At 39.9% G+C, this 277,338-nt stretch overlaps 16 protein-coding genes and 1 long non-coding RNA gene across 30 annotated transcripts; 9 read left to right on the forward strand and 8 right to left on the reverse strand.

Moving 5' to 3' along the window:
* Positions 1-605: 605 nt before the first annotated feature.
* Positions 606-19,296, reverse strand: LOC119738594 (protein disulfide-isomerase TMX3-like). Its single transcript, XM_038213501.1, has 14 exons — positions 19,134-19,296; positions 17,019-17,073; positions 15,709-15,748; positions 14,994-15,117; positions 8,493-8,538; positions 7,932-8,012; positions 6,939-7,050; positions 5,789-5,939; positions 4,943-5,053; positions 3,472-3,592; positions 3,046-3,102; positions 2,050-2,182; positions 1,307-1,375; positions 606-1,006 (listed from the first exon to the last, which is right to left on the reverse strand). Exons 1-14 carry the CDS (start codon positions 19,273-19,275, stop codon positions 782-784), a joined length of 1,467 nt encoding a protein of 488 aa, XP_038069429.1. The 5' UTR covers positions 19,276-19,296; the 3' UTR covers positions 606-781.
* On the forward strand, positions 19,235-23,291 carry LOC119738595 (prefoldin subunit 4-like). Its single transcript, XM_038213502.1, has 4 exons — positions 19,235-19,343; positions 21,268-21,381; positions 21,604-21,671; positions 22,681-23,291. The coding sequence occupies exons 1-4, from the start codon at positions 19,311-19,313 to the stop codon at positions 22,880-22,882; spliced, it is 417 nt and encodes a 138-aa protein (XP_038069430.1). The 5' UTR covers positions 19,235-19,310; the 3' UTR covers positions 22,883-23,291.
* Positions 23,292-29,242: 5,951 nt separating this feature from the next.
* LOC119738596 (phospholipase A2 group XV-like) lies at positions 29,243-39,438 on the reverse strand. Its single transcript, XM_038213503.1, has 8 exons — positions 39,256-39,438; positions 37,118-37,271; positions 36,136-36,254; positions 34,920-35,018; positions 33,744-33,971; positions 32,435-32,680; positions 31,211-31,364; positions 29,243-30,313 (listed from the first exon to the last, which is right to left on the reverse strand). Exons 1-8 carry the CDS (start codon positions 39,389-39,391, stop codon positions 30,190-30,192), a joined length of 1,260 nt encoding a protein of 419 aa, XP_038069431.1. The 5' UTR covers positions 39,392-39,438; the 3' UTR covers positions 29,243-30,189.
* A 3,927-nt stretch (positions 39,439-43,365) lies between these two features.
* Positions 43,366-53,412, forward strand: LOC119738600 (cytochrome c1, heme protein, mitochondrial-like). Its single transcript, XM_038213506.1, has 8 exons — positions 43,366-43,487; positions 48,038-48,082; positions 48,458-48,606; positions 49,517-49,643; positions 50,554-50,671; positions 51,185-51,385; positions 52,006-52,106; positions 53,069-53,412. Exons 1-8 carry the CDS (start codon positions 43,410-43,412, stop codon positions 53,174-53,176), a joined length of 927 nt encoding a protein of 308 aa, XP_038069434.1. The 5' UTR covers positions 43,366-43,409; the 3' UTR covers positions 53,177-53,412.
* Positions 53,413-54,845: 1,433 nt separating this feature from the next.
* On the reverse strand, positions 54,846-74,585 carry LOC119738603 (tubulin polymerization-promoting protein family member 2-like). Its single transcript, XM_038213509.1, has 5 exons — positions 74,482-74,585; positions 60,602-60,828; positions 59,168-59,330; positions 58,475-58,666; positions 54,846-57,716 (listed from the first exon to the last, which is right to left on the reverse strand). Exons 2-4 carry the CDS (start codon positions 60,766-60,768, stop codon positions 58,484-58,486), a joined length of 513 nt encoding a protein of 170 aa, XP_038069437.1. The 5' UTR covers positions 60,769-60,828; positions 74,482-74,585; the 3' UTR covers positions 54,846-57,716; positions 58,475-58,483.
* Positions 64,363-66,970, reverse strand: LOC119738602. The gene is made up of 2 exons (XM_038213508.1): positions 66,850-66,970; positions 64,363-66,013 (listed from the first exon to the last, which is right to left on the reverse strand). Exon 2 carries the CDS (start codon positions 65,512-65,514, stop codon positions 64,615-64,617), a length of 900 nt encoding a protein of 299 aa, XP_038069436.1. The 5' UTR covers positions 65,515-66,013; positions 66,850-66,970; the 3' UTR covers positions 64,363-64,614.
* LOC119738601 lies at positions 67,137-69,744 on the reverse strand. The gene is made up of 2 exons (XM_038213507.1): positions 69,624-69,744; positions 67,137-68,787 (listed from the first exon to the last, which is right to left on the reverse strand). The coding sequence occupies exon 2, from the start codon at positions 68,286-68,288 to the stop codon at positions 67,389-67,391; it is 900 nt and encodes a 299-aa protein (XP_038069435.1). The 5' UTR covers positions 68,289-68,787; positions 69,624-69,744; the 3' UTR covers positions 67,137-67,388.
* Positions 74,576-109,199, forward strand: LOC119738599 (leukocyte receptor cluster member 1-like). Its single transcript, XM_038213505.1, has 6 exons — positions 74,576-74,716; positions 99,590-99,689; positions 101,736-101,909; positions 102,525-102,706; positions 103,546-104,133; positions 108,960-109,199. Exons 1-5 carry the CDS (start codon positions 74,592-74,594, stop codon positions 104,129-104,131), a joined length of 1,167 nt encoding a protein of 388 aa, XP_038069433.1. The 5' UTR covers positions 74,576-74,591; the 3' UTR covers positions 104,132-104,133; positions 108,960-109,199.
* On the forward strand, positions 82,920-98,456 carry LOC119738598. The gene is made up of 12 exons (XM_038213504.1): positions 82,920-83,444; positions 84,065-84,249; positions 84,803-85,070; positions 85,319-85,717; positions 87,489-87,740; positions 90,360-90,497; positions 91,296-91,551; positions 92,219-92,473; positions 93,094-93,321; positions 93,747-93,878; positions 94,283-94,608; positions 95,164-98,456. Exons 1-12 carry the CDS (start codon positions 83,379-83,381, stop codon positions 95,176-95,178), a joined length of 2,520 nt encoding a protein of 839 aa, XP_038069432.1. The 5' UTR covers positions 82,920-83,378; the 3' UTR covers positions 95,179-98,456.
* On the reverse strand, positions 105,491-114,549 carry LOC119738604 (F-box/LRR-repeat protein 18-like). The gene is made up of 10 exons (XM_038213510.1): positions 114,323-114,549; positions 112,179-113,025; positions 111,887-112,031; positions 111,546-111,669; positions 111,248-111,305; positions 110,573-110,727; positions 108,928-109,173; positions 108,184-108,282; positions 106,213-106,335; positions 105,491-105,764 (listed from the first exon to the last, which is right to left on the reverse strand). Exons 1-10 carry the CDS (start codon positions 114,493-114,495, stop codon positions 105,563-105,565), a joined length of 2,172 nt encoding a protein of 723 aa, XP_038069438.1. The 5' UTR covers positions 114,496-114,549; the 3' UTR covers positions 105,491-105,562.
* Positions 114,550-119,650: 5,101 nt separating this feature from the next.
* On the forward strand, positions 119,651-154,525 carry LOC119738880 (Y+L amino acid transporter 2-like). 4 transcript variants are annotated; one of them, XM_038213859.1, is made up of 10 exons: positions 119,651-120,301; positions 139,487-139,612; positions 143,586-143,682; positions 145,435-145,479; positions 148,585-148,708; positions 149,938-150,041; positions 150,753-150,849; positions 151,238-151,387; positions 151,771-151,948; positions 152,872-154,525. In XM_038213859.1, the coding sequence occupies exons 1-10, from the start codon at positions 119,773-119,775 to the stop codon at positions 152,931-152,933; spliced, it is 1,512 nt and encodes a 503-aa protein (XP_038069787.1). In that variant the 5' UTR covers positions 119,651-119,772; the 3' UTR covers positions 152,934-154,525. The 4 variants fall into 4 exon arrangements, with proteins under 4 accessions (XP_038069787.1, XP_038069786.1, XP_038069784.1 ...); XM_038213858.1 differs by lacking the exon at positions 119,651-120,301 and adding an exon at positions 125,658-126,561; XM_038213856.1 differs by lacking the exon at positions 119,651-120,301 and adding an exon at positions 128,623-129,896.
* Positions 154,526-159,313: 4,788 nt separating this feature from the next.
* Positions 159,314-161,729, reverse strand: LOC119738327 (ER membrane protein complex subunit 8-like). Its single transcript, XM_038213176.1, has 5 exons — positions 161,484-161,729; positions 161,133-161,209; positions 160,377-160,446; positions 160,176-160,270; positions 159,314-159,904 (listed from the first exon to the last, which is right to left on the reverse strand). The coding sequence occupies exons 1-5, from the start codon at positions 161,688-161,690 to the stop codon at positions 159,751-159,753; spliced, it is 603 nt and encodes a 200-aa protein (XP_038069104.1). The 5' UTR covers positions 161,691-161,729; the 3' UTR covers positions 159,314-159,750.
* A 1,449-nt stretch (positions 161,730-163,178) lies between these two features.
* LOC119737072 (b(0,+)-type amino acid transporter 1-like) lies at positions 163,179-219,610 on the forward strand. 9 transcript variants are annotated; one of them, XM_038211152.1, is made up of 16 exons: positions 163,179-163,263; positions 172,653-172,738; positions 172,863-173,241; positions 176,336-176,430; positions 196,981-197,158; positions 198,168-198,315; positions 199,782-200,027; positions 204,295-204,420; positions 204,728-204,833; positions 206,173-206,217; positions 207,662-207,785; positions 209,596-209,699; positions 216,460-216,556; positions 216,687-216,836; positions 218,076-218,244; positions 218,888-219,610. In XM_038211152.1, the coding sequence occupies exons 5-16, from the start codon at positions 197,006-197,008 to the stop codon at positions 218,968-218,970; spliced, it is 1,551 nt and encodes a 516-aa protein (XP_038067080.1). In that variant the 5' UTR covers positions 163,179-163,263; positions 172,653-172,738; positions 172,863-173,241; positions 176,336-176,430; positions 196,981-197,005; the 3' UTR covers positions 218,971-219,610. The 9 variants fall into 9 exon arrangements, with proteins under 9 accessions (XP_038067080.1, XP_038067081.1, XP_038067077.1 ...); XM_038211153.1 differs by lacking the exon at positions 199,782-200,027 and adding an exon at positions 201,100-201,345; XM_038211149.1 differs by lacking the exon at positions 209,596-209,699 and adding an exon at positions 210,804-210,907 and having other exon boundaries at positions 218,888-219,609.
* Positions 219,611-219,916: 306 nt separating this feature from the next.
* LOC119737074 lies at positions 219,917-223,726 on the forward strand. Its single transcript, XR_005272337.1, has 2 exons — positions 219,917-220,852; positions 220,888-223,726. It is a non-coding gene; the product is annotated as an uncharacterized LOC119737074 (long non-coding RNA).
* A 13,690-nt stretch (positions 223,727-237,416) lies between these two features.
* LOC119736947 (cell surface glycoprotein 1-like) lies at positions 237,417-241,968 on the forward strand. Its single transcript, XM_038210988.1, has 2 exons — positions 237,417-240,645; positions 240,905-241,968. The coding sequence occupies exons 1-2, from the start codon at positions 237,423-237,425 to the stop codon at positions 241,426-241,428; spliced, it is 3,747 nt and encodes a 1,248-aa protein (XP_038066916.1). The 5' UTR covers positions 237,417-237,422; the 3' UTR covers positions 241,429-241,968.
* A 4,641-nt stretch (positions 241,969-246,609) lies between these two features.
* Positions 246,610-271,979, forward strand: LOC119737752. Of its 2 annotated transcripts, none has more exons than XM_038212316.1 (14): positions 246,610-247,070; positions 249,194-249,454; positions 261,026-261,159; positions 262,111-262,202; positions 262,470-262,505; positions 263,475-263,567; positions 265,616-265,720; positions 266,360-266,383; positions 266,861-266,953; positions 268,534-268,647; positions 269,538-269,596; positions 269,951-270,069; positions 270,547-270,752; positions 271,086-271,979. In XM_038212316.1, exons 1-14 carry the CDS (start codon positions 246,840-246,842, stop codon positions 271,652-271,654), a joined length of 2,136 nt encoding a protein of 711 aa, XP_038068244.1. In that variant the 5' UTR covers positions 246,610-246,839; the 3' UTR covers positions 271,655-271,979. The 2 variants fall into 2 exon arrangements, with proteins under 2 accessions (XP_038068244.1, XP_038068245.1); XM_038212317.1 differs by having other exon boundaries at positions 266,864-266,953.
* Positions 250,967-257,481, reverse strand: LOC119737753. Of its 2 annotated transcripts, none has more exons than XM_038212318.1 (4): positions 257,111-257,481; positions 255,561-255,731; positions 254,454-254,642; positions 250,967-252,910 (listed from the first exon to the last, which is right to left on the reverse strand). In XM_038212318.1, exons 1-4 carry the CDS (start codon positions 257,346-257,348, stop codon positions 251,751-251,753), a joined length of 1,758 nt encoding a protein of 585 aa, XP_038068246.1. In that variant the 5' UTR covers positions 257,349-257,481; the 3' UTR covers positions 250,967-251,750. The 2 variants fall into 2 exon arrangements, with proteins under 2 accessions (XP_038068246.1, XP_038068247.1); XM_038212319.1 differs by lacking the exon at positions 257,111-257,481 and adding an exon at positions 256,673-256,813.
* Positions 271,980-277,338: the final 5,359 nt, after the last annotated feature.

Here is a 277,338-nt window from a genome sequence, read left to right on the forward strand (position 1 = left end):
TCTAACTTTTGTCACACATCAAGTTGTCAGGCATGCAACTTGGAAATCACAAAAAAAGAGGAAATTCAAATTTTTCCCAGACTTTGTACAGTGTTTTTCTGTTTTCAATGGCACACATGGGAAGTAAAAAAAGAGGAAAGCAGCTGATCCGAGGAAAAGTTGCACGCCTGAGTTGTGCAGTCACGGCTGTCATTCGTCAAGATATCACGGTGCGAGGCTTAACAGATTGGTCTGTAGTTTTAACGTGCAGTTGATCTTGCTTACTTCAAAACTGAAGTTGTCTTTTTTTTTAAATTTGCGTTCCCCGTGCTATTTTTCGATTTTTCATCCTGAAAAATAGATTCCTTTTCTAAATTGCTATTTTTCTAGCAAAACAAGTTGAATTGAATGTGACACTGACCAAAATAAATCGGTCCACGTTTAGTTATTGAAATATTACTTTACTATTTCGAATTGTTGGCTGCCAGAAAATAATTTCGTTCTGGCGGGGTAGGCTAGTTCCTGCCCCACAATCAGTTTCGATGATCTACAGACCGGGAACCAGTCTGCTTGCTAAGTGGATCTGTTTGTGCCCGCAAAAAAAACCATATTTTTTCAGAGGGTTTCAGACGTCCCCCCGAAAAACGAAAAACAAACAGGAAAAAGGAGGTTTTGTGTTGGTGTAAAACTTACAAGTTGAAAATTTATCAACAGAAAAACAAATTTGAATTGGTTGAAGAGCCCTGGGAACGCAACTTTAAGATGCATTGTAAGGAGTGAATGCTACGATAAAATCCTAACCCTACTCTGACTTGATGTGACCGCTACCGTCGTCCAGCTCGGTAATCTTCTCTTCGTCAATCTCTGGCCCGTCTTTCTCTTCTTCGTCTTCGTCTTCGCTGTCCGGGGGCAGATTGTCCTCATCGTAAGGATCGGCCGACCAGATGCTGTAGCAGATGAAGATGACGAGGAAGGACGGAACCACGAGCAGACCGGTGGTCAAGATAGGGTTGGCCATCCAGAGAGACTTTTGCAGGAGGTAAAAAAAACACCAAAAACTTATTTCATGAATGAAGAATTTAATCCTTTCTCTACTGGGTGTATCATTGTGGATGGCCCACAGGGATGTGCAATGTTTGGTATATGGGACATTCTATAAATTGAGGGTCCAAAGTATGACATTTTTCCTGTCCCTGTTACCTTGATACTTTGTAATTTGCCTCTCAATGATTACATAGAAGCTGTCAAGCGATTTCGGGCTCACACCTTTGAGCGTGAGATATTTGAACTTCGTCTCGTTGCTTATCCACAAGTCACGTTTACTCACCACTAAACTCTGGACAACTTCGTAGATGACCCTGTAGATTTTCCTGTACCAACTGTTTCCTCCGTGGGCCTGTTGAGAGAAAATATAACGTCAATCTCTGAGGCGAAGATGAAAGACTCAACTACAACACTGTTGCATCAATGATAAGGGGCCGATCCATGTAAGCCCCGCAGCCGCCCCAATGATGTTTAGACCAATCATTGTGGTGAATACTGTCCGAAATGCGTGCACACATGCACGTAAGCGCGCCATGCATGCAACTGTGTATGACACTTGCAGCTAGAACTTGCAGTGTGGCATTGCTGGGGTGCATGTCTTGCATGTCATGTCATGTTCTTGCAGTGGGCTGGGCTTAAGGCCAAATGAAAAAGAAGTCAGTTTCTCATCCCTGCCCCGATCCTTTTTCCTGCCGCATCAAATTTTTTGTTGTTAATTTTCACTTTTTTAAATGGCGAAATCTGCCGTCTTTTCTGATATTTTCAAAATCAGAAATATCCCGTTTCTTGGTAGTTGTTTCCAACAGGAATGAGTAGCCATTTTGAGGTTAAAAAGCTAGTCTTAGAAAAGTGATGGCCATTTTTGAGAAAAATAGCATTCGTCCTCTTGAGAAAAAACACTGATCGATCAATGGAAATTTTCTTTTAAAATTCGGACGAGAAAGTATTTTTTTATTTTAATTTTGGCCTTTTGGATCTGTTCATTCTTCCAGGAAAGGCATAAAAAGAAACATGAGACATTCCTACCTCAACGGTACCAAGCACAACGCCGTCAAGGAACTCAGCCAGCGACTCCTCAGTCACTTCTATGGGATTCTCATACAGGTAGTACAGGTAGCTCTTGGGATCAACTACCAGGATACTGGGCAGTTCTAATCGACTGTGAAAAAAAAACAACCCAGTGATGAAGCAATTATGAACATGTAGTTGGTGATATCATGTTGTGTTGGAAGCAGGGATTTTTTGGATACGGCTATGACTACGAATAGGTCGTGTGTTCATCTACCAGAATAGTTTGGAGCCAAGTTCACGCAAGGACCATAGTTGACCAATGGTTAACTAACGTTTGCCCGAACTCTGTCTAGTCGACGGTGGTTGACTACGCTAGTCGACTATTTGGAACCAGCCTACTGGGGTTGGTTGCTTCGCTGGTAACCAATAGCAGCGCGCATTCATAACGCAAGCAGAGAGCCAGGATCCAGAAGTTTCCAGAATAGCAGGCGTTTCTCAGATCTGGTTCGTTAGTGTGACGTCACCTCCAGCACTTTCTGCTCGATTGGAACCGGAAGTTAACGCAGCTCGAGCGTTTGTAGTAATCAGTGGTGGGTGCGCGTGAATGACGTTTTTACTAAAGAACCGGATATGGCTGTGAAGGAAATTACGAACATGCAGTTGGTGATGTAAATCCGTGCCTGAATTTGCGGCTATGTCTTCGTATTTTTTTTTTTTACTACTGTTGGGCTATAGTGCATAGCCGTAGTCATAGACACTAATGCTCCTAAGAAGAAACTGTTGCTATGTGAAATTAAATGCTTAGCTTAAATCAGCTAGGAATTGCAAAGCTGCCCAATAACTTTGTTTCGTAGTCCTACGCTTGGCTCAAGCTGCGCACTTTTTTTTTTGAAATCGGCTACTGGTGTTTCTTGTTATAAAAATGAAATGATTAATTTTCTGAGGAATTCGTCCTATGTATTTGCTTCTAACTGACATATACTAGCAAGTCTATAGAAAAAAAAAACTCACCTCAGAGTGATATCATTGGCAATGTCAGGCGTTTCCATAAACCCAAACTGAAACTTCCTGCAGTTGGGAAAAAAATTCAAAAAAGAGAAAACCTATTTCGTTAGAAAGGTATTTCTTCCCCAAAACTCTACATCTATATTTCTAAATATCAAATATCTTTATAAATACATTTTTTTCACTCTCATGTGGTCGTCAACACAGATGTTCTTATAATGGAGACTTCTCATTACTTTGATTTCTCTTAACAAAGTGTTTTGCAAAAACAAAGTTTTTGAAGGAAAATGCCCACAATATTCAACCAAATGCCAGAAATGTTGAAAGTAAAGGAAGCAGTAACCCAAATACATACAAGGGAAAGCCTGGATGATATAATAAGGTGATGAATGCTGGTATTTTGCCTGAAGTGAAAACAGTTAATCATCTTACTCGTGATACGTGTCTCGCTGCTCTAAGGAGAATCGTCGGACGGTGTCCTTCATGAGGTAGTGAGGATGCTTCTTGTGGTTATCCACACTAGGATTGACTAGCGCCAACATCAAGAACTTATCTGGAACAAACAAATGGACATAAAAATAATCCAATGAATGGTATGCCAACTGTTACACGAAACCAACGATGGATATAAAGGAAGTACTTAAATAATAATTTGGGAGGCTAATCATCCTTACTCGCAGCTGGTGTGCTGAATTGCGAAGGACGCAGCTACAGCGTGGTCGGGCCGCTGGCACGTAAAGGCGCCTATGGCTGCCGGCCACATCGACCCATATATGACCACGGAGCACAGCCTGAGATCGAAAGTGTTTGATTTTTCCGGAGGGAGGAAAAACGGAGGGCCCGGAGAAAAACCCTCGTGGCACAGGAGAGAACAAACGCACAACTCTACTCACATGTGATCCATGGCCAGGATTGGAACCGTGGTCACCTTGGTGAGAGGCGAGCACTTTACGCACAAGCCACCCATAATCTATCAACGAACTGGCGATTGCTGAATGATATTTCATTAACTGAGTGTTAACGACAACTGACTGAATGACTGATGAATACATTGTTGGTGGTAATTTTAGAATTGGTGGATGACTGCGCGGTTGGTGGAAAGACTGATTGACTATTTGATTGGTATATTGATTACTTTGCTTAATTTGGACGATAAACTGACTGATTGAGTCATTAATTGATAAATTGATTAACTGGCTAACTGGTTCTGCTTACTAAAAGACAGATTCATTGTCTGAGTGAGTGAGCTAGGCCCGTTCTATGCCTTGCTGCTGCTAGGCCAAACTTCATTGAAATGAGTGCCGCAATAGCTTGTCTACAGCACAGCAGTTGCTCTGAATGCCGAACTTAACAGTCGAACCTTAATGCACCTGGAGTAACTGGCCAGGTAAAAGCAATTCAATGAACTTTCAGCGCGATCAAAATATTCACTCCCCGTGATTGTGAGCATACGCATTCCTAAAATGTTTGCCCCAACTTGGAATTGAATTGAGTTCGGCACGGCAATGGCACGGCATTTAGAACAGTGCTGTGCTACTGTTGTTCGGAATGACCATAGCGCGGCAGCCCTGTCGAGCCAAAGAATGGTGCCGTGCCGAACTCAATTCGCCGAGCCAATGTTCTAAACGCCGTGCTATCACCATGCCAAATTTTAAAAAAAAAGTTGATTAATTGAGTTTGGCACAGCAGTAGCACGGCATCTAAAACCGGCCATAGTGACTGACAGATGTTCAAAAATTGATTGATAAATTAATTGATTAAACAATTTTTCGATTAATTGATTGACAGATTGATAGATTGACTGATTGATCAAAGTATCAATGCCCTGACTGACTGACTGAATTAACTGAGCGATTTACTAATTGTTTAACTAATTGATTGATTAATTGTACGATTGCCTTACCTAACTGGGCAAGCAAATTAATGTTGTTGTTCTCAATCAGCGGGAATGACTGGAACCTCTCGTCCATCACCCACTTGGTTATACTCTCTTCAGTTATACCATCCTCTGGGACTACGGAGAACGAACAAGAAAACACAATCAAGTATCCAGTTTTGATCTTAAATTTGAGTAAAATGCCTCATTTCTAGGATTTAGGCACTACAGATTGAAGTAATTTATAGATATAATAATTATCATTCAAGACATAATTTATCATTCAAGTTTTTTTTTATTCCAGAACACCAGGTTAGAGGCCATATTTTTCTGGCAAATTTGCTGCCGTAACCACACCATTATCTGGATACAAACGAATAATCGCATTTATGAAAGCAGTTTATTAAATAAACTTAAAGCTCGAAAAGAAATTGTAAAAATGTGACTTTTGAGCTGCTGCAATATGTAAACTTATATCAATAACCTTCAATTCTGTTTTTGCCTCCAAAATTACGTTGTTGGGGGAGTGTGGCCTAGTGGTTAGGGTCCGTGACTCCTGATCAGAGGGTCAGGGGTTCGAATCCAGCTGCTGGCCACATGTTGTGTCCTTGGGCAAGCCACTTCAGCCTCACTTGCCTCTCTCCACCCAGGAGTACAAATGGGTACCAGCATTCTCAGTCGTTTCATGCCAAGGAAACCGGAAATAAACGCTGGCCTGATGAGCCACATTGGCTCGTGACAGACTTTACTCACAGGCGCCCTCATTTGGTCAAGAAGAAGGCCTTGGACTTGGAAATATATATACAGACACACAGCCCAACAGAACTACAAACAGACAGACAGACAAAAAAACTGCCGATAAGTCAAACACACCTTCATATTTGTAGCGTTTCTTATCTTTGAATACCATCAAGGCAGGCAGGTCTTTGTCCTCTAACCGCTGGTCGGCTGGCAATACTTTGTTGGGACCCTGGAAATAGTAGCTCTCTAGGATTTTATTCTCTGCGACCGTGCTAAAAAGTTTCTGCAACAGAGGAAACAAACGTCAGTCATTAAAATGAAAGCAACTAATGCATCGCTACAAAATAGCAACTTGTCTAAAATATTAAAGTAGCGAATAAATAACAGTAAGAGTTCCTAAAAATATCTGCTTAATATCTATCTAAATATCACTCGAGTCGTTAAAAAATTCTGAGAGTTGCATCTTGAGTAATTTATTCAAGTTAAATTTTTTGGAATTTGGTGAGGGGGTCATGAGTTCAAGTCCAACTTAAAGGGAAGATAAAACATTTGCAAACATCAAAAAACGAAATGATCAAATTATCACGAAATACCTTACTGGATTGTAAGGGAATGACAGTCTAAAGCATCCTGTAAAATCATGTCTCCTGGTGTGCAGACATTTTCAAGAAAATTAATATTTTTCCAACGCTGGTCAGCCGACCAGCATTGGAGAAAACTGGCTTTCTTCAAAAACCGCTCAGAATGGTTCATAACAGTTGTTCCGCATTTTCTTTGCAATTGATTACACACCTGTGAAGGGGTACAATGCTGCCAGATTGATTCTCTGACCTTACGATTCCCCAAAGTCTATGCATTTCTCTGTTTCATCTTAAATGGGGTCAGGGAACCAGACTACAAGAACATGATTGGTTTTCTTGGTTTTTCCAGCATCTACAAGCCCAAAATGCGAAACAAGTCAGTTTAACAATATTTGCTATAACATACTAATCCTCCAAATCCATTTATTTCTGAAAATTACAGCAAAAGCAAATGTTGTACATTCCCTTTAAGCAAACATGAAGTTTTTCTCAAACACCCCTGAAAAGCACAGAACACACAAAACTTAATGTGTCTATGAGAGGCAAAAATCCTGGTATTTAAAATCCGTAGAATCATAGTTTTTGCTAAAAACAGCCATTTTTTATTCGTTTATTTTTACATGAAAAAGCAGTGTATTTTAAACTTGATTTTTGATTTTTGATTTTTTGTTGAGGCTTTACAAGTTGGTGTTCAAACTTACTGCTAACTCTGATTCTTGATTCTCTTGATCAGTGACTAGGAGGAAGAAGACCTTGCGATCCTTCAATGCTTTATTGAACTCTGTGGCTTTGGTCATCTTTCGGACGGCTGGCCTGAATGCATGCAGAGATCCAAAAACAAAACAAAATTAATGGAAGTTTGCGGTTGCAGCACACGACAGGAAATCTTTGATGTGAAGGAAACTCAACGCTTCAGGCAGTATACTCTGCCCACTGGTTTTAAAAAGTTTTTCTTAAAACTATACAAACACAAAAAGGATATTAAACATGGAATTCATGTGTACTTACACTGTTCTTCAAAGTGCAAACCTTTGAATCTTAACCCTAACCATCCCAACTCCGTCAAAATCCATCCCCCATTTTGATGGATTTTGGGGGACTTGGTCCAGAAGGCCTGGCGTGACTAAATATTGATGGAGTATGATGGACTTGGGCCTAATAGCCTGAAGCAGTGCTAGGGGTATCTGATTGATTTTGCCTAGCTTCCTGTACTGCTATTGTGATAAAAGCCATGTGTAGCAAGTCCAAGAATGTCATCCAGTGCGTCAGTGGTGGATTCCATTATGTCATGTATGTACAGTTTTGTATTAGACACACAGTGATTGATGGATTTTGATGGAATTGGTCCAGTTCCTAGTAAAAGACGCTAGGGAGTTGGGGTTAATAGAGAAAAAAAACTTATTTGAGCCAAGACTTCTGCATATTCGGGAGTGATATTTTAGTGAATTGGACTCAGACTCATTCACAAAAAACATGGAAATTGAATTGGAGGACAGCCTTAACTAATGTGGCTTTCAACTTTAAATTGAGGATGCAGGATTCGCATGCAAGTCTACTGAAATCACAGACCAAGAACTATTTACCTGTAATTCAACATTCTTCCCCAACACGCCCTGCAAAATGGCCTTAAAGTGACAACCAAAAACAGTAAAATTTTGCTTACTTTGCCCCCCAAGGAAATGCCGTTAACTCACCCGTGTGCTTTTAAAGCAAAGTCCATGATGTCCTGTGTCGTTCTGCCCCCTCTATGAGTGTAGACTTTCTCGCCACTTATACTGAAATAAAAACAGACATGGCAATTTAGCTCATGTTTACCATTAACCCTCCTGCTGTCTGAGCAGTCACAGACAGTCAAAACATCAGTTTATCTTCCCCTGCCATGCCTTTTACACAGGCTAATCACAAACAGTCAGATCATATTTCAAGCAAGCACTCAGACAAGTCAAATTCAGTCAAGAGACAAAAGCAGGCAAGTGGTAGGCACAGCTGTCTTATCAATTACCTACAGTCAAAACACAGCTACCAAGTTACATAAACAGTCACAGCCAGTCAATCCTACTTTATGTAGGCTGGGAGCTCTTAACTGTTGAAAACAGTCATCTGATTGATTTTGACTAAAAGAACAAGTTTGCATAGAGTGCATGTTTGCATAGGAGGGTTAATCACTATTTCATTCTCAATATCCGATATTGATTAAATCAGAAATGGTGAGTCTAACAAGTGTTTGAGTTTTAGAAATTTGGTTGTCAACTTACTATTTTATAGTCGGGAACCCTCTAACTTCAAATTTATCCATTACACCTGTAGGAGTGAAAAAGGAGACAAGACAAGAGATGCATTATGAATATGTGTTAGGCTAACAAATGGTATTGTTTTGTTTCCTGAAAGTGCACGATTAAAACATTTTTACGACATATTCAATTAAAAAAATATCAGCAAGTTTTATGTTTTACCCTAACTTTTTAAAATGTTCCCAAATCAAATGAAACCCAACAACAGCTCAAATTTGTTTATAGCTTTCCAAATGGCACACACATACTTTCCACACGTAGGTTTGAACCCACAATCTCAAACTTACAAGTAAACTTTAACGGAGAACAGGGATGAGATTGCCAATTTAAAAAAAAAAATCTGAAAAATGGATGAAAGGTCTGAAAGATGTATCTCTTTCTACACTGTCTTTCTCTAAGATTCAAAAAGTCTGATTTCAGACAAAGGTCTGAAAAATGACTGGGAGAAACAAAAACCAACTCTGAATCAGCCAAAAAACCTGGAACAATTTGGCTGATGACAGGAGGAGATACAGGGGTTTGTATATAAAGAATCACAACTGTGTGAATTACTTATTCCTTGGGCACTGCATACCATCATATTTTTTACTGATATTGTGTCTCAAGATGTGTTTTTTAGCCAAAAAAAATTTGTTTAAAACATTTTGTTTTTGCTTTTGTGACAGTTATGGCTTAAGTCTTTTCAAAAATTGTAATTAAAAACTTGTCCCTTGGTAAGTGTCATGAGAACACATTGTTTTATCCTTAAACAACCAGACACCTAGTTTTATAAGCCAGTTGGAAGAATTTTGTGTGTTGAAAGTAAGTACATTATTTTGTACAACACTAACATGACAGACCCAAATAAATTTCTTTCTAAATACCTGCAGGGCGAAAAAAACCCCCATATTATTGAATCAGGAAATTACACGTGTATACATGTATATGATTAAAGGTCAAGTGTTCTGTGGGCCACAATGCACAAAACCGATCATGCAAGCATGCAGAGCCTACATGTATTAATAACTAAATGATGCAATAACTACTTTTAGACCTTATAACCATTGCACAATTCTTACCCGATGATAACAGAAATAAAGTATATATTATACTGTACATGTATATTTCAGTTTGAACCCAAACTGCATCAAATCTGCCCCAATCCATCAAGTGGTTTGGGTTGATTTCAATGGAAAAAAGGACTCTTTTGCCCTTTTGATGGATTGAGTTGGGGTCAAAGTTATAATCTCAACTTTTTTTCAGCTCAACAACAGACACTTATGCGGTAGAGCTAGGAAGCATTAAGGAAATGGCAGAATCTATGGATCAGAAACAACAGGTAAATCGGCTTATTTTCTCTGTTAATGCAACAAAACCAACACAGCATTCACTACAGGTGCACACAACTTGCCAAACAGCTTAAAATCTGTTTGACAAAAAGTAATTGTATACTTATTATGCGCCTATCAAATGTCCCCCCCCCCCCCTGCCCCAGGTCCGATGTCGGGATTTGGTCATGTTTTTCATGCCCCAGGGTGGGGATTTTGGTCACTCAAATTACATTGTTAACATTGGCGTATTGCATGGAAAGGCAAGTGCGCCCAACGTATGTATGTCGGGGCATGGTCGGGGATTGTTACTTCAATTTTGCCCGAGGGGTGGGGATTTTGTCACTTCAAAAGTAATAATCCCTACGTCTTGGGTGGGGCAGCCCGGGGAGGGGGTTGGGGGAAACAATTGATAGATGGGCAAATTCTGTTGGATCTTGTTAAGCTTGGCTATAAACAAAAGATGTTTACTTTTAGGCATTGGCTTCCGTTGGATACAGGAGACTTTCACGTTACTGTTGATGGGTTCTCAGCAGACTCCTTCCTTGCTTTCATTTGCTTCTGCTAGAGTTCCAGAGAAAGCATCAGAGTTTTATCGGAAACTGTTTTTTTTTACTGATCCATTTTGTCAACAGCAGGAACTAGCAACCAGAAGCATGCTGCGGTCGGCTCTAGCCAAGATCAGCAAGAATCATCTTGAGTGCGGCATCTGCCATGAGCGATACAAGACCCCTAAGACACTGGACTGCCTACACAGCTTCTGCGGAGAGTGTCTGGAGAAGTATCTGCTCCAACGCCGGTCGAACCTGCGCAATATGATTCCCTGTCCCTTGTGTCAACAAAAAATGACGCTTTTGGTAGGTATTGGTGGACTCAGGACAAACTTTGATTTGATGGGACTGGTGGAGGAGGTCTCGCTGCAAGAGAAGATGGCGGCATCCGTGGAGAAGTTGATGTATCCGGTAGGTGATCAGAACATTTGTGATGCGATCAAGCTAAATGAGTCATTTGTTGACCCTGGTCAATTACTGTTTTTTTTTTACAAATTTGAAAAGAGCACAATCTCAGCATACAAAAATACAAAATCCTATTTTATTCATGTACTGCTTCCTAAAAAAAAAAAAATGCCTTTTTAATCATGTACTATTCTGCTACAGGGCGCTTTTTTATATTCAAATGTGCAAATCTTTATTCATTTTTTTAATGTACTGTATTCTGATATTTGTATGTATGATGGTAAAAGGTTTAGTAAATTTGTATTTCTGATTTTGTTTTTTTAATTTGTACGCATTGTGACAATTTAGCCTCTGGCTACAAACACAATGTTTCAATAAACCATAATAATAATAATAATTACCGCTGTGAAAACCGCGTGCTGATACCATCTTTAGTTAAAAAATTATGGAAGTCGGAACACCAAGAGATGTTATGAAGTGATGTGATGAAGTGGCCCTATTTTGGCCTGAATCTCCAAATGAAAATTCCTGACAAACGACTCATTTAGCCTGATCGCATCACATTTGTATGTGCTGCACGTGTAAGCAAGGGGTCTTGGGTTCGAGTCCCATCTGGGCAAGCTTGAGATTTGTGTTTCCTCATACGCTCTCAGACAGTGTCGAGTATACATTGCTTTTAGTAAATTACGTCACTGAATGAAGACACCCAACATTAAAGAACAATTTTGCTAAGAGTATCACATGCCAATGTCAGGTTTTGTTTTGTTTTGAAAACTGCAGATATGTTTTCTCAAACATTGGAGGTGATAGGATTTCACTGAAAAATAGTCCTTGCACAGGCCTATTGGAAGTCATAATTTTTGACATTGTGGTTAACAAAAGTGCCTATGTCAGTCGTCAGTTAGAGATTATAAGAGTGTTGTAGACGGGTCCATCACAAGTCCATCACAAGTCCATCACAAGTCCATCACAAGTCCATCACAAGTCCATCACAAGTCCATCATAACTCCATCACAAGTCCATCACAAGTCCATCACAAGTCCATCACAAGTCCTCCAGTCCCAAGTCAAGTCACAAGCTATTCAAATGAACCACGACAAAGGCATTTCTTTGTTACATATGTCTACCGGCCATCCCCTGTTACTTGTTACAGGAAACTTTGATGCACTTCACCAACATTTAGTTAATAACCTAAACCTTTCGGTCATTTTGTCATTTTACATCAGGATCAACATGAGAAGACCGGTGAGTTAGATCATGATGATGAGGAACATGAAGAAGTAGGAAAAAGAGGATATGCAGCCACAGAGGATAGTCCCAGAAACCATGCTGTTGCTGTACCAAGACGGTCCAAATCGCTGCCCGATCTTGTCTCAAGCCACGACCGGGAACAGCTGCTACCGAGTCACCAGAGCGACTCTCAAAGGACCTTTGGTCGAAGCACAACGGGCCGGAGGAAGTGGCTCTTGTTTCGAGAGTTAGCCCGAACTGAAGGCAGTGGTCTGGGGAAACATGTCTGGGCTCGGAGTATTGCGACCCTCAACGACAACGAGATTGCAGTGGCTGATAGCAACAACCAACAGGTTTATGTGATGAGCATTGAGGGACAACACAGGGCCACCATTCCTATTGGAGGGTGTAAATGTAGTAAGAATGTGACTTTGCGTTCAATTTTGTGAACATTCAAAAAACGTTTAAATGTGTAGCCATATCACAAAGGCTGATCTTGCCAATCACAGGTTTCTTCTGTCCATGTACAAAGTCAATTGAGGCCATCACAAAATCCAACATGGCGGCGCCCACATAACGAAAAAGTTATGGAAAGTTAATACTGAGCCCCGGCATTTATTACAACTTGGTAACGCCGGCGTATTGAAACCAACAGATTGGCAAGGACCTGATGATCCAGGGGCCGATTTTACGAAAGTCTAAGATGCATCTTCAACACGTCCCAACTTCCTCAGCCACGCGGCTGAACTCAACTCAACTAAAAATCGGTTGGAGGGTTGTCCTTTCTCATTAATGCGTGCGTTAATTTATATAATAATCTGGAAATCAATGCAATATTAAAGAAAAATAATGGCCTAGAGTTATAGTTTCAAGGAAGAAAACTGCTGTAGACACAGATTTGATAAGATCTGTGATATGTGGGTAGATTTAATAAAAATACTTTATTTACAAAATTAATTATCCGCCAACTAGTAGTCGACTTTTTAAAACAGAATGATGAAACGGGGAGCAAGAATGACTCCTACCTTGCGTGTAAAATTTATTGAGTAGAGTAATTTTTCTGGCTACAGTTTGAAAACTGGTTTTGCGTGTTTCTTTTCAACGACTGTTTCGTCAAGCGGTAAAAACAAACATGAAACAGCCATCAAATTGGTACTTTTGATGAGTCTTGCTTGAGATGGGTTTAGTGAAATCGATCTTAGAACGCGTCTTAGCTAAGATCGATCTTAGAGCGGGGACTCGTCTTAAGTCTTAAGACGAGTCGCAAGATAAAACGAGTTTCGTGTAATCGGCCCTAGGCCATACCAAATCTACTTGTCTAATCACAAGTCAGTCACAAGTCTGGTCACAAGACCAGTCACAAGTCTGGTCACAAGTAAAATTCAAGTGATGGAATTGTGATGGCTTATGATTTACTTGTGATGACCAGTGCTCCACCACCTGAACCTCAACCACAATGCTGGCCTACTGATGGTATGGGTTTAAAATTTCGCAGAGGGGCTTGGGGAGGGAACATGTTAAACAGGAGCAATTCATATCAAAATGTGCAACCAAGCTCTGCCTTTGCTGCAATTGCTCCAAACCTAACTACATATATACTGTTTATTCTTCTCCAGGTCTACTTCGAGTTGCACGTGTGGGTCCCCCTAATCTGTTTGCAGTGGTGGATGACAGTGATTACATCAAAGTGTACAACAAGAAGGGCGAGCTAGCTTTTCAGTTTCTGCCAGTCCAGTCAAATCTTTTCAGCATGGACACTGTGACGGCTTTCTTTGATACAGCTGCAAATTGGTTTAAGTCGTCGCCAACAATTAGGAGAAAGCACGACCTGAGAGGGTTAGCAGTCAAGGAGGATGGTACTATCTTAGTGGGCGATGCTGACAGAAATGTTTTGACTGAGCACAGCTCTACGAACGGTGATCTTCTTCAAACCTTTCCGTTACGGTTAAGACCATGGTACTTGGCCCTTGACGGAAATGGCAGAATGGCCGTCAGCAGCTGCTATAAGGAAGTGGATATCGTAGATGCAAGTGGTACTACGCTAACTACCATTGCGCCTCACATCTTGGGGGAACCGGTTAAGTCTTGCCATGGGGTTTGCTTTGATCAGTCAGACTTGTACATCGCTTTGGACAACTATGCGCTCAGCCATGTGCATCGCTACGACAACGGGGGCAGGTTTCTCGAATGTGTCGCCACGGGTTTTAACCACGCGATGCAAATCGCGTTCACGGCTGATGGTGCGATGGCCGTGGCTGACTGGTCGTCGGTCAAGGTGTTTTACAAGGTGTGATCTGACATCAAGCAGGATGCCGATTGGCTTTCTTCCTAGAACCACTCCCTAATCTTATACATTTTATCTTAATCTACACAATTTATTGCATGGACTTTAACTTCCAACTGTACGACACTTGGATTTAGTCATAAAATGAAATTTATCTAATTTTCTATAAATTGACACTGGTTATCACAAATCAGTACTTCTCCTTGTTTGGCCAGGGCCCAATAGGTCTCGTTCAAATGACGTCATTTCCTACAGATCGTCCATGTGCATCGGCATTTTGAGCGTCCACTTGCATAACGCGCATCGGCTGTGTCGTATTTCGAACATATTTCGAGCAACAAGCGCGCATGTTTGGAAAATTTTCAACACTGCGCAATGCGTGCTTGATTACGTAAAATACGCAGTTCTCCTACACAGAGATGGCCGTCACTGAGCGAGCCCTATATCCTACAGCAGCTGAACAGAAAATACTGCTTAGTAAATTTTTGTGCTAAGCAGAAGTCAGCTGAGTACCAGTCACAAGCAATATTAACTGCATGACATTTTGGCGGGTAACCCATTTTTGCTTAGCAAATATTTTCTGTGCTTAGCAAAAGATCTGTGCTTAGCAGCTACATGATTGTCACTGTCTTAACTTGTATATATGGACAGTAACATGTCAAATTTGCTCAATACAAAGTCTACTTACTAGAGTATCTGGTGCCGTCTAGCTTAGCGACTTTTATATGAGGGTTACTGCGACTCATCTTGGAGCCCACATCACCCCACACCGGTGCCAGTTTCTGACAGTGGCCGCACCATGGTGCATAGAACTAGGAAATGACAAATGTTTTATGCTCGTGAAAATGTCATAGAACATGGAACTAGAAAATGATAAAAAAAAAAATTAACTGATTTACAAACTCCTTGAAACTCCGTAATACCCTAAAACGTTTACTAAATATTGAAAAAAAAAAATCCTTGACAATTGACAAATGAATTCTTCAAGTAAATGACAAAACTACAAAAGTAACTACTGACTTGTTTTCAACAAACAAACAAAACAATTTAAAAGAAAAATATAACAGTTCACTGTAGCACAGAACATTTGATCAATTAATGGATAATTTCATCAATTATTAATGGACTTGCCTACAATAAATATATTCTCAATTAATAGATTTTCAAGAAAAAAAATCCAATCCAATCATTCTATCATTTTCATAAATATTCATGAACTGTGCATTTCCACACAAATTCCACAGAAGATGCATAACCTATTCTAGCCAATGACCTTGGTCCTCAGCATGCAGAAAACTCATTCATCAAATGCACAGAAAAATCTACCAATCAAATCATTCCATCATTCATGAATATTCATGAACTCCACAGAAATTCCATAGAGATTTATGAATATGCATTACCTCAACCAGCCAATGGCCTTGGTCTTTGGCCTGCAGAAACCTGCAGAGAAGGGAATGAGAATTATGCAGTCATAATCACCATAACGTGTCAGACATGTACAAGTGTATTTGCACTGTCTCGCTTAATATATTTTGTAAGTGTATGCCAAGGACAACACAAGCCACAGAGGAAATTGATGGTTTTTTCCCCTGAAAAAGCAGTGATATATACAATGTACATGTAAAATGAAGACGTTACAAAATTCCAATTTTTGGTGACATACATATCAGTGCAATATCTGCAAATCAATGATTCTAATTGTTTTGGTATTTTGTCAATTTCAGTTTTAAATATTATATCTAAATTTGCATCAGTTTTTTTTTTTTTTTAACTTGTGCACAGTTGAATCTTTTGATTTTCAATAAAGATTTGTTTTAAATTTTATTAGTATATTGTTAATTTTGTGTTATTATATTTCTTCTACATAACCAATTTAAATGAAGAATCAATCACGAGAAGGATAGGTCCTGTGAAAGAATTTGTTTTGTAAACAAACTAGCGTTATTCCTTTCTTTATAATTTCCAGCATTTTGGGATGTAAAATGTCATAAAATGAAATAATTGAAAGAAAGTTAGAAAATATTATTTTTTTTTAAAAGAAATACAAAAATATAAGGGACATGCAACATTTATACATGACATGTGAGAATACAATTTTAATTTTATTTTTCTTGTTAAAAAAATGGCAGACAAATTAATAAATTCATTAGAAAATATATAAATGTTTTGCTTAGTCCAAAAATATTTCACAAGTCCACTTTTTGCATTTATTTTGTAAACCTGCATTGCCCAGCACAAGTCTTTTGCATAGTTATTCAATATATATTCTGCTGGTATTTCATATGCGCATTGTTACTTATTATCAATTCTCATGGCTGTTAATTTGTTTAACCAGTATGTACATTTTAATACAAATGACGTGAAATTTGACGTCTTTTCTGATCGGCCACTTATCATAACCAATTTTCATAAATTATTTCCGCAGGTGTGGAGACGTGATTGGTAACTGAGGCACTGTGGGATACTCATTATCATATGGGGTTTGCTCTTTCAAAATGAGGAATAAAATGCAGGTCCTTTTTTAACTCTATGTTTGAATGGGTTGAAAACAGCAAAGCTAATTTTGAAATTCTGGGCCTTTTATTGGAGTGTATCACTTTTTAGGTAGGACGTATAAATGCATCTTCCAAAGTTTCCGACTTTCTGTCAATGATCTTGAGAATCTGCTTAAAAATTACGAAAAAGGAGTAAAACTGGAATTGCAGCTTACCTATCATCCAATTCTATTACATTTGCTCCGACACCAACAGCTAAGGCTAGGAAACCTGCCACAAAAAAAGGAGAAAAGAATAACACAATAAATAAAAATGTAACTTGAGCTTATTTCTCAATAAAAATTAGATGAAAATATTTGTTCAATTAAAAACAAATTGTGACTCAAGACAAATGTATCCAATGCAGCGGCCTTCCAGTACTTTATTTCACATGATAAAACAGGAAAGAAATTTTCTTGAACACTTTTTATGACTCAAAACGTAATTTACGATCTGCTGAAATTGAAAATAGTCCTCTTTGAACCAGAAAATCATTGGCCGTAATTATCATTTGATGTTGGCAGAACGATTTAGAATTCATGAGACATTCCAAATAAGAATCGTAGCGAAATTAAAGAAAAGTTCTATTTCTGAAGTAAATGCAAAATTTTGCCTTTGTTTTTACGGCCCCATTATCTGTAGGTGTGCACAAAAAGGTTCGCACAAAAGTTGGAGCATTCAAAACATCTTAAACCATCTCCCATTGAATTCATGCAAAATTGTGGTTTCTGCAACAGAAACCACAATTTTGCATGAATTCAATGGGAGATGGTTTAAGATGTTTTGAATGCTCCAACTTTTGTGCGAACAAAAGTATCCATCTTCTTTTTGATTAGAAGAGCATTGCATCCAAGCGAGGAATCCCTGGCTGGAGGACACATTTGTGTTGGAAAAGGTTCAGAGAAGAGCAACCAAGTTGGTACCTGAATTGAGAGATCTACCTTACGAGTTACGAGCAACGTCTCCAAACCCTGGACCTCTACTCGCTAGAACAAAGACGAGTAAGAGACCATATATGTTATACAAACTTTAAGCTGCTAATGGGATTCGAAAACATCAGCAATAGGAAACTTTTCAAGACAGCGACAAGCATAGCCCCATAAATGTGCCCAAATTACTGGACTACCTCCGTAAATAAAGGCCACACTTCCACCATGTACAAAAACATGTAGAACTTGTATAAACTACAAACTAAGCCTAAATGTGAAAATCAAAATTTGACAAAGTTCGACATGTTTTTGTACATGGTGGAAGTGTGGTCTTTATCTACGGAGGTAGTCTAGTAAATTGGCCACATTTATGGGGCTACGACAAGCACTGCACCAGCACAAGAGGTCACACTCTGAAGATCTTCAAACCAGCGTTAAACAAGAATATTGGCTGTAGGAAATACTTCTTCTCCCAATGAGTCATAATGTGTGGAATGCTCTCCCACAGAAAGTAGTGAATGCTAGAACCAGAGATGCCACCAATATATCAATAAAAAGCCTGAAACACTACTAAAAACCTGAAACTACCCTTACCCTCTTTCAAAAATGTGTTTTCTGGATGTTTCAGACCAAATCCAGCATTTTTAATTTGTCACATTTAAAAAAAACACACCTGAATTCAGGTTAAAACCTGAAAAGTGGCATCTCTGTAGAACTGTGCTAGTCCGAGTAACTAGGACTCTACAAATCGCCTTTTATAACATTTGGACATCGCCCGACCATGTCCAAATGTTTAAAAAGTCGATTCGTAGAGTCCTACTAGTTACTCGGACTAGAACTGTGCCAGCATTTAAGAAAGAGCTTGACTCACATTGGAAAAGAACAAATATATGATTATGGGTTCACAAAGGCTAGTGCCTAAATACATGTAAATTACCTATTAAACTGTCAGTAAATAAGTAAAATCACACATGTACCACCATATGCAAAATGCTCACAAGCTAAGTTCAAGTCACATTTTATACCTTTAATTAATCCCCTTTATGTAAATTTATTTTTAATTTTTTTTGAATACATTATTGTTTGTGTTTACGGATGAAATACATTCATAATTAAAGCACTCGCCAATATTATAAACCTCATAGCTTTGTAGACAATAGTCAATTAGTTGACAATCACATGTTTTCCCCAATAACATCAAATTCACTGTGAATGTGATTGATGATTCTGCAAAAACACACAAAGCCAACGACTACGAGAAATGAACTTATTTTATATTCCATATTTATTTGCAATTTACCACTCAAAATATTCATATAATTGTTGACAAAATAAACAAAACAAGTACTGTTTATACATTACCAGAAAGACAAAGCCAAAGCACGCCTAGAAAGTCCATTGTTTCGCAGCATTCAACAAGGAAATAAATGCCACAGATTTCCTTCGCCGGCCGGGAAAACAATTTTGTGTGTGAAGAAAAAAGATAAATCGCGCGGATGTGCATTTCAATAGCGCCCTCTGTTGAATTTACAAATCAAAATGGCTGCGCCCGTGGCTCTCCACAACACATCGGTAGGCAAGAAAAATTTGTATTTTTCTGGCGTATTTTTAGCCTTAAAAACATTGTTCTGATTGTTGTTTTGTAGAATATAATATGTGTGTTCTGTAAATGTGACGAGGAGGGATGCTGACACATGAAAAGTCGTTTAATATGAACTCCAAAATTGGCTTTTTCATTTATGATTGACATTCCTTTTCACTACACACATTCATTCACTGCTCAATGTGTGAGGGCGCTGTTCGCAACAACCATAGGGTAGCAGACCAGCAGTAAATTATAAATAAACTTCCATAGAACCCAATGGTAAATGCTCCCACTTCAAAAATTCGGGGAAAATACTCACAACTCTCCAAGGTGTTCGAGACACACATCAAATTAAAGCTTATTTCGGTAATCCTTACTTTTAGGACACCTCTATTTTTTACGAGTTCTGTTCAAAACTGACTTTTACAGATGACTGTCCATTACCAAAGTGACTTTTGCAGGCTAAAGCAGTCTTTTTTCCTTCATATAAACTCATATTAGTTGTAATTTTGAAAGCACTTTCAAAGAAAATGTGACTTTCCTACCTTTTTTCGCAGTCAGATGTGCATGTTGTAGTTCTCACAACACAGTGAAAGCCCTACATAATGAAAGCCCAATGCTGATTGGCTGCTAAAAAAAATAAATAAGATGTTTATTTTTTATCAGCCAATCAGCAACATTCATTCATTGCATCGAGCTTTCACGTTTGCCATCTTGGTTTTTGAGTCTGTTTTCTGGTTGTCATCGTCGTCTTTTACCCCTGAATTTCCCTCATAAATCAAAGCCCTGCCCTCTTTCCACAAAATTAAACCTGCTGATATTGAAGAAGGTGTCATTGCCAATTGTTCAGATGTGCCAAGAAGTATCAGAATGTCAATTTTGAGTGTCATTTAGTCAACAACTGTTTTGGTAAGTCTTTCCCTTCCTATATAGGAACGGGGTCCTAAAAGTAAGGATTACCCTTATTTCATCATCTTTCATTTTCTTTTCAATTTTCGGGGGCTTAACTGATGACATTTCCATCTGAAGATGATCACCCCTGAAAGTAGTCCTGAAGCCCATCGCCATTTTGAAAAACGACGCCTACACTCCATTGCACAATAGAGCGCTTTTAGGGTCCAAATTACATCCAAATTACACAGAACTGCAAGCTCCCAGTCCTGTGCACGGCTTCCACCCATATTTTTTATAAACCCTCAAGTTCATGGCCCACAGCATGCTCAAATACTGAAGATTTTGAGGGCATGCAAATCGTGATTCGGCCCATAGGCAATTTCGAACCGATTTACTGGTCTGCACCCATAGGTTACAGACTGCCATCAATTAATAGACCCAGTGATAAATACGCCCACTTCCGAAATTCAGAAGGAAAAATAAATACTCACAACTCTCCAAGGTATTTGAGACACACATCAAATTAAAGCATATTTCATCTTCTTACATTTTCTGTTAAAATTTGTTTTTTTGGGGGGGGGTTAACCAATGACTTTTGGGAAAAAAATTCCATCCAAAAATGATCACAACTAAATTTGATTCTTTTAGGCCTAGCACAAAAATGATGTCCGTCTGCGCTCCATTGCAAAATAGAGCAATTGTAGGGCCCAATTTCATCCAAATTTCACATACGTACAAGCTGGCAGTCCTGTGCATGGCTTCCACCCTTCTTCTTTACAAACCCTCAAGTTCATGGCCCACAAAATGCTCTAATAGCCAAAAAAAAACCTGAGGGCATGCAAGTTGTGATTGTCCAGCATATGCAATTTCAGGCGTATTTACTGGCCTTCACCCATAAAGCAACGAAAGCCGTGTTTGCTTGATTAATTTGACTATTCTTTCGGCACAGTCACAATATGACAGACATATTCAATAAGACAAAATTGACATGATCTAACCCATTTGTTTACTTCTCAGTCAACAGATCTTGACTCAGTTCAAGTAACCCTTGAAGATCAGCAAAAAATCAACATCTTTGCACGGAAGACGAACAAACTGGGTGAACTTCAGGCAGAAATCCAATCCAAACAGGTCTGAAATATATATCCCGGTTATGTTGCATGTGACCCAAATGTTTGATAATTTTGGACATTTTAATAATTTCATATGAGGAGCTAAGATCAAACGTACACATCTTTTATTTATATTAAAAACCATAATTTTCCATCTTGTCCTCAAAATACAGTTGGCCAAATTGAATATTTATAGATCGGTTTTTATTTACATGTGGATTTTGCAATATTGTTTCCATAGAAAGATGTAGTGAATGTGCAGGATGCATTAGAGGAACTTGAACTGGGAGATGAAGACTCCACAATACCATATCCTTTATATTATCCATGTTGAGGTGAATCTAGCTTTACAATGACACCTGAAACTTCATTCACAGCCAAGTGCAGAATTGTCAATGCCAGGAGATGGTGAATTAGAACAGTTACACACAGGGCCTTCACAATCAACGTTACTTCCCTCTCAACCATTTAATATTATTTAGTATTAACCAAATTTAACAACGGTAGAGTGGAGAATGTTAGAAATGAAAAGTTTTGGGGTGTTTTTTTTTGGGAAAATGAATGAAGAAATCTCATCAGTTAAGTTAATCTCATCAGCCTTCTCTTTGGTGTATGTCGTTATGATCTGTTACACGGTACCCTGTTGAGACATGGGTATAATAGGGAACGAAAGATTGAATACGTCTCCACAGAGCAATTTCTGTAGGTGAATATGTCTAGTCTCCACAAGGTTATCACAAAATAGATATATGGATTTTACTCAAAAACTAAAAATTTCTGACGTGTGTTGGTCAGTTGCAAATTGAAGTGTTTTATTAAAGGGATATTAAGTCCGAATTTCAGCCCAGGAAATAAATTCTGGTTAAAATAGGAGCATTTTTAAACTGCACTTTCAAACTCAAAAACTTTAGTACTTGAGAACAAAGAAATGACTCCACAAGGATACAAATTCCAGTATGGGTGGTTTACCATACTACTTATGGTAGTTACTAGTTATGGTAGTTACTAGTACACAACTACTAGTTTATAGTAGTTATGGTTTAGTGGCTCTTGATTAGGGTATTAGGTTCGATTCAAATTCACTAGCTTTACTAGCAATTAAGGTATGTCTTGAGCTAGTCACTTTTCCCTACTTGCTTCTCGCCAACCAGGAGTAAAATCAAATGGGGATTAACCTGTGATGGACTGGCATCCCATCCAGGAGGAATAGAAATATTCTCTGTCATTTTATAGTCATACAAAGGAAGTTTAAACCAGAGATAAACTAGGGCCTGATGAGCCGACAGACTTTTACATGATTTCCTTGACCACTCAGTACATACCTTATAGGTGAGGTCTTCGTCAGTAAGACGGTCAGTGATGCCCAGGCGCTGATGGAAAAAGCCAAGTCGGAGAAAGAAGAAGAGATCGCAGCCTTGGAGAAGAACTGCGAGTCTATCAAAGAAACCCTGTCCGAACTCAAGGCCCAGCTGTATGCCAAGTTTGGCACTAACATCAATCTTGAAATGGACGAGGCGTAGTATTGAATCACAACTAAAGCCGCATCTAAATTACTTGGCTACGGCTGGCAGTAGCACATGTCTATGGGAAGTGGCTTCAGCCGCTTCCATAGACACGTGTGTAAATGCAAGCCGTAGCCAGGTCATTTGGATGTGGCTATGGCTGACAGTAGCACATGTCTATGGGAAGTGGCTTCAGCCGCTTCCATAGACACGTGTGTAAATGCAAGCCGTAGCCAGGTCATTTGGATGTGGCTATGGCTGACAGTAGCACATGTCTATGGGAAGTGGCTTCAGCCGCTTCCATAGACACGTGTGTAAATGCAAGCCATAGCCAGGTCATTTGGATGTGGCTATGGCTGACAGTAGCACATGTCTATGTGTAAGGCCAAAAAAAAAAGTCTCCGGTTTCTGGTATGCGCGTGCGTCGCCGTAGCCATGCGCGGCGGCAAAATGAAAAAGTTTTTTTTTCAATGAAAGATGATGTCTCAAAACCGTCAAACTCACTGGTTTGACTGGAATCCTGCTGCTGCACAATTTTAACGTGTTTTTAGATTGGGTTATGGTCGAGAATAAGCTTTATGTGGCCTCTCTGGACTCCCATATATTTGCACTAAGTTTAGTCGGGCACCATTTGCAGTCATCAGCCGACATTTGAAGCAAAAAAATCAGGTAAGAAAAAAAAAAAAGCCGTGTCGCCGCACCACTTTTTGGGCAAGCTCCATACCAGAAACCGGAGACTTTTTTTTTTGGCTTCAGCCGTTTTTTAGACACGTGTGTACTTGCAAGCCATAGCCAGGTCATTTGGATGTGGCTATGGCTGACAGTAGCACATGTCTATGTGAAATGGCTGCAGCCGCTTCCATAGACACATGTAATTGCAAGCTGTAGCCAAGTAATTTGAATGTGGCTACGGCTGACAGTAGCACATGTCTATGTGAAATTGCTTAAGCCGCTTCCATAGACACGTGTGTAGTTGCAAGCCGTAGCCAGGTCATTTGGATGTGGCTATGGCTGACAGTAGCACATGTCTATGTGAAATGGCTGCAGCCGCTTCCATAGACACATGTAATTGCAAGCCATAGCCAAGTAATTTGGATGTAGCTACGGCTGACAGTAGCACATGTCTATGTGAAATGGCTTCAGCCGCTTCCATAGACACATGTAATTACAAGCTGTAGCCAAGTAATTTGGATGTGGCTATGGCTGACAGTAGCACATGTCTATGTGAAATGGCTGCAGCCGCTTCCTAGACACATGTAATTGCAAGCTGTAGCCAAGTAATTTGAATGTGGCTATGGCTGACAGTAGCACATGTCTATGTGAAATGGCTGCAGCCGCTTCCTAGACACATGTACTTGCAAGCCATAGCCAAGTCATTTGGATGTGGCTATGGCTGACAGTATCACATGTCTATTTGAAATTGCTTAAGCCGCTTCCATAGACACGTGTGTACTTGCAAGCCATAGCCAGGTCATTTGGATGTGGCCTGTTATGTAGCCTGGGCCCAATTTTTTAGACCTGCTAGGCAGAAAAAAGTACTTAGCAAATGTATATGCTCAGTGTAATCAGCTGAGAACTGGGCCCAATTTCTTGGCTCTGCTAACCCCAGAATTCCGTGCTTAGGATCACCATTTTGTGCTAACTGCGCTAGCAGAAAAATTCTGCGCTAACCCTGTAAGCACAGAATCCTTTACACAAGCCAACACTCCTCGCTAACCCGTGAAATACGCTTACCGTAAGCACGAAAGTTTCTGCTACAGTAAGCAGGGTCATGAAATTTGGTCGTGGTCTCGGTGAGTTTGACTGGTATATTTTTGCTGAGCAGATATTTTCTGTGCCTAGAGGGTCTATGAAATTGGGGCATTAAATCACGTTCAGTTGTGTAGACCCATGTGCAACATTTGGTGTGATGTTTTGTGAAGTGCTTATGTATAAACTTATAGATGCATCTGGGCATGTGGTAACTGTGCACTCACGAGGTCCCCTTCAATGGAGAAACCATTGTGCATGTTATTGTACAAAGCAACTACCCCATGGCGGATTATCTAAACAATAGCTAGCACAATGCTTTCACCATTGAAGGGGGCCTTCGTGATAGAATTGTTAGCGTGCCCAGATTGGTCGAGTGCTCAGAGTAGCCTCAAGCTTGTAAACTATGTGTCTATCTGTATTGGCTCTTGTACATGTATCTGTGATGTTGACAACCTATGGGCTGGTTGCTCGTTACTAGCTTAAGTTAAAATCCTAACCCCCTAGGCCCTTTTTGCTAAGAACCATCCTCAATCCTCCAAAATCCTCCAAAATTTTGCAACTCCGCCAATATTGTCAGACAGTCCTGCCTCAAAATGCATTCATCGTCAATCCTCCAAAATCCTCCTCATCCCAAAATTTTGCACTCGTGTTTAAATGAAGGATAACCAACGCCAAATCCTATAAAATCATCAGACAGTCCTGCCTCAAAATGCATTCATCCTCAATCCTCCAAAATCCTCTTGTGCTTCAATCACCATTCATCCTCAATCCTCCAAAATCCTCATGTGCTTCAATCACCATTCATCCTCAATCCTCCAGAATCCTCATGTGATTCAATCACCATTCATCCTCAATCCTCTAGAATCCTCCAAAACCGCCAGGAGGATTTTGGAGGAGTGAGGTGGGTTAGGGTTTTTAATGGTTAGTTTATTGCATTGCCTTTGTGAACTTGACAAACCAGCAGTCACGATTTCAATTTGTTATGCTCCCAATTGATCTTACTCTTTTAAGAGTTTATATTGGTAATGTATGTCTAAACTACATTGAAACAAATGCTATACGAGGCATTATTTTAAGCCCATTTTTTTGGAAAACTTTGTTTTTAGTTTTGTATAAAATGAAAACGTGTTCAGGACTTCAGGCTTTTGAAGGGAATTCCCTTGGTTTGTTTCTGTCACATGAAAAACGTCTTACGAGTGAGTTTCCAACTTGTTAATATGTATTTTGAGGATTTTTTTTCTGTAAGTTGCAGTGTTTAATTTTTGTGGTGTTTGTCATTAGAACTGTGTAAGAATTAGCATTTAAATGGGGAAAAATAAAATACGATGAAGTCCCCCCCAAAAGTGCTCTTTCGTTATTTTTCCTTGTCTTGAACATTGACGCTGCAGTGTTTTGACCCCCCCCCCCCAAAAATAAAGTCATTATTGAAAGATTCTATTTAAGACACCGTTGAAAGAGATAGTCCCATCATAGATTCAGTGCACGTTAAACAATTTGTGCCTGTCGTTATGTGTGATGTTAATTTTTGTATGCAGTGGGTCGACATAAAATAAATATATACGCATGTATACCCTCTCTCACCTTATATCAAAGAATCTTCTAAAATATCTTGAAAAATACAGGAAAAACAAACAACAAAGTTTTTGGTTTGTAGCTGCATCATTGTTTAATTTGAAAATGTCCCGATAACCAAGCACACAGCAGGCATCACAGCAAGATTGCCACTACCGATTGTAAAATCAACTGATATCTAAAAAACTAAAAATCATAAATATTACAATAATCAACTAACATATTGATTCAAGGTAAATACCACATGCTACATCAACTGACACACCCAACTCGTGCCATAAAACCTGAAGAAAAAACCTCCAAATTTAACTTGCATTGATTCATAAGGTACTGAAAGTGTTCAAAAATCTAACTGAAATGAACCAATTCATGTAATTAAAATGAAATTTGAAGGCCCTCCCCCCCCTTATCAAATTATACAACTGGGATCATATTATACACAATTGAAAAGAATCACAGATATGTACAAAAATCTGTTGCAATTGCTCAGTTCAAACGAAATTTCATTGTTTTGATTGTGCATGTACAAGTATTTCAAGAAATTCAAGTTTTTCAAACTACATGTATTTCCATTCTACATCTTACAACAAATATATTTCTATATTGAAAAGTTACTAAAATTGGAAAATACTGATTTTCAAACAGACTTTGGATAGCAAAGCTCTGATTGGTTCAATTTTGGAACTACTCATTTTGATTGGTTAATCTGGCAGCTACATGTTAAACATACATGTATATCTGAGGAAAATGTTAAAACCTTGGAAAAACTATTCGGTTAACATTCTTTATTGTGTAATTACTCAAACACTATCTACAAATTCATTCTACTTTTAAATGTTTAGTCTTTTCTTTCTTTCTATATTTTTTATTATCCACTCTACCATAAATCACCTAAACATACTTTTGAAGTATTTTCACAGACTCGGGGGTGGTACAGCACAGCCAACAGACATTGTGCATAGTGGCCATCTTAGATAGCAAATGAGGCCTTTTGTGTGATAATTATTACTGATATAAAATTTCAAAACCGTTATATTAAAGTTGGCAACAATGCATAAGGCCTAAAATAGGCATAGCAATGCCCAAATTACATGGCTATGGCTAACAGTAACATATACATGTATGAGCCGCTTCCCATAGGTACGTGCATAATTGCAAGCCATAGCCATTTAATTCTGACCTGTCCTTTCTTTACATGTGTCTTGATGTTTAAAGAGTCTGCTACTTTCCACAGTTTTGAATTTTAGGGCAAGTTCGCGCAAGGACTATAGTTGACCAATGGTTAACTAACGTTTGCCCGAACTCTGTCTAGTCAACGGTGGTTGACTACGCTAGTCGACTATTTGGAACCAACCTACTGGGGTTGGTTGCTTCACTGGTAACCAATAGCCGCGCGCATTCATAACGCTAGCAGAGAGCCAGGATCCAGAAGTTTTGCGATGACGTTTTGACTAGCGTTTGACTAGAGACGTTCGCACTTTGCTATCAGTGCGCAGGCGAAACGTACGTCACAAATCAACCACTAGTCGACTAATGGTCCTTTCCCGAACTTGGCCTACGTGGATCCAGGAAACGTACTCGCAAAAGTGCTCTTGGAAGAACGCATTGTTTTACACAAAATCACAAAATTTTGTAGCGGGAATTCAGTCACTGTTGCCATCAGCATTGGGCCTCCTAAGCAACAGCTTTTCCTGACTTCTTCGCGAGTCGGTATGTGGACTCCAAAAATATAACCACATATCAGCAATGATTGGGACAATATCCTGGAAGTTTGTTCTTTCAAAAGTCCTGGAATCAACGTCAGAAAGAGTCCACACCGTCAACAAATTGGAAAATCTCATCGTTAAGTACTTTTTAACTGTTTTCACGCCAGTAAAGAGTTTCGGACAACATTGCAAGAGCATACTAGGTCCAAACTAGAATTTGATCAGTTTTACCAAGGAAGCATGTAAAGCATGAACACTAGTTGTAAGGCCCCCCCCCCCCCCCAAAAGTCTCCGGTTTCTGGTATGGAGCTTGCCCAAAAAGTGGTGCGGCGACGCGTTTTTTTTTTTTTTTTAACCTGTTTTTTTTTGCTTCAAATGTCGGCTGATGACTGCAAATGGTGCCCGACTGAACTTAGTGCAAATATATGTGAGTCCAGAGAGGCCACATAAGCTTATTCTCGATCATAACCCCATATTAAAACATGTTAAAATTGTGCAGCAGCAGGATTCCAGTCAAACCAGTAAGTTTGGCGGTTTTGAGACATCATCTTTCATTGAAAAAAAAAACTGTTTCATTTTGCCGACGCGCATGGCTACGGCGACGCACGCGCATACCAGAAACCGGAGACTTTTTTCTTTTGGCCTAATGGTATGCTGATAAGTATCCCTTGTTATATTTCAGAAAAAACAAGGACAATCAATCTACAAGTCCTCAGTGCAACAAAGTCATATCTCCTAACGTAGGTTTACGTGAAATGCAAGTTTTAGCATGTCAAAAGGTCGTATCTCGCTTACAATACCCTGGATGTACACACAAAGTCAGTGGACGTCGAGATACAACGTTGTTGCACGGAGCGTATTTGCGCGAGATATGACTTTCTTGCAGAATTGAGCTACGACCTTGTTGCACTGACGCGATGAAGTAAGACCCCCCAGAATACTACTTTGCTGCTCTCCCAACTGAGCTATATTTACAAAGCTATGTTGTCGGTCTCCCAATTTGTCTTCGTTCAAGGGTACCAGCCTGTCAGAAGCCATAAAACTTTGGGTGCAACCAAATTACTTGGCCACTGCTTATAATTACACACACACCTATTGAAGTGGCTGCACCTGAAGTACCTGGCTATGGCTGGTCGTAACTTGCGTTCATCTATGGAAAGTGGATTTATTTATTACAGCCCAAAACTTAGTTACTAAAAAGCTGTCTATATATGCAAATCTTATATAATAGCCTGAGCGTAATTATGATCTTTATAACACGATGCAGAATTAATCGGAAAACGTTTAAGTAAACTCAGAGCTCTTTGGATGTTATGCATTTGTGCAATAAATAACAATTCCTTAAGCACCCGTTCACCCAAAAAAAAAAAAAAATTAAAACTGACATACGGTTTAGTAAACTTTGGTTCAGTCCACTGAGCGTATGTTTTCTACATAAATATACATCTGATAATGGACAGAACAATTTTATTATTAATACTAGTCTGACAACCAACAATACTCATGGATCAAAATTAAAATCATGTGCCAACCCGAAAGACTCATTATTGTTTCAAATACGGAAGGGTAATCTCACAAATATAGTACAGACTGTAGTTTCCCACAGGCTATGCAATCTGACTTAACATTTTTAAAATAATAAAGAATTCCAAGTCATGAATAATGATGTTTATGCTAACTCCTAGTTTCTGGTAACAAAACAAAATTCATAATGCCCCATATAACAATTCCAAAGCCTTTGCAACACTGAACTCAAAAAGAAATTACTGTGTTCTCAAATGTGACCAGGGTTGGAGAAAATACAGGTCAAAAATGCAATTATGAAAAATGAAACGAACAAAAAAAAAAGATTGAAACCAGATAATCAAATACTAAATTATTCGAAAAAGTAAGGCCCCACTTCACTGGTAAAAATTAGCCCTTGTTGGGGCCGTGGCTTAGCGGCTATACCAGTGTGGAAAATCAAAAAAATTCTTTCAGATGACCCAAGTATAAAGTGACACTAGTGTGAACCCCTGCTGATTTCAACATGGGTAAATACGACAATAGTGTGAAAAGGGGTTTTGTACCCATTCAACGTCGAACACTTAGAAACAGCAATGTTTGGAACTTTTGCCCGTTATTTTTTTCACCCTTCAAACCCAGTCCAAACTATTTTTCTTCCAACCAAATCAAAGATTTAAAAAAATATACACATATGTATATAAAAATGGAGCATTTCAAAAAACCTGCCAGATACCGTCACGCACCTTTCTCACCAGCTGACTGTGAAAGGTCAAATGTCATGGGCGGAGATCATGGTAGGTGAAGCACCGTGTTAATGAGGTACTTGATGAGCGTCGCGTTCTGTAGAATGTGCACGTGCTCCCCGCCTGAAATCTCAAATTCAGAGACTGGGTGAGGTTGTTCGTGTTGCCATCTGTGGTGTTAGGAGGGGGGGGGGGTGAGAGGGGGGAGGGTGAGAGAGAGAGAGGGGGGGGGGGAAAGAGTCACAAATAGTAAAGTTGATTAGACAAATACAGAACAGAACAAAGAGGCTACGCTCACAATATACATTGTACAAACCCTGATAAATATTCAAGTTATTTTTTTCAAAATGGCAACTCCAGTAGCATTTTATTGTGTGTCCATATTGTAGTTTGTTCACATCAAAGAAATGTTGCTGGTGCTGGCACAGATATATACTGTCTATGCTATTTAGTGTTTACCGCCAAAATGCACTTTTTTGGCTGTTTTTCAAAGGACACAAGTTATTCAATTTTGAAGGAGACATAAAGTACAAATCGCCTAGTAATGGACAACGATGCTAATAGTTATGGACAACAATGCTTAGTTAAGCCCGGTTCATACTTGGCGCGAAAGCGAACACAAATTTGTGACGTCATGGCAAGTATTTGCGCTGCGAATTCGTAAAAGTTGAACATATTTCAACTCGGGTGAGTTTCGCAGCGAACGTACCATGACGTCAATTTCGCTCCGCATTTGCATTCGCGTGAAGTATGAACAATTTTTTGGGAGCATGACATTAAGTCAGTTAGCGCAGGGAGACCGGTTCCTGCCCCCATCCCATTCCCCACAATAATGTAGGCCATGGGAACCAGTCTAACTTGCGGACATATCTGTGTGTGCTTCATACAAGCAAAAAGCCATTGTTTTCTAGGTTTGCTGACACCCAAATTAAAGGCAAATTTTTGTGTTTGAAAATACAACATCCAAAGTAAAAATATGCTAAGAAATAAAAAGTTTTTTTTTAAAAATTTTCTTGAACAGGAAGGCCAATGCATCTTTATCATCCCCTGAAGAAGCATAAACTCACTTCATATAGGCTTTTAGACTTCTCATGTTGACTGTTCCGTCGCCTTGGCCATATGTGATATATGGCTCGTAATCCGGAAATGGCCTTTCCTCGTTGTACACGTAGAATTCCTCTGTTGGCACGTCACGGCCGTGAATACCATACACGGGTACACCTGTTAACAGGAACAACAAAATTGATATTTTGTTTACGGGATTTTTGTATCGTGTCCCATTTAACTTCACTTTCGATCTCTGTATTGCAATTCGAAAGGGGGGGGGGGGAGGCCTTTCTTATCCTGTTGACAATTTGCACATTCATAACCAAACGGGCATTTGCTTAGTTTTTTTGAATTTTTGTTATGGACCTGTGAGTTCTAAGTACCTTCAATTTTAAACTCTGTACCTCAAATCTAAAAGATTTTAAAATCTTTTAGCCCTTAAAAGGGCGTTGAAAAAAAATTGTTATGCTAATTGAAATTTCAATATTCATGAGCAAAATAGTGTAATCTTTGGCAGAAAGAGTGGATTTTTTTTTTATAGTGGTTGGAGGAGGGGCCAAGAAGGGTGGGGGTATCAACATCATGAGTGGAATTTTTAAAACCATTCTGTAACTGACTCGGTAAAATTGTTTGGTACAATATTTTGGTTATTTGTTTATCCATTCAAATAAAGAAAATCATAAATACAAAGAATCAGATGAGAAAACTGAATTTAACACGGAAAAAAAATAGAGTATGAATGGGGGCAACATCCATTATAAGAACTAGCCTCCTATATAACAAGCACCAACGATTGCTGTCTTAAGTTAACATTGCATACAATAATTTCATTTTCATATAATTTCAGTTTCACATGAGAGAGTATTGCCCCTTCACAGGGTGAGGAAAGGGGCCTTATGCACGAGTTGGCAATTTTTGTCGAGTTCCCTAAATGTATTTCATTCATTGTTAACTGTTGAATGGGATGGCGCCAGACTATTTATCCAGGCATTATGCAGCCTTAATTTACTCTCGTTTTTTGTTAATCTGGCTTTAAACATTAGGGAATCATTAATTACAAATTTAAATTATTCATTGAAGCAGACTAGAATTGATTAGTAATTAACTCGCTTTCATTTCTCTTCCCAAGTTCGAAAAAATTAAGGTTTACCTCACTTTCAATTCAATATGGCCGACTCGTGCATAAGGCCCATTGGAAGGCACCCTGATGACTGAACTACTGGACAGACATTTTGCGGACTTACCAGGAGCTTTCAGATCATACACCAGTCCCCTCACGTCTTTGTAGACCTCCCAGCCTACCTCATAGTTCATGTCGTTGAACACTTCCCGGTAATCATTCACAGTGTAGTTCTTTTTCTGAGTACTCACGATGACTTCGTGGGGACCCCAGTATTTGTCGGTCACCAGCAGGAAGTTTAAACTGGGCCAGCTCCGCTGCGCTGTCCGGACAACAGAGGCATGGACCGCAAAGTCTCCAACATTGTCACCTGGATTGGAAAACACCCTACCTTGTGATTTTTTTTTTTACAACTTTTTAAGTTGAACTTTTTTTTAAAATTAATCCTCTTTTCAAGTTCCCATTTCATTAAATGGAGGCTGATTTTCAGGAGTGTGCTTAGCAGAAAGCGTTGTATGCTTAGCAAAAACAGGGTACCAAACAAAATGGCAAACTGTTGGTTTTTGATTAGCACTGGAATTTGCTAAGCGAAAGGTTCTGCTGAGCAGGCCCATGAAATTGGGCTGTGGTCTTTAGATGTTACAGGACAACACACAGAAATAAAAGGAGCCTAACGAAGCCAAAAGAAAAGTCCCTGAAATAAGCAAGTTTGTGTGTGTGACGGCAGGGCGGAGGGGGGGGGGGGGGCTCACAATGGACTGTTTCAGATTTGACCATAAGCCCCGCCCATCTTTCTTTTCAGTAGATAGCTCACGGTATTTGTGACCAACTTTGCCCTAACTATCGCAGTAACCCGACCAAAGCCCTGATCGAATTGATTGACAGCTAGGAAGGGTCTCTGTTGGTCACCTGACTAAAAGTCCTGATCTGATTAGTCAATGCTGACTGTTTGATTAACAGGCAGGAAGGGTCTCTGTTGGTCACCTGACTAAAAGTCCTGATCTGACTGGTCAATGCTAACTGTTTGATTAACAGGCAGGAAGGGTCCATGTTGGTCACCTAACTAAAAGTCCTGATCTGATTGGTCAATGCTAACTGTTTGACTGACAGGCAGGAAGGGTCCATGTTAGTCACCTAACCAAAAGTCCTGATCTGATTGGTCAGTGTGCACTGTTTGACTGCCAGGCAGGAAGGGTCCATGCTGGTCACCTGACCAAAATTCCTGATCTGATTGGTCAATGCTGACTATTTGATTGACAGGCAGAAAAGGGTCAATGTTGGTCACCTGACCAAAAGAGGTAATCTAATTGGTCAATGCTGTTTGATTGAAATGCAGGAAATGTTGATGTTGGTCACCTGACCGAAAGTCCTGATCTGATTGGTCAGTGTGCACTGTTTGATTGATGGTCAAGAACGGTCCACTACTGACTTACCTGAAATCGCAACGCGTAAGCTTTTGGTTGCCCCAGCCCAAGGACCACTGATAGGCGCAAAAGCCTGGATGTACTTGGCCTTCCATGGATTGGACTGTCTGTTGAGGAAGTACAAGGTGTACAAGCACCCCAGACTGTGTGTCATCAAAACCACCTTACGGTTTCCGTTGATGCGATAGGTGTCTTCGATGAGACGGGTTAGGTTCCGGAAGAATATCTGGGCTTCATCTGTTGGTAATAAAGAAAAGTTCAATTAAACATGATTTTATTGTTTGTGTGATTAAAGGTTGTCACTAAAACTCACATATCACCACTTTCACGTTTCTGGGAATCTCCAAGCACCCAGCTAAATTGAAGAGTTCAAACGTTGGAAGCCAGCTGAAATTCACATAATCAACAAGTCTGCTAAATCCATCAAAATCCTACATAATGAAACTTTTTAGTTTCCTGAATCCAAAAGAATCCTACAATGACAAGTTTTTGGCCTCCTGAGATCTAACAAATTGAAAACTGGATAATCTGTATATATTCTCCCTAAAGTTTGTTCCTGAGTTGCAAATTATTTTGTTCCAAAATTGAAAGATACTTATTACAACTGTTTACATCCACAACAAAGGAAACTGGGCAATTGTGTAGTGTAGGGCCCCTGTTTAGTTTCGATCAAATTAAAGTCGAAAGGGTGTTATTTATCTTTTAAACCTAAAGCAGCTTTCAACCTAATGACGCCTTTTTTTGTAATTTTGAATTTCTTGGGATAGAAATAACGATTTTCGTGCACGGTTTACGGTTAGTGGTGTGTGATTCAGCGTGGTATTGCGCATTCACGTTACATCACGGTGATCGCCATCTCTATTTTTGTGTTACGTTTTGTTGTCGTCATCGTCATTTTACACCCAAATTGCTCTCAAGAATTCAAAACTCTGCCTTTTATCTATGACACACCTGCATGTTTTTAATGTCGCCAACTAGTTTGGTAATTAGTCAACTACATTTTGTAAATTAAAAGTGGATTTAATAAATTAAAAGTGGATTTTGTCTCTTATGGGGAACAGGACCTGTAACTACAGGTTCGCCGAAAACCGGGCCAGTCAATACCATCTTAAATATGCAGATTCCTGAATCCAACAGAATCCAAAAAGACTGAACCATGACTCCTACAAAACCCATCAAACTTACTTGGTGCCTTGCGGAAGTCGTACGGAGCGCCTCTCACAGACACACCTCGCTTGTATCCCACGGCAACCAGCCCGTCCACAATGGCATTGAAGTATTTGCCTGTAGAACAACAGCAATCACAAGAATGAAAAATACTGCAAGTGAAACTTGCGCGATCCCCCCGGCATGCTGGCAGTTTTTATAAAGTCAGTTAGTACGGATACATGTCACGACAGTGTCCCTAACTAAAATAGAAGATTTCTATTGTTTAAGCAATAGTGACCTTGACCTTTGACCTGTCGTCCCCAGTGAGTATTCACTCGGGCGTGTTTAAAGATAATTTATTCATAATAGCAAAATGAGTGTTGATCTTGGGCCAGCGGCATATTGAAAATATAAAACAAAATTATTGTATATACATTGTATATAATTTACAAAATAGACAGCCTACAGTCATTGAAAGCATATAATATTAAAAGGGACACTAGGTCCTGGAACAGCCCAATTGGGCTTCAAAACGCGCTTTGAACGAGATTATATTAACCGGAAAGAACATTTAAAACTAGGATAGAAACATCCACACAACTATCCTTTGAAAACTGGGCGTTTTTGTGTTTTTGTGAGAACGAATTAAATTCGAGCCGTTTGGATGCTAGTCGTGATTTCATTCATACGCGTATGTGTTCGCCTTTTGCGGACGTTGAAGAAACCACAATTATTTTTGCATTGGTGATTGGTCACCGCTGTTCCCGATACACACAACGTGTATTTCGTACACTGTATGAGAACGACACGAAAAACGTATTCGTACTCCGTCGTGTCCGATGTAAACAACCGGGGTCTTTTTGTCTTTTCTCGGGAACGGTAAGACATTAGGTTGGTTTCCTTTTAACCACATGTTTGAAATAGGATAAGTAAACAATCCAAAACATGAAATTTTCGGGGATTTCAGGGCCTAGTGCCCCTTTAATTAAGTAGCATGGTGCCTGTAATGCTTTTTAACTTAAATGGGTCTAAAGGAATCCTTGATTCTTTGTTAAATTCCTTGTTATTATGCAGTTTTGTAAACGAATATAGATATTTTTTCCCCGTTGAAACTTTTAAACTTGTAAACATCACGCCAAGTCTTGACCTAGTGACAAATAAAAAAAGGCAACTTAAATTATTCAGTTGAAACACTACCACAACGTGGAGACTTGTGCGGATAAAGAGTCGAGAGATCAACCAGTAAATTTACCGAGCCAGATTTTGCTGGGATCCAGATATTCCACTGAGCTTGTGTTGCCAAAGGCGACAACGGTTATGTTCACACCGGTGGGACTGGATGTCGTCCTGGTCTTATTGTCATACACGAGCCTGCGGGATATTAAGAACACAGACAAGCACTGTTAATACAATGGGACGGTTTCCTGAATACTCCATGATGGTTTCCTAACTTTACTTCAGATTTCGAGTGGAAGTTTTTAATGCAGCTTAACTTTTTGTAAGTACAAAACTGGTGGCATGACTATGTGTAGAAATAGAGAAAGCGTAGAAATAGAGATTAGGAACCAGATGTTTCTTTTGACACAGTTGATTAATGCGGTACTAAAGGGGTGTTTCATATTTAAGTCTATTTTCTTGTGTCGCATGCTTTTACTATCATAAAGGGCCATGTAATATAATTTTTGCTCAATGCAATCCTTGAAAATGCACCTTTGTGTCACATTAAACCTTATTTTTCAATTTTCATGTTGCCATTTTCCAAGGTTATTTTGGTGCCTTTTTGGTTTTCATGCTAATGCGAATGTACATATTGATGAACAAAAGTGTGATGTCATTTCAGGCCGAAACCTCAATGTCTCAGTTAATTCTGAAAGTTGTCGGAATTTTGAATATTTTGCTAACATACGTTTTCTTTTCTTTGGTGATTCGCTGTTGTGTCAATACATGACTGTAAGCCAATGAGCAAAATATTCTCACAATTTTTTCAATATGGGCGAATTTTTGGGTTTTCAATGAGCAAAATTTTGGGTTCACAATTTTTAACAGAAAACCCCAAAACTGAAGAGTGTCTTCCTGAAAAGACATCACAGCAACAGTGCCCTCAGTTGTCTGGCAAAGCGTGGAAAATTTAAAATGTCCAAAGTATTGAGGGTCCCAAATGTTCGGACTAGGCTTGCGCTTGAGAATACTTTAAAGTTAAGACAAAATTAACAGGATCAAAACCAATGACGTACCTTGCATTGTCCACAAAGCAATCGATCGAACCTGGAAGTAGGTCTTCCACATTGAGCCATAGGGTGAACCAGGATTCTTTTTCTCGGCAGAAGTAATGAACAGTGGCTGGTTTGTCGATAGACGCCCATAGTTGGGTTCCTCCATCACCGGGTACTGCAAAAGTAAAACAAAAAAGTTGTGAAATATTACTACAGTTTTTCTTTTGGGGCAGGGGCATGGGGGTAGGGGAGGTGTTAAATTGAGAGTAAGAATACAGTATCATAGCCCTTATAGTGAAAGAAATTCAAAAACAATACATTTGCGACTAAGAAATATATTTGGTTTTTGTTAAAATGTAGGCTTACACAAAAGAAAAAACAACTTTTGTTTAAATAAAAAAAAGCAGTAGATATTTGACTGCGAACCGGTTTTTGATTGTTTTTTTGTTAAGCCGGCACTGCTCTTAACTCACACAGTACGTGTTTTGGGACCGTGACGAATATTCGTCTGGTTCCGTGCTTACTTTGTCGTTACAACTTCATATTCAGGAGATGGGAATCAGACCTATTGCAATTTCGTACTGTATTTCTTTTAAATTCACAAAAAAGAAAACCCTCCAGAGCCACGAATCAGAAAAAAAGAAGACTTATATTCTGCAATTAAATGTGGGATTCCATTTTAAACCAATAAAAGAAGAAAAAATGAGTGGTGCGTTTGCGTCACGAACATTTGTCACTGTGCCTGTGAGTCAAGTACCTTAGGCCAAAAAAAAAAGTCTCCGGTTTCTGGTATGCGCACGCGTCACCATAGCCATGCGCATCGGCAAAATGAAAAAGTTTTTTTTTCAATGAAAGATGATGTCTCAAAAACTGCCAAACTCACTGGTTTGACCTAAACTCTGCTTGCTCAAGAGTAGTTTGGAGAAAGTGTTTAAGATGTTCACAATTCGATGTCATGGTGACGAAAACACATGTGTAAGGATAAAAAAAAAAAACATTTTTAGCGTCCCCACCCGCTTCCTTTTTGGAGGCCGCCATCTTGAAAAATAGCCCGGTGGGGCGGCCATTTTGGAAGGGGAAAAAAAAGGGCCTCCTCCTTTCTTTTTTTCAAAAGGGCAGGACGCAGGAGGCTGTTTTTTGTACAATTGATTTGCCCATACTGTTTCCTGACCAAAAATAGAATCCCATACATGATCGTGACGCCAGGGCACCGCGGTGTATGTTTCATCATGTTCATCATGGCTGCATGGCATGTAGACCCGTGAACGTGGCGTTGTATACAACGCCACGTTGTTGTGTATTTTAAAACCTACCGAAATCGATCCGACATACATAATTCCGTATTGGCTGCTCGGCTCATCTCGTGTACGTGTACGTGTGTGTGCACACGCACGTGGGCACACGTGGGCGCACGTGAGAGAGGAAAGGACTTGAAACTTGTCTAAAACGATGTCTCTTTTAGCTGCGACAGTAAACAGTTGTCGAATTATACGAAGGACGGTACAATAAAACGCAATGCGCATGCGTCACTTGGGAGAAAATGGCAGCTAGCAGTACTTCATAAACCGGGGCCAGAATTTTCCTCATATTTCGTCAAATGCAAGTTTTGATGTACAAACAGATTTCAAGACAGCTTCATATGTGAGTACTTATTACATTGGCAAAATAACGTCCAGTGTGTGTAATGGAGGGAGTCAGAGGGACAATTTCGCCAGGTTCAGAAATACACAACAGCGTGGCGTAGTTTACAAGCCACGTTCACGGGTCTACATAGCCCCATAAATGTGGCCAGTTTACTGGACTGCCTCCGTAAACATAGGCCACACAGCCACCATCTTGGAAACTGACTCGGCTAGGGTCTACATGGCATGGTATGTGGGGAAAAAAATCGGGGAGGGGCTTGTAGCTACACAATTGCCAATCAAATATGCAGTAATATATCCAATATATGCAGTATGGTCATGCATTTTCGGTATTTTCTAACTAGCAAGGTCTTTTCGGGGGTGGGGGGCCTAGCCACGCCCCAAAGTCCCACGCATATAAACATCACACATCCGGCTGCAGGCTGTGGCTGTGCTTGGCTATGGCTAGCTGAATGAGTGAATGAAAACGGCGGGTATCAAACTCAATCATGTCGAAATTGATCCATAAATACTCACCCAAAATAACCGGATGGCCTTTTGTGGGCGGCACTTTTTCCGTCTTGGTACTTAAAACGACACAAAAACACCAAATGCATGTCAGTACAAAGAAGAGTTTTGGCCGAACTTGCGATGCCGTGCTTTCCCCCTCCATTTCTGTTGACGAATATTGTGACGTATTTTCAGATGGATCACCTGATAGTGATGTCGAGCGCAATTTGAGTCCTCCGCGCAAGTTTAAATTTGCGCGGGCAAGTTTAAACTTGCGCGAGTGACTCCCGATGGACGCAAATTACACTGCGTCATTTTGAGGACCTTGCGGGCGGGATTTTCATTGATGAAGAAAAAAATGTTCAAAAGACGAGTACATGGAGAAATAATGGAATAAATGAATGAACAAAGAAATAAATAAAAAAGGGGAATTCAATTAGCGTCAATGAAAAGAAACATTGAGATTTAGCAGTGCTTATCAGAGAAGTTTTTAGGGGGCGGGGACGGGGCCGGGGCCGGGGAGGGGACCGGGCAAAAGACTTCAGCACACGAGCGGCTATTGCTTAGAAAGTGTACTAAAGTTGTTCTATAATGAAGACCAGCTTTAATTTTTTTGCTTGGAAACCTAATTAGCATTTTATTTATATTCTTGAATGTAAATAAATCGTAATTTCCTAGGTGTAACCCGCTGTTAACGTAAACAGAATGATTATCCCTTCAATTGTTAAAGTTTTGACGTTATAGTAATCATTAACATTATTTTGTTAAATGCTTTAAATTACATTACATGTACTCTACAATTAAAAAAGTGCTTATTCTTTTTGAGCATATTGTTTTTAGAAAAGTGCTTATTCTTTTTGTGCATATTGTTTTTAGAAATACTTCCATAACATTTCGAGCGCTGTGTACACTTCAAAAATGCATAGTTTGAAAAAAAATTAATGAACGCATTACTAATTTAAATGTATTACCTTAACAATTATTTTATTTTAAGGCTCAATAATTCATATTAATGTTTACAACTTAAAAACGCTAGGCATATAAAATGGTAATTATTTTAAAAAGTAAATACATTTGTAAATGATTTAATAATAAATTTAATTTATTAATTTAATTAATTAATTCGACTTAATGAATGAATATGTTGTTTATTAAACAAAAATCCTAATGAGCCATAAACAATAATACACATCATGATGCAAAGTGCATAAATTGTTCGCATTATTACCACCCCTTATCTCTGAACCTCTACACAGTCAACCTCATTAGCACTGTTAATAAAATGTTTCAAAAAAAGGCATTAAAGGCTCAGTGATGCTATTAAATCGGAGAAAAGAAATCTGCTTTTAAAATAATGTTACATATCTGCATGAGTAAACCCGGAAAACTGAATAGTTTAGCAGCTTGTTATGCGTGGCCGGGAAAATCTATGCAGCGCGCAAGTTTAAATTTGCTCGCGCAATTTGTAGCAAGGAAATTAATGCGCGCGCAAGTGTAAACTTCTGTGCGCGCAGGTTTAAACTTGCGCGCGCAAGTTTGAACTTGCGCGTGGGACCTAAATTGCGCTCGACAGTGATATAATCAGATACTATACACGTATCTGATCACGTGACTATCACATGATCGGAACCCCGGTTTGTTTATCACAAAAGCGGATATGGGATGAAGTCAGGGTACCACTACCTTTCCAAATGTTGACATGGATAAAAAAAAAAACCTAGCCCAGCAACAAAGGCTGTGGTCACGTACACGCTCTGTATTATGTGTTACGCGATATGCGCCCGGTCATTTTTGTATTACAAACACTGCATTCGAATTGACCAATCAAACTTTTAGGGTAGCATAAAATGGTACGACAGTAGAGCGCGTAATGAATATGCATAACTATGACGTCACTAGAAGCTCATGAGTAATATATCACGCACGGTACTGATAGATGTAGATGCACATATATGCGCTGCATCCCACTTACCGATGATATCACATTTAACAAGTCCTCTTTCTCTACTGTCGCGCCGCCTCCCTCTAGTGTCGTCCCACTTACCGATGATATCACATTTAACAATTGTTTCTACTGTCGCGCCTTCACCTCTAGTGTCGTCCCACTTACCGGATGATATCACATTTAACAAGTCCTTTTTCTCTACTGTCGCGCCGCCTCCCTCTAGTGTCGTCCCATTTACCGATGATATCACATTTAACAAGTCCTCTTTCTACTGTCGCGCCTTCACCTCTAGTGTCGTCCCACTTACCGATGATATCACATTTAACAAGATCTCTTTCTCTACTGTCGCGCCGTCACCTCTAGTGTCGTCCCACTTACCGATGATATCACATTTAACAAGTCCTCTTTCTACTGTCGCGCCTTCACCTCTAGTGTCGTCCCACTTACCGATGATATCACATTTAACAAGTCCTCTTTCTACTGTCGCGCCTTCACCTCTAGTGTCGTCCCACTTACCGATGATATCACATTTAACAAGTCCTCTTTCTACTGTCGCGCCGTCACCTCTAGTGTCGTCCCACTTACCGATGATCATCGGTAAGTTACTTGATGATCATCGGTAAGTAGGACGACACTAGAGGGTGGCGGCGCGACAGTAGAAAGAGGACTTGTTAAATGTGATATCATCCGGTAAGTGGGACGACACTAGAGGTGAAGGCGCGACAGTAGAAAGAGGACTTGTTAAATGTGATATCATCGGTAAGTGGGATGCCGCACATACAGTGTGCATCTACATGTACATGTATATCTATCAGTACCGTGCGTGATATATTACTCATGAGCTTCTAGTGACGTCATAGTCATGCATATTCATTACGCGCTCTACTGTCGTACCATTTTATGCTACCAACTTTTAGTCCTGATTTGGGAATGAAATGACGTCACGATTTAGTAAAGTCGACTCCAATGGACCGATCCAGTAAGCACCGCCCCATGGTGTTCAGACCAATCATAGCCGTGATTTAGGTCCGACGTGCGTGCACAAAGTCCGACATGCGTGCACGCACGTATGATGCACGCGCGTATGATGCGCGCTGCAGGAAAATGCAGCGTGGCATTGGAGAGGAGCACGTGTTAATTTGCCAAGTGCGCAGTGGGCGGGGCTTACTGGATCGGTCCATTGGCTGAGGCGCGGGATTGCATAAATCTGCATGCTTAGATATATCAGACGTTATACGTAGACTGGGATCCGTTGATACTGCGGGGAATAGACCGCTTGCAGACGCGATCGATAATTGATGCGCGAAGGTGCGCGACGCCATGTTATGGGACAAAATGTGCATAGATAGATATACGCTTGTCCCACAACATGGCGTCGCGCGCCTTCGCGCGTCGATTATCGAACGCATCTGCAAGCGGTCTATACTCAGACTAGATCTGATTGTGGATCCAGGATTTTTTTCAAAGGGTTCTTCATTCACCAAACCCATAAGTTGTGCAGAAAAGAGGACAGTTAGAAAAAGAGAGGAGATAGAAGCGCCCAAACGAGGACAATAAAACATTCCAAGCCCGCGGCTGTACCTATAGCCCTAAAGCCCGCCTAAAGTACCCATTTTCAATACTATGCTTTGTAAAAAAGAATACACCACCTCCCCCCAACACAACGGTTGTAAATTGTTGGTATGCAGGGAGGGCCTAAGGCAATTCCAGAATTACTTTAGGAACTTTAGCGTTCAATTATTTTGGCCCCCTTTACTGGTATCGTAATAACATATCAGTACAGCGGCCCCTGATGATAGTGGCAACGAGTACAAACGAGAAGAAGCAAAAAGGTGAATACAAAATTGCCAGCAAATTAAGTGAATCCAAATTTATTTTTTTGTAAAAGGTCCTGAGTTTGCGAGGTTGGGGGAGGGTTGGGGTGGTGGGCTGTGAGTTGCTGTTTATTATAATACTAGAATATTTTCTTATCTGCACACATTAGTACAGGTATGCTCCACTCCCGGTGGCTTCCTCTGATCGAATGAATTATAGATCAAGGAAAAAATTAATAAATTGAAAGAGGCGCGCCCCACCCTTCCCTGCCCCTCCACTGCCCCTCCCCTTCCCGGTATCCCCGCCCATCGACATCTAGCGCGAGCGGCGGGCAACGAACTTTTTTGGTATCGATACTAGGGTTAAAGGATTTCTAATTTGATTCAACAAGAATCGAAATTGTTGAGATTACACAAGCAAGATGGCGACGGTGGCGTTACGAAAAGTTCCGATTTTACTCCGGCAATCCCGGCAAAATGGGTTATTACTCTGTCAAAAGGTAAGTGAAATGAAGACTGTATGACATATTTTAAGGAGGTATATTCCGATTAGTGTTTTTTTGGCTTAAGCAGGTCTAGTGACACAGTGTTTGTCAAGTTTGCTGTCTTGTGCGCGTGTCGAAAACGCCGGCCCGTAAATCGTTACAATCAGCCAATGTGTGCCATGTACGCACGCTTGGTACGCTACCGTGCCGTAGTATCGGGACCGTAGTATCGTCAGACCCCCTACAATGACGAGATCCTATTTTGACGCACTCGCATTCAATTTGTGTTGGACAACGCGCGCGTATTGCTAGCCCCACTAGTGTGGCCGTCGGTATGCTGCGCTGAACCTCTGCAGAGGTTCAGTGCAGCATACCGACGGCCACACTAGTGGGGCTAGCATATTGCAAGCGTTACCTGCTGTGCCAATTAGGAGCAACTATAGAATGCAGGGCCACGCCGAAGCAAGGTTTTTTATTTTGCCTGGAGGCGTGGATGGAATAGGAGTAATAGATATGCAAACCTGCCAAAAAGTGCTAAGTACAGCGAAGGAATGCACTGCACTTGTCTTCAAAGCTTCTCATGAAGGATCGGAAGGGAGGGCGTGCTTGTAAATGTGTTGGGGGCACTGTCTGGAGCGGCGGAGGCGCGGAGTCTTGGAGTCGCAGAATCGCGGAGACGCGGGGCACTGGAGTGGCCGCAGTGGCGGAGGCGCGGAGTCGCGGAGTCGCAGAGACGCACACCGATAGAGGGCGCAATTCTCGGCGGAATCGTTTGAGAACGAAGCATCCATATCCATTTTAATTGGGCGGGCCAATTAGGAAGGGGGGGGGAGGGCGACGGGGCACTGTCTGGAGTCGCGGAGGCGCGGAGTCGGGGAGTCGCAGAGTCACTTTAATTGGGCGGGCCAATTAGGAAGGGGGGGGAGGGCGACGGGGCACTGTCTGGAGTCGCGGAGGCGCGGAGTCGGGGAGTCGCAGAGTCACTTTAATTGGGCGGGCCAATTAGGAAGGGGGGGAGGGCGACGGGGCACTGTCTGGAGTCGCGGAGGCGCGGAGTCGCGGAGTCGCAGAGTCACTTTAATTGGGCGGGCCAATTAGGAAGGGGGGGAGGGCGACGGGGCACTGTCTGGAGTCGCGGAGGCGCGGAGTCGCGGAGTCGCAGAGTCGCTTTAATTGGGCGGGCCAATTAGGAAGGGGGGGAGGGCGACGGGGCACTGTCTGGAGTCGCGGAGGCGCGGAGTCGCGGAGTCGCAGAGTCACTTTAATTGGGCGGGCCAATTAGGAAGGGGGGGAGGGCGACGGGGCACTGTCTGGAGTCGCGGAGGCGCGGAGTCGCGGAGTCGCAGAGTCGCTTTAATTGGGCGCGCAAATTAGGAAGGGGGGGGGAGGGCGACGGGGCACTGTCTCTCAGTGGTGGAGGCGCGGAGTCGCGGAGTCGCAGAGACGCGCACCGATAGAGGGCGCAATTCTCTGCGGCTCCACGACTCCACGATCGATTTTCGGAGGTAGGTCGACTGCGGTTCCACGCCTCCACGCAGCCGTACGGAGGCGCGGATGTAGAGTAAAGTGGCCCTGCATTCTATAGTTGTACCGCCAATTATTATGATGTCTCGTACTAGTCCGAGTAACTTGGACCTAACTTATCGCCTTTTTTAACATTTGGACTGTTTCTAGCCCCATAAATGTGGCCTATTTACTGGACTGCCTCCGTAAACATAGGCCACACATCCACGTGTACAAAAGTCGTGGCGACTTTGCCAAATTTTGATTTTCGCATTTAGGCTTAGTTTGTAGGATTTTTTTGCTTTAGAAGCATACTCACCCTCTTTATAGGCTAATCAGAAAGTGCTGCCTTTTTTCAGATGTATATTTTTCGTGAAATTTCCAGATTAATTTTTACACGTTTGCGTATCAAAATTTCAACATGAAATTTCACAAAACTTAGACATCTGAAAAAGGCAGCACTTTCTGACTAGCCTATAAAGAGGGTGAGTATGCTTCTAAAGCACAAAAATCCTACAAACTAAGCCTAAATGTGAAAATCAAAATTTGGCAAAGTCGACACGATTTTTGTACATGTGGATGTTTGGCCTATGTTTACGGAGGCAGTCCAGTAAATAGGCCACATTTATGGGGCTAGACTGTTTCCTGATGAAGAGTGCGACTCCTAGGCGTACCGCGAACTTACACAGCACTCTTTATCAGGAAACAGTCGTCGGCGCGGCGCAGGGGAATCTGCCGTGCATGCAGTGCATTGTGCGCAAGCGCGCCGTCACGACCTTTGCATGAGGTCGAGGTCAGACGCCATTATTAAGCAGTTTTGAACGTGAGCACAACAACGACAACCTAGGCAGAGGGGGTCTTCAGAATTGAACGGAAAATTTCACTTTTTTCCGGATCGTAAGTAAACTTAAGTACAACCATCTTAATCATCTATGTCTACTTGTACCTCAGGTGACATATCTAGTAATTTGGAGGCCGTTTTGAAGGTGAAATCTGATGTTTTTTGTTGGAAAATGTTGGTTTTTGGGACTGTCAGTGACTGTGTTGTCTAGGTCTCGGTATTAGCTTGGACCTTACTATTGCCAGACCATGTCCAAATGTTAAAAAAGGCGATAAGTTAGGTCCAAGTTACTCGGACTAGATGACTCGAGGATACAGCTGGGGCTGTATCCGGTTCATTAGTAAAAACGTCATTCTTTATTACAACACTCGCGCGCACATCACTAAATACTCGCATCCATTGGATAAATGCTCGAGTTGCGTTATCTTCCGGTCTCATTCGTGTGAAGTACGCATGGTTGAATTGAGATGACGTCACACTTAAACGAACCGGATTCACGAAACGACTTAAGTCATTAATAAAACGTAGGCCTAAGCACATCCCACTTAAACATGCGAATTAGACAAGTCTTAATATTTAAGCAGTATTCATGAAACATTTTCCATGTTTTCACTTAAGTGCCCCTCTTATTTTCGTGTGGTAGGACGTGTCTTAAGACGTCAAGTTAAGTGGGGCACTAAGGCTGTCATGGCGGCTTTATTTCTGTCCGTTGGTTTGTAATTTTTAGGCACAAAATTGTACTTTCTAGGGGCTATTAAAAAGGAAAATTTTGTCGATATCAAATTATTGTGGAAGAAAGCAAAGTTGAAATTAATGTGTGACAGCTCTAGAATTGTAGTTCGTTGACATTCTCTTGGATATTTTCGATCGATTTGTTAAGTTAACCATCCAAAACATGAAATTTTCGGGGATTTCAGGACCTAGCGCCCCTTTAAATTGAGCACTTTAAGTGGGGTGCTTAGATCTTCTGTGAATACCAAATTAAGCGCCCCACTTAAGTTAGCAGGGTGCTTAGATTTAAGACTAATTCAAGTATTCTCTTAAGTTTGAGTATTGTGAATACGGCCCCAGTGCCCCAAATTCGCGCTGCCTAAGCTAAAGAAATAATTTTCGCGCAACCAGCTTTCTCGGCTGGTATCTTTTTGCACGAAGCACGGACCAACATCAAATCACCAACATCAAATGTTGTATTTTCCCTTTAAGATAAAATCGGTGCAATAAGGTGTACATGCAATCATGTGTCCGCACAGCTAGATCGACCATGCTGCATGGTTGACCGGTGTTCAATGAATAACAAGGAAAGATTCCCATATCTGGCCATCACTTGTCACCCTGTGCACAAACCCTAGAGTGGTCTGATAATTTCTACGTGTTTTCTCAGTAAATACTTCAATATTTTGACTTGACTTTTTAGGACATATTATCACTTCCGGATGGCTGAGAGGCCACTGAAGGGAAAAATTAGTGATGGCCAGATATGGGAATCTTTCCGATTTTTTCCATGTACTTAAAAAATATAGTCACGATACTAAAACAAGTTGCATTGCATTTTAAGCCATTGCTTTTTTTGGAGAACTTCCAGTGCAACTTTGGAGGCTGGTTTGTACATGTAGAGTGTAACTAAATTCCACCATGGCAAAGGTCACGCGCATTGCATGCTGGATTGTTGGCTGTCAGTCACGCGGCACGCGGCCGGTGTCATATAAAAATCAGACTCCGTTAATGTCGGACTTCTTTTCCCTTATATTGGTTAAACCCTCTCACGTGACCAGTCACCTCCTAATTGTCTTCACTTAGGCATGTGCAATACTAGGCCTACCAATGAGTTTGTATTTCATCATGTTCATAGAAACCTAAATTCACGCTACACTGCCTCACGCCTGTTGCTTGACTTTAGTAATCGTCGGTGTATGGTACACATGACACATTATGAGTTGGACAGGGCATTATTTTCACTTTCAAGAAAAAACCTCAAAGGGCAAAAAATCAGTAACAATGTAAATTGAGTGGGGACTTTCGAAAAAAAGTCTAAGTATAATGTGTTTCCCTGACTGGCTTTGCGAATACAGAGTGGCAGTAAGAAGTTTAATGCGGGCATTCGACCGTGACTTTGTAGCTGCGTAGCTGGCTGCGCCCCGGATACATGAGTTGTAGGGCATTCTGCAGTTGTTCCTTATATTTTATGAATTCAGATAACATTTTTTAATTCTTTTATCTCCAGGCCAATATGTCAGCGTTTTCTAGAATTTCAACAGGCAAAAAAGCAGTAAGTATTAAAAGAAGAAAATAATAAAAAGTAAAATTTATATATTAATAACAAAAGATTTTTACATCAATTCATTTTACCAACAAGGAAGACATATTACAAATGTAATGAAAACCTTTAATCTAAATCCATCAAAATCCCCTTTCAGGTATTTTCAGTATTTTCATTTTTCATGGCTGAAGCCTAACCATTTTTCCTTTAGTGCCTTGATGCCCCGGAGTTTTATGATGTTTGAAAAAAGTGTCATCAGGTTACTTTACAGTAGTTAAATTTTGCAAATTCAGTTCTGATAAAATGTTCCTGGGGGTTATGCTTTTTTTTTGCTAATCGTTTACTGACTTTCTGACTATTTCGTGGGTATTTTTGCCCTTGCAGATGTTGGGAACGCTCGGCCTTCTGGCTGCAGGCGGTGCAGGTGTGGTAGCCACGTTACACATGTCCGTCAACGCTGAGGAATACGAACTACACGCTCCCAAGTATCCCTGGAACCACAAGGGACTGTTCAGCTCCTTTGATCATGCAAGGTAGACAATTTGGGTGTTTTTCTTTGGGGGGGGGGGCACTGATAATTAGAGCCATGCCACACAAGGCTATATGCAGGTAGGGTGGTCCAGGCGATCCCCTAGAAGCAAATTGTAAATCTGCAGAATTACAATTTGATGAAACTTTTCGGAAATCCTACTTTTTCAAATTTATTTCTAAAATTCTGATTTTTCTAACCATTTTTTCCCTGCAAACTCTGATTTTTAAAAAAATAAAGCTAAAAGAAGATGATGAAAATGGCGCAGCGAAATCTGTATTACGAGGGCAATTTTAATCTGTTCAGTGACCAGTGGTCAAGTTTAGATTTTCAGGCTTCCCATTTAAAAAAAAAAAATGAATGTCAAAATTTTAACAGTGCAAGGAAAACTGGGATTTTGCAAAAATAGTCTGTGAGCTAAGATTGGAAGGGTTGCAGTAAGAGTCTGTATGTGGTCGTACCGTTTGACATGAAATCTCTGAAAAGAACCAGTAGAAACTCCATGTAATAAAATGTGACCATGTGCTGTTGGTTTTACACTGAGTTGAAAAAGTGTCGTGCATACAGCACACCAACTGTACATGTACATTGACCCTGACTTTATTGTACACCAGTATGTACGTGTTCTACATAACCCCCGAGGACCGACGCACAAAGGGAGAACAACTGATCCTTTCAGTCCTCGGGAGTGGGGTCTTTTATTGGAAACGGTCCTCTGTAGTAAGGTTGTGTGCTTAGTCTATGGGAGAATGTTGTATTACAGGGACAAAGAGAAACACAAAGCATAGTCCTCGAGAGTATAGTAAAACACGAACATACAGTGCTTTAACAGTTAACACACAGACCCTATAACCAACGCAACTTTTTTGCACAACCGACCAATTTTATTTATTGAATTTTTCTGTTACCCACAGCCTTCGTCGAGGCTACCAAGTCTACAAGGACGTCTGCTCAGCCTGCCACAGCATGAATTACCTGGCCTTCAGGAATCTGATCGGAGTAACACACACGGAGGATGAAGCCAAGGCCTTGGCAGAGGAGGTGAGTCGCAATCTAGTAAAAATAGTATTTGGCACTTGATATTCCTTGTACAGGGTGAGTAAAAAAAAAAAAAAAACGAAACCCAAATGTCGGGACTATTGTTTTGTTGAAGTCTTGCATGTAGCACATTCAAAATCTAGGCCATGAAAGCCCAATTCAAAAGCTTTCTTTTAGTACAAGAATCATTCAAATCACTCATGTAATTTTCAAGTTACGGAATTTTAAACACAACCACCGTTTTGAAGTTCTGTCCACGGATCACAAAAAACGTGTGCGTTCTTTCAGCAAAACAAAAACCATTCACACACATCCCTGTGTGATTTGTTTTTGTTTTGCTGAAAGAACACTGAAGTTTTTTTTTGTGATCCATGGACAGAACCTTAAAACGGGGATTGTGTTTAAAATTCCGTAAGTTGAAAAGTACATGAGTGATTTGAACGATTCTTGTACTAAAAGAAAGCTTATGAATGGGGCTTTTCCTATCCTAGATTTTGAAAGTGTTACATGCAGAACTTCACTAAAACAATGGTCCCAACATTTGGGTTTCGCTTTTTTTTTACTCACCCTGTAGAGTGTTCCGTCAATCACCTTGCCGAGGTGGTGCCAGTGTTGTCGAGTTACATGGGTCGAGTCTACGTCCGAGTCTCGAGGCATTTGGTTCAAGTCTGAGTCCGAGTCACGAGTCATTTCATACAAGTCCTAGTGTGACTCAAATTCATATCAGTACAAAACGCACGTGCATGGACATGGACATGGACACGCATACATATAAGCGATTTATATGCAAGTTATGCCCTGTCGTGGGAAACATGAAAGGGGTATTTAGTAACAAACATCCATAGCACCACCTGAAAATTAACGTGGTACTACAAACGAAGACAACTTTTTAATGACCTTTTTTTCCTTGTAGTACATGTTCAAAGATGGACCGGATGAGAGCGGTGAATTCTTTGAGCGTCCCGGCAAGTTGTCAGATTACTTCCCCAAACCGTACGAAAACGATGAAGCGGCCAGAGCAGCCAATGAGGGTAAAGTATTGTAATCATCTGTTTTGTACTCCATCTATTTTCAAATTCAAGTTGAAGTCAGACTTCCAGATGTCATATTTAAAGCTCAAGATATAAATGCTTGTAATTGTTGTAACATTTTCACAAGTCGTATCATTAGTGTATGCACAAAAGTGTCCTCTAAAACAGGCTTTTAACATTTGCTTTAATACCATATTGCTTATTTCGAAGTAGGAGAAAAATATTGTTAAAATATTATTTTTAAAACAAATTTTGTCATTTTTGTTTCTTAAACCTCTAAAAGTGGGTAATTTCTGTTGGATTTTGTTGATTAGTTATGAATGTTTACCATGTTTACTGTTTGCAATCTTCAAGATGTTACAACCCAACTTGTATCATATTAAACCTCACTGCAACTGTATCAACAGTAAGAAACAAAGAACAGTGCGAATTTAGTTTGGATTGGCTAATGAATATGCATGACGCTTAGCAAAGAAATGAATGATTCATTTTGTTATCTCATTTGAATATTAGGATCCCTGCCTCCTGATTTGAGTTACATCGCCCTGGCTCGCCATGGCAACGAGGACTACCTCTTCTCCCTGCTGACTGGTTACTGCGATCCTCCTGCTGGTGTGGACGTCCAGGATCCGTTGTATTATAACCCTTACTTCCCTGGCCAGGCTATCGGTATGGCCCCAGCGCTCTACAATGAGATTATCGAATATGAAGATGGTGAGTACCAGACTTAGGTAGTTTTGAATCATCGACTTCATTCCAGCTTTGGCTATTTCCCGTTGCTTCTAAAGGCAATGGTGTACTTCGGGACCCCTTTGCTGTGAGACAACTAAATCCACTTTTTAAGTTATTGGACTCACCAAGACACCTGGCGCCGTTGAAAAGCAACAGGAATGTCATGGAATGAGGACAGAGTTTGGATTTAGAGGGAAATTATGAGGTATAATTACGACGCAACGCAACATGAAATGAAGTTGGCAATTAGTGTGCCAGTTTACATGTGATGCAAAGTGAATGTCAAAACTGTGAAGATTTCCACAACATCAACTTGAAAAAAAAGGGATCATTAAGTCATTGCTTTTGACAAAATACTGTTGAAAATTTAGAAATTAGGGGAAAGGAAGATTGTCACCACCCTGTAGAGTTGTCAACTAAGGTTGAAAAATTATGCAAAATTGAAAGTTACCCATATAAAGTGGCTCTCTGTGTTTGAAAATAACAAAAGTCTTTACTCAAAGTCAATACGCAATTTGTGCACTGTTTGCGCCCATATTTTCTTGCATTCTTTTTGCATGTATAGCCTAAATTTCAAAATGCCCTCTTTTCTTGCCTTACAGGTACCCCCGCCACACTAAGTCAGCTGGCGAAGGATGTATCCTGCTTCCTGCGATGGTCTGCCGAGCCAGAACACGACCAACGCAAAAGGATGGGTCTCAAGGTAAGATGGCAAGATTTGGCCGAGGAAATATCTCAATGACACATTCCAGATTCAGCCATAAGCCCCGCCCACCTTGGGTTCGTGTACCTTTCTCACGGTGCTTGTTACCAAGGGTGACTGTGCTACTGTAGTCACCTGACCAAAAGTCGTGCTCTAATTGGTCAGTGCATGCTATTTGATTGACAGGCAGGAAGGGTCCATTTTCAAAGAGGAAACAGTTAAAAAGGTTTTTGGAAAATGTTGGTAGCTGGAACTTAAGAAAATCTTGCAGAGTGGTTATGCATGTAATTGACCTATCACCGTTTGCGAGTTAGCCATGCCCCTTAGACAACCCTATGGAGTTTTTGTACACTAAGTTTCGTTTGTCTCAGATTCTGCGCGTTCTGCGTCCATTTGTATATCATGTAATTGGACAATATTTCACAAGCTGCATTGACAATATTTCACAAGCTGCAAGCGATTTTACCGTGATAGGTCAATACAGTTTGTAAATAAGAAGGTTCCATCATTGGTTGGGATAATTTTGTGACTAAAGCTTTTCGGTTTAGAATTTGAATTTGAAAGTAACGCGTTAAGCAGAGAGTTAGTAGGTCAGATTTTTTTTCTTTAATTGGTGTCCAAACTGTTGCATTCCATGAGCTGTATTATAGTCATTAAGGTAAAACATGAACAAATAGATGCATTGCAGTATAATACCAAAACAACACAAGGCTTGCCTGATTAAACTGGACCTGAAAGTTTGAGTTTAGGACAATATCTTGGCGCTGTGACTTAGTCAGTCAGCGAGTGGTTGGGGGACAAATCGGCTGCCGTTCCTGATCCATCAAAACTGTGTTGGGAGAGGGAGTGCTCTTTCAGGATTAAAGCATTACTCTTCTTCACATCCAAAACGAATTCTTACGAGTCTTTGAGTTTTGGTAAACATCTTGGTCACGTTCCTATCTTTCCTCTCCAACCCGTAGGCTCTGATGATTCTGTCCATGATCCTCGCCGCCTCCTACTACATGAAGCGACAGAAGTGGTCCGTCTTGAAGTCCCGAAAGATTGCTTACAGAGCTCCCAGCCATTGATAATAGCACCCAGGCCCTGGTGCTTTTGGGTGTCATTGTAACAAGAAGAATGCAAAGTTTTTAGAAAATACGTACAAATGTTTTAAATTTTGATGGTACGAAACAGTCACATGTTTAATTCCCTACTGATAGTCATTGGAACTGCAAAATTACTTATTTAATTGTAAGGAATAGAGAATGGTACAATTTGGGTGTACGTTTTGCAGTTGTAGAGTTTCAGATTCGTTCACCCAAAAGAAAGAATTCTTCAGCCCTAACACTCTTGGGTGTGTAAAAATTCATTTAAAACTCAAAACTTTGTTTGTGCCTGGCATTTTTTTTTAGGGGGGGGGGGGTTTCATGAAATTGCCCCCTGGGTGTAGAGAATACTATTTGTCAACAAGAGGTGGGTACAAGTGTAGAAATTTGTAGGTGAGGGCGCCCTCTAGAGGATTTAACATGTGACGTTTAAAGCCCGGTTCATACTCTGTGCGAAAGCGAACGCGAATTTGTGACGTCGTGGCAAGTATTCGCGCTGCGAATTCGTAAAAGTTGAACATATTTCAACTCGGCGAATTTCGCAGCGAATGTTTCATGACGTCAATTTCGCTTCGCATTCGCGTGAAGTATGAACCGGGCTTTAGAGTGAATTATCTGATAAGAGTTTGAAAACGTTCAACTAGGTCAGCAAGTTAGAATAAAGGGAATCCTTCACCACAAAACAAGTTTGGTTCTAATTTTTGTGTGAGTTTTGTTATAATCAGCGGCGTGATATATTTATTCCTTCTTGTTATGGGCCACAACTTAATACCGTCTTGTTTTCCGGGCATGTCACTTTTTTAACAGCTTATGCCATCTATAGAATCGTAACAAATTGTAAAGATAAATTGTGCTGGAAGAATGTACGAGTTTTCAGGGGTCTACAGGTACAAGCGCTAGAAACAAGAACTATCAAATTTTGCACTGACTTAATTTTTGTTTTAAGACTAAGGCTTTGAATTCCAAATGTGATTTTGTGCTTGTATATAGATTGAATGACCTAGAATATTGGACTGACAGTGAATATGTTTTTGAAGGATAGCCCTCTCGATACTTCAATTTACAGAATTCCCCGTTCAGTTTTTGAAATATCTATGTTGTGCCCGAGTTTCCCATTTCCTTGAACTTGGAAGCGGTATTTCAAGGACCCTTTTTTAAAAGTTTGAGTTTACGTCCACTCCTGTCTCTAAAAATTGAACGAAATATGAAGAGTTTGGGACTCCATAATATTCTTGAAATTTACACGAACCTCACTTTGTGTCTCGGACGTTACTTAAGTTGTGTGCAAACCTGCTTCGTTGACTTGAAAAGTGCTTGACCTAAAGATAACATACCTCTAGTGTTGAATGTTCAATAAAAATCAGAGTTCAAATAATTTGTGATTTTATTTGTGTGTTTTAAATTCATTTTTGATTTTAAATGTCCCACCTAAGAAAAGGGGGAAGCTAGAAATTCTAAATACATGTACTTTGTCCAAAAACCCCAACAGTAAAACTACTGGTCACTGGAGTTAAAAAATAGTGAATTAAATTTCACTAACTTCTTGAACAATGCATGTTATTACATAACTTTCTGAAGATGCGTATGGGGTTTCCAGCACGGTATATACATATAGGCGGCGTGGAAAAAAGGAACGCACATACCATCAAAATTACATTTATCATAAATTTTATTCAAGATTTAATATTCAGAATCACAGCAATCAATGATCACAATTACATTCTAAAAAAACAAAACATAACTTGGCACGCAGCAATTTATTCTATAAAATATGGGAAAATAAGTGTAAAATCTCACTACTTTTTATGTGCATATAAGGAAAGCGCAAGGATAGTAATATTGCTAAAAATAGACAATCTAAGTCTTGGACTAAATAGTTGCACATCACTTTTTCAAAGATTTCAAGAAGGTCTGGAAGTTGCTGTTTGGCCGTGTCAACTGATGGATATACATGCTTGTTCTAGCTAAAGATATTTGGCATGTTTGCACGGAACCTCCCCAATCCACCAAAATCCATCAACTAACGTACTGCCAAACCTTGTAGTGGATTTCTGTGGATTTTGGTAGTTTTTAGAACTACAAATACTTGACTTTTCAATCACTAGCATAATGGAACCATTTTGGCAATATTTCATGCATATTAAAAGACATAGTTGATAGCCCTTGTATGAGCACTGTTTGATATCCCAAAATATATTTTTGGTTAGTTACATGTAAGTGAGGAACTAATATTTGAGAACTAGGAAAGGTTTGGTCTCATCTTCAGTGAACATTTTCCTTTTAACTTCTAGTTCTTATACTAAAGCAACAGCGCTATGACCTCGACTAAAGTCTTTTTTTTTTTTTGGCCCCCAAATGAAAGAAGGAAATATTTATGTTATTAAAACATGGTTTGTGCAGTGTAAGATAGGAATAGATTATATTTAGTTGACGGAATGTTAAGCGCTTAGGAAATAACAACTTGGAGCTTTTACATATTTTTAACTCCTTAAAGCTTACACACTTAAATCACAAACACTTAAAAGTTCATGCATACATTGCATTAAAGCTTAACATCAAATTGAATTAAAAGGTACCATTTTTCTTCACTATTTGTATTCTGAACCCTGTTACATTCGCATGCATTTGGTCACCATGCATTTACAGAAAGATAGTACAGCTTTAAACTACACTATTATATAATTCAACGGTATTGAGTATTACTTCATCAAACAAAAATAAAGATAGAAATAAAGTATTTCAGAAATCAATTGAAATTTCTAATACAATTTTCTTCTTTGGGTTATTTAGCAAATCAAGATTAAATTAACAGACAAAACTGCGTAGGGCAAAAGTTTTTGAGCGAGTTCAGCAATTTCATGGTTTAAACTGTGCTTGCTTACAATTACATGTATAAAGAGCTTTTTTTTTTACCTTTCAAACATGTAGCCTTATATTAAATCAGTTATCAATCCATGTAACTTCAGTGATGATATTTCTTTGTTTACAAAAGCGAATAAGCCGCATATTGTTACTCATTTTTGTTTCTTCAAGGCACAATCTTAACACATACAAGTTGTTTAAATGAATCTCAACATTCGCTGATAACATTGTGAGAGTCGTTTGATCTTCCATGTTGGAAACTGACAACAAACCTCTGAACAAAAGAATTATAAGGAATTTAAAAAGGCACATTTTGAGTTCTGGCACTGTTGTCAAAGGAATTATGAAAGTATCCAAGGTTTGAGACACAGTGAAATCTTTCTTGTAATGAAAAAAAATTGAAAGACGGTAATAATGGGCATTGTTCAATTCCACATTTTGTTTTTAACCAACTCGCAGAAATTCTTGCATACATTTGTGAAAAGGTGCACTTTAAAAAAATCAACTCCAATATCAAATCTTTGGTGATTATGTTGTCCGTTCCCCTCAAGTAAAGGATTTCAGTTATTCATAATAGATTTTTTTTTATATAATCAAAAACTCAATACAATTTCATTAATAGGCTTTTTGAAATAAAAAAAAAGAGAATAGATATTTATTTTGTGCTTTAAAACGTGGTCCATAAAATTCAACAAATTCATGATTGTCACATTGAAAGTCAGTGCGATTTTAATTTGGTAGTTTATATTGCTCAATCACAGTAAAACATTCAATCGGATTTTTTAAAAATACAATTAAATAGAATTCTGGTGAAGAATTATGTTGTTGATATTTAAGCCGAAAAATAAGAAAGTTGGCTGGGAAATCTTCTAAACAAATTTCAGTAAACAGTGAAATTCACCTACAGCTAGGTATCAATTGCTATGGTTACACACAAACTACAATCCTTCTATCTTTCGGTAACATAGTTCTGGGATCTCTAAGAAGTGTCACTAATCCCAAATTGCTGTCTGTTTCCTGAGCTGGTTTGTAAATTTTGGTTTCATCAAAACATTTGGTACATATCTTGTAAATAGAAGTTGTCAAATGCGCATTAAGGTTTTGCCAGTCCAGAGGTTATTTCCTCAATGTTTATAGAAACCATGTAAAACACTTGGTTTGTAAAAATATCCACAATTCAGTACGAAAACAAGAAAAAGAAAAAGAATAAATGTTGAGCCTTAGGGCCCGTCTCTATTCATATCCGGGGACGAGTTCCGGACAAGTTGCAGTTAGAATCATTCACTTTGTCTGAAAGAAGCTCTGCATTTGTCCCGGACATGTTCCGGGGCAAGTTTCATTAGCAACTGCTTGACTCACCAATACTGATAACTTCATTGCGGGAAGATTGCGGGGAAGTTGCTCAGAATCCTGCAACTTATACCCGACACAATGTCTGGAACTTGTTCGGTAACTCGTCCCGGATATCAATTGACACAGACCCTTAGCGTGAGGCTACAACAGGACGTCGCATTAGTGAGTTTTTGTTCACTCTGTGAAACATGCGAAACGCAAAACATTTGGTGATATGAATCCCTCCCATTTGTGAGTGTAAAAGATCGGGATCGGTGACACCTCCATGATCTCGAACGAGCAACCGCTGTCCAATCAGGTTGCTCTTCTGGAAAGAAAGAAAAAAACAATCAATCAATCAATTGAAACAATTTAGAGGGTTTAACGTTTATGGCAGGACCTAGTTCTCAAGGGGGGGGGGGGGAGGACCAAAGGTGTGTGGCAGTAAGTGAAGATCAAAGGGGATAAATAAATAAACAAATTAGTAAACAAAACAATGTCAAATAACAAGCCAATTTCATAAGCTACTTTTAGATTTAAAAAACCCACTGAAATTGCTCAATCTGTTCAAAGAATATCACCATTTAAACACAATGACGCCTAAAACCTGTCTCGCCCAAAAAATGCAATTTCAAGAATCGTCATCACAATTGTCTTCAAACATCACCAGCGATAAAATCTCAGTTTATACGTTAACAATATTCAACAAAGTCCTTTTGAAGGCCTGTCTGTAAAAAAGAGTAGATTTTATAAATCATATTGTTTGCCTAACCAGGGTTGTTAATGAAGATATTGTGTACTACAATTGGTGACAGTTGTTGAAACAAGTATTCTGTGTCACTTTCTCTGTTGTTCACAACAGTCAAAACACACAATAAATTGCTTTTTCATTGCCTTTAAAAGGTGATATTCTTTAAACGGATTGAGCGATTTCAGTATTTTTTCATTTAAAAGTAGCCTATGAAGTTGGCTTTCCAGTCATTATATTTTTGGTGCTACATATTTTTTTCAAATATGAAATATATTTTTGGGGGTTTGGGTTCTGCTTTTTTTTACTCATCCTGTAGAGCAAAATGTTGTACTCACCGGAACCATTTAGTGTTTCTTGTCGTATGTCCCTTCCTCTTTGTAGTTGCCGACGTAGCCTGTGTTTTTGGTCAGATCCTTGCGTCCTTCCAAACCCTTGCCTTTTCCTGACTCGTCAAACCGTTCCTTGTGAGATCCAGTGTACTTGGAGGTGTCCGTCATTCGGTCCACACCACCGACTTTTGAGGTTCCCTAAGGAGGAATTATGGAATTATGGGATATCGGATCAACTTTAACAGGATGGATTCTAGACCCCCAAACAACACAACATTACAGAGTATCCCCCCCCCCCAAAAAAAAGGTAACTTACTGTCAAAGGGATATTATGAGCAAGCTATGAACTGGATGACCATTATTATGGTGTTATCATAATCTAAGGAAAGTAAACTTTTCATTTGTATCTTGGATGCATTCCACTGATCATTTATTACTAAACTCCATTTTCTTGAAAATGGTATGTGCAAACCTTCTAAGGAAAGTTTGGGATGTATACACATTGTGACTTGTTCTCTTTGGCTGATTTTGATCAGAATGTACATTTTCTAGGCAGTACATATGTACCTTTCAATTGTAGCTGGTCAGCAAATGCCACCCTCCCCCCCCCCCCCATTTTCTGCACAAAGAAAAGTTGGTATTCCTGGGGAAAATGCTGGCCAGAAAAAAAGTATTTGAAAGTCAATTAGGATTTCTTACGGTTGTGTTGGCAGTTGACGGTCCAGCACCGGACAGAATCTTGCTCTTGATCTTTTCAGTGTTGGCCTCCGACTCCTCGCCGTACTTGGATTTCCCGGCCATGACCAAGGCTTTTTGGAACTGGGCAAAGGTCAAGACCTTGTTGGCGGGTCCCCCCTTGGCCCTGAAATTGTGATAAATAGACACATATTTGCTACTTTTAAAACCTTTTCAAAAAATAATTTATCCTCGTAATGGAAGCAAGGATTCTCCAATGGCAAGAACCAATGGCACGGTAGCTTTGACCCTAACTGCCCTGAATCCTTCAAAATCCTCTTTGCCGAAGTGGAGGAATTTGGAGGATTGAAGTTACGGCAAAAGTGCGTTACTGCTTTCGTAGAATGCACTTTGTCAATGTCTTGGGCCGGACCTTGTGTTGTTTTTGCTCAGCCATGCATAAATATAGGCATTGACTATGCTTGAAATCCTCCGCACTGCTCCAGAATGTCACTGGCCAAGCCTCAACATATTGACAGTCACTGCCGCAGGATTTTGCAGGATTATGGCAGTGGTCACCCCTCCACAGACCATATTCAAGAAATAATGGACAAATTTGCAGGAGCGAGGCTATTTTTCCATGAGGCCAATTGGAGGATTTGCAGGATTGTGGCTACACAATGTACATCCTAGCAAAAAGGCCTAGGGAGTCAGGGGTTAATATAATTACAAGCCTAAGTGAGATTTGAGGCTTTGCATGGTGACGATTTTAATGAATGAAAGGTTTGCAGAAAGTGGAAATAATTTCTCAAACTAAGAGAATGGTTCTGAAAAGAACCAGAGGTATAAACTCAACGTGCCAGTCAGACCTGTCCGCAAGCCTTTCACTCATTAGTTGCAAGCCTGTTTCAAATTGAGGAAAGGGGGAGGGGTCATGATTAGGGCGGTGCTTGGACCCCTGTGTGCCCCACCCAGGGGTGCTAAGGAAGGGGTGGGTTTGGGAGAGTGTGATTCCCCCATTTGTTACTTTGTCGACATAATCATCATTCTTGTTAGCAAAATACATGTAATGCAATGTTGGCAAAGGAGGTCGCTATGAAGAGCCCCACCTAATGGCAGATGATGTCCGCCCCCCCCCCCCTTTAATTGGTTGCGGACAAAGTGTAGTTTGCCACCAAATTTGTGGTCACCCCCCTCTTTCAAATAAGCTGATCCATTAAGTCCTGCCCCCTAATGTTTAGACCAATCAAAACTGTGATAGTGCAACCAAATGTCTGACAAAACAGTCCAACATGAGAGCACTAACAACACATGGCAAGCAAGATGGAACATACACATGGCATTGGGGAGCAGGCCACGCCACTTGTTGCCCATGTGCAAAGTGGGAGGGGCTTATGGCCCGATGCAGAACAGTCTATTGGCCAGGCATTGATGAGGCCACACCCCCTCCCAGCTTACCTGGTGAATATCATATCAACCTCTGTGCCATTCAGCTTCTTGCTGTCGATAAGGCCCTTTTCCTTGAACAACTTGGTGAAGTTCTTGCTTGTGATGTCCTTGGTTTGCCCCGGTCGGCCGAACGCGGCGTACTCCTCGAAGACTTTCTTCAGTTCTGCGTCTCCCATGGCTGAGATAAGGATAGTTGCTGGCTGCTTAAATACTGATGTAGAAAACTAAAGGAGGATCTGAGGCGAAAGAGGAAGACAAAGGGGAAATTGAAGGAAAAAGGTACATTTCCTCACTCCTCAGATTTGAAAACCTGATAAGATATGATATGATAATAATATAATAATGCCGGAGGCTTATATAGCGAACGTATCTACCAACAATTAGGTACTCAAGGCGCTGGTAATTATGTCTATTTTAAAGACAGGTAAATGAATAATGAGAAAATATGAGACCCATTATGTACGGTAGCACCTCATAAGGGTTTACAAGGTGCTGCGGCGCATATTGCAGCCACTGCCAGAAACCCCTTCTCTTAGCGATAAGTGTTACTGGGTTCTTTAACGTGCATTACACAACACACGGGACCTATGGCTTTACATCCCATCCGAAGGATGAAGCGATAATGGTAAAGTGCCTTGCTCAAGAGCACAAGCACCATGTTCCCACGGTCAGGATTCAAACCCATGTACCACGGCACACGAGTCGAACACCGTAACCATTGGACCACAGCACCCCAGAAAATGATACACAATGTAGCCTCATTCCTTTGAAAGCCTCTACTCAGGCTATGCCAGGAGGATTTTGGAGGATTTGGGAAGGTTAGGGTTAATGAGTTTTGCCTTGCACCCTCTTGTGGTATGAATCCCCAGATTGTCATTCAGGAAAAAATATTTCTCATTCACCGATATATCCGATTGCAAAACTTAACTAAATTCGCTCCATTTAGGGAAGTATTTAAAAAAAAAAAAAATTTTTTCTTGTGATGGTTTGGCTCTGGTCCTGACTCCTAACCACCACAAGGAAATGATGGTAATTTTTTTTTTTTCTCAAAAATGACACTTGGCGCAAACATTTCACAGGATACTTAATCCTATTATTTACTTATAATCACATACAGTTATATTTCATATTTTGGAAGACTTTCATTTTTGAATGCTTGCATATAATGTTGTCCATTACATGTACATTTTCTAATAAAGATAGTGATTCCTTATAAGGCCTTATTTCTGAGCGAACAAGGGAGCAGAAACAATTCAATTTTGGAGGTTTAAACAGAAAGGTACCCTAGGTTACTGAAAAAATATTACTATTATACAATTTGTAGTTTTGATTGAAGGAAAGTTGCTAAATTGCCTCAATAAACGTAATGTTGTTTGAACGCTTATAATCTGACCTTGTGCAAAAACTACTTCACAGTGTGCGATCGGATACATGTGGGAATTGTTTACTGTGTGAGCACCCCAGACATAATTGATTTTTGTTCCCCCTTTTTATTATTAATTAACACTGGACCCTTGGGTCGCATTGTGTAAACTACAAACGCTATTGATTTCAAGGTCCATTGTTATTGGGTTGTGTGTCCATTTCTACATGGACTGAGATTATTAATTCAGAGGTATAGACTACCACGACCTAGCAATTATGTAGCAAGGACAATTATCTTTGAATGGCAATAGTGTAACCGTCCCAGCGTTGCTGAAATTGAATGCAAGTTGAAATGTTAACCTTCTTTAATTTGCATGTGGCAACTTTCTGCAAAAACACACAAATCTCTCGCTTTGGGCTTTCCATTTTTTGAAAAAGATGACAAAAGATGAAGGATGGTTTATAAAGTTTAGTTTTTACCATCTACGACCTGAATATGGAACTCTCTTCCTGCCCACATACCCACTAACAGGAATCTGGCCAGCTTCAAGAGGGAGGTGAATCGCTATCTGGGCGACAAGCCATCAGCAGTCTCAATTAATTAATAATGTTTCTAGCTGTTAAGGCCCAGATATGCCTTGTTTAAAAAAAAAAAGGACACAGATAATTCATGACATATTGTGCAACATACAGCAATAGTCCGCTCTGGGTTTTCCAAGCTGTATCAAGGAATTCAAGAAAAGAAAGAAAGATGGTTCAAAGATCAAACAAATATATTGCTATTTGTCACATTGTTGAACCCGTTCAACCTTCATGTGCAGTGCTTGATTTATCATCCAGCTTCTTAAGTTTCACTCATTCTCACATTAAAAAATACTGTGAATTGATCAACAAATATAGTTGAAATGTTTTGTACATCTCTTTCAAATGACGTTGCTGCCTAGAGATTGCCGCGTGCATCAGTATTTTGGGAGTTGAGTTTTTGTAACCTGGAAAAATGACACACCTGGGGAACTCGCGAAAACTAATACAACTATGGGGATTCTAACCAAACTAAACTCAGGATCTTTGAAGAGAAAAGGCGCGAGGAGACTGAATTAATAGGGACAAGGGAAACAATTCTAGATTTCGAACAAAAAAAGACAAAAGGAATTTATTTACAAGAACTTCAAATCAAAATCAAAACAAAAGATGAAGACCAAAAACTTAAACCTAAAACCAAAGACTCAAACCAACACAGGGTGTATATTAGTAGACCTTAAAGACACTTCTGGCAGAAAATCTGTAACACAAGATAAGAGAGTAAAGAACATAATAAGAAACAGTAAACAATGCAAACAACTCAAGCTACACTAGGTCTAAAGTAATATAAACAAGGCCATGTGGAACTACTATACAGTCTTGCCAAGAACACTAAAATTTCTCGTGAATACCTAATGAGCAAGATAAACAGTGGTCCCTGTCTTCTGAATGCCAGGTGGGACTAATCACCAAGGGGGTAATTCACATTCCTGAACAGTAAACTTGAACAGGTCCAAAGCAGATAAGAATAACTAAATGGAACAGGTGGCTAAATACAAAATAAAGGAAAAGCAAATCTACAGTAAACAAACAGCTTGGACAAGTCTAACTAATGAATAAACATGGCAAACTAATCAGTAAGAAGTCTGTGGGAAAACCACTCCTCTTGGCTTTATACATGTACAATAAAACAATAAAGGTAATGAAGAAAACACCATCCAAAATACTGAAATCAGATGTCAAAAGAAAAAGGCAATGCAATGCATCTATCCAAGTCATTCCTCGGAAATTAAGTCAATGAAATAAATCAAACTTCTGACAACACAGTTTTCCTCGAAAATAACAGAACTCTAACATGTCTAATGATCCTGATCAATCAAAATCAAACAATACAAGCTAACTTTCTTCAAGTAATTTCTAAATAAACCCAATCTCAAAACTTCAAGTGATAATTCCTACAACTTACAAGGCTGTTCAGGAATTCTATAAAACTTGATTGTCAAAACTCTGAACAATACCAAAACAGATCAAAACTTCTAAAAAAAACTTAATAATACACTTAATGAGAAAATACAAAGAACATATATCAGAACTCACCAATAACTCGAGCAGATAAACTCTCACACAGGGCAAAGCGCACCCAAGAAAATCAAGGGGGAAAGAGAGGTAATAAAATGCACGGTCCTCTCTCTACTGCCGCTGGTCTGATACTGATCATGAGGGTCTGTGGTCTTACAGGGTGAGCAGGGCACATGGTCTTGAGACAGGGGGAACCAATGGCATGGGAACAATTTACATACAATGTGAACTGTTACTGGGAAAAGCTAATCAGGGGTACACACTTCTATGAAAGTGTAGGGGACATCTAATAAAAGGGTGATTTATTCAGGGGACCTACTCCTATCCTAAAACACTACAAAAAAATACAGTAAAAACTACAAGTAAAACTTGGCCCTGCCACACTCACGCCATCTTTAAAATATTGCTGTCCCCAGCAATGGCAATAAAAATCAACTTAATTCAATTAAACATGATTAAAACAAACAAACAAAATGCTAAAATACACAATACACTTCAATACATTATTGAGGACATTTAAGTCAACCACAAATTTAAACTAGACAAAAATACAGTGATCAGGGTCCTCTGTCATCCCGGAACTCTGGAGGCGGTGAGATCTCACCGGACGCTTCCCTCCCGTTTCGCTGTACGCCCCTGCGATGACACCTCATGTATGCCATTGCTTCATTATGAAGACTAGGCCAATAATACCTGTCCTTGACAAGCTTCAGGATTCTTCCATAGCCGAACTTGTCCATGCTTCTGTGGAGACTATGAAACACTTCCTCTCTCTGCTGTCGGGGAAGCACTGCCAGGTATCTACATGTAGCCTTCCCGCCGCCCTTCTTGTACATCAGAAGTCCTCCCTTCACCTCTAGTCGACGCCATACTCCTAGCAACTTCTGCACCACTCTGGTTTCTTGGGACATTTGCCTCCTTGTCATCAGGGGGCTTGCCGTCTTGAGCTCAACAACCCGCCTGATTGCGGGATCTTTCAGCTGAGCTTCCCTGAGGCTTATCCTTTCGGAACTCATACCTCCCTGAGAGCTGGCCTGTGTCGCCTCATCAGGGGTGCTTGCGTGTGTTTCTGGCGCTGGCTGGGGGATGGGCTTAGGGACTTCGTGCACTGGCTGCGGGTTGGGGGTTTTCGGTACTGGCCGATGTGGGATGGGGACTTCTGGAACTGGCTGATTTGGGGGACGCTGATTCACCTTAACATCTGACAGGGCGCACTCCAGACTATGTATGTAGCATCTCTGCCTCATCTGTTCGCCCATCACCTGCCGCATCATCTCCTTGAGTGCGTTTATCTGCCGAAATTGCTGCAGAATAACCTCTTGCATACTGGACTGGTGCTGCAGGAGTCTCAGCATCTCAGACTGTGGCTGCACATCAGGGACTTCAAGGTTGCAGGTTTCAGCAGGTACTGGGTCGAAACCACAGAGCTGGAGTGGAGTCCTGACATCCACCATCATGTACTTGTCCGATCCACCAATATAACAACACTGTGTTGGTTTATAGACTCTATTACTTGACTTATCTAAACTGACCACCAAAGACAGAAAAAAACCTTTGAAAAAATGCCTGTCGTCCCTATCAAAACAATTCCTGGCTAAATTTTACTAAAAAAAATATATTCCCTACCCGGATTTTCCACCAAAAATAGTAAAAAAAATGTAACCTGGAAAAATGACACACCTGGGGAACTCGCGAAAACTAATACAACTATGGGGATTCTAACCAAACTAAACTCAGGATCTTTGAAGAGAAAAGGCGCGAGGAGACTGAATTAATAGGGACAAGGGAAACAATTCTAGATTTCGAACAAAAAAAGACAAAAGGAATTTATTTACAAGAACTTCAAATCAAAATCAAAACAAAAGATGAAGACCAAAAACTTAAACCTAAAACCAAAGACTCAAACCAACACAGGGTGTATATTAGTAGACCTTAAAGACACTTCTGGCAGAAAATCTGTAACACAAGATAAGAGAGTAAAGAACATAATAAGAAACAGTAAACAATGCAAACAACTCAAGCTACACTAGGTCTAAAGTAATATAAACAAGGCCATGTGGAACTACTATACAGTCTTGCCAAGAACACTAAAATTTCTCGTGAATACCTAATGAGCAAGATAAACAGTGGTCCCTGTCTTCTGAATGCCAGGTGGGACTAATCACCAAGGGGGTAATTCACATTCCTGAACAGTAAACTTGAACAGGTCCAAAGCAGATAAGAATAACTAAATGGAACAGGTGGCTAAATACAAAATAAAGGAAAAGCAAATCTACAGTAAACAAACAGCTTGGACAAGTCTAACTAATGAATAAACATGGCAAACTAATCAGTAAGAAGTCTGTGGGAAAACCACTCCTCTTGGCTTTATACATGTACAATAAAACAATAAAGGTAATGAAGAAAACACCATCCAAAATACTGAAATCAGATGTCAAAAGAAAAAGGCAATGCAATGCATCTATCCAAGTCATTCCTCGGAAATTAAGTCAATGAAATAAATCAAACTTCTGACAACACAGTTTTCCTCGAAAATAACAGAACTCTAACATGTCTAATGATCCTGATCAATCAAAATCAAACAATACAAGCTAACTTTCTTCAAGTAATTTCTAAATAAACCCAATCTCAAAACTTCAAGTGATAATTCCTACAACTTACAAGGCTGTTCAGGAATTCTATAAAACTTGATTGTCAAAACTCTGAACAATACCAAAACAGATCAAAACTTCTAAAAAAAACTTAATAATACACTTAATGAGAAAATACAAAGAACATATATCAGAACTCACCAATAACTCGAGCAGATAAACTCTCACACAGGGCAAAGCGCACCCAAGAAAATCAAGGGGGAAAGAGAGGTAATAAAATGCACGGTCCTCTCTCTACTGCCGCTGGTCTGCTACTGATCATGAGGGTCTGTGGTCTTACAGGGTGAGCAGGGCACATGGTCTTGAGACAGGGGGAACCAATGGCATGGGAACAATTTACATACAATGTGAACTGTTACTGGGAAAAGCTAATCAGGGGTACACACTTCTATGAAAGTGTAGGGGACATCTAATAAAAGGGTGATTTATTCAGGGGACCTACTCCTATCCTAAAACACTACAAAAAAATACAGTAAAAACTACAAGTAAAACTTGGCCCTGCCACACTCACGCCATCTTTAAAATATTGCTGTCCCCAGCAATGGCAATAAAAATCAACTTAATTCAATTAAACATGATTAAAACAAACAAACAAAATGCTAAAATACACAATACACTTCAATACATTATTGAGGACATTTAAGTCAACCACAAATTTAAACTAGACAAAAATACAGTGATCAGGGTCCTCTGTCATCCCGGAACTCTGGAGGCGGTGAGATCTCACCGGACGCTTCCCTCCCGTTTCGCTGTACGCCCCTGCGATGACACCTCATGTATGCCATTGCTTCATTATGAAGACTAGGCCAATAATACCTGTCCTTGACAAGCTTCAGGATTCTTCCATAGCCGAACTTGTCCATGCTTCTGTGGAGACTATGAAACACTTCCTCTCTCTGCTGTCGGGGAAGCACTGCCAGGTATCTACATGTAGCCTTCCCGCCGCCCTTCTTGTACATCAGAAGTCCTCCCTTCACCTCTAGTCGACGCCATACTCCTAGCAACTTCTGCACCACTCTGGTTTCTTGGGACATTTGCCTCCTTGTCATCAGGGGGCTTGCCGTCTTGAGCTCAACAACCCGCCTGATTGCGGGATCTTTCAGCTGAGCTTCCCTGAGGCTTATCCTTTCGGAACTCATACCTCCCTGAGAGCTGGCCTGTGTCGCCTCATCAGGGGTGCTTGCGTGTGTTTCTGGCGCTGGCTGGGGGATGGGCTTAGGGACTTCGTGCACTGGCTGCGGGTTGGGGGTTTTCGGTACTGGCCGATGTGGGATGGGGACTTCTGGAACTGGCTGATTTGGGGGACGCTGATTCACCTTAACATCTGACAGGGCGCACTCCAGACTATGTATGTAGCATCTCTGCCTCATCTGTTCGCCCATCACCTGCCGCATCATCTCCTTGAGTGCGTTTATCTGCCGAAATTGCTGCAGAATAACCTCTTGCATACTGGACTGGTGCTGCAGGAGTCTCAGCATCTCAGACTGTGGCTGCACATCAGGGACTTCAAGGTTGCAGGTTTCAGCAGGTACTGGGTCGAAACCACAGAGCTGGAGTGGAGTCCTGACATCCACCATCATGTACTTGTCCGATCCACCAATATAACAACACTGTGTTGGTTTATAGACTCTATTACTTGACTTATCTAAACTGACCACCAAAGACAGAAAAAAACCTTTGAAAAAATGCCTGTCGTCCCTATCAAAACAATTCCTGGCTAAATTTTACTAAAAAAAATATATTCCCTACCCGGATTTTCCACCAAAAATAGTAAAAAAAATGTAACCTGGAAAAATGACACACCTGGGGAACTCGCGAAAACTAATACAACTATGGGGATTCTAACCAAACTAAACTCAGGATCTTTGAAGAGAAAAGGCGCGAGGAGACTGAATTAATAGGGACAAGGGAAACAATTCTAGATTTCGAACAAAAAAAGACAAAAGGAATTTATTTACAAGAACTTCAAATCAAAATCAAAACAAAAGATGAAGACCAAAAACTTAAACCTAAAACCAAAGACTCAAACCAACACAGGGTGTATATTAGTAGACCTTAAAGACACTTCTGGCAGAAAATCTGTAACACAAGATAAGAGAGTAAAGAACATAATAAAAAACAGTAAACAATGCAAACAACTCAAGCTACACTAGGTCTAAAGTAATATAAACAAGGCCATGTGGAACTACTATACAGTCTTGCCAAGAACACTAAAATTTCTCGTGAATACCTAATGAGCAAGATAAACAGTGGTCCCTGTCTTCTGAATGCCAGGTGGGACTAATCACCAAGGGGGTAATTCACATTCCTGAACAGTAAACTTGAACAGGTCCAAAGCAGATAAGAATAACTAAATGGAACAGGTGGCTAAATACAAAATAAAGGAAAAGCAAATCTACAGTAAACGAACAGCTTGGACAAGTCTAACTAATGAATAAACATGGCAAACTAATCAGTAAGAAGTCTGTGGGAAAACCACTCCTCTTGGCTTTATACATGTACAATAAAACAATAAAGGTAATGAAGAAAACACCATCCAAAATACTGAAATCAGATGTCAAAAGAAAAAGGCAATGCAATGCATCTATCCAAGTCATTCCTCGGAAATTAAGTCAATGAAATAAATCAAACTTCTGACAACACAGTTTTCCTCGAAAATAACAGAACTCTAACATGTCTAATGATCCTGATCAATCAAAATCAAACAATACAAGCTAACTTTCTTCAAGTAATTTCTAAATAAACCCAATCTCAAAACTTCAAGTGATAATTCCTACAACTTACAAGGCTGTTCAGAAATTCTATAAAACTTGATTGTCAAAACTCTGAACAATACCAAAACAGATCAAAACTTCTAAAAAAAACTTAATAATACACTTAATGAGAAAATACAAAAAACATATATCAGAACTCACCAATAACTCGAGCAGATAAACTCTCACACAGGGCAAAGCGCACCCAAGAAAATCAAGGGGGAAAGAGAGGTAATAAAATGCACGGTCCTCTCTCTACTGCCGCTGGTCTGCTACTGATCATGAGGGTCTGTGGTCTTACAGGGTGAGCAGGGCACATGGTCTTGAGACAGGGGGAACCAATGGCATGGGAACAATTTACATACAATGTGAACTGTTACTGGGAAAAGCTAATCAGGGGTACACACTTCTATGAAAGTGTAGGGGACATCTAATAAAAGGGTGATTTATTCAGGGGACCTACTCCTATCCTAAAACACTACAAAAAAATACAGTAAAAACTACAAGTAAAACTTGGCCCTGCCACACTTTCATGATGTGCATCGGCTGTGCCATATTTCAAAGAAAGCTTGAGCAACATGCGTACGTGTTTAGAACATTTTGCACACTGCGCACACACAAACGTGTGTTCCCCGTCGATCATTGACGTCCTATTAGAAGACTCCATCAGGTTTTGTACACGACCCAATCGCAGACGTACAATACAATACAATAAAACTTTAGTATCCCATTGCGGGAAATTCCATGCTGGGAATCCTGGTCGATATTGTTCTTTTTTGTTCTTTGGTATTTTTCGTTCACGGTTTGAAAAGATGAACATGTACACACGCACCTGATGGCGTTGAATACACAGTTGTAATTTTTCCTACAAAGAAGGCAGGTCTATGAGAGGGGTGTATTGAATTTAGTTTCAGTAAGGGATGGTCACTAAAAGAGATCCTGTAACAAACGTCAACAATCAACACTGTGTGCAAACAAGGTAGGCAATGAGAGTTCATCATATTACAAAAATGTTTGTACCATGTAAACAGCATAATTGTGTTTCACTAATAGCAGGGCTAGGGAGGACCACACATGGCCTCAAGCTGTATAAATGCTAACTCAAATCTAATCTTTAGTGCACACTGCAATATGGCAGAAATGCAACCCCAGCCTACATCCAGAGCACTCTGAATGAGAACAATCAGAACATCAGGGCCCATTCGAGGCGCTGCTATTAGTACACAAAATTTGCTTAGCACAAAAAAGTCTGGCTTATAAAAGCAGGTTGTCAGCCAAAACTCCATGTGATTTTCTTGCTAAGCAAACAACAGCTAAGTACAATACAAGGAAATGAATTTGTTGAATTTACTGCCATGAATGTGTACAACACATTCCTTGCTTGCCTCACTGAATCTGAACAAACACAGGGTCAGGCTAGGGGAATTTGTGCTTGGTTGTATGTTGCTATGGTTACAACCAAGCTTCAGTTGGTACACATGTCTGTGTTGATTGGCCCCGGCCATAGCAACCCAATCGCTGGTGTGAACAATACTGAACCCAACGATACCGAACCCAACGCGGGGCTATATTGAGATTTAATTGGTGTGCTTGTGAGATATTGGACAATTGTAGGTCAATGAAATTCCAAGGTTATTATTTACAGATACGGCTGCATTCGTGCTTCGAACTACACGTACAATGTAGCTATACAGCATTCTGTTAAGGTTGCTTTAGAAGACAATCATGCACAATCTCTCAAACTAAATGTAATGTCCCATTCTTGTTGCAAACATTGGGACAAAATCCAAAGTGCAAAGTGCATAAAATTCCAAGCTTGATCTCTGAGTGCAGAATTTGTTCACACCTCCACTGTCAGGATATATTTTATTTGTTTTCCTGGTACAGTTAAAAATCTCAATTCACAGATTTTTCTGCATTCATTTTTTTTTCCATGGAAACAAATTGTCCCTGTTCCACATCCGTCCCTGAGCCATGTGATACCAGAAAATGATACAAATTGGTCGTAAATTGAACTGAAACACACAAAAACAAAAGAAATTGTTCTTTTTCATTTTGAAGTTTTTATATTTTCTGACTCTGTGTTTTCCATTATTTTGCTTTCAAAATTAACAACATGCTTTTATGTAAATAAATATCCTAAAAACTTACACTTACTGAATTATTGGTCTATTTTTAGTTGGTTAATGATAAATTTGATTCAGAAATTATGCCATTTTAGTGGAAAAAACATTATTTTATTGTAAATGAAATGTTTTTGGTGGTGTTGATTGCGGAAAAAAAGAATACAAAAATAGAAGATTATAAATATATTTTTACAGGGTGTCTAGAATAAGTTTTTGAGTACTGCAGTTGTTGTTAACTCCCTAAAAAAAAAAGGCGTAGCTCCTCCCATTTGAACCCCTTCTGTGCAAAATAAAGTTAGCGAGCTCATAAGTCTGCTAAAATTGTGAAGTGTAGATGTGTATATTTCCAAATGCCTGCAAAGTACATCTGACACATGTCACAGCACTCTAAAGTACTCATTATGATGAATCTACTTCATTATAATGAATGCACTTTCATACAATCAGAAATAGTGTAATTGCACTTGGACTAGCACATTCATCAGAGAAATGTTCACCAGCGCAGTTGCAAAAAGCTGTTAAACTGATGAGATTTTGTCTCAGGAACTTTTTTTAGAGGTGTAAAAAAAATTCTCCTGAGTTAAAATGTGCGATGCAAATTAGTCAATTCTACAATGTGCATCAGTGCACTTCTAGTACTTATGATGCAGTCAATGCACTTGTGAATATTTCACCTCTAACGTAAAGGACCAGTATCTGCAGAAACTGCAAACCGAGTGTGGAAATAAGAATATAAAATGCCTATACAGTTCAGAATTAAGAAGAATAAATTATTTCGAAAGTACTTGAAAAATATTCATGACCCCCGCACAGACTTTGTACACAACCAACATGCATTTTTCTTTTTACAAAATGAAATTTCATTCTTGCTATTCCATTTATCAATCCTGTTACCATCTGCCAGCCCCCCCCCCCCCCCCCCCCGGGCCCCACCCCTTTTAAATGGTCAGTAGAAAATCTTTGGTCCTCATTGCAATTTCTATCATGGTTTGTCGTGTTTGTGATAATGATGTACCATTTGATAAGTCCTAGCTCTATGGTATTCTCAACACATGTATCATCAAACCCTTTAAATCTATGTGATCCTACCGGTAATTCTAAGCACTCACGGTTTTTTTAAAATTTTCGTTTGAAAACGCGCGTGCATTGCAAGCGTTACCTCCGCAGATTATGGAGGATCGAGGATACGTCTTTCTACTCAGTGTCCATTTGTCAAGCAGTCCCTATCCAAATACATACAAATCCACACACATGTGCATGCACATACATTTACGTTGCTGTGTTGGTGCATCAATGCATATGGTCGATGTGCACTACTTCTAGAATTAGACTAAAGTATTAGAAGGCTTCTCTCCGTGGAAGGATTCTCTCCACTGACGGAGAGAAGCCTTCTAATTTTAGAAGTAGAAATAGTAGTAGAAGTAGGCCTAGATGTGCACTATCACACGATCCGAAGAAATGCACTTGTGCGATTGGTCGATCGGCTAGGCTGTAGAAACATCTGACTTTACTTTCCTTTTTTCAAAACAATCCGATCCTCCAAGGCCGTGAATTAGGAAGAAAAGGTGATCGACTGATGGCGGCGCGATCGACCAAACGCGCAGATCCACAGATCGCGCCCAACAGCTGTACTTTTTTGCGAACTAGATCCTGTGTCGTGCCAAAAACCGTCCGGTGCCAAATAGTGTCCGCTAATTAGCATAATGCGATCTGATTGGTCATGCGTCTATGACGTCACATTGTTTACGGACGCTTGCCAAATAGTGTCCGCGCTTAGCGTGCATCCTATTGCGTGCCTTGTCGAGCTGTCAATACATCGTATAGAAAAGATCTCTTTTCACCTGAATTTGCTTTTTACAATCTGTTTTAACGTTTTCCTTGTTATCTGTGATAACTATTTGACTTGGTTTCCCTAATAGTTTAAACATTATATTTGTGCAAAATGTTTGTGTTTTATTTTCGCGTCAGTTCACCTGTTTGGCATGCAGTACGTACGTAGGCCTAACGCCGTGTGAAGTGTGTGTAGTACATGTACGTACTGTGTTGTGTGTAGCATTATAACCAACGTTACATTTTACGGTTTCTCCCACCTAATACTGTCCGATTTTTCCTGCCAAATATTGTCCGATTTTTCCTGCCAAACTGTCCGATTCCTCCTGCCAAATATTGTCCGATTCCCCCCTGCCAAATACTGTCCAATTTTTCCTGCCAAATACTGTCCGATTTGTCCTGCTAAACAGTGTCCGATTCCCCCTGCCAAATAGTGTCCGATTACCCTGCGAAAAAAATGTCCGATTTCTCGATCCTGCTAAATACTGTTCGATTTGTCCTGCTAAATTTCCCCCTGCCAAATAGTGTCCGATTTCCCTGCGAAAAAAATGTCCGATTTCTCCTGCTAAATACTGTCCGATTCCCCCTGCCAAATATTGTCTGATTCCCCCGCCACTGAATATTGTCCGATTTTTCCTGCCAACAAATACTGTCCGATTCCCCGCCCTGCCAAATATTGTCCGATTCCCCCTTGCAAAATACTGTCAGATTTTTCCAGCTTAATACTGTCCGGCAGGACGGACGTACGTGCGCCCTTGTTCTCGCTCGATCGACGGCGCTCGGACACTATTTGGCACCGGACACTATTTGGCGTGTATTACATGCCAAATAGTGTCTGGCGCCTACTGCGCATGCTCAGCGGACACTATTTGGCACCGGACGGTTTTTGGCACGACACCTGCACTGCACTGCATGCAGTGTCAAAGTGAAAACGACCCTAGCTAGGTCACGTCAGTTGTTAATGCGAATGGTGAAACACAGCCTCAGGCAAAACGAAAGGCATTACACAAAAAAAGTAGTTGTGTAATAATTATAAATGTATATAAGTTAGAGAATAAACTCACCCCTCGCTAGCTCCTGTCTCAGCAGAATTTGAGCTACAAACAGGTACTATGCACCGTTGAGGTGAAGTTTCAGATGAAAACAGCCGAGGGCGACGAAGCTAGCTGAGTGAATGAAAGATCTTGTATTTTACAATGTACATCGCTTTTTCGATCAACAGAGGGCGCTATTCTATTATTTACAAAAACGGTGGAGAAGCACAACAACGTTAAAGATGAATATTCTTCCAAAGAAAAGGTTTGTTTTCGTGCCCTTATACAAAATATTTTGCCTTAAAACAAGTAGGAATAGATGTTTCAAATAACCTTGCAGCTTTCTAGAGAAATAAATTCAATTTAATGGATCAATTTCGGTGTTTTATTGTGCCTTTATATTTATCTTGAAACTGCCCAATTTCCGGACAGCATAATGAGAGGACTTGCAGGTGCGGTCAACCCTAGCCCAGGTGGACTCCCTTTCTTCCCTACGTTGCGGAGGGAATCTAGGGTATGAAGTGCTCAAAACAGGGCAAAAAAAATTATAATCCATATTTTCAATATTTTTACCTTGTTGGAGAAGCCAATTTTCACGTCTTGTGTCCTGATGATCTTGGTAGGAAAATTGGGCCAGATTTTCGGCTGGCTGGATTTTCAGCTAGACACTATTTTCATGGCCATGCACCACCGTGGAGAGTACCACTACGGTGGCCCTTCACAGTCATTGCAAATGAACCATAGGAGTAGGAGAAAACGAATTACTTCCCTTAAACTTTTAATCATGATTAAAGGGAATATACATCATTTGCTTTTACTTAGCTGGAGTTACCCAGCCCTGAGTTTTATCATTGGGTTGTCATCTAGGGCTGGAGCGCATTTTTTTCAAAACTTGTAGTATTTGCAAAAAAAATTTGGAAAATGTTCAATTTTGTCCCCGTTACACACTAATTGCAACTGCAACTCACCCCAAACTTGCCTGGAATAACCATTACACAGGTCCTTGAAGTAAAAAACGATCCACGATGAAGATTCAGCCTACAATTGCAGTGAAAACAGGAGGAATAACCGCTAACTTGACAACCTTGCTGGATTGGCCAGGACCGCTATTGGTTTGTGCACAAAAAAATTGTGTACAATGAATGGCGGTCGATTAACAGGCACAGAGAGCGATCGCTGTCAACTACTCGGTTTTGCCGGCTGCGCTGGCTGTTGGCGCGTGACGTCACGCGGAAGCGTAACACCCGATGACTGTTTCATGCACTATTGGTTGCGGTTCCAGTACCAAAGCTGTGATGCGAGTGGTAAACCTTATACTAGTGCATGAAACAGTCATCGGGTGTTACGCTTCCGCGTGACGTCACGCGCCAACAGCCAGCGCAGCCGGCAAAAACGAGTAGTTGACAGCGATCGCTCTCTGTGCCTGTTAATCGACCGCCATTCATTGTACACAATTTTTTTTGTGCACAAACCAATAGCGGTCCTGGCCAATCCAGCAAGGTTGTCAAGTTAGCTGTTATTCCTCCTGTTTTCACTGCAATTGTAGGCTGAATCTTCATCGTGGATCGTTTTTTACTTCAAGGACCTGTGTAATGGTTATTCCAGGCAAGTTTGGGGTGAGTTGCAGTTGCAATTAGTGTGTAACGGGGACAAAATTGAACATTTTCCAAATTTTTTTTGCAAATACTACAAGTTTTGAGAAAAATGCGCTCCAGCCCTAGATGACAACCCAATGATAAAACTCAGGGCTGGGTAACTCCAGCTAGCTTTTACTGTAATTTTCAGAAATGGATGGAATTGGGGGGTTGGAAATATATAGCAAATATAGTTACACTGACTTTTTTGAGGTTTTGGGTTGGAAAATGCTATAAAACCAAGAAAAACAATCATTTTCCTGTAGTCTGGTTCCCTGACTCCATATAAGAAGAAACAGAGCAGTTTACATACATTGGGGAATTGTAAGGTCAGGGAACCAGTCTAGCTGGCTCGTACCCGTTCATAGGTTTGTAATCGATTGCAAACAAGTGCGATGGTCAATTGGGGCCAGTATTTGAAAAAAAGCCAGTTTTTTCCAACGCTGATCGGCCGATCCAGCAAGGTATTTCAAAATGATTTGGTAGTTTTATTTTTTGATGTTTGCAAATGTTGTATTTTCCCTTTAAAATATCTTGAATAACTTTGACTGTGTTTTTTTTTCATTTCTGAAGTTAATCGTTAATGAAAATTGTTTAATTGTTTTTTTTAATGTGGATTTTTATTAGTTTTAACATTTATTGCTTATTTGCTGGCGAGGGTGCTATATCTAATAGACATGTACGAGCCGTGCAATGAATACACACCGCGGCCAAATCCGCGTTCACACCTGACTCCTCGTATAGCGGTGCGGTACGGCGGCCATTGGTCCGGGGGAAAATCCAACCAGCGCTAGCAGGTGGGGTCTGCTACGAGCTGGCCGGCCGTTGGGTCCCATCTACCGTGGTCAGTAAGGCAGCCATGGCCCAGCACGGCGATTGAGTGATACAGAGACCCGTATATTCAAATGATTTTGTTACATCATAAATGTCATAAAATTCCAGATCTAAATCTATACATTGGTAAGAGGACTTCCAAAGTTGATTTTATAAGTGTCCTTTATAAATCGCTAATGAAACAGTCTCAGCCCAAGTAATTTCATATGGAGGTTAGATTTAGGCAAATATGCCACTTTTTCACCAGAAAGGACGGATATCCGTCTTTGGAATGGGTTTGTTCCATCATCGATGACAGAAATTCTAATCTGTTTTGAAATAATCTTACAAAGTGAAGATCGAAAAAGAAGTTATAAGCGCCCCGAGAAAATTGGTGCATTGGCAAGCCCCGCCCAATTAATTAAATAATAAGACAGAAATCCATCTTTTTGCCATTCATTCAATTCTAACCATTGAACGGAAACCCGTATTTTCAAACGATTTTGTTCCATTGTGAATTCGAAATTATCCAGATCAAAATCGATACATTGGCAAAGGGACTTCCAAAGTTTATTTCATAAGCACCTTGAATAAATCAGTATTGAAACAGTCTCAGCCCAATTAATTTCATATGGAGGGTAAAAATTAGGCAAAATTACCCATTTTTCATTGGAAAGTACAGATATCCGGGTTTGGAATGATTTCGTTCCATCGTTAATGACAGAAATTTCAGTCTGTATTGAAATAATCTTACAAAGTGAATATCGATAAAGAAGAAATACAGAAGTTCGTGTTTGGAATGAATTTGTTCCATGGTTAATGACCAAATTTCCAATTTTGTATTAAATCATCTTGCGAACAGGGGAATAAAAAAAAGATTGTTTAAGCGCCCCGAGAAAATCGGTGCATTTGCAAGCCGGGCCCAATTAATTTAATAATAAGACGGAGATACGGCTTTTTGCCATTCATGCAACATGCTTGGCGATGGAGTAAAATGGAAACCTGCATTTTCAAACGGTTTTGTTCCATCCTGAATGTCAAAAAGTTCCAGATCTAAATCTAAACATGGGTAAAAGGACATCCAAAGTTTATTCTTTAAGCGCCCTGAATATTTTGGTACTAAAACACTCTCAGCCCAATTAATTTCATATCGAGGTTAAAACTAAGGCTTAGGCCAAAAAAAAAGTCTCCGGTTTCTGGTATGCGCGCGCGTCGCTGTAGCCATGCGCGTCGGCAAAATGAAAAGGTTTTTTTTTCAATGAAAGATGATGTCTCAAAACCGCCAAACTCACTGGTTTGACTGGAATTCTGCTACTGCGCAATTTTAACGTGTTTTTAGATGGGGTTATGATCGAGAATAAGCTTTATGTGGCCTCTCTGGACTCCCATATATTTGCACTAAGTTTAGTCGGGCACCATTTGCAGTCATCAGCCGACATTTGAAGCAAAAAAGTCAGGTAAAAAAAAAAAAAGCCGCGTCGCCGCACCACTTTTTGGACAAGCTCCATACCAGAAACCGGAGACTTATTTTTTTTGGCCTAAACAACAATTTTTTTTTCATCAGAAATACGGAATTCCTTGTTAGAAATGATTTTTTTTCCATCGTTAATGACAGAACTTTATGTCTTTTTTTTTTAACAATCCTACAGAGGGATGATCGAAAAAGATTTTATAAGCGCCACCAGAAAATCGGTGTATTGAAAAGCCCAGCCCAATTAATTTAATAATAAGACGAAGATCCGGCTTTTTGCCATTTATTACGCAACACGCACGGCGATGGAGTAAAACGGAAACCCGTATTTTCAAACGATTTTTTGTTCCATCGTGAATGTCCAAATTTCCAGATCAAAATCGATGCATTGGTAAAGTTGATTTTATAAGCGCCCCGAATAAATCATTATTGAAACAGTCTCAGCCCAATTAATTTCACATGGAGGTTAGAAATTAGCCCAAAATACCCATTTTTCATCGGAAAGTATGGATATTCAGCTTTCAAATGAATTTGTTCCATCGTTAATGACAGAAGTTTAATTCCTTTTTAACCCTAAAAGGGCTGGGCTATTTTGATCATCTCTCAGCCGGGTGCCCCCCCCCCCCAAGAATCGCGGCCATCGAATTACGAAATATTTTGAAACTCGGTACATTCATAGAACAACTTATCCTGAACATACCCAAGAAATTTCAAGACTATTGGTCATCGGGTTTTGGAATTATGGCTAATTGATTATTCATATGCATGAATGGTTATTCTGCTCTGTGTAGTTTTGACATCAAAATATGCGCAAGGCTCGAGGCTAAGAGGTCAGAACAACTCGGGTCGCGAAATTGTTTTTAAAGCTATTGCGGAAAAAGTTGAAGGGGGGGGGGGGGGCGGATTCCGTCCGGCCCCTTTAGGGTAAAACTTAAACAATCCTACAAAGGGATGATCGAAACGATTTTATTAGCGACCCGAAAAAAATCGGTTAATTGAAAAGCCCAGCCCAATTAATTTAATAATATGACGGAGCTCCGGGGTTTTTTTGCCATTCCAGAGTAAAAATGGAAACCCGTATTTCCCGGCGGTTTTGTTGAATCGAGAATGTCAAAAAGTTCCAGATCTAAATCGATACATGGGTAGAAGGACATCCAAAGTATATTCTATAAGCGCCCTGAATGTTTCGGTATAAAAACAGTCTCATTCCAATTAATTTCATATAATGTAGGTTAAAATTTAGCCGAAAATACCTATTTTTCATCGGAAAGTACGGCCATTCGGCTTTGGAATAATTGTATTAAATTGTTCCATCGTTATTGAAAGAAATTTCAATCTTTTTAAAACTAATCTTAAGGGAAGATTGGAAAAAAAAAGTTAAAAGCGCCTGATGAGAAAATCGGTGCGTTGCATTGGCAAGCTCAGCCTGATTAATTAATAATAAGACGGAGATCCGACTTTTTGCCATCCATGCATTCGTGCAACATTTTCAAACGCTTTTCGTCCATCGTTTAAAGTTTGGCAAAAATATAGTTGGGCTGAGATTGTTTCAATACCGATTTACGAGGGGCGCTTATAAATTAAACTTTGGATGCCCCTTTTACGCATCTAGATATTTAAATCTGGACATTTTTATGCCCCGCGGCGAAGCCGAAGGGGCATACTGTTTCCGCCTTGTCCTTCCATGGGTGGGTGGGTGTGTGGGTGTGTGGGTGTGGGTGAGCTTGTCTTACATACGCAGTGTGGACTTCCGAACAAAAGACGTCCACATAATGTAGGTAGCACCGACGTTGTGTGGACTTGCCCACGTCCACACAGTGTTTCCCCATTTCTGGAAAACAGGTTTAGAGGCATTTTTGGGTTAGGTTTATCTGTAGCAGACTGAAGAGAAACACTAAAGGGAATCATAGAAAAAAAATTGGGTTGAAAGAGTTTTCACAGTTTGAGAAAAATGAGTTTTTTCACTGGTTTTTCTTAACTACACGAAAGCAATGGAAAGTCCACACTAGTCATGTGAAACAAGTATGTGTGTGTGGGTGGGTGTGTGGGTGTGTGTGTCCGGATAAATCGTGTCAGCGCGATAACTTGAGAAATACTTAACATATGAACTTCAAATTTGGTTTGTGGATTGTTCTTGGTAATCCTAAGAAGCCTATTGCATTTGGGGCCAAAAGGTCAAGGGTCAAGTTCACAGTGGCTAAAACAATAGAAATCTTGTCAGCGCGATAACTTGAGAAATACTTAACATATGAACTTCAAATTTGGTTTGTGGATTGTTCTTGGCAATCCTAAGAAGCCTATTGCATTTGGGGCCAAAAGGTCAAGGGTCAAGTTCACAGTGGCTAAAACAATAGAAATCTTGTCAGCGCGATAACTTGAGAAATACTTTACATGTGAACTTCAAATTTGGTTTGTGGATTGTCCTTGGCAATCCTAAGAAGCCTTTTGCTTTTGGGGCCAAAAGGTCAAGGGTCAAGGTCACAGTGACTAAAACAAAAGAAATTTTGTCAGCGCGATAACTTGAGAAATACTTTACATATGAACTTCAAATTTGGTTTGTGGATTGTTCTTGGCAATCCTAAGAAGCCTTTTGCATTTGGGGCCAAAAGGTCAAGGGTCAAGGTCACAGTAGCAAAAACAAAAGAAATTTTGTCAGCGTGATAACTTGAGATATACTTTACATATGAACTTCAAATTTGGTTTGTGGATTGTCCTTGGCAATCCTAAGAAGCCTATTGCATTTGGGGCCAAAAGGTCAAGGGGTCAAGGTCACAGTGGCTAAAACAAAAGAAATTTTGTCAGCGCGATAACTTGAGAAATACTTTACATGTGAACTTCAAATTTGGTTTGTGGATCGTTCTTGGTAATCCAAATAGGCCTATCGCATTGGGGGTCGAAAGGTTAAGGGTCAAGGTCACAGTGGCTAAAACAATAGAAATCTTGTATTTATTCTGAGATCATAGGGATTAGGGATTAATTCATATAAAACTTACAGAAGACACTAATGCTGTCAATGAACGTTTCATGTGACCAAGGTACATGTACAATGTAAGTTGATGTTAAAAGAGTGGTGTTATGTCATGGAAACAGTCACGGTTGCGGGGCATTTGTGTTTGTAAACACACCTGACTTGTTTAAATTTACGATCGAACAAAATCGTTTGAAAATACGGGTTTCCTTCCGTTTTAATCAATTGCAATGAATGGCAAAAAGCCGGATTTTCGTCTTATTATTAAATTAATCGGGCCGGGCTTGCCAATGCACTGATTTTCTCGGGGCGCTTATGATTCTTTTTTATTTCCCCCTTCGTAAGATGATTTTTTTTTTTTAAATGAAAATTTGGTCAATAACGATGGAACAAATTCATTCCAAACATGGACATCCATATTTCTGATGAAAAATTGTTGTTTTGTCTGAATTTTAGCCTCGATATGAAATTAGTTGGGCTGAGACTGTTTCAATACTAATATACTCGGGGCGCGTATGTAATAAACTTTGGAATGCCCTAATTAACCCCAGTGTCGATTTTGATATGCACATTTTTAAAATTTAGGATCGAACTTCTCACTTGGTGGTCGGTCGTGTTGAATGAATGGCAAAAAGCCAGATAATGGGCTGGGATTTATCAGGCCTCGGCCCACACCGATTGTTTAGGGGCGCTGCTAAAAATCTGTTTCGATATTCTCAGATTCTGCGTAAAATTATTTCCAAAAACATTGACATTTCTGTCGATAACGATGGAACAAAATGGAAGGCTTCAAAATCGTGATTGACGGGGCGAGGCAAATTATTATATTGGGCCTAATCACCATACGGTACAGCTGTCTGTGACTTGATAGGTGATAGCGCCCTCGCCGGCTATTATTAAGCCACCCCCCCCCCCCCCGTTATACCGATAATCAGGATGACCGTTTCAGCCGATTTTCGGCTAACTTTGACAGATTTTTTTGTTTTAAACGAGTTGACAGAAAATTTGACAGAATGGATTTTTATTGGCAGATTTCTGGCAGAATTCTACAAAAATGGTCAATTGACAGAAAACCATATCAAATTTGAAAAAATGGTACATTGATATTTAACAAAGCTTCAATCTTTTTCAAACAAACCCTTGCATAATGGGACAGGTTGTCTGGTCTAGGTGCATGATCGAGGTTCACCGGAAACCGGACTTCGTCGTGACGCAACCGCATTTTCCCTGAAATTGATGCAATTTCATAACATCTTTATGTGACTTTAGATTGTTCATAATGTAATTTACAACATCTGCATGTGATTTAAGTGTTTATAGTGCATTTCGAGTAATTCTGGGAAATTTGGCCGATTTTCGATAAATCCGACAGATTGTTGAATTGCCTTTTAGCAGAATTTGGCCATGACCTTACGGTCATCTTGATGCGATGCTTCGCGTACCGCGCGCGAACACTGTCTTGTACGTTTTTGTAGAATCAGTTTCTTATCTGTTATAGTTATAATAAATATACCGTGCGTGCATCAATGCTGCATGCAGAACTTTACATGTACGTTCGTGTTTGTTTCACTTGCTTACGATTTTGCCGTTGATTTTCGAAAAAATAGTCTGTTGGGTGTTGCTGGCTGTTGCTGGCAACTTGGCGGCAATAATGTCTACCGCGTGTGCTGCTTGTGTCGGCTGCCACACTACTTCGTTTGAGAAATCCGTGAGCGGTTGCGGTTACAAACGAAAATCAGTAAAATGTTTGACAGATCCGGGCACAATCGAGAAAGTGTTTGGTAGAGTTCTAACTCCTGAAGAATATAAAACACAATTCTTGTGCCAGGCATGTATTACGACACTCATCGCACAAACCAAAAAAAAGAAGAAAGGGGCGACTAAAAGACGGTACGTGGCTGCACCTGCAGTGAACTTGAAAACCAGCGACTCCTCATCACCCAAACCATGCAAACTGTCGAAGTGAGTGAAGGACGACTTCAAGGTAACGGCAAAAAAATTTATTGACCAATCAAAGTACGTCAAAGCGATCCGCTGCTTGATGCGTGCAAGTGAAAAGGCGCGTATAGCCTTCAAGAAAATGTGCGTCCAGCAAGTCAAAGAGGAGGTACGTTACCATAGAATTTAATTTATGAAGTAAAATCATTGTAGAACTTGAACTTAAGTGCATTCGTTTACGCAAGCGTTACTCCTAGAACTATGACATGAGGCTCTCACTGGAGAGCCTCGGTCATAGTTCTAGGAGTACGCAAGCGTACCTTTTCTAAACAGCTAATTTGATTATCAGTTAATAAAATTTATTTTTTTTAAAAAGAAAACCCTTATTGTATCTGGTGCTGATGGCATTAAACAGAAACATGTCTGAAACCGCCCTCTATAAAAAGCAAAAAAGAAGTCTTGTAAACGAATCTGAATTTACATAAACAAATAAATAGTGCTGCTTAATTTTAATTGATTGAACTGAAATGTAATCGAATGCTCAGGAAGCGAAAATGAAACGTATGTTCAGAGCGATTCTCAAATTCAGACGAAAATGAACGACCGATTTTCAGAAGTGAACAAACATTTTAGGAAATTTGCCGGGAACATCTATAGTTTAGTAGGCCTATTGTTTTGCAAGACCTAAACAATATTGAGCACAACTCTCGTAAATTGCCAACGAACTTTGTGGCAAATACTTCGTGGTTGACAGCCAATTAACATGTAATAATTGTCCTCTTTTTAAAGGGGAAAAAGGTCAGGAATGAAAAAGAAGGTGACCAGGGGGCCGAGGTTGCTGGAGTTTTGGACGGCGATCCTACGATACCGAAATTGGAGAGCTTTCGCTGGGCTGGCCTCATTGATGAAGCGCGGGCAAAGATGCCTTTACTCGTATCTGCAGTGGAAGCCTCACTCTCCCCCAAGCTAAAACAGTAAGAATCTTCTGTGTTAATACATGGTGCTGTTAAAAGATACTTTTATTTAACCCTAACCGCCCTGAATCCTTCGAAATCCTCTTTACCAAAGTGGAGGAATTTGGAGGATTGAGGTTACATGGCTAAAGTGCGTTACTGATTTTGTAGGATGCACTTTGTCAAGGTCTTGGGCCGGACCTTGTGTTGTTTTTGCTCAGCCGTGCATAAATATAGCCTAGGTCTGGATTATGCTTGAAATCCTCCCCACTGCTCCAGGATGTCACTGACCAAGCCTCAGCATATTGACAGTCACTGCCGCAGGATTTTGCAAGATTCAGGCAGTGATCACCTCTCAACGGACCATGTTCAAGAAATAATGGAGGAATTTGCAGGATTGAGGCTATATATGCTATTTTTCTTGTGGCCAATTGGAGGATTTTGCAGGATTGAGGCCAGTCCTAGGAAAAAAGCCTAGGGAGTATTAGTAAGGGTTAATCTTTAATTATTTTGTTTAAACTCTTACTGATATTGTACTTGATCTCTGGAAATGTTTTTCATGGTGTCAATACAGAAAACAACCAGATCGAAAGGACAGCGTTCGAGATAAACGGCTGGGGATAATTCTTGCCGTCATCTTCTACACGAGAGTCCCACGCAAGTACAACTTCGTTCAAGGCGCCATTGGTGTGGAACTATGGCGGCAAGGATGTTCCAAAAAGCTATTCCAGGCCCTGAACCATCTGGGAATTTCACTAGGACGTCAAACATCTCGACAACACGTCGACCAACTCGCCACCGATCAAGACAATTGTCTTGTCAAGTGGAAATCTGCCGTACAGGTAAAGTAATATAGTAATGTGAAGTTTTCCTGGCCAATATAATAGTCGAGCAAATTGAATGCACACTCTTATCAACATTTAATGAACTAATATGATCGTTCAATTGAGATATAAATGCATTGCATTGAAAAACAATCAATTTACATTCTGGCATCCAAATTCGCCGGAGCTTTCAGATGCACAAATTTCACCAGTAAAAAGCGTTTCAATTTTGAACGAAAGACGTTGTTTCTTTTCTTCAATAATAGACCACTTACGGTTCAAGATATTGGAAAACAGGGCGACGAAGGTCGTCTTTCAAGCAAGATCCAGGTTACGGTGTTTGCTGGGACAACGTTCAGATAAATCCGCACCGCAAACTCCAAGGCAAGCAAAAGAAGGCAGAATGCCTGTCGTGGGCCCTAGCGTTCGCTTGCGGCAACAGGATCCCGACACTGCACCTGAAGGATCCCAGTACCATCCCTGCTTCCCAGCTGATTTCAAGTATTCTCCCTAGGCCTGCAGACTACGATGAGTTAAGGAAGCTGATGGTCTCTTTGGTGATGCGGATACTTGTTAAGTACCTTCCATTCATGCAGTCCATGAAGAAACACCTCCCTCGTCCCAAGCATCAGTACAGCGCCGAGATGACCAGAAAAAGCGAAGTGGTAAATTTGGGTTTTTACAGCTATTTTGAAACGTTTTCCATTCCACTTCATATATGTGACCTGCCATAGCATAATGAGGAATAACCCCCACCTTCGACTTTTCACGTTGTGTACATCATGTTAAAGCGCAAATCATTGGCTTTCCAATGATACCAAATTTATTTCTGTAGCTTAATTTATTCCAAAGATATGATGCATGAACTTCAACAGTGTCCTGCCAAGTTTCGCTAACCTCATTTCGAGAAAAGCGGCTTTGAAAAAAAAGACACGCATATTGCCGCCAACGGCTGTGAAAAAAAGCTCTTTAGTTTTTCCACTTTTGTGGGTAGTTTTTTTCCAACAAAAAGGCATAGTGTATGAATCTTGGATACCTTGGCTACTCAAAAAAACCAAAACAATATCAATTTTGACATCATTTTTCTAGCATATCCGACTTCAGGTGTTGATTACTTAAAACAAGGTTTTTGAGGGACATTCCTCATTTTGCCTCAGTAGGTCACAATATATTGTTCAAATTTGTCTATAGCAACGTTTAATTTTGTCCGTTATCAATTTCTATTTTATGCCAAGTAATGAAAACCCTGAGCACACATAGTCATAGAGGAGTATGCGATTTCGTCTTGTATATGAGAAAACAAATTCGTCTGTGCTGCACAATTTAGTTATAATTTTGTTTCAATTTCGACAATCACTGCGGAAGTTTCAGCATAATGTTCCTTCTTTTTCGTTTCTTGTTTTTCATCTATTCATTGTTTGTTTCTTTTGGTTGTAATTTTCTTAAAAGTACGTCTCAAGACTAATTTACTTGACTGTTCATGTATTATTACCTTTGCATTACAATGCTTTAAGTACTTGATCTATGAGTGCTACCATTGGTGACAGCTTTAAGACTAATTCGATCAGCATTGATGAATATTCTTGAGCTATTAAGTGATTGGTGCACCAATGGTTGACCAAAATTTTGAGTTGAATGATAAATGACGAAATTGATTTTGCGAAAAGCATGCCATGCAATTCTTCCATGAGGAATTTGAAAGTTATAGAATTGGTGAATCGGAATGGAAACGTTTTTTTTTTTTTTTTTAACCCTAATGTACCTGAATCCATCAAAATCCACACCCCTGTTTTCTGTGCATTTTGGCGGATTCAGGATACCTCCATACTGCACAAACTGGGGGATTTTGATGGATTCTGGATTGTAAGCTTAGTGGAACTGCAGGACGATGGATTCAGGATACCTCTATACTGAGCTGTAGGGGGACTTAAGCGGATTCAGGATACCTCCATATTGCACAAACTGGGGGATTTTGATGGATTCTGGATTGTAAGCTTAGTGGAACTGCAGGACGATGGATTCAGGATACCTCTATACTGAGCTGTGGGGGGACTTAAGCGGATTCAGGATACCTCCATATTGCACAAACTGGGGGATTTTGATGAATTCAGGATTGTAAGCCTAGCGGAACTGCAGGACTTTGATGGATTCATGATACCTCCTTATTGAACTGTTGGGGGACTTTGGCGGATTCAGGATCTCAACAGATTTACTCCTGCCTAACTGATGGATTCTGATGAACTCACTGGCCACCAACATTCTTTCGCATTGCAAAATTGATGGATTTTGGCAGATTCGGGATACTTTCTAGTAAAAGAGCCCAAGGGGTCAGGGTTAAATATCCGGGAAAAATAATGCGTGCATGACTAGTGTCATTGTGTCTGATTCTATTTGCTTAATTTGAAAGGCTAATGTTGCTCAGCATTTCTCTTCCAGGTAAACCTTGGTGTTCTAGAAGTGAATCCTGCAACCACAGCTGGTGTAGTACGTGTGATGGAGCATCTTCATGCCTATGTCCCTGAGCCCGACGGCCAACTTTGTCCGATCTTGTGCAGTGGGGATGGCCTCAGCGTAGACAGGATGACCCGTGCAAAAAGGGCCAGTATTAACAAAGAAAGCAAGAAACAGCAGCTTCAGGGGTTAGTTGAGTGCCCTCAGGAATCTCATAAGGAGAAACTACTCTTACAGGTCAGTATGATCATCTATATAATGCGTGAAAAATGTCATTTAAAAATTGCTCTTTATAGCCCTAACAGTCCTCAATCCTCCAATTTCAATATGATTTTGTACACCCCTAGGGAGTTACGGTTAATGAAGTCTTGATGACGTCACAAAATTTTCTGAACTGAGCACATATGTGATGCGACCCAGCTAAATCAGTCGTTTGTCAGGAATTTTTATGTGAAGATACAGGCCAAAATAGGGCCACTTCATCATATCACTTCATCACATTTCTTGGTGTTCTGACTTCCATAATTTTTATGCCCCGCGGCGAAGCCGAGGGGGCATACTGTTTCCGCCTTGTCCTTCCGTGGGTGGGTGGGTGGGTGGGTGGGTGGGTGGGTGGATGGATGGGTGGGTGGATGGGTGGGTGAGCTTGTCTTACATACGCAGTGTGGACTTCCGAACAAAAGACGTCCACATAATGTAGGTAGCACCGACGTTGTGTGGACTTGCCCACGTCCACACAGTGTTTCCCCATTTCTGGAAAACAGGTTTAGAGGCATTTTTGGGTTAGGTTTATCTGTAGCAGAATGAAGAGAAACACTAAAGGGAATCATAGAAAAAAAATTGGGTTGAAAGAGTTTTCACAGTTTGAGAAAAATGAGTTTTTTCACTGGTTTTTCTTAACTACACGAAAGCAATGGAAAGTCCACACTAGTCATGTGAAACAAGGGTGGGTGTGTGGGTGTGTGTGTCCGGACAAATCTTGTCAGCGCGATAACTTGAGAAATACTTTACATATGAACTTCAAATTTGGTTTGTGGATTGTCCTTGGTAATCCTAAGAAGCCTTTTGCATTTGGGGCCGAAAGGTCAAGGGTCAAGGTCACAGTGGCTGAAACAATAGAAATTTTGTCAGCGTGATAACTTGAGAAATACTTTGCATATGAACTTCAAATTTGGTTTGTGGATTGTCCTTGGCAATCCTAAGAAGCCTTTTGCATTTGGGGCCAAAAGGTCAAGGGTCAAGGTCACAGTGGCTGAAACAATAGAAATTTTGTCAGCGCGATAACTTGAGAAATACTTTACATATGAACTTCAAATTTGGTTTGTGGATTGTCCTTGGCAATTCTAAGAAGCCTTTTGCATTTGGGGCCAAAAGGTCAAGGGTCAAGGTCACAGTGACTAAAACAAAAGAAATTTTGTCAGCGTGATAACTTGAGAAATACTTTACATATGAACTTCAAATTTGGTATGTATATTGTTCTTGGTAATCCTAAGAAGCCTATTGCATTTGGGGCCGAAAGGTCAAGGGTCAACGTCACAGTGGCTGAAACAATAGAAATTTTGTCAGCGCGATAACTTGAGAAATACTTTACATATGAACTTCAAATTTGGTTTGTGGATTGTCCTTGGCAATCCTAAGAAGCCTTTTGCATTTGGGGCCAAAAGGTCAAGGGTCAAGGTCACAGTGGCAAAAATAAAAGAAATGTTTTCAGCGTGATAATTTGAGATATACTTTACATATGTATTTCAAATTTGGTTTGTGGATTGTCCTTGGCAATCCTAAGAAGCCTATCGCATTGGGGGTCGAAAGGTCAAGGGTCAAGGTCACAGTGGCTAAAACAATAGAAATCTTGTATTTATTCTGAGATCATAGGGATTAGGGATTAATTCATATAAAACCTACAGAAGACACTAATGCTGTCAATGAACGTTCCATTTGACCAAGGTACATGTAAGTTGATGTTAGAGTGGTGTTATGTCATGGAAACAGTCACGGTTGCGGGGCATTTGTGTTTGTAAACACACCTGACTTGTTGAACTAAAGATGGTACCAGCATGCGGTTTTCACAGCAGTGATGCTGAGCTTGTGCTCTTTTCAAATTTGTAAAAAAAAAGAAGAAAAAAGACCAGTGTCGACAAACGACTCATTTAACTTGATTGCATCACAAATATCTTCATAATATACCAAATCTATAACAAAAAGAATTTTTAGATGAGCTTTTCTGTTAGGTAAATAATGTTGATAAGAATGCAAAAAAATACAGGGAATATACATCATTTGCTTTTGCTGTAATTTTCAGAAATGGATGGAATTGGGGGGTTGGAAATATATAGCAAATATAGTTACACTGACTTTTTTGAGGTTTTGGGTTTGAAAATGCTATAAAAACCAAGAAAAACAATCATTTTCCTGTAGTCTGGTTACCTGACTCCATATAAGAAGAAACAGAGCAGTTTACATACATTGGGGAATTGTAAGGTCAGGGAACCAGTCTAGCTGGCTTGTACCCGTTCATAGGTGTGTAATCGATTGCAAACAAGTGCGATGGTCAATTGGGGCCAGTATTTGAAAAAAAGCCAGTTTTTCCAACGCTGATCGGCCGATCAGCGTTGGAAATTGATACAAAAATACCTTTTTTCTTGAAAATGATAGTATACCAGGTGCCATGATTTTACAGGATGCTTTACACTGTCATTCACTAACAGTCCAGCAAGGTATTTCAAAATGATTTGGTAGTTTTATTTTTTGATGTTTGCAAATGTTGTATTTTCCCTTTAAAGAAAATTCCAAATATTCACATAAAAATCACGTGACGACGTTATTATGACCCCACTTCAATTTGTACCGTCCTCCCAGGACACAATGAACAATCTGTATAAGGGCAGCAGTGTCGCCTCCAGAGGGAGCCTTGCTCACTTAAAGGAGTTCTACAGACACCGATGTATGGCCAACGATGCAAAGCAGGACATTCAGCACATATGGGATACGATTGAGGTACGCATGCATGCAAGACACACTTTTCTGGCAATAGTGATAAATTTTGAGACTGAGGTATTCTTAAGAGCTTGCCAAAGTACAGGATGAGTAAAAAAAGCGGAACCCAAACCCCATAAAATATATTTTATATTTAAAAAAAAATATGTAGCACCAAAAATAATAATGAATGGAAAGCCATTTTTATAGGCTACTTTTAGATGAAAAAAATATGGAAATTGCTTAATTCGTTCAAAGAATATTACCATATAAACACAAGGACCCTAAAACCTGTCTCGTCCTCGTCCAAAAAAAATGCGATTTCAAGAATCATCGTCGCAATTGTCTTGAAACATCACAAGCGATAAAATCTCAGAATCCCTTTGAAGACCCGTCCTTTAAAAAAAGTAGATTTTATAAATCATATTGTTTGCCTAACCAGGGTTGTTAATAAAGATATTGTGTACTACCGTTGGTGACATTTGTTGAAACAAGTATTCTTAGTCATTTTCTTTGTTGTTCCAAACAGTCAAAACACACAATGAATTGCTTTTTTTGGACGAGACAGGTTTTAGGGTCATTGTGTTTAGAACGGATTGAGCAATTTCAGTAATTCTCTCATCTAAAAGTAGCTTATGAAATTTGCTCTCCAGTCATTATTATTTTTAGTGCTACATATTTTTTTTTAATATGAAATATATTGTATGGGGTTTAGGTTCCGCTTTTTTGATTCACCCTGTATTTTAAAGAGCTTGTCCAAGTAGTGTTTCCAGTTGATGCATTCTAACCTGGTTTTATCCTTGACAATATCCTTGTCAGTTCTGCACAGAGGCATACGTCACGCTCTTTGCCATGACCGCAGCAAACATGGAGACAGTAAACGATGTGCCTCTCAACTTTCCAGTCAATGGGAACATGGCGGACAAGACGGACTTTGTATGGAAGATAGCTGGAGCTGCAGTGGACTTCTGTTGGTCGGCAACAAAGAGTGAGGACATCAGGAAAGTCTATGCAAGTACCAAGTCGTCAGCAAGCACCCCGGGAGAACCTTATGGTTTCTGCTGTTGTGGCAAAGGCAAGGATTGTAATATATACCATCATTGCAATTTAATCATTTTTACCCCTTAGCCGAAAGGCTCGAGGAGTATTGTCATCGCCTTCGGCGTCCGTCTGTCTGTCCATCTGTCCGTCCGGCCATCTTAGTTTCTGGATGATAACTTGAGTTACAAATGTTGTTTGGGATTGTAACTTCGGTATGGGGTTGCCCTTATGAGTAGACAAGTTTGATTGGTTTTGAGGTCAAAAGGTCAAAGGTCAAGGTCACCTTGGTGGGTAAAAAGTAAATGGTTTTCTGGATGATAAGTTCATTTACAAATGAGATTTTGGTGTCTAACTTTGGTAGGGGGTTGCCCTTGGGAGTAGGCAAGTGGGGATTGGTTTTGGGGTCAAAAGGTCAAAGTCAAGGTTACTGTGGTGAGTTGAAGGTGAATAGTTCCCGGATGATAACTTGAGTTAGAAATGAGATTTTGGTGTCTAACTTTGGTAGGGGGTTGCCCATTGGTACAGGCATGTTGGGATTGGTTATGGGGTCAAAGGTCAAGGTCACCATGTTCAGTTAAAGATTTATGGTTTCCAGATGATAAGTTGACTCTGGCTAAGGGGTTTCAACAGCAATGCTGTTATTTTTAATGTGTGAGGATGGTTTCTAAGTACACAATGTATTAATTCTTTCACCTACACAGAAACTGACGAAGCAATGATCCAGTGTTTCAGCCACCAGTGTCCTCACGTATGGTACCATCTCTCCTGCGTGGGGCTTGATGAGCCACCTGCGGTTGAATGGTACTGCAGTAAAAAGTGCGACGGAGATGGAACCTATATTTATTGCATGTGTCATCAGCGGAAGGGAGGTGAGATGGTACAGTGTGCTCTTAAGCAAGACTGTCGTCGACACGAGTGGTACCATTGGTCATGTTTGTCTGATACCACTTTCCCAGGTAAATGTTTACGGCACATTTTTTACCATAAAGTTAAAGGGAATATACAACATTTGCAAACATCAAAAAACAAAACTACCACATTTTTACGAAATACCTTACTTGGATGTTGGTAACGGACAGCCTAAAGCATCCTGTAAAATTATGGCACCTGGTGTGAAATCATTTTCAAGAAAAGTGGTATTTCTGTATAAATTTCCAATGGCCGACCACAGTTGGAAAAACTAACTATTTTTTTAACTTCTGCTCCAAATTTACCATTTTTGTCAGTCAAAATTTTGTTTGCTATTGCTTAAATGTTCATGAACGGGTGCAGACCAGCTAGACTGATTCCTTTACCTTACAATTTTCCAGCATCTATAAATTGATTCATTTCCTATTTAGTGGAGTCAGGGAACCAGACTACTTGAAGATTTTTGGTTTTGTTGGTGTTTTTTTTCTAGTATTTTCGAGCACAAAACTTCAAATATGTCAGTGTAACTTATTTGATCTATTCTAACCCCTCAAATAGTTCATTTCTTAAAATTACAGCAAAAACCAATGGTGTACATTCCCTTTAAGAGGTGCTCACGATGAAAGTTTCAAGTTGTATACTTTTTGTTTCTTCTTGCTCCATTTAGATTTGTGGTTTTGCTGCGATGACTGTGCGCTTGGAAGTGAAGGTGATGATTCTGTCCAGAATTACACCAAGGCACTAATGTGGCGCGGTTTAAACCATCTTGCGCGGAGATGGGCAGTCAGACATGGCGATGGCAAAACAATGACGTCCCATTGGAAGATGGACCTGATAGAGTTCTGGGCGTTCGGACATGACAAGTACCTGACCATGGCCCAGCAGTTTTTGACAGGTTGGTGTAGTTATATTCATCATTCCCTCATTGTGCAGATTGGTATCAATTTCACTCAAATGCGAAAGGACTTCGATGTTCATAATTTTAACAATAAAATCCGCATGATGCATGAACTGGGCTTCAAGTAATGATCAGGCATGCTATTTTTCCTTGGATCCGCTGATTTCCTCGTTTCCGCCGATTTCCTCGTTTTCACAGATTTCCTCGTTTTTCACTTCTCATGAAAGCCATTACAAATTGAAAAACACTGTACAAAGTCTGGTGTTGTTTGGGACTTCCTCGTTTTTTCTAAATTCCCAGTTGCATGCCTGTATGATAAATATGGATTTCAAACCAGAGGAACTAATCTTGTTGCCGAGTCACAATAATTTGAAATTTCAGACCAATCCTGTTTTGCTGAACCCCATTCGATTTACACCCAGGTGTCAGTGGATTTCTTCCCGAACGTCTTCGTCATGACATTACATGGAACAGAGTGGCTAATGTCCACGGCATGGAAGGAGAAAACATTGGCCTGGACCTTCTCAATAAATTCCTAAACAATGAATTCAAAGGTAAGGCAACCAAGAATATGACCCTTCAAAATAATATAGTTTCATTTATGCAAAAAAAATTAAGATGGCCTGACATCTGATCCTGTATATCCTATATACTTGTATTTACGATACCTGTAAATGGCAGGTCTCCGCTGTTGGTTATCAAATAAAATTTAAAAATATCTTAACGCCTTCGAGGAAGATTCTGCTTGGATCGATTTTCTTGAAGCAGTTTGCAGCAGTTTCATTAATTGTCAATTTTTTATTTTAGTCAAAATGAAATTTATCAAGCTCATTTCAAATGACTCTGGTCTGGCTGGACGTATGACAGTCCCTTTCTTACAGAGGTCACAGGTTCGAACCCGACTCAAGTAAATTGTTCTTTGTTCAACCTAATATTAGTTAATTTTTTTCTTTAAAAGATATGCTGCTGAGATCCCGGAGAAAATACACACAACAACAGGCACAGCGCTGTTCACAAATGAGCGGCGAGTTAGGAAAACAGATCGACCAACTGCTAACAGGCGGACTGGGTGATCTTCCCAGCAAGAATTCCTCTGAGAAAACCGTCAACAAAGACGTGCTGGATTTTGTGAGCGAATTTAAGAAAGATGCCCTCTTTGACTATGTCCCTGGTCGGCATCATCAGGGATTTGAAGACTACACGTACGATACCAGCATCGAAGCACCCGATTGTCTCGGGCAAAGGCTCCTCGTGACTTCCCAGGAGATGGACCGGTGGAATGAGGTACGCTTACACGACAAAGAAATCAACTGTGCTCGTGATAATATTCTGCAGAATAGTTTGCCATGAGAAGAGACATTCATTATTTTTTCACGAATAACCTTTTTTGAATCAAATTAGGTTTTGCCCTTCACTGACGTATAAACACTCTATACTCAGTGTATTAATGTGGTACCTGCTGCTTGATATGCGGTACCCGCTGCTATATGTTCGTACATCAGATTCGAACCAGCCAACTGATCCTGTTAGCTCGGTGGTCGAGTGGTAAGACATCTGCACTAGAAAGCAGGAGGTTGTGGGTTCGAGTCCCACCCGAGTGATTTTCTCCAACTTTCACTCGGGAGGTAACACACTGAGTGTACAGTGTTTATACGTCAGTGAAGGGCAAAACCCAATTTGATTTACATCACCCCGATGCAAAATTCCATCTTATGAAAACTTTTTAAACATTACAAGAAGAACCCCACCTCTCAAAAAAGTAAAGATTTAAAAGTCTAGCATTCAAAACTATCATGAAACCTAAAAACCCTTTTAATATATTAACTTTTTTTTTTTCAGATCATGGAATCGTGAATTTCTACTCGCCTCTACTCTTCCGTACAACAGTGCGAGACGATCACCTTGACGCGTTCATTCATTCCGGTTATCTTGAGATGCTTGAGCACCGCTCGTCTCATGCAGTTGCCTCCTTTGACTGTGCTGCACAGCTGCATCATGCTACTGTCAGAATATCGCTTGTTAATGGACCACGGGAATATGTACAGCTTTCGAAATCCTTGCCTCCCATCTCTTAGGCACCTACCAAATTCTTACCAATAACTGAGAACATCTTTTTGCCGGTCCTCAGTGGATCACAAATTCCACATCATCTGTGTGGATGACTAAACCAAAAGCCATAACTGAGAACATCTTTTGCTGGTTTCTAGTGGATCACAAATTCCACATCATCTGTGTGGATGCCTAAACTAAAAACCATTACTGAAAACATCTTTTGCTGGTCTCTAGTGGATCACAAATTCCACATCATCTGTGTGGATGACTAAACTAAAAGCCATAACTGAGAACATCTTTTGCTGGTCTCTAGTGGATTACAAATTCCACATCATCTGCATGGATGCCTAAACCAAAAGCCATAACTGAGAACATCTTTTACTGGTCTCTAGTGGATCACAAATTCCACATCATCTGTGTGGATGACTATAAACCAAAAGCCATAACTGAGAACATCTTTTGCTGGTCTCTAGTGGATCACACATTCCACATCGTCTGTGTGGATGACTTAACTAAAAGCCATAACTGAGAACATCTTTTGCTGGTCTCTAGTGGATCACAAATTCCACATCATCTTTGTGGATGCCTAAACCAAAAGCCATAACTGAGAACATCTTTTGCTGGTCTCTAGTGGATTACAAATTCCACATCATCTGTGTGGATGCCTTAACCAAAAGCCATTGATGAGAACATCTTTTGCTGGTCTCTAGTGGATCACAAATTCCACATCATCTGTGTGGATGACTAAACTAATAGCCATAACTGAGAACATCTTTTGCTGGTCTCTAGTGGATCACAAATTCCACATCATCTGTGTGGATGCCTTAACCAAAAGCCATTACTGAGAACATCTTTTGCTGGTCTCTAGTGGATCACAAATTCCACATCATCTGTGTGGATGACTAAACTAATATCCATAACTGAGAACATCTTTTGCTGGTCTCTAGTGGATCACAAATTCCACATCATCTGTGTGGATGCCTTAACCAAAAGCCATAACTGAGAACATCTTTTGCTGGTCTCTAGTGGATCACAACTTCCACATCATCTGTGTGGATGACTAAACTAAAAGCCATAACTGAGAACATCTTTTGCTGGTCTCTTAGTGGATCACAAATTCCACATCATCTGTGTGGATGCCTAAACCAAAAGCCATAACTGAGAACATCTTTTGCTGGTCCCCAGTGGATCACAAATTCCACATCTTCTGTTTGGATGCCCAAACCAAAAGCCATGGTAGCCACAAAGCATCGGAGTGGAGATGTCGTTTTGCAAAATGACGATGTAACACGCCTTTGGCTTTCGACGTCATTACTACCATGGTACATGTCAATTATTCTATTATGGACACTGTGTATGGGGTCCACTGAAGCCATCCCCCCAGACTCGTCATCAGCTATGCATAAATGCAAGAGACTTTGTTCACTTGTCTACAAAGATACAATAATAAACAAAGAGTGATAGGTAGTTGGCGTTGTGTTTGAAAGACACACCCGCATGTATGTAAGAGAAAATAATTTACGTTGTGTTAATTATGGCCTTTGGTGCATACTTTCTTCTCTTTAATAGAGACAATACCAGGCCAAACGTTCTTCAACATTGGCGTTATCCACGTTGTACATCTCCAATCATATATTGGGTCTGTAAAAAAAATATTGAATAAAATAAAAGTTGAAGACGATGTTGTGATAATAATACGCTTTGTGGTTTAAATGCCTGCTTGTTAAAGGAGTTATACTTTTTGTTAAGGACTAGAAGTCAAAATGAGTTAAACTCTTTTTAATTCTAGGAAACTCTCATTGATAATCTTACCTGTCTTGAAGCACTGCCACGATGTCAAATGTCGACATCTCAAGCTGCAACATATTGGTGATCTCCTTTATCATATGTGTTGCCGTTGCCTTTGTCCATGATCGGTGAGAGCCATCCGTAGCAATCGCTTTTGCCAAAACCAGTTGGTAGCAAAAATGTCCAAAAATGTTTTTGTATTTCTTTACTACTGACTCGATTGCCTGCATCTGCTCTAATTTTAGAGAATAAGGTACGTTGTGTTCCTTCAAAACAGCATCGATTACGTCGTCCATACTTAACAACTCAAAATTTGCTCTTATATATCGCCTATACAATGTCCGACTAGGCGGAAACTTGAGTTTGAAAATTACCGCGCAGCGTGCTAAAACGTTTGTGCACATGCGTTTGGTTACTAAGCAAATCACACGTGGGCATTGCGTGTTCACGCTGCATGCACGGACGCAGAAGTTTGGAGGGCGTTAGCGTACGTGTGCGCGTACGTACGCACATACGACTTGGTGAGAAACTGATAAAAAGAGTCAACAAAAACGTACAAGTTTAATGTTGCTTTAGAGTTTGTGTTCCTCTTTAATGTTGGTCAGCATAGCATATGGAATTCCTTAACCCACCGTATGCATAGATAAGGACACATAGAGTATGTGGACGTGAAATAATCTTCCATAACGAGGTAAAACGTAAAAAAAATCTTGTTTAAGAGTTGGGTGGTATTGCATAGAGAAATCTCATCCTGGACGTTAGTTGTAATGCAATGAAGACGTCCAACCTGGGCTAGGTCAACCCTAGCCCCATAAATGTGGCCAATTTACTGGACTACCTCCGTGAATAAATGCCCACTTGGAACATGTACCAGAAAATGTAGAACTTTGTCAAGTTTTTATTTTCACATTTAGACTTTGTAGTTATTTATGCTTTAGATGCACACTCGCCCTCTTTATTTAAAGCGATACAAAATTAGTCTCCCCATTTTCAGACGTCTATTTTTTGTGTAATTTCGTGTTGGAATTTAGATACCCTAATGTGTGAAAATGAGCCTGGAAATTACACAAAATATAGATGTCTGAAAAAAGGGGGGATTCATTTTCTATCGCTTTAAAGAGGGCGAGTGTGCTTCTAAAGCGTAAATAAACTACAAACAAAGTCCAAATGTGAAAATTTAAACCAGGTTTTTTTTTGGAGCCACTGAATTGTGTAAATTTAATGCATAGTTATTTGAAATTATTGTGCATACCAAAAGGAGTGCAGAAATATTAAAATGTTCAAAACTCTCATTTTCTCAAAATCTTTGTCTTTATTCATGCTTCTTTAATATAAATATATGTCGGACGGTAATCATGATTTAAAAAATTCTGATATTTGAATTTAATTAGTCTGTATGAATGTGCAATAAATAAAATCAAAGTTTTAATCACAATTTCTTAATCAAATTAGGTTTGCCCTTCACCGACGTATAACCACTATATACTCGGTGTGTTACCTCCTGAGTGAAAGTTGTATACGTCGGTAAAAGGGCAAACCTAATTTGATTTACATCACCCCGACGCAAAATTCCATCTTATGGACACAATTTCTTATTCAGAAAAAGGGTCACCAAATGAACAGCGCCCTCACACATTTTCAAATGTGGTTATCTTATAATGTTGATGTATCCTAGCGTGGAGTGGCCCCCTAATGTTGCACAAGTTGATTTTCGCCCCTAGTGCCTTGGTGGAGAATTTTTTCCTTAAATTTCAAAGTTCAGACTTGGGAGCGAGTTAACCTGGGACCAAGTTGACTTGGGACCGAGTTGACTCTGACCGAGTTGGTTTGGGACCAAGTTGACTCAAAACCTTAAGAACTTGCATGGTGCGCCCATATTGAGGACAGATTGTTGTTGCTATGTGACATGCATGCGTAGTTACTTGGTACTTTCTTTATCAATGACAATATTTTTGATGAGGACTCTTCTCTGCACATGCTCGTGCAGACTGTTTCCATGAAGACGGAGCACTCACATCATCAAGAATATCACATTTTGGAAATAATCTGCACTTATATTGATTATAATGACCAATTAAACTTCTTTCTTGATGACTTGAGTGCTCCGTCTTATGACAAGATCAGGGAGAGGAGGATGGTTCTGGCAGGCCATTGCGTCCACCACCTGGAGCTATTAGCCCACAACACTACCCTGTGGGAGCCCACTCATGGAACTGCCAGGAGGGGGCGGAGACGAGCCACGTATATCGACACGCTGCAACGGGATGTTGGTCTCAGTGACCCAGGGGAGCTGAGGACCCTAATGCTGGCGGGGACCAAGTCCTGAAATGGTGTAGGATAGGCTGCACCCTCGCATTGCATCGCAAACTTCTTTTGTATTTTTTATGGTTGTAATATATAAACCAACTTTCTGTTTTTTTAACAGCTGGCATGTTAGGACCAATAAAAATATAGAACGAGTCAAGCGGGATGAGGCACAAGCAGCTGAAGAGAACAAGAAGAGGCAGGAACGAGCAGCCCTTGCTGTAAGTTACTTCACAGTCTGAAGGTGCTGTGGACATAGTAGTAAGCAAGTCATCAAAAGTCTAAACTAATTATCACAAGTCATCCCAAGTCATCACAAATGTCAGGCTTAAAGGGAATGTACAACATTTGCAAACATCGAAAAATAAAACTACCAAGTTTTTACGAAATACCTTACTAGGATGTTGGTAAATGATAGTCTCAAGCATTTTGTAAAATTATGGCACATGGTGTGAAGTCATTTTCAAGAAAATGGTATTTTTGTATACATTTCCAACGGTGGTCGGCCGACCAGCGTTGGAAAAACCTAACTATTTTTCAACTACTGCTCCAAATTAACCATTTTTTTCAGTCCAAATTTTGTTTGCTATTGGTTACATGTTTCATGAACGGGTGCAGGCCAGCTAGACTGGTTCCCGTGCCTTACAATTTTCCATCATCTATAAATTGATCCATTTTATCTTTTGTGGAGTCAGGGAACCAGACTACTTAAACATTTTTGTTTTTCTTGGTTTTTCCAACCTTTTCGAACACAAAACTTCAAAAATGTCAGTGTAACAATATTTGATCTATATATACTAACCCCTCAAATAGTTCATTTCTGAAAATTACATCAAAAACCAATGATGTACATTCCCTTTAAGTCAAGTGGCATGATTTTTAACTGGACTTTGGCCTAGGCACTTCTTTGTTATTCATAGCCAGTTGCTTCTGGCGGAACCTCTGATTTGTCTTGGGATTTAACCTTGATTACCAAATTTGACTTCTAATTGACTGGAATATTGTCTGGTTTCATTGGTTGACCTTTGTCCGAAAATTTAAGACTCTCAATACTGTGTATGAGAGTCCCAAAACAAGACACGCAACACAAGAAAATAGACTGGCACCTGAAACAACCAGTCCAACACCCCTTTGGTACTGCATCAGTCAACTGTGTCAAAAGAAACATCTGGTACTTCTACACATCTCTCCATAGTCTGCCACCAGACCACTGAAGGGTCAATCCTTTCAAACAGTTGGACACGTGCCAGTCTAGCCTTAGGCTTCAACTTGAAATCACTTGGCTTCACTCTCAGGTGCAAAACGGTGAAGTAAAGTCTCCTTCAGAAATTGAATTGAGACCTTAAACTTCGCTGGTGAAATACTGAGGACCTTGTCTTTGCCTCATGAAAATTTCGGAGATTTTTGTCTGCTAAAGAGTGAGTAAAGTTGGCCTGATTTTGAACTCCATGTCCCAGTCTAGGATTTAACCTTGATTAGCTGAGTTGATTAGTGATTGATTGGATTATTGTCTTGCCTCAGTGGTTGACCTGCAGCCGATTTCACGAAAAAGTGCATAGCTTGCGCCATGCATACGACTTGCGCAACAAATTTGTTGCAATAAACTTACGAATGATTTCATGAAACTTGGCGTTGCTGCGCAACGTTTGAATAATTTAAACATCTTGGATAAAAGGAGCATTTACGAGGATAAAAGCAGCATTTACGACGGCTGTTTGTGTGCGAATATGTTCTTTCGCGAAACAGTCGTTGGATCACCTCAGCCCGCCATTTTGAAAATATTTGTCCGACTTTCTTCGGAACTCTAAAAATTATGTTACGAGTAAAAGAGAAATTCATTTACTTCAATCATGAAGTTGTGAGTGTCTTGTATCAAGCTTGTAAGTTGTCCAATAACGGGCTCCACGACTGTCCCGATTTGCTGATAAAATATGTTATTTTCAGTCACTTCGCCACAACTTACGCCACCTAAAATGATTGCGCAAGTTACGTCATAAATTGTTGCGCAAGTCGCGGACTTGCACACTATCCAACTTTCGTGATATGTGTCATAAGTGAAATGTCGCGCAGCGTGAAATGTTGCGCAACTTGCGCAATAAATTGTTGCGCAAGCAGAGATGCGCCATTGTGTAAGGTTTCGTGAAATGGGCTGCAGTGCAGTTTAATGTGAGGCTTGAATTCATTAAAGCCATGGTATTTATGTCCTTGAGCAGGATGCATTACTGTAATTGTTTCTTTGTCCGGGCTTTGTTTTTTTTTCATTCTAGGAGCAGGAGGCTAGGACAGCATTGCTACGGAGAAAAGCTCGCCAGTTGACCGCAGCAGAAGACCCTGAGGAATACCACCTTCCTTCTGGGTCTACTGAGGATGACCGTCTTGCTGTACAAACCTCAGCAGACACAGAACATGTGGATCTCTTCAGTGATCTCAGTACTGAAAAAGTGAGTTCATAGGCAATAACCCTGACACTCATATTTCTTCATATTTTAGTTCACATGTATGATGGAATTTTGTATCTGGGTGACGTAAATTCACCAACGTAGAGTAAGCAGGAGGTTGTGGGTTTGAGTCCCACGAAAAAAAAATTCTCACAAAATCCCCGGGACACGAAAATACCCGGGACATGAATTTGTTAGAAGGAACCATTTTTATTGGAGAACACGGAATTACAACCCCTTGACTCTCCTTAAGAAAGAGCTGTAGGATATTTTAGTTGTTTTTTAATTTATTAATTTTTTTTTCTGGTAATGAAACCAATGGTACCTGAAAAGTTCTGAGGCGCTGTAGTTTGGAAGTCTGAAAAAACCTATTGAATGAAGATAAATGATGTTCAGTTACATTAGTGGGAGGAACAACCCCAACTTGATCAATATTCCACATATTGACCCAGGCAGGATTGGAACCTGTGTCACAGCGGTGGAAGGCAAAGAGAAGTACCACTATTATTTAAAAGACAGGTAGACTAACAAGCCAGCATTAAATGTACACATTTTAAACTTTGATATTCATTTTTTCTGCTCCCAATTTCATTATTTTTTTTTCAAAAAACTTTACAGCAAAAGGGAGAGAAAAACAAGGAGCGCGAGAAAGAGGAGAAAGCTGCCCAAGAGAAATACGAACAAAAAATCGGCCTGCTGACCTACCTGGGTCAAAGTTCAGCGGAGGCGCTTACGGCCACACCATGGTACTTCAAATCTCCTGACCGAGGAACTGCAACCTCTGAGCCTGAACAACAAAGGTATCTTTAAGTATATGGATCTGCCGTGCATGGAAAGAAATTTGCTAAGTGCGGAAAGAATTTGCTTAGAAAGATCTAGTTATTGGTTAATTTTTGCTGACCAAATTTATGTTTATAGCATAGCAACAGTCAGCTAAAAATCCAATTACGAGTGAAATAAATTGCGTTACATTTTGACTTGTAACCCGTATTTGGTAAGCAAATAGTTGTCATGCTTTAATAGCAAATTTCTGTACTTTGCAGCATGAAGTTAGTTTGTCCTGTGTAGTAATGTAAATATTTGGCGTGTTTTGTTTCCGTATTTTTGGGCTGTTATGTGCCTGGAAATTTTGGAGGCACTACACCTTGCAAATCAAAAAGCAATAGGCGACAGGTCAATCAAAATGTGGCCAGGTGCCTCGTAAACTATTTGAGGTGCAGAACCTCACAAAGAATGAGGTGGGAGAGGCACTGTCTCAAAGCAGCTGAGGCATAATACTTACAATTCATTTGAGGTTCTACACATCAAATAGGTCACTGTGTGTCACAAACGTCAAGAGGGACTGTGGTTTAGAAATAGCACGAGGCACTGCACCTCTTAATTTGCATGAGGTACTGTGCCTCACAAATCATATAGGGCACCACACACCTCATATATCCCACAGCATTGCACCACACTTATCCCATAAGGGACTGTGCCATGTATATCGTGAGGTACTGTACCTCATAAATCACACAGAACCACATGAGGCATTGTCTATTCAAATCTCCAAGGGACTCTACCTCAGAAATCACAAAGACCTTAACCTCACACTCACTTGCCAAGAGATGACCCATGTTCATATCTGTTTCATCCCTAGCTGCAAAGAAGTGAAGAGGAAGGCAAGCCTAGATCCCATGATGCAAATGGAGAAATACCTCGGCGTGAAAAAATCAAAAGGAGACACCACAGCACCAATAACAAAACCTACTCTTAAAGATAAAACTCCCACAAGTTTTCAAGTTGGTGTCAATCCAGGCATGAAATCAACATCAAAACACCGAAAGTCGAGAAACGCCAGTCAAGACGACCGGAAGTCAACACACCGAAGCCATAAAAGTAAACAAAAGCATAAACACAAACACAAACGAGACAAGGACAAATCAGAAAGATCCAAAGAACAAAGCGACAAAAACTCTAAAAAGAAACCAAGACACAGAGAACCGAGTCTCGAGAGAAGGAAGAAGACTGAAGGACCCAACGTACAGCAGCTGCGCGAGGAGAGACTGAGGCGTGAGGCCGCGGAGCGAGCCAAGACGACGCGTTTGCTGTCTGGGGAGAAGCTTGAGGGCGGAGCCAAGCGAAACTTGGAGGAGGAGATGGAAAGACCGGGACGGTACAACTCACAGTACCACCCCGAGCTGGCACGGAAAAGACACAGGCAGGCTCACTACGGCGGCATTTAATGGTAAGCAATATTTCAATAATTAAAGGAATGCCAAGCTGCTAAGCATGTAGTATTACTTAGCATGTTGATTTATAAGGGGTGGCATGGGTGGCTAGTGTGTAAAGTGCCCGCCTCTCACCACTGTGGCCCGGGTTCGATTCCCGGCTCGGACCATATGTGAGTAGAGTTGTTCGTTGATTCTCTCCTGTGCTACGAGGGTTTTCCTCCCTCCGACAAAATCAGCACTTTCGATCTCTGGCTGTGCTCCGTGGTCAGACATGGGTTGTATGGCGGTTCGACCACGCTGCAGCAGCGTCCTTTGCAATTCAGTTTCTCAGCTGAGAGTAAGGATGATTAGACCCTCAAAGTATTAATTATATCTTTTACTAAACATTTTTTTTGCTGAGAACCACTCACCAACAAAATTGTGAACACTCTCAACTTGTTGGCTGAGGATACTTTACAAAACTAGACACTTGACCCGCATCTCCAATTGTAATAGAGTACCGAAGTGTGACGTCATTTAGAACCAGAAAGTGTAGTGCAAACGAATGGAGTACGCGCGCGTGTTGGTTCAGGGGCTGAATCACGCACTAATGTCTTTCACACACATTTTGTGCGCGTGAAGTATTCACTTCGGTACTCCATTTCTGGCCTTTTTATTATTGCAAAATGCTCTGAAATTATATATATATGTATATATGTTAACAAACATCTGCCTTTTGTGGATAACTTTTTTTCTTTTCAAAAAGTTTGCTTCTATCTACATTTGTTTGAAACGTCTGACCTTTTCATTCAAATTGAAGTGCAAGTTACTTCTTCTTAATGGGTTTATAGTTGCAGAACAAGAACATTATGAGGACTGACACTAAATCATACATGCACGTAGATTGTTTTCCCAAGATCTTTTATGTTTGTTCATCCACGGAAAGACTTGATAATTCTCCCCCAAAAAATAATGTTAAAACAAATATCAATGTAATTAGTTGCATCTCGAAGAGAAATACTACACTGGTGCATATCAAAATAGTTTGTATAAAATGCTAAACATACAAATACATTTGAGCTACAGAAAGACAGCTTGCGATGTAAAATAAAATTTACTTACTGAACGCTCAGTGGGTGAAATAAAAACAGACACCCGACACGTCCAAACAAAAATTGAGGTGTTCAGTTGCATTTGCTAACTACAGTTAACAAATGCAACTGAACACCTCAATTTGGGATTGATTATTCTTACACAAAATAATGAATGTTTATGAGTGCAGTGGTAAGAATAATTTCATGAGGTGACAGATGGGTGAAACCGAGTGGAGTGGAATATTCCATCTGTCACTAAAAGAAATTGTTCTTTCCATTGCACTCATAAACATGATTTTGAGAGTTTATTTTATCTGAGCTGTTTTGTTACTCTCAACCTCTGTGTTTTCTAGTCTGGTATCAATCCTTTTCAGTCTTCCATGTGTTCCCTTTGTCTGATCTTCTTAATCTCCCTCCACGAGGGTGCCTGTGTGGCAACCCTGGTCTGGAACAGCGTCAACTCGTCCAGGTGTACGAATGGGATCTTATTGCAGACGTCTCGCCAGCGAGTGGCCTCGCATTTCTTGTAGCTGACAATGAGTACGTGTAGGGCTGGCCGGCTTGGCTTGTACCTGTTTAAGAAAGCGAGGAACACAACTTTTTGGTTGGTCTTCATCGACGGATACTGTCGAGTGTCAAGACCAATCTTGAGATCAATTGTTCTTTTATGTCTAGCCTTTTCAGAAGTCTGAGCTATTCAGCCAATGACTCCTATCCCACTAAAAATTGCCCCAGCACTATGGATTTATGGGTTAATCACAGAGTAAATACATTGTAAAACAATAAACATGGAATAAAAGCGCCAGTACGTTAAAATTCAAGGTTCAGCCTCAGTCTTGGTCTCGGAACAAAGTTTCAGGAATTTTTGTCAAGACCTGTATGAATCCTCACCTTCATAAACATAGACTGGTGAGCACTTGTTTCCTATTTTACTTTCTTATTTGTAATTTTCTCCTATTTCTGTTTGTCTGTTGCTCTTGTACTCTCTCAAATTGTACGCTTGTGACTCCCAATACTCACTTGTTGAGTAAGGCTTGCTGCCAATTTGCACAGAGCTCAAAGTAGGCGTTACATATCACCTGCAGACACACCAGTTCCGTGCACCTGTCCATTACATCATCTAGCTCCTCCAGAGCTTTAATCCTGAACAACATCATCAAGATAAAAACAAAGAGAGCTTTTACTGAAACTACATTCTGATGTTTCATCCGAATAGACCCTCCTCACAAGTACATGTACCCCCGCAACAGTAATGACTTGAGTCTTGAGTGGTGATATCCTTATTCAGCTATTTAGCTATACGAGGATGGCAAGATTCAGCCATCATTTCATGACATGGGAGTTTGGAAGGAATTTTGAACATGTACTGGTACATTTAGTGCTAATGCAAAGACCACACTCGGGATTAAAAAAAAAAATTGTGTGTACTTTGTGCCTTATGCATATAACCTGGGCTTAATTTCTTGGCTCTACTTACCGTTAGCGAAAAATACCTGATTACTATAGCAGAATCTTCCGTGCTTATGGTAAGCATATATCACATATTAGCGAGGAATACTGGCTTCTGCGCATGCGTACATCCCGTAACTAAGGATTCTGTGCTTAAGGGTTAGCACAGAATTTCTCTGCTAGCACGGTTAGCACAAAATTCATGATCGTAAGCGTGGAATTCTGTGGTTAGCAGAGCCAAGTTGGCTCTGTTAACCACAGTATTGCACGCTTATGATCACCATTCTCTGCTAACAGTGCTAATCCTGTAAGCACAGCATCCTTAAGTTACGAAATTTACGCATTCGCAAAATTCCTCTCTAACCCATGAAATACGCTTCCCATAAGCACAGGCGTTTCTGCTACAGTAAGCAGGGATTTTTTGCTAACGGTAAGCAGAGTCATGAAACTGGGCCCAGTGTTCACACATCGTGTGTCCCTCACACGGAGACCTCAGTGGTCCGGATGCGCCATCTACCGTTAATTCACAAAGACAATTGCTGCTGCTTTTGAGTGAAGTTGTAAGGGAGTCTCAAAACTTTGAACACATGAGATGCTCCACGTAAAATTCTTAATGCAAACACAGGCTGTTCCCATCTTTGAACAGCCAGAAGCAAGTTAAATCAAGAGCAATGGTTAATTAACCATAGTTGACTTATTCTTCATTGAAAGCATGCTGGTCTGTGATGGATGGACTATAGGGGGATTGGAGACATGCGGAGGGGGCATGAGCGGCAAGCCCCCATGGAATATCCCATTGCGATGGGCAGTTGTTGGCCATGTAGATTTTGGCAAAGCAGGAATGAGGCTGAGTCCATCGCAAGCCCAGCCCCAAGTAAATCACAAGTCCATTCAGAAGTCCAGTGGCAAGTAATTCACAAGTCCAGTCCCAAGTCCAGTCACAAGAAACAGTGGAAGAAGAATGAGAAAGGAACGCCTTTGTCAAAGCTCATTTGAATAGCCTGCGATTTGAATCGGGTCTGGATGACTTGGGATGGACTTGCAGGGACTTGTGATGGACTTGACTACATCCCTTTTGCAAAGGAAGCAACCCCCCCCCCCTCCCACACACACACACACACACACACACAAATGGCGTGGACTAGTCTAGTGAACTATTTGGGACCAGTCTACTCAGGTTCGTTGCATCGCTGGCTATCAAGACCTTCATGGGTTTGTAATGACGTTTAGGATTCCTTCCGAACCCAATGAGTTTGGGGAGTGTGGCCAAGTGGTTAGGATTCATGACTAATGGTCAGGGGTTCAAATCCAGCTGCTGGCCATATGTTGTGTCCTTGGACAAGCCTTCAACCCACGTGCCCCTCGCCATCCAGGAGTATAAATGAGTTCCTGCATTAGCTGGGGAGTAACCTGCGATAGATTGGCATCCCATCCAGGGGAAAACAAATATTCTAAGACTACTTCCGAGACTTTTTTTTTTTACGTTTCCAGAACCCAATGAGGAGATTAATGTGGAAGGAAACTTGACTTTTTTCTTTTTACCTGCCACACTGTGTTATGACGCATACTCTCTGCAGTCGCTTGCAGCATTGTAAGCTCTGCAGCAACGACTGCATGGCCACAAGCTTGGGTTGCTCAAGTCTGAAAGGGAAATGAATTAGAAAAAGGGAAAAAGAATGTTGCAACCTGACGCCACTTCAGCAGTTGTGTGCAAATTCTATGGAGAGTCAAGAAAATTCTCTACGTATTTCCCAACAAAATTGGAAATGTTTCTCAGTCCCAGATACTTGTCTTATCATCATTTTTGCAATGATTGACCTTCACTGAGATGATATTTGAAGAAAAAGCAGCGTCAGGTTGCAACATGATTTCCGAAAAGGGATTGTAAGGAAATTGATGTTAATTTCAGGAGGTCATCAGTGTAGAGTTTCAGCCATCTTACATTTACTTGGTTGCAGTAAAAGTGTTTATTCATTGATTGATATAGTTTAGTTTTACTTTCACGTAATGACGCCCAGTCTGAGAAGAGAAAATGGAGAAGTTTTCATTTTAGACTTGAATTATGAAGGAAAAAACCTGATTGTGTATTCTTCAAGGTTTGGAGAAAACCTCAAAATCAAGTAGGGATAAATACCCCATCCAACTTTCTGGCTAGACAGGAGTCGATACTGGATTATTGAAGTGGAAATTGAGAAAAAATTACAGAAACTTTGATTATTTTTGTCAGGGATTTAGTCCAAAGATTGCACCTTGTTCCATTGGACCACATTCATTGGTCAAACTTACCTAAAATCCTGCAATCTTTTTGCGTATTTCAGGGCCTCACACAACCCCTCCATGAATAAGCACTGGTCATACGGGTGTGGCCCGAGATGAGCCAATGACAGCCTGCGTAGCTCCGGACACCCCTGGGTGATGGCAACTAGGCTCCGCCCATGGAATATACTGGGTAGTCCCGCAAGGACCAAGGAGTTGAGGTGCCGCCATCTTGAGATGCAGAGAAGCGTGCTCTCGGGATCCATGATGTCTCCACTGGGATGCATAAAAGGCAAGGCAGTGATTAGAAAGGGTGTGGTTAGGGTGTGGTTTGGGTGTGGTTAGATGGAGGGAAGGGTGCTCTTTTGAGAACCATGATATCCACGGTGGGATGGTTGCAAGGCAAGATGTTGAGAAGGGGTGTGGTTTGGGCGTGGTGAGATGTAGGCTACCAGCCTCATTTCATGACACTGCTTAGCACATGATTTTCTGCTAACAGATATTCCATCATTTTTTTATGGAGAAAGTAAGCACAGTAAAGAAACTAACTTTTATGTCCAGATTATCTCTTCAAAATATTCTCAGTAATAGAAATCTCCATGCCTGAAATATGCTCAAGGTTAACACATTTTTTTTTCTGCCAAAGCACGCACAATTTTTCAACTGACTGTTATTATGAACAGTACGAAAAAATGGGCCCCAGTTTGTAATTTCTATCCGTGGCTTTGGGCTTTGCAGCCATTGCTTGAGCTAATTAACAGAGTCTGGAAAGAATAAAACTAATTATATCCAATTTTGAGAAACATCAACACTCCATTATTTATAATCCTCAATTAAATTTAAATCCTGTAATATGCAGTGAAAAACCTGCTTTTTATTTCAGTATGTGTACTTTGTAGTAGACAGCAGCTGAACATTGTTGCTTGGATTTTCTGTCAAACAGTTTAACTCTCAATATCAATCACAACATCTGTTCACTGCAAATTATATGTAATGTTTGTGTTTGCTCTGTTAATTATTCAGTGCATTGGGACCCCGTGTAAAATGCGCTTTATAAGAACGGTTTATTATTATAATTATTAACTTGAAAAGTTGTACACTCTGCTCGGAAATGACAAATTTTGCCCAGATTTTGAACAGGTTTGCCCAGATTTGGGTAAATTTCTAAAGTTCTTGTGCCTCTGTTGTCTGTATGTAGTTCACATGGAAGGGTTTGGTTTTAAAGATTAATTTCTTTTTAGAATGGGAAGTCTGTACATTCCCTCCATATTTTGCTGAATTGGCAAGTCATTGCTCTCAAAGGAAGTAAAAGATCCAGTACAGTGCCCCAAATTTTGAAAATCATGGAGGAAATTGTCATTTTCTGTGGTAACCATAGAGTTCAAATTGGTTAAAATAGTTTATACGGTACCCGCTGCTATGTACATCAGATTCAAACCAGCCAACCGATCCTGTTAGCTCGGTGGTTGAGTGGTAAGACATCTGCACTAGAAAGCAGGAGGTCGTGGGTTCGAGTTCCACCCAAGTGATTTTTTTTCCAACTTTCACTCGGGAGGTAACGCACCGAGTATACAGTGTTTAAACGTCGGTGAAGGGCAAAACCTAATTTGATTTATATCACCCCGACGCAAAATTCCATCTTATAATAACCATAGAGCTATATTAAATAACCCACCATCTTATAACATCTTCATCCTTGGAGGCAGATCTTGGACTCAAGAAGGAGGCGAATCCCGTCTTGATGAGCTCGAATGATCGTATCTTGCTGCAGCCTTTGACAAGTTGGGACAGGTCACTGGTACAGTAGGTGCAAACCTCTTGCTTTGTTGACTGGAAGAAAAAAATGAACAAATTTCTGATTCGAACCAGCCAGCAGAACCCAACAAGCTCGAGTGGTAAGACGTCAAATCCCACCGAGTGATTTTTTCTCACCATCACTCGGGACAAACAGTGTTTATAAAATTTGTCAGTGAAGGGCAAAAACCAGTATTGAATTTATATTTGCGCACTCCGGCGCAAATTCCATCTTGTGACTTGACTTGAGACATGAGGACTTGTGATGGACTTGTGATTGAGATGTGACTGCAACTTTGATGGGTAAACATTTCATCATTAATACTAAAAAAAATTGGTTGTTTTTTTTTAATCATAATCAGTGGTATAAATCACAAGACTAGTGGGATTCCAGTCCAAACAGGAGTTTTTGTGTCATTAAAAACAAATCTCATTGTTTATGCTTGGTAACACTTTTTATCTGGAGAAAATAAATTGATAATGTAAAACCATGTATTATTTGTATTCTTGAATGCTAAGTTATTGGGAATTAAAGAATGCTTTCAAGTCCACGTACCTCTTTTGTGATACTGGTACCTGGGCTACCCCATTCATTTCTTGAGCAGTGGTCACATCTGATGGAAAGGAACCAGACTATTCAGTGAGCGCAAAGGAAAGACTTTGTCCACATTAATTGGCTATGGCTAAAAATAACATGCGCACCTATGGAAGGCCGGCCGAAGCCACTGGCTAGCAGCTGCAGCCACTTTCCATAGTCTCATGTTTGTTTTTAACTCGTATGTTCTGTTCTGTAACTTTTGTCTAATGTTAGATTATTAATGTTCCATGCGTTAATCATAGGTAGGGTAGCTTACTTAAAATCTTCAGCACCACAGCTTCTAGTTCTGCTTCGTATTTGACTGAAGGTCAAACCATCCACGGGTACGGAGACTTTCCTCTCTGGCAGTCCACAGACAGGGAGTGAGATGGATACCAGACCTGCATAAATGGAAGAGATGGTCTTGTTTTGAAAGTTTCTTGAAAAGGTGGCTTAAATTTAACTCTGTCTGAAATGGTATTGCGCCTTGATATTTAAGCTGGTTCTATAAATATACTTGAAATTGGCCTTAGCCACATGACACATTATCAGACCCCACAAAATGACAAACTATTTAGGCATCTTGTCTTGCAAGTTTCTAGTGCACTTGATCTTTACCAGGCAGTAGTGCAAGCACTTCGCACAGCTCATTGTCTGGGAGATGGGGATGCAAGCCACTGATGTTGAGATGCTTTAGGGGAGTCTTGGCTGCTGCAAAGATGCGGAAAGCTGAGAGGTCTGTCCACTCCTCGCACTTGTAAACCTAGGAAGCAAAGCAAAACAAAAATGGATGAAGATTTGGCAGCATTTGTACAGAGTGTGGAGTTTTTTAAAAGGATTTTTCAAGATTACCATTTCAAAGTGTCAGTGTCACACCCCACACCCCCTCTAGCGATGCCTATGTGCTTACCTTTTTTAAAGCATCTCTGCAGAAACTGAGGTTTAAGCTTTCCAGGAGGGGGCAGTTTCTGGCCACTGTGCACAAACCTGTGAATTCAACACTCCCTGCAATATTCAAGTATCTGAGACTTCGATATGATGGCAGTTTGAGGTCGGGCACATGAACCATTTGCAGTGAAAATATCTTAGCTTGAGGAGCTGTGGCAGACAGGTGATCATCACCTTGAGACTTTACGGTCCTGAAACAGCCGTCTGTGAACAGCACAGAACACTGATTGGCTGTCAGACTGACAAAGTTAAAATCCACGCTCCTGCGGTGCGCATCGCGCGCGCCTTGCCCAATCATAAAGTGTTTGAGATTCTCAAACGGGATGACGTCATCAAGACGTGCGCCACACGAACATTCCATGTCGACATTCTCCGTGTACCCGGCGTCCACGCCAAAGGCCTCCAACTTCCTGTACTTTTTACCGTACTCCAGGAGGGATCGTTCGCCGTTCTTGCCGGCGCATATTCCAGGGATGTACACCACGTTCAACTCTCTCAACCTGTGGAGCGTCCTCACGGCTGCTCGGCTGATGTCACAAATTTTCACCCCACAAGTCTGGTCGTAAGACAAACTCCGCAGCGATTTAGTGTGTGCGAGAATTTTGTGAAGAGTCTTGAAGGGTAGATGCGTATGACGGGCGTCGAGGTGTCTGAGGTTCGGCAATCGGAAGTCTAAAGATCCAAAATCTTCAGGTGCAAGCCAGTAGCAGTTCGAGATGTCCAAATACTGAATGTCATCCCTTCGTCTTGCAAGCAAGAGTTTAAGTGTGTCTCTAGTAAGATGGAAGCATTTACTCAACGTCAAATTCCTGGAAAGAAAATCGGTAATCGTAATTAAGATCGCAATAAAAAGAAATCACAAGAAATTAAACTAAAAATTCATATTTTGATTAAACTTGTAGCCGGAACTTTTTTTCTGAGACTTAACCCAGTCTACATGTTGGCCTGGTCTCTGAGGTGGGAACGAGGTACCTCATCGCTAATCTGACGGTCCCTGCACTGCTTAACAAGGACCATTATACAGGGTGGATAAAAAAAAAAACGAACCCGAGATATTGCTTATTGGAACAGAAGTACGGCACATTTGAATCAAATGGAGATATCCTCTGTTAGGGTTGAATTTTCTCTTTAAAATGACACCATGATCATGTCATTACATTCAAGGTTGACTGAGGAATGACCAATTTTATGAAAGGGTCTATTTAGAAAATTGCGCCATTTGTCATTTGTCATAGAGTGAAAGGCTATGGTTGCCAATCAAGGCAGGTGGGGGAAAGAGATTTCACCATGAAAAGTGGCGCAATTCTCTAATGAGACCCTTTCATAAAATTGGTCACTGCTCAGTCAACCGTGAATGTAAGGACATGATCAGGGTGTCATTTTAAAGAGGAGATTCAACCCTAACAGAGGATATCTCCCTTCGATTCACATGTGCCCTACTTCTGTTCCAATTAGCAATAATATTTCGGTTCCGGGTTTTTGACCCACCCTGTATAGGAACCATTATGGTGCGGGTGTGCGGGATACCTATACCTGGCTCGGAAAACTAGCTGGATGCATGACCATTTTGTTGGGTTATTTCACCAAACCCATAGTATCTTGCAATCGATGTGAAATGCACATTGCCTATTGTTGTGCCACATTAGATAACAACGCAAAATGGTGAAGCAACTTTTTTCCCGAGCTGCCTTTATACATACGTATACCGTACGTGCAGGCCCTACCATTTGGAAACGGAAGTTTGAGACTGATGAGGCCTCCGTGAACTTAAGATATTTGGTTAATCCTGCTGATTGGGCGTTCGAGCCCAGCCTGGGGTTGCTGTGCGCGTGTCCTGGGGCAAGACAAGAAACTTTGTCACTCATTGCTCCTCCCCACCCAGGAGTAAATGGTACCAGTGAGGGCCAGAGATGGTCACTGTGATAGGTTATAGCTGCTTGGCGCTGAAATGGTAGAATCGGGCTTTTTACTTCTCGGAGAGCTGAGATGCATCTTTGGAATTCCAAATGAGCTGGGTTGTTGATGATGTAGAGCCTTAAAAGTCATTTCTGGTGAATATGTGCGCTTTATAAACATGAATTGTTATCATTGCATGTACTGATATACCTGAACACGGAAGGGTCGTTGGCAATCCACCCAAGTCTGCAAGTGGGCCCCAGATCGGCTACGGACAAGATGTCCCGAATCGGCAGAAACTCTAGTATCTTGAAGATGATCTCGGCAGGAAGACTGTCCAATGTCAAAGCGGTCATGTCCGTATCGCGTTTGGGTCGCGCCATTTTTTGCAGTGTCACCTGGCACCTAGCACTGTCGTTGTCAAAGTCTTGCTTTTGTTACGGTCGGTCAGGAAAGAGTGCGTCACCAATTCGCGCGAACAAACAAGCAATATTAAAGGGGTATGTGTGCACGTATACAGGGTGAGTAAAAAAACGCAACCTAAATGGCGGGACCAGTGTTTGAATGAAGTTTTGCCTGCAGCACTTTCAAAATCTAGGACATGAAAGCCCAGTCATTATACTTTCTTTTAGTACAAGAATCATTCAAATGACTCATGTAAATTAAAGTTACGGGATTTTGAACACAAACACCTTTTTTAAAGTTCTGTCTACATATCACACAAAAAGGTAGTGTTTTTTTCGGCAAAACGAAACAATTCTCATAGAGATGCATGTGAATTGTTTTCGTTTTGCTGAAAAAACACTGACCTTTTTTGTGAGCCGTGGACAGAACTCTAAAACGGTGTTTGTGTTCAAAATTCCGAAACTTGAAAAGTACAATCCATGATTCTTAGAAACCTCAGAGATTGGGCTTTCATATCCTATATTTTGAAAGTGCTACAGGCAAAACTTCATTCAAAAATTGGTCCTGCCATTTGGGAGGTTTTTTTTACTCACCCTATTGTCCAATATCAATGAATGATTATGAGTGGGCTATCATAGGAACAGGATTCCGTAAGTTTTTACCCAAAGGGACCGAACATGTGAAACAAATTAGTTGTCATTTGCTCAGTTTAATTAGACATGCATGTCACTCTGTTAAAAAAAAATGACAAGGCAAACCTAGTAAAGATGGCCACGTCACAGAATGCACAAAATTCTGTTAATGATCGATTCAGAATGGCAATTCACTTGAAGTCTGCATGCATCTGATCTACACAAAGAAAAGGGGAGTCAGGTTGGCGTAGCGATACTTTCCTCGCCTTCCACCGCTGTGACCCGGGTTCGAATCCCGCCTGGGCCAACATGTGGATTGGGTTTTCAGTCCCTACCTGGTTCCGTGGGTTTTCCCCAGAATATTCTTCTGGGCTTTTCCTCCCACCTCTGAAACTGTTATTTCCTCTCATTGTCTTCTCTCCACAGGCTTCTTCAGGCTTGCGAGCTACAGTGCCTAGGCCTAGGGCCCTTTTTAGCCTCCTTGGTTTCATTAACAGAAATAATCATTATTAATAATAATAATAATAATGGGCCGGATTTAGCGAAAATTGGCGTGAGGGGTGATGTTTTACTTTCATAATCATTTATTAAAAGTCATATTGCAATGAAACTGCCCTTTTTGCCAATTGAATTTTCGAGCTAAAATATCGCAAAAACAACTGCGATGATATCTGCTTGGGAATCAGATATCCCTTTAACGCGCAACGAGCCTTTGTGTGTACACAAGTTTCAATGATGTCAAAAGTCCAAATTGGTATTTGTGTCCATTTTGTAAAATTAATTTCTGTCAATAATTAATTTCTAACTGCGATATTAGCTGACACAGGCTGCAATAAGTATTTGTATTTGTTTCTAAATAATGTTTGAGTATTCTTTATGTGTTCTTTGTTTACTTGAATCTTCTTAAACGTCTTATTTTTTAAGGGATATATGGTTGTTTTATATTTTATACATATATATATATATATATATAAATTTTTCCCGTAATGAAGTCCCTCTGTCTGTTTGTTTGTTTGTACACTCCTTTTTTGCGCTCTGTTTTAGTAACGTTATTTTACCGAGAGAGTGTTGATTTGTTTTTGTTTTTGTGTTTTTGTTGCTGGTTTTTCTTTTATCTTCTCTTAGTTTTTGCTTTTTATTTGTGTTAAGTGCATATAATTTTAACCCTTCGATTATTGTAAATTTCATATTATTAGTTTATTTTAATGCAGGGCCCTAATGAAAACCACCTTTTAGCTGTTTGGGTTTACCCTGGATAAATAAAGGTATTTAAAAAAAATGGACGCGTTAAGAGAACAATTGGTTATTATTTCTTACAGAAGTTGATATGCCATATCTTTTTCTAAATGACTTGTAATTATGATAATGATAATTTTATTATACCTTCACAAGGCCAATTCATTTAGCGTTGAGGAAGAAGAACATACATTTGCCGACATGCATACTTGTTCTTTGTCGTATGATAATTGGTATACCGTACTCTTTAGCAAATTTGATATTGTTTTCTCAAGTTGTACGTTTTATTTTAACGAAGAACGTCTTGTTGTTTCCAGTTTTGGGGCGTCTGCAACCCTCTGGCAAAAAAAAGTTTGTGTTTTTGCGCCCTAATGCACAAAAAAAATTGCCTGACTTAATGTCCGATGGCCACTAATATTATTCCATAAGTGAAAGTGATGGGCAGATTTTCTCGTTTGATGCCTCTTTATTATCAAAAAGCTTATTTGGATGAAAGATCGTATACTGGTACTAAACACCCGGTGAAATTGCTCCGTCTGGTGTGCTGTTATTGAGAAGAAATCAAGAAATGTAGGCGATTTCCACTGATTAACCATCAGTCAATATTTGGAAATAAAGTAAGCTATTGACGAAATTGTTTTTTCGTGATCAAAAGGTTGTGCATAGTTTTTAAGTTGTGGCAGGAGCTGCTATACATGTCACTTGGTGGTCGGTCTGTCCGTCTGTCGGGCTGCCGTGGTGTCTGTCTGTGTGTCTGTCTCAGTGCGTCTGTCCGTCCCCAAAAATTAACCGCAAGTATGGTGTTGCATAATTTTATGTGCCATCGGCGTCGCGTTTTTTCGGTGTCGCAATTGTAAGCTCGGGCAGGGATCATTTTGATCGATTTCATGCAAGACGTTCATGCAAGACTTCTTGCAACACGGCCGGAGCTTACTGTGCCCTTGCACTGTCTTGGTCACTGTAATGTAATAGCCACTGAGCTGGAATTTATAGGTTAGGTTTTGAACATTCTCCTTTGGATTTTGAGTGGTGTTATTATTGGAAACGAACAAAATGCATGAAAAGCAAAATGATCCTATTATGCCTGTAACCATTCGAGTGTTGTTTTGAGAAATGTCCTACCGACGAGTAGCGTATCATGTTCGCATGAGCTGTCTGGCGTTTGTTTTGAAAGAAAATAAGGGGTCCGCTCATAAGTCCGACGCCTCATAGGTCCGACGCCTCATAAGTCCAACAAAATCGCATCCCCTAACCAAATAAAGGCCCATAAGTCCGACGCCTCATAGGTCCGACGCCTCATAAGTCCGACGCCTCATAGCTCCGACGCCTCATAGCTCCGACGCCTCGTAAGTCCGACAAATTAAACGCCTCGTTTTTCTGTTGTCGGACTTATGAGGCGTCGGACTTATGAGGCGTCGGACCTATGAGGCGGAATAAATAAATGTTATGCCTCATAAGTCCGACGCCTCATAAGTCCGAAATTTCGGACTAATGAGACGAAAATAATACCTCAGTTGGAATCTTTTTCGAATAACCCTGGAATTGTGAATGCAAAATAACACTGCATAGGCAGGAGTTATGTGAAAATCATATGGATATACATGTAGCTGGATATAACTAGTAGTGTGGCATTCATTGTGAATAACACAATGATGGTACTTTTCATCGGTTGCATTGTAACACTCGACTGATAGCAGCTGCTTGAACGATTTCAGAAACCACCGTGTTCTTTAAAACCAGACCTGGAACAACATCTGCTTGGGCAGCTGGCTCGTCCTATTTTATTACAATTTTATCATCTAATAATTATATTGTCCTTGGGGGGGGGAATATAATGGATCGCTTCGTTTAGTAAAATGATCTCTTTTTGCTATACTATAGAAGCTGGAACAACAGATGTTGCGATGTTACTAATGGTTGAGGTCTACCTTTCCATTACTTGTGGCCTTCCACCTGTGAGCCATAGGCGTTGTTATTCAACTTTCTCTCAAACCAACTGATCCCCTCACTCATATTTCAGAGGTATAACTTATTAATTACGTTCAAGATGGGACGAAGAACAATATCGAGAAGGGTTTTTTTAAGCGGCAAGATTATACAACTGCGTAGAAAGTGTGTAGAAACCCCATTTCTAAAATCAATTATTTCAAGTTTCATTCTGGGCAAGGAAAGTACTTTGAACCCTTGAACTGCGTGCGAACTGTAAGCCAAGCCAGATTTTGGAATTGAGACAGTAGATTTCCGGCCGTGGTCTCTCTTCTGGACAATCTCAGCCTACCTGCATGGTGCACTCATTATTATAGCCAAGGCCCTGTATATCGGTAGAATTGTTAAAGCCTCGAAAAGAGGCATTTTGTTTCCGTCTTGACCGTCTTGGAATGATTCAGCCTTCTGAGACATGATACATGTCACTAACGGCTGTTCATGAGCGGAACATCGAGGTAATAGTCATCGGGTCAAACCGGTTTAGTGTGAAACTCTAATGAAATACGGACTCATTGGATGTACATGTATTGGGCAAGACTTAGTGAAGATGCGTATGTTACGTGTCAGGTTCGAGGCCATATAAGATAAAACAAATCAGATTTGATTGGAGTTCAAATTTCATATGATACCAGCTGAAAGTGGGTAATAAGCTTCTGTTCTGTGACGTCACACTTTGTTTACATGTGTGCTTTCCTATGGTGCTCAGTGGACCGTGGGCCCCCACTGGCTCCATAGGAAAGTGCACATGTAAACAAAGTGTGACGTCATCAGTACAGAGGCTTATTAGTCTCCTTGCGATAAAAGCGACTGGCGATCCCATATACGCGTTTACTGAAGCATAACAATAGCCGCCTTAATATAACACTGGAGCCGCTCTCTGGGATTCCAGTGGAATTATTCAAATTTGATACATTTTATAAAAATGTTTTATCTGCTCCACAACTGTTGTCAAAGAGCAGTTATCCTTCCACGGGAAAACTGGGTAAAATTAAGTATTGGTCCAAGAATGAATTCCAATTTTTGTTTCCCAGCACAGCCAGACCCGCCACTCTATTTTCATAAAACGCTCTGATTTTCTAATCCACTCATCATGAGTTGGTAATCGTCCCTCTATAGGCATTCCTTTGTGTGAAAGTGTAAGTGGTGCGCGCTTACGTAACGCCTACTCTGCGAATGCCCGCCTTTTGCGCGCATATACCCAGGTTACTTATTGACCAATCGGGCATCTGTACGCACTGATATTATAATGCCATTACACGTGGCCATGCCTGGTCCACGTGTCCAGATGAATTTATTGTAAATACTGTACAGCTGGCCGCGCTGCGTCTGTATAACACGTGCTTCCGATATACCCAAACATTGTATCAGTGGAATACTGAGTCAGTGTGGCGATTTTACAATATGGCTGCTGTGGAAAGTAACGAGGCTCCTACTTCTGAGACCCGGCTTGCCCAGGACCCAGATGCCTCCGTGGAAATAACACCAAAGACCGAGGAAGTGCCGGACGGGCAAGGGGTCCGCCTGGCCCCGCAGATCGGCCTGTTCACCTGCACCACGGTCATCGTGGGTAACATTGTGGGTTCAGGGATCTTCCTCACCCCGGGCGGTGTGCTGAAAAACACGGGCTCCTTCGGTCTATCCATGGTGGTATGGATCTCGTCCGGGGTCTTCTCCGTAATCGGGGCCCTCTGTTTTGCCGAACTCGGGACCACTATCCCCGAGTCCGGAGCAGAGTATTCCTACATCCTGGCCGCTTTCGGGCCTCTACCGGCCTTCCTGGTGCTATGGGTCTCGCTAATCATGATCGTGCCTACCGGCAACATGCTCGTGGCTTTGGTGTTCGGGAATTATATCATCCAGCCATTCTTTCCCGACCCTGACTGTCCGCCTCCCTACATCTTCGTCCAGATTTTGGCGTGTCTTTGCGTCGGTGAGTTCAATCATAATGTCCTTAATTTTGGATTTGTAATGTACTCAGAAATTTGAGAACTCAGTCTTATTCCTCCATGGTTTGTGGGGAGACAAAAATAGAAAGTATCTATTTTCTATCAAAATTCTTTTCTCCATAATAAATGTGGAAAGAACGGTGCAACCTGACGCCACTTTTGTTTCATAATATATCGTTTCAATAAACTAAGGTCTGTCATTGCAAACAATATTGAAAAGACATGAATCATTCTGGGACTGAGAACTAGAAACATTTCCATTTTTGTTAAGAAATACCTAGAAAATTCACTTCACTCTCCTGAGAGTACTTTGTACTCTACCGCTGAAGTGGCGTCGGGTTATATACCATAAGTCAAATGGCGTCGGTTAACTCATGGAGGAAGGAATAACTGCAGTCTTTCTATTGTTTTTTTTTTGTATGTGCAAAAAAGACAAGAGCTAGAGCAACATTGTGTACACGAAAAAATTCCGTACTGGATCACCACTTTTTTTTTCAATTAATTTTCAAGCGCCAAAAGTTGCATCCTTTATGGTTATTTATTAATCAGTCACTTACTATACTTCATCGAGATTCGAACCTCGGACTCTTGCGCTGGAAACACGAGACTCATAACCGCTAGGCCGCACACGATCGCTGTTGCAATAATCAATCTTTGGACGTATTTGAAGTATCCATTGAAATAAACTAAATATTCATAAGAAAATAAATATTCATAATGACGTATTGCACTATCATTGGCCGGCTCATGCGTTGTCATGGTTGTCGATGTCATGCGTATAACGCACCGCCGTCTTCCAGACACTTCAATCAGTTTTGACCGGCTGCTTCAACTTAGTTCTGCACGACGTGTGCATCCAAAATGTGCTCTAAAAACACAAAGTGTCTAATTTTTTTCGCATTTACACAGCTTCCTGGATTCCTCTTGGGTGAAATCACAAGGTGAGGTGAAAATTGATGTGTGGGGCGGCAGTGGTGATCCAGTATGGATTTTTTTCCCACCGGGTATCGTTTTAACTTAACGAAAATGCTCACATTCAAATAAACGGAAACACTTTCATATATTTTCATATGAAATTATATCGACAGGTTTGACCTTTAAATTTATCTTCCAGACCTATTGACAACTCGCAAATTGACCTTTCCAGTGAATGAGCAAGCGCCGAAAATCTGTATATGCGGGACAATATACGAGAAGATAAGGGTACATAATATTAACGAGGGGAAATTTAAAGGTCAAACCTGTCGATATGATTTCAATTGATGAGGGATGTAATGAAGGCCAAATCTTTATTTTGCCATTAACGAGTACGATCGATTCTTTAACTCATCAAAAATATATGAAAGTGTTTCCGTTTATTTGAATATGATCATTTTCGTTAAGTTAAAACGATACCCGGTATACCGGTAATGTGTACACATTACACGAAAAAAGTAGATTTGTCTTTTCGTCCCAAAGCACTTAAACATGTCTTTTTGAAAGTAATATCCAAAGAAATTGATTTTTGGGGGGTATTTTTGGAGTAATGTATGTCATGTAGGCCTACTTTACCTTAGAAAATAAATTTTCAAAATATTGGGCGAAAATATCGCTGAAGAAATTTTCATATTTCATAATCTGTAATGAATAAATTATTCAGTGAACAAAGCCTAATGCCCTTGAAATCCTGGACGCATCCGGTCATCTTTATATATTGTGATATTTTGACTTTGAAAGTATATTCCTACGTAAGTGTACTGTATAATTATCAGCTCAATGGATCAGTCCAGTTAGAATCGAACGTTCCACCCAGTCATGCATGTGTTTTAATTATCCTGTTAATTTCCTGTTTGTATCCTGTTAAAACTGTTTATTTCGGCCGGCCGAAACGCCCTCTACCGCGGCGGCTCTGTTCACCCCTCTGTCAGTCCAGTGGTGATTTATATATTGGTACGGTTCAAGAATGATACTTCCCCGATAGCCGATACCCGTCAAGCCTCCAAAATGTAAATTAAAATACTAATTAGTAATAACGCGTATACACGTATACAAAACAGTTGAAAACCAGCGAAATCGCCATCCCATACTGTTTGTGTGGCCAGGTTATTTTTACCCATACTCTTGAAAATGGACATGATAAATTCTCAGGAGTCTTAACCTCAGACTTCTACCTTCAACCCGGTTGTTATTTAATTTATATGGCAAACTATTTCCTTTTCTGTGTTTAAATTAGGTTTATGTATTCCAATGTTTACTACAATTCGCACAAAGAGGAAATGATCAAGCCTGCAAAGGTTTGAGCCCCCCACGACTGACCAAGGTCAACCGTATCTAGGCTGTGCTCAAGACTGATCGATGGTCACAATGATAAAACGATTTATACTTTTTGTGCATAACATACTTCGATTTGGGCGTTTTCCATTTTTTGATTCAAGTCTAGGCCAAGGTCAGATTACGATCCCGCGAACCTCGCTCTGAGATCTGGGTCCCTGCTATAGACTCTTATTAAAGACATTCTGATTGGAACATCCTGTTATTGTCGTGCTAGCAAGTTTAATTGCTTGCTCACAAAATTGCAGCCTCCGCGATAACAACAAACTGTAACCAATGTCTAGAGGTAGCCCATGAGCCCCCTGGTTCCAATTCTAAATGGGAGTACAGCAATCGTGTTTAGGCCCTACATCAATTTTACTTTCAAATCAACGAAAAGAACCGACTCGTTAAGATTTATCAATCAGATGTGAGATGAGATTCGCAACCAAGTTGAGACATGCAAATTGGGAGCTTTATCCCTTAACTGTGGCTGAAATTTATCGTTTGCATTTTTTTCTGCTTGTATATCTGGAGGACTGTAATAATTGTATTAATATTGGTATTATGAACAACAACAAATTCCGGTGGGGGTGGCGGTTGGTGTTTCTTGTATATTGATATGCGCACTTTTCGCTCGTCCCTATAGTATAATGCCGTATCATTTTAAAGGCAGGAGCATTAAAGGGAAAATACAACATTTGCAAACATCAAAAAATAAAACTACCAAATCACTTTGAAATACCTTGCTGGACTGTTAGTGAATGACAGTGTAAAGCATCCTGTAAAATCATGGCACCTGGTATACTGTCATTGTCAAGAAAAGTGGTATTTTTGTATCAATTTCCAACGCTGATCGGCCGATCAGCGTTGGAAACAACTGGCTCTTTTTTCAAATACTGGCCCCAATTGACCATCGCACTTGTTTGCAATCGATTACAAACCTATGAACGGGTACAAGCCAGCTAGACTGGTTCCCTGACCTTACAATTCCCCAATGTATGTAAACTGCTCTGTTTCTTCTTATATGGAGTCAGGGAACCAGACTACAGGAAAGTGATCGTTTTTCTTGGTTTTTATAGCATTTTCGAAACCAAAACCTCAAAAAAGTCAGTGTAACTATATTTGCTATATATTTCCAACCCCCCAATTCCATCCATTTCTGAAAATTACAGCAAAAGCAAATGATGTATATTCCCTTTAATTTCAATTACCCGGAAAGTACACCTACCGATTTAACGAGGAAATCCTTGCTCAAAGCGGAGATAGGACTGGCACCAAATACCCTGTGAAATTATTCCGCCTGAAATGGTGTCATTCGGAAAAAAATACAATCATTGAAAGTGTTTTAAAGGGAATATACATCATTTGCTTTTGCTGTAATTTTCAGAAATGGATGGAATTGGGGGGGTTGGAATATATAAGAAATATAGTTACACTGACTTTTTTGAGGTTTTGGGTTCAAAAATGCTATAAAAACCAAGAAAAACAATCATTTTCCTGTAGTCTGGTTCCCTGAAACAGAGCAGTTTACATACATTGGGGAATTGTAAGGTCAGGGAACCAGTCTAGATGGCTTGTATCCGTTCATAGGTGTGTAATTGATTGCAAACAAGTGCGATGGTCAATTGGGGCCAGTATTTAAAAAAAAGCCAGTTTTTTCCAACGCTGATCGGCCGATCAGCGTTGGAAATTGATACAAAAATACTACTTTTCTTGAAAATGACAGTATACCAGGTGCCATGATTTTACAGGATGCTTTACACTGTCATTCACTAACAGTCCAGCAAGGTATTTAAAAATGATTTGGTAGTTTTATTGTTTGATGTTTGCAAATGTTGTATTTTCCCTTTAAGAAAGGACGAGACCCCAAAAAATGTGCATACGTTTAACTCTGTTTTTTCCCCTCCCCAAAAGTTTATAGTAGGCCTATCCATTGAGCTGAAACTTCAACAAATTAGTTGTTATGCGCCCTTCTTAGGATTTTTAGCAATTCTATTGCTTTCAAATGAAAACAAAAATTGCACAAACAAAAAAACACAAATGAATTGGAATGATCAGGCGCGCGGTCGGTGTGAAATCCGTATTTCTGCAATAGCGCCCTCTCACATCTCTAAATTCTAACCTTCGTACTGATACGAAGTCCCAACACGATCCAGGATATGACCGTGGGAGGCCGATTGGATGGGTACACGTGGCTGATGGGGGTGTTGAAGCCCAAGGTTTTTTTTCAAGAGAGGGTGGATGACTCGTTGCAGTCAAGGCATGAAAAGACAAATGGTCTCAAATAATTGAAGATTTGCAGTATTGGCTGATGACGTTATTCAAGAACTTAAGAAAATTTAGAAATTTTATTCCAAAAATGTGTAAACATTGGCCAGTCGGAAAGGGAACTGCCTTGCTATTTGGCTAACTTCGATGAAAGAATGCTATCAATTAATATGTTTTCCTTGATTGTTCGCAAGATGTCAAGTCCTAGTCAACAGAGAGAAACAGTCTTTATAATCATAACTAAACAAAACTAAAACAAACACACAATCTGTACAATCAACACAAATATAAAAAAAAAAAACCAAAAAAAAACCAAACAAAAAAATAAATACGAAAACTCAAAATGAAAAAAAAAATCTCCCACGATTAGTTGTTTCTTCTTCAAATGTTATACTTATAGTACCAGTTGGAACTGTGATCACACACCCTCAAGCCTCCCCCATCACACCCACGACGATATCGATTTATATTGATCCAATATTTGTTTAAACATTTTCCTTTTGTGTTAATAGGTTAATCATTGACTCGAAAAATTGCCTGAAGGATTTATAATTTTACGCGGGATAACTTCCCGAAATGTAGGTGAGGCGGAAGTCATTCATATTTTGGTACCTTTCCAAGAAGGAAAAACCGCGAAATATTTCAATGCCATAGTAAAGTGCTTTGTGTTGACCATGATGAATACTGCATGACTGTACCGTCAACGTGTGAATGAAAAACCAATAACGGCGCAGGTCATCTTTTCAGTGCAGCGTTGATCATGAATAATGCATGACTGTTATGAGCCCCATGGTGATTTACGCGAGTTGATTTGGACAGCAAGGCACTAGAACTGTGCTAGTTAACAGTTTGTTCACAACTTGTTCGCTTTTTTATGCTTCACCAAGAAATAAGAAGACTGGACATTTCGGCTGGAATATACTGTAAAATAGATCAGAAGATTTGGTTTGCGTACGTCGTCTTTCGGAGCAGCACTTCGCGCGCTCTGCAGACCGCTGGATACAACTTCATGCACGTGGTGATAATATGCAACCTCCACCATTTTTTTACATGTAATGTAAGGTTTCGTGCGGTGACGCAGGCTATATATGCACCGGTGAGTAAGGACACACATTCCTGTTGAGGACAAGGTAAAAAATCTGAAAGATGGCGCGGGGGATGGAGCCAATTATTGATGCTGGGGAGGACGTTCATCAGGGAACCACGGTGGAGAAAAGGAGCCCGGACCGGGCCAGGGAGGGAGGGGATGGAGGCTCTAGTCGGTCAGATAATGTCATGTTACGGCAAGAGATCGGACTCTTTAGCGGTATCAACATCATCGTGGGCTGCATCATCGGCTCGGGTATCTTCCTGTCTCCCAAGAGCGTCTTGGACAACGCCGGCTCCGTGGGCATGTCCATGATAGTCTGGGTTGTCTCTGGTATCTTCTCTCTGGTCGGGGCCCTCTGCTTCGCCGAGCTGGGCACAACCTTCCTTGCCTCAGGAGGAGAGTACTCCTACATCATGCGCGCCTTTGGTAATCTTCCTGCCTTTATTTTGCTCTGGAGTACACTCATCATCATCAATCCTACCGGACAAGCGATTATCGCCCTAACATTCGCAAACTATGTCACCCAGCCGTTTTATGGCGATTGTGGGGCGCCGCCGGTTGGCCTAGTCCAGATGTTAGCTGTCCTCTGCCTAGGTAAGAATATTATTTGGCTTCAGTATATAGTTTTCTTATTTCCTCATTCTTTTGAATTTTTAGGTCTGTGATAATTATGTAAAATTGTTATAAAATTCTTGACATTTGTTTTAAAGCAGCAAGCTTTGGTCATGATCCCTGACTAGAACCTAACATCTGTCACCATTGTTTTTCTAACTGACAACTTAGGAGTCATTACCTGTGATTTGTGAACGTTCCAATTTGTTTTACTGTTATAGAACTAAACATTTATGTTATTGCCATCATGGCCATATAAAATATGTCACAATTAACTTGCTTGCCCAACCACTACTAAAAACATGGAATTAAAAACGTGGATTTGGGAAGGTATCAAATTGTACAAAACATTTTTGTATGATTTGCAAGTTTCATATGATTTATTCACACACCCAAGGGAGATAGGGCTACCCAGAATTCAGGAAATATACATGTTTATGGCGGCTGGCGTACGTGCATAAAGATAGTTGTTCACACTCGTATGAAAAAAAAACCCTACGAGGTCATTATTTTTTGTACACCAGCAACCAATCCCGGCGAAATGATCCCGGTCGTTAATATTTGGACTTCAATGAAATGTGGACTTTATACCAAGCGGGAGGTCTTTCGTTTCGACAGTAGAGATTTCGTCAACCAATGAGTACGTGTTGCTATGTATAAATACCAACACTTACGCCAGCATTCATGAAATTGTTCACGAATATTGGGTATTGTTTTACGTTCTTGCACTCACAGGGGTTTCCCCTAATACACACCCAGTTTAAACCGGGAAGTACATGTTTCATGTATGTGTTTCCGCTTTGAAGTTACCGCATGTAAATAGACAATTACACTTGTCTAATGACATACATTAGCGTATAGATTGTTTGCACTGCAGCCACGATGTGTTCAACATAGAAATGAGTATATACCCTTTCGTTGTTAATAAATTAACATTTAACAAAACGTACCTCCAAGATGGTTGCTGAATGCAATCCATCTATGTTAGCTCACTGTACCCAACTGGATACCGTAAGTTTTCACATTTGTATGAGAACTTTCGGTGCTATATTTCGATTCGTTTTACCAAATCTTCTCTAATTATTGTGATTATTATTCAGAGCCTCTTGACATTAACCTAAACCCAAGATAAGCATTTTGCCTTGGAAAAAATCACAAACCACTCACATACACTGGGAATACATTAATTTTGAGGACGAGCAATTTTGTTTAAAGTATAGATTTGGAGATTTCGCATAACAGTATGTAAGCGCCTATATTGATTGCTTTTGTGATACTGATATAGGGGCTAGCAAAAAAAAAGGTCTGCGCAACCATGGCACGGCGCGTAAGCTGTATAGTAAAATCGATGCACGCCAATTTTCAACTCAAGGTTTTGTTAGGTTAACATAATTATACACAGCAAGCTGGAACACGTACACCACTATTAAAGTTCCTAAAACTCTTTATTGCAAAAGAAATTCAAGGATCACAGATGATTTACCGCATAAATAGCATTCATTTTTACGACCTTCAAAAAAATAAAACAATTCAAATATGCCCTTGAGAAACCACTACGGTACAAAAGCTTGAGGCCATGCAGGTTGTTGACGCCGTCGACAATACATTTTTGGATACATTGTATTTTAAAGTGGCTTTTGGCCTAGTCCCGAAGGAAAATGAGTGGATGGTGTGTAGTAACTTATTCCATCGTTAAGAGAACCGCTGAGTGTGATTGGCGACTTAATACCGTGTTTTGTTTACAAATGCAAATGATGGATTTGCTTAGGTCATCACTTCTTGGAAAGACGGAGCAACCGGCGGGTTGTTTATGTCATGGATGTAGGGTGATATGTTGCATGAGAGGACAGATTGTTTTTGCCTGTGTATGTAGTGACTCCGGTATGATTTTGGTAGAGTAATCGATCCTTCAGCAATCAGAAATAAAAACTACAGTCGTAAATAAGACAAGTCCTCTCACGGGTAGCGAAATTCATCCTTGCGAGGGCAGGCTTCCAGTCTAGTTTATCCTTGACGCGTTGAACCGGATGTGTGGGCAAACCACTTGTTCCATTTTCACATGTAAATGTCGGAGTTCCTTTGAATAAAAGATTATTGATCGCGTGGTCGGTTACGATCAATGGACCTGCTAGTTTATGGCTCGATTGTATTGAGGCTTTATACAGAGGGCGAACTCTTTTGTCGTGTGGGTTGCTAAGCGGAACCGCGACCAACCACATGGCGCGAGATAAAGCGCGCCATTTCTAATTTTTTTCGCGGGAGTTTATAACCAAAGCATGCACACAAGATTGTAAACAACGGATCGGTGCGGTGGACACTGCACGTCATGTAGTCAACATTCAGTCTCAAAAGCGGTAAATATCACTTTTATTTCGACTCAGGAAGGCCCACTTGTACTTGCTGGAATTGGAAATACGTTTGTGCCGTATTTCTGGCTTGGTCTTCGGTACTCATTGTTTACGTCTCCGATATCGGTCGTCTTTCATTGAACCATTTCAACGATCGAGGTCGGCTGTCTGTGTATATATCGAATGTGACTGATCTGTATATCATTTTGTGCGAGCCAGCCTGATTACGTGGGCTGCAGACGTACGTTGGAGCCAAGCTCTATACGAAGGGCAAGCACATTTCGAGTGAGTTTACACGCCGTACATAAAGCCTTCTAATAAAGTTCTAGTCCACCACTACTGACTACTACTAACGTAGTAGTATAACAGTACTTTAGCACCTCAGTTTAAAATTATAGAGACAAAGTCTAAAGATGGCGGGTGGACTCGGGTCAGAGGTCGCCCACGACCCTGCAACGGTCAAGAAGCAGAGTCCACCGAGGCCCTATGGAGGGAGTGGAGTCGAAGCCGGGGACAAGAACGGAGGCAGCATGATGGACATAATGGACACGAGTTACGTCCGCCTCCGCAAGGAGATTGGCCTCTTCAACGGGATGACCATCATTGTGGGCTGCATCATCGGCTCGGGTATCTTCCTGTCTCCCAAGAGCATCTTAGAACACACTGGCTCCGTGGGCATGTCCATGGTAGTCTGGGTTGTCTCTGGTATCTTCTCTCTGATCGGGGCTCTCTGTTTCGCCGAGCTCGGCACCACCATCCTTGCCTCCGGAGGAGAATACTCCTACATCCTGTACAGCTTCGGCCAGCTGCCTGCGTTCGTCTTGCTCTGGAGCACGCTGATCATCATCAATCCTACAGGACAAGCCATCGTTGCGTTGACATTCGCCAATTACGTCACCCAGCCATTTTTCGGTGACTGTGGAGGCCCGCCCCTCGGCCTGGTACAAATCCTCGCTATTCTGTGTCTTGGTAAGAATAAGATCTAATCTTTTCCAGTTTCTTGTAAGAATTCAAATTGCCAATGCCATTAATTATGATAAATGTGTTTTATTTATATCTTAAAACTATGAAAACATGCATTGTGAGCCTTGATATTACTTGGGTCAATATTGGTCAAGACCCCCATTGGTTTCTTAACAGTATGCCAGGAGGTGAGGAAGGAAATTTTGACCATTGGTTACCTCTTAAATAGTGCTTTTTATACTTCCACCACAGAAAACGAATAATAGCTGACTGGCCTGATGCTATAATATTAAAAAGAAACTTTTTAACAAACATATTTAGTAATGTTACACATGCCTCGACAAAAAAAAAATGTGTGTTAAAACAAACCCCAATGTTTAGTAAAATGGAGACGACGGCCAAATACATTTTGTAAATAATTAAAAATCAATAAAAAAAAAGTTATATTGCAGAACAGTGTCGCCGCCAAAATAGCACTATTCTCCGATGTGGCTAAAAAATGTTCTTTTGATTATGTCTCAGTCTGTATTGATTGTATACGGAAAAAAATATAAAAATACGTATCTACATAATAACAAATAGCATGTTGATATGCATTTAATTCTGAGGTGTTCGAGACCTATCCCTTACTAAAAAAAATTTAAAAAAATCAAATGAAATGAAATAACAACATTGTTTGGGTTGTCAATAGCCAGAATAAGAGAAAGTCTTGATTTGTTTTTATAGTACAAATATTACTCGAGGGCGGACAAATATCTTGCATAAAATTAGAATACTTAACGATTGATATTGTTTGTATGTATCTTAATTAGAAAAATCGGCCGGGTCTGCATAATTTTTGTAAGACCTGAAATCAAATACCTGTCGATGTTTAAGTGATTTCCTTTTCAAGACCATGCTTTTTTTTTGCTTTGGGCAGGGTTGTTTGATTTAAATAATTGATTTAAATCACGATTTAAATCAGTGGGGAAAAATTTAAAAACAAATATTTAAACAAAATAAAAAGTCATGTACAAGTTTAAAAAAAATCATATGATACGCTTGTAGATACTGAAGAGCTTTTAAAGAATGTTGGCACAATTTAAAACACGTTCCATCCAGTATGCCCTCCTGGTAGTTGATATGTTCTGATGGGCTGTTATCAATTAACTTCCCAATGAGTGTTGTATGCAACTTGTTGATTCATGCTGGCACGTTTAATAACATGAGGCTAAAGATGAGACTTAAACAGATGACAAGCTTGTCTTCCATAGTGGGTCCTTTACTCATGCTCAGTGTTCCATAATTCCATAAATCCTGCGAATAGAATGAAGCTAGCGAGACGATTAATTAATCTCCTTAAGCCAAGGGCGGATCCAGAACACAATTTTTTGGGGGGCCAAAAAAATATTTGGTCCCCCAAAAAAGTGGGTCAAAAAAATTACGGCGTGGGGTTCGGGGCCCGCTTAAGGGCCCCGAATTATTTTTGGATTCTAGATGCTCTGTGGTGCGATCTGAGGCAATTTCTGACCACTTTAACCAATGTTTTTTTGAGAAAAAGATGGTGGTGTACTCATTGCCTGCCTTAATTGCGATGTCACATAAAAAAAAAAAATATTGGTTTCGTTTTGGGGGTGCCATGGCCCCCCCCTGGATCCGCCCTTGCCTTAAGCCCGGTTCATCCTTCATGCGAATGCGAAGCGAATTTGACGTCATGAAACATTCGCTGCGAAATTTGCCCGAGTTGAAATGTGTTCAACTTTTACGAATTCGCACTGCGAATACTCTCCATGACGTCACAAATTCGTGTTCGCTTTCGCTTTCGCGCCGAGTATGAACCGGGCTTTAGTCCTTTTTATAGGAACAGATAATTTCTAAAACTATTATAAATCTTTGGGAGTTTCAAAAGATAAAGATGTATAGCTGCAAAATAAACATAGTTTTGCAGATGGTTGAATAATAAATTTGTTGAGTATAACTTTTTGATCACTCACACAAAGACAAAATGATATCGATTTAAATAAAGAGATCTGATCATAATTTTAATAAAATCCTATTTTTTGTTACATTTACCAAAAAAAAATTCACGATTTTTAACAACCCTGGCCGTGGGTGAGTCGAGTGCGAAGAGCCTTTAGGCACTGGAAACTAAGGAACTTCTAGGATCTTGAAGCAATTACTAGACAGGCTTCTTCTTGCAAAATTAAGGACCTTGTATACCAAACATTATTTGCAATGCACTATGCGTAGCGGAATATTATCTGAATGCTAATTAAATTCCCCCCCCCATTTTTTTTTTTTTTTGTGGCGCTTTTATTCACAGTATCGAGCACGTATGGCGCGTCGAATAAGTTTTGAGTATAGTGCATCTTCCCTTGTGATAATAAAAAAAAATGCCGATCCCGGCATATTAGCAATAACAGACGTAATCACCACGCTTTTTACATCTCCCACGTGTGATGTACTTTTGTTAACGAAAAAGCAGGTGCGTTTAAGTTTATGGCAATTATTGTGTTGTATCCTACAGGTGTTTTGATGAACTTGGCGGGAGAATGTTTTTGGCGGGTTTTTCCCCTTTGGGACTTTTTTATCTCTAACTAACGCTTGTTTTATCGTTCCTTTCCGGTTGAGAAGGTTTTTGGCATCGATCCAACTCCTAGGTGTTAAGAAACGAAAGCATAAACGAGATTAAATGTCATTCAGGACCGCCACCGCGTCACTTTAAAAAAAAATCGAAACTGCTGTTGTAATTTTAATGCGGCGCATGCTTGTGTTATCGACTAGACAGTCACTGTACTGAAAGAGATATAAGTTCGATGGCCCGTATTGGCGGGAAAGTTCGAATGGCTTTGTACTTCACTGCATGGATTTGGGAAGAACAGGGGATTTGTTTTATCCCATGGAAAACTTACTACACTATGGAAACCTGAACATAGTTTACGAAAAAAACTAATAAAAAAGTATGGCATAACAGGAGCCCAAACTTAACATTTTGTTCGTGGAATTTGAATGTAAAAATCGTTCAGCCTTTGTAACGCAAAATCGTGTTTTAAGTATTTAATTGAATTTTCATCAATAAATAATATTATAAACACGCAAAATCTTTTCAAAATTTATTCAGTCTATGAATCATCTATCGTCGATGTATCATCATCCTGATAAATGAGATCGTCTCTAGCATTTGCGTGTTAAAATCATGAATAATAAAGAAAAATGGCTTTGTTTGAAATTTCATAAGCGGAGTATGTCAGGCGGATAGAAAAAAATCGCGGGAACTTAAAACCAACACTTTCATTATCAATTTCGCGCGCGTACGCCTTTTATAGATCAAGTGGTTTTTATGAATGAACTTAACCTATCCTACACAGGGAATGGATTCACCCATTCCAGTGTGCGCCTGCGCTGAATTCTAATTTTGCCGAGTCAATCACGTAGTCACTAGAAACCATCCCTTGTAGTATCTTGGCATCAACAAACGAAACGTCTGGCTGTGACTCTACTTGCCCTTGCCTTTGACTATGCACGTGTTCAAGAATGCGAACGAAGTTGTTCGATATTTTCGGGTCTCAGAAACCGCTACAAAATTTATGGAGAAAAATGAAAATCCGCAAAAAGGAAGATATGTAACAAAACTAACCGATCCGATGGGGAACTTACATTGACCTGGAAGCTAATAAGGAATAGGAATTTTGTTCTTTGCTTGGGAAGTGTTTGAAAACTTCAAATGCTTTTGGGGTGCGTTTGCGACTTTGCGTACGTGTTAAATATATCCTGTCTTGGTTCTAAGTTAGTTATCAGAATCGATTTGAGGAATGGCATTTGTGTACGTAGAGGATTTTTTGCCTTCCACCTTCTTGACTTGGGCTTGAACTTGAATCCAAGGCTGACATTTTGATTCTGTAGGTTTTTAGTTCTTTGGTTTTATCAGGAACCACAGCCAGGCCTTTACTCCCACATCAACACCTTGTTACATTTAATCATTTGTCTAGGTGCCATCAGACTTACGACTAAGAGCCACAGTGAATACTACTGAGAAACTTTCAAAACTGAAATTAACAAAAGCTGTGTTATTATTAGACACGGAGAAAAGATATGAAAGGGGCAAGGCTATTTATAAGTCATGGCCAAAACCAGAGTATTGAAAGTCCGTGGCGTCTTCTTCGTTTGCAACGCGTTTGCATTGCATTGAGATCGAACTAAACTGGATTGATCTTGCCTTCTAAAAGTCTTTTCTTCATCCATGGTCTTGCTTACTAACACCGGAATTAGAATAGGTTTGTTAACTTTACCGTGAGTGAACGTTACACCGTGGTTATTCCATCTCGTTATTCGAATCTAATTGACAAGAAAACAATTCATGTCCAAGAGGGGTAGACAAGTATAGTTCAGTCATCGTCAGCACAACGTGTTTTATGTGGGTGCAGACGATGGGTCCAGAATTGCCCACGCGGGCCAAATCACATGGCATAATATTAGAGCATTTTGTGGGCCATAAAGGTTCGTGGAAAAAGATGGTTGGAAGTCGTGCACAGGAGTGTAAGCTTGCGCTTGTATTTCTGTAAAAGTTCTCATGAATTTGCGCCCTAAAATTGCTCTATTTTGCAATGGAGCGCAGACATCATTTTGCAAAATGGCGATGGGCCACATTGACTACTTTTTCGGGGCGATCATCTTTGGATACAATCTTCACCCAAAAATTATAGATAACAGAACAAAAATTAACAGAAAATGAAAGATTGTTAAATAGCTTTCATTCGATGGATGTGTCGAACATATCGGAGAGTTGTGAGTATTTTAAATATTTTTTGGAAGTACGCGTAATTATCACTGAAGTCTATGGGAGTCAATTTGCAGGTCTGCACCGGGCACCCTGCGGCCTATGACCGCAGTAAAAATTTACCAAGCGCAACATCGACGAAGCACGTGGCGTTGTCAGAAGCCCCGCCCAGGAACTGCAGTGGATAAATTCTAACGGAGCTTCCGCACATGATAAATATGTTTCCCTCGTTAGCTGGCTGAAACGGTCGTCTGCTTTGCAAAGCCTTCGTCTTGTGTGTGGAAAATCAAGAAGAGTCTCAACGGACGGCTGTTTGAGTACGACGTATATTATAAGAATTCAGTGTGTGATGATGAAATCGCGAGTGGAAGCACGAGGCCGGTACACGCATATGACCATATGGGGCGAATATGCGAGTTCATGGCTTCATGTACGACGTGGCCGGGCGCGGGCGCGCGTTATTATTCCCGCCAAACACTACCAGACTACGATGTACATGTACCAACCCAAATGAGTAGTATTTAGTTGTAATTCTTGGCTACGACCGTCACTTCGGTGACAGCTGCCCATGCAAGAGAATTCGTCTCATTTTGCTGGTGATTAGGCTCGCAGTTTAGACGGTTTCCGTGGGAAAACGTAGGCCTACGTAAACTAGTTTTACTGACGGCCAGTGTTTAGTCTGTGGACAACGTAATGGTTCAGCATTGTTCGGCAGTTTACACGTGGAACTGTGGTTGCCTGTGTATACGTATGCCATGTGGTGATGTGGAATAGTTCTTCAAGACACCATGCTGTTGTAAAAGACATCTTTTAAGAGTTCTATAAATTCCAACAAGTCGTCGTAGAGCAAAAGCTAAACAGAGCTCTCATAAACAGTAACATTTTACTTCGAAATATTCTTTTCTCACAAAATGGAAGAAGTCGCTTTAGCAGACCCGATCAACACGACAGCAGGCAGTGACCAGAATGCCGGCTCCGAGATCTCCTCGGAACCGCCACCGTACACGCCCAAGGAGGAGGAGACGGGAGCCAAGCCCAATGACAATGACTCGGTGGTACGCTTGCAGCCCCAGCTCGGAGTTTTCAACGGGATCACTTTGATCCTGGGCTGCATCATCGGCTCGGGTATTTTCCTGTCTCCCAAGAGTGTCTTGGAGAATACAGGCTCCGTAGGGATGTCAATGATAGTTTGGGTTGTCTCTGGCATTTTCTCTGTAATCGGAGCTCTCTGTTTCGCCGAGTTGGGAACAACCATCACGGCATCTGGCGGGGAGTACTCCTACATCTTGACCGCCTTTGGTTCCTTGCCTGCTTTCCTTGTCCTCTGGGTGACGGTCCTGATCGTCAACCCAACTGGCCAGACAATCGTTGCCATGACATTTGCTTATTACGTCATCCAGCCTTTCTTCCCAGACCCGGACTGCCCGCCTCCTGACGTGTTTGTCCGTATTTTAACCGTCTTGTGTCTTGGTAAGTTGAGGTCACCCAAACTGAAATCATTGTCACAGTTCCTACTCTTGACTCATTTTATGATTGCGCTAGCTGGAGTTACCTCAGCCCTAAATTTTATCATTGGGTTGTCACCTCAGCCCTAAATTTTATCATTGGGTTGTCATTACATTTAATGACAACCCAACGATAAAATTTAGGGCTGAGGTAAACTCCAGCTACGATTGCGCCTACAATCATTGGTGAGACTAAAAAATTTACAATTTCTACAACTGTTAAAAATTGTTAAAATTTAATAAGGTCTCGGCCTACTCTTCCAATTTTCAAACATAGGCCTATCACTTTTATCAGATGGTCGGAATTATTCTCAGAAGAGTTTGAACTTTGATAAATTGCCTGGCATCAAAGAAACTTGAGCAACATTTATCTAAATATCAAAATACACATTCTATTATTAATTTCCTGTTAATGATTTAAAAATTGTTAGCATAGAATTGCACAGAGAAAGCAACATGGAAAACTCCTTAGTTTGTGTGACCCCCTTTGCTACGTAGGCCTACTACTAACTTTGGCATTGCTTGTCACAAAAGAAACAGTGCAAATGCGTAGTTTGTCACTTTCAGTGCTCAAGGATATATAAATGGTTGTAAACAGCATGCTCTTGGAATACATGTAGGACACTGACCCTGACCAAATCCCTGACCAAAATCCCAGCACGAGCAGACATCATTAGCATCTTGAATTATTAAAATCGTACCATGACATAGAGCTGATGACAAATCAATAGAGAATGTCTAAGCTAAGGGAAGAAGCTGTGACAGGCTTGTGTACAGTGAAAACAAGAACCGCAATGTTTCTGAATCCTTAACCCTAACCACCCCAACCCTTCAAAATCCAACTGCATGTTTTGTTAGATTCTGTTGGAGTGAGTACTGCACTAGTATTACTGATTTTGCTTTACATTGGGTCAGGCATACCACCATAATCAGAGTCCAACAGCTTGGAAACTCAGTTTACCATAATTATGGTGTTGGATTTTTGCAAGAGTGTGGAAGGTTCGTTGTTCGTATGATTCTATGTTTTAGTCACATACCAATCTGGATCCCCAATGAGAAAGAAAAAAAAAGTTTTATGGCAACCACCAACTTCAGTTTAAACTCTGGGGACCATTTATTTTCCTACCAGTTTTAATGCTCGTATCCTGCTTGAGTTGAGAATTAATTTTTTTCTTCAAACAAATCAAATTGTTGAGAAGGGGGACAGGACGTGGCCCAGGATATTTTTTGGACACCAGTGGTGATTACCGGATTCTCAACCAGGAACCCCCCTCTCCATAATCCCAGTACATATATTTGTAACAAAGTTACATTGTACATCTTCACAATATTATTTCTACCATGTTAAATATCACTTTTTTTCGATAGCATTGGGTATTTTAAAATGTACATGCATGTTGTTGTGTTTTTTTTGTACTTGATGGCATTTTTAGGAAGAGCCACTGTCTAGATAGTGATTAAGTTCGCTTTTGACAATCCTTCAGGGGTGTTATCAATATTGGTTGTGTGTGTGTGTGTGTGTTACACTGGCTTGTTACCTTAAATGTTTGTATTATATTCTGTGTTGTTCTTACCTGAGAAATGAAATGAAATGAAACACTGGTAAGACTAAGAGAAGGATATTCCTTGTCCAACTCTCATCTTACTTTGAGTAAAGGGAATTATAAAATGCACATTTGTACATATGGGCACATGTTTTATTAGCGTCCCCTACAATAGGTAGTGTCCAGCCCCACTTTTAAAAATTTTTCAAGCTGCTTGTTCCCCCCCCCCCAAAAAAATATTGACAAGAAATTGCTGCAGGATTCATGCATGACAACACTTGAATCAACAAAGTAACTTACGGGATTACAATGCCGGAGCTATTGTTGCAAAACGGCCTTGAGTGAAAGCCATTGAATCCTACCAGACAAACTGCTGTAGCGAAATTTTTCAGGTTTCTTTTTTTGGCTGCAATTCAACCAAACAAAGGCGGCATTTTTCCCCCTTTGGAATTTGACAATGGCTCAAGGTATCGGTAGCCTTGTACTCCTCCAGCTGTTGCCCTGGTTTTTCCCACAAAGGGGAATGAAGTAAAGATAAAAAATAAGCGGGAAACAGGATACCAAATTTGGCGCCAAATTCAAGGCTGATCCTAGCAGATGGTTCGCTTGGCAGCAGAAAGAGTCTTTTGTGTTCAGAAGGAAGTTGGCAATTTTTTATTTTTTGGCGAGACCACGTGGAATTGTTAATTTGGTTTCAATGGTATACAGATATATACGTGCATGTTGGCTTTTTGTCCCTTTAAAAATATAAAATGAAACTTTAAATTCCTTTGGGCTTACTTCACTTTTTTGTTAATCTAAAAATATGACAATTAACCTTGTAGGAACAGATGTGTTCAACGTTGCTGAAAAATTAAATAGAAAAACTAACAGATTGGTCTGTAAGTGATGTCAATTTATTGTAATGCAAACGTTTGAAATTAACAGTAAGTGCATTAATTTATCTGGTTAAAGTATCAAACAAAAAACCTTCAAATTGCAACGTTTCAAATTAACAATAAGTGCAATAACTTATCTGGTTAAAACATCAAACAAATACCTTCAAAGTGTCAAATTTCGGTATACGTTTTGTGTAGGCCTGTTTTCAAATTGGCAAGTTTTGGGAAATATTAAGTGGAAAAACCAAACGTTTTGGTATCTGATATTGCTTTGGATGATTTCCCGAGGGGCGTTTAGTTGATCATAAATTTTTTGGGGGAGGGGGGTGGTTTTTCATAGTTTGAAGACATTAAATGGAATGATTTAATTCAATAATTGCACGTTGGGAGGTTGATTTGTAAAAAAAACCTAAAAATTCTGGATCTGTCAAAATCCACTTTTACTTTGGTGGATTCAAGACGGTTAAACCCAGCGTCTTAAACTGTTCATATTGACCTGTTTTTGTTGTTAAAAGTCCAAAAAAAATAATAATAATTGTTACCCTGTCTCCCCTATTTTGACAGCCCATACCCTAATTTTTTGGGGGGGAAAATGAGGAAAAAAAACCAAAACCATCAATTGCTACCTTTTACCCGCGACTACATGCAGAAAAGTATGATCAACACCAAAAAAAAAAAAATGCAATAAGAAAAAAAAATCCCCTACCTACCTACCCTATTTGCAAATGCCATGTGATTAATCACAAGTAGAACTTTTTTTTTTGGCCTAAGTCCAAGTTTCCAGTGGATTCAGGAACATTTGTAAAACGAAAAAAAAAAATATCTAAGCGGTTTGGCAGATTGTCATTGCAAACTATTTTGAAAGGATTTTTTTTTTTCAAATGAAAATGTGTTTTTCTCTTATGTTCTGCAGCTCTCTTGACATTTGTGAACTGCTGGAGCGTCCCCTGGGCGACTAAAGTCCAAGATGTTTTCACCGTTGCCAAGGTCTTGGCCCTCATTGTCATCATCTTGTCCGGGCTTGTCTACATTTGCATGGGTGAGTATTCCAGAAACACCGTACACCCCCCACCTCCAAATGGGACGCGCACGCCCTTTGAGTGTTATTCATTTTTCGATCAAATGGCAACTTGTAAAGTTAGTAACTGGACTCTACAGTTTGAAATGTCATCAAATACATTGAAACCTGCTTTTAAATTTAAGTGACTCGAGCTTAAGTTGGAAAAAAAAATCCATTAATTTTTTTCAAAAACACGATCATGTGGAACCGTTTCTGTAACATGAAGCTCATTACTAGTGACATGAAGCTCATAACTAGTGACGGTGCACATGGTTAAGTTATCAGCGTTGGGACATTTAATTTAAGGAAGCTCACATTTTAAAACGGCTCAGCGATTATGACCATGGGGCTGCATTGATGCGTGAATATCAAGAGTACAAGATGATTGCATCATCCTACTCACAGCATCTTGAAGATCAAAACGATGGATCAAATTGGATTACTTTATTTGGACGTCGTGTTTTTATGAACTGGCTTGCATTTCTTGAACTGATACAACTTTACAAATACCCCCCCCCCCAAAAAAAATTAGAGGAAAAATTAAGGTCTGAAATCTTTACAGTATATTTTAGACACACATGGATCATAAAGTTGATACAGAAGGAAATTGGAAGAAAAAAAAATCAACTCAACATTGTCTTTTGGTCGTGCCTCGTCACCTCCATTTCTAGCTCCGCCCAGAGTCGTCTTGTTTTGACAGAACCGATCACATGTATTCAGCTCTGATTTTTTTCTTCGCTTTCTTTGACTTATTTGTTGTATTTAGTCAAGTCGCTTGTAACATCTGTTGAATTGGTGTTGATCAATTTGGACACCAGTTCACAAGACACATTATTAAAAACTTATATTATTTTGATATCACAGAGATAACACTCGAAGGAACATATAAAAAAAGGAAGGAAGCGTTTGAAACTTAATAGACGAAAGATGTAGATTAATGATAAATTATTAACCATAAATTCCCAGGCATTTTGTGCTTGGACACTTCCTGAATCTTCCAAACTTGACCACTGTGCAGTATTAAAAGGTAATAAAGCATTTGCTTTTGCTGTCATTTTCAGAAATGGATGGATTGGGGGTTAGTTTTTATACAAGAATTCAACTTTTCTTGAAATGACAGCGCATCAGGTGCCATAATTTCACTGGATGCTTGAGACTAATATTCACTTACAGTGAAGTAAGGCATTTCTTAACCCTAACTCCCTAGGCCTTTTTGTTAGGATGTAGCCTCAATCCTGCAAAATCCTCCAATTGGCCTCATGGAAAAATGGCATATAGCCTCGGTCCTGCAAATTCCTCCATTATTTCTTGAATATGGGCCATGGAGGGGTGACCACTGCCTGAATCCTGCAAAATCCTGCGGCAGTGACTGTCAACATGTTAAGGCTTGGTAAGTGACATCCTGGAGCAGTACAGAGGATTTCAAGCATAATCCAGTCCTATATTTATGCATGGCTGAGCAAAAAACTACACAAGGTCCAGCCCCCAAGACCTTGACAAAGTGCATCCTACGAAATCACTAACGCACTTTTGCCATGTAACCTCAATCCTCCAAATTCCTCCACTTTGGCATAGAGGATTTTGAAGGATTCAGGGTGGTTGGTAGTTTTGTTTTTGGATTTTTGCAAATATTGTATATTACTTTTATTGCACATAGTATCATTTGTACTTCCAACAAAAGTGAGTCCCGGGGTACAATATTAAAAACAATTTTGCCAGGGCTCCAGTTAATTAAAAAAAATATTGAAAAGCCAGATGCTGAATTTGACAATAAGGGTTAATTACAAATATAGGGTAAACTACAAGGTAACCTAATTATTAACGTTCCTGTTAGTCCTATCAAAATTATGAAACTGCATACAGTTAGCTTGTGGTGGCTCTTAATACCACCATCCATGCATATCATTTACATGTCTCTGTTTTCACTCGCTGTTGACAATTTATCCATTGTCAACAAATGAGTTTGTCTTTTGCAGCAATAGCAACAGAGACAAGTTGTCCACGGACTCATATCTGGCGGTGTTTTCTGTTTGCCTTTGTCAAATGCACACACTGTGTTGTTTGTTCGTTTTGTTTGCCTATTTTTTTGAATTCCATTTAAACGTTGAGATTTTTTATTGAACTAAAGAACTGCACATACTTTTGCAGAGAAAAAAAAATATGCGTACAACATTTTTTTAAATCAACCCAAAGTTTTTTTGATTTGCTCTAATCTGTATGAATTTCTGAGGTCTGCTTTCCTTGTGTCAATTTTTGTCCACGTGTTTCAACACTCGTACATTTTTATTTTGTTTTGGTTTAAATGAATATCATTTACTAGTTAATTATACGGTCCAACATAATTAATCTACTTGCAAAGGTCATCTTATTATGTTATTTACTCAATAAGCCTTCAATGAATAATTAAAGCGGAATCACACTAAATCCCCCTTAAGCCACTTCAAGGTCTTGGTCGATTTAGGACAGAGTATCCCAACTAGGCAGGCTTGACATTCCAACTACAAAGAATTTGGTTAATGCTTGATTTTGCGACTTTCGCGAGCGTCATCTGTCGCACATTAAAAATACACGTTAACGTCAAATCTCTTTTGGTTATCCATGTAGCCTGGTTTTCATTTTGAAAATTCCCCCAAATGGCATGCAAAACCTTTCTTTTTTGTTGTCGGAGAAGTTACCAAGTAATTTGTAAAGTTGGTCATGGATGCCCGACCCCATAATCTGGAACCGGTTCCTGACATCAGCGGTCGGGTGCTCAGGAACCCGGTTCCGATGCACACCCCAAATCCCGTCTAGCGTAGCCACTCATATGGGAGTTGATACGCCTTCACAGCACATGGTAGATTTTGGAGGGTTCAGGTACCTAAATGAAAATTTCTAGGTTAACCCCTCCTATGGAAACATGCATTCTGAGCCATGCTGTTACTTGGGTCCAAATTGGCAAAGTGACCCATTGGTGGGTTAAAATTATACCGGGGGAAGTGGAAGGAAACTTTGACACTTTGTGACTTTTTAAACAGCAGGGGCGTTTTAATGTACAAATAATGATTGTTTGTGAGTGCAATGGTAAGAATAATTTCATGAGGTGACAGATGAAATGTTCCATTCCACGAGGCGAAGCCGAGTGGAATGGAACATTTCATGTCACCTCATGAAATTATTCTTTCCATTGCACGAATGTCAAACATTCATTATTTGATTTATATAACACCTGAATAAATCCTTGTCATCTGATTGGTTGACTTTTAATATCCAATTTATTCAGGTTAAAAACTGTTTAAAATGTCGACAAGTTCATCATATTTATATTAACCCTTACTCTCTGAGGGTAATTTACTGCATGTCAGTTGGTTATGCCAATGCCCTCCAGCTGCAGTTTATTGGCAGATAGTTTTATTTAACAGTGAAGGCTCCAATTGGCAGGAGTTGGAGGCCCTGGAGGGTGCCTGATACTGACCAGCTGGGGGCACTCACTTTGTTATCAGAGGACTCTCATTGTTCTCTGTGGCATGTATTGGAGTGCCTGTCCAGTTACCCTTGAAATGACATGGCAGATATTGGAGGGCCATGCAAAAAACATAGGTGATTTTCTTGAGGCACATATTGGCATGCGTTGGAGGGTCTAGTAGGGTAAGGGTTAATGCAAACTGTTCAACAGGTTGAGAACAATCACATTCAATTTATCTTGATTTAAAACAGTGCCACCACCAGCAGCAGTGACACAGTGCAATAGAACTTCCATTCACAGTGCAATAGAACTTCCATTCACAGTGCAATAGAACTTCCATTGCACTGTGCGCTGCGCGCGTTGGTACGAATAATTCAATGACATGTGATCAACGATCCACCAATCAGATGACAGGGATTTATTCAGGTGTTGTATAATGTGAAAATAGCAAAATATAATGCATTTTGTGTTAATTTTTTTATTTTTTTAAATATTTTTTTTACCCAGGACACACAGAGAACTTCCAAGAACCGTTCAAGAATAGCAAGGGAGGTAGTGACATTGCCTTGGCCTTTTACGGTGGCCTGTTTGCATACGCAGCTTGGTAAGTTGAAATTCTCCAATTAGTATTTTATTGTAAAAATGTGGAGGGTGATATTCATAGAGCCATTTTAACTGCTTTATTGTTTCTTTGTGAAAGCTCCAGAAAGCTATCTTTAGTAACAAAACCAAAATATTTTCCAAAATTATAATTTAAATTATAAATTTGATTGGATTTCCATACACATTGAGTTGCGGGTAGTTTGGTTTGTACTTGTTTGTTAGTATTTTACTTTTAAATGTAAAACAAAATAATATACATTAAAAACTACTTGCTTAATACATTATGCAGTAGTTTGTTCCGGCAAAGTAAATTTTTACCCATACATTTTTGTCAATAAATAAACAACATTACCGCTGCCTTGCCATTCAAATGCATTTGCAAGACTTTATTTTTGCTTGGTTTCTGTTGATAAAATAATTGGCATATTACTTAATATTTTTTTCAGCTGGTTTACTAAGTATTTAAATGTAAATTATAATTTGAGTACTTTGTTATGCTAATGCATTATGGACTTGCAGGTAGTTATTATCTTGATTTATGAGCCGTAGGAGCTTTGCCTACATAAAACAACCATACAGTTAAGGTTGTCCCGACTGTTTGAATATTTAACCCATCTACGTAAAATACATGTTTTAGCTAAAAATAGCTTTTTGCAGGTTTGAATATTCAAAAGAAAACAACAGGCACGTACACACCTGTGATGTTATTTTAATTGTTAAGCTGTGGTGCTTTAATGATGGAAGTAAGGCCAAAAAAAAAAGTCTCCGGTTTCTGGTATGGAGCTTGCCCAAAAAGTGGTGCGGCGACGCGGCTTTTTTTTTTTTTTTTTTACCTGATTTTTTTTGCTTTAAATGTCGGCTGAAGACTGCAAATGGTGCCCGACTAAACTTAGTGCAAGTATATGGGAGTCCTGAGAGGCCACATAAAGCTTATTCTCGACTATAACCCCATCTAAAAACACGTTAAAATTGTGCAGCAGCAGGATTCCAGTCAAACCAGTGAGTTTGGCGGTTTTGAGACATCATCTTTCATTGAAAAAAAAACTTTTTCATTTTGCTGACGCGCATGGCTATGGCGACGCGCACGCATACCAGAAACCGGAGACTTTTTTTGACCTAACGGTTCACTTTTTAATCTTTTTAGCAGGGTAAAGCCCTTGACAGTTAAAAGATACTTACTGTAAAACGCTCCAGTGGCCTATTACATCGATCGCTGCGTGCAAAATTTATCCCACGCGCCTTGCGTACAACTTGGTTCCAGCTGCCACATGTAACCTTGATCGGCGAGTTTTCAATATTCACATGTTTGTCAAATGCTGTTTCGAATAATCGAATACTATTTATTCAAAAATGGACAGGCTATTATTTAAACACTGAACTTTGTGCACATTCAGATTAGAATGAGCCGTGCATACTTCGCGCTATACGTGCACGAACCAGAACACGCACGTGTTGTGTCCCGTCCTTGGGTCTCGGGAGTGGTCAAACAGCGCCCTCTCCAGTTTGTGAACGCAGCCCATACTTTTAAAGATAGACAAATTGTGGGGTTAAAGGTGGGTTTAAATACTAAAGTGAATTTCTTCTCTTAATGACAGCCTCCAAATCTACTCTTCAAATTTACCGATACAGGAAACATGAAACATGGCTGGAATGGTGGCAGCATGATAAAGGTATATATGCCCATTTTTTTCATAACACTTTAAAAAAGTTGTGGTATTGATGTTTCCATGCATTTTTTTTCTTTTTTCTGTAGGAATTATCTGAATTATTTGACGGAGGAAATTAAGAATCCACACAGGTGAGAATTAAACACGACTTTCTACTCGTTATCTTGAAAAATGTATTCATAATTCATTGATATCTGGTATAAATTATCAAAATTATCTGACTTTTTGCATGAGTGTAAATTCTAAAAACTCTTCCACATGTGTACAGGCAACATGCTGGTATCTCTCACCCCCAACAGAGCAAGGGCAAATATGATGTGAAAGTGAAACAGCTGTGTGGTATAACTGACTGGTCGAACATATTATCAAAATGTAAAAAAAAAAGAAAAAAGAATTTGATCAATAATTAATCCCACCTGAGATAACTGGGTAGTTGTGTGACTGTGGAGGCGATTTCCTGGTTATCAAAAGTGGGTGGTTTTTATTTTGCATGTAAAAAGGTCAAGTGTCGGTCTGCCTGGTGAACTTTGACCTTGCAATATTTCCCAGTTGATTTGAAAGGTTGTCCAACAGGCTAGACAATGCAGTAGAAAGGAGTTGAACATATGTTACCAATATTTTGGTTTCTCTTTTTTTGGACTGCATAGAACTGCCTGTAATACCCAATATTTAACTACCAAAAGTACCAAGCCAATATTTTTTTATAGTTTCGTCTTGAAATCGGGCACAATTTTATCACTGACTTTTCATTATTGACATTACAAGAAAACAACATTTTTTGCATTTCACAATAAGCAAATATACAAAAATAATTCTGACATGCCAAACTTGCCTGTTACAGTGCACAAACAGTACCTTGGTGATTTCTCGTAAATGTTTTTGTTAAGAGTGCACTCTTCAAAAGTTAAAATATCACTCTTTTTGTCAAAAGGCTGAAAGCTGAGAATTTAAAAATTTCGCTAGTCAGACTTTTTAGAATCTAAACGGGGCAGAACATTCAAACACTATCCCATTGTACAACTCCTTTTGACGCCATCAGACTTTAACCCTTTCGATGTCGCCAAACTTGTTTGAAAACCCCAACACCTCGGGGTAAAATCGATCAGGACATTCATCAGTCGATCCATCTACCCTGACATAGCCCATGATCTTTTTTAACCACTTAAGAATTTGGTCAATGAAAATGAATTCAAACACTATCCCATTGTAGAACTCCTTTTGACGCCACAAAACTTGAATCCTTTCCAAGCCGCCAAACTTTAAAAAAAAAAACCCAAAACAACGCCTTGGGTAAAATCGATCAAGACACTCATCAGTTGATCCATTTACCCTGACATAGCCCATGATCCCTTTCAATTTCAACCACTTCAGAATTTGGGCGATGAAAATTCCATCCCGGAACCTGGGATGTTTGGACAGGATTGCGGATGGATTAACTTCCTTCCCTCATCTTTTCCCCAGTGGACGTTCTTTTCCACTCCCTGCTGATCTCAGCAATTTCGCGGCAATTCAAGTGTTCCTCAGAACAAAAAATCCTCGCAAGCCAGTCTGAACTTGACTTCAAGTATTTTTCGGTCACTCAGAAAATCACTTCCGTTACTTAAAAAATTTGTTTCAGTCACTTTAGATGTACATGTATGCGTAGTTTGTACTCAGTGACTCGGTCATTCAGTCAGTCAGTCAGCCAGAAGACAATAGGCTTATCCTTGAAAAAAATATCTTATTTCAATGAAAAAGCCCCCTTAAAACCCACTATCATCTGTACATTGTATTACATTGTGTTTAATCGCTGAAGAATAAATCAAACTATAGAGTGCTGGGGCAATTTGGAGCGCTACAGTGAGTACTAGGCAGGGCCGTGGCGCTATCGTGACTTAGGCCAAAAAAAAAAAAATTTCTGCTTCCAGTTACCCTACCTACCCTATTTTGACAGCCCCTACCCTAATTTGAGGGAAAAATCCCCGAAAATCCTAAATGTCTACCTTCTACCCTTAACTGCATGCACATACCTTTATATGACCATCTGCCGAAAAAAATTGCACCCCAAAAAATTCCCTTCCTACCTACCTACCCTATTTCCAAATGCCATGTAATTGGAAGCAGAACTCTTTTTTTTTTTTGGCCTAAGGGTTAAAAAAAAAAGGAAAAATAACTTTAGAAGTGAAAACCTCATCTCTGCCAAAAAAAATCTGGTCCCAAGCCAAGTTTAACATGGATGAATGTTCCACCACATGTTCAAGTTGGCAATGGAATGCTTCATATCTCCGGCCACCTGTTTTGGCACATTCATTATTATAAGATGGAATTTTGCGTCGGGGTGATATAAATCAAATTGGGTTTTGCCCTTCACTGACGTTTAAACACTGTATACTCAGTGTGTTACCTCCCTTAGTGAAAGTTGGAAAAAATCACTCGGGTGGGACTCGAACCCACGACCTCCTGCTTTCTAGTGCAGCTGTCTTACCACTCGACCACTGAGCTAACGGGATCGGTTGGTCGGTTCGAATCTGATGTACATAGCAGCGGGTACCGCATAAACTATTATAAGATGGAAATTTGCGTCGGGGTGATATAAATCAAATTAGGTTTTTGCCCTTCACCGACGTTTAAACCCTGTATACTCAGTGTGTTACCTCCCGAGTGAAAGTTGGAAAAAATGGCACATTCATGTTATGTCTGTCAAGTCTCCGGGCACTGACTGTGTCTGGTTGCAAAAGCCAAGGTTGCACTGTCAGGGTTCATTCCCATAGGCAGATTACACTGAGATCAAAAAAGTTATTGGAGATGAAAGACTAAGTGATGTCAAATTAAGAGGCAAATTTCTGTTGGCAGGTTGTGATGACTTGCAGCAACATAAATAATAGTGCATGACACCCCCTGTATTCCAGACAAAACTCTTAGGAAAGAAATTGCTTTCTTGGAAGGTAGCTAATTTTCAATGATACCATTTTCTTTTCAGAACTCCTTGCAATTGTTAGTATCAATTTCAGGGGAAAAAAGATAAAGTGTCGTAATTTTAAGAAGTTTATTTTGGGGAATTGTTAGGGAAATACTGACTTGTATATATATTTTTTTTGGGGGGGGAGAGTTCTTCTCCCCCCCCCCCCCCCCACACACACACACAGAACTAACCAAGATACTGTACTTAAAGAGAAATGAGTTCTTTTTAGTCCAGTTTTTATTTTGAAAATGCCTTTTAAAAATTAAAACAAAATCTTGAAAACAATTTTTGACAGGAATCTTCCCTGGGCCATCGGCATTTCTCTCCCCATGGTCACCCTCATCTACGTCTTGGCCAACGTCGCCTACTTTGCTGTCTTGTCTCCTGAGGAACTGGAGCGTTCCAATGCTGTGGCTGTGGTAAGCTGATTGGCCGATTCGTACAGTGTGACCCTTGACATGATTTGACCCTTGACATGCTTTTACCCTTGATATGATTCGAGTCTGGACATGATTTGACCCTGGACATGATTTGACCCTGGACATGATTTGACCCTGGACATGATTTGACCCTGGACATGATTTGACCCTGGACATGATTTGACCCTGGACATGATTTGACCCTGGACATGATTTGACCCTGGACATGATTTGACCCTGGACATGATTTGACCCTGGACATGATTTGACCCTGGACATGATTTGACCCTCGACTTGATTTGACCCTTAAAACAAATTGACCCAGGATAATAAAATCAAGAGTACCAGTACCCATTTTTAATTCTCAGCATTCAAACATGTCACTGTGAGTTATTCAGAAGTAAAATGTTTGAGAAATATATCTAAAAGCTAATTTTAAACTTTATTACCCTTGCTCATCAAGCCAGTAATGCTTCATCATGTCATCTGGTCTAAAGTTCTTCGTGATGTTATCTATCAATGGCATCTTTTGCATGACAGTGAAATTGAATACTCTCTGGTTTCAAACTGCATTGGTGCCAAAAATGTGTAAACTTGTTTAATTTCTGCCTGCCACTAACTAGTTAAATTAGAGGGCAGTATATAGGCATATGTGTGGTCATCTGATATCCATTTTTATAGCTTTCCAAAAAGCCAGAAGGAAGCTCAGAGCTCTTTCTTGTCAACTTTTCTGTCTTGACCCAACAGGAATCTTCTCCTAAAAACAGGAGATTTTTAAGATGGTGTTTTGAGTGGGCAAGCATGGCATTGCACTGTTGAGTGTAAAAGGTTCAACCTTTGAACAACATGGTGTGATGAAAATGATTTACCTTATCAAGGGACAATGGACTTGTTTTTTATGTACTTTGTTGTCGGGTGACTAGGGTTAGTGTTAACCTCTGACCTGTGATTCCGGTTTTTAGGCAAGGGTACCGGCGTGAAGTCAAACTGGATGATGATGCCTAGCGGCGATATCCAGTCAACTTTCTGAGATTCTGAGATTCTGGTGGTCTGATTAATGGAACACCAGGGAAATCTCGTGGGATGTCTGTCACCAGTGAAGGACTGTTCCATTTTTGCTTGGGGGGAGGGGGAGGTTTACTCCTTGCAAGAATGATAATGTGCGATTTTATGTTCTGTAAAATCTCAGATAATAACAGAAGAAAAAAATATTTCAACATTTTTGACAGACATTTGGTGAGAAACTCTTCGGCCCCATGGCTTGGATAATGCCGGTTTCGGTTGCCATGTCGACGTTCGGCAGTGTGAATGGAGGTTGTCTGTCCCTGTCTCGGTGAGTATCATTAAAAAAAAAAAAAGGGGGATAAGCCTGACTTTGAATTTTTCAAAATTGTTCCACATTAAAATCTTTTGAAGCTGAAAACGACATTATGCTTCTTCGAAAATGAGAGTACAATTGACAAAATGTCCTTCGTAGGAGCAGATTTCTTAAACATTTAGAAGACTTTTGTACAAACAGACAACACCACCTTTGATGACCAATCAAATGCATTTCTCTGATCTCTCTAACGATAATAACAGTTTAAAAACACTTGATTTTTAACACTCAATCACTCTATTGTATTGGATTATTGTATTTAACCAGTTCGTGCCAGATGATGTGTATGCACACAAGGGTTTTGCGGTATTCAGAACGGATGACGGATACACACGCAGGGAGCGAGGCCGGAAATATCTGTGAGCGACCTGCTCGCAGCGAGCGAGGCCGGAAATATGATTGTGCTGCCTGAGGGTGATGGCTTCAACCTGCCTGGCTTGAGGTCCAGTGAAAATTTATCCCGCGCCTCGTTCCGTTTTTGTCAAAATAATCCCTTCGCGAACTGGTTGAGGTGAAACAGAAAAAGTCTGAATGGTATTAAAAACCTAACACTGAAGGATTTCTTCAGTTGAATAGATCGGTGTAAATGCAGTCAATTAGTTAACTTCTGAAAATTCTCAAGCTCCTGTTTTACCATTGAGAATGCTTTATTGTCTTGTTTTGCAGGTTGTTTTTCGTTGGAGCTCGGGAGGGCCAGTTGCCAGGAGTCATGTCCATGATTCAAGTCAAGCGCAAGACACCACTACCTTCTCTCATTTTCACGGTATGACCTCCAAGATAATTATTATTTCCTCAGTAGCAAGAGAAAAGAAACTGTCTTACAGTCTTACAGCCCAGTGTTAGTGATTCCAAGTTATGTTAGCCCTCACAGAACTATACTAAACTAAAAAAAAATGGCAAATTATTAGTAAAACCTGAGAAAAGTTCAAGAAGAACATTTTAACTGATTTACTCTTTTACAGGAGGTACTTCTCAGTCCACTTCAGGTATATGTTTATTTTGCATAACTAGGCCTATTGTTTGGAAAACGTGTCTTAAAAGACTGAAACATGTGTTGCATGTACACCACTGGTATATCGTTGATGATTGGTTTGATTTTTCTTTCCTCTCTTGATATGATCAACAAACTTTTCCCTTGTCTTGCCCCACAGTGTGTCCTGTCGGTCCTGTACGTCTTTGTGGAGAAGATTGAGACTCTTCTGAACTACTTCAGCTTCATGACGTGGCTAGCCATTGGAACAGCCGTAGCCGGCCAGCTGTACCTACGATGGGCTAAGCCGGACCTGCCACGACCAATCAAGGTATGAGCCGCCTAAAAAGGAACTTCTGCATATGGGTGGTCTTTTTACCAACAATTCTCAATTTGAAAATTGTGTACATAGCTAATCCGTGACGTAAAATTGTGTACATAATAACGCTAAGACTAGATTTGGATTATGTTCCCCTTAAAAAAAAGCTGGTCCCTCGTTAAGCGCGGTCAAGCCTCCTCGGCCGTAGAGGGCGCTATCAACAAGATGAGGCTAATTTTGTCTTGGAAATCTCGACACTCAGACCCAAGCGTTCCATTCTAACTCCACAGTGAAAGATTTTGAGGCTGTGTTTCAGACTAGATTAACAGTCTTGTGCAGTAACTGAATGTGGCAGTTTTCATCAGTTACATTTCTTTCTTTTTTCTTCTCCGTAGTTCAACATTCTCCTCCCCATCACCTTTGTCTTGGCCTGCCTCTTCCTGGTCATCATGGGAACCATCGCTGCTCCCATGGATACCCTCATCGGCATTCTCATCACCCTCACCGGCTTCCCCGTTTACTTCGTCGGTGTTTGGTGGAAGAGCAAGCCCAAGTGTCTTTTGCGATTCAACCGTAAGTTTTCAGCATTTCTAAAACGCCTGTTGTAGGCCTGTGCAAAACTTTTGCTAGCATCAGGAAGAACTCTAACTCAAGTTTCTGCCTCGTACTACCTGCCACTGTGGAACGCTGTGCCCAAATCTTGCTTCCCACCCTCTCATAACTTGTCATAGTTAAAAGAAAATGTCAACAATTTCCTTTGTATCTCTATATTTTATTCATAAATACCTAAGACAGTTTACCCATTCCTATTGGTCAAAAGCCTGTCATGTGGGTGGTTTTAAACGGTTGATAAAACACGGCTGGTTTTAAGCAGGCATAAGATTTTTCAGACTTATGTCTAAAATCAAATTTTTGAATCTGAGAGAATCACATCTTTCAGACCTTTCATCCAATTTTCAGACTATTTTTAAATTGACAATTTCATACCTGTTCACACTTTTCCGGTGTCTCATGAAATTTGGAATACTAGAAATCTGGTCCCTTGTACTCATTAATTGGTTAAACGTTCACAATCTTCACTTAGACATGTGCAATACTACCAATGAGTCCAAGAGTCCTAAATTCACACTACACAGACACAGCTGCATTCTGCGCCACATCGACATTACAAATACTAGTGAGAGGCACATACCATAACATAGCTAGAGGGGTGATTAAGAAAACATTAAGTAAATTAGTTGAACCAAATCGTTTGGAAATGTATAATTCTTGACTAGTTTTGACAGTTTGACTTCAATGTATTTCTGAATGGGAATAAATATGTGCTTGGTTGGTATTAAACAAATATGTTTAAAACCAGCTAATGAGCCCAAGCCAAAACGTCCAGGTCCCTGCAAATATTGATTCCCTTCCTCATTAAGTCCCACCCCAAAAAAGTAAAAGTAGCAGATTTAAAACTTAATTAAAAAAAAATTGTGATGATTTTTCTTATACAGAGGCAGTCACCATTTTCCTTCAGAAGACGTTTATCATCGTTGCTCCGGAGAAAGAAGCATGAGTCGACTTTGATCATCGAGGCGAGGACTTGAATGGAGTGAATTCAGCTCTAGGGGGCGCTTTATACAGTTGGCAAAAGCGCACACGATGAGCTCGATTTTAAGACTAAACCCTATTAAATGTTTTACACAGAAACAAACAAGAAACATATTTAAGCATCAGTGCAGGGCCATCAAGATCTTCAAGTCTTCCAAATTTCATAATTTTCAAAGTTGAACAAAGAAATTGACTGGAGTGTGTTCAAACCCCGCTCCAGTCAATTTCTTTGTTCAAATTTGAAAATTACAACAATGGACCTAGTCAGTGTCCCTTTGTGGTTTATTTGAAGATTTCATCATTGGCAACAGAAAAGGGAAGTTGCGTCCAATTAAAGCCATGTTGTCTCCAAAGCGGTTTTTGAGCAGGGCTTACCATTTATATCCTGGGTTTTAATGTAGTTCCATGGAAACTGTGCAAGGAACAGTAACAAGGAACTATAACACGGAATTGTTAACAATAAGAACATATTTCTGGTTAGTGACTAGTAAATATGATGGTGCTGCACTTGCAATAAAAATACAAAACTGATATAAAATCAAATTCCCAGGGATTACACAGTATCTGGCATAGATTTTTCCAAGCGCTTAAAAGAAGCGTCAACTTTTTTGGCGATATAAATTCTTGCAAACAATAGTAATCCAGATTTTTTTTTTTAAAGTCCTTGAAGGATTGTGTAATAGACTGAGTCTGAAACAGCCACTTACGTCTATGGCTAACTATAGAACGCCAGTGGCAAAAGCCTTAGCCATAGCTCCAAAATGCACGATTCGGACACGGCTATGTCCCATTACACAACTAGGCAACACAACAATGCAATGAAGAAACTTACAAAGGCAAATGTACAAAGGCTTGCGTGAAATGTGTATCTTTTTTAAATAATTTCATCGTTTGGGTTAGAAAAAAAGGGGGAAAGGGTTCTCTTTCGCATTAGCTTTGTGTCTTTACTGATACAAAACTCATTTTTAATCACTTTTTGAGACGTTATCAAATTAACGGCAATGCAATATTCAGTGATGCCTTTACTTGTAAACGTTTATTCAGAGTGTCTGTTTTTGACTTCAAAAAGTCTACTCTCTCGGAATTAATGCAATCACAAGTTCAGGTTGATTGACCTAATTATTGTGCCTCATTAATAACCAATGAAATGCATGCAATCACCGTCATGTGACTTGTTTGTGTATACAGTAAATACTTCAGAAATGAATGGGTTAAATTGAATTTGTACTTTGTATTGTTCCCATCTCCAACTTAAATGCTGTTCTGCTACCCAGTGTGCTGTGGTATTTTGTTGGTTTGTCACGTTTGCTCTTAGCTTATTGATATCACTAAGACATTCTTTGGTACAATTCAAATGTTGAATTATCTGAATTTTTGCTGTGGCAGTTTGCCAAAGTCCATCAGAAAGTATGTGAAATGAAAAGATTTGATTTTGATTTTTAGAACAGTTCTGTCTTGTAGTTTGTAAGAGAAGAGAGCCAAAAAAAAGTTGAAGGCGGCATGAACTTTTTTTGAGAATTGTGAGAGTGTAGTTCTAAGAATAGCTTTTCTTTTCAATAGCTACACTTTGAAGTAAAAAGAAAAGAGAAAATGTAAATTGAAGAAACAAGATTTTAATGTGTTGTAAAACAACAATTATGATAATCGGAAGAAACTTGTTTTACAGCCATAATTTCATTTAAAAAAAAATGTTCACTGTAAAAACAAACTTTTGTTGATGAAATGGCAAAACTTTGGTTATTGCTAAAATTGAATGTACAGTGGGCTAGTAAATTTTATGTAAATACAAAGTTTTGGAACTTTTCAAATTCCAAGGGTGGGGGGATGTTGCAGCTGAATCTGTAAACATTAGATCGGAGAGCCGGTTTTTCGCTTCAGAAAAACGGGAACAGAGATTTCTGAAATAACACTGATTTCTTTATTTGGTGTTGGGTTCGGTTATTTTTGGTTCTTTTGAAACACAAATATGTAAATAGTTGACATAGGCATGTCGAGTGGACATTGTGGGTACTACTTTAAAGGTGCACTCGCGTGATGCGGGGAAAAATCCCCCTTTGATTGTCCAAATAGTTTGGATTTTTGGGTGGAAAGTTTGTTCAGTGGGAATTTTTTTTGGGGGGGGGGAGCAACTGTAATAATTGAGTAGGGCTGACATTTAAGTTGTCAAAAATAGACTAAAATGAGTGCATCTTTACAGAATGCTTTTTGTTTGTACTTGTGTAGTTACTCAACTGGGTAAAGATATTCTTTATCTTTATTCCTCGTCTTATGAAAAGGTATTCTTGTTTTAAGTGTTTGCCACAAAAATTGTTAAACAATTCTGTTCTTGTATTTTTGCGTGAACAGTTTCAGAGTCGTGAAATATTTAAAAATGTATTTAGTTCATGTATAGATGGAGTGCATGCGGCAGCCATCTTTGAGGTGTGTTTTGTTATGTTAATTCATTAAAAATGAATATGCGGTTATGTTAATTCATTAAAAATGAATATGCATGAGGTATGGCCATCTCAAAGATGGCGGCAGTGCAAACAATCTATCACTTTCTTGACTTCTCTAAGGGAAGGAATATTGTGATGTTTCAGGCGAATGCGCTGGTATTTAGTTTTCAAAATAATTGATAAATGTACATTTTCTGTTTTTTGGTCTGACCATTCAATCAAATTTACTAAAATGACATTTGCCATGTTTAAAAAAAAAAAAAAAAAGTCATAACTACATCATATTATTCAACATTTCTATTGTAATTTTTTGTGTGTTAAGTTACAAGAAGTTAAAACCTCCAGAGATATATTGACAGATCTCTTAATTTTATTTTGGGAAGAGTTTTTAATGGATTTGTACTGTAGAAGACTTTATGTTCAGGCGAGTGCATTCACTATATAGATATTTTTGACCACATTTTATGAAATAGGTGAATACTAAGTTAACCGAAAGTATTAACTGGTAATACTCTCCATTCCTACTCTTAGCAAGTAGTTAATTTGGTGAAATATCAGATATACTCTCTGATTATTTGGTGAAATATCAGATATACTGGGATACTTTTTTTTTTATCATGGATTCCGTCAAACAAGGACCAATAAGTATTTAACATTTCCACTCGGAAGGTCATGAAGGGGCAAGAGTCATAAAGGGTCAAAGGTCATTCAGGGTGACACCCTGGCAAGGAATACGTTGTAATAAGCCTCTGTGGTGATGACATCACACTTGATTTGCATGTGTGCTTTCTTATGGGAGCCTGGTAGGGCGATGGTTTCGTAGCCCCATAGAAAAGCGTATGAGTAAACAAACTATGACGCCATCATTACAGAGGCTTATGCACAGAGGTGTGTCAAGCAGGTATTTCTTAAGCTGGTTTGCTTTAGACATTTCTCTCAGGGACCAGTCTAGAAATCTGTAATGCATCTAATGTACTGGATGAATAGCAGGATCTAGACTAAGTTCCTCAATCACTTCCAATTGTTTGATTTATATCCTTGTGATGTCGTGTGAATCAATCACTTTGCACTTCCACTGGCGAAGGACTGAATAATAAAGTCTACCTTTTAATGCAATGGCCATGTAGACTTGCTTCAAGTCCCTCCATTATCTTTGTTATCTTTTGAGGGAACTGGTTTAATGACTTTGATGTTTAACATATTTAAAAAATTCATGTATAAGAAAGAAGTGTTCCTTTAAATTTCACTTATGCAAATTATAATCATTAATATTTAGTAATTTAAAAATTCATTTGCATGTTCATTTCATTAGACTGATTTGCATATTCATAAAGTACTGTTTTAAGTAATCTAGACAATGCATGTCTGAATGTACTTCCAATGAAATGGTGCCTTTCACACTGATCAGGTCGTAATTGTAAAACCCAAAATCTGCCTTCTCTATTCCCTGGTAATTTTATAAATATTCTCATCATTCCAATGGAACAGTATAAATGAAATGCACAAAATTGTTTTCATGTGTACAAAGTGATCTTCCAAATAATGGCATGATTGTTTCGTAAAGATTTCTGCATGATCATAATTGTAAAGATAATGTTTAATTTAGAAGATACATTTTCATGTATGTAGGCCCTGGAAACAATTTCAAGGCGCTGGTTAACATACCTTAGTGAAGTTGTAACACTAGTAGAAATATCGATGAAATTTATTATGCATAATGACATACTGAACACTGGGACAGGCATTTAGAATTCTATTGTTCCATTGTTATTTTATGCAAATTCTCCAACTGAAGCATCATGCTTAACTGAAGATCTAGCAAAGCCATGAGTCGAGAAAAAGAACAAAATAAGCTAATAGGGGAATGTAACTCGGACCGTGACTATTTAGGCATTTTTTCGAGTTGTAAGAAATTTCACTTGTGTTGTCTCTTTAAAAGTGACACCTAAACTGATTTTGAGAGATTTAGAACCAAATTTACTATGAAATGTATAGCGTGTACTTCTGGAAATTGTTTTGGAACTTTGGGGGCGATAACCATTCTTTGTTGGAGTAGTGCCAAATTGTGGGTTTGGTTTTTTTTAATAATGGAATTCAAGTGGAATTATTTAAGGACAGTATACTCTCAAAAAAGGTTTCAGGGTCAACTTGTATTAATGTAAATAGTTTTGTTCATATTAAATATTTTTCTTTGTGAAATATGCCTTGTGTATTATTGTTGATGGTATTACCGCAACCATTTTCTGCCCTTTCAAAACTTTGAAATAAAACATCTTCAAACTTGGACCGATTTGAATACTGCGTTGTTATTCAGCCCAGGACTATTGAATTTTAAGGACCTTTCATTACCAAGTTTCAGTTTCATGGATTATAGGATTTACTTCATAAATTTCAACTGTGAATTTAAACTTAAAGGGAATTTAGTAAATTGATTTGGGGGAGACAAGTACATGTAGAATGTTATAGCAAATATTGTTAAACTGACTTGTTTCACGTTTTGGGCTTAAAGATGCTGGCACAACCAAGAAAACCAATCATGTTCTTGTAGTCTGGTTCCCAGGTGTGTAATCAATTGCAAGGAAAATGCGGAAAAACTAAATTATGAAAAATTAAGAGCAGTTTTTGAAAAAGGGTGCTTTAGAATGTCATTCCCTAACAATCCAGTAAGATATTTCGTGATAATTTGATCATTTCGTTTTTTTGATGTTTGCAAATGTTGCAGCTTTATAATTCCCTTTAAGATCTAAAAACAAATCACCAGTGACCAAAAAACAGAAGCTGAACAAACATTCCTTTATGGTGTTATACTATATTTAATTCCACGAGAAATACAATAATTTAATTTCAAAATTAACCATGAATAAAATGTGTCATCAAAAAAATGTGTCATCGAATATTCACACCTACTTTAGTGATTGGACATGGCACACTGGAATTGTCCGTAATATGAATGGGCCCAGTAACATGGGGTGTTTTTTTTTTAGTGGGGTACACATCAGAAGCCAAGCAACACTTTTTTTCAGAAATACATGAATAAAAGTTGAAAGTTTATTAAAAAAAGATTTCACCATAAGAATGGTTAAGAGTTGACCTGGAAGTAAATTTTAAACTAGAGAACTTGTTCTGGTGAAATTTACCTTAGCTGTCCTAAAATACATCCTAATATCTAAAAAAAAAAATTGCTATGTAATAACTTAATTACATGTACATGTGCATATATACGTAATTAAAATAGGTGTGACTTGTACACACTGACCAAGGTTCTGCTTTCCAAATCAAATGAATCTGTAATTAAAATCCTTCAAGGTTGGTTATAAACCAAATCACAATTCTGAAGACAATGGGCTTCAGATCATAAACTTAAAGCAGCCATCTTGGCCTAGTTCCCTGTTTGCAACCAATGTCAAAGTGCTGTGGGAATAACTTGCAATAGATTGCCACCAGCCTAAATCTGTCTTACCGGCAGCCTGAAGAAGCCCTGTCCACTTTTCAAACCTGTAACAAATGTTCCAATGTGCCACACGTTCCAGGTGACTGGTTGAAGCTTGCAGTAAAAAAGGACCGAATTTATTGAAGCCGTCACATAATACAGTGAAAGTATTAGTTCCAGCAGTAATTTAACAATCCTTAAATATATTACAAGGGCATTCAACATGATTAACAGGGTGTCTGCATTATTACCCTTGATGGACTGTCCTATAATGATCATGAGACTTCACCCAATTTGCTCTTTTCACGCTACTGCATGGGCATGCACAGGCCTCGATCTGGCAACTTTACACAATGAATATAGCCGGTTCAGTGATTCCCGTGTCGGGGTTCAGATCACTGAACCGGCAATTTTTATTGTGTAAATGTACCAAATCGAGGCTGTGCATGCCCAATGGCAGAGCGTGAAAAGAGCGAATAGACCTAATGACGCGTCCCACCTGGCTCTTGCAGGAAAGCGCACATGTAAACAAAGCACAGCGTCATCAAGTCTTGGGTCTATTCCCCTTTGTTTATATATTTTGTAATTTTAAACCAGAGTGTCCCATCAGATTTCAACAAACTGTTCTCCCTGGAAGCCTGGGAGCAGACACTGTCTTAGCATGGGCTTTAATCATGGTCGCAATCTTTTGTCATTGGTACAGACTCCTTATTTGCTCCAGATCCAGAGTGGAAAGAAGCAATTGTGGTAAAATGCCCTGCTCAAGAACAACATGATCCATCTGATTGGGTACCAGACCCAAACCTAGTAATAACTCACAAGGAATAAAGTCTGGTATCCTGAACTATGAACCATGACACTCTGTAACTGGTGTAAAAACTTTTCAACAGAATTTCTTTTTAAAACCGTTGACGCTACGTGCAGGAGTTGAGGTGGGTGTTAATTTCAGGATTCAACCAGTCGTTGCTGATGTCGTCTAGGTGAGTGTCAAAGTCTACCAGATCTTGGTAGGTCTTTTCTCTTAGGAGATCGGCCGCGATGGACAGGCAGTCGTCGGACAGTAGTGGACTGAAAAGATAAAATACAAATGATTTAAAGCTTAAATGTTTAGTCCCTGTAGTGCCCAAAATGACCCTGCCTGTTTCGCCCAAAACTGCCCCGCACTGTAGGGTTTTATGGCTCCATTAGGGATTGAAGCAGCTGATTTTGATTATGGTGGGATCCACTTAATATAATGTACAGCCCCCTCTTGTGGTGACTGCTGGGTCTTTTTGTCACATGATGTCACCAGTTATTGTTGGCCGACATTAAGGTGAAACCAAACAATGTTGTAACTCACGTATTTGATGACTTTGGTTTCCACTTGTTATCTTGCACCGTGTAGTGTTTGAGTACACACTGGTCACAGTCCACAAACATCTTGGTGTTATCAATCTGAAAAATGAAAAAAAAAAAAAAAAAAATATTTTTACAATATTTATTGCCATCTCTCGACACTTTTACTTTTTGGGAGGAAAGAAGATGACTTGAACACACTCACCATAAAAAAACATGCCTCGTTGCAATTGTCGTATATCTTGTCCGCGATCTTCAGTGCAATTGGGCTTGGACTAAACAAAATGAATAAAGTGGAACATTTAAAATACTATTTCATATTTGCCAATCAATCCACATTGAACATATTAAAACAAAATTGTGCAGAATAGAAGGTGATGTCAAGTAATGCGAAACCTTATTGTCAAATAATAACTAGTTTAGTTTAACAACCCAGACACCAGGATTAGTGGCAACCCGGACACGAAAAAAGACCACGCGAGTGCAGTGATGGGGCAAGGAGTCAACAAGCTCCGCCACTCGCATGGTCTTTTTTGTGTGTCCGGGTTGCCATGTGCGCCTTGACTCAAGTCTACGTGACTGACGATCCAGCATGTGTGTGATCTTTTTGATGTTGGAATTTAGATATACAAACGTGTGCAAACGAACCTGGAAATTCCAAAAAAGAAAGACATCTGAGAAAGGCGGGACTTCTTTTCCATCGCTTTAAAGAGGGCGAGTGTGCTTCTAAAGCATAAATAAACTACAAATATAGTCTAAATGTCCTACATTTTCGGGTACATGTTCCAAATGTCATGAGTGTGGCGCTTATTGACGGAGGCAGTCCAGTAAATGGGCCACATTTATGGGGCTAGGGTTTCCCAAGCTAGAAGCAATGCAGAAGCATTAACATTTTTATGATTAAAGCACAAACACAAACTCTAAACTCTGATATCCTGCAAAAATGACAAAGAATACTTACTTTAAGTCTTTGAGATGCTCATTTGCATGATAATATCCTGCAATAATCAGACCGTTGGCTTGGCAATAAGAATCAATCTGGGAAAATTATCATAAAATTAATGTCAACATCAAGATGAACACGGTCAAGGGAAATCGTAACCAATCAAACATTTAAACAACAAACAATCAGGGAATAAAATAAAATTTAAAAGATATCAAAATCAATAAGAGGTACCTGTAAACGAGGAAAAGGCACAGCATTTCATATCATATCAATAAATTTGAATTATCCAGTCAGGGAATCCCAAATTTCTAATCCGAAAATTTTAAATAATCATGTCGGAAATAGACGGATATTCAGTGCACTCACCTGGAAAAGGGCCACTTCCAAGACCGGCGCTAAACCCAACGACAAATGACACAGTGGCACGCAATCTACAAACCTCAGGATTTTGTTTTCTTTGAGTTTCCTCTTTTCTGCAAGTAACACCCCATTCAAGGCTGCATGAGGGTATTTTGCAGCATGCATAATCAACTTACAATACGCACGATTCGACAGCGTTGTTTCCGAAGCCATTTTTTATCCTTGCTGGATCTGCACGGTTCTGACAGTGGAGGGCGCTATGATCAATTTTGCTTTCCCTAGGCCCTCGCGATGTATCGCGCAAAGCGTGCAGTTTTTTTTTTCCCCACAAAGAAAATATTGAAATACATTTTAAATACATAAAGAACGACCAAGGAGATGCAATCTGTCCATAAGCTTTGCTTATTGGGTTCTCTGCACGTTATTAGCCTAGTATGACCAAACTTGAATTTGATTATTTTAAATCAAGGGGAAAAAATCTGGTATTGTATTCAAGTCAGTTATGAAAAGTGATCAGACACCTGAATTATTAGACTAATTAAACATGTGGTCCAGTGTGGACCACACATGGATCTCATATGTGGGTGTGGCCCCATCCCCTCAAGGCTATAAGGCAGGCATGGCGGAGGCAGGGTTCACTGTGTGAGAAGAAAGTATTATTGACAATCGTTCTGTGCGACGTTATCCTGTCTAATAAAAGAAATCTTCTTGTAAGGTGTGAAGACAGATTATCTGGCTTTGAAATGACTTAGCTTTGACTCTCAATATTGATCTTATCTCAAGTGGAAACTTCTTGAAAAGTTCACAAGTTCTTCAAAAATTAAACCTCCATTTATTTCTTTATTTTATTTGCCGTCTTATTTATAGGGTGGCCTTATCAGTTAAAAAAAACTGCTCTCCGTGGTTCATTTACACATAAATATTAAATAAAACAGTAAAAGAATTTAAATTCAAACAAAACAAGATATATATATATCATTAACAATAAAAACATCAACAATCAAATTAAATTAGATAGAAGATTAAAGACTAAAACCCAACAAATCAGAATAAAACAAATACTCAGTTAAAATTAAAATTAAAATTAAAAGCAGTTGATAATTTAAGCTTACAATAATGGGGAAAAAGAATGTAAGTTAGTACTCAAAACGACAGGGCAGGAAAATAGGAATTAGTAAAAATGTGTTAATAAAAAAAATGCCAATAAAAGTATTATATTAAAAGGTATGAACAATACATTATCGAGACACAAAATTCACAACAAAAATAAAACAAAAAAAATTAAAATGAAGAAAAGACTACAACACCCTTCCCCCCTCCAAAAAAAGTCAAGTTACAACAAATCCTAAATTTGACAGATGAATGTTACAAACGACTCTCAGCAAAAACCAATAGTTTGGGAAATTTACTCTATGATGCGTAAGATTATTAGGGTTTTTTTTGGCTGGAATTTTCACTCGTCGTTTCTTTTGTAGCTACTGAATCACTTGTTTAACCTCCACTTCAATACTTTTGATCATGTAAAAAAAATACTCTTTTATTGTTATTGTTCGGTTGTCCAAAAGATGCTAAGTTTTTCGAAAGTACATGTACACCTAAAAAATGTTACACCAGGTGCAGTTGGTTTTCTAGTGCACGTAAAAAGAAGTGAGCCCTCTCGCGACAGCAATTTGCGGCATTCACACCGCGCGCTCTCTTGCTGATAATTTGACGTGACATGCATTGCAGTTTTTGCACGTCAAAAAAAGCCTGATTTTCCTGATCGTGGTACTAGTCCAAAGCTCATGTAAGTATATATGCAGATATTGTTTGTTTCAGATTTATTTTGAGAGTGTCAAAAATGACAAATGCGGCAATTGGAAAGTGTTCGCTGAATTTGAATTCGGGAGTCGAGTCATGGACGCGTATGCCGTATATGGGACTCTGAGTTCGATGAATGACTGACCGGCACCGGTCACCACGGTCGGCACAGCTCTCACGTCATGCACGTGCACCATGCACGCTCACTGCAGGGACGTGACTGAAATGAAACTGTTCATTCTTTGTAGGAAAGGAGGAAGTGCTAGTGATTTTTTAAAACCAGATTTATGTGCACCATATTTTTACACAATATTGCACAGGTTGTTTTAATATAAATTGTTGCTGTTCCATGTTACGTTTGAGGCATGGATGTGCAGATGGAGAGTTGGGGGCGTGGTCAGGGGAGGAGTAGGGGAGGGGACGGTGGGGTTACTGTTTGGAGGATGGTGGTGCAGAAGGAGAGGGGTCATCTGTGGGACCTTCAACTTGGAAGTTTTCTGTAGGAATGAGTACTAGTACTAAGTATAAATAAGCACAATGGAAAATTTTAGACGATTTGGGAAGGTTTCTAGCCCCCCCAAAAATGCATTGTCATGATTGTGGTGGGTATCCCACAAAACCTGCAAAAGGTTAAACAAAAATTACTTTGCGACCCCCTTCCCAAAAGACAACTGAATCAACTTTTATGTTATTGGACTTTGCAAAATCAGTGCCTGGCGATGTTGAAAAGCAACAGGAATGTCAGAGAGTGAGGGCAGATTTATGGAATTAGAGAGAAATTATGAGGTAAAACAATTAAAACGATCACAAAACACAACACAAAATGAAGCTGTTGAATGTGCCTGCTCATGTGTAATGCATTGCTTGAGGTGCAACAGTCTTTTTTGGAGCAATAAAAACTAACCTATAGTACACTTTACACTCCAATTTCCCAAAGCTCTTATAGTATTGAAGAATCTTGGAAGGTTTCTTGTGTCAATACGAAATATTACTCTAAAAGATTAAGGGTTTCTAGAGTCAATTTCGATAGAATATCTCAAGACTGACAGTACATAATCTTACCGGATAGAACGCATGGTGGGAATGCCCTTGGCTTATGACCAACAGCCCGATTGGTCACTCTACTATCACGCCACTGTTACGTCTTGTGACACACCCAGACATAATCGGCTTTGACACTCGCGCCCCTTGCCATGGTCAGTTCAAGTTCACAGGCCGAAGTTCCTGCTGCCAACGCGCCCGGTAATGAATTACCTCCTGTCGTTAGTCAGAATTAATTCTCGACGTCTCCCAAGAAAACCTCGTTAATTTTTTGGGACTTGAAAAAATACTGACCAGGAAGCTATACATGTACCTGTATACCATCTGGTTGTAATCAAATTGACTGGAGGGGGTTTTGGGCTGAAATCGGGTAAAAGAAGTGGGGGGGGGGGTGATTTTACTTTTTGACCTTTAACCTTACCCAATGTCATGGCTCTGAAAGCTCAAATCTCCAGCTAGAAAATGTTCTTGGCAGAAAAAACATGTACATGTGGAGAATTGCCATTGACTCTGGATGGACTGGACCAGAATTTTAACAAAAGTGTCAATCTTTTTTTATTGCTGATAAATTATTTTTCTAAATTGCCACACAAGTTTGCTTTTTTTCCCACTCAACAATTTCAACTTGTTGCCTCCACGCTGCTCACAGAGCTAGAAGAGAAAAATCTATAGAAATTGCCCACTCAACCCAGAACATGTGGCAATTGTTCTTAAATAAGTGTTTGGCAATGTATGTATGTTGTCAAATCACCATTTTGTAAACAACCGCTTTAAGTTAGTAAATAAAACTTTTTTTGTACTGTGTATTTTTTTCTAAATATTTTGGAAACAAGTGGAAATAAACAAACGCAGAAAAAAGTTCAGACTCCTGTCTTGCAATAAGCAAAAACAACTGAGAACAGGTCACTTGTAGTACTTTAAATTTCATATTTCTTTGAGATAGTAAGCTGTTAAGCAAAACACTTAGCAAAACTTTATTTGAGCTTAGCATCTAAATGGAATTGGCCCAAATAGCAGCAGGAAACAAAAATCCAGCAGAGCTTAAAAAAAAAAAAAGGAACATGTAAAAACACATGTTGCAAATGTGGATTCTTATTAATTACAGTACTGGGGAGTCATGACCTCCTAACCTCCTAAACTTTAGTAAGTGAATTTTTTTTCTTCTGCATGTGGGAGTGTTTTGACAAGTGGTGTTTTTTAGGGGGTGCACGAACATCTGGAACAGTATTTAAAAACAAAAGTCACCAGTGGGATCTGCGGATCAGAGTTAGGGAAATGTTTGCCCGTGCATGGGCGAACTGTTGATGCTGAGCGTTTAACATTCAGCAGGTGTGCAGTTGAGCTCGGCTGTTGGCGGCAGGTGAGTGTTATGTTGGAATGATGCATTGTTCCATTCTTTCTGGCTTTAAAGATATAGTCCATCATTTGTAATTTGTGCATTTTGTTCGTTTGAAGCAACAAAAGTGTTCAAAATCTAATGAAGGATACTGAACAACTAACCTGATGAAGTTTCAGCTCAGCTTCAGCTGTATATTCCGAGAAAAACGGCATTCTAGGATCTCGATTTCAAATCAAAAGTTGCTGAATCATGTTTTTGAATCGTTTTGAATTGCAGCTATACGCGATGTCGCGCACTGATCCGACGAATTATAGCAACCGTGCGCGCCTAGCCTGTGCGTCGTGCCAATGCTTGCGCGCGCTGCGCCGAATAACAAAACGAACTACTAATTTAAATTTTCCTACGGTGCGTCTTAAGACGCACCGTTGGAAAGGCCTTTTTTCGTTGATAACTTCAAAATGATAGCTTGCCAGAAAGAATAATTCCACAGGGAGTTTAGTCCACTTACTATCTTTCAACCAAGTATGTTTTTCAACAATAATACGCCAGTTACTTTTTCGGATGGCTGCAAATGATGGACTATAGCTTTAAATGCATGGGTTAAATGCATAAGATTCTGGTTCTGAACAATAGACTGATCTGGGCACGCTAACAATTCTTTCACAAATGTCCCCCTTCAGTCAATGACGAAAGCATTGTGCTAGCTATTGTTCAGATAATCTCTCATGGTTCAGTTAGTTTGTACAATATAACATGCACAATGGGTTCTCCATTGGAGGGGGCCTCGTTAGTGTCCAGTGATCCCATGCACAGATTTGTCTATATAGACTACATTTTCTACATACAAAATGTAGTTTAAGCTCTGATAGTATGTAAATCAGTGAAATTGTGAAGCTATTGTGTGTACGTTGATATCACTGATCAATATGCAGTGTATGTGTTCAGCACCTAGTTGGCACACATTTGTAGTTATGCTTACTGTTTAAGCAAAATTCCCTGCTGCATGTACACAATGTACATAAAATTCTGTGTTTAGCACATTAATAATAACAGGTTTGTATATACATGTATAGCGCTTATTATTATCCCTGATCATTGGGTCAATTAAACATTCCAAATACCATCTCAGCTCCCTGGGGAGTATACAGCTCGATGCTGCCTGTTAGGCGCCAGGAAGCTAATTCAATCACAATAACCGTCTCTGCCCTCACAGGTACCCATTTTACTCATGGGTGGGGAGAAGCAATGATCGACAAAGTGCCTTGTCCAAGAGCACACGTACCATAACCCCAGGCTGGACTCGAACCCACAACCTGCAGAATTACCCGCAGACCACGAATTCAACGCCCACGAGGCCACGGCACTCCACATTGCATATTTCATTTTTTGGTTTGTGGGCAATTTCATTTTTTGGCTTGTGGGCAATCTCCTTACGATTTTGTGCTTAGAGCTGGTTAGCACAGAATGGTAATTGTGAAGTTGTGTGGAATTCCATGGTTTGCAAAGCCATAAAAATAAAACCTCTAAATCTTGAAACTTTGAAACTTCTTATAAATATAGTTTAATAAATCTGTAATATTTAGGTACATAAACGAATTCTGATGTGAATAATAAAACAAAAATCCTCTCTGCTTCACAACCATGTTCCAGTGAATTTAAGCACATGCCGGCAAAAAGTGAAAAGTTTTGAATTAAACATCAGACATCTGTAGGCATTTTTATGCGCAGCTGTTAAATGCACTAAATCGAAAATCCTGTCCGCGAGGAATATGGCCGCGCAGTGCCGTTCTAGCCTGACGCACATTGTACCAATTTACAAAGATTCCTTTACAGCTCATATTCATGTGTTTATCGCTTCACTGCCCGCATTTAGCTCGTGCTTGCTGCAATAATATTTTTCACGCCCGAGGAGTCGTGCATTGAATAGCAATTGATCAGGTCAGGCCTCCCCAAAGCAGATTCACTGCCATAAACAGATTGACCTACTTTTTCCTGAATTTCCTCTGGGGAAGCGTTCGGTGTGGCGATACTTGAATTCCTTGTTTTGAAACGTTCTTGGTTGATACATGTGCATGTACATTTGATATTTCTGCGTCACAACATCTGTTTTGCCTAAGTCTATTTTGTTTTACTCTTAGCATTGTATATTTGCAGGGAATTGCAGACAATGAAAGGAAAACTATTGCCTGCTAACTATTGACCTGGTTTTTGCCCTTTTTATGCACATTGGTCTGTGAGACCAATTCACGAATTTACTTGGGTTGGATTTGAACACGTAACCTCTTTGTTAGGCCTACTAGTCCAGATGTCTTAGCACTCTACCACAGATTCAAATTCATGGTCCAGTCCAAATAGGCACTGTAGTTCAGTCAATCTGGAAGGATTGTTGTTTTTCTTCTCATCTGTGAGATGAAAAATCAGGAACTCAAAACTTTCATCCAAAAAATATTGACTGTTTAAATTTGACAGAATTTTTGTTACTGACTGATATTTCCTGATGAAGATTGACTGCTACATGTAAATATCGCCTGCGTTTTCATCGTCTGGCAGGTAATGGAACGCAAATGAATGACTTCCCTGCAATCAGTCATTGTCACCAACATCCTTTGCCAATCGTTCTCGAGCAGCCATATGATATTGTGAAACAAAATGTTGATCATTGCGCACGTAAGAGTAAAAGTTGTGAGTCCGTCACAAATGTCACATTTGGAAACAATTTGCCGCCAACTTTGACATTAATTTTTGATAGCGCATTTGAGGTCAAAGGTCATCTAGGGGTCAAATGAGGTCATTGTTGATTTTGGTTAGGTAAACTGAAAAGTCGGACTTCACTCTCAAGCAAACTTGGCCACACTATTCTTTGGGTAGGCGGACTTCAGATGACCTGCGACATTTGAGGTCAAAAGTCATCTAGGGGTCAATGAGGTCATTGTTGATTTTGGTTAGGTACACTGAAAAGTGTGCTTACTACTAACTTACATGTACTTTATAAATACTGCCAACATGCCAGGGGGATCGCGCAAGTTTAACTTGCCGTATTTTTGTCATTGGGATTAAGAATGAAGATTTATAAGGCTGGAATGTGACACTGTGTAAAACTGAAAATTCAACTCAACATAAAAAGAAAAATCTTTGCAAGGTGATCCGAGTTACTTCATGGTTGCAGCAAAGGCATTTTACCTTCGTTAAATGGCACGTCCATTCAGAAATGAGAATTTCTGTGAAGGGACAGACAGTACAGAAATCTAAAGGTTGGCTTATAATGTGACATTTATTACCTTCAGAGTGTTTAAGAAGAGAAAATGTGACAGAAATTAGAATCGAGATGGGAAAAAGGAAAGCCTGGGGGTTTTAGGAAGTGAGAAGTACTTTTAGATTGAAAGCTTTTACAAAATTGTTCGGCAATTCAAGCCTTTAATTTCGATAGATAAATGTATCTGCATACATGTGCATGTATAGCAGGTCATATATTGCATCACTGATAATAAAGAATAAATGTGTGCTTGGGAGGTGTAAAGCACTATTAAGTTAAAGACTGGTTGGAGTCTGGAATGCTGATAATTACCCGAGCCGAACCCATTCATTTACCTTTTTGGTCAAAAATTCAAAACTTTTCGGTCCGAAAGTCAAAACAAGTAAAAAATAAAACAATTTCATTGATTTAGTTCAACAGTTTTAATTCATGTTTTTCAAAACACCCCTTTAGCTATATAATGGAGTGTCCAGCTTGTGAGTAAGGCACAACTCCTTTTATGGAGATTTGCGTGTACGACGCGCATACTGCGCGATGTTTCGCAGATGCAGTTGTTGCGAGTGCGTTGTGAATTTTTGACTATGACATACTAACTCACTGGTAGTATTGCACATGCCTACGTGAGGATTGTGAACCTTCAACCAATAAAACAGTAAAAGGCACTGGATTTCATAGGAGTCCAAATTCATGTGACACTAGAAAAGTGTTAAAGACCAGCCAGTCATGTCTTTATCATTCGTTTAAGACCAATGGGAATGGGTAAACTGTCTAATGTATTTATGAATGATTGCTTGAAAGAAAATAGTAAATCTTGATGTATTCATGTTGACTTTTTAATTGCATTTGCTGTTGTGAAATCTTAGTCTTCTAAAGCCAGCGAAATCTATTTGAAAAAAAAGGCCTCCGATACATGTAGCACCCATCTGCTACAGGTAGAAGGAGATTTTTTTGTCCACTGTACAGTTTGACAAAATCAGAAAACTTCCTGCTGTTGGATGGATTTTAGCTTTGCAGGGATTCACTTAAGCCGAGGAATCTGATAGACAGCCCCTATCATCTAATCAGAAAAGTTCGATACTGTCACCAACTTTGTCTCCGAAAATGAACCCCTATCCCAACTCCGTCACGAAACCTAACCCCTCACATGTCCCCTCAAGTACCTCAGGGTTGTTTAAGGATCTCATCTCCCCCTCTCCTCCGCAAGAGACGGATCTCACCAATTAAGACCGTGTCTCCTGTTCGTAGGCAGAATTGAAAACAGACTCCCCAAACCAAGACAATCTTTCCTGGGGAAGCATCAACCCTGAGACCCTAGCGTTGGGAAAACAAACCCCTCCTATCCCAAGGGCGCTAGGCCTGATGTACTAGGTACGTAGGGTTGTATGGATTTTCGCTGATGACCGTGTAGTTTTTCGGCGCGATGGATTAATTCGGCTTCCGGACGAGTGCGTCAGTGATAATATTTTCCACCCTAATGAGTTGGGCCGAGATTGATCCAATCGTCAAGTAATCAATGGACAGCCTAAAGCTGGAGTGTTCTTTCCGAGTTGTCTGGCTGACAGTGCGATTCATTAAGCGATAGTGTTTGTTGTTTTTGTTTTGGGAATCATGAATTTTGTTATTTCAATCTGTTTACCCCGAAGGTACATGTTAATGAGCTTGTTATTGTTCTGTGTTCCAATCCAATCACAAAATGCTCCGAAATACGGTATTTGTACATGTACATGTATCACCTCTGCTTACAGGCTTCCCAACCACTCTGGAAATCAGGGAAAAACTTGAAAACGAGTTTCCATTTTTCAGTTCAGGAAAACTCAGGGAATTTAGGAAAACAAAACACCAAAAATCAGGAAAAACTCAGGGAATATGACGAATACATTAAATATATTTGATGCACAGGCTACCACTGTTGCATGTGGTGGAGAAAAGTACGGTGAAAACTGAAAAGGGAGGCCATCGCTTGTCAACAAGTTGTATTAGCAGTATCTTTCAAATTTGCATATGTTTGCTTTGCTGTAACCACCTCTTGACTTCCCAGCAACCTCGTTAAAGTGCAAATATTTCTCACAAAATTTGGGAAATTTCTCAGGGAAATATCAGGAAATTGTCAGGGAATTTTAGTTTGATGTAAGTGTTGGGATTCCTGAGGAATAAAAAGCTTTTTATTTTCAAACCTGAAATGGTTTAAATAGATCTAAATCTATCTGAAAAAAATAAAGATTTACGAAGCAGATTTTTGAAATGAAATTTGAGTGTTAAATTTGATGTGATTAGATCGTTGAGTTTTTCTTTTAGTGTTTGATAATGAAATTTTGGCCATTTAATGGAAATAAAGTTACATGTTGTAAATGACAGAAACATGTACGATATCTTGGGCTAAATCTTCAAAATTTCCTGGACTTTGCAGAACAATCCAGTGGTAAAAAGAATTTTTTGAAGTCCATTGCAAAATTGATTTATTTGCAGCGGGTTTTGAGATTTGCAAACTTGTGGCCTTTTTTAGGACAGAAATTGAAATCAGTTTTTACAAGTTTGCGTTCAAATTAGATCACTTAACAGTACTTCTATTAACTTTTACTTTAACGTTATGTTTCTCAAGTCGTTTCTGCAGCAGATATTTCAAGCAGTTCGTCAAGAAAATGTAGAATATCTCTGAAGAAATAAATCCTATTTACCCCTTGCAGTTGTAATCCTAGCAACATCTTCTCAATCAAAGTGATTTCGATTTGCATATTTTTTTAAAAAGTGTGAAATGGATTTTTGGTTCTTTCAAATAATGTTCAGAGTTGCTATGTTCATTCAAACAGTTCAATGAATTTCATTAGTTGAATATTTTCAACTTACATTTGTCCATATGAACGGCCTCTGGATGTACTTACCGACAGTGGAACCGTTTTTTTTCCTCATGTTTCTGGAGTACACAATAGCCAAAGTGCAGTGGTATACGCATGTACTTCAACACCATGCTTAAATGCAAACTGCCCAGCCTGGCAAAAACACATTTGGTTAAAAAAAAAAGGTAATCAGGCTGCGGCACCGAAACATCACCTCGGTTAAAAATAAAGGGGATCAAATAAGGCCCCCTGGCAAGCCACGATACAGTACTTGATCTCTCGTGTTGGGTTACACACGAGCTCAAACCAGCCTCACAAAGAAATATGCCCCAACCTTGCATATTACTCTACCAGCTGCATATATTACGGACAACCGAGTATTAGGGTTTTTTTTCTAGGTCTTTGTGTCTCACCGATGGCGTGATACGGTGGCCGCGAGTTTTTTTAAAACCCAGGAAGCTTTATCACATCTTGCCATTTATAGTTTTGTCGTTGCTGGATTTTTGAATGCCTTTGAGGTACTGTGTGATTTTGTATTCTTGTTAACTATCAGAACTGCACTTGGCGAGGCTTCCATTGTTCATATCTATGTAAATTGATTGTAAACAGTGTGAAGAGTCGTTGAAACGCAGAAAAGTGTGTTATTAAATTGACATCGAGTCTAATTTCGTGAAAACTGCCTGTCGGTGTAGAGTAAGTGCTTCAGATGATAAGTGCCAAACTGCAGATGAGAATTGATGGTAATCTTTTTATATCAGCGTAGACTGCATCGGGATCTCCATTATCGTACTGTAATATGACAGTAGCGATCCAGTGACGTATGTAGTTGACCCCACTCCAGTGCTGGGCAACGTGCACGTTCCACGGATTTAATATATCCCATGCATTTTCTGTGTTGCCATTCCCAGATCTTTTCACTTGAGGTGCCAAGAATAAGGCCGCTGCGTTATTAACACAGCTAGCTCCTCTGAAAGAATACAAACGCTGAAAACAGGTAAGCTGGAACTCATAGATTTTTTTGTCAAAGATTTTAAATCTAGGGATTGTAGTTGGAATTTTTTTTTTTTTAAATCTCTGGATTTTTAAACGGTGACTATCTCTTTGGCTGCTATATGTAGACTGTAGGTCTGGATCCGACGCCAATTGGTGCCTTCGCTTTTGGCCATCGTTGTCGACTTTTAGAATGAGCAGACGGCGGGACCCTACGGGAATCGACGACGGGATTTACGTTGGCTGGAAACCAGGACCGTTAAGCTATTCTGAGGTTTGAGTTGACCTCATAACTCTGTAACGTCTCTGCCCCACGCCGCAGCTGTCGCTGATTTGAGCAGAACGATCAACGTCTTGCGACCAACCACGTCTCTTGCTATTCCAGGCGGACCATTTGCGACAAACCAGGACTCGTATTGTCTAACCGGCGCCCGCCCGCCACCAACTCTTGCAGTTGCCGTTTTCAGGTTCCCCAATAACTCATAAACTCTGGGGGAAAAAACACATGTAAGTTGTTTCAAGTTAGACGTGCTTCGGTACCTTAAGGTAAGAGGTACTTTTTTTCAACAAAAAATCTACATTCATCATTAAAAGAAAATGCACTTTTGATTTGAATAGTTTCTTCCACAGACACGCATGTTGTGTACATATTGATGTGCCATATGTTTAATTTGCATGTTTCCCTTCGTTTAATTTTCAGTTTTAGTCTAGTGTGCACTTATTTAAACTCATTCTTCTTGCATGCAGGACGAGAGTCCTCAAATGTGTTGAAATAACATTCACTTTGTCATGTTGATGTTCCAGTTCAACAAAGAGTGGTGCAGTAACGCTAGCACGCATGGTCAGAAAATGAATGTATTAATGTTGATATTTACATTAATAAAGATTTATATATTAAGCAATCATATTTGTGTTGCATGTATATTGGTGTCAATTGTGAAATTTAATTTTATTCCAAAATGCCACTGATACCTCCTTGGAATATAGACCGTGCAAGTTGACCTCAAAAACGTGCGTACGTGCATTTTCACGGAATACAATACATCCGGGCACCATGTACATGTACACATGTAAGGATGTACAGCTTGTTGGACATCCTAATTTTTTGCATTTATTTTGTGACCTGACTAGGCTTATCAAGCCAGGGGCATTGGTTGGGAAAGCATTACAGTTTTCAACGTATTGAAAATATGGCAAATTGATGACTATAATGAATTAAACGTTTTGACCTCAATTTCCATTCAATCGATCACGCAGAAAACAAGTGGGTAAATTCTAACACAGGAGACTGTGACTAGACTAGTCAGTGTTTGGTACCCAGATGTTCACATGAAAAGCAATTGTGAACTGGTAAGACTTGCACGCTCTATTATCATAAAATAAATACAAATTAACATATTTGCATATATTTTGTTGGTTATTTATTAACAGTATTCCCAGTGTCTTGTTAGTTAATTGGGTTGTTGTGTTAACTAATCAAAGGATTTTTAGAATTACCATTTACTTTCATTAATATTTGAAAATTTTGAATATTTTGTTTTGTTTTGAGAATGCCATGTTTATTTTACGCCACTGTAACTAGTGTTTAGGAAATGTGCATAGTGTATTGGATGCTGGTTGAAATTAGGACGTACAACTTTTTTTTTTTAGCGCACTTCAGGTTTTACTCAATTAAATGTGTGGAAGTCAAATACGTACGAAGCAAACTTCTATTTTTTGTTTGCCTTATTTTGGTTCCCTGTTCCCTACGATATGCAGCTTTATCGCAATAGTTGTTTTTATTGTCTCGCTCACCACTTGATCAGCCTTGGAATTATTGACATAAACACCCCCAGTTCTTTACTTTAACTGGTCCTTTTGTTTGTTCAATGACCACTTTGTAGGTTGACTTATTCCGACCATAATATAAATGCAGATATGAATACAAAAGGTGAAAATTGACCCTACCACTCAGTGCCAGGGGCTGGTATTATGAAGGCCGCGAACTTGACGATTTGTAAAAAAAGAAGGTTGGAAGCCGTGCAGAGGACTGAGAGCTCGTATTTCTGTGAAATTTTGATGAAATTAGGCCTTAAAATGGCTCTATTTTGCAATGGAGCATAGGCGTCCATTTTCAAAATGGTGATGGGCTTCAGGACTACTTTTAGGGGTGACAATCTTAGGATGGAATTTTCTCCCAAAAGTAATTGGTTAACCCCCCCAAAAATTGAACAGAAAATGAAAGCTGATGAAATAAGTTTTTAATTTGATGCCTGTCTTGAACACCTCAGATAGTTGTGAGTATTTTTGATAATTTTGGGAAATGCGCGTAATTACCACTGAGGTCTATGGCAGTCCATTTACTGGTCTGGACCCTTAGAAATACATGTGGGTTTACCAGCTTAACTGGTAGCCCCTATGAGCTCTGTGTGCCCTCAAGAGAAGGCCCTTTTAACCACTTTTAACCCTTTTAACCACCCCCAACTCTCCGTTTCTTACCGTTGAGGCGGTACTTTTGCACGGAACCCATAAAATGGTTTATTTTGCTTCACTGGTACCCACTTTTTTTTCTGCCATGGACCTGCACAATGTTCGATACTGGTGACCAAGTTATGAACTAATTGCCTCTCTCTCTTGTTTGGAAACTCCGAATATTCTACATTTGAGGAGACACTGTATTCGGGACCAATTATTGATAACTTGAAGATTTCTTACATTGGTTAACATTAAAAATACATTTTCACTAAATAAGTTTCAGTTTGATGCAAAACTCAAGCCCGCTATGTTTTGCCAACAATGAGAAAATGAAAAGACATCAAAAAGTAGTTTTTCAAGGCGAGATTTGACTCAAAATAACATGTACTAACTTTTACAGGTTCTGTATTGATTTAACAGCACCGTGAGTATGGAGATATTGGAACGTGCAGTTGTTTGTAACTTTGCTTGTTTTTTGCACATGTGCACATAAAAGTAGTACTTAAGTGTTGAATAAATAAAACAGTTTTTTTTCTGAAGTTTTTATTTACCATATGGCTTTCCAAATTTGCCGAAATGGCCTGTTGTTTTATGAGCTTACTCTTGTGACATAATGTTGGTTGTAGGAAAAGATGTGTTTGTGAGGTGCGCATAAAACCCACATTTTTGTTAAGTCTCATTTATCTGGAAAGTACAGCTGTTGCGTAAATACGCCCAACTGTTGCTTTTACTGATATCGCAGTAGCATGGCTTTACTGCTTGACCGTTTGCTCGACCAATCACAGTGGTCGGTTTTCAATGCTACTCGCTCCTACACGCTCTGCGTGTACAGGGCGTGTTCAAATGTGCGAACACTCCAGGACAAACGGAGATAAGCGAACAGGACTTTGGTCAAACTCGCCCTGGTTGCAGATACCAGATCACCCCTCCTATCTGCCAGAAAGTAAACACATCTCCACCTGATACGCTGCTTTGTAAACGCTTTATTGTTTGTGTACCATCGCATGCCGGTACTCGTATTGTGAGCCTTTTTGCAATCATCACCAGCCCCACAAACTTTTCGCCTCTGCGATTTTTTTGCATTGGTGAAATCCTATCGGAAGGACACCTTCTTATAACTCCACCGTTTGTTTTCTTCCAATCCAAGGATTTTTAGTGGCACACGATAAGATTGGAAGCGATTTTCGAACCCAAGCTTACAGACGAAACCAGCTTGGAAAGACTCAACATATTTAACCAGTGGTGAGTACCCTTGTACCTTTGAACTGCGTAGAGCACTAACTGTTCAAACAGCTAACCAGATTTTTTTCATTTTTGGGGTCGATGGGATGTCCGATAAGTTTTGGTTGGTTGTTGGATATATTCCTTGGAAACATGGATTTCACGACTTTCTGCCATTTTTAAAACTCATCTTGCTTACTTTAGTTACTTTTCAAAAGATCAGCTTGCTTGAATGGGAAGAGAGAGAGAGTTGGACCACACACATAGGTAGCAAACGATGGGTTCCATTTAACAGAGATAGAAGTTCACGGAAGACCAAAATAACGGCTACAATTCTCATGACTGAAAGATCTTGAAGCAATTTATGCACAGTTATTCTTGAACTGTGCAAACCAACAATAAGCACAATTTTTTTTTCAGAAATGAACTCAAAACTGTAACGGCAATTATTCAGAATGACAAACTTTATGTTACCGAATGATAACGTAATAACAACAACAATGTTCTTTGCTGAAACTGTACTTGTATGTACATGTACCCCAAACCCATTTACATGAATTTTGCTTGAGATATGAAGTTTTTGTGATAAATTACAGCACAAGTCCGTGGTATATTTATTCAGATTTGGCATATGTGAGGCTTTCTGGTAAAATGAGACGGAACTGGGCATAAAACTGAATTTTATTTTCAGATTTATTGATATTTATAACCTTTGATATGTCTACCACACATGTTTTAAAGAAATAGTATACAAATCGTGGAATAAAAGTGCTTTGAAGAAAAGCCAATAAGCCATTTGCGAACTAAATTTGAGTAACATCTGGTATCCTGAATTGCTCGAATGCTTGGCACGTTTTAACTTTGAATTCTCCAGACCAAAGAGACTGTTGCTGTATGACTTGATTCGGGCAAGCCTTACGCTAGCAACCCCCAGCTCCGGTATGGTTTGGTGTCTTTGTACCATTCTCACCCATTGTGAGCAATTTATTGATGCTGAGCGTCTCTTACGTAACTATGCAAGAGCTTGCCAAGAATCATGTGATTAGCAACAGTGTCTTTGGTCTGGAGAATTCAAAGTTAAAACGTGCCAAGCATTGTGAGCAAGTCAGTGTACCAGATGTTATTCAAATTTAACTCGCAAAGGGTGTAGGTTACAAGCAATTGGCTTATTGGCATCTTTCATTTGCATGACTACAAAAAAACTTGAAACTTTATAGGCCTTTTTCTCAGTATTTTACTTTTTGGCATGTACTGTAGTTAAGTGCAAACTTTAAACATCCATAAATTGTCAACCGAATGTCCGATTGAAATGAAACAACAGTATTGTAAGGAGAGTTTTATTCTCTTTCCTTACACCCGTAAACACTCATATCAACCTCTGCCCTGTTGTGTCTTGTTTTGCCAGAATGCCTCACAGATATGTACATGGTATCAAATTGAAGATAAAATAATATTGCATTTCATGTGTTATCAAATTGAAGATAAATTAATAATGCATTTCATGTGCTACTGGTACGGTATCATCTCTCAAAGAAAAAAGAATTGTTTATTGTTTTGTTGATGTCTGCGTATTTTTGTCAGTCAATTTGGCATCAATATTTCTAATGAACAGACTGTTGATGGGTTAATTGAAAACATTTAAGCTCTAGAATGCTGTTTTAATTTTTTTTCAAGTAGACTTTATTCACACAAACAATACAGTGATACTTCTGGTTTTAATAATTTATTTTATTTTTTAGAAAATCTTTGAAAGCAGAAAAAAAAATTTAAATCAAATTTTCTTTTGGAATGTAATTTTTCAATCACTATACTGTTCTTATCCCATTTAATTTTCACTGAAGAATGTACTACACCACTTCACAGGAGTGAGAAAGTACTTCTCTTTGTTTTCCTGAAATTGATGCCTAGAATTTTGTTGTTATGTGTAAAGTGATTGTTTTAATAGCGACTTTCTTTTGCCTTTAATTAAGTTTTGGACAGCCACTGAGTTAATGAATGGGATATTTTGCAGTTTTAATGTATTTTTCCTTGGTCCTTGAGAAAAAGTGAAGAGGTGGGTGGGTGGGGTTGATTGGTATGAGACTGAGAGGGAGGCTTTAACCTAGTCAGACAGGTGCTTTTCTCATCAAGTAATCAAGTCAGTGTAGCATATTTTTACATGTCTGACCGACATACCGAGCAGGGAACCAGATTCCTTGGCATGTTGTCGGAACCTACATTGCCAGAATGTCATTGCCAGAATGTTTCTTGTGGAATTCATATACAAGTTTGCTTGTTTTTTTTGTTGAAAACTGCACAATAAGGGATTGCTGTAGCTGTCTTTGAACATGAATATTGATTAAAAACTGGTTGTGTTTCGGAATGGGACCAGTGTTCCCTTGCCACAGCCATGAGATGCGTTTGTGATGACGCTTGGTTGGAACATCTCAAAGCTCACGTAAACACTTTTTTTCCTGTCATGGTTTCAAAAAACCAAAACATCTCAAGTTGTGGCTGTATTTGGTTGTACATGTGCATCCAAGCAGCGTCATTGGGTTATGTGTTGAAAATGGAACAGTCATAAAGGCCGGTATGCATACAATTTATGAAGAGGCGTTTTAACCCCCGTTCAAAAAATTGTACATACATGTATATTTAACCCTTTAGCACTTGTATGAAATTGTATTATCTTGTATTTATTCATCAATAAATCAATAAAATCATAGAGTGCTGGACGATTTGAGGAGTAAATGGCAGGGCAGTTGTGGGCACTTTTAGGGCTACTGAGTCAAACAAAAAAGTAACTCTAAGTTGTCCACAAATGTAAGCATTACTTCAGTCCTTCTTTCCCTCTTTTCGTGTACGTGTACAATGCTTCATTCCCTCGTTGGCTGCTTCAGGCAAAAACAATGAAGCACGACCATTGATACATTCTGAATGGATTTCCCTCGTCTCTCCTCCATTTGTGACACGATTGAAATACATAAATAAACTCTAATGGATTCCTACGTGTATATATGCAGCCCACGCGGCGATCAGACACACATGCTTGTCAGGCATGAGTTGGCCCACGATTCGACTGCATAGTGCATACTCCCTGCCGTTTTGCAGCAGACGGACGTGCCGCGCGGCGTGTCTTGCCCCGAATACCAGCGTCTGATGCAAACCCAACCCCTTGGCGCTCTGCCAATAAATGCACGCCTTCGGTCCATATGGACGAAGAGGCACGGCCACGACATACTATACTTCCCTCGGAAATTAAGATGAGATTAACCGTGCGTCCTAGTATGGAGTGTGGTTCTCCGTCAATGCGTGGTATTTTCACGGTCGTTTCACAACAGCCACACTCTCCTAAATATGTTGATGTTTTCTGATCCTCAGAATGCCGTTTATTTTACTACTGTCGTTGTATTTCTCACATGTTTTGTGAATTTTGTGAAGTGTATTTCTCTCACAGTTTACAGTTTTGCATAAATATTCTTTTAAATTTACATGACAAATTTTGTTGCTAAGAAATAGCTTGAACATTTTGAATCAACTTAAAAAGACAATTCCTGTTATAATAAAAACATAATTATTTGTATTATGCAAATTTTCCCCCCTAAATTGACTCCCAAAAATTAGAAAATGTATCCCCGGTAAGGTATTTAAAAAAAAAAAAAAAATGAGATACATGAATATGTACATGTACCAGATTCAGTACAAATTAGTGTTTCGAAGTCAGAATGAACTTTAAAAATTTTAAAAAAAAAAATCCACAAATTGAAAAATTACGGTTTTAATGATTGACGATAAAAATTGTTTACACGCATTGCAATCCAATGGAGTGTTGTATCTCTATATATATGTGAGAGCTCACATCTGTTAACTGCCTGTGTTTTTATGTCAATAATTATACTGGAAATATTTAATAGTCATCCTCCGCCATTCACCATCAACTGACCGATTAAAATTAATGATACTACAGTGTTGTTTTTCAAGAGTAGGTGAATGTAAATTTATTGAGGGTCATGAGCATCGAATATATTTCTCTGTGCTCTTGGCAGTGTAGCAATGGTCAAACCTGCCAGGAAAATAATTTAGTACTTGTGCTGAATACAAATTGGGGGGAAAAATGGGGTAGATGTGTTTTCGCAGCGGAGTGTCTGTTGCCTTCCTTTTGAAAATGTGATCATTGGTGTCACCAGGATTTTTTCGTGGGGTGGGAGGGGGGGGGGGGGGGGGGGCAAAGCACATTTCCCCCCGAAATCCCTGTACTTTTCCAGCATATTTTCGATTTATTATAAGATGGAATTTTTTGCGTCGGGGTGATATAAATCAAATTAGGTTTTTGCCCTTCACTGACGTTTTTAAACACTGTATACTCAGTGTGTTGCCTCCCGAGTGAAAGTTGGAAAAAATGAACCCACGACCTCCTGCACTAGAAAGCAGGAGGTCGTGGGTTCGAGTCCCACCCGAGTGATTTTTTCCAACTTTCACTCGGGAGGTAACATAGCCAACCCTATAGTTCTCCGTGCTCTAAAGGGTGAATGAACTGTTTGACTCGAACTGTGGGATTTTCCCCTTGAGAAAGGTCCTTGCAGGACCGAAATGTTAAGTCCTCTATGTTGTGTAATTTGATGCTATAAAGCGTGTGATTGACATCCCGCTCCAAACAGGATATGGCGCAGTGGTAGCGATGCAACATTTTAATGTGTATTTAACGATACCCAAATCTAATCCTCAATAACTTGTCTATTCTGATAAAACTGAGCTCAGTGTACCCTGTTCTTTACTCAGAGCGCAGCCAAAAACGTATGATAACTGTGTTATCGTTGCTAAACCTTTTGAGCCCCACCCTGTCTGATAAGGGTTATGGGTAGTCCTATCCTCTGTATTCAAATTATTCATGGGGCACAATCGGTATCTAAAAACAGCTGACTAAACCGGATCCAGTGGAATAAATTTCGAGAGTCATAGCAAATTGAGACGCATCTAAAGAATAAATGAATTGTAAAAACTGCGCTAAAACACAAAAGTTAAAATCAGGTTTATTTTTAGTATTTACAAGTTGTTTTGGGTATACATGAAGTACATGTACAATTAAAATCTCGATAAGTCACACTCTGATATCTCAAAACAGCCGTTAAGTGAAACAAAGAATCCATTCTCTTCAGTAGTATAACAATGAAATACAACCCTGCTTAAAGCTATAGTCCATCATTTGCAGCCATCCGAAAAGTAACTGGCGTAATTATTGTTTAAAAACAAACTTGGTTGAAAGATAGTAAGGGAACTAAACTCCCTGTGAAATTTTTCTTTCTGGGAAGCTGTCATTTTGAAGTAATCAACGAAAGAAGGCATTTCCAACGGTGATTCTTAAGAAGCACCGTAGGAAAATTTAAATTAGTAGTTCATTTTGTTATTCAGCGCAGCGCGCACAATATTGGAACGACGCACACGCGCGCGCGGTTGTTATAATTCGTCGGATCAGTGCGCGATGTCGCGTATAGCTGCAATTCAAAACAATTCAAAACATGATTCAGTAACTTTTGATTTGAAATTGAGATCTTAGAATGCTGTTTTTCTCGGAATGTACAGCTGAAGCTTAGCTGAAACTTCATCAGGTTAGTTGCTCAGTATCCTTCATTAGATTTTGAACTCTTTTGTTGCTTCAAACGAACAAAATGCACAAATTACAAATGATGGACTGTAGCTTTAACTCAAAACTCTGCTTACATGTAGGTCAAATTTTGAACCTGTTCCCTTGAGGTTTGACTTATCGAGATTTCGCTTTACTTTTAGGAGTAGAAAAATACACGGAAACAAGCTTGTAGAAGTTGTTGATATTCATGAAATTCATGCAGTCTATTTTGTCGTGGTTTGAATAGTTAAAAAGGAAAACATTCATCACTGTCACAGTTTAATAACAGTCTACCACATTGTAAATTTAATAATGTCCTGAATAAATAGTTTGATTGTTGTACAGAGCAGGAATTTGTCTGGCCTTAGGCTAGAACCGGCCTTGCTATTGTCAGGAACTTTCATTTAAGCTTAGGGGACAATGAGTTCCCTCGGGAGAAAAATATGTTTTTACCATTGTCAAATTGCTGAAGTGTGTAGGCATTTCAGAAGAGTTGGTTGGGCCTGTTCAGGTAACCACTTGCAGATTTAAGGGGAGGGGGGGGCGGAGAGAGTGGTTTGCCCTCTCCTCCTGCCTCCCGAGCCTCAGTAAATGACCCCGTACTCCGTAGTCATTTCTACCAGCTTTGGAACTATAATACGCTTCAAATGTGCTCAGGGACGACCGACACCCCCCCCCCCCCCCCCATCCGCCAGTACTGGTACTGGTACTGGTATAAGCCAGTTTTCCCCGTGTTTGTCAAGTAGCGTGATTGTCACTTTTCTTTGCATTTGGCTGCGTGATTGGCATTGGGCGGTATAACTGTGATTCATTTAACAGTTTACTTTGCAGTGCAAAAATGTTGATAGATTATGGACACAATTTCATCTACTTTGCCTTGTTGACATCATGAGATCATTTAGATTTTATGGCAGTCTTGACAGATGGGTTACATTTGTTCTCATTTCTCTCAGCCCTAGTATTATAAATTATGAAATTAGCAACCCATAAAGATAATGTTACAGAGTATATGTATGTATTTCCTGCAAACAGCCTTTAACGATTTATGGGTAATTCAAACTCTTAAGGCCAAAAAAATAAGGTTCCGGTTTCTGGTCTGCTGGCGTGTCGTCGTAGCCATGCGCGTCGGCAAAATTAAAAAGGTTTTTTTTTCCAATGTAAAATGATGTCTCAAAACCGCCAAACTCACTGGTTTGACTGGAATCCTGCTGCTGCACAATTTTGACGTGTTTTTAGATGGGGTTACGATGGAGTATTAGCTTTATGTGGCCTCTCTGGACTCTTATACATTTTGCACTAAATTTAGTCGGACACCATTTGCAGTCGTCAGCCCACATTTGAAGAAAAAAAAAAGAAAAAAAAAAGGAAACAAAAAGCCGTGTCGCCGCACCACTTTGGGGGCAAGCTCCATACCAGAAACCGGAGACTTTTTTTTGGCCTAACAGCTTGAAAACATACAGGTTTGAGAACGCTCATGATGTAATAAAACCCAGAACAAGTTGCAGTGTAGCTGAACCCTGAAAATGTAGCTTTAAGAAAACTCTTAAGAAGAAAATAACTCCTAAAGGAAGAACAAAAGTTGACTGCTGCTCTGTGGTATGAAGGCAGAAAAAAGAATTCAGATACGTAAGCTGATTGGAAATAGAAAGATGTAATCTACCTTTGTCCTGTAGGCATGGAAACCCTTTTTTTCTTCCATTTTTCACTAGGGAATGTGCTGAAAGATCTGTATTATGTAAACTGAGGTTTTGTGATCGATTGGTACCCAAGAGCATGAGCACCTATGGACTGGATTTTGATTTGCGTCACAAATAATCCCCAAGTTTTATTTCTTTGTTGTTGTCGTGAAAACCTATTCATTCAGAATGGAGCTCATATTGGAGATTTTCCCCTGTGAATATGATGCAATATTGCAGATTTAGGAGTGATATTGTATGATATTGTCTAGTTAGAGATGGATCTTCTAAATCAACTTCTGCGTGCTACAAAGAGAAAACTTAAAACGTTTCATAAAACAGATACAAAATTTTGTTCCTGCTAAGGCCAAGGTATAAAGAAATAGTTTCTCATCTGAGCTTTTTGAAAAAAAGGGAGGAGGCAGCCCTCCCCTCCCCCCCCCCCAAGATGACACATTTTTCAAGATGGCGGATGGATTCTTTCATTTTCTTGACCCTTTTGCTGATGCTTTTGTGCCCAAAGGAGCTGTCAGCTTTTCTACCAGATTGCATGCAAAGCTACAATTTTGCCGGAAACCAAAAAAAACAAACCAAAAAACAAAGTCAAAATACATTGGAAATGTATGATTTAAAAAAAAAACGGGGGGAAAAAAGGAGGTAGGCGAGAAAAAGGAAATGTTCGGAGGCGAGAAATTTGTACATTTTTTTTTACATGTACTTGACCTGAAGTATCATTAAATGTATCTTTCATGTGTTCATTGGCAAAAAGCCGTATCTGAAAAACAACTCAACAAAATCCTGTAGACAAATTTGCTTTTTTTGGCTGGACACTAATTCACAGTGTTTGTTGCTGTATATATATCAAGCATCGATTTCGGAAACATCTTTGCTGTCCATTCATATGTTATTGGCAAAAAGCCATATCTGAAAAACAGCTCAACAAAATTCTGTAGACAAATTTGCTTTTTTTGGCTGGACACTAATTCACAGCGTTTGTTGTTGTATATATATCAAGCATTGATTACGGAAACATCTTTGCTGTCCGGTCTCCAACTTTCCAAATACAGTTATATGTATGCTGCCAAAACCTACGCCTCAGACAGCTATCCCAGAACAATGACAAGAATGCGTGCACTTGCAGCTGCATGAGGCCAAATCATCACTGTCGTTTCTCTCCCAGTCGCGAATACTTTGTACGTGTTTTCCTTTTCAAGCTAGCCTGCCTCGTATCCGGACAATCCCGGATAAGGATTTGCTTCTACAAATCCCCAGGTGTTGACTTTTTCTAGTAAACCAGTCAAGGCAGTCTGTCGATGTCTGTCAATGCCCGGGTTCTGTGTTTTCATTGGCTTGCAGGGGCCAGCGCCCCGAGCAAGGGTTGTCTTGAAGTGTGAGGCAACACCCGTACGAAGCCCGGAAAGAAAATAAAAATAGCTGATGACAAGCTGAGAGGATGATTTGACAGTCACAGGAGGATGTTGAACTTGATGAACTGTGACGTTCTTAATAGGTTGGTTAAAGGGAACGTGTCGGCTGATTATGGGCTGACTAATTGTTTGTAAGTCTGACAGCCATATATAGTTCTCTCCTTTCCAATTTATGTTTAAGTGTGAGTTGCTGTTACATGTATCTTCTGTTGTTTTATTTGAGGGATTTAATTGGATGAAAATGTCTTGATGAGCATAAGTGGCATAACTGCTTGAAATGTTTGAAGAAGGCAAAAGTTCATTGAGTGCCCTCCCAGAAAATCGGGGACCCACAGTGCAACCCCCCTTCTTCAAATTCCCCCCCCCCCTACAAATTGCCACCAGTTACGCCACTATTGGGTGTTGAAATAGTCAGATATGCTTTGTACTTTTGAAATGTTGTTTCACAGTACAACTTTTTTCAGGTTTTTTTTTTTTCAAGATACTCCAACATTTTACCCCATGATGTTCCCCAAGAATTCCCTACTTCTTGTATCTTGCTTTCAGTAAGAGAGATAGTAAAGTATTCCACAAGCCAGTATGGCCCATCAGGCTGGCGTTTATTACCGGTTTCAGTAGCATTAAAACGACTGAGATTATTTCTATTCCCCCTGGATGGGATGCCAGTCCATCGCAGGTTACACCCCAGCTAATGCTGGTACTCATTTATACTCCTGGGTGGAGAGAGGCACCTGGGGGTGAAGTGGCTTGCCCAAGGACACAACATATGGCCAGCAGCTGGATTTGAACCCCTGACCTTCTGATCATGAGTCGCAAACCCTAACCACTTCGCCACACTCCCCAGTAAGCATATAAGCATTCAATTTTCAAACAAAATGCATTTCTGTCTTCTGAATGGTTTCATTCCTCGCACTTTCCATTCTATGGACACTCACAACTTGCCTTGCATCTGCAACCGTGTTTGATATCAAAAAGGGGTGAAATTTTTGAGGGGTTAACAAATTTCAGTTAATAGGCACATGTTCATGTAACAAGTAGCCTTTTTATCTTTAACCCAACGTTTAACCCATCGTCGCCCCTTGCCCCTCCAACGCTCCACCTCCACTGACCCCAACCCTCTTGTGATACCTCATTATTTCAAGCATTTCTGCTTCAATCTAATTTTTTGGGGGGTATGGCAGCAAAATTGAACTGGAATTTATTTATTAAAAGACCCTTGCAATACATTTTGTTGCAATTCAAAAGTCATGAAATACACCTTTGTATCCATTTTACATGTACATTGAAGTTGTACCATTGTTAGTCTGAACCCAATTCTGTGCCAAATGCAGTGCACGAAACTACTTTCTGAAAAGCTCTTGAAATTACCTTTTCGGAACCTCTTTGTTACGTGTCCTACTTTTTTTTTTCATTTTTCATTTTTTTCTATGCCGGTCAAGGTTACATAGTTTTGAATTTGGTAATTGAAATCGTCTGTGAAATCCATTTATTGTCAAGTCACGTCTGACCTACATGTATATATAAATGCAGGTTCGAATATTCATCCACCCAGCACTATGCAAGCTGTTGAATAAATGTGGAGACTTAATTTTCTTCCTAGTCCTTCATTTTGTCTAATATCACACTTGGCTTCTAGTTATATAGACCTCTTATGATGGAGGGTACCTCAGAGGCTGTACTTTATACTATTTTAAGAACAATGAATACACGAAAGATTTACTCGTGCATTTACTAACAATTGTACAAATCCATGGCTCTCCAACGCATTTTCCACTTTTTTCTTGCCAATGAAGACTGGGAACAATACCATCTGTCTTCTCTGTTTGTATCGTCTTTTGTTGGCCTTTTCAAGTTTTTTTGTTTGTATGTTGATTAGTCAAGCTGATGGACCTTGTGATAACATAAACGATAAGTGCACTCGGCACAATGCGCAAATTGCTTTATCTGTGTTGTCTATGAGAACGCCTTGCGTAACTATTGCAAGGTGTGTCATATCTGGTTGTTGGGCCGGCCTCGGCAAATATCTGTTCAAACTGGTGATTGGTCAAAGTCGAAAGTATTGTCCTTACCGTTACATATACATATATCCATGACAATGCAAAATATGCTCAGTTTTGTGTATTTTACAAATATACCGGTACAACATCAAGATGTCAAATTTGTATTTTGTGTCCTCAGATATTTAGTTTAGCAAACTACACAAAATATTATGAGCAAGTTTGTTTACAGTAATTTTTCCTTTTTCTGTACAAAAAAACAAACTTGTAGCTCTGAATTGTGAATGGGTTACCATGGCGAACTTGTATTTTTAATTAATTGTAAAGGATTGACAGATTCACGTAACTCAATTTCTGGCTCATTTCTGCTTGCTCAGATTTTGAGTCGATTAAAATTGGCTTGCCCTGAGTTTGTTTAAATTCAGTTTTCTCTTGTGTGCAAAATTACCTTGATAGGCCACATCCGAATTTCTTGGCAATGGCTTGGAATTACACACAAGTCTATGCTAGTGGCTGCAGCCGCTTCTCATAGACTACTGTGTAATTCTAAGCCGTAGCCAAGAAATTCAGACATGGCCTTACTCACTATTGTGAATGGCTAACCATGGCAACTTTGCATTTGTATTAATTTGAAACGTTGCAGTGGTGTTAAAGAAGTTTGAAACGATTGAAACTTTAGCAATTTTTGGTCCCCTCAACTTATGAAAGTTGGTTACTCTGCATTTTTCTGCACTCTGAGGTCCTGGCAAGATCAAATGGTCATGTAATTGAATCATATTGTTTTGACGATTTGTGTGATAGTCGTTCCAAAATGGCTTTTCTCCAACCGATGGGAAAATCATGTTTTTGGAACAGACTTGGGTCTTGTGTTTGGCACGGGTTAACAGTTGGTCTCATTTTTTGAATCTTTTAGGAATGTTTGCCAACTTGTGCACATGCTGATCACATTAATTTCCTGTTTTCACATGAAATGGGATTTTCCCTCTTTTGCCCCTTTCCAACCTTCTTGCCCTAGTTGACCCCACCCAGTGTTTCCACACCAGTGTCGGGTGACCTGCTCGGCATTGATTTTGTTGGGTCAAGTCCGTGTCCGAATCACCGCCGCACACGTGCGCAGGTGGGCTCCTGAATTGCAAGTTTTTGAGCCCGCGCACTAAAGTCCACGGCACAGGATGCGTAAATTATTCATGTAAACCCCCTCGGTCATCCAAGGGGGAAAGGGGGGGGGGGGGTAGTTTCGAGAGGGATGGGTAATGTTATATTTGGTATTGGGTAGTCGTGTACATGCATGGTGTCGCGTCACACTTTTTTTGGGACTGTGTAGGATCGATGGATGGTGGGTCCGATTCAATTAGTACTAGTCTGGTTGCTGGTACAGTCGTATTGTGCACCTCATCCTCTAGGTTTGAATAAAAATCAGCAGCGGTTGGTGAAGCAGACAGGAAGAAGTAACGTTTGGGGATACTAACCTTTGGACATGTTGGATGCAGGAATACACTATCTCCATTGTTTGAAAAAGAATCGGATAATCTTGGATTGATTTTTGTGTCAGGACAGTTGTAAGTACATATATATCTGTTTGAAATATGACAATTATGAATATCAGTTTTGGCAATTCAAGGGGGGGGGATCTAAATGATTGTGATTCTGTAGAGATTTGATCCGCATATAAGTTGGTGAACTAATCTTCGATTTGTGGAAAAAGTGTTGGACATGTCCGTAGCGGGTTTACATAATGTAATTCTTCCAGAGGTTTGCTGGTGTGACACTGTTAAAAAAATATAAAATGTTTGCTTTTTGAAGAAAACAATTTGAAGCTGCCTAGACATTTTTTGATGCACTTAAGAACAGTTAAATTGTAATGAACAGTTTTGTAGAAAGATGCATGGAAAATATAAAGGTTTTTTTGGTCAATAAGCAAAATGGTCACATCATAGAAATTATGATATTTCAAAAAGGTTTTGCATTTTTTTTATTGTTACATCCCTAACAGTCCTCAATCCTCCAATTTTAATACAATTTTGCACATACCCGAGGGAGTTAGGGTTAATTTATTTTTTGACAGATTTTTTTTAATTTTTACATACTTTGAAAATAGGGGGAGCTTTTTCAAGTGTTAAATTGTGCTTAAGTGGTGGAACAGTCGGGATAAAGTTTTGATGTGTTGTTCTGTTAATGTTCAGGTGAGTATCTTACTGACATGGGGGAGGAGCCAAGAAAGAAAATGGGGGGGGGGGGGGAGTAGACAATGGATGCATTGTTGGTACCCAGCACAGACATACAAACAGGCATCTGTGTAACAAAATGGGTCTGTGAGAATGAATAAAACTCTTGCCTAATGACTATGAACAGTATCCTTCCAGATTATGTGGATGAATGTTTCTATTGTGGTTATACAGATGGAAACATCTTGCATGGCTTTCTCATTTGTAATGGGATGCCCCATTTGTACAATTGCTAGCCAGTAGATAGTGTCTAAGTATCCGATCGGAGCCGCTAATGGTAATTTGCACACTATCCAGTTTCCGAAAACAGCTTTTAAAGCGTTGCTTGCATCATTCATGAAGTTCCGATAGGGGTAACAACATCCAGATCTCATTGTTAAAGGTAGATGGGGCTTCCAAACTCTTTGCAGGAATTCAATGGAAAGTCTGCTATCCTGAGGGGTATTTTGCATCAATTATTACCCCAAGACTTGTTGCAAACAAAAAGAGAACAGATTTATGAATTTTGGAAAAGCTTGTTGTTGTTTTTTTTTTTTTTTAAGTCTCGAGGCTTTCATACAGTCCAAAGAATTTAAGTTTGGACAGGCTTTCGAGTATTCCTTCTTTTCCTACTTTTTCCTACTATTTTTTTTGTTTACCTTGCTCCTACTTTTCCTATTTTTTCTTGAGCTTCCTACTTTTCCTACTTTTTTCTTGAATTTCCTACTTTTCCTACTTTTTCTTGAAATTCCTACTTTGTCCTGTAACACTGAAAAATGAAATCTCATTGAACATTTTTCCGAACAGTGCACACTGTCATACAAATCACACAGGAGTACTGCAACTGTACTTCCAAGAGCTTAGTTGAGGATGGAGCTCAAGTGTTGCGAGTACAGAACATGCCAAATGAGGCTTACAGATGTATGATGCTGTGAACGTGAATGGGTATCACCGAAAACTGCCACTGAAAGCCACAAAAGTCCTACTTTTATCCTGATTTTGTCATCCAAAGTCCTAGTTTTGTCCTGTTTTTTGAAAATTCTCCTACTTTTTTTCTCCTGCTTTTTTTTTTTGGGGGGGGGGGGTTGTTGTTGTTCTGTTTTGTTGTTAAGCTGGTGCAGTTCTCCAAAATTGCTTGAATCAATGAATTGAAAGGTGTCTGTGTAATACAAAAGGCTTCTTGAAAAGTTTGACAAATTTCAGATAATTTGTAAGTTGGAAACTCACAGAAAAATCCCAGACTAGCACAAGATGTGCAACTGCATATCTTTTCATATGCCATACTGCAATGTTATTGCAGAGAAAGCTAGTAATAAGCAAGTAATTTATGTTTTCCGCTAAGCAGAAATCCTCATTTAGCAAATTTATGTTGTAATAGAAATACGATGAGAACAAGGTCCAATTTCTAGCACTGCTAAGCACACAATTTCCTGCTAACAGAGCCTCTGTCTATTTCATGGAGACCATAAGCAGTAAGCACAGCAAAAGGCATGCTTACCTCCGAGGAAAAAGTTGCTTAAAGCAGTGACTTAACAATTAAAAATTCTTCCTGTTCACGCAACCATGCCATAAAATAGTATTCTGCTACATGTATATAATTTTCTGCAATTGTAGCATAACTCTCTGCTACTTGTAAGTAGCACCATGACATTGGCCGCTGGTATTTTGCAATTTGTGTTTTGGAAGGACAAAAGTACCTGTAAAATGTATGCGCTATGAAGCTTCTGAGTCTGTTTCTGTTCCAAAAATGTACAAACACCTAGAAGGTTGTCAACGTACGTTGTTTAGGGTCAGGTGTGCAGCAACTAATTTCATGATTGGGTTTTGGAAGCCAGGTCTTGAAATGAGTAACGAAAGCAGTCCTTATTTGTGGTGATGATTGTCTAGTAATAACCCCCCTTGATGAGTTGACGATGTTCAGGTGATCTTTTATGTTACTCGGTGTAAGCTCATGGGTTTCTTTGTAGCGTGTGACTAGTCGAAGTTTAATCCATTGATCTTGAAGAGTGTCCCATTTGAGCTTCAAGGATTGGCAGTGTTATTGCTCTCTGCAGTTGCGCCAGACCAATTTAAATGTCAGGCCTATAATTTGATTTTGGTCTCAGAGGAAGACATTCTTTATGTGTTGTCAATTGGGCACATGGCCAGTCAAGCAGTTTGTGTCTTCCTGGCAGGTATCCAAAAAAAGTAACCGCCTTTTGGCTCATGTTTTAGCAATTTCCCTCATCTACATGTGTAGCCAACGATAAACTCATAAACCTTGATAAGGGTTTTTGGGTCACGACATGTTTTTCTGTAAATGCCGATAGCATTTATTGCCTATCTCTGACGAGCAGACCGTAACTATTTACCGAAAGAAGTTGTATTTATTGATATGCTAGTTGCTACCCATTTGATGATGAAGTACAAAACTATAAAATGTTTATCCACATCACATAGTAAGTTGGAGAAGCTCACCGGGATCGACTCAAGTAAAGGCAGACGGCTTAGCCACATCAGCCGGGCTAATCAAATGCTAAACTGCGGGCCATCACGATCTTCACGTGACGGCCGCAACTACTGACCAAAAAAAACCATAACAGATTGGGTTTTAGTTTGAGATTTACTGCTTTCCAGTCAGTTGCAAAACTCAAAAAAGCAAAGTCACTTCATGCCAAAGTTTGACTTCATTTGTGGTTCGAGTAATTCAGAAATTTTGTGCGAGTCATTTACATATTCCGCAGCCTGTGAATAATTCAATTCATAAACAAAGTAGTGGTTTACAACTTGGCAATTGTCCAAAGATCTAGCTGCAGTGAAAATTAATATGCAATATGAGATGATTCATAAATTCAGTTCAGTTTTGATGCATGCTTGCAGAGAAATTAAAGGCTTTCTGTGACGACAGTAAAGATGACGCATAAAATAATGGCAAAAGCAGGAAGTGCCAATTTTTTTTTCGAGGTGCATGACCGACAATGAAACCGTTACATTGCCTCCATATGTATTGAAAATCAGTCTGCAGTTCATCATTCCCTTGGCATCAATCCAAATTTCCGCGGACTTTCCCTTCTGTGAATAGAGGATGTTTTTGGCGGTAATGTTCTATTAGTCTTGTTCTTCTTTCCTTTTCAGTGATATTGTTTGTTTTGCTTTTTTTTTCCCGCTGTGAAGGCTTGGCATGTGATGATATGTTGTGATTTCATTTTCATTGATGGAGTTCAGTAATATTTTGTAAACATGTTGAGTTTGTATGTATCACTTTCTCTTGCTGTTTACACAATAAAGGTCATTCAGACTTCAGAGTACAATTTGATATTGTACTATTACATGTACATTGAAAATACAGCATGCGAGTTTTCCTCGGAACCGCCGATTTCCTCGTTTGTTTTTACTTCTCATGAATGCAATTATAAATCGAAAAATACTGCACAAAGTTTTTTTGTGGTTTAGACTTTTCTCATTTTTTCCCTAAATTCCCAGTTGCATGCCTAAAATTCAACTTGACATTATTCTCTTCGACATTTTAAGAAAAAAATACTTGGATTTTTTTCCTGGTATTCCTAATAATGGATATTGAGAGAATGTTCGTGCAGATTTTAAAAAGTCAGACAGTTCCGTAAACCCAACCCTCCCAATATCCGTAAGTGGCCAGCTCAAGAAACTCGAAGGGCAACACACTTGATGCTCCTTAACAATACACCCTCTGCTCCTTAAAAGATCCATCTACGCTCCTTGGAAGATCCCTCTACGCTTGCCATTGTAAAGGTGACCAAACTAAAACCACCAACAGTTTTTTAAAAAATTGCTAAAAAAAAATCACTGAGTAATATAAGAGATAATGAGATTCTAGGATGTGTTCTTAAGTATGTTCCTAAGCAGGAGGCTTTACAAAAATCATTTCTCTCCACCCAGCTGCAGATGAGCACAGGTGGTTTATAGCCCTGTCGGTGGTGTAACTTAGTAGCTTCAAGAGGACCAGCTAATTTGTTTAGTGTATTCAGCTTCAGATTGTGTCTAAACTTTGCACTAAGCTGAATTTCGGTACTTCAGGGATTTTAGTGGTTTTAGCGGGATTTTAGAAGACAAGCCGGTCAGGTAGAAAGAGACCTTGGTTCTCCAGTCTGTCACTTTGCTGTGTGGGTCACAGCCCTGTACTTTGGCACCCTTCAACAGTTAAACATGCTTCATTGATCGCTTAAAGAGTTTCACTTCAACCAGTTAATGCAGACGTTGTATCCATACGGGTTTCCCTCCCTGTTTCACCGCCTGTTGATGTTGATTTGAAAGTAAAATTGATTTTCTGCAGTCTGGCTCGGGATTTGGCGGTCCACAGGCACAATTCACCTGCCCAGGCCAGGCCTCCTAAATCAACACCTGGCCTTTTGTCCGGAGCCATTGTTGGTGCCTTACCTGGCAGGAGGGTTTATATGCAATCCATTGTTAGAAGTCGGCAAATATAAACTGCAGGGCCGTTAGTGGGCTGTGTTGTTTGCACAGTTATGCTATAGTCCACTGCGTCAGCGCAGCATGCACACGTACAATCCAACATGTCTGAATTGGGTCCATGGTGTGAAAACTTCACGTTGATCTGTTTCAGAAGTTTGAAACTTTTTCAAGAGGATTTTGCCAGTAAGTTTTAAAGTCCATTTTTCTTTTTGTGGCAGACCATTTTGGGGGCATGTCTGATGGAATGTGACTGACATGGTGTTACTTTTCTTACGACTGTCAAACTTTCAAGCAAAACCTGAAAGTATGTTTTCCCTGTACAAGACTTAATTTGTTGAAATCTTGACTGAGTTCATTGAGGTGTATGATCCTTACATTGTGTGTTGAACTGCAAGAGTGGAGTTTGGTGCTTGCGGTAATCTTCATGTACTTAAAGGCTCAGCACCCAAATTAGGGTCCTACTAAACTGCGTCAACAAGCGCCAACAAGCGTCAACGGTCGTCAACAAGCATCAACAAATTTTGTATATATGCTTTTGAACATTAAACGTAGCTTTATATGGTAGAAAAAGCAATAAAGAACATCTTCTGCATATCAATTAAAGTTAAAATTATTTTAAAACTTGTTTTTTTTTAACACGAAATGTACGACAAATTTGTCGATTAGTGTTGGCCGCCATCTTGTTTGGATGGCGCTGTACACTTCACACATGCGTAGTATGGCTCTGTACACTTCACGCATGCGTAGTACGGCTAGCTTCACGTAAACAAAATGGCGGCCAACACTTATCGACAAATTCGTCGTACATTTCACGTAAAAAAACCCCAAGTTTTAAAATAATTTTAACTTTAATTGATATGCAGAAGATGTTCTTTATTGCTTTTTCTACCAAATAAAGCTTGTTGACGCAGTTTAGTAGGACCGCCCAAATTATGTATGTTAAGTCTGTCCTGAGCAATATGTACCGTCACGCTGGCATTACTCTCCAGTTTCCTTGGCTTGAAACAACTGAGAATATTTGTTCACTCTGGATGGGAATATAACACAATAGAATGGATACAGTTAGATTAGAAGTTGGAAGAATACATGATTTTTTTTCCTCCTGATCACACAATTATAAAAATTATTTTAAAATACTGTTAAATGATATATAAACAATTATACTGAAAGCTCAGACACAATTACATCACAAAAGACAGAGTAAGGAAAAGATAAATAAAAAAACCCAGACAACCCAACAAACAAACAAACACACACAAAACATATACCAGTGTCCTGAACATTAAAACATAATTAAAAATACTCTCAATGCATTAAAACTCCAGATGGTAAAAATACAGTTATGCCTGTCCATCATATAATGTAGGTTTTTCCCAAACTAATGCTTGAATCCCGTTTATACTCCTAGGCGGAGGTAAGAAATTAGGGTCAAGTAGCTTGCCCAAGGACACAACATATGGCCAGCATCAGGCTTTGAACCCTCTTACATGTGATCATGAATCATATAACCTAACCACCCTCCTCCCACAAAATCTGCCACTGTGCCTTAAACCAATAATTGGCACATTAGTTTTTCTTCACTTTTTAAGGGCTCTCCAGCCCCATAACCTGGCTTGGATCCACCTTCCTCAATCCTGCAAATCCTCGAAAACATCCTGGTCGATTAGGAAGGATCAAGAGGGATCAGTTTTTAATGAATGTCTTGTTGCGCACGGTTGGCCAAGTTCCAGCTGTCCGGGCCTTGCACAGCATGTCTTGTCTGGCATTTCCAGAATTATTTGGCTGTCGTTCAAAGTATTCCAAACCAAACGAAACAAGACAATGTTTGAGAAAAGGAAAGCACATAAAGATAACATATAAAATGGGTAGTTTGGTTCACTTTGTGTCTTTATGCAAAACTGAAAATATACAAACATCTTAACCCCTCCCTCTCTGGCTGGCAAATTCAGGTACACCATCACAGCAGTCAAAATCAATCAAGTGTCTTTTTTTAACAGTTGAGAATTCCCTTGTTAGTTTTATATAGCCATGCTTTGACTGGAGGTGACTGATATGCTGGCTGCATCTACCAGTTACCCTCTTTTGTCTGTTGATGAATTTGACTAGTCACAGTGTTTACATGAGAGTGATCTGACTGTTTTTACTGGTCTGTATACAAATGTATGGCAGAAGAAATTTGTGACTGTCTGTGACTGATCAAACATTAGGAGGGTCTGTTTAACTTTTAGTTTAGCTTATTGCTTTTTAACTCTCAGATAATTAGTTCAAAATCTAATTTCTTTGTGAAATAAATTTGAAAAGCTTTTTTTTAATTGATCAAGCATCAAATGCCAAAAAGGACCGTAATTATCAGCATATATGCCACTGCATAAACTTTTGATGCTCAAGTCCAACAAAAATAAAAACCTTTAAAAATTGATCTTTTGTGGAATTTTCATTCCTTTTTTAAATTTTTTTTATTAAAAACAAATTTTCTTGCCTGCTAATTTTTTTTTAAATGATGGTAAATCAATTTGGAATTTAGAGATCTTTTCCATAGAGTTTCATGGCTGCAATTATCGTCAGGAATTACATTGAGAAGTAATTACAGCATTTAATGGATGAGTGCACCCTAAATTAAAATAAAAATTGGGTCATCTTTGTTGGAATAATTAAAGTAATGGTGCAGCTGCTTGGTAATTATATTGGACAATCCTACACAATACCATGTTTTCTGTTTTTTTAATTGAATATTGAGAAGTAATTCCGGTATTTAATGGAGGAATGCACCCTGCTTGATACTACATTAAAATAAAAATTGGGTCATCTTTGTTGGAATAATTAAAGTAATGGCGCAGCTGCTTGGTAATTATATTGGAAAATCCCACACAATACCATGTTTTCTGTTTTCTAATTGAATATCAGAGATCAAAAGTTATCAAATGTCAATCAGCTTTTCCTTTTTGTGAATTGGCTTCGACACACTACAGTGATCATAATTTAATACTTGTCATGGTTTTTCTTTAATATAAACTGACCATAAATTGCAGTGTGTGGAGCTGTTTCTTGATATCAGTTGAATATGCGGTGTAGCCTTCTTAATTCCTAAAATTGACAAAGTTTTAAGTGATTGCCAACATGTCCACTTCAGCTAATACATGTAGTTGGTATATTTTTTATGTCTCAATCTGAGGTGTACAAACTGCTTCATGTCGGTATTTTATTTTCTCCTGTCTATTTTCCTTCCGTCTACTCCAGACTAGCAAACAGTCGCTAAGCAACCATGACAGAAGTACGGGAACGTGAGGGCAAGAAGGGAGAGTACACAGTGGAGCCCGTGGAGAATGGAGGGGCGGAACCCCTAGGGAAGAAGGTGCCGCTCGACGGCGACGGTGTGTCGGTGGGAGATGGGAAGGGAGTCAAGCTGAAGAGACAGGTGGGCAAAATTCGCTCTTTTCACACTTCCGCCATGGGCATGCAGAGCCTCAATCTGGCAACTTTACACAATGAATATAGCCGGTCCAGTGGTTCCCGTGTCGGGGTTCAGATCACTGAACCGGCTATTTTCATTGTGTAAAGTTCCCAGTTTATTACCCTGCTATTCTATTGTACATCATCCACATCACATTTTAGCCAACAACAAGGGTCGCAACCTAAGTACATGGATTCCTGATTTTTTTTTTTTTATGTAAAACTTGAAGATCTAAGCCTCACGAGTCAAATATCTTCATAATCGCCATGCAAAGCCTTGAACGCTAATTTAATGTTTTGAGAGAGTACACTCTTTCTTCTGGAATCGCATCCTTGGTATTCGCAATGAAATGTTTACTTCATGGAAAACACTGGATGGACCGATATAAATCTTTCTCTAAGCCAAAGAAATCATGCTGCAATTTTAGCCCTGCAAAGAAAAAAAAATCATATATTTAAAAAAAAAAAAAAAGTGTCAGTACAAACAAAAACACAAACTTAACCCTCCTGCAGACAGTCAAAAAATCAATCCGCTTCCCCTGCTATGCCTTTTACACCAGCTAGTCACTAACAATCAGATCATATTTCAAGCAAGCACTGTGACTAGTCAAATTCAGTCAACAGACAAAAACAGGCAAGTGGTAGGCACAACTGGCTTATCAATCACCTACAGTCAAAGCATAGCTCTGTCAAGCTACATAAACAGTCACAGCCAGTCAATCCTGCTTAATGTGGGCTGGGAGCTCTTAACTGTTGAAAACAGTCACTTGATTGATTTTGACTGCAAGAACAACTTGGCGCAGAATGAATGCTTGCATAGGAGGGTTCATAAACTGTCCAAAGGGTAAAATTGGGTGGGTATTTTTTAGTGTTTATTGGAAAATATGTCAGCTCATTGGTCAAGAACAGCTGAATTTCTGCTTATTTGTGGCCTGAAATTAAACCGTTTTTTATTATTTGTTTTTAAATTTCAGGTTGGCCTGATCAGCGGCATTGCATTGATCGTTGGCACCATGATAGGGTCTGGCATCTTTGTCTCACCGAAGGGAGTCCTGACACAGACAGACAGTGTAGGAATGAGTCTGGTCGTGTGGTTACTGTGCGGCGTCCTCGCCACTATGGGTAAGCTGCGTACATTTGGGTGTCAATGGGTACATCTAGGTACCGGTACCTTTATTTGGAGTGATTGATGGGTTCAGTCGGGATACATTAGATAAGGTTTGGAGGAACTCGGTTAAGAATTTCTGAACCCCATAAGGTTGAGTGAGTCTGGTTGTGTGGTTGCTGTCAGCGTGCCAACCGCTGTTGGTAAGAGAAGTAAATGGGTACATTTTGTGGGTGTCAATGGGTACATCTAGGTACCTTTGGGTGTTTTTTTTTGATGGGTACAGTCAGGATTAATTATATAAGGGTTGAAGGAACTTGGTTAGGAATTTCTGAACTCCGATTAAGGTTGAGTGAGTCCGGTAGTGTGGTTACTGTCAGCGTACTAGCCAATGTTGGTAAGAGAAGTAAACGGGTACATTTTGTGGGTGTCTATGGGTATACATGTAACTGGGTACTTTTGGGAGGATTAGGTACGTAGTTGGTGTCAATGGGTGCAGCTGGGTACTTTTTGGTATTAAAGTAATTGAGTCCATTTTTTTAATTTACAGTCAACTTCTTATCCATCCACCCCTTTTAAAGTGCGATTATTCACACAATAAATTCTAACTTGGGTCACACGAACCCCCCCAAAAATTGCCATTTTCTTGTTAGGAATACCAACTGTTGTGTGTTTGTTAACAGTTTTCTTATAATACACTGTGAAAATGGCCTCTCCACAGTAAACTCTTGGTGGAACACTACATTCTAAATTGCTCCTATTGGGATTTTATGGGTACACCTCAGAGTTTATTTGGTTGGATGAAAGATGTGAGAATGTCTTGATTATTTACTATCCTAACCAAATTGTACATGCGGTACTGTAGAGAGAAAATTCTAAGCAGGCAGGTTTGCATATGCACCGATTCCTATTCAAACAGGGGTTTTTCTTGCCATGCATACGTGACCCGTCTTGGATTGTTGAGATCCCTCGTACGGAAAGCAGCACTTCCCAAGGGTATTAAGTCGATGCGGGAGGGACGGACGGAGGCGCTTGGAATTAGGGTGCGGAAATGGAGTCAAGTACTCAACAGTGACATTTGAAAAGTTGGACTTCGTTGGGAATTAAAATTGAATAGATTTGGGGCTGTGTTATTTGCTGACATCAACATGTCAACAAATGTTTATATTGCGGGGAATATACATTTCTGGCAAAAGGCAAAGAAAACAATGTACATGTATGCTGAAATTGTTTCTTCTGTGTTTGAGTTTTATTTTGTCTAAATTGTTTTCGTTTATGATAATGTTTACTTTGTAGGATCATTATTAGTCTATTATTTTTAGTATCATGTTACTTCAGAAAACAAGTGTTTTTTGTAATTTTTTTATGTTGATGTTCAGTTTACTGACAATTTTGTTTTGCTTTTTCAGGATTTAACGGAGAACTTTGTAATATTAAATATGTTTGTTTGTTTGTTTGTTTAACACTTTTCTTCTTTCAAAAGGTGCGCTCTGTTACGCAGAGCTGGGAACGATTATCACCAAATCAGGCGCGGAATACGCGTACCTGAAGTACGCGTTTGGAGACGTGATCGCTTTCCTATTTGCTTGGGTCTCGATTGCCGTCATAAAGACGTCGTCAGTGGCAATCATTGCTATTTCATTCGGCACGTATGTCGTGTCGGCATTTTTTGAGGGGGAATGCAGTCAGCCAGATGTTTTAATCAAAGTTCTGGCCGCTGTCGCCATTAGTGAGTATATGGAAAAGCCTTGTGATTGGTCATCTGTCACCGCCATCTGATTGGTCGAAAAAAACGACAACTCATCATGTCCATACAGCTCTAAAACATCGCTTAGTTTTCTTCTCTATTCTTTAGCAGTTCAAATCAGTGTGAAAACTATGCATGCCATACCTGAGGCAATTAAAACATGAAGCGTACGATAAGTCTAACTGAAGGGATGGTATCATCTGAAGGTTTGGTTTGCCTGATTTTTGTTGAATTTGAGCTACAGGGCTTTGGGTTGATTCTAAGAGCCCAAGGCTTTGGGCATTCCTTGCGTTGTGATCTGTGATTTCCTACGCTTGAAGCGGTGACAGTGAACGTCATCTTGAGATACGGCTTTGCTTCATCTTGTAACTTCTTGTAGTATTTTCTTGAGTTTCTCCTCAAAGCTTTGGATGATGAGATGCAGTGCCTTAAGCTTGGTGCCTTGCTTCCGGTGAAAGAAACAATCTGTTACTCATTTGGCATATTTATCAAGATTCCTGATGTGCCTGGAGTGATCTGTACAGGAAGGACCTGGTTTCAACTGGTTTCAACTGGTTTATAACTGATTTCAACTTGTTACAACTGTTTTAACCTGGTTTCAACTGGTTTCTACTGGTTTATAACTGATTTCAACTTGTTACAACTGTTTTAACCTGGTTTCAACTGGTTTATAACTGATTTCAACTGGTTACAACTGTTTTAACTGGATTTTACTGTTGCATGTTATGGTTATGATATTGTTGATAAGTCTCTAGTCCTGTGGTATCACTGCTGTAAAAGTGAATAAAAACTGCAGATGTGGCTACATGTTTGAAGGAAATTGTCAAAGGAAGTTTAATCTATCTTGGTCTGTGTAGAGGAACTTGTGAAGAAACCAGGAACGGCTAGCAGCTAGATTATGTTGCTGAACTGGTTTAATCAAGTGCAATCCGGTTCAATCCAGCGTGATCTTGTGTAGACCAGTTCAAGACACTGGCAGACTTGATACCTCTCATCAACAATCCAAAACGGAAGTTTTCTATTATATTTGGGTTTTCGTGTTTTGTATGTCAAGGTGCTCTGTGTTACGCTGAGCTCGGCTGCCTCATCCCCAAATCCGGAGGGGAGTATTACTATCTCAAGGACACCTTTGGGAACCCTGTAGGGTTCATGTTGGCATGGGTGACAATACTCATGATCAAGACGTCTTCCCTGTCCATCATAGCCCTGAGTTTTGCCAGTTACGTCCTTGCCCCGTTCTTCACCGGGGAGTGCGCCACGCCGGTCGTTATTCAAAAAGTCCTGGCCGCCAGCTGTATCAGTGAGTACCGGTGAAGGCTGTGATTGGTCGATCCGTTCGTCAGCTTACTTCTCATTGGTTCCTCGTGGAATGACATCATCGTGGTCTGACATCATCGTGGTCCAATTGTGGTTCAGGGTATTTTGGTTCCATTGTCTACAAATTAATCATGATTGGTGGCATTTGAAGTCGACCTGGTAACTGCGACAGATCGATTTGGGTTTCACCATACACGGACATTATCTATACATGCATGTTAATTCATCAACATTTAGTGAGATTTTTCTTTGCAGGTCGACATTCATGGTTACATTCACTAAACATTCTTTATCATTATTTGGGACATACCCCAAAGTAGTTCCCTGAGCAAAAAGTTGAAATCCGTGAGTGGTCTGTGCCTTGTACCATCCAAGTCGAAACAGAATTACAAAAATAAGAAGAACGTTGATGTAAATCTTAAAACAGTTTGAGGTTTTCTGTTTTCAAAGGTTGGCTCAAAAAAAAAACTTCTGGAAAATTATACCAAAACAGCTTAAAAAGATTTATTTAAGTCAACAGCAATTAACAACTTTTTTTGGGCAGAGATCAGTTTAAGAATACTAGTTAAATTCATACAAATTACTGATTGGTTTACTTATCGGAAATTGAATCTGAAAAACAAAAAGTTTATAGGAAGTTTCCATTTGATAAGTCCTCTTGCCAAAGAGTAAGCTTAGGGCTGTGTAATAAGGCACTGCTCACTTAACGATTGATCAACTTTTGGCTCATCGATAGTTGTATCGCCATGATCACATTCATTAATCATCAATCATTTTATCGTCATTGTCACCCTCCCATTTCACCAGGCGCTCTGTGCTACGCCGAGCTGGGCACCGTCATCCCCAAATCGGGGGCGGAGTACGCCTACCTCTTTTACCTGGGTCCGATACCGGCCTATCTCTTTGCGTGGACGTCCACAATCGTCATCAAACCCTCCAGCCTATCCATCATTGCGCTCAGCTTTGGGGCCTACGTGGCTGAGCCGTTTTTCAGCAGCGAGTGCGGCCCGCCGCCAATGGCTATCAAAATGTTTGCAGCATTGGCCATCTGTAAGTAGCCCCAGGTCAACAAAGAATCCTGACGATGAGCCCCTCCCCCCCCCCCCCCCCCCCAATTTCACCGAAATCCAATGCCGTTAGCCTTTTTTGAGATATGGCGGACGCAATAGGATGATGCGATTTGGAGTAGGTCAAACATTTTTGTGTTTATCGAAATTTATCTAAAATCAAAATAGTGCCGTTCTGTTGTGTCCGCCATGTTGGATTTTGGCAGATTAGGAAGGTCCTAAGATTGTTTTTTTAAATCCTAAAGTCTTTGTTTTGAAAATTCCATTTTTGTCTGTCCCTCTTTACGAAGGAAAAATGCACTGTAATAAACTGAAATTATAAAATCATTCTTCAAAGTACTACAAATCATCTCCAGTAAATATGTCATTTGGTTGGAAAATATCCTTTAATTATTTCCATGAACAAAATGAAATTTAGAATCCGAGAATTTAACTAAAGTATACTCACAGCCACAAGAGACTCTTCTCTTCTCTGGAAAATAAGGAATATGATATTTCTGTGTGCCTCTCACAAGCAGAAAATGTTGGAGAACCAAGATCTCCCCAAAATAGCAAAATCACAAAAAGTGGATGTCCATCCAAAATGTGTAAGGGCAATAAATTGCTTGCACAGCGATTGCCACATTGCTGTCAAGTCTTCTGCCACACCTAATCAAGACAAAGACCTACCAACGACACAACGCTCCCAGAAGTCCCGTTTACCAAAAAACATTCAAAGTTCCCATGACAACAGTACCTTTAACCTTTATAACAATAATAACAATAATGTGTATTTATAAAGCACACGTATCCACCAGTATTGGTGCTCGAGGCGCTACATCATTATTACTGTGCTCATTGGGCCAATAAAACATTCCAAATAAAAATATCAGCTCCCTGGGGAGTACACAGAACGATGCTGCCATTTCGCCGCAAAGCAGCTTAAATCAACCACAACCACCATCTCTGCCCTCACAGGTACCCATTTACTCCTGGGTGGGAGAAGCAATTAGTGACAAAGTGCCTTGCCCAAGGGCACATGCACCATAGCCGCAGGCTGGACTCGAACCCACAACCTGCAGAATTACCCTCAGACCACGAATTCAATGCTCCAGACCATGAGGCTACGGCACTCCACAACTTTTCTTAAGACTATAACCATTCAACCTAGGACGAACAACAAATATGACTGTGACCAATGACGCAGACAGTCCTAGACATCTACAACTTAACTACTTAAAAAAAAATTACTTCAAATTGATTTGCAGAAAGAAAAAAAGACTTTATGACAAACACATGGACTCAGAAATATTTGTATGCATTTGTTAACTACAAATATTTAAAGATAGTGTTTTTTTGTGATAAATATCTTTTGTGCAACCCAAGCTGCGAATTGAACAATTCATTCCGCTCTGCACTTTTTCTCTTTTCCTTTTTTCAAATTGTTGCTATTTTTCATGACCATTGTCATACCAGAAATCATTTGAGATAGTTACACTCCATGGATAATTATTGGTTTCACATTCATGCTCATTCATTCGTTTAAACACTATTGAATGGAACTTTATTTTGAATTTTAATCAAATTTCAAAGGCAGCTTTTGCTTCAGACTAAATAAGTTGGGAAAAAAATTTGCGAAAGTATAAATGTGTTGTTCACTAAATTTGAAAATGTCCACATTTTGTTTCATTATTTCTCAGAAAAAAAATATCGTTTATTACTTCTGTGAAGCTTCAAAATAATCTTTAACTTTTCAAAACCAATCTCACAGCTGAAAACAACATTATATGGAATCTTCCATTTTTCAATAGGACACACTGTCATCTGTTTTAATCACATTGCCCTGTCTGAAGATTTCTTACCCTTGCTGGTGTGTTGTTTTGTAGTACTGATCGTGTTCATCAACTGTGCTAGCGTGAAATGGGCCACAGCAGTGCAGAACTTCTTCACCGCTGCCAAACTTCTAGCGTTGGTCATTATCATCATTGTCGGCTTTGTCAAGCTAATCCAAGGTCAGTATATTTCGAGAACATTTTCATGCATTTTTTCCATTATACTCGAGTATAAGTACGAGTACTTTTCACAACTACGGAGCAAATTCCAGTGTCATTTTTGTTCAAGGGCTTTTTGCTGTGAAACTAGCTGGAAACTTTACCAAAGAGCTGAGCAATGGTCCTACTAGTGTATTTAGCTCTTAACAAAAAACCTTGCCAGTGACCATAGTCATTGGAAGAAATTTGTGGAACAACTATAATAATGACAAGCAAACTATTTCTAAGGCTAAATTTGTGTGGCTCTTCTCCTTTTTTGGACTTTCAGGAGATGTGAGATACCTGACACCCTCCACGTCCTTTCAAGGGTCTTCCACCAATGTCTTTGCCTACGGCATCGCATTCTACCAGGGACTGTGGGCCTACGACGGATGGTGAGTGGCCAAGTTATCTATTGATGTCATTTGGGGGAATCACCAGACAAATACCATAGTATAACACTGACGTTAAGATCTGGAACCAATTTTTCATGGCTTACTGAAAGTTTTAAAAAATCCCCATTTTAGTTTAAATTTAGAGTCGCCCATCACAAGGCCGCATTGAAGGGCCACTCAAAGGGAGGGCTACAAAACGAAGGGATAGAAAAGGAAATCAATCTAAGAAAGAAAATTAGTACTTCCAAGTACAAAGATAAGCATTAAGACTAACCCCTTGAGCAGTTCTACTAGAAAGTAGAAAGTAATCCTGAATCCGCCCAAATCCTCCAATTTTGTCATGCAAGAAACATTGTCCTGAGTCCATCACAATCCACGAGTGAGTCCATCAGAATCCACCAGTGTAGTACATATACCTCGTTCACACCAAACATACATGTATAGCCAAGACGTTAAACTGTTGACATCCTGAATCCATCAAATTCCCCCAACTGCTCAATATGGAGGTTTCCTGAATCTATCAAAATCCTGCAGTACCGCTAGGCTTACTGTCCTGAATCCATCAAAATCCCCCAACCTTTTCAATATGGAGGTATCCTGAATCCGTAGAAATCCTCCAAAACAGGGGTGTGGATTTTGATGGATATCGGGTACGTTAGGGTTAATGTTATGCTTGAACTGGGACAGATCAAAATCAACTGGAAAACAAGACCAAATACCGCACCAACATTCAGTGTATTTCTTAAGTTATTGAGGGAAATTGGCGAATGCGCTTGTGTATGTACAGTAATTATGGATTATTTACCGACAGGCTGAGCACAGAATCGCTGCACTTGCACTGTAAGCACAGAATTGGGACCCAAAATTCAGAATTCCGTGGTTAACAGAGCCGGGGGGGGGGGGGGGGGGGGGGGGATAGGGCCGAAGGGCGGATCCAGAACCAAATTATCTTGGGGCCAAGAGGGCTCGAGTATTTTTTTTTTCCTCAAAAAGGTGAAGGAGATTAAGTATATAGTATCGTGCGCTATTTCCACATTGTAATATTAAAACTAAAAAGTTTGTGTTGTGGATGACTTGGGAGGAAGATATGCAACATTTTAATTTATGTCCTGAAAATTAAAAAAAAAAACAATGAATATTTAATTTGTTGGGGGGGGGGGGATGGCCCCCTTCTCCCCCCTTCCTCCCCCACCCCACGGGATCAGCCAATGATAGAGCCATGAAACTGTACCTAGGATATTAGTAGAAATTATGTTTTCAGGATGGAAGTTGTCCAAATAAGGTGTTAGTTAGAAGTCTGACTTTGTGTGATAATTTTCAAGTTTCTTGTGTTTTGCAGGAACCAGCTGAACTATATCACAGAGGAATTGGTGAAGCCACACCGGTGAGTAACACTGACTCAAGGTTGAGTCATGAATAAACTCGTTACTCAACCGTGTGGCCAAGTGACTTGGGTCATTGATACGTAAAAGATTTGTTCTTTTGCTGGAAACCCCCTTCCCCCCCCCCCCCCTCCAAAAAAAAAAGACACGAGTAGTAGCCCAGTATTAATGAGAATTTCTTCTTCTTATTATCTATTTTGCTGGTAATGGATCAAGGATTTCTCAAAAGTGCCCTAGGCACTGTAGCTCGCAAGCCTGAAGAAACTCATAAAGAGAAGACAATGAGAAGAAATTACAGTTTTAGAGGTGGGAGGAAAAGCCCAGAAGAATATTCTGGGGAAAACCCACGGAATCAGGTAGGGACTGAAAACCCAATCCACATGAAGCCAGGGCAAAAATCGAAACCCGGTGGAAGGCGAGATATTCGATCATCGACCGAATTCCGGAATAGCATTTTATTTTTGAAGCAAATAGTTCTTAAAATGTGAACGGTCTTTAGGAGATGATGACAACTGACAAACACCCACGATGTTATTTTAATCATATAAGTTGCATGCTATTGTTTTTGTTGAAAGCCACTTTCCCGGATGATTTCAGAGCTTGCCTGAGGAATATTAGCTCAAATTTCTTCATTACAATCGGTCAAATATCGGCCATTCCGCTACCTTTTCTTTATTTATATTATTTGAAAAAACTCTTCGTTAATTTTTGACAAGCAAATTCAGATCGGCGGCCAATAAGGTAGTCTGAGTATCACCCGTTATCCACGGAGCGCAGTCTCCTGTATAACGTCTGATATATCTAAGCATGCAGATTTATGCGATCCCACGCCTCAGCCTATCAGAGTTGACTTTACTAAATCGTGACGTCAACTCATTTCATTCCCAAATCAGGAGTAACTGTTTGATTGGCCAATTTGAATGCAGTGTTTTGTAATACAACTGGGCATACAGATCGATAAAACCTAGACAAGTTTGTGCGTATCGTGTAACATAAGAGCACGTGACCACAGCCTTTGTTGCTGTGTCTATCTAGGTTGTTTTTTTTATCCAGGTCTAAGAAGCGACAACAGGTGAATGACCGAAGACCTGATATAGAAAGCGTCCGCTGATTGGTCAAAATCTAAAGGTCAAGAGGCGGTTGTCTTGCAAAATTAATAAGCGAATCTGCTCACAGATTATTCTATTACATAGACTACCAATGAGGCTGGCACATGCTTAACTTCATCAGTGCATGTTGAAATCAAATATTCGAATATGCAATCAATACTAACTCATTTGAAGATGCACAGCCTTAATTTCCACAGACTTTGGTGTCTGACCCTTCTGTTGGAGGGCTTAAGGAAGGATTTCCAAGGCTGCTTTCTCGTAATTTTATTAAAAAAAAAAAAAAATTAGTTGTTAGCAAATCCATGCGAATTGACCTCTTGATTTTTATGTTTTCTAGCAATTTGCCTTTGGCCATCATCATCGGTATCCCGCTGGTAACCGTACTGTATCTGCTAGTCAACATTGCCTACTTCACCGCCATGTCGCCCGATGAGTTACTGCAGTCTGGTGCCGTGGCAGTGGTATGACATCTTGGTCTTGTTCCCCGTCTCTGTCCCTGTCCCGTCTCAGTCTGGGCTGTGTATATTTGTTAACATCCGTTAACCTGGCTCATCACAGTGAATAAAGTTAGCTGCCAACTCAGAGAAAAAAAAATGGACAAAACAGTAAAGTGCTGTTTAGACTCGGATTCTGATGTAAAGGGATCTTGTCAAGAACACTTTACTCTAGTTGCAATCTGGCTTTAGGTGAATTCACCAAATGAAAGACAAAATTTAGCTGTTTTATCATTTTTCCCCCCATCTTTTTGTGTTGTCGGTGTTCACTGTGCGCAGTTGCGATTGTGATCTAGGAACAGACCCCATTGTGCGTGTACGTGTGTGAACGAGAAAAGGTACTGCCAAACTGCCCTCGCTTTAGTAACTGGCGCATTGTTGACACTAGAGGGCCTGTACATACACAAAGCCATTGTCTCTCTAATCTGTTTGTTTGTCTATCTGTTTGTCTGTCTCTCTGTTTGTTTGTATGTTGGGGGTGTCTATTTGTTTGTTTGTCGGGTTGGTTGGTTGTTTGCCTCTCTGTATGTTGGCAGTGATATTCTCTAAACGGATGTATTGTTTATACTTACATTTCATTTTTACAGCTAACAACTTGAAGATTTTTTGTTTGGGGGGAGGGTTCTATATTATAGGACCCTGTTTCTTATTTTATGTGGAGGCTGATGTTCATTGATCCAGAATCATGCATGTAGCTTGAAAACCACCACAGTTTTAACAGTCCAAAATGGGGCTTTCTAATGAGGAAATAATTTGGTGATGAAAAAAAAAGGACAAGGTGGATTAATTTCAAGTTTCTGATGGTGCTGCTTAAACATTTTCAAGTTATTTTCCACGAAATATAAAACATCGGTTACAAGGAAGTTCAGTGACTCAGTTACTCCAACCGAATAATGAATACATTAAATGAATTTCTTTGAAAAAGCCTCTGTGAATTAACCATCACATGAAGAATTGCTTTTCATATATGAGCTTGATTTTATTTTATAAACAGCACTCATGAAACCATACCGAACCATAACTTTGTATTTTGAAAGCACAATACACTCACATTTATTTGAAACCTGAATGTGACATTACACTCTAAAACACCAGAACTTTCATATGCACAGCGTGTGTTTTTCTGGAATGCTTGTTCAGAAAGATCATCCAACACTGAAATGTATCCCTTCTTCTCTATATCTTGTTCTATTTATGAGTATCATATGACTTTTGATATATTTTCTTTGTAATGTCTAACTTTTGTCATAACTTGAACATTAATATTTCTGTCAGGTAGTTCTCGATTGACTGGCATAACAAGTCATTTACCCAGAAACCCCTTCCCCCAAAAAAAGAAAGAAGAAGAAAATGTTATAATAATGTTTCATATTTGTTTTGAAAGGTCTTCAGGTAGTTTGACCAAAAAGTCAAGTTGGAAAGAGTCTGGCAAAATGTCAGGAAGAGTTTCGCAAAAATGGCATATCTCCAAAACAAAAACAACAATACTTTGTAAACATTTTCAAGTTCGCAAATTTGCGTGAAGGATTTTGTCATGTTTCCCCCCCCCCACCCCCCGAAAATGGTAACCCTCGAGACACCCACTGGAAAAAATTAAAAGAGAAAAAAAGAAAAGAAAGTTTACTCGCCATAAGAAATGCATGCTTGTTAATATTACTTGTTATGCCAGTTGCCATGGATTTCTTGTCTTATTTTCCCTCTTTTCCTTTTCTGTTAACCTTCACCCCTCTTGCACGAATGTGGAAATCCGATCGGGTCATGGACCTTTTGACCTAAGACCTTTGCCAACCGTACTCTGGGCGTCATGGCGTGGCTAATGCCTGTGGCTGTAGCGTTCTCAACGTTCGGTGCCGCCAACGGCACGTGTTTCACAGCGGGAAGGTACCACGTCTACACTAGATCGACCAGATGACACCAACATCAAAGAAACACTTTCAAACAAATTAATTTCACTAAAGGAGCCCTGAACATGTTTTCTTTATTCTCTGTTAATCTGAAAATACATCTGCCTGGGATATGAACTGGAAGATTTGAAACAAATGTTTTCAATCACGCAGTAGTGATTGTTGGAAATAAATTTTTTTCAGAAGTAAATTACTTGCCTCCAAAGTTTCAACAGTATGTCTTCGAAAAATTGTTATATTTTATTATTTTTTTACACAATTTACTTATAAATTTCAAGTTGTTTACATGTTTAAGGGCTTCCTTGAATGAATAGAATTTGGGCAGTGTTTCTTTGAAGTCAATTTCATTAGGTTTCTCGCAGTTTGACCCAGCACGGCATGTTGTGTCTTGCATGCACCCGCCACTGTTTGCATTGTAACCGTACCAGTTCTGTCCACTTCTACCCGGTGCCGTCCAGTCCAGTTCTGTCTGGTTCTGTCCAGTTTTGTCCAGTTCACTGATTGTAATAACATGCAGGTTCCTGGGTTCATCGGTTCACTAATTTGCTGCATTTGGCTCCAACCATTTTGCTTTGAACTGCATTGAATAACTTTCCTCTACCCTTCCCGTGACCAAGTTGTGTTGAGTGCAGGCATGTTTTTACCACCCACAAATTAAAACCATAACAAAATTTGCACCATTTTTAGGAAGCTGTACTATGCAAAAAGCCTAAACGTCAAAAATATTTGTGATATCTGAATCTTTTCTAAAGCAGTTACTCAAGAAATTGTTATTTTTAAACAACTTTTCGCTTTTTTTTGGGTCGAGAACCAGAACAAAATCTTGGATTTTAAGGAAGTTAAAAAGGGAGAGTCTTAAAATGAAACATTGAAGTGATATTCTTCAAAAAATGAAGGGAAAAAGATTTGGAAGGATTCAATGCAGACGCTCAAAGTGGTTGCTCCCAGCTTCAGTCGTCACGTAACAGCAAGGAGCAGTGCTTCTGTCCACTGTTGTACCTCAGTATATTATGTTGCGTGAATATTGTCACCTTTGTCATTGTCATACCCTGTCATTGTCACACAATGTCTTGCCTTGTAGACCCTTGCCCAGCGTACGCTAGGCCCAATGGCATGGATCATTCCGCTTTTTGTTTGCTGTTCCACATTTGGTGCCGCCAACGGGTCACTCTTCACTTCAGGAAGGTAATTGTAAACCCAGCTACTCCCCCCCCCCCCATCCCCGAACCAAAGTGCCATTCCTCATCCCTGACACCATGTCATCTTTTCATTATGTCACTCTGACAAATTCTTTACTCAAATCAATTTCCACCCATACACCTTTTTCCCTATGGCTCCGTTCTCGCCAGTCGTATCCAGTCCTCACCCCTGTAAAGTCCCAGCCCACCTTAAACCCTATCTCTGAACAAAACAATCACCCAAACCCAAGCCCAATCCATAGTCACACTTTAACCCGAATGCCCAATCCCATACCCAGTCCCCTCACAGTGTGAGTATACAAGTGATAACTTGTCCAGATTCATCTATACCCTTGCCTCTTTCCCACCAGTGCCTTAAAAATCAGGCATGCAACTTTTCCTCGGATCCATCCGTCTGTCCGTCCGTCCGGACAGCTTTAATTCCGAATGACAACTTGAGTTAGAAATGTTGTTTGAGATTGTAACTTCAGAAGGGGGTTGCCCTTGGGAGTAGGGAAGTTGGGATTGGTTTGGGGATTAAAAGGATTAAGTTCAAGGTCACCATGGTGAGTTGAAAGGTTAATGGTTTCCAGAAGATAACTTGAGTTAGAAATGAGATTTTGGTGTCTCACTTTGGTAGGGGGTTGCCCTTTGTTACAGGCAAAATGGGATTGGTTTTGGGGTCAAAAGGTCAAGGTCAACGTGGTGAGTTAAAGGTTAATGGTTTCCGGATGATAACTTGACTTTGTTATTTTTTTTACTTCTCACAAATGCGATTACAAATTGAAAAATTCTGTACACAGTCTAGTGTGGTTTGGAATTTCCTCGCTAAATTCCCAGTTGCATTCCCGGAAACTGTAGCTTTAGATCCCTTGGACGTTTGAGAGAGAAAAAACAAGAACAATTGTATGAAACAGATTCTTGGGGAAAAGGCAACAATTTTTGGATATATAAAAACAAAACGATTCTGATAAAGAGGGCATTTTAAGCTAAATACCAGACACTGGAAAAGGTTACTCACACACACAAAATTGAAAAATAAAACTACTGTAGCACTGTTCTTGCCTTCAGCATATCAAAAAGCTTACTCCCTCTAATTTCTTAACCATCCTTCCAATACTCCCTCCCCTTCCTTTCCAACGTCATTTCATGTTGTGGTCCCTGCTGATGTTGTGCTGTCCCCTCAATAAATGTATGTGTCCCAGCCCCTGCAGGTCTGTATGCAGTGCTTTATATGCCGTGTTCCCCTCCACAAGAGTTATAGTCAAGTCCATCACAAGCTATCACAAGTCAATCACAAGTCATCACAAGTCATCACAGTCAATCACAAGTCCCAAGTCGAGTCCCAAGCTACAGGTCCCTCTCAAATGATGTCACTTCCTACAGATTGTCACGTGCATCCGCATTTTGGGCGTCAAATTTTTTTTGTGACGCCCATCAGCTGCGCCATGTTTCGAAGAAATTTCTAGCAACATGCACAGGTGTTGAGAACATTTTGCACACTGCGCGCACATGTACCTGAAGCTGATTGCGTTGAACACACAGTTATAATTTTCTTGCGAAGATGGCTGTCTATGAGAGGGGTCTATTCAAATGAGCTTTGACAAAGGCATTCCTTTGTTTTTGTTCATCCACTGTTACTTGTGTCTGGACTTGTGATTTTATCTGTGATTTACTTGTGATGGACTTACGATCGACTTGTTATGACCATGTACTGGTCTCGACAACACTACCCCTATGGTGCTTAACGACTATAAAAATGAGCATTGTAAATAGCAAATTAAGGCTTAACAAGTAATTAGATTTGTAAAGCATGAGTAGATTACGAATTACATTTAGATGTTTTACTTGTGCAGCAGTTTTACAAATCCAGGCTAGTTTAAAAGGATTTATTAGTTTGACAGGATTTTAGTTTATTCGTATTTTATCTGAATTTTCACATTATTTTTTTTTCACTCATAATATAAGTCAAATTAGTAGAATGCATTGAAATAACATCGGCTTAGATATGTTCTGAATTTTAGCGTTGTTACCCAATCTCTTTAAAAATCACCCTATTTCTTCACAAAAGTTTGAAGTCCTCAATTACATTTTCTCTCTTCTTTTAATAGGAGCCCCAGATTTGCACTGCAGAATTGTGCATGTGTGGTAATATTTCCCAGTAAAATTGTGTCATTTGTCGGTAATGCAGTTGTTGTTTGTCTTGGATAGTTGCTAGGATATAAGATTAGTCTTAATTCTAAGCCTTTTTTTTCTTGCATCAATTATTTACACGCCCGCAAATGCAGATGTTGTTTAATTGTGAATGATTCCAAAATGTATTCAATTCTGTTACTCATTACGCCTCTCTAGAGACGTCCCTCGGACTTGTATTTGATTCTTGACTTCCACAGTACCTGTACATTGCGCCCTCTGTTGATGGAATATATTTTAAGCGCGAAAGTTTACATAATGCATGCATTACAAAACACCAGATAGTAACGTCGTGGACCAAGGCTAATATAAGATATGGAGTCCCAAAGTCATTGTAAAATATGATGATTACTTCTTCTAAATTGGGCTGCAAACATTGACATCACTTCCGTCAGAAATTCCTGATTTATATAAGAATGTTTACACTCAGCTGTCTTTTTAATTGATTGATAACCGTGTTCTTATGATACGCAAGATTATTTGTCTTGGGTTTGATGAATTGGACATCTTTTAATCTGGTTAGAATAAATTGGATTGCCTGCTTTTTCTTGTTGTTTTTGGAGACACCGACTGGGACTGCGGTTTTTCTTGGTACCTAATTGAAGAGGACAAAAATGCTGCATTGGTCAATCAATTTCGTGAAGAGAAAACAAAGAAATTCCAATTTGCCTTTCCTGGAGTAACAAATGCTGTGTGTACACAGTGCTTTGAGTGACTGCTTGAAAGAATATTGCAAGCCAGCTCAAGTAGGACTGGAACCGGCCTCCATCTGTTTACTACTCAGTGATGTGCACCCGAGTCTGGTCTCAAGTCCACATGCATCTTAGGTTGTTCATTGTTGTTTCCATGCAAATACTGGATTTTAATTGGCTAGTCAGGTAGTTAATTAGACATCAGGGTGTGGTTAAGACATCTGCATGTGTGGGTTCGAATCCCACCTTAGTATATTTTTGAATTTTTTTCTCACTTGCTCTTGGAATGCAATGTGTGTTTAATTTATCACCCCTCCACACAAAAAAAGAAGAAAAAATGATTTTAATATAAAATTAAGCCGGCCGCACACCTTTCAGAGTTTACCGGTTTACCAGATCATCGGGCCATCGGATGTACAGATCGGAGAGGGGTGCATTGAAAAATCGGACCGATCTGAATGCACACCTGGTGACCAGATGAAATCAAATAAGTTTGATTTTTTTGCATCCGATTTCACTGGATCTGATGTCATCGGAAAGGAGTGCTGGCAGCACTCGGATTTCACCGGACGGGATATTTGTGGTAATAAATCAGATTCACAAAGGAAGGCACATGATTCAAAATTGCTGGCTGCCATTTTGTCATCATGTGACTGGTCATCATGTGACTGGTCAGCTTGTGCCGGATTATAGAACACAATCGGACATGTGTGCGAGAAATGTGGTTGTCTCCACATGAATGGTGGAAAAAAAAAACGTACCAGTTAGGCCCCCCAAAAAGGCTCTGATTTTTGGTATGGAGCTTGCCCCAAAAGTGGTGCGGCGACACAGGGTTTTTTTCCCCCCTCCTTTTTTTCTTCAAATGTCGATCGCCTTAAAACTCTCAAAAATATCCATCAGAGTGGAGCTTGAGGTGACCTCAGTAAGGCCATAAGGCTTAAGAATTCTGCACCCACTTACGATCTCGATTGACATGAACATTCTTCGGGAAATTTGGATAGTCAGGATAGTTTGGATTTTGGCCTTATCTGGCGATCAGGTGAAGTGTGCAGCGGGTTTTAAAAGCTAGTACAAAAAATGTTTTGATCAATAAAACTCTTAAAAATCCCACAATATAAAAGCATAAAGATTGCAAACACTTGAAAACTTTAAAAAGCATTGTAATAATATATAAGCAGGAAATTTTAACAAACTCCAAGGCTAAACAGTAACATATCAAATGCTGCTTTTAATCCGAACGGACAAAATCCTGAAATGTCACCAACCGTGTGAACATTGAACTGCAAAGAAAACATACAGATTTTCCCCTCTGCGTTAAGTGGTCTATACTAAGAGGATGATGCCGACGGGAAGTTATTCTACATGACTACCCAGATTGGAAAGATTCAACTCCTGCCTAGCTAAATGCCACGTCGATCAGATATCTTTCTCATGGATTCACACATGGATTTATACGCCTCTTAGGCCAAAAAAAATAAGTCTCCGGTTTCTGGTATGGAGCTTGTCCAAAAAGTGGTGCGGCGACGCGGCTTTTTTTTTTTTTTTACCTGACTTTTTTGCTTCAAATGTCGGCTGATGACTGCAAATGGTGCCCGACTAAACTTAGTGCAAATATGTGGGAGTCCAGAGAGGCCACATAAAGCTTATTCTCGATCATAACCCCATCTAAAAACACGTTAAAATTGTGCAGTAGCAGGATTCCAGTCAAACCAGTGAGTTTGGCGGTTTGAGACATCATCTTTCATTGAAAAAAAAACTTATTCATTTTGCTGACGCGCATGGCTACGGCGACGCGCGCGCATACCAGAAACCGGAGTCTTTTTTTTTTTGGCCTTAAGGTGGTTTGCGTTCAGAAGCATATTGATCATGTCTATTTTTTATAAGGCTTGGTACATGGAAGTGTTTATAATGCAGTGGTAAGAAGGAAAGGGCAGGGGCGTTGGATGTCGGCTTCAGTTGAGAATACTTTAGTCCTGGAGCGTCATTAATTGTTAAAAAGCCTCCCTTATGGAATTGGTGACTTTAAAAGCCATTTGGATCAGCGCACTTAATAGAAATCGATCAGGAAGGGGTGATGTAAAGTTGAACACTTTGAAAATCATGAAACTTAATAAGACTGCTGCAAACTGCTTACTGACTGGATTGACCTCAAATATACACATTAAAAAAATTAATGTGGCCTGACGTTGCGAACTTAACAAGGTCTTCTTCAGAGGCTAAGTGATGGGAATACAAGGAAAATCAGCTGGGTACTTCAATTAAAAATATGATTGAATTTTGGAATTTCAAGTCTTAGAGAGTCATTAATTTGTTAAAAAAAACTCCCATATTGGATTGGTGACCTTGAAAACCATTGCATAAATAGGAGAAAGTTTAACACTTTGAAAGTCAATTAATATATTTAATTTATATTATTTTTTCCGTTTAATTAAGCGTGAAAACCCACATAGTAGTTTGAGCTATTGCTGTTAAAATTAGAATTTGCCTTCATCAAGTTGGAAAGAATGTAAATAGGCAGTTAGTAATATAATAATACTTAAGGTCGTTGTAATAATTAAGGCCTTTCAAAACAGTTTTTAGGCTGTTAGTCCTAATTAGGATATATTATCAAAACTGCTGCATGAGAATGTGTTCTGTATTGGCCCTGAATTTGTATGATTTCTCGGATCTTTAGGTTGACGTTCGTAGCTGCCCGTGAGGGTCACATGGTGGAGATTCTCTCCATGGTCCATGTCAAGAGGTATACCCCCTTCCCTGCGCTGGTTTTCCAGGTAATAAAAAAAGTTATATTTCCTGTGTCATATTTTCTTCAGTTTTTCAAAAAAAAAAATTGCGTAGCACTTCTATCACATTTGCCAGAGGGCTGTAACCACTTTGACATTTTGATCTTTTCTTTTCCAGTCGTTTATCGCCATCTTGATGTTGCTGCCTGGTGACTTTGAGTCCCTGGTCAATTACTTCAGCTTTGCTGCGTGGTTGTTTTACGGCGGTACGGTCGCAGCACTTCTCGTCCTGAGGTACAAGCATCCAGAGTGGCATCGCCCTATCAAGGTCAGTCCCTGAAACATTGCAGTGGTGTTGTAGCGACAATCGCAAGTCATCACAAGTCATCACAAGTCAACACAAGTCCATCGCAAGTCCATCACAAGTTTATCAAGTGTTCACAATGCCACACAAGTCCATTCCAAGTCCTCACAAGTCCATCACAAGTCCATCAAAAAATCATCATAAGAGATCACAAGTGATCACAAGTCCATCACAAGTGATTATAAAAGTCCTCAGAAATCATCACAAGTCCATCATAAGTCCATCACAAGTTTATCAAGTGTTCACACGTACACACAAGCCATCACAAGTACATCACAAGTCATCACAAGTCATCACAAGTTATCAGAAGTCATCACAAGTCCATCATAAGTCTTTAGACTTAATACAAGTCATCACAAGTCATCACAAGTCATCAAAAATCATCTCAAGTCACCACAAGTCATCACAAGTTCATCACAAGTTATCAGAAGTCATCACAAGTCCATCATAAGTCTTAAGACTTAATACAAGTCATCACAAGTCATCACAAGTCATCACAAGTCATCACAAGTCCATCACAAGTCAGCACAAGTCATCACAAGTCCATCACAAGTCAGCACAAGTCCATCACGAGTCCTTACACTTAATACAAGTCAGCACAAGTCATCACAAGTCCATCGCAAGTCATCAAAAATCATCTCAAGTCATCTCAAGTCCATCACAAGCCCATCACAAGTCATCACAAGCCATCACAAGTCCATCACAAGTCATCTTGTCGCAAGTCAAGTCACAAGCCATTCCAATAAAATCTAGAATAAAACATTCTTTGGTTATTGTTCATCCACTGTTATTGTAATCAGACTTGTGAATTGACTAGTGACCTATTTTTGATCGGACTTGTGATGGACTTACCTCCAACACTAATGCAGTGTACGATTACTCACATTGGCTCTCCCTACGAACCCGGCCAAAATGATTGGGACACTTCCCGAGTCTGCCATGGTCACCCACTCCCCCGCTCCCCTGGTCAATGTTGTTCTCTCCAGCTGATGGAGCACACACCGCGCAATGAGAGACAACATTGAACGGGGGTTTGGGGCCCAGCGAGATTTGGCCAGGATTGTAGATTCCGTGCCAGTCATGAGTCACAAATTTCAAAAGACAAACTGTGACCTGATTTGTTGTTTGACTTGAGATTGGCTAAACATTGACTTGTGACCGGGAAGATTACAATTTTTCAAATTTTTTCTTTTTTGCCCTCAGGTCCCTATTCTGATTCCCATCATTGTTCTGATCGCGTCCGTTTACCTCGTCATCGCGCCGATCATTGATGAGCCAGCTCTGGAGTACCTGTTCGCGTTCCTCTTCATCTTGGCCGGTCTCATCTTCTACGTTCCGTTCGTCCACTACAAATACGTACCGCCATTCATGAGTAAGCTCCAATCATTTTACAAGATTTTTCAATAAACATAAAGTTAAGCAGAGAGATTGACTGGAGCAAAAATAACCGCAGCTGCTGCCAATCTCCTTGATTGTCTAATATTAATAAACGTGCACCCAGTCAGTTTTCCTTTCTTGTTTGCTTGATGAGTTTTTCCAGTCCACTGTTTCATTGGTGTCTGATTTTGATAATTATTTCAGTTGGAATGAGTCTCTAGTAAAATTGCTAATGTATTTTTTGTATTTATCGGAAACTGCACAGATAAGGACCATAAAACTTGTCTTACACAAATGAGTCACAAGTCTTTTCTAGATCTACTGCCCCAACCCCCACTCCCTCCCCACCCACCCCCTCCCCCACCCCCACGCCATCCCACCTCCCACTCCCAACCCCACCCCACCCCCACCTCCCACCCTCACAAACAACCCCCACCCCTACATCTAACCCCTACCCCCAACCTCCCACCCCCACCCCCATCCCCATCCCCATTCCCCACCCCATCTCCCATCCCCATCCCCACGCACAAAATATAAAATATAGAAATTCAAAAGTTGTTTTTAAGTAATCATTAATATTTTGGGGAAAAACCTGTTTTGAAAACTTATTCTTTTTGAAACCCCTCCCCTCTCCTCAGAGCACATCACCGTATTTTTTCAGCTGCTATTGGAGGTTGCACCGACCAGCTACTTTGAACCTGAAGAAGATGAAGATGCATAAACACGGCGACGTCACCGGCAAAACCCACTCCCTGTGCTTCTGGAGTCAAGCGCTTCGCAGTCTGGGGGCGCTGTTCGGCTGCGCACACGCGACCAGCAGCTGCTCCTTGGACTGGCTGAACGCGACGCATTTCAGAGTTGCGTACAGGATATATAATTAGTAGACGACTTGCATTATACTTGATATTTTATTGTAAATGAATGCATATCTCTCACAAAAGTTTATCATCACTTTAGCAATAACAGTAGAACATCACTTTGACGAATACTGGAGTAGCGAACATTCAGCTTATTGAACGGCCCCTTTTGCTGACACACTTTAGGTATGATTTTAATGAGTATTGGCGGTCAAAATAGCAATAATCAGTGGTTGTAACAAAATCAATCGTCGTAACAAAAATATCTTTTGTGGATCCCATTGTGTTCGTAATTGTGAAGTTCTAGTGTAATAACTTTAGTAATTAAAAATGTATGTAGTTACTTATTCGTTACCTTTCTCCATTTGCCAAATCATTTTTCGCAATCTGCCAGAGCAATAGTCCCTTTTGAAGGCGTAATTAAAGGGAAGATACAGCATTTGCAAACATCAAACAAAGAAATGATCAAATTATCATGAAATACCTTACTGAATTGTTAGGGGTCGACGGTCCAAAAGCATCCTGTAAAATTGTGGCTCCTGGTGTGCTGACATTTTCAAGAAAAACTGTATTTTTCCAACGCTTGTCGGCTAACCAGCGTTGAAAAAAAACTTTTTTTTCTTCAAAAACTGCTCCTAATTTCATATTTAGTTATTCTGCATTTTCTTTGCAATTGATTACACACCTGTGAAGGGGTACAAGCCTGTTAGAGTGATTCTTTGATCTTACAATTTCCCAAAGTCTTTACATTTCTCCATTTCATCTTGAGTGGGGTCAGGGAACCAGATTGGTTTTCTTGGTTTTTCCAGCATATACAAGCCCAAAACGTGAAACAAGTCAGTTTAACAATATTTGCTATAACATTCTAATCCTGCAAATCCATTTATTTCTGAAAATTGCAGCAAGAGCAAATGTTGTACATTGCCTTTAACAGTAGAGTGACCTTAAAATCGGCCAGTTGAGGAAGAAGAAAAAAACCTGAGCAAAGATAGTTTGAATATTAGAGCAGATGCCAAAGTTGGTTACTGAGTTGGTGGAACATTGGAGCTGTATTGCCACGGTCTTGGGTTCATATCCAGGAAGCTGTCGAATATTTGTCTCTAAGTTCAAATAAGTATATATGTGCGGACTATGCACCTACATTTAGTCTGTCTTATCTTAATAATTTCCACTGAGTTAAAGTTCTGTAGTTGAGAATTGAATTAAAAGTGTTTGTTCTCATTTATAGTAGAGAATTTGGCCAAACAAAAAATGTCCATCTTATGAAAAAAATCAGAACAAACCTCACCCTATAAAACAACTCTCATTCTAGATGTAGTTTATAAGCAGACCAAAGTAAACCACAAAGGCCAAGAGCACCAACAGTTTCAAGTACCATATGACTTGGAGCACTACAGCTCAATGCAGTTAACGACAATGCAATTAACGACCTATTTACTATAGGCCAAACTGAACACTTCATAACACCACAAAGCTATGATAAATTGTGTATGTACATATCCCAAGCAGTTTAGTAAGTCGATTTTCCTTGAACAAAATTTGCACTTTTTACCTTATTAGAGTGTCCAGTAAGGGATACATTTGTAATGTGTATTTAGTACAGGTCACATCTGAATTAATTGGCTACGGCCTATATTTACACACATGCCTATGGAAGCAGCTGAAGCCATAGCCCATAGACACGTATGTTCCTGACAGCCGTAGTAATCAGACATTGCCTTCCATAGAACTTTTATTCAAATTACAGTTGAATTCAAATTATATTTGAATTCAAATTACAGTTATCAATTTGGAATACTTCCAAGGGGAAAATATTATTTTTTTGTAATCCTTCAACAATGCAAACAAATAAGTGTTTATTGTAAAAAAAAAAATTGTTGACGATAATTTCTAGTTTTAGCTGTCCAAATTTAAAATAATCTTAATTGTTAATAAAATACCAAAAAACCTCTCTTGAGCATTGTACATACTTGACGATCTCAATGCTGAATGTAGACTTTTTATATATTTGTCTTCACAGAGTTTACTTATATTTTGTCCTTTTTAACCCACATTTCTAGCTAAAAGTTTCAAATGTCATGATGAAAGTCATTCTATCATTGTAAATTGTACATATATCAACGTTTGTCTTATGGTTCAGTATAGCAGGTTTAGTCAAACCGGTATACTGTTCTATAGAGACACCATTCTTTAATAGCGCCGTACAAAGTGCGCATTTGGTATCAATGTTATGTATCAGTGTTATGTACAAATGTTTACGTCGGTTTTAAAATGTTCTGGTTTTCAGAATGGATTTTCTGATTTTCTGGACTTGTTGAATGGGAGGATCCAGACCATAATATAGATTCTCATATGTGTATGTACATTTTTTTGTCATCTGAAAATTCAGATGGTTTTCCAGTGTAACCTTAAGAAATTCTGTTGCGCCTTCTGGCAAAAGTTTCTCCGAGAGATGTAAAGAAGACAGTGTTGTGGCTTTTTGTTACTAAGCAAGTAATGTCAATTTGTTTTTGCACTGTCAATTACGTGAGCGTAAGGTGTTACCTTGTGGAACCAGGTGTATATAAGTCTTAACAGCAAGGGGGAGGTGTCGACATGTGACAGGTCCCCTGTGTAGGGCTCTCGTCAAGTTAAAGCCAAGGTGATAAGTCGAGAAATTGTAAGCAGCATCGCTGATCTCCAGCGTGTTCTCAGTTCCAGACGACACCTGTCACAAGCTTGGAGCATAGAGCAGTGTGAGAAATCTTGCTGAAAGTCAAAATCTTGTTAGTTTTCTGATGTCATGTGAGACACTTCAAAGGCTTGCTTTAAAGTGCAAGACCATCTTTGTGGTGTGTGCTTTTGTTCTATAGAGATACCATGAGTAGACCTCTCGTGCATTCAGTTACTGAGTATAAATAACATAACACACCTCAAATATGGTTTCCGAATGCAAAGAGTCAAAATGGGTTGTGTACTTGTAGGATTTTGTGGTAATAGAGCCCAGGTTGTAAAAGGCACACAACTCTAAATTTAAAAACGTTCAGATCATTTTTGATTTGTATGGTGAGGTTAAAAAAAATTCTTTTTTTGTCAGCTTGTGACGTTTCCGAGAGAAAGAATATTCTTTAAATTTTGAGCAGTTTCTTTTTTTTTCTATATAAATCAAACTCCATATATTTTTGTCTTTGTATTTTTCTTGAGTTTGTGTATATTTTCAGGAGGTACTCACTGTAGTGTTGCATCAGTGACTGTTCTTTTATTGGTTATTATATTTTGATTTACATTATCAATTTTTAAAAAATTATATGTTGAAAAAGAAATTAACATGATCAAAATGAAATTAATGATTTGCAACTGAAATTGACGTCTGTACATATGTAATTGATCAGCACGACTTCTATCCATGTGCATGAAAATAATGCTAGTTTGCTGTGAAACTTTACCAAAAGAGTAGGAGTGTTTATAATGTGTTAGATATCTGCTAGAAGTTATCAAGATTGTTATATTCTGAAGAAATTCTGTTTGGCAGAAGGGACTATTTGTAAAAATTGGTTTGCGCTTTACTAATAACCAGTGTTTACTGGATGGCCATAATGAAATTTACAATAAAACCAATGCACCTGAATTTTTGAGAAAAACAAAATAATTTTGTGGAGAAAAATAACCATCTCTGTATTCAAAAAGGTATATTTTGAACACTTAAAAAATAGATCGAGTGTATATTCGTTGTATTTTACAATTATAGGATTGATAAATTTATAATTTCTATTCCCCCCCCCCCATTTTTGAACTCTATAAAGAAAAGTAGATAGGTTCTCTGCATTGCTTATTTTACTTCAAGCGATGATTGTAATAAGCGAGAAAAAAAGTATCAACTATAATGTGTAAGCTAAAAATTAAGCACCTATGTCGTGTTGTAAAGGATTTGTAATAAATTGTTATTTTCTGAGCTGATTATTTTGTTCATATCTTGGGTTGAAATTTGTTTAAAATAAAACAAATGGCATTTAAAATGAAATTGTAAAACGTTGAGTGGGGAAAAAATAGAATTGGACAACGATTCGAAAATGATTGTTAATTGTTACTTTTGTCTCCATTAATTTTGATAAATCCATCTGTATATAAGCCTAAGATTGTGTCAGTGTCCAAGACTTTAACTTAATTTAGAAAATTGATAAATTTTTAAAATCTATTTGCCATCCACCCTCTCCAGAAGTGACGACATTTTAAATTTTGTTTTCAATATTTATTTGTCGGTGCTTAGTGGTAATATTCTTTTGGGAAAAGAATTAATATTTGAGTACATTGTTATTAAAGAAATAACCTTGCTATTAAAGAAAATCTTTAACTCCTTTTCTATTTGATTTGGTCTTTTGAAATGAAAAACATAAATTTATTTGAGATGACTAAGCCAAGCAATTGGTTTAATACATCGAATGAAGAAGCAAATCCTGTGTTTAAAAGAAAATCATATTTATATTGATTCCTTATTATTTGTACGAAAATGTTGATTTTGCAAGTTTTTCCCCCCTTCTTTCTTCAACTGTATTGTATATAATTGCAGCACTATAAATATGCATATCACTGCAAACTGATGAACAAGGGCATGGAATGAAATAAAATCAAGATTTCATTAAACGATTGTTTGTTCCCGATTTTGGTGTAGGTGTACTTGTTTGTGTATACTGTTATTCTTAACAACCTAAACCAGTGTTGGGATTGAGTTGTGAATTTCTTTAAAAGCAACCAATACATTTTCAGGACGACTAAATATCTTATAGTCTGAGTATCAGTCTGAGCAATAAGAGTTTTATGCGACCCCGCGCGCCACCCAATCGGAGTCGATTTTAGAAATTGTGACGTCATTTCGATCAGATATTTGGACTAAGCTGTTGATTGGTCAATTTGGCTGCCATGTTTTTGTAACACAACAACAGTTTACTGAAGACTTGTAGAAGGCACCCGCTGAATTGTCAGAATCTCAGGTAAAGACGCAGATTGGTTTTGCGTAATTAGTCGCGGAATCTGCTCGCATATCATACATACCCGGTCTGTGCAATAGCGATATTCCATAAACTAGGAGTTTGGGTACGTATTGCTGAACTGTTTTTAACATTAATACGAATAAGTTAAAAACAATCAATAAATGTAGACTGGTAGAGAAACACAACGAGAAAAACAAGTATACAGTTTGCGCTCAGTATGCAGCCATCTCGGGTGTTTTTGTTATTTTGGGTCATTGTATAAATTTGGGGTCCACTTTTTCCTGCCCATCTGACATCTGACATCTATGGTTTTATAACTGCGATGCAGTCATCGTTCAAGAGTGATTATAAATCAAACAACATACCCAATGAATACAAAAAAATAATGAGACCGGAAAAATGTCACACTTTGGACCCTAAATTTATAGAAAGACCCATTCCATTCTGTATCAATGAATGTACAATGAGGTCCACTAATGCAATGTCCCGCTTAACAAAAACACGAACCTCGAAGATATGGCTGTAATGTGAATCATCTATGCCAAATTCACCGTCGGAGTGTTTGGACTGTAAATGAAAGATGAACATATTCACCGCGGATGAATTTTGATATTCCTCCTCCGATGGCAACGCCGTCTCCTACGTCGTGCAAACCAGTCACGTAGGTCTTCTTGGAGATAAAGCCGAGTCATAGCTGAGAACTAAAGAACAAGAGAGGAACAAAGTTAAAACTTCAGAGGGCCCGTTACGTGAATTTTACTTGGGAACATATTTTGTTCAACGTTCCACTCCTCTTTTGTATGAAAACTATTTGACATCTCTTTTTGGTTAATCTTTTTGAAAAGTGCACTTCTTTAAACATTTCAAATTGTCTATGCTTTTACTGATTAATGAGGGCGCTGGCGTTAAGCTGTCCTTTCAGGAAGACAGTGTTCAGTTTAGGGGTTTTCTTTTCAAATTGTGAACCCAAAATTTGTTCATTGGAAACATTTGTGAGAAAATTTCGCCCACTGGTCTACTGCCATGTACTGAAACAACAACGAATCACAAGAGAAAAGGAAATTTACGACAGCAAAAGATCAAAAACTCTGGCAAATTTTGCTGCTGAAATAGCTTGTAACATTGCGGTTTCTGCCTGAAATGACATCACACATTTTGCTCATGAATATGCAAATTGTTATTTGCATAAAAACAAAAAAGGCACCAAAATGCCCTTTAAAATGGCAAAACGAAAATTGAAAAAAAAACTTAAGTGGGACACAGGTGCATTTTCAAGTCTTAAAGACAATAGACCTAAGAAATAATGACGTCACGCTTTCTATACATGTGCATGTTTTTATGAGAGCTGGGTGGATCTCATCCCACCTGGCTCCTATAGGAAACAAACCGTGACGTCACTGTGTCTCGGGGCTGGCTTTTTTCTGAGGGCTCTGGGGACTTGGAAATACAATATAGACTTTTTGAGCTTTGAAATAACTTTGGTCAAGCTTCTCGGTTGCCGTTAAAAAAAAATCAGTTTTACAGGGTTAATTTCACAAAATCGAACATATTTTTATACAAGAGGTATAGTCTGACTAGGTGTACCAAGTAGTCCTGGTTGTTGATATCGTGCACAAGTTCTAAGTAATCGACAATTATTCCTTGTCTATTGTCAACGTATGTTGCAAATGAGTTATGCCCGTGAGATGCGTGTACCTTCTTTTATTTCGAATGTATAGGTTTTCCCGGCCAATTTCCTGAAATGTTCATTCACTTCTGAATTTCGGCCATTCATTTTCGGCTGAATTTGAGAATCGCTCTGAACACGCGTTTCATTTTCGCTACCAGAGCATTTGATTCCATTTCAGATCAATCAATTAAGTGATTGAGCAGCACGTTTATGTCCATCCAGATTCGTTTACGAGACTTCTTGTTCGCTTTTAGAGGGCGATTTCAAACATTCAACATTCTATTTCACTTTTAGTTTAATGCCATCGGCGCCAGATACATGTCAATTAGGGGTTTCTTTTTCATTAACCGTCAATCTATTTGCTTGCGTAAATGAATGCACAGGTAACGTAATTGGCCGTCTGTTTCTCAAAACCGAGTGCACGGACAATGAAAACGATTGAACTTTCGTTGAATTGAAATGGATTAAAGACGCGCATTCAAATTCAGACGAATATGAATGACCGATTTTCAGCAGTGAATGAACATTTCAGGAAATTGACCGGGAAAACCTATATATCATTTTTGTTAATCACAACTATTGCTATTTTTGATACTTGAAGTTTCTCGTGGATTTGTTTCTCCCATGTTTTGCGTGGATTTTTTTTCTCGCAAGGGGTTGAGCCCTGGAATATAAGTGTACAGTGTTGGTCGGTAAAGGGCAAATACTAAGTTAAAATACAGAAAGACTATTCACGTCTTCTTCTGAATAAATTATTCGTGTCATAGGCGTAACTTATTCATGATTTGCCAGCCACCGTCCACCGTCGCGACGGGGTCAGCGCGCTCGCGTGTTGACACAACTCGGCGTATTTCGATTATTCCTTCCGCTCATAATTATCGTCGTTGATGGACTTTCTGATGCGGCCAAAATGTCGAATCGAAGTTGGTGCAGATTAATAATGACAAACGTTCAAGGGGCGCAATGCAGGTTAGGTTCAAGTGCAGGTTGTGGGGAAGTTGATCATGGCTACAATCCTGGCCAAATCTCGCTGGGCCTCCAACCCCCCGGCCCCCGTTCAATGTTGTCTCTCATTGCGCGGTGTGTGCTCCATCAGCTGGAGAGAACAACATTGACCGGGGGAGCAGGGGAGTGGGTGACCGTGGCAGGCTCAGGAAGTGTCCCAATCATTTTGGCCGGGATTGTAGCTTCATCGGGTCAATGTTGTCTCGGATCGCGCGAAGACTACCATTTAACATCGGTCATAGTCGTCATCACCCTATAAATTTGGGGTACACCTTTTCCCCCTTTTCCTGTTACATCATACATTACAATTTTGTAATTCAACACAGGGACAGTAAAACTGTCACATTTTGGACCCCAATATTATCGAATTACCCATTTCCAAAATGCTTGAGTTGTTCGGCGGGAACTATAATAGAATCACAGTCGGTACACGGCAGTTTGCGTGCGCGTTTTTTGTCTATAAGCATGTAATTCTGGTGATGAAATCAAGGATTCCTCAAAAGCAAGTTAGGCACTGTTGATTGAAACCCCGAAGAAACTTGTTGACAATTGCAAGTCAATAAAATGTTTACTCTTTTAGTCGGGGGTAAACGTTCTAGGAACCCTTACGGATTCGGGTATGACTGAAAACGCAATATACACACGTCAGCCTGGTCGGGATTGAACCCTGGTCGTAGGGGTGGAAGGGGAGGTGTTCTGACCCACTACTAACTAGCTTGGACGTGGAGTTCTAGGGATTTCAAAGGTTGCTGTGAAATGGCACTTGTTAAATAATCACGCAGTTACTGGAAACTGTTGTTGCCCTAATGATGTGAGGCGCATGAAGAAGTGCACGTATTAGCAACACATCTTCGTACTTTTCAACTGACCGTATATAATTACAGATGAAATCTGGAAAACCGTGAAAGTTGGGAGCAACTGTGTCGCTGCAAATCCTGCGTGCACCATCATTAAGTTGCCATGCCAACCGAGTCCGTGACCGTGTAATGAAGTGCACTATTTGAGGGAGTAAAGCTCTGCAAGTGCTGGAAACTTGACACTTAATTTCATTCCGTTCTTGCAACCATTCTATGGTCACTCTCGCAGGCCGTAAGACGACTTTTCAACCGAAATAATTGATTTACAGATGCTGAAGCTGCATGTGTATCTTCATCATATAATCAGCGGCCAGTCGAATACTTTGGCCACTAGTGTAGATCCATTTCGGCGAGTGGGGGGAGGGGGATGACCAAAAATACCCCGGCCGTGGAAATTCAAAAGCGAAGGGGAGGGGAGGGGGGGGGGGGCTTGACACCAGATGGCATCATGGGGCGCCGTATATGATACAAATAAACTTTATGCGCCTATCAATTGTTTAAGTTGAAGAAAAAAACTTGCAGAGAAAGGAAAATGAAAGACACGATGAAAACAAAATGACAATTGGTACTTGGTACTTGGTTGGTTCTTCTCCTAAATACTCCGCAGGGGAGTTTAAACAGGAGGCCAGAAACACCGGTGCAAACCCCTTCTCTTAGCGATAAGTGTTACTGGGTTCTTTTACGTGCATTGCATTACACAACACACAGGACCTACGGCTTTACGGCCCATCCGAAGGACGAAGCAATAATGGTTAAGTGCCTTGCTTAAGGGCACAAGTGTTCAGACCCGGTCTTCCTGATATAAATCCTTGGTTTACAATTATCTACAAACACTAGCAGAACTGACGTTAATGTATGTGTGTCTTTTTATAAATTTCGGGTCCAAATATTGACCCACAAGGCATTTGACCACTATTCAACGCCATGACTTGAGGAGGAAATTGTGGTCTCTTTTCTGTTCGCTATCATGCCTCGGGGGTTACAGGGCTTGGGAGTGGGCCGATAGCCCATCCTGTAATTATTAAGATAGCAACACAACTGTACATGTGAGTATTGAAGTCGAAGGCCGGGTTATTTAGAAACACCCATCATGCTTGAGGAACGTCAATGTTGATGCAGCTGCCCTTGATTGTTCAGGAATTGGGAAGCAGGAGTTCATCTATGGGACAGGGAATCGCTGCTCGCCAAAGGTTCGATTTTTAGAGTAGGTGACATTCACAAACATAGAACGAAAGCCTTAACAAATCGTGCGCAAGGGAGGCGATAAGGAAAGTGGGGGATGTATAAATCAGATAATCCTAAAATGTACATGCCAGAGTGAGAATGTTCCATTGTTCTTTAATAATAATCGTTGAAATGAAATCTATCAAAGTGATCTCTGTCGACGCCGATGGCAAATACGACGCCGATGGCAAATTTTGGAACACCATACTTTTGGTCAATTTTCGGGACAGACCGACCGACGGACCACCAAGTGACGTGTAGAAGCTCCTGCCAGAGCTGAAAATGCAATCAAATTTGAAACACCAATGAAGTTTATCTTACACTCATCTCAAAGAAAGAATTACTGAAATTAATCCATGCCATCAGACGTTATGCACGTTTTACCAAACGAACCATTTTTTTTTTTATAGCTGTCCATGGAATGCCATTGGAAGCTGTTGAGATGAGTGAGAATGACAGATTACACACAGGCATTCGATTACAAACGAGATTTTAATCATCTAAATCAGGACTGAAACATTAGTTTCATTGTAAGATTTTGTGATTTGAAAATGAGGAACAAGTCATTTACTTTTCCTGAAATATCAATTGAGATTTTGGTATGTTTTCCTTTGAAAGTTCTCCTCCATTCATCGAGGCGGGAAAACATAAATGTTTCATTTAACATGTTGACTTTTGTGATGTGGGATATGGCGTTTTGAACACCCGAGGGGCGCATAGCACCCGAGGCGAAGCCGCGGGTGCTATGCAAGCCGAGCCGAGGCTTTTATTGCGCCCCAAGGGTGTTCAAAACGGCATATCCCACATCACAGCAGCCAACAATTGTTTTATGCCTCTGTCTTGGATGTTTTGGATTGTGATGTAAAAATCACGAACAAACGGCAGTAAACGCAACAATCATGACAATCGAACGTCAACTCACATGCATGTCGCGTGCTCGAAACAGCTGATCGTCTGCTAGTTCGCTGCTTCCAGTCTCATGTGAAAAAATGGTGAAAATATCGTGGGTACCAACGATACAGGCGTTTAATACCGTACGTACCAAAGATCCTACAATGTCATATCACGCTTCCTGTGGTGGGAGGGTCATGACTATAAACTTAACACGCGATAGTTCTAAGCCAATGAGAATACAGTATTCAAGACAGAGGTATAACTATTTTATGGTAATCATTAGATCGTACAACAGTAAGATCAGTGGTGGACAGCTGAATTTTGTGATCTTAAAAAATCGACGCAACTTGGGAATACAGTATGCAAATTACGTGAAATTTTCAGAGTTATACTAGTCAATAACATGTACTTTATGAAATGGAAGGAGCCACATATTTTTTTAATTTTTTTTCTAATTCGCCGTTCCGTACTTTGTCCCGACACGACTAAATGTTTACTCATTATGGTGTCTGTTTGTTTTTTCTCTTTTATTTTCACCTCAGAATGTAAAATCTTTTGACGTCTCACGCGCGGTGCGCCCTAGTTCCGCAAGCCAGCGTTTGTCTCAAATGGTTAAACAAAAACCAAACCATCATCTCGAAATCAGATTAAAATAAATCATATTTCAACTAGGGTGAAAGTCGACCCTCTCGTAATAAATTTTTTTGGGGGGTAGAATCAGAGAGTTGTTTTGTTTTCTTCTGAAGACTGACCAAGTCAGAATACCAGGTGGTTTGGACATGGAGGTGTCTATAGCCTTGAAGGCGATCACAAATCATTGATTTAGCGAGGCGATCGGAGAAACCACAGCAAACGTCCCACCTGCGACATGAATCGGTTGGGGTTCCTCTCACCTTTAGACAAATAAATTCGCTCTTGAGGAATGGAAACATCTGACGAATGACGAGTAACTTTTGAATGATCGTGGAACAAACGCGCGCTTTTCTTTGCAGTTTGTTTTCATTTCATCTTTTTCCAGATAAAAGAAATTCTCTATTATCCCTTACCGCTTTGAATGATTTTTCCTTTAGGCACAATTTCATAAACACTGACATCTGACGAGTAGGCCTATATCCAGGGTGAGTCAGAATGATCTGGACCCAAATTAAAGAAAATATTGAAAATATGTAGCAATTATCAAAACAAGTACAAATGTTACAGGCTGGTATTTTGGACAAATTTTGGTAAAAGTTTCATGTATATAATCCATTGTACCATTTTGAAGAAAAGCACCAGCAAAGAGCGCCCGCTAAAAATACTCTGACCACGGTTCCATGGTTCAACAGATTGATTAAAATCGCGTAAAGTTGTGACTGCATTGTCTATGCAGTTACATCAGTACGCAATTCAATAAATTTGATAACTGCTACATATTTTTAAAATATTTTCTTAAATTTGGGTCCAGATCATTCTGAATCACGCTGTAGTCTTTAATTATTCGTTGTGCAGACACGTCCTTTTGTTGCGTTTTGTTTTCATCTCATCTTCTGTCAGATAAAAGAGATAGAGAGCAATAACGCGATCACTCTTCGTTGTACTTGAAAGGTTGAGCTGGCGTACACATTATGTTTCAGGCATGCTTTTACCAACGAGACTCGATTAATATTATCAAACGACTGTTAATGTGATGGTGACATTTTGTCTGGCGTTATCGTTAATAATTCATTTTTGAAATGCATTTAAAATGCGGGGGTGGAATATTGTGTATTTTTCCCTTTTATTGTCTTCGTGTAGGCCTTTTTTTTTTTCCGGGGGGGGGGGGGTAATTTCAAACTGGAGCTATGGATTCAAACCACTTCCAAAGCAACTAACATCATGTATTTATTAATGCTCACCGCAGTTTTTGGTGTCATCAAAAATTTTCCTTATAAGACATCGTATTCACATTACTTTATATGCCATCAGTGGCAAGAATGATGAATCGGTCCAATTTGTCCATTACCATGTAATTTATAATTGATGCGTGTGATATCTGACTCTAGTATTCCGTACTATTGAACGATTTAGAATCGTGCTGCCTTTTGGCACAAGTGACCATTGAAATGAGGAAAGTTCAAAGTACTTCGACATATGTTGACGTCAACCAGGCTGTATAGACGGGTAGATAGGAGGAGCTTTCTAATCTCGAGGGTGGGGAGAAGTCACAACATTTAGACTCAGCAAATCGGAAGGTAAAACTGTTCCTGTTAATAATGACGCCCTTCACATGTTGCATTTGCCGTGCTCACTTAGGCAGCGCATTCCAAGTCGGCCATGGCACCTCACCTATACCTCCACCCCATCCAATATTGCTTTTCAATGACAAATGACCACCGTCCACTTATTATTTTCCCCTCAAGTGGCCCAGCCTCGACCAACACTGACGCTGCGAAATGGAATAAAAACGATTATCCAATTACTAAAAATTTAAGTGATACATCGCGGGCTTGATCAAGGTGAACGCACGCTGCCGCCTTGTGCGCATCAGCTGACCTCGGAGTAATAGCTCCGCGCGACGGTACGCCACTCTCGCTGACTCCCGCTTGCACATGAGACCACGGACAAAATTTGGTTAACACCCAATCTCCGAGCAAGTTTTCTTACACCGAATTGCTGTTTTTTTATTCAATTTATACGCTCCGGAACTTCGCACCTCACTCCGGCCGTATATATCTTACCTTTTTGGATTATCGATACTTATTATCTATTCTCGAATCCGAACAGGTATAATCGAATAACCGGTGAGCAATGCATGTTTTTGCTCATGCAGTGCAGGGCAAGCCCGCATTCGACTTCTTTCCAATTTCATTTTGGCTTGTGTCCGCGGCCACGGGAGGTGAAACCACTACGGGTTTTCGATAACTGTTCATTCACCCCGCGATCGGTTCAACGTGATGTTGGAGTTATCTTCAGTTGATCCATCCTGAGTCTCACAACTTCGTTCAAACGAATCATCGAGCTGTCTGGAGAATACCAAGAAAATTGAGCTTCGATTTCAAAGCACATGGGATTCCAGGTGATCTATGGTGCAATCTCACGACGCCCGATGAAAAATAAAAGGCATGTGAAGAGGAGGGATAATTTCGCCTGAAGAAAAATAACATGAGGTGTAAGGAACAGTGTCTACGCATACGGTGTACCTAAATAATGGCGCGTGTGGCGGAATATCGGTTGTGCGCATACAGGTTGACGTCTTGCTTGAGCACGGTGCATGACTACATTCTCTAAGCGGACTGATATAGGTTAACATTAATTGGAGCCGAATTCTTACTGGAGAATGAAATTGAATTGCTACCTTAAAGCCATTTCACCCTTCGACAGGGATTTCGAGACATCATTACGAAAATTGTTAAAGTGGTGACACTTAAACTTCACGCAGGATCATCCGACACGTGCTTGTTTTTGAAATGGGTTTGACATTTTCACCGTAAATTCCCAGGGGGAAAAAACCAAGAAACCAAATATTTGCGCGTCAGTACATCATTCTGGGATAACGACACGGCCATTCAGTTCGTCCGATTCGTGATTGGGTCTGCAAGCTCCTGGTTTAGCTGGATGGAACTTAAGGAGGTCTGCCTCAACGAGGGATACAAATTGACTGAGGTGGCTGTTTGACTTTACATAACGGAGGTTCATCCTTCACCGTCACATCCTGTTTGTAGTCAAATCGATCGTAGTCGTTATAAGTTGACACAACCGTGAGCGCGTACAATGCTCTGAACATGGGCTTGCGCAGGTAAGAGAAGTCAACAACCGGGGCCAGAATGTTGTGACTTGGTCAGACATCGACGAAATACAGGTGAACTGCCAGATTGGAGGTGTTTTAGGTGCGAACATGAGGTGTCATGGGGCGGGTGAATCGATAGAGAGCCAAGGCCTAGGTGAAGGGTTGACATTCACCGTGCACACTTGCTTCGCCGGGGATGTCACACTCGCCAACGGCTTGCGGAGCGGGCAGCATCCGTAGATAACATCGGTTGGAGGTGTCTGGAAACATCACGGACTATAGGCGCAAGATTTCATTGAGTCAGAATCTCCTGGAGAATACTCCAAACTCTACTAAATTGCGACATTCCATCAGGTGAGTGTCTAATGTTTTTTTTTACTGGGGCATCTTGTTACGAAACGGTGTTCAGCTTTTGACTGAATGAGTTAATACAGATGGAGAGATATAGGTAGAAAGAAAGTGGCCAACGATTGAGGAAAACCACTAAGACCGGTGTTTAGTTGAGACTCCATCAAAACCGGCAGTCGGAACTTCAAGATTGAAACGAGACGTACTATAAAGAATCCGAGACCAAATGACAGAATGAGATCTCCGGACTTCAGACTGAGTCAACTTGTTAGACATTAATATCCAAAGATCGAGACAACTCAATTTTGGGGACACTTACGAACTGCATTGCATTGAAACTGTCAGGTCTATAGCCCCTTTTTAGTACGTTATTTTTCTCCCAATTTGTTCTTCTCTGTCGAAATAAATCTTCTCAACAAATTGTGACAAATTGCGCCGAAACAACGGTTTGATTTGATATCAATGTTTTGACAAAAATTCATTATTTTATCATCACGCTAAATCCAGGGTCCATCGTAGCTAGTGAATATCATTTTACATGTACAGTGTATCTTGGTTCTTGGTTTCTTGGTTGGTTCTTCTCCTAAATACTCCACGTAGGAGTTTATACAGGAGGCCAGAAACACCGGGGAAAACCCCTTCTCTTAGGCCAAAAAAAAAAAGTCTCCGGTTTCTGGTATGCGCGCGCGTCGCCGTAGCCATGCGCGTTGGCAAAATGAAAAAGTTTTTTTTTCAATGAAAGATGATGCCTCAAAACCGCCAAACTCACTGGTTTGACTGGAATTCTGCTGCTGCGCAATTTCAACGTGTTTTTAGATGGGGTTATGATCGAGAATAAGCTTTATGTGGCCTCTCTGGACTCCCATATATTTGCACTAAGTTTAGTCGGGCACCATTTGCAGTCACCAGCCGACATTTGAAGCAAAAAAGTCAGGTAAAAAAAAAAAAAGTCAGGTAAAAAAAAAAAAAAGCCGCGTCGCCGCACCACTTTTTGGACAAGCTCCATACCAGAAACCGCAGACTTTTTTTTTTGGCCTTAGCGATAAGTTACTGGGTTCTTTTACGTGCATTTATGCAACACACGGGACCTACGGCTTTAACGTCCCATCCGAAGGACAAAGCAATAATGGTCAAGTGCCTTGCTTAAGGGCACAAGTGTCCGCCGGCGGGCTCGAACCCACGCCACTGTTGCCTCTGAAACACCAGAACATGAGTCCGGTGCTCTTAACCGCTAGGCCATGACAACTGTCCTTTTTTAGTACGTTATTTAGTACGAAATAAATCTTCTCAACAAATTGTGACAAATTGCGCTGACTCCATGTGTTGACTCGGATTTTTCCCAAAAAATTGTCTGTTATAACCAACGAAACTTCTTCTTTGTTCTCTTCATAGTAACTTTACTTAATCTTTTTGAGGAAATAAATTGATTCATAATTGCTAGAGACATACGCTTTTTAAAATTCAATTTTTTTTTTCAATTTACATTTCCGTTTTTCCTTGAATCGATGTCACATGAAACCCATTCATTTCCCCATTGGATGACTGTTACAAGTAAAACGAACACCGCTATAACGAACATTTGGCTATAACGAACCTCCCCTTTGGCTCCCAAAATATTAAATTTTATTATGATGCGCAATCACTATAACGAACGACCACTATAACCAAGGGCGTCAATCGCTTCTCAGAAGTGGTGGTGGTGGTTGGGGGGGGGGGGGGGGGAGGACACACGTTGATCAATAAACCTAAACGGCGTGGGGGATTCGGGGCCCGCTTGTAAAGGACCCCGAAAAAATGTTGGATTCTAGACGCTCTGTGGTGCGATCTGAGGCAATTTCTGACCATTTTTTGAGCAGAAGGTCATCATTTAAACATCATTTTCGCGTTTGGAATCATTGAATCGGCTATTCTGAGCCAGAGAAGCAAATGTATAGGATACAATTTTTATTCGGGGACAAAAAAGTGTGTACGGGTGTACGTGTTCATCTTTTCAAACCGTGGACGAAAAATACCAGAGAACAAAAGAGAACAATACCGTCCACGATTCCCAGCATACGTCCGCAATTGGGGTCATGTACAAAACCTATGGGAATTTTCCTAAAAAGTTTGAGTACAAACAAAAGAGGACGTACACGATCGACGGTGAACACACGTTTGGGTGAGCCCTCTCGTGGTTTCGTCGTGATGCTGTATTTGATCATGTGATTCCATCAGTACATTGCGATTTTAGGGGGAAGAAACAATAACGGCAGTAAACATTTTGAGGCGTAGTAAAGATGTCTTAAGATTCATCCCCGTGCTTTTATTCGAGTTTCATCTCGTAAAGCAAATTTGTTTTTCTTATTAATTGCTTTTATCCTAACAATATTAAAAGTTATTCACTTTTGAATGAAAAAACGAAACAAAAAAATCCACCGACGTTTAGTTACTGAATTATATCTTCACAACATTCAAATTATTGGCTGCCAGACAAATTATTGGCTGCAGGGCGGGTTCATTTGTGCGCAAAATGAAAGCCTTTTTCAGAGGTTTGCAGACGTCCAAAATCCGAATAATTTTTTTTCGTTAAAACAAACAAATACAAATTGAACATTCGTTAGGAGAAAAAACAAATCCGTTTTTTTAAGAGCACGGCGTGTTTATTTATAAGGCGCACAGATATTTATAATATATGGTACACGAGCGTTGCTGTTTGCACGGCTGTTGCGAAATACAAACACTGAACTCGAATATATAGCCATAACAGTAGATATTTTTCCCTGCTGGATTTTAATTAAATCACTGAGCAAGTAAAAAAAAAAGGGGTCTTTCCCCTCTGGAGAGATGACGGTGGTGAACATTAAATGCAATCTGTTTTGAAACGCCATAGTCTCATTTTAATAACATCTCCTCGGCGCAAAATTTTCGTGATCTATCATTGCTGACGGTTTTCCTTCGAAATGAATGGTGTGTAACGGCAGATAGGGCCTATAAGTCCCGTCGGTCGAGTGCAATTCGTGAAGGTCGATTGAAAAAGTAATCAGACATCGAATCAACTCAACATCGGAGTACATATGCGCAAAGATGTCGATTGCTGGTGATTACTGTTCGCTTCGTCCAAAAGAAGAGAAATTCATTTTGAAGACTCATCGTTACTTGAGTGTGTTCGTGTATAACGATCGACTACATTCATCAAATTGGTCTAGTTTAGTCAATATTCATTACTTAAAAAAATTCGAATTACTGGCGGCTCGCGAAGACAATTCCTTCTTGCGGGGTGGCACGCAGTCTGCTCGCAAGATGGATCTGTTTGTGCCCAGGATAAAAACAAATCAGAGGGTTGCGGCCGCCCCAAAAACAAAAGAAACAAAATTGATTTTTGTCATTGTTGGAATAAAGCATAGAAGTTGAAAACATTTTCGGGGAAAAAAAATGAATTTGTTGATGAGCATGTGGGCCCCAGCTTTTAGTAGACAGCAAGTAAATCAATTACGTTGTCTTGTCAAACAAAGCTAAGCCTTGTCAAGACCTTTCAACTTCAGAATCGAATGGTTTCTGCCTTTTCGGAATGTGTACGATATGGTATATTTTCGAACTTGTTTCTTTTTGTATTCACAGTTTTCGGCTGATGTACGGAGGCAAGATGGATCTTCATGGAGGATTGATCACTTGGTTGGTTATGCTGTTCTGCCAAGTATCTATCAGCTGCATCACTGGATGCAACCCTACTTCCACAAACAAAACTATCCTCACTGAGGTTTCAAAAGGTTCTAAACCACCAACGATTAAAGGTCGAACCTCACAAAATGGATTGATTTACAGGAATAAGGAGCTGAGCAAAAGGGACGTTGAAGATGCTGCTTTGAATTTGTTAGGTTCGAACTTTTATCCCGAGAATACTATGGGGATGAGGAACACACTTGTTCTTGATGACTTGGGACCAAGAAGAACAAAACGTCTTGAAAGGCATGAAAGAAGCAAACGGGAGGCTAATCAACAATATACTGCAGAGCCGACCAGTGAACCTGAATCAGAGCCGACCGGCGAACCAGAATCAGAGCCAAATGGAGAACCAGAATCCGAACCGACTGGCGAACCAGAATCAGAGCCAACAGGCGAACCAGAATCAGAGCCAACCGGCGAACCAGAATCAGAGCCGACCGGCGAACCAGAATCAGAGCCAACTGGCGAACCAGAATCAGAGCCAACTGTCGAACCAGAAACAGAGCCATCTGGCGAACCAGAATCAGAGCCAACTGGCGAACCAGAATCAGAGCCAACTGGCGAACCAGAATCAGAGCCAAATGGAGAACCAGAATCCGAACCGACTGGCGAACCAGAATCTGAGCCAACAGGCGAACCAGAATCAGAGCCAACCAGCGAACCAGAATCAGAGCCAACTGGCGAGCCAGAATCAGAGCCACCCGGCGAACCAGAATCAGAGCCATCTGGCGAACCAGAATCAGAGCCAACCGGCGAACCAGAATCAGAGCCATCTGGCGAGCCAGAATCAGAGCCAAATGGGGAACCAGAATCCGAACCGACTGGCGAACCAGAATCAGAACCAACTGGCAAGCCAGAATCAGAGCCAACTGGCGAGCCAGAATCAGAGCCGACCGGCGAACCAGAATCAGAGCCAACTGCAGAACCAGAATCAGAGCCATCTAGCAAACCAGAATCAGAACTGACCGGCGAACCAGAATCAGAGCCATCAGGTGAACCAGAGTCAGAGCCGACTGGCGAACCGGAATCCGAGCCCACCGGAGAACCAGAATCAGAGCCATCAGGCGAACCAGAGTCAGAGCCATCTGGCGAACCAGAGTCAGAGCCATCTGGCGAACCTGAGTCGGAGCCATCTGGCGAACCAGAATCAGAGCCAACTGGCGAGCCAGAATCAGAGCCAACTGGCGAGCCAGAATCAGAGCCATCTGGCGAACCAGAATCAGAACCGACCGGCGAACCAGAATCAGAGCCATCAGGAGAACCAGAATCAGAGCCGACTGGCGAACCGGAATCCGAGCCGACCGGAGAACCAGAATCAGAGCCATCAGGCGAACCAGAGTCAGAGCCATCTGGCGAACCTGAGTCGGAGCCATCTGGCGAACCAGAATCAGAGCCAACTGGCGAGCCAGAATCAGAACCAACTGGCGAACCAGAATCAGAGCCATCTGGCGAACCAGAATCAGAACCGACCAGCGAACCAGAATCAGAGCCATATGGCGAACCAGAATCAGAGCCGGTTGGCGAACCGGAATCCGAGCCGACCGGAGAACCAGAATCAGAGCCATCTGGAGAACCAGAATCAGAACCATCCGTTGAACCAGAATCAGAGCCATCTGGCGAACCAGAATCAGAGCCAACTGGCGAACCAGAATCAGAGCCATCCGGCGAACCAGAATCAGAGCCATCTGGTGAACCAGAATCAGAGCCATCCGGCGAACCAGAATCAGAGCCATCCGGCGAACCAGAATCAGAGCCATCTGGTGAACCAGAATCAGAGCCATCTGGCGAACCTGAGTCGGAGCCATCTGGTGAACCAGAATCAGAGCCATCTGGCGAACCAGAATCAGAGCCATCTGGCGAACCAAAATCAGAGCCATCCGGCGAACCAGAATCAGAGCCATCTGGTGAACCAGAATCAGAGCCGACTGGCGAACCAGAATCAGAACCGACCGGCAAACCAGAATCAGAGCCATATGGCGAACCAGAATCAGAGCCGACTGGCGAACCGGAATCCGAGCCGACCGGAGAACCAGAATCAGAGCCATCTGGTGAACCAGAATCAGAACCATCCGGTGAACCAGAATCAGAGCCATCTGGCGAACCAGAATCAGAGCCAACTGGCGAACCAGAATCAGAGCCATCCGGCGAACCAGAATCAGAGCCATCCGGCGAACCAGAATCAGGGCCATCTGGCGAACCAGAATCAGAGCCATCCGGCGAACCAGAATCAGAGCCGACTGGCGAACCAGAATCAGAACCGACCGGCGAACCAGAATCAGAGCCATCTGGCGAACCAGAATCAGAGCCATCCGGCGAACCAGAATCAGAGCCAACTGGCGAACCGGAATCAGAGCCATCCGGCGAACCAGAATCAGAGCCATCTGGCGAACCAGAATCTGAGCCAACTGGCGAACCAGAATCAGAGCCAACCGGCGAACCAGAATCAGAACCGAGTGTGGAACCCGAAGCTGAAGCCGAGCCAAGCGCAGAACCAGAATCGGAGTCTGAACCTGAACCTGTTGGCGAAGACTGGCCGGAACCAGGTCCCGACTGGAGCACACTTCCCAATCTGATAGGCGTTGCTTTCAAGTGTCACGTTTACATCTTCGCAATATACTTCTCTCTCCTTACGCTGTACGGAATCCAAATTCTAATTGCTCTCATCTACGAATTCAAGAAAGGCAACCGGAGTGTCCTGTCCCTTACCTTCAATACTCTTCTCTTCCTGCTTGGCCTGACTCGAGCTATATCGCTCTTGGTCAACCCTTACGGATCCATCCAGAACTTGCCTTTATTGCTTTCCCGCATGATGTGGTCAGTTGGCTTCCCTTGTTTGACAGCAGCGATGACTACAGTTCTCCTGGTCTTGCTAGACACGACAAGGTTGTCTCTCGGTCCACCAAGGTTCCAAAAATTTTCAACGATTTCTTTCTGCTGCAGCGGTCACTTCATAGCGGTCCTTGGCAGCGACTTGCTGGTGTCCTCCTTTGCCGACCTGAAGGTCCTTCTTGTCATCTGCCAGTTCATCTACGTTACTTGGAGTGGTTCGTTGGCTATCGGGTTCTTCAGAGTGAGCTACAAGATGAAGAAGAATTTTTCCTCGACGTTCGCAAAGGGAGGAATGAGAGGTACGTTTACAAGATTAAAATGGAGTTTGTGGGCTGATAAGAAATTAAGTGGGGCATTCCGAAGGACTATCATTCTGAGTTCGAATGTGGGACCTCTAGATAAAAATATAAGTCGTCTAAGAAAAATAATTATCATTGGTTACCAAGTTAAAGGTGGCATGGTCTGTAAACTGGCTGGATCTATCATTGCTTTTTATTGTTCCAGTTACGGAAAACGTACAGATCCAAATCAGGTCTTTTCTTGAATCTTCCATTGCAGGAGGCAAGGAGCAGAGAGCATCTCCGCTGAGGCTGTACCGTATGGTTATCTACTGCGGGTTAGCAGCTCTAGCAAGCTGTATCACCAACCTATACGGGGCCCTGGGGGTCTTCGGTGTCTACTCAGACCTAGAGTTTGTCGAGGCCTGGCCCTGGTGGATCTTCCAGACGGCCATGCGGATGGAGGAGGTCGCCATGTCGGCTCTAGTAGTCATGCTTGCCGGCAAGGCTGGTAAAGACGGCTTTGGGAAATTCGTTGGGCTCCTCCGCAGAGGTTCTCTTCGGTGCTGGGCCAGACTCCGGAAGGTACGAGCCGGCCGGGTGCGACCAGAATCAAGAAACGCGTCATCCCCCGGGCGATGGGCGACATCCCGCGGCGGCTCTACAGAGAAGATGATGCTTAGCGATGACCAATCGGTGACTGTTGGAGTGAGTGCCGTGGCGGATGCCATGCATGCCATGGAAGGGTCCCAAATGAAGCTAATGTACACTGATAAAAATCTTCCTGTTGTAGCTGAACTGTGAATAGCTATCCCCATATGGAGGAAGGTCTATTCCTTCCAAGATCTGACCACCTAATGCGATAGGGTCGTGATTACTGTTCATCTGTGGAAAGTTACCACAAGCAAGTATTGTACCCTGACTATATTCTTCCAGTATTAGCTGAGTAGGGCCTACCTAAATAATGCCAGCGCAGTGGCCAAAAGGACCATTCCGAATTTGGCCATTAGCCCCGCCCACGTTTGTTTCGCACCATCTGACCACAAAGTCGTTATCTAATTGGTCAATACGCACTGTTTGATGGACAGTTCAGGAAAGGTTCGCTGTTCCTAATTTTGTTCCTAATCCAATCTGTATTGACGAATATTCTTGACCAAGTACTGAAATAGGTTGACCAACTTTTTTAATTGAATGGTAAATGACTAAATTGATTTTACTACAAGCATGTGAAATTCTTCTCCGGCGAATTGGAATATTAGAATCGGTAAATTGGAATGAGAAATGTTTTGAAATAGCCGGGAAATGCTATACTTATATATAGGAGGTTCAGCAGTGAGTTCCTTTAGCTTGAACTATAGCTACTGCACACACACACAAAAGTAAAAACAAAAAAAAGCAAAAGGCTATACGCGCAACCTACTGAAATAATGTATTTTGATTGTAAACATTTTGATAGTTATCTCACGGTAGATAATATTAACTGTTTACGTATTGTACAGTGTTTTTAGACAATATTGATATAAAACGATATACTGAAAAGCAGGCACTAGTTCCTTCAAACTGCTGAGGTAGTTCGCCTGTACTTAACAGTTTATCCACGTTGTTGTTATTTTCAGAGCAGCTGATGTTCGTGTATTATTGTCGTTCAATATATCATTGAACGTTATATCATTTGTCGTAATGGCTACAATCTTGCCCTTAAGACGATATTTAGCATAAATACAATGATACATGGTGACATTATAGAGTCTAGATTTTATGCACTGTGTATTTTCATGTATTCAAGCCTCACAATGCCCTTCTTCATCAATATCATATTTATAAATCAATAGGTTGTTAAAGGCTTTCCAAACGTCAAAATGTAGGCATTTATATGTTTTAGGGTGACATTTTTCCGCACGACGTAGCAGAAGTGCAGCAATGAATTACTTAGTGAAGTTGTTATGGATAAAGTTATCTATAACCAATTTGCAGGACTCCAGGATAAGACGTCATGCACACTGCCCAATTCTGAAACACTTGTAAAACGAAATCTTTAGAGAGGTATACTGATATTGTGGATTTTTTTTGCACTTTGGTAACTTAACTGTGGGTCACATTGATGTTTAAAATTTTCTTTAAAAATTGTGAAAATGCAGGGCAGAATTAAAAAAAAATGTCTTGATATAGCTTTAATAAAATGATTAAAAAAAAATTAGGCTCCCAAGATGAAATACATGTATATAGGTTTTAAAGGTTTTATATAGGTTTTGAGAGTTTTGCTGTGATGCCTGTTTATTGAAAAGAAACATACCAACACAGAAATATTATAAAGAACTAGATTTGTTGTAATCAAACAAGAATATAGTTCGGTTGAGGAAAGTGTCTGCAGTTGTTGTGGTTCGACGTTCATTTGGAGTTTAAAAGAGAGGGCGCCCTATACTTTTCTCACACGGAGCGGGTAGGGCAGCACGCACGACTAAGCACACAACTTTCTGAACTCCAAGACCGTTTTCTTTTAAAAAGTGAAATTCAGTTGTTCGTCTTGAATTTTTATTGAAATAAAAGTCCAGTGACAAATATTTAGTTAAAAAATTATGACCCTGGTTAGAGAAACACATTCCGCGATTAAAGGGGCATTACGGCCTGAAATCCCCGAAAATGTCATGTTTTGGATTAATTATACTTGGGCTATATGGGTCTGGTTGAAAGAAACAAACCTCTTACCGTTCCCGAGAAAAGAGGGAAAAAACGGGTGTGATCGGATCATCGGACGCGACGGACATTCCGGGCCAGGGTGACCGTAAGGTCATGACTAAATTCTGCTAAATGCACTTCAAAAATCGGCCAGATTTATCAAAAATCTGCCAAATTCCCCAGAATTACTCGAAATACACTATAAACCTTTAAATCACATGCAAATGTTGTAATATTGCCTTAATTAATGTTCAAATTACATAATAAACAATCTATAGCCACATAAAGATAATCCTTCAGCACATAGACCAGGCAACCTGTCCTATTTTGCATGGGTTTGTTTGAAAAAGATTGAAGCATTTGTAAACAAAATATACAATTTTTCTGCAAATGAGCTGTTTTTCTGTCAAAACCATTTTTGCAGAATTCTGCCACAAATCTGCCAAAAAAAATTCATTCCGTCAAATTTTATGTCGAACTCGTTTTTTTTTTACAAAAAAATCTGTCAAAGTTAGCCGAAAATCGGCTAAAACGGTCACTACGTTCCGGACATACACGTAGGGCTAGTTCAAGTCGCGTCTATTCAATGCACTGCACGTTGTGTGTGTGGTACATGATAATACACAGACTACAGTTACACAAATGGGTGTTCCGCAGAGTGCGAAAAGCTCGATTTTTCCGAGGGACAAAATTGTGACCCCGAAATTCGTTCTTGCATGGTTCTCGCAAGAATAACACAAAAACGCCCAGCTTTTAAAGGATGGTTGTGTGGACGTTTATATTCTTCTTTCAAACGCCCTTTCTATTCATTATCATTTAGTTTAAACGCGCTTTGTAACCCCATTGACCTATCGCCGTTTGCGAGTTAGCCACGCCCCTTACACAACCCTATGAAGTTTTTGTACGCTTAAAAGTTTTCTTTGTCTCAGATTTTGCGCGTTCCGCGTCCATTTGTATATCATGTACATATGTAATTGGACAAAGTTTCACAAGCTGCGTTGACGCGATTCTAACGCGATTCTAGCGCGATAGGTCAATTGGGCGCATTCCTGAATACCGTTTGACCGTTTTACAAAACTGTAAAACGACAAAACGGTCAATGGTTCGTTTACTGTTATTGTTTTTGAGGAAATCTGAAACAGCAAAACGAAATAACGGTATGTCCCGGGATTCATTCCAGGCCGAAATATCCCTTTAAAACAAACCATCAAACTGAACTGAAGAGAGCAACTCACAACCACCGTACTAAATGATAAATGTATTGTAGCATAGTGTCACGGCACTAGCAGCGACCATGACTAAGAATTCTTCAAAGTGATTCCAAGAGAAACAATTTGTCGGGATCAAGAAGGTGGGAATTCTGAGTTCGAAATCAGGTGACGCCTATTTTTTTTTTTTAAATTCTTTTGGACAACGCCTCGGGCACTGACCTCAGTCTGAAGGCTACAGTTTATGACAAAACCAAGAAACCATGAAAAGAAACTCAACCGTGATGTTGCAGTGATAAATATGCATGAAATTGTTCAAAAAAGTCCCATTGATGCAGCTGTGGGGCGTGGGCGGCTTCATCTGGTTGTATTCTAGGACAATGGTAGTCGTACTGTCGTGACCCATGCCGGTGAAGTGCGAGTTGACCTGATGTTCATGCTTGTGCAACCAAGCAGGAATAATTATTTAGACCTTCCCCTACGACCACACTACTAAGAGACCTTCATGGGCTGCTGGACAGGCATTTGGCTCTGGTGTCACGAAAACACACAAACAGTTCGGTGTTGCTACGTGCAAGCAGTGAGGTTCATCCCAGGAAAAAATGGACTCCCCCACACCCCCCCCCCCAAAAAAAACCACGCAAATTGATCATGGAACAAACTCAGCACGGTACAGTCAGTTCTCGTCGCTGCCAACGAGTTCTGTGACGCCGACGTCGACAGACACGTCGCAGATGTCGTAGCTTCCTTATGTCGTACATGTTGCAGCTTCATCACGTGACGCCCGGCACAACCAACATGTCCGATTTTGCTGCCGACAATAACAATATACCCCGTGCACTTGACTTATTCTGCTAATAAAGCAACAATGGATTGGTGCTGCAGAACAAGCGCTTTCTGATGGCGTATTACCTTAGGGGGTATACTGAGTTCAGTAACGGAAACATATTTCATATTACTGCTAACTATTAAGTAATTTTGAGAAAGTGGCATTTAAAGTTGGTAAATAGTAGGCCTATGTGCTTTTTCAAAATTTAGATTTTCTTTTCCGAACGAAATTTAATGGAATATAATGTCCTACAAATACATTTTGCTTGTTTGTTTTTGCAGGCCTGTATACAGTTTGAAAAGTGGTTTTAAATGGCGCGCTCCAGTTCAGAAATTGCGCACACTATAGGCCCTACTCAAAACAAATTAGGAGCGTCCCGCTCTCAATTCAAAAGTTGAAATTAATTAATTGATGGCTTGTCATGAACGTTGGCAGATTTTTTTCGTGCGATGTCTCATTTGAAAGCTCACAACTAATGTAATGCTAGAAAATTATCAATTCAATTTGAAAAATGTATATTTCAAGATGCCACACCCAAAAAGCACGTAGGCCTGTACACCAACTTTAAAACTCCCACTGTTGTATACAATGAATGAACAGTCATCTCTAAAACGGAATGAAAGTAGCTTTTTAAAGATGTCTGATAGAACACAAAGTTGGTAATTAAGTAAAAAAGGACACAAAAAATCGACCCTCTTTTTAATATTTTGGCTTTGCCCACTATTCTGCAAAACGGCAATTTCCGACTGTATGCTCAATTTGTGGTGACAGCATAAAGGGGCGGATCCAGAATTTTTTGCAGGGGGGTGGGTGGATTTAGGCCCTTCACATTTTTAAAAAAAATGTCCGATTGTTGCGGACAGGCGGACGTAGGTAATGCAGCACATTGGTATTGACGCACGTATTGCTTTAATTTTTTGTTTGTGTGTCAGAGCGAGGGCGGGGGATCCGCGCCTAGCCTGCACAGGACACATTTGGCTGTTGTACCCAATTTATAATAAACTGGGTGTTTTTTTTTTTACAAGGAAACGGAGTTTTTCTCACGTTTGCTGTTCCTTGCTCTATGATTAGGCCTACTCAACTTAATATTTGATCGATGCACACTGTGAATTTTTTGTTAAGCCTTGATGACCTGGATGCATGGGCATAATGCGATTCCGAGGTGATTTGATTGTGCCGAATTTACTCACCCGCGACAGGCGCCCCACAGACGATAGATCAATACAGAAATTTCCCCGCTCACTTTTCTCCCCACATTTATTGAAGAAAACCTCAAACAATGCCTCCCACGGTCATTATAGTTCGCATAGTCGCACCAGGACACGGCAAAATTTGTTGTTTGTAAAACCACTGAGCCGTTTATAAGCAAACGGAGCCCAATCACACGGTTTTAAGAATCCCCGCAATGAGAGAAACTGTTTCCAGAGAATTGTGCTGTTAAAAACCAGGCTTTTAAAGCAGTTTTGTCAAAAGTTTGTGCATGTGTCAGAGGATTAGGAGTAATGTTACCAAACTTGAAAATGGTGTGTAACTTACTCGTACTGCTGCTTGTGGTGAGTCCGCTAGTAGCGCACGGAGATGAAAGTGGTACGGGGAGTTTTGGAGCGACAGCCGGGGGACGAGCGCGCCGGGCTGTCACCGATCTGACACCGGAGCAGCATCAGGCGTACGTCGCGAGGCACAACGAACTGAGAGGGGGAGTTTCACCCGCAGCCTCCAACATGGAACACATGGTAAGCTAGTGGTGTGTTGGCCCTGCAAAGTCTGAAAGAAATACCAAAATGATAACAAAAACGTCGATATTTTCTATGAAAATCGCATCTCAAAAACGACCCAACATTTTGGTTGAAGACAGTTAACAAAAAGTTTGGGGGAAAAAATCGGAAAATGGTAATGAAAACAACGCAGTCACGTGGCACCATCTATGTATCTCTGCTAACTGCTATAGGACAAAGAGTGCAGTTTTCGGAACTTCAAATCTACATGATTGTCCATAAGAATTGCGCGGTCATGAAAGCCCTCAAGGCCGAAACGGAACGACCTTGTATCTCTAAAAGTACACTCGCCTGAGGCCTTACCAACCCCAGACGCCAGTACTCAAGAATAAGGTATTGAAATCACTAATCCAGCCAGGTCTAAGCTCAGATGATTTTACAGACGGCAAACTGAGGAGCATTGCCATAGATTCGGAACCCGATTAAACGTACATGTAAAGAACGAGTCAACCCAAATTTCGAGACCATTGTTTTAGTGAAGTTCTGCATGTAGCACTTTCAAAATCTAGGATATGAAAGCCCATTCATAAGATTTGTTTTAGTACAAGAATCATTCAAATCAATTGTGTACTTTTCAAGTTACGGAAACACAACCACCTTTTTTAAAGTTCTGTCCACGGATCACACAAAAGGTGTGCGTTCTTTTAGCAAAACGAAAACAATTCACACACATCCCTATGTGATTTATTTTCGTTTTGCTGAAATAACAGTTACCTTTTGTGATCCGTGGACAGAACTTTAAACGGCGGTTGTGTTTAAAAGTCCGTAACTTGAAAAGCACACACGGTGATTTGAATGATTCTTGTACTACAAGAAAGCTTATGGATTGGTCCCGAAATCTGGGTTTCGTCTTTTTTACTCACCCATACGGGATTCAGACTTAATAAATATATTGCCGTATATCCCAATGACAAATGCCGCCCCTCACTTCAAAAAAATCAGGAAAAATGCTCACAACTCTCCAAGGTGAACACCTTTGACTTGAAAGAGGTGCGAAGCCATATTGCTGCTAATTTGAGGGGGGGGGGGGGGGGGGTAGGGCAAATGCTCCCTTGCTCACGCTCGGAAACATGATCAATTGAGAATACAATGAAAAAGTTAAGGAATTTCGGGGAGAAATTTGTTCCCCCCCCCCGGAAAAATCCTGGCAACGCCCATGGTTTAGTGTGCATAGGCCTATAATCAACTATGCTTCGGAGATTCACAAAAGTTTTAAATGGAGTTTGTAATTATCGTCATTTATAATTCACTTAGCGCTCTGTGAATGAGCGTATTCCAGCGAAAAGAGGCACCACAAACGTCTGCACTCTCTGCCAGCGTTAGAAAATTATTTTGACATTTCGCGAGAAAGGTAGATATGAATTTTCTAAATTTGAAGCCAAAATTTGCACAAGAAATCTGTTGTAAAACTGCCCTGCATAAAAAAAAAACAGCATCGTGATTATGTCAGGAAAATTCACGATGGATTTCGCACACATAGGAACTTTTTTGCGCATTTTCTTTTCGTTTGAAGTATAACGAAATTGCTCAAAATCTTAAAGATGTAATCCCCGTGCTATTTTCGAGTTTCACCTCGAAAAGAGAATTTGTTTTTTCCTTCAATTGCTATATTCATTGAAATATGAATACATGTAAAGCTACTCAACTTCGATGAGACATTGAACAAAAAAATCTACCTACATTTAGTTTTTGAATATTTCTACACAACAATCGAACTATATGAATTGGCTGTCAGGTTCATTTCCGCGCAAAATGCAAGTTTTTTTTCAGAGGGTTGCAGGCGCCCAAAATCGGAATAAAGTAGATTGTTTTCGTTAACACAGAGCATGCAAATGGAAAAGTCGTTAGGAGAAAAAAAAATCAATTTTGTTTTAAGAGGACGGGGTTTTCATCATTAAGAAAGGTGAGTAACAACTAAGTTATTGAATACATGTATGTTTTCCGGTTATACATGTGTAATTGCAAATGTTCATAAATGCCTTATAAGGTTACAGAGGGCGGGGTGTCCTAAACTTCGCTCAGTGTGTCTGCATGTCTGTGAATAATTTCAAATTGTATCATGTCCGGTTTTTTTTTTGCAGGTTTACGATGCCTTGCTGGCAGCCACGGCCCAGGAATGGTCCCAGAAATGCGACTTTCGCCACTCCCGCGACCATCCTTCCAAGACCCTGACGCAGACCCAGCAATACGGGGACAACTACGGCGAGAACCTGGCCGTGACCAGTAGCGTCGAACAACCGGACGTGAACGCCATCTTGCAGGCGTGGTACGATGAGGTGCAGTTCTTTGGGTATGATGACCTGAGCTGTGCGTCGGGTGAGCAGTGCGGACATTATACGCAGGTAAGGGGTACCAGGTAGGGGGAGGTGAGGGACGTCAAAGTTCACTCGGGGTCATGGGTCACTTTTGAATTGTTTGACAGATTGATTGAAATGATTGACAACCGATTGATCTACATCTGGATTCTCTAGCAAAACAGTCGATCCGCATCCCACTGGTGTGTCGCGGAGCTGAGCCAGAAAATCTAAATTCGGTAGCCCCCTTGAAGAATGGGGTCAGCAACGGCGGTCTTGAAGACTAGTTTGGTCATGTTGATGGTCAATTCAGGTAGAGCATTCCAGTGAGGTATGGTTGATGGGAAGAAGCTGGCACTGTACATCTTGGTTTTTGCATGCAGACGATGGTAGGTATACTGATGTGATCTGCGATGTGTTCTTGTCTGTAGGGTCAAGTCGTGGTTGATGTCAAGTCCATGGGTGATTTGATAAAACATTGTTAATTTGGATGTCATTCTTCTAAGTTCAAGTAGTGGCCAACCTAGTTCCTTGATCAATTGATTGATTAGTTTGTTTCATCAACGAATCCCAGTTGTAGTGGAGGGTTCGCAAGTCGGTGCAAGTAATCATAAGTCAATCACAAGGTATCACATGTCAATCACAAGTTATCAGTTCAAATCAATCACAAGCTACTCACAAGTAATCACAAGTGAAATCACAAGTGAAATCACAAGTGAAATCAAAGTGAAATCACAAGTAAAATCACAAGTGAATCAGAAGCAATGACAAGTTATTCAGTCGCAAATTAAGCGAAAATATGTTCAAATGAAATGTGACAAAGAAATTTAGTGGTGGTCATTCACTCGGAATTAAGGTTTTTTTAAATTTATTGTTGACTGTATTTATCAACTTATGAAAATGCAAATATTAAAAATTTATTTGAATCATTACATCAGTCACAAATGAAAGCTTGTTATGTCTCTACAAAAAATCGGCCAAAATCGATAAAAACTAACTTACAAAAGTAATATACAACATTTGCAAAACAAAACTACCAAATTATTATGAAATGTATACCTTACTTGACTGTAAGTGAATAATAGTCTCAAGCATCCTGTGATATCGTGACACCTGGTGTGCTGTCATTTTAAAGAAAAGTGGAATTTTGTATCATTTCCAATGATACTTTTTCAAATACTGCCCCCAGTTTACCAAAATTAGTTAGTCCACATTTTGTTTGCAATCGGTTATACATCTGCGAATGAGTGCAAGCCAGCTAGTCTGGTTCCCTGACCTGACAATTCCTTGATGTCTATAAATTACTCTGCTTCCTCTGAAGTAGGGTCAGGGAATCAGAGTACAAGAACATTTCATATCTTGGTTTTTCCAGCCTCTGTGAACGCAAAACATTACACAGGCCAGTGTAACAATATTTCCTATTTTATTAATTCATGTCTTTTATTCATTAATCATAAATCAACAACAACCAAAAGACATGGAGGGAACCTAGAACATCATGAACATGAAAGACGAATCAAAAGAAACAGTCTAAATGTCAATGAAGCAAGGAACTAGAAATTAATGTAGAAGTAAGAGACAAATTGACAAATTAAATAATTAACAATTTAGCATAACAAGAAAAGCATAACAAGAAAAGCATAAACCAGGGAATAACGATTGCTTGGCTAGGTCAAGGGAATATTGATGACTGGGATGGGCGATGTGAAAGAATACCTGTATTTTGAGTAGAAGATTACGAAGGATGAGACCAGGATGAGACCAGTGCTGTTTTTAAAATACTAACCAACAAATCCATCATTTTGTTAGTCCATCGATTTCTGAAAGTTACAGCAAAAGCAAATGTTGTGTATTAACTTTTTTTCTTTAGCTATGTTACAAAGCCCCTTTCCTGCAATTGAAAGAGCCTTTCAGGAAGACATGGTACAATGCAACATATATCAATACATCGTGCGGATTTGCCTAAAGGGTGGAGTTGGTTTCTTTGTACTCCAGAAATAACTTCCCGTTTGCGAAACCCATATCAATGCAGGAAATAAATTACTTCAATGACATGTGTGTATACCAGTCTGGGAACATGTTGCTCAATTTTGGTGGAAGTAAAGTGACATGGATTTACCCGGTACTCAGGCATGCAGGTGGATTTGCGTAAAACCCAGCCATTGAACACTATTGAATTTACATCTTTATAAGTACAGTACATGTAGGCAGGTGTTGTGTGAACTCTGACTCTGGAATGCGGATTCGTTGGTTTGGGTGCGCATGCCTGAGTTAACAGGGACAAGTCACATGTGCGAGTTGGAGTCAATAAAACATTTGATAGGCGCATTATAAGAACAACCGTCTATGTTGTATCTTTATATTGCCAGTCTTGACTTTTGTTCTTCTTGTCCCCCAATAACTCATAATTCCCTTTCAGTTTTGTCCGTAACGTTGAACACTGAGGTGAGCTAGGGGCGCATGTATTTGTCAAACTGCAGCACACTCGCACAACTTTATCCATGAGTGATTCCGGCTGGCCGTTTCTGGGCTTCACAAGTTCAGCGTTGACCTTTCCATCCAAAAACGTGTATTTCTGTCTCAACGCTCGAACCACACTCTCCGTTTGAACTCTGACAAATCCCGCGATCCTCTTGGTGCCTTCTTTGCTGAACTCGAGGACAGACAGTTGCTTCTCTTCGTCAGCAACATCTGGTTGTATAACTCTGGCAACATACAGTCCAGACTCGGAGAAGTCGAACTCCGGGACTGACAACACAACGTCGTTGTGGTGCAAAAGTTCAACAATTCCGCTCTTTTCTATTAGTTGCGACTGATAACGAGGAGTGTCTTTCCCCATCCACACCTTCGAAACAAAACCTATCAGGCCACAGGGACTCAAGCCGATTAGAAACTTCACTGACTCTGGGGTCTTACGATTTGACTTCTTGACCCAACTCCTAGGCCAATCAAGAAACAGTTCAATGCAGTGCACGAAGATGGGTTCCCTGTAGTCGCCCAACACTGTCGCAAACTCCCTACTGATGCGACTATCCATAACAGTATGTTCCGGGAACATGATGAGATGTTGTAGCCTCACAGCCATTGTGTCTATCCACCTTTCAAACAAACGGCTGGCTGTGGAGGACGCGACGTTGAATCTGTATCCCAGATCCTGCAGCGGCAGGTTGCGACGAAGTCGCATCAGCACCATCACAAATTCCTGGAACTTGGTCAGGGAGTTCCTGTTTGAAGACGTAATGTGGGGCGAGATGAACTCCAAGAAAGTCATGAGTAAGCGTAAGCTGGGCAGGCCCGTGTAGAACTTAACCTTGTATTCATCATTTTGGAAAGCTAACTCATCAAGTACGCTGCTAGCTTTCTCCTCTCGCAGTTTATAGAGCTCATGTCTGAGGTACAGCATCTCGTCATCGTTCTGCTTTATTTGTAGCTTAGTTAAGCCAGTCTGAGTAGCAGTGGCGTTTGTTGGAGCACCCTCGTTTACGGAACTTCTGTTTGCCACAGCTGACAGAAAAACGGTAACAAAATAAACAAAATTAACATAACAAATCAGCAAGAACAAAAATGAACAAAATCAACTAGAGATTCTCAAAGCTGTGAAGGACAACACATTAGAGGATCCATACTGATTTTTTTCCCATTGGGCAGCACAGTCTCCCTATAGTTTAAGACACAAAGCAATAACTTGCCACTCAGCTAGCTGCTAAAAGTAAGATTGCCTCAGAAAGCAATAAGCCACTTCCGGTGAAACAACATGCAGCTCACGTTAGCCCCTCAAATAAAGTGACAAAAACCTTGAATGCCACAGCAAATCAGACTGAGCCACTGAGTTACTTACAGTAAGCCACACAGTTGGCTCCCCATTTTACCAAAGCAATTTGACGAAAAGCCATTACAATTTTAACACCTCAAATTAGCCAAAGCTTGTTACATCATATGTTCACACCATGGTAAGCCACTCACAGATAGCCACGCCACTCACAGATACCCAAATCCACTCACAGATAGCAAAGCTACTCACAGTTAGCCATAGCCACTCACAGATAGTCACAAAAACTCACAGATAGTCACAAAAAACTCACATATAGCCAAAGCCACTCACAGATACTCAAACCCACTCACAGACAGCAAAAGCTACTCACAGTTAGCCATAGCCACTCACAGATAGCCAAAGCCACACACATTTAGCCACAGGCACTCGCAGATAGTCACAAAAACTCACAGATAGTCACAAAAACTCACAGATAGTCACAAAAAACTCACATATAGCCAAAGCCACTCACAGATACTCAAATCCACTCACAGACAGCAAAAGCTACTCATAGTTAGCCACAGCCACTCACAGATAGCCAAAGCCACACAGTTAGCCACAGGCACTCACACATAGTCACAAGAACTCACAGATAGTCACAAAACCTCACAGATAGCCAAAGCCACACAGTTAGCCACAGGCACTCACACATAGTCACAAGAACTCACAGATAGTCACAAAACCTCACAGATAGCCAAAGCCACTCACAGTTAGCCACAGCCACTAACAGATAGCTAAAGCCAGTAACAGTTAGCCACAGCCACTGACACTTAGCCAAAGCCACTCACAGATAGCCAAAGTCACTCACAATGTAGCTGTTCAAAGTAAAGCCAAAGTTTCAAAAGCCATCTTCTGGACATTCAAACCTAATCTGTAGAGTATCCAGCAGACTTTAAATCCTCCTGTTGTTGAATCACATTGCATTTTGTTGGAGCAAGGAGCTCACAGAATGCCCAATTTTTTTTTCAGGTTACTTTTTTTTTCACTGACTTCTGTTACAAAAATCATTGGCATCTTAACTAACTCCCTCGGCATTTTTGCAAGGAACCTCCCTTAAGTCCTACACCATGCAAGAAACAAGAGACACAAATACTTCAACGTTCAATCACGCCAAACGTAAAGTAAAATTACCTATGCCCAACCTTCCTCAATCAAGCAAAATCCTCCAAAATCTGGTGGATTTTGATAGATCTGGAAGGATTAAGGTTTAAAAGAATATGTTTCAGGCTATCTTACCTCCTTCCATACTGATGGGTACTATTGGTGCCACTGTTCCAGCACTCTGCATTTCTGGTCTGGATACTACAAACATGCCGGAGGGGAGCTGAGTTTGCTCCATGACATGGTAGTTGTGATCCACGCTGATTGGGTGCTGTAAGGTGGAGACGTTCTGGTGATTTAACATCGGGACTGCAAACTGTCGTCCTAGACACAACAAGCAAAGATGGAAATAAAGTTTATGTTAAATTACAGATGTCATGCAGTAAAGGCATCTAGTTATTGTGAAAATCAACTAGCAGTAGCAATGATTCACGAAACTATTTTTTTTCACTGCATATCGTTTCAAAATAAACCTCCTCTGCTTACAACCGAAACAGATGGGCTCCTAGTCACAGAAAATGTGTCATTTTTTTTAAAGGTGACCATCCAACGAAAAAAATACATGATTTGGTGAATATTCAGTTAAAAAATGACATCAACAAGAACCGTGTAGTATAGACCACATCACCAGTGACGTATGACATCACGCCTGTCGATTGCCGAGGACACGGCTAACCGAGCATCTTTCTCATTTTGTTCGTCCTGTACTGTACAGTGATGTCAACATCGTTTAAAATCCACTCATATTTCAGATATGTAGGAATATACAGGTTAGTTTTTTTCCAGTGAAAGGTTGCGTCACTTAGTGGGACAGATAAGGGAAATATTTAGGGATATTGTGCCTTTGATGATACAAACATGAAATTTAGCAGACAGTCAGAGTACATATGTCATTTGAAAAAATATTTGGCTATAGGGCCATTGCAGATTTGTCCTCTGAAAAATATAGATAGAATAACAAGCAATTTTCTAAATTGTCAAAATGGCTGCCATTGCTTGTTATTCTACCTATAGATATTTTTTTCGAAAGATAATTTGCGGGCCCTTTAGCCAAATATCTTTCTAATGACATACCCTGACTGGTGCCAACTTCCATTCTTGTATCATCAAAGGCACAATCCCACCACCCATCTGCCGTACTAACTTACCACAACCTTAAATAACAAATGAAAAAAAGTTTGACAAGGTCTATATTTCAGGGCCTTCCACACCTTTCAAAAATAGTATGAGAAAACTTAATACCTTTCTCTGTTGTTGTTGGCACCGATGGAATCGCTACAAAGCTCGGTCCCTGCGACTGAAACATGAAGGGGACCAGGTTGGTTTGCCCTCCTGCGACAGGGTTACTGTGTCCCATATTCAGAGTGGGTGCCCAGTCTGGGCTGGCGGGACTGTACAAAGTCGACGGCTTTCCTGAAATAAACATGAAACGGACAGATAATAGAGTAAGGACTCTCCATTTCAAACACAATACAAATTGGAAAATTAAACAATGAACACAATGTTCAAAAAGAAATTTGGAAAGATTTCCATATACGAAGTTCACTCAACACCCTGTGTACAAACCCTATGAGATTGAACTGAAAAATTCTAAGTGTTTTCTAAGAAAAATGCTTGTATTTTCTCACTGCTCAAATTGACTTTGATGACATGAAATTGCTATCTGGGGGCTTGTTAGTCAATACAGAGGAAAATTAGTGAACTTCGCATATGGTAATCTTGCCAAAAATTTAACTCTAATAATTTAGACGAGCTTTGAAGGTTTGCATACTGAAAGGGTAATAAGATTGCAGTAGCACCATGTGGTAAATCTCTTTTGTGAGTATGTGTGGTTCTGAAAAGAAACGGAGGGTACTCAACGTTTCAGACAGTATGCTCTGCCTGTCGCCAGGAGACTGCCAATTTTTAAAATTAATTCAAAAATTATTTTGAACGGAAAGATTTCCATATACGAAGTTCACTAATTTTCCTCTGTATTGACTAACAAGCCCCCAGATAGCAATTTCATGTCATCAAAGTCAATTTGAGCAGTGAGAAAATACAAGCATTTTCTTAGAAAACACTTAAAAAAATTTCAGTCCAATCTCATAGGGTTTGTACACAGGGTGTTGAGTGAACTTCGTATATGAAAATCTTTCCTTTTGAACATTATTAAACAGAATAGAGTAAAAAAATTCCAAAACTCCCAGGACAAACGCTGGACACAATACAAAAAAATAGCACACGAAATGATGACATACATATGTCAATGACATACTTATGTAAATACGCTTAAAAAGAAAGTATTCACTATTCAAGAAACCCATTCCAGTATTTTAAGGCCAGCATTAATATGCGACTATTTGCCAACAGACCTCTTGCACTGCATGGCACCTGCCGATTTTAGGTAGAGGTTTTCCACTTTTGTTTAGTAGCAATGAATAACCGAAAGCCTTTTGGTCATGCCTGCCCTACCGGAACAATCGCCTGCACTGCACTCAAGGTCTTTTTAAATTTTGCGTGGAAAAAAAAACCCTTTCTTTCCAGAGAGGTTTCTTTGTAGAGGTATATATAGACCCTTTGCAAACCACAGCCACACTGCACTCTTGGGTGTTATTGTTATTTTAATTCAGCGACTATAAATTCACAAAAGATCCACTCATGCGTGTCCCTGTGCTGTGGCGAACCATAGACGAACATGACAACAGCAACATGTGCAAAGCACTTCCAAAATGGCTGCCGTGCAAAAGGTCTATTTTACTAAATTGTATTTGTATCCAAAATATTTCCCTGACCCAAACGACTGAACTCACCACTGATGAAGTGGTCACCACATACTCGTAAGTGAACCAAAGTTGACGTCTGTGTCGCCTCTTTTGCGAGCAAATCCTCCCTGCCGATGTTGGCCAACCACCTCGCCCTGCGCCGACGGCTGAGTTCTTCGGTTTGCGACCCCTGGTGCTTCAGAACGGAAGGCAGCTTGTAAAACGAGACACCTTTGTCTCTTTTTCGACTCCGGTGTCTGCAGTGTAACACCGAACAAACGTGCATTTTGTACTTCTCTGTTTATGGATTACACCGTCTTCGACAAGTTAATTTTGAGTTGAATACGCGCGCACATGTTTGTACAAGAACAAACTACTGCACTGCATGCTAGGTCACATCAGGGTGACCGTAAGATCATGGCCAAATTCTGCTAAATGCAATTCAAAAATCTGTCAGATTCATCAAAAATTTGGCCAAATTCCCCAGAATTATACTCAAAATACATTATATACACTTAAAATCACATGCAGATGTTGCAGTATTTCCTTAATTTAGTTTCAAATCGCATTACAAACAATTCAGTCACATAAAGATGTTATGAAATTGCGTCACGACGAAGTCCAGTTCTCAGTGAACCTCGGCACCTAGACCAGCCAACCTGTCGCATTATGCAAGGGTTTGTCTGAAAATATTTAAGCTTTTTTAATCATAAAATGTACCATTTTTTTCAAATTTGCTATGTTTTTTGGTCAATATCCATTTTTGCAGAATTCTGCCAGAAATCTGTCCAAAAAAACCCATTCTGCCCCAATTTTCTGACTCGTTTTTTAACAAAAAAATCGGTCAAAGCTCCCGTTTCAACCTCGTTTCCAGGGTGTCGAGCAGTACGCGCCCACCACTACCTGCTAAACAACGTTGGAAATAAAGTAAGCACTGGGGACGAGGCTGCTCCCGTTTGGTTTCGTCGAATCGTGTGTGTACAATTGCTAGACTGGCTGCATTGTAGCTACATTGCGTCTTTCTTCACTCTTCTGTTATCTGATGTTGGAACCCAAAATCAGGTTGATTTTGTGTAGCATCACTGCATCAGGGTTACAATACAAGGAAAGTTCTGTGGAATAGTTGCTGCAGTTCAGTGTCACCATCAAACATCAGTATTTCCCCAAAGGTTGTGACGATTTAGAGGAAAGATGCCAATTTCCCCGACAACTTCCCTTAATAAATTAATCCCCCTTTCCGATCCGGGATTCGGTCGACCATGAATTTTTAAATTTAACCAATTGTTCCTCCTTTTTACCGACTATGCGAGCCATGCTTAGTAAGTTTCAAACGTGTTGAACTGGCCCGCATTACTGCAAAAGGCAGGTTTTTGTTCTCGTAAATGTCCATACGAAACTACTGCATCAACTTAACTTCTTCGATAATAATAATCAAGGGCGTCAATCGCTTTTCAAAAGTGTGGGGGCATACTTTGATCAAAACTAAGGTACGAGCGCGAAGCGCGAAGCCTTAACGGCGTGGGGTTCGGGGCACAGTGGGGCCCGCTTTAAAGGCCCAGAAAATGTTTGGCCTCTAGACGCTCTGTTGTGCAGTTTATATTAGGTAATTTCTAACGTATGATAGACCACTTTACCATTTTTTTAAAGCAAAACTTTATCATTTAAACATAATTCTGGAGTTTGGAGTCATTGAATCAGCTATTCTGAGCTTAAGTATCATATGCTTCAATTTCTATTTGGAGACGAAAAAAGTGGGTGGAGGACAGTTGACGAATTTGGGGCCCGCTTAAGGGCTCCGAAATTATTATTTTTATTTTTTTTATTCTATATAGACGCTCTGTGGTGCGATCTGAGACAATTTCTGACCAATTTAACCATTTTTTTTATCAGAAAGTTAGAAACTCAAGACTTCTTCTTCTTCTTCCTCATTTTGCCTCTGAAGAAGTATTTGCTAGAGACGAAATAAATCAGGCCTACTTTTAGATTTTTATATTTCAGGTCAATCCAGTCAGTGAGCAGTTTGCAGCAGCTTGATTATTTTTTTTTTTTTGCGAAAGCTTATCATTTAAACATCATTTTCAAGTTTGGAGTCATGGAATCAGCTATTCTGAGCTATAGAATCACATATAGACTACAATTTTTATTCGGGGACGAAAAAATGGGGGGGGGGGCAATGATATCCCCCACTTAAATTGCCCCCCTCCCCCCGGTCCCCCACCGATTGACGCCAAGTTGGATTTAAGTTTCGAACCTGACTTTACTCATAGACCGTTGAACCGGCCGACATTACTGCAAAAGGCATTTGTTTCCGTATAACTTCCCCCACCGGTATATAAACTACTGCATCAACTTAATTCAGGCGTAACACAGCGGAAAAAATTGCAAGGCATGCGCCAGGCCTGACGTCAGAGATATGCAAGGCCTGTGTACAATCCCAGATCGTGGTAGAGGATTTGTGGTACAATGAACTCAATGCTGCACAGAAGAAGCTCTTTGAAGCTAATAATGAGTATTTTACACAAGCCACTGCGCAATGGGTGGAGTATACCTCGCTCGGTGGTTAAACTTTGTAGACAAAGCATGCTGCATTTCTTTTCATTTCCTTAAGAACCAATCAAACATGTCAAAAGGATGTTCACCAAAGTTACTATTCTTCGTTTCTGCTCATATGACGTGTTTTTTTTTCTCACCAAAATAGAGTAAGGTATAATAGGAGTAAGGTTATATCGGCAACTTCCTATAGGTACAGCTTTGGAATTATTCTAAATTTATCATAACAAAATACAGCGAGGTGTGTGTTATTATGTTGTTGTACTATTCACAAGATGCTGAACCTCTTATAATTTGAGATTTTCCGTCGCTGCGTCTTAATATTATTTTTAATACTTAACAATGAATACGATTTGTTGTTATATGCATGTTGGAGGGGATATGCTTTCAACTCGAGAGAAGTTTGTGGTGATGTTCTCAGTTTTTCTACTCTGAGAAAGAAGTCCTGTTAAGATCAGGGATGTACTGTAACCCTATAGGTTCATCTTATGGAACCACCTATATTGAGGCGATAGTCACTTCACACATAGGCTAATGCACGTTTCTGTAAACTTCTCCAGGGTCGACCGAGTAGGCCTACACGTACATCGAAGTAGAAGGTGTGGGGGCGGCGGGATAGCCAATGAAAACATCTATTAATTTCCACACTAGTTTTCACCGATTGCGATGAGTCATATAATTGAACACTCCAGCTGCACTGAAGAATCATTGACTTTGGTAAATCGTCGGGTGCACCACGAACTTGAACAAAGTGACGTATATCGTCTATGAACTTTGTGCACACGTGATACGGCCAATTTACATGCAAGAACGCAAAGTAAAGCTCCCGGATGTCCGCACCCACTTCAAGCCCATTGGGGGTACAAATAGACGCAAACCTCAAGTTATCATGGACCCAGCAGGTTTACATGTTACTGTAATTAACAAAAAAAGATACGCATTTCCAATCGTTTAGATTTAAGTAAAGTTACTGCGATCCTTTTATAATTAAAGTTGGTAAATACGTGCCTTCTTCCTTTTCCAAATTTCGATTTTCTTTTCCGAACGAATTTAAGTTGAAGGAATATAATGTCCTGGAAAAAAATAAAGTTGCTTGTTTATTTTTGCAGGCCTTTATACAGTTTTAAAAAGTGGTTTTAAATGGCGCGCTCCAGTTCAGAAATTGCGCGCACTTTTCGGAACGAATTTAGCGTCCCGCTCTTACCAAAAAATGAAATTGATTGATTACTTGTCGCGGGCTGAAAGCTCATTACTAATGTAATGCTAGAAAATTATCAATTGAATTTGATAAACTATTTTTTTTCAAGGTGCCACACCCAAAAAGCACAAATACACATTTCTGCTGTTGTCGTTGCAATGCCAATCGCTCAAAAATTATTATGACTGATCGGATATTTTATTTCTCCGATACAGGCTGTTTGGGCTCAATCCAATGTTGTGGGGTGCGGCGTCCACCACTGCCCTGATGGAGTAACTGACAGCGACACTCCTACCTACGTGTTTAGCGGTGTGGCAGCTTGGATGATCACGTGCCACTACGCTCCCGCGTGAGTATGACGTCATAGCGCCCTATCCGTATTAAAATGATGCCAGAAACTTAACCCTAAAGGGGCCGGGTTATTTTGACCATCTCTCAGCCGGGGGGGGGGGGGGGCGGATTCCGCCCCCCCCCCTAAGATCTCAGCCATCGAGTTACGAAAAAAATTGAAACTCGGCACATGCATAGAGCAACTCTTCCTAAACATACCCAAGAAATTTCATGACTATAGGTCAAAGGGTTTGGGAATTATGGCTAATTAATTATTCATATGTACGAATGGCAATTCTGCTCTGTGTACACGACGTATATGCGAAAATTCAGTTTTCACGGCGCGTAGCGCCGGAAAAGTTTTTGCTACTCGGCAACCCGTGGTCCGTTTTTTATGTTTTTGGTATCAAAAGATGCGCAAAGCTCGAGGCTAAAAAGACATAAAAGCTCGGGTCGCGAAAATTTTTTTTTAAGAGGCTATCACGGAAAATGTTGAGGGGGGGGGGGCGGATTCCGCCCCCCGGCCCCTTTAGGGTTAACTGGCGTCGCGAACACAGCTTGTCGACGTTTTGCTCAGTAAATGTCCATTTCTACGTCTAGAAATCGAAGAAAATGCCAAGATATGGTTGTCTGCTCCTTAGGCCCAGAAATAAGTGAGCATTGTCAACAAGAGGGAAGAAGACGATTAGTGTCAGATCCAGGATTGTATACCCCAACAGACGCCAAATGCCTGTTATTTTTGGAAACTTATGGACATGTTTGATTTCCCCCAGAAATATGCAAATAATTTACATTGGTCAGACGGAAGGGAGCTGTTAACCACATGAGCCTTTTCCAGCGAAATCTTAAATCTAAAGATTTGCTATAGATAATTTATCACTCCGATAAATATACTTTGAGTATGAGCCACGTTAAACGTTTAATCTGAATTCTGACCGTTTTGAGGTTTTCTTTTGCCTTTTCTTTGCAGAGGGAATTATCAAGGGGTAAAACCCTATATTTCAGGCCCAAGTTGTACCAAGTGTGATTCCGGTCTCGGCTATTGCATCAATAACAACTGTGGTGAGTACCCAACGGTACACAATCAAAATAGATTTCAACTTCACTTGCTTATTTGAAGAAACTTTGAAAAAGGTATTCATCATTCATGTTGTTCTGTTTCTCTCAATTTCGTGAGAAACTTCGTAGTCATTGGCGTGACAGGACGGCGAATTTAAAATTAAGACCTCTGTTGCATGAAATATGGCTTTCCTAATATGCCTCAATATGTAATTACTCGCCATCCATGCGGAAATTTTCATTTTCCATTTCCATGTATTTTGTTGACAGCCTCAGTATCTGTTTGCGCTGACGAAGGTGGTTGCGGTAAGTAGGCATACCAGAATAGGTTAGCCAGGCTCTATTTCATGCCATTTTTCCTAATGGTCGGCACATTGTAAAGGCAAGGAGTCAAGTGGGCGGCACAATTCGTTCGTGATATAATTAGGCGGTATGGTGCACAATTCACTTCCACCCACAGCCCTACCAAAGGATCTTATACCATCTGATCATTTTCTGGGGTACAATTTGGGGCTCCGAAAAAAAGTAATATAAGTGCATGGGTAGCTATACCTCCATGCCCAATGATGACTTACACAAGATAATATTCAGGTCGCAGGTTCAATCAACCCCGTTCTTAGGCCAAAAAAAAAAATATTCCGTCTCTGGTCAGACCAAAGTTCCGGAATTGACGCGGCCACGCGGCTTTTTTTTTTTTTTTTGGCTTTTTTTTCTTCTTCAAGCTTGGATTGTACAGACAAAGTGGGTACTATTTTGCTTTTTTGGTGTCCTCATGTACATTGGTGTCCTCCATAATTTGCCTTGGTGCTTTCGATCATTTGCCTTGGTGCAATTTCCGATTCCTTGGTGCTCTTTGGTAAAAAAAATTAAGGAGGTGCAGAAATAGAGGGCGCTGTTGGAGCTACCACGGAACATTTTGGAGAAAAAAAAGATCGACGCGCATGATTAAAGTCGACGCGCACGCTGACCAGAGACCGACTTATTATTTTTTTTTGCCTTATCAATGTCTTTTTTTCGACTTAGGCCTATATTACATTATTACTTTTCTGTGCTAATTGTAAGAAATGGTGCCATTTTGTGTGTTCTTTTGTTAGGATATCTTTCTTTCCAATGTCAGGTATTAAAATATTTCCTGCTATGGTCGTTGCAGGACCCATATTTTAAGGGACTGAGTTTGTCGCTTTTCGGTTCCAATATTAGGTTTTTATCGTTCTTTAACTTTATAATGTACATATTGTATTAAACTTGGTCACAATACTTGTTTCTGTGGTATAGCATGCAGAGCACAGTGCGTCAACTGTGGCACGCTCAACCAAGCTGAGTGTCGATGCGAGTGTCTGTCTGGATGGTCTGGTGCCGACTGCTCGAGTAAGTGTAAAATAACTTAAAGGGAATATACATCATTTGCTTTTGCTGTAATTTTCAGAAATGGATGGAATTGGGGGGTTTGAAATATATAGCAAATATAGTTACACTGACTTTTTTGAGGTTTTGGGTTCGAAAATGCTATAAAAACCAAGAAAAACGATCATTTTCCTGTAGTCTGGTTCCCTGACTCCATATAAGAGGAACAGAGCAGTATACATACATTGGGGAATTGTAAGGTCAGGGAACCAGTCTAGCTGGCTCGTACCCGTTCATAGGTTTGTAATCGATTGCAAACAAGTGCGATGGTCAATTGGGGCCAGTATTTGAAAAAAAGCCAGTTGTTTCCAACGCTGACCGGCCGATCAGCGTTGGAAATTGATACAAAAATACCACTTTTCTTGAAAATGACAGTATACCAGGTGCCATGATTTTACAGGATGCTTTACACTGTCATTCACTAACAGTCCAGCAAGGTATTTCAAAATGATTTGGTAGTTTTATTTTTTGATGTTTGCAAATGTTGTATTATCCCTTTAAGATGGTCTTGTTGCTATTTTCTTCGAGCTTGGCGGTAAAAGTTGAATGTCTTCTATAGAAATTATTATGGGGTCCTTTAGGATTAGATTTGTACTTAAAACTTGTACGTGTATAGACCCACTACCTGGGGCACTATAGAACTCCTCTTCTGACATTTGGGATTTGACATCCTAAATGTCAAAAAAGGAGTTCTACTTCTAGTGCCCCAGTTAGTGGGTCTAGTACGTGTATAGCTGGAGAACCTCCAGCTCCAATGCTCATCAGGAATTCGACTTTATAGAGCTGGAGTTCAAACTGTTTTGTAACTTGCAGAAAGACGGGACCCTCTGTATCTATATCACAAAAATGGTCCGTTTCCCCTCTGTTAATCCCAACCCAGATTCTATTAAACATAATGAGGTATGGGAAAGATTCCCCATATATTTCGCCATCACTTTTCACCCTGTGCACAAACCGTATGAGACTGGTCTGAAAATGTCTACCAGTGAGTGTTTTCTCAGTAAATACTTTAATATTTTCCCAGCTAAATTTGACTTTTTAGGACATATTATCACTCTCTGAGGGCCGATAGGTCACTGAAGGGAAAAATTAGTGATGACCGAAATGGGAATCTCAAGTTCCGACGTATGTTTAATGGAATTTTGGTTGGGATACTAGAGGGAAAGGACCAAAAATATTTCTTTGCCCACCCCCTCCCCCAATTGTCCCCCCCCCCAAACAAAAAAATCACCATGAACTCGATCAAAGTAACTGTGTTCTAATTTGATTTTACAGGATTAGGAGTTGATCAAAACCTATACTTTACACGTTGGAATTTAAGCCTGGGAAGCGCATTCAATTTGGTAAAATCATGTTTAATGTGAGAATCAGTGGGAAAACCTCCATGACTTGTATCCGGCGATTTCACGAAAAATTTGAGAATATTACACAATGATTGCATGGTGTTATTAAAGGGAATGTACATCATTGGCTTTTGCAGTAAGTTTCAGAAATGATCGATTTGAGGGGTTAGTATAATACATCAAATAATGTTACCCTGACAAGTTTGAAGTTTTGTGTTCGAAAATGCTGGGAAAAACCAAGAAAAATAAAAACGTGTAAGTAGTCTGGTTCCCTGACTACACTAAAGATGAAATGAATCAAGTTATAGATGACGCAAAATTGTAAGGTAAGGAAACCAGTCCAGCTGGCGTGCACCCGTTCATGAACATGTAACCACTAGCAAACAAAATTTGGACTGGAAAAAATGGTGAATTTGGAGCATAGCTTTTTCCAACGGTGGTCGGCCGACCACCATTGGAAATTTATACAAAATACCACTTTTCTTGAAAATTACTTCACACCAGATTTACCACATCCTAGTAAGGTATTTCGTACACAAATTGGTAGTTTTGTTTTCTGATGTTTGCAAATGTTGTTTATTCCTTTTAAAAGTGTGGAATGAGCATATTACTTGTATGTGTTCTTTATAATGTGATACGGATCGTGCATTTATTATTCTTTGAATGCAGTCGAATGCCGCGATACAATCAGCGATTGTACAACAGTCGCCATGTTCCCGAGCGTGAATTGTCCAGCGTTTAACGACCAGTGTCCAGTAGCCTGCTCTGTATGCTGTAAGTCCTGATAGTGCAATCTTATACAAGAGTATCAGAGATTTTTGAAATTCTGGTTTATCACCAGCTTCGGCTTGACCTTTGGCACTTCAAACCAAAATGGATGACACTTTGACTTCATAGGGTTTGAAGTTCCTGGCCCATATTGAGCCAGAGTCCTCAAAACTCAAGGAATCGCAAAAATGTTTCCAAGCCCAACTCGTGATGAAGCCGAGGTTTAAAAAACCCCACCTACTTCAAGCCAGTATAGACCCTTATCATGCTGCCACCATTTCAGTCATGTTCCCTATATCCGATAATAGTACTGAATGACAATGTTTTTTTTGTGCAAAAAGGAACCAGACTATTTTTCCTTCCAGCCTCACTTTGGTTACGTTGATTTGAATGGGAAAAAGCCAAATTGCGGCAACAAAATAATGGTCTTGGTCTTTAAGATACACATATCCACATTTACAAAAATTGCATATCAAACAACATCATTGAGTTTGAAACTGGTTTGAAACTGGTTTGATGATGCAATCAGACATAGCTAATTTTTATGACATAAACAGGCGTACTTTGTTTTAAGTAACAGTAAGTGGGTTGTTGACATAATTTTTCAACTGACTTTTATCTCTCTTTGTTTATGTTTTTTTACAGCCCCTCCGGCAGATGACGCTTGTGGTGAGAAATATGTTGTTAAAATATCTACAAATAATAATATGCAATGAAAAACGATTGATAAAATTCGTAAATCAAAGAGAAAGTCTTTCAAGCCACGAAAGTTGTTAAAATTGTGAGTAAGCTCACAGAGAGTACTTTCAGGACTTCATCAAAGTGTTGTGGTAGAGTTCTTCATAAGTTCCCTACAAATCCCCACAAGTCAATCCCAAGTGATTCAATGAACCATGACAAAGCTAACACCCCACAGTGTGTGAAAAAAATTAAATCACATTAAATTTAAATTTATGTACATTTGGAGGATTCGGGACTAATTTTGAATATAAGTCCTATTACTACATGTACTAAACACAACCATTGTGGCACAGCCTGCAAGCTATAACGCATTCATTTTCATTAAAATCAATCTAAGTTTTTGAAATGATTTTCATAGCATGAATTTTTAAGGCAAAGCAAGTTAATCTTTTACTCTTTCGTCAGAAGACCCGACTGAGTCCACAACCCCATCGGGGTCGAACAACGGGGGTGGAGGGACACAAGGGGGCGCCAACACGGATGGGCCTGCCCCAACAGGTATTCCAAGTTAACAATTCTTGTACAAAGACCAGCCTATATTCCCTTGACTGACTAACTAACTGACTAATTGATTGTTATTCGTTGACATTGAATCCTCTATTTTTAATATGATTTTTCACACACCAATGGGCATTGTAAACTTTTTTTTCCTGATAAAATTTAGCATACAAATTGTTGCATGTTTTTCACAAATTTCCCCTAAAATTGTAGTCGGCAAAACATAAGCAACTTCTGTCCATCCAAAGCTAACGCCACATTAAATTAAGTGTTTAATCCCCGATAAACCTGTACGTACCTTTTATTTAATATTCATAAATACCTCAGACAGTTTAGCTATTCCTATTGGTCGAAAGCCCGTCACGTGGCCGGTCTTAAACGGATGATAAAGACATGGCTAGCTGGTCTTAAACACTTTTCCAGTGTCACAATAAAATGTGGACTCCTAAAAATCCAGTGCCTCTTACCGTTTCATTGGTTGAACGTTCACAATCCTCACGTAGGCATGCGCAACACTACAAGCGAGTCAGAATTTTATCTCATTATAATTCCAAGAATCTCTGTCTGTCTGTCTGTCCGTCGATTATCTCCAGAACCGGGCACCGTATGAAGTTGAAAATCGGCGGGTGTATTGCTCGGGGCCACAGAATGTGCAGTGCCAAGTTTGTAGTGGTTTGGACGAGCGGTTCTCGAAAAAGCTGCAAAAAAAGCAGTATATTCGGACGCAAACGTGGCAGCTTAGAACATAACACCACGCGTTGCCGTTCTTTTCAATTGTTACGTCATGTTTAAGCTAAAGCGCGCGTGCTCAATATGACGCAAACAATGCAAAAAGGACGGGCACGCGCACGTGCATTGTAGGGCGATACATTGTCCAGTATAGGTGAATAGCACTGCATACCATGTTTTGGTATGTACACGGGCACATTATTTTTGCAGTCGACTGAGCAACCATTGTAGGTGGTCGAACTTCAAACTTGGCACAAACTTCGACGTAAGTGTGCGTTCAACCTGTGAAAACAACACCATTGAATCGCGTGCATTGTTTGCACGAGCATTTCTCCAAAACTCTGCAAGTATGCAACCTATACCAGCGGCAAAGCAATTTGCGTTTCCCGAACATGCACATTTTAGACGGGCACTGCACTAGTAGTTCTAAATTCAAAACGCAACGCCCCAGGTGCGTTCTGCGTGACATCGCGCAGAACATGTTACGCGCGCGTCAATCTCCATAAAAGGGTTGTTTACATCTTACTCGCCAGCTGAACACTCCATTATTTTGCTAGAGGGATGTTTCAAAAAGCATGAAGTGAACTTGTTGAACAAAATCGGGATTTTTTGAACGAATTATTTGATATTTTTTTACGGATAAGGTATTTATGAATGGGAATAAATATGTGCTCGGTCGGTATTTATCACTCTGTTTAATACCGCTTAGAGTCTGGGTGCTGATAATTACCCTCGCCTCCGGCTCGGGTAATTATCAGCACCCAGACTCTAAGCGGTATTAAACGAGTGATAAAAACCTCCGGAGCACACATTTATTCCCTTAGTTAATAAAACAATTATTTTTGCCACAGCTGCATCGTCAACGCCTGAGCCGTGTACCCTACAGTGTGCTAATGGCGGCTCCCTGAATTCTGCTGTTTGTAACTGCACGTGTGCCAGTGGATACCAGGGAACAACCTGCCAGTGTAAGTTGAGTAATTAAGAGTGAGAATCTTGCGACTTTACAGACACATTTTTCATGTGAACCACCTAGGTACCAAACTCCGGCTATATTCCTGTTTTCAATAGTACGCAAAACCGGATGATGGGAGGATGATGGGAGGTTGACGTAAGTAATTCAGTTACAATAACGTTTTTTAAATCACTTTCCTACAAATCAGATACTTAAGTTATATTTATATATATTTTATCAGAATACTCTACTTTAGTTGAGCCAGTACAAGAACAAACTTCTCTTGACAAATGCGATGATTTACTCGTGTTTGTCGAAATCATTTTATTCTCGCTGAATCTCGCTGGAATAAGTTCAACTCAGAGTACAGGCCTACTATCCCTCTACCCTGTCACATAATAACTTCACATAAGAATGTCATGTCAAGCAAAATCATACCGTGATATCAGTTTATAGCCCTTTCACACTAGGAGAATCTCAGGGTTGACACAAGGTTAAAAACATGCATCGTTTCGTGAAGAGTTTCAACCCTGTGTCAACCCTGAGATGGATTTCGCCCCGGGTTGGACTCGACCCTGCTCAAGACCAGAGTTGAGATTTTCAACCCAGGTTGAAATTCTTGCCAGGGTTCAAAACAGTAGTAACTGAGGATGATAAAGCTTGATTTGCATGAAACAAGTGTGAAACGATGCGGGGTTGAACACCGGGTTAAAAAATAAAAAACTCAACACGGGGTGGCACTGGGTTCGCACCGTGAGCACTTGAGTTGAGAGGCTAAAGTGTGAAAAGGGCTCAAAAGTGTTGAGGAATAAACCAGGATGTTGCTTTATTTTTATACCAATTTTCCTTTAAACAGAACTATATAAGTGACCAATAGTTGACTTTATTTCTACACTTCTGCAGTTCGCACAGCCCAAGTACTGTACAGCGTGGTGTTCCGCGTACGACACGATATTGCACTTGTAAGTAAAAATAACACAAAAAAATCTTCCTGGCAGCAGCTTTATTGTCCATGATATAATTTGTAAATTGAATTAATAAAAAAAACATGGTCTTACAGTATTTTTCAGTGGTTAATAGTTTTTAGGATGAGACTGTCTTCATGATTTATGGCTGTTTTGAGTGCAATTGAGGAGGCGGCGAGTGAACCAATGTACACTTGAAGCTAGCACCGACGCAAAAAATGAGCATACTTATAAATTACATCAATTTGTGCAAAATTGTGCAAAATTGAAGTTTCCATTTCTTGCGAAGACGGAATCCTGCCAATTCTAACGTCATTTGACAATTAATTGGGTGATTCTTACACATTTCAGTTCAGTACCGTGAGGTCTGCGTTACTGGGAAGTGTAGCAGACGCACTGAATGCATACTGTGCGTCGAGTGACAACTATCGGCAGTGCTGTCCTGATGTCACGGATCCTGCAACAAACAGGTGAACACGACGACATCGGTGACAAAACTAAGAAAACATTTCCGACGACAGTGACTAGTGATGTTGGACAGTTAATGAACTGATGACATAATGTAGACAATACAGACAAAAATGAAACGATTTTGCATGGCATCTTAAAAAACAATAACAAAGACATGAAAAAATTTACGATTGAGTTTCAGAAATAGGGACAACATTGCCTTGGTGACATATACCAACAATATTAAAATAGTTACGGCGACATTGACATTACAAAGAGTGAGGACGGTTGGACGACGACACAATTCAATGTAGACCAATCAAACAAGGAAACAAAAGCCACTATGACTATTTAAAAATTAATAAGAAATGAGTAAAATTCTAAAAAAAAAGCAACGGCAGAAACCATTGAAAGCATAACTCTATATTAAGGCAACGGTAAAACCTATTTTTTGAGGATGCGAGAAAAATTACAATGACATTTGAAACCTTTTCCAGCACTGAACTGCCTGACTTCATCGAAGAGAGCAACGTGTTGGTGGCGTCAGGGTACCCCACTCCAGAGACCAGCTCTATATATAGAGTGGGCGTGGTCGCCTTGGACGTGCAATCGCCGCTCTGTGTTGCACTGAGCGTCGGACAGAGAAAAAGGCGAAGCACTCATCAAGAAGGATCCGAACAACGGAGGTTTAGGCGTCAATCAGGTACGATCAGTAAAGTTGGCGGTTTAGGACAAAATGACACAAAAACAGCTTTGATGTTGGCCCGTTGCACCACAAATTACATGAAAAAAATGAGCTAAGAAGTAATAACATCAGTGAAATGTACAGCAGTACGGCACACCTCATTTTGCAAGTTAGGCTTGCAACCTTATTTGGGTAGGTTTTATGGTGTTTATATGCCAACTTCATGGGTTTTATAAACTCTATGAAACTAACTCTATAAAGTACCTCTATGAAATATCTACGTGTTAGATAGATATCTATATGAGTCCAGCTGTAAGTAAACTTTGCTCATTACCTGCTTTGTTACTGCAGACAACTATTTGGATCAAAACTTGCTGAGCTACGCCATAGCTGGATATCTAACTAACATCAGACAACAGCTCCTCGCGGTCGACAGTACCGCCGACATTTTGTCGGCTGGACCTGGCGACACCGGCCCCACAACTTCGCCAGTGACTACGGCTACGCCTACATCCTCCAATGTAATCATCATTGTGGCCGTAGTCGCAGGCGTTGCCGTGCTGCTGATCATCTTTTGCATCTTCGGCTTTGCGTGTTTGGCTGGTTCCAGACAGATGGCGGGCCCCAAGTATGACGATCCGCCTAGTTACCCCTATGAGGAGAGGGAACCAGCCAGGCGAAGACCAGCCACGCTGGCTCCCGAGTACTTCGATAACGATCCAATGTACCACCCGGCAGGGCACCGGTATGATTACGTCAGCCCCGCACGCGAGCCTGTATTCAACGACCAGGAATACGCCTACGCCTACGCCGATGCCTACCCAGAAGCAACCTACGAGCGACGGCTAGGGTCCCCTCAATCTAATCTATACGCTCTCGATGAACTTTCCCCAGCAGGGCGTGACTATTATATTTACTAAGGCTATGGGTCCTACGCATACTATACGTTCTTACCTAGTACCTTAGGAACCTACAAAGCAATGACACCAAAGAGTCTTTGTTTTGAAAATTACAGTCTTGCTCCTTTTGCTCAGATAAATTGTACCCAAAACTGATTCTTTCTCAGAAATTCTATAAGAAAAAACCTGCAACATCCTTAAGGTTTCTTATACTTGCAGGGTTTTCCTCAAATCCTAAAGGATCCTTTAGGTGATACTATAGGATCCCTTAGATTAAACCATTGCTATGACGTCACACTATTGTTAAAAGTGTGGATTCGGAACTACGAATCTGTTACGCTGGTCACAAAGTGTGGATTCGGAACGAAGAATCTTTAGTAAAGTGTGGATTCGGAATTACGAATCCACACTTTGAACATGTCGGACAATTGTTCTCCATAATGAACATTAATAGGACCGTATGCGTGAAAATTTCCTTCCGAAATTATCAATGCATCTTCACTGTTAGATTCTCTGCCATCACTGCAAAACCTACTTTGAGTAGAAAGAAATCATCCTCTTAACTATCAATTTGTCGACGGAAGGAGCCGGGACAAATGTTGCAACCTGACGCCACTATTTTTCTCCATATATCTTCTCAATGAAGGGCATTCATTGCAAAAATGATAAGACATGAATCTGGGACTGAGAAATATTTCCAATTTTGTTAGAAAATACTTTAAAAAAAATTCTTGACTCTCCATAGACTTTGTACACAATCGCGGAAGTGGCGTCAGGTTGCAACATTTATCCCAAGTCTTTTCATTTCCACTCACTGTTAAATTAATGCCAATACTTCTTTTGACGCAATGGTTTAAGTCGAAGAATACACTCGCAAGTGTGGATTCTTATTTTACGAATTCACTCGGCGCTTCGCACCTCTTGAATTCTTAAATTACGAATCCACACTTTCTTGTGTATTCTCCTTAACTGATCCTATGTGATTTTGCAAATATGTATGTACATAATAGGGATCCAATAGAATCTAGAGGAGATGACAAAAAACCTGAAACAATCCTGCTCAATTAATTGACGATTTTACTTTGTAACATTCAAGGAAGCATTAAGGAAGTAGAACTCTGCAAGTTCACTAACGCGGACGTATACGCCAATCAAGAAGAATTTAGTCCAATTAATCATGGGCTAACAAATTGTATAAAACAATACTCGGGCACTATGATGGAACCCGCTGCACAGTGTGCCTTCACTGACTTTTGTCAGTTAAATGTGACAATGAGAGTATTTTGTCTACCCATGTGCATCAAAGAAGAAGAAAGATTTTCCATCAATGTGGTGTCAGGTGCCAAGGGTCTATAATTAAATAATCCTATTTTTTTTTAATTGATCAAAGCTAGTTTGACCCATTTATTACCTCCGCCAGGGAGGTTATGTTTTCATTGGATTTGTTGATTGGTTGGTTGGTTGGTTTGTCTGTTAAATAAAAAAGTTATTGACGGATTTGCATGAAATTTTTTTGGAAATCGATTAGATTTTCGGAAGTGATCCGGATCTTGGTCTGGATCCAGGATTTTTTTTTTTAACCATTTATGCTATTTTTCTTCACCATTTATGCTAGTCTTTTGGGTGTACTGACATAATTATGTGGCGGGAATGGTTTAGCCTTGGCGAAGGTTTGCGCTTTCCGAGTGCTTTCTAGTTTGCAATGTTTTAACGCACAGTATTTTAATCACTTTCATGTCACAGAAAGTACTTGGTATATAATTTATATTGCATGTATTTTAAAGTTTTGATGAGGTATATTTTATGTATGTATTACGTAACGTCTTGTTCTAATTTTTATTGTTGAAGCTAAAATAATACAACTGAAATTATTCTGTAATTATTCTTGGTGAAAGATTATCCTCCAAAGTTAAGTTTTTATTCGCTTAAAGCAAACGCAACATGAAAAGGCGTTTTCAAATAGTTTCTTTTTATTCACAACGGTGTTTTATGACCTTTATAAACTACAGCTGTTTATTCCGAAATTAATTAAAATTGTTTTGAGTCTGTATTCGAAATAATCAAACAATTTTGCTTTCAAAGATTTTTAGAAAGGGTACTTTCCGGAGTAAATTCCAAGTATTTTTTTGTAGTGTTGCTTATTTATTGGGAAAAAAAACACAAAAATATGTTAGGTAAAATTTGTCATTTTGAAATGCTTTTTTTGATGGTTAAATTGGTGTACTTACATGTATATATTTTGTAAACTAGTGATACAAAAGAGACCTATAGCCAAATAAAACTGATATTAAAGTTGGTATATACGTGCTTTTTCAAATTTCGATTTTCTTTTCCGAGCAAAATTTAATGGAATATAATTTCCTGTAACAAATACATATGCTTGTTTGTTTTTGCAGGCCTTTATGCATTTCAAAAAGGGGTTTGAAATGGCGCATTCCAGTTCAGAAATTGCACACGCTATTTGGAACGAATTAAGAGCGTCCCACTCTTAATTCAAAAGTTGAAATTAATTAATTTATCAGTTGTTGTCGGCCGATTCACTAAAGCAGATTGGTGCACAATATAATGGAACTGTTCATTTGGCTCGCAGTCAAGAGTATTTCATGAAAAAGATATTTGGTTAAAGGGCCATCGAAGATTTGTAGTTTGAAAAAAAAAATATCATAGCAATTTCCAAATGTCGGCCATTGCATGTTATCCAATGACATTTTTTTCAAAGGACAAATATGTGATGGCCCTGTGGCCAAATATCTTTCCCATGACATACTCTGACTGTAAATGAAAAATCTTATCACCAATCTCTTGTACTGATTTGTTTGCGTGTGATGTCTCATTGGAAAGCTCGTAACTAATGTAGTACACGAATACACCAACTTTAAAACTAAAAACGATTTATTTTGACAATATTCTGTTTTGTTTAGTAATCATAATGCTGTATTTACAATCCCCCAGGCCCCTCCCCCATTGGCAAAATGCCAACTTCTGATTGGTTCAGCATTAACATTTCCAACATTTCCTCGCACTACGACAAATCAAATTTCATCCAAGAAAATACTTTTAATTTGTCGTTCGAGTAACCAAAATTCGCTAATATCTAAATTAGAATACTGTAACTGCCAGTCATCAAACTCAAATAAGTCGGACATTTACATGTATGTCTTCTAAACAAACACATGATGTGCATGTACTGTTTTTTGACAAATGCACATTTAAAAACACAAAACACATTTTGTGACTTCTACCAACTAAGGTTTCTACTGATAATAAGTTTGATTATAAATAATTTTTTTTATAATAATACGGCCTACTTGCTTTAATGAAGTGTCCCCAAACAATCAAAAGTCTCCATAAAACAAATTTCACAATACTGGGTGAGTAAAAATAAACGAAACCCACATTTTAAAATCTAGGATATGAAAGCCCAATTCATAAGCTTTTTTTAGTACAAAAATCATTCAAATCACTCATGTACACAACCACCGTTTTAAGGTTTTGTCCACGGATCACAAAAAAAGGTGTGCGTTCTTTCAGCAAAATGAAAACAATTCACGCACATCCCTATGTGATTTCTTTTTGTTTTGTTGAAAGAACACTGAACTTTTTTTGTGATCCGTGGACAGAACCTTAAAACGGTGGTTGTATTTAAAATTCTGTAACATGAAAAGTACATGAGTGATTTGAATGATTCTTGTACTAAAAGAAAGCTTAAGAATTGGGCTTTCATATCCTACATTTTGAAAATGCTACATGCAGAACTTCCCTAAAGCAATGGTCCCAACATTTGGGTTTCGGGTTTTTTACTCACCCTGTACAACATGGTGTTTGTAAAGAATATTCATTGGAATATTGTTTTTTGTTTCGGTTAATCTCCAGAGTGTCTTCCAATCTTATTTGTTTGTTTGTGTCCATCATTTGTATTCTTAATATCAGAATTCAATAAGGCTGATCTACAGTATAAAACGTGATAACAAAACTTTGCAAGTGATGACTGTTTCTCAAATCCTGGCATCATTTCCACTTCGGCTCCAGGTATGCAGTTTTGCAATGGAACTGTAACCAGAGTCAAACTGGAGACAAGGTTTGACAAACACTGGTGGATAAACCTCCTGGATCTGTGCTTAGGATGCCTATAAGGTTGCAGACCAGTAAATAGACTGCCATAGACTTCAGTGATAATTACGCGCACATCCCACAATTATTAAAAATACCCGCAACTCTCCAAGGTGTTTGAGACGCATTAAAGTAAAACTTATTTCATCATCTTTCATTTTCTGTTCAATTGTTTTGGGGTTAACCAATGACTTTTGAGAGAAAATTCCATCCAAAGATGATCACCCCTAAAAGTAGTCCTGAAGCCCATTGCCATTTTGAAAAAGGATGCCTCTATGCTCCATTGCAAAATAGAGCAATTGTAGGGCCTAATTTCATCGAAATTTCACAGAAATAAGAGCTCGCAGTCCTCTGCACGTCTTCCATTCTTTTTTTTCTTTTTTTACAAATCCTCAAGTTCGCAACCCTCAAAATGCTCTAATACCGGAGAATTTCAGGGCATGCAAATTGTGATTTGACTGGCGTAGGCACTTTTGGGCCTATTTACTGGTCTGCACCCATAATGGCCACCCACCCATGGACAGCGTGTGAGAGTGTTTGAAAAGTTTCAACTTTCACAAAAGACAAAAATATAATTCACAACAAAACATGTTACTACAGCAACAACCCTGTGCAATCTTTTTTTTTTAAGTTTTCAGAAAACATCCCTTCCAATTCAAGACCGAGATCCCTTAAATAATTGTGACCCTTCAAAGAAGTGGATTTTGACCAAATTGTTAATATTTTCACATTCAACAACAGCATTATATCACGGATTCGGCCTTTAGGCCCAGTCAGTAAATGTCAATTATTGAAATTGAACAGATTTTTAGCAGAATTTTTGTTTTTGAAATTTTAAAAGATAATTCATGAAAAAAAGCTCTTACACATTAACATTATACTTACTGATCGACGGCTTAATACACAGAGCATATATTGCTCATTTTTAAAAACAAAACAATATGATCAAATTATTTCCTGAATATAAATTGCCAAAAACAAGGTCCGTTCAGCCTTTTCGCAATGTATGTGCAAGCTATACTTTCAGCAAGAGGTTATCTACAATATGGATGGATGACGTGTATGTTGGAGATAAGTATTTTCTCAACGACTGCAAATGCTCACAATAAGCTGTGTCGTAGAAACTACTTTAAAAACGTCTCACTATTCAAAAGTGTAAAAGTTATCTGAGGAAAGATACACAAAAATAAGTTAGCCACAAAAAAAGAAGAACAAAAAAAAGGGAAATATTTTTTTTATGTTGGGGAAAAAACTCCTTCAAGGTATTTACAATGACTTTTTATACACTTGCAAAGAGAAACACCACTTTTCACCTCAATGGCCACGGACTGTATCTAAGGCCAAAAAAAAGGTCTCCGGTTTCTGGTCTGCGCGCGCGTCGCCGTAGCCATGTGCGTCGGCAAAATGAAAAAGTTTTTTTTTCAATGTAAGATGATGTCTCAAAACCGCCAAACTCACTGGTTTGACTGGAATCCTGCTGCTGCACAATTTTAACGTGTTTTTAGATGGGGTTACGGCCGAATATAAGCTTTATGTGACCTCTCTGGACTCCCATATATTTTGCACTAAATTTAGTCTGGCACCGTTTGCAGTCA

The sequence above is a fragment of the Patiria miniata genome, unplaced genomic scaffold (assembly GCF_015706575.1).
Source record: "Patiria miniata isolate m_02_andy unplaced genomic scaffold, ASM1570657v1 HiC_scaffold_3, whole genome shotgun sequence".
Lineage (NCBI taxonomy): Eukaryota > Metazoa > Echinodermata > Asteroidea > Valvatida > Asterinidae > Patiria > Patiria miniata.

What these genes read in the sequence shown, in the direction of transcription:
- LOC119738602 (XM_038213508.1), bottom strand. Translation starts at nt 65,514, where the DNA reads ATGATGGTGGATGTCAGGACTCCACTCCAGCTCTGTGGTTTCGACCCA.
- LOC119736947 (XM_038210988.1), top strand. Translation starts at nt 237,423, where the DNA reads ATGTACGGAGGCAAGATGGATCTTCATGGAGGATTGATCACTTGGTTG. An exon ending in CGCAAAGGGAGGAATGAGAG is followed by an intron (nt 240,646 to 240,904) that starts GTACGTTTACAA and finishes CTTCCATTGCAG; the next exon opens with GAGGCAAGGAGCAGAGAGCA.
- LOC119738880 (XM_038213855.1), top strand. Translation starts at nt 135,558, where the DNA reads ATGGAAGAAGTCGCTTTAGCAGACCCGATCAACACGACAGCAGGCAGT. An exon ending in TTTAACCGTCTTGTGTCTTG is followed by an intron (nt 136,117 to 139,486) that starts GTAAGTTGAGGT and finishes TATGTTCTGCAG; the next exon opens with CTCTCTTGACATTTGTGAAC. An exon ending in ACCTGCCACGACCAATCAAG is followed by an intron (nt 151,388 to 151,770) that starts GTATGAGCCGCC and finishes TCTTCTCCGTAG; the next exon opens with TTCAACATTCTCCTCCCCAT.
- LOC119737753 (XM_038212318.1), bottom strand. Translation starts at nt 257,348, where the DNA reads ATGCACGTTTGTTCGGTGTTACACTGCAGACACCGGAGTCGAAAAAGA. An exon ending in TGGTGACCACTTCATCAGTG is followed by an intron (nt 255,732 to 257,110) that starts GTGAGTTCAGTC and finishes TGTTTATTTCAG; the next exon opens with GAAAGCCGTCGACTTTGTAC. An exon ending in GCCAACAACAACAGAGAAAG is followed by an intron (nt 254,643 to 255,560) that starts GTATTAAGTTTT and finishes TGTTGTGTCTAG; the next exon opens with GACGACAGTTTGCAGTCCCG.
- LOC119738603 (XM_038213509.1), bottom strand. Translation starts at nt 60,768, where the DNA reads ATGGGAGACGCAGAACTGAAGAAAGTCTTCGAGGAGTACGCCGCGTTC. An exon ending in GTTGATATGATATTCACCAG is followed by an intron (nt 59,331 to 60,601) that starts GTAAGCTGGGAG and finishes TCACAATTTCAG; the next exon opens with GGCCAAGGGGGGACCCGCCA. An exon ending in CGTCAACTGCCAACACAACC is followed by an intron (nt 58,667 to 59,167) that starts GTAAGAAATCCT and finishes ATTCCTCCTTAG; the next exon opens with GGAACCTCAAAAGTCGGTGG.
- LOC119738601 (XM_038213507.1), bottom strand. Translation starts at nt 68,288, where the DNA reads ATGATGGTGGATGTCAGGACTCCACTCCAGCTCTGTGGTTTCGACCCA.
- LOC119738600 (XM_038213506.1), top strand. Translation starts at nt 43,410, where the DNA reads ATGGCGACGGTGGCGTTACGAAAAGTTCCGATTTTACTCCGGCAATCC. An exon ending in GGCCAGAGCAGCCAATGAGG is followed by an intron (nt 50,672 to 51,184) that starts GTAAAGTATTGT and finishes TTTGAATATTAG; the next exon opens with GATCCCTGCCTCCTGATTTG. An exon ending in GATTATCGAATATGAAGATG is followed by an intron (nt 51,386 to 52,005) that starts GTGAGTACCAGA and finishes CTTGCCTTACAG; the next exon opens with GTACCCCCGCCACACTAAGT.
- LOC119738596 (XM_038213503.1), bottom strand. Translation starts at nt 39,391, where the DNA reads ATGGAGGGGGAAAGCACGGCATCGCAAGTTCGGCCAAAACTCTTCTTT. An exon ending in TGCTTTGTGGACAATGCAAG is followed by an intron (nt 36,255 to 37,117) that starts GTACGTCATTGG and finishes AATATCCCGCAG; the next exon opens with GCTCGTGTATGACAATAAGA. An exon ending in CTTACGCGTTGCGATTTCAG is followed by an intron (nt 32,681 to 33,743) that starts GTAAGTCAGTAG and finishes TTTCCAATCCAG; the next exon opens with GTGACAATGTTGGAGACTTT.
- LOC119738599 (XM_038213505.1), top strand. Translation starts at nt 74,592, where the DNA reads ATGAAAGATCTTGTATTTTACAATGTACATCGCTTTTTCGATCAACAG. An exon ending in AGGAACGAGCAGCCCTTGCT is followed by an intron (nt 99,690 to 101,735) that starts GTAAGTTACTTC and finishes TTTTCATTCTAG; the next exon opens with GAGCAGGAGGCTAGGACAGC. An exon ending in TCTGAGCCTGAACAACAAAG is followed by an intron (nt 102,707 to 103,545) that starts GTATCTTTAAGT and finishes TTTCATCCCTAG; the next exon opens with CTGCAAAGAAGTGAAGAGGA.
- LOC119738595 (XM_038213502.1), top strand. Translation starts at nt 19,311, where the DNA reads ATGGCTGCGCCCGTGGCTCTCCACAACACATCG. An exon ending in TGGCTCTCCACAACACATCG is followed by an intron (nt 19,344 to 21,267) that starts GTAGGCAAGAAA and finishes TTTACTTCTCAG; the next exon opens with TCAACAGATCTTGACTCAGT. An exon ending in CAGAAATCCAATCCAAACAG is followed by an intron (nt 21,382 to 21,603) that starts GTCTGAAATATA and finishes TTGTTTCCATAG; the next exon opens with AAAGATGTAGTGAATGTGCA.
- LOC119738598 (XM_038213504.1), top strand. Translation starts at nt 83,379, where the DNA reads ATGCGTGCAAGTGAAAAGGCGCGTATAGCCTTCAAGAAAATGTGCGTC. An exon ending in TGACCAGAAAAAGCGAAGTG is followed by an intron (nt 85,718 to 87,488) that starts GTAAATTTGGGT and finishes TTTCTCTTCCAG; the next exon opens with GTAAACCTTGGTGTTCTAGA. An exon ending in AGGAGAAACTACTCTTACAG is followed by an intron (nt 87,741 to 90,359) that starts GTCAGTATGATC and finishes CCGTCCTCCCAG; the next exon opens with GACACAATGAACAATCTGTA.
- LOC119738327 (XM_038213176.1), bottom strand. Translation starts at nt 161,690, where the DNA reads ATGGCTTCGGAAACAACGCTGTCGAATCGTGCGTATTGTAAGTTGATT. An exon ending in GAGCATCTCAAAGACTTAAA is followed by an intron (nt 160,447 to 161,132) that starts GTAAGTATTCTT and finishes CATTTTGTTTAG; the next exon opens with TCCAAGCCCAATTGCACTGA. An exon ending in ACGAGGCATGTTTTTTTATG is followed by an intron (nt 160,271 to 160,376) that starts GTGAGTGTGTTC and finishes TTCATTTTTCAG; the next exon opens with ATTGATAACACCAAGATGTT.
- LOC119737072 (XM_038211152.1), top strand. Translation starts at nt 197,006, where the DNA reads ATGACAGAAGTACGGGAACGTGAGGGCAAGAAGGGAGAGTACACAGTG. An exon ending in CGGCGTCCTCGCCACTATGG is followed by an intron (nt 198,316 to 199,781) that starts GTAAGCTGCGTA and finishes TTCTTTCAAAAG; the next exon opens with GTGCGCTCTGTTACGCAGAG. An exon ending in CTGTGGGCCTACGACGGATG is followed by an intron (nt 204,834 to 206,172) that starts GTGAGTGGCCAA and finishes TGTGTTTTGCAG; the next exon opens with GAACCAGCTGAACTATATCA.
- LOC119737752 (XM_038212316.1), top strand. Translation starts at nt 246,840, where the DNA reads ATGTTACCAAACTTGAAAATGGTGTGTAACTTACTCGTACTGCTGCTT. An exon ending in CCTCCAACATGGAACACATG is followed by an intron (nt 247,071 to 249,193) that starts GTAAGCTAGTGG and finishes TTTTTTTTGCAG; the next exon opens with GTTTACGATGCCTTGCTGGC. An exon ending in TCCGGCAGATGACGCTTGTG is followed by an intron (nt 266,384 to 266,860) that starts GTGAGAAATATG and finishes CTCTTTCGTCAG; the next exon opens with AAGACCCGACTGAGTCCACA.
- LOC119738604 (XM_038213510.1), bottom strand. Translation starts at nt 114,495, where the DNA reads ATGGCGCGACCCAAACGCGATACGGACATGACCGCTTTGACATTGGAC. An exon ending in AACGACCCTTCCGTGTTCAG is followed by an intron (nt 113,026 to 114,322) that starts GTATATCAGTAC and finishes TTTTCTTTCCAG; the next exon opens with GAATTTGACGTTGAGTAAAT. An exon ending in AGTGCTTGCACTACTGCCTG is followed by an intron (nt 111,670 to 111,886) that starts GTAAAGATCAAG and finishes CCATTTATGCAG; the next exon opens with GTCTGGTATCCATCTCACTC.
- LOC119738594 (XM_038213501.1), bottom strand. Translation starts at nt 19,275, where the DNA reads ATGCACATCCGCGCGATTTATCTTTTTTCTTCACACACAAAATTGTTT. An exon ending in AGACGGCACCAGATACTCTA is followed by an intron (nt 8,539 to 14,993) that starts GTAAGTAGACTT and finishes TCACTCCTACAG; the next exon opens with GTGTAATGGATAAATTTGAA. An exon ending in TTGTGCTTGGTACCGTTGAG is followed by an intron (nt 1,376 to 2,049) that starts GTAGGAATGTCT and finishes TTCTCTCAACAG; the next exon opens with GCCCACGGAGGAAACAGTTG.